The sequence below is a fragment of the Vulpes lagopus genome, chromosome 2, assembly GCF_018345385.1.
Source record: "Vulpes lagopus strain Blue_001 chromosome 2, ASM1834538v1, whole genome shotgun sequence".
Classification (NCBI taxonomy): domain Eukaryota; kingdom Metazoa; phylum Chordata; class Mammalia; order Carnivora; family Canidae; genus Vulpes; species Vulpes lagopus.
In genome coordinates, this window is record NC_054825.1 from 155,487,671 (window position 1) to 155,769,852 (window position 282,182).

A 282,182-nucleotide genomic window follows, 5' to 3' on the forward strand; every position below is an offset into this window, starting at 1 on the left:
CGCCTTCAGCCCAGGGCCTGATCCTGGAGACCTGGGATGGAGTCCCACGTTGGGCTCCCTGCATGGAGCCTGCCTCTCCCTCTGCCTGTGTCTCTGCCTCTCTCTCTCTCTCTCTCTCTCTCTCTGTGTCTCTCATGAATAAACAAATAAAATCTTTTTAAAAAATCAAACAGTACTAAATAACTTTTAATATAAAATAGTAATATGTCCCCAATCCCACCAAAAGTCTTCTCTAAAGAAGCAATTTTCAATACTTTCAGTTATTGCTCCTAATATTTACTTCTGTGTTTCTAAATAATATGCATAGTCCACTAGCTTGACTCATTCATTGCAGAAATTATGTACTGACTTTCTGTTGGGTATTTGAAAATAATTTCTCTTTTTCTAGCCACATCCCCCACCTCTCCTCTCCCCTTTTTTGTGATATGATTATACCATAATTATTGTTTTTAACAATAATCTCTGCTTACACTATTATGACTGTGTAAATACTGTTTATTATGTTAAAATTTAATCCTAGTCTAGTTAGCATACGGTGTTATGTTAGTTTCAGTGTACGATATAGTGATTCAACAATTCTATGTGTGACTCAGCGCGCATCATGACAACTGTACTCCTAATCTCCTTCACCTAAGTCTCCCATTCCTCCTGCCCACCTTCTCTGTGGTAACCACCAGTTTGTTCTCTATAGTTAAGGGTCTGTTTCTTGGTTGCCAAGAATTCTGTCTGGAGGACAGTTCTCCCCTTCCATGGGAGGAGTCAGAAGGAGTCAGTTTATATTTCTGTGACTTATTTTTTGAAGTGCATTCTTTCTTTAAAAAAAAAAAGATTTTATTTATCCATTTGAGAGAGAGGAGCACGAGCAGAGGGAGGGCCAGAGGGAGAGGGAGAAGCAGACACCCAAAGAAATGTAGTACAGAAAAACACAAATGTATTAATACGATTATTTGTGTCACAGAATTTTTTAAGTGTGGTAAAATATGCATAATATAAAACTTACCATTTTAATTGCTTAAGTGTACAGTTTAAATGGCATTAAGTACATTCACACTGTTTTTGCAAACATTACCACTGTCCAACTCCAGAACTTTCTCTTCACCCCAAACAGAATAACTCCCCATCCTTTCCTACCTTAAGTTCCTGGAATCTTTGCTCTAGGAACCTTCTGTCTCTAAGAACGAGGATGATGTCAGCTATGAGTTTTTCATATATGACTTTTAATGTGCTCAGGTACTTTCCCTCTATCCCTAGACACACACATCCCCCTCCTGCCCCCCCTCTTTTGTCAAAATTAATTGACCATATAATTGAGGGTTCATTCTGGGTTTTCTATTCTGTTTCATTGATCTGCATGTCTATCTAGTACCAGTAGATACTACAGCTGGATAATAGAACTTGACGTCTGGGATGATGATACCTCTAGCTTTCTTTTTCTATTTCAAGATTGCTTTGGCTATTCAGGGTCTTTAATGGTTCCATACAAATGTAAGGAATGTTATTCCTAGAATAACATGTGTTATTTGTTCTATTTCTGTGAAAAATGCTGGTGGTGTTTTGATAGGGATTGCATTAAATGTGTAGATTGTCTTAGGCAGTATAGACATTTTAACAATATTTGTTCTTCCAGTCCATGAGCATGGAATGTCATTCCATTTCTTGTGTCATCTTGAATTTTGTTCACCAGCGTTTTATAGTTTTCAGAGTACACATCTTTCACCACTTTGGTTAAGTTTTTTCCTAGGTGGGTTTCTTTGGGTGCAATTATAAATGGGAATGTTTTCTTAATTTCTCTCCAAATGCTTCATTATTAGTGCATGGAAATGCAACAGATTTCTGTACATTGATTTTATATCCTGTGATTTTATTGAATTCATTTATCAGTTCAAAATTTTTTGTGGAGTGTTTAGGGTTCTCTATATACAGTATCATGTCATCTGCAAATAGTGAAAGTTTTCCTTCTTTCTTGCCAGTTTGGATGCTTTGTATTTCTTTTTGTTGTTTGATTGCTATAGCTATTGACTTCTAGTACCATGTTGAACAAAATGGTGAGAGTAGACATCTTTGTCTCATTCTTAACTTCAGTAGAAAAGCTCTCAGTTTTTCCTCATTGAGTGTGATGTTAGCTGTGGGTTTTTCATATATGGCCTTTATTAACCTCTAGATCTATTTTGCTGAGGGTTTTTATCACGAATGGATGTTGTACTTTGTCAAATGCTTTTTCTGCATCTATTGAAATGATCATACAGTTTTAGACTTTCTATTGTTTGATGTGATGTATCCCAGTCATTGATTTATAGGATACCAGGCACATACCTTAACCCCAAATCTCAACCCAAATGCACGCACACACACACCCACACACACACACACACACACACTGCTTCTCTCGCACTGTTTGCTTACCCCATATTTTTGTGACATTGCTGTGGAGTTTCGGCCTCTCCACCCACATCATCCATTCTTCCTTTTTTATTTTTTAAAAGATTTTATTTATTTATTCATGGGACACACACACACACAGAGAGAGAGAGAGAGAGAGAGAGAGAGAGAGAGGCAGAGACACATGCAGAGGGAGAAGCAGGCTTCCTGCAAGGAGCCCAATGTGGGACTCAATCCCGGATCCAGAATCATGCCCTCAGCCAAAGGCAGACACCCAATCGCTGAACCACCCATGTGTCGTCCCTCGTCCATTCTTCCTTGTGTGCTTCTACATGATTAATTTGCTATAGCCCATAGCATCTCTACCATATTGTTTAAGTTCTCAGTCTGAGAATTCCAAAATCTTTGTCCTATACAAACCTGCTTCTGATGCTTGCTCTCTTCAAACTGTTCACCTTGCCTTTTAGTGTGCTTTTTCTTAGTATGTTGTAAGGCAGGTAGGGATTAGGGATCAGGAACTGAGGCAAATAGACTTTAAGGTGAAGTTTAAAAAATAAAATAAAATAAGGTGAGGTTTACATTTTCCTGGTGAGGAGTCACTGCCTTTACTACCTAACTTCCCTCAAGGATGTTCGCCCCACATGCAGCCAGAGCAGGAGAAGAACCTCAGCAGGCCTTGCCCCCATGGGCGCTGGCAGCCTCTGCTACTGAGGCCTCCCTTAGTCCTCACCAGGGGTGAACCCTGCTGATGGGTCTGACATTTTCCACAGTGACCGGCAGGTCATCTTCGACAGGGAGTTGTATTTGCAAACCCACATTCTAGGGAGCACCTGGGGAAGTGTCTTGGTGGCTCTTCCTCCCAGGGGCCCTATTTTGAGTGCTCTCTCTGAGGCTGCAAATTGTACATGCTGTTTCCAGGAGACTCTGCAATAATGTGCATTCACAGTCCTCCTAAACACTCCACTGGAACCCACTGCTGCCATCAAAGTAAACTTTGTGACACAGATGAGCACCTGGGTGTGCAAAGTTAGTGGTAAACGCTAAGTGACACGGTCTAGGCCGGCCCTGTTTTGCTGTGGCCACATTCTAGTGACCATGGCATTTCCGCAGGTACCCCCTGGATGTGGCTTATGAGCGGCAGGGCTCACTCTCTGGGCGTTGTGGCAGCATCCAGCACAGTCTTTTCCCTGGAGTGGGGGAAAGCCTGCCCCCATTCCTGGTTCCTCATACCACAAAGGGAAGGAGCATGTTCTTGACCCCTGTCTCCCAAACATTGGGTCTCTGACCTCTGGACCAGTCCACTTAGGCTGACCCAGAGGGCATGGAGCAGGGCAGGACCTGACCTCTGACCTCTCCTTGACCCTGATGTACCACTCTGGAGAAGGGGACTGCAGAGTCCCCTAAGTCTCTCAGGTCCCCCATGGGAGAGACCGTGGATGAGGTCAGCAACCCCTCCCAGTGACATAAGCGACCAGGAGGGCCGCCCCATCCCCAACGCTGGGAGCCTGGTCTCTGGCGCCCCTCAGGGCCCTGACCAAAACTTCCTCGGTTCTGAGGAACCCCCCTCAGGGTTGTACTGCCTGACTGTCCAAATGCAACTGCTTTATCCTTGAAGGGGATCAGAGATGGGTGGAGGAAATGACAATATTCCAAATACCAAGTCAGCCCTGAAAAGAGAGAAGTGGAGACGAAACCAGTGGTCCATAATGAAGAGAGTCCGTTGTCTGAAAGACCAAGTTCAAAACACCTTGTACAAGAGAGGATTCCAGAAGTTCTGGAATGGCAGCTCCATCCGCTCCTCAGAGGAGGATCACTCTGAGGGGTTGGGAGGGCTGTGTATCCTGAGGGGAGGAAGGGGTGTGGGTGTGTCCTGAGGGGAGGAAGGGGGTATGCTGGGGACTCCCCCATCCTCTGTCCCACTCAAACCAAAGGCCTGAGGGCTTGATGTCGGGAGCCTTTCTTAATTAGCCCACGCTCATCCTGGGATGGCCCAAGGACGTGCTGGGCTCAGTGCTCAGGTTGGGGACACTGTGCCCCTGAGGGACCAGGGGGAGCCTGGCCCCCTTTGTCATGAGCACGGGTGAAGTTCTGCTCAGCACTGGTGGTTTCACGGCTTATAAAAATCAAACGTAGAGGAAGTGGCACGGAGCAGTGTCATTTGCTCCTGGAACCTGGGCTTGTGGGGAGCCCGACTCAGTTTCCCCTGCTGTAAAGCTAACAGGCAGGTGGTGGGTGCGGTCCCTGAGGCCCGAGGATCCGCCGACGCCCGGGTGCTTCCAGGGCCCGTCCCCCCGTGCTGTGCTGGCCTCCCCCGAGGCTGGGAGGGGCGGTGGCAAGCCCGGGGGGCGGGACTCCTCTCTGACTGAACGAGCAGAAGCCTGAGGACAACTCGGGTGCGGGCCCCTTCCTTCTTCCCAGCTCAGCTTCTAAATGCTTTCAAAATACCCTCGGAAGTCATTTTCAGAGTTTGCCAAATACTTCTGGAGAGAAAAGCCCTCAGAACCGAGGAGGTTTTGGTCAGGGCCCTGAGGGGCGCCAGAGACCGGGCTCCCAGCGTTGGGGATGGGGCGGCCCTCCTGGTCGCTCGGTGGCGGGGGACCAGGGCTTGACCTGGTGGCACAATCGGAGAGTGGAGCCTCGGAATTCCCCATGTGGGGTGAGGGGTGTCTCTGTGCCAGGCAAGGGCACCCTCGAACGTCTCTCGTGGCAGCTTGGCGCGTCCAGGCCTGGCTGCCTTCTACCAAGAACCCGAGAGCCTAACAGGCCCAGGCCAGCCCCCCGACGGCCCCCCTGTGGCCCCTTGATGGCCCCCCGATAGCCCCCCTGCAGCCCACCTACGCCCCCCCCCACAGCTCACCTACAGCACCCCCTGCAGCCCACCCACCTGCCAGAAAAACTTCTTGGTTTGTTTGGGGGAAATGTTGGAATGTCCGCAGAGGGGACAGTGCAGTGTGATGACGGGCCCACATTTTACCGCCTTCTGCGGGCAGACCTGCGTTCCCTCCAAACTCATAACTCACATGCCCACTCCCAGATTCCAGAATGTGACTTATTTGGGGCTGGGGCCTCCCTGAGGTGATTCAGGGTAACATGAGGTCATCCATGTGCCCCTAATCTAGTGTGACTGGAGTCCTTCCAAGCAGAGGAGGCAAGGGACTCAGACACAGAGGGACGACCAGGTGAGGACACAGGGACCTGATGGCCACCTGCACACCCAGGGGAGTGGCCTCAGGTGAAACCAGCCCGTTCACACCTGGATCTTAGGCTTCTAGACTCCAGAGCCATGAGAATACCAGGCCGTGTTTTCCTGCCGGGTGTTTGCAAAGCAAATCACACACTTGGTGGTGTTTTCCTGGCACATGGCATTTTTTGCAGGTTCCAGGATTGTGGGGGGGCGGGCTGGTTGTGGCTTTGCTGGCCCCATCATCCATGACATGCATGTTAAAAGAACAAAGGTGGTTTTCACATCCAGGTACGTGGGTGACACGAGTGCTGTGAGCGGGCTCAGGGCTCAGTTGCAGAAGCACCCATCCAGCCCCCTGCAGGGCGGGATGGGGGGCCCACCAGGGGCCCCGTGTGTTGAGCTGCATGGCTCAGCCTCAGGGAGATGGACCCCATCGCAAGGCTCATGGGCTGATGCTTCCTGCTGCCGCAGAGCAGGGTCAGGTGTCGGGCCGTCTGCAGGTGGCAGTCCCAGGTCGCGGCTCCCGAACAGGGCACCGGCGGCCACAGCTGTAATCACGTCTGTGCCGACTTGTGCTCTCATTTCTGTCAGGCAAAGCCCAGGAGTGGACTCCCTCCTGCACGGCCACCCGCCGCCTGTGGGTCCCTCCTCCTCTCCCTCAGGGGGCTCCGTGTTCTTCCTTTAAGCCATTGCATCTGTGTGCGGTGCTGGCTCCCCAGGGTTTAATCTGTATTTCCTTCATGAGGATTGATTGAGAAATGCTTCATGTGCTTGTTTGCTATTTGCATTTTGTCTTTGATGAAGTTTCAATGTGAATCCTTTGCTCATTAAAAAAAAAAAATTATTTATTCATGAGACAGAGAGAGAGAGGCAGAGACATAGGCAGAGGGAGAAGCAGGCTCCATACGGGGAGCCCAATGTGGGACTCGATCCCCGGACTCTGGGACCACACCCTGAGCCAAACGCTCAGGACTGACGCTCAGCCGCTGAGCCACCCAGGCGTCCCAATCCTTTGCTCATTTAAAAATAATTGGTTTATGTTCTAATTGTTGCATTTTTACAATTCTTTGTGTCTGGATACAAGTTCTTTATTGGATGTCAGTGTGTGGCTTGTCTTTTACCACTGTCTTTGAAGAAAAGTGTTTAACTTTGGTGAATTCCAATTCATCAGTTTTTTTAAAAATGTGCAGGATTTAATACATCTTTGCCTGGCTCAAGTCATAAAGATTTTTTTCTCATTTCTTTTTTAAAAAGATTTTATTTATTTGATATACAGAGAGAGAGAGAGAACACACGAGCAGAGGCAGAGGGAAAAGCAGACTCCCTTCTGAGCAGGGAGTGGGATGGGGGACTCAATCCCAGGACCTGAGGATCATGACCTGAGCCAGAGGCAGACACTGCACTGACTGAGCCCCCCAGGCGTCCCTCTCATTTCTTTTAAAGTCTGACACTTTCAGGTTTTATATTTGTGATTGTGGTCCATTTTGACTTGATTTTTATATTTGGTCAAGTATGGATCAAAGTGTTATTTTTTTACACATGGATATCCAACCAATCCAGTGCCATTTATTGAAAAATTTATCTTTCCTTCACTGAATTGCCCTTGTGATTCATGTCATATATGTGTAGGTCTGTTTCTGAATCCCTTACTTTGCTCCGTTGATTTACTAACCTTTCTTGATCTCATTACTGTTGCAGCTTCACGATGCTTTAAAATCTGGTAGTTATTCCTCCAACTTTGCTCAACTTCAAGGTTGCTTTGGCTGATCTAGGTCTTTTGCTTTCCTATGTGCATTTTAGAACCAGCTTGCTAATGTCTATATAGAAGCCTGCTGGGAGTTTGGTTGGGATTACATGAATCTGTAGATCAATTTGGAAAGAATTAACATTTTAACAACACTGAGTCTTCCAACCATGAACTCAGCATGTCTCTCATTTGTAAGAGTTTTGTTTGTTTATTTCTCTCAAGTTAATGATAGGTATCTTTTGTTTGATTTATCCCTAAATATTTCATAGTTTTTGGTGTTATTATAACTGCTAATGTAATATTAATTTTTGAAAGTTGAACTATCCATGAATTACTGGGACCGAGGTGCCTGGGTGGCTCAGTGGTTGAGCGTCTATCTTTGGCTCAGGGCGTGACCCTGAGGTCCCGGGATCGAGCCCCACATTGAGCTCCCCACTGGGAGCCAGTTTCTCTCTCTGCCTGTGTCTCTGACTCTCTATGTGTCTCTCATGAATAAATAAATAAAATCTTTTTAAAAATTTACTGGAACAAATCCTACTTAGTCTTAAAGTATTATCCTTTTCATATAGTGCTGCATTCAGTTTGCTAATATTTTCTTTAGATTTTTTTTCTATCTTTGATCATGAAGGATATTGGCTCTAAGTTTTGTGCAATTTTAATATGTTTGTCATAGAATGAGAGCAGGAGAATTATTGGAAAGAATTTGTCTAGAATTTGGATTATTTTTCTCTGAAATATCTAGAGGAATTTCATCAGTGACACCATCTGTGCCTGGAGTTGTTGTTTACTGTTTTTTGTTTTATGGGAAGGTTTTTAACCACAACCACAGATAGAACCATCTATTTCATAGGGCTATTCATATAGGGCTATTCAGGTTATCTATTTCTTTTTAAGTAAGCTTTGGTGATATGTGTCTTTCAAGTAATTTGTCCATTTCATCTAAGTTGTCAAATTTATTGGCATAAAGATATATATAATAATCCTTTACAAGCTTTTAATATCTATAACTAGTCTTGATGGCACCTCCCATTTGTGATACTGGTAATGTGTCTTTTTTTTTTTCCTAATCTAGTAGTTTTTCAGTTTTAGAGTTTCTCACATACCAGGCTTTGGTTACATTGACAATCTTTACTGTTTTCCTGTTTTCTATTTTATTGATTTTTATTATTTTATGCTTACTTTGGATTTAATTTCTTCTTTTGCTAGTTACTGAAGGTAGAAGACGAGTTGCTTGATCTTCCTTTCTTTCCCAATACAGGTTTAGTGCTATCCATTTCCTCCTAAGTCCTGCATTAGCAGCATCTCACCAGTTTTGGTATGTTGCGTTTTCATTTTCCTCAAGTAAAAATTTTTTTTTCCTGACTCTACCTCTGATTCCTTCTTCAATCCATGGGTTATTTAAAAGTATGTAATCTCATTTCCAAATATATGGGTATTTTCAGAGATATGTTCTTGATTTCTTTTTTTTTTTTTTTTTTTTTTATGTTCTTGATTTCTAATTTAATTCAATTCTGGTCAGAGAACAACATTCATGTCACTTGAATACTTTTTTTAAAATTTTTTTTTATTATTTATTTATGATAGTCACAGAGAGAGAGAGAGAGAGAGGCAGAGACACAGGCAGAGGGAGAAGCAGGCTCCATGCACCGGGAGCCCGACGTGGGATTCGATCCCGGGTCTCCAGGATCACGCCCTGGGCCAAAGGCAGGCGCCAAACCGCTGCACCACCCAGGGATCCCTCACTTGAATACTTTAGAATTTATTGTTGGGATGCCTGGGTGGCTCAGTGGTTGAGTGTCTGCCTTTGGCTTGGGGTGTGATCCCAGAGTCCCAGGATCAAGTCCCGCATCAGGATCCCTGCATGGAGCCTGCTTCTCCCTCTGCCTGTGTCTCTGCCTCTCTCTCTCTCTGTGTCTCTCATGAATGAATGAATGAATAAATAAAAGAATTTATTGTCACTTATTTTTGTAGCATAGCATATGGCCTGTCATGATAACATGGATTGTATATACATTAAAAAAAAAAATGTGTGTTTTGCTGTGGGTGAAGTGTTTTAGAAATGTCAGTCAGGCCAAGCTGGATGAGAAGGGTGTTCATGTTTTCTGTGTTCTTACTGATTATTATGGTCACTCCATGGGAACAGGAGGCACATCCACCCAAAATTTGGTTCAGATGTTGAGGCTGATGATGCGTATGTGCATGTGCACACGCACACACACACACACACACACACACACACACACACACCACCCATTTGGAGAGAATGAAAGGTTTGTTACTCAAATAGTAAGGCTTTCAGGTCCAGAATGGATTGAGGGAGCATGAATGGGAAACTGGATTAGGACTTTTTTTTTTAATTCTAGTATAGTTAACATACAGTGTTATTATTTTCAGGGGTGCAGTATAGTGATTCAACAATTCAATACATTATATGGGGCTCATAATGATAAGAATACTCTTTATTGCCCTTACCTATTTCACCCATCCCTCCACCCCACCTCCACTGTGGTTATCATCAGTTTCTTCTTCATAGTTAAGAGTCTGTTTTTTGGTTTGTCTCTTTTTTTCCCCTTTGTTTTTTTTTTTTAAATACCATTGAGTGAAATCATATTGTATCTGTCTTTCTCTGACTTATTTCACTTAGCATTATACCCTCTAGATCCATCCATGTTGTTGCAAAAGGCAAGATTTCACTCTTTTTTAGGCTAATATTCCATTGTATATATATGTAGACCACATCTTCATTATCCATTTATCTACTGATGGACACTTGGGCTGCTTCCATGATTTGTCTACTGTAAATGATGCTGCAGAAAACAGAGGTTCATACATGTTTTTAATTAGTGTTTTCGGGATGAATGGATAAAGAAGCTGTGGTTTATGTATACAATGGAATATTACTCAGCAATTAGAAACGACAAATACCCACCATTTGCTTCAACGTGGATGGAACTCGAGGGTATTATGCTGAGTGAAATAAGTCAATCGGAGAAGGACAAACAGTGTATGTTCTCATTCATTTGGGGAATATGAATAATAGTGAAAGGGAATATAAAGGAAGGGAAAAGAAATGTTGGGAAATATCAGGAAGGGAGATAGAACATAAAGACTCCTAACTCGGGGAAACGAACTAGGGGTGGTGGGAGGGGAGGAGGGCGGGTGTTGGAGGGGAATGGGTGACGGGCACTGAGGTGGACACTTAATGGGATGAGCACTGGGTGTTTTTCTGTATGTTGGTAAATTGAACACCAATAAAAATTAATTAAAAAAAAATTAGTGTTTTCGGGGATCCCTGGGTGGCTCGGTGGTTTAGCGCCTGCCTTTGGCCCAGGGTGTGATCCTGGAGCCCCGGGATCAAGTTCCACATCGGGCTCCTGGCATGGAGCCTGTTTCTCCCTCTGCCTGTGTCTCTGTCTCTCTCTCTCTTTCTCTCTCTCTCTCATGAATAAATAAATAAAATCTTTAAAAAAAATAATTAGTGTTTTCATATTCTCTGGGTAAATACCCAGTAGTGGAATTACTGGATCATAAGGTAATTCTACTTGCAGTTTTTTGAGGAAGCTCCATCCTGTTTTCCAGAGTGGCTGCACCTGTTTGCATCCCCACCAACAGACAGTGCATGAGAGCTCTACTTTCTCCATATCCTCATCAACACTTGTTTCTTGTGTTTTTGATCTTAGCCATTCAGACAAGTGTGAGGTTGTATCTCATTGTGGTTTTGATTTGCATTTCCCTGATGATCAGTGATGTTGAGCATCTTTTCACATATCTGTTGGCCATCTAGATGTCTTCTTCGAAGAAATGTCTGCTCATACCTTCTGCTGATTTTTAATTGGGTTATTTACTTTTGGGTGTTGAGTTTTATAAGTTCTTTATATATTTTGGATACCCTTTATTGGATAAGTCATTTGCAGACATTTTCTCCCATTCTGAAGGTTGCCTTTTAGTTTTGTTGACTGTTTCCTTTACTGTCAGTAAACTTTCTATTTTGGTGTAGTCCCAATCATTTATTTTTGCTTTGGTTTCCCTACCTCAGGAGGCATATCTAGAAAAATGTTGCTATGGCCAATGTCAGAGACATTGCTACCTTTGTTCTCTTCTAGGATTTTTTATGGTTTCAGGTCTCACAGTTAGGCCTTTCATCCATGTTGAGTTACTTTTGTGCAAATTGTGAGAAAGTGGTCCAGTTTCATTCTTTTGCATGTAACTGTCCAACACCATTGCCTGTAGTCTTTACAACACCATTTGTTGAGAAGACTGTCTTTATCCAATAGCATATTCTTGCCTTCATTGTTGAAGATTAATTGATCATATAATTGTGGGTTTATTTCTGGGTTTCTCTTCTGTACCACTGATCAATGTATCCGTGTCTATGCCAGTACCATGCTGTTTTGATTACTATAGTTTTGTAGTACAACTTAAAGTTTGGAATTGTGATACTGCCAGTTTCATTCTTCTTTTTCAAGATTGCTTCAGCTATTTGGGATCTTCTGTGGTTCCATAATAATTTTAGGATTGTTTGTTCTAGTTCCATGAAAAATGCTGTTGGTGTTTTGATACGGATTGCATTAAATCTGTAGATTGCTTAGGGGTGGTATGGACATTTTAACAATATTTGTTCTTTCAATCCATGAGCATGGAACATCTTTCCATTTGTGTCACCTTCAGTTTCTTTTACCCTTGTTTCATAGTTCTCAGAGTACAGGTCTTTCACTTCCTAGGTTTAGTTTATTCCTAGGTGTTTCATTCTTTTTTGGTGCAATTGTAAATGGGGCTGTTTTCTTATTTTCTTATTATACTACTTCACTATTATTGTGTAGAAATGCAGCAGATTTCTGTAGATTGATTTTGTAGGCTGGGACTTGACTTCATTGGTTTATCAGCTCTAGTGGGCATGTGTGTGTAATCATTAGGGTTTTCTGTATGTAGTTTCTTGTCATCATCTTCCTTACCAATTTAGATTCCATTATTTCTTTTTCTTCTCTACATCCAGTACTATGTTGCATAAAAGTGGTGAGAGTGGGTCTCCTTGTCTTGTTCCTGATATTAGGGAAGAGCTCTCAGCTTTTCCCCATTAAATATGATGTTTGCTGTGGGTTGTTCATATGTGGCCTTTATGATCTCAAGGTATGTTAGCCCTAACCCCACTTTGTCGAGTTTTTTTCATGAATGGATGTTGGATTTTGTCAAATGGTTTTTCTCCATCGATTGAAATGATCATATGGTTTTTATGCATTCTCTTGTTGATGTGATGCATCGCGTTGATTGATTTCCATTTCCTGAACCACCCTTGCAACCCAGGAATAAATCCCACTTGATTGTGGTGAATAATTGTTTTTCTAATGTGTCCTTGGATTTGCTGTGCTAGTATTTGTTGAGGATCTTTGCACCTGTGTTATTAAGAGATATCGGCCTATAGTTCTCTAGCTTTGTGGTGTCATTATCTGGCTTTGGGATCAGGGTAATGCTGGCCTCATGGAGTGAATTTGGAAGTTTCCCTTCCTCTTCTATTTTTTGGAATAGTTTGAGAAGAATAGGGATTAACTCTTCTTTCAATGTTTGTAACACTCACCTGTGAAGCCACCTGGTCCTGGACTTTGGCTTGTTGGGAGTTTTTTGATTAGTGATGCACTTTCATTGTTGGTGATCAGTCTGTCCAAAGTTTTTATTTCTTCCTGATTCAGTTTGGGGAGGTTGTTTATGTTTCTAGGAATGTATCCATTTCTTCTAGGTCGTCCAGTGTGTTGGCATGTAATCTTTCATAGTACTCACTTACAATCCTTTGTGTTTCCCTGGTGTTTGTTGTTCCTCCTCTTTTAATTCTGGTTTTGAGTTTCTCTGTCTCTCTCCTCTCTCTCTCTGTCTGTCTCTCTGTCTCTCTCTCTCAGTTGGGCTAAAGGTTTATCAATTGGTTGATCTTTTCAAGGAACAAGTTCCTGGTTTTATTGATCAGTTCTGTTGTTTTTTTTGTTTTGTTTTGTTTTGTTTTTTTAGTTTTCATTTATATCTGCTCTCATCTTTATTATTTCCTTCCTTCTAGTGGTTTGGGTTTTGTTTGTTCCTCTTTTTCTAGCTCTTTTAGGTGTAAAGTTAGGTCATTTGAGGTTTTTCTTGCTTCTTGCAGGAGGCCTGTATTGCTCTCAACTTCCCTCTTAGAACACTTTTGCCGCATCCCAATGATCTTGGATCCTTGTGTTTTTATTTTCATTTGTCTCCATGTACTTTTGGGTTTCCTCTTTGATATCTTGGTTGACCCGTTCATTGTTTAGTAGCATGTTATTTTGTCTCTACACCTTTGTGTTCTTTCCAGATTTTCTACTTCTGGTTGGTTCCTACTTTCACACCATTGTGGTTGGAAAGCTGCATGGAGTGACTGGAGTCTTTTTGAATTTGTTGAGATGTGTTGTGTGGCCTAATATGTGATCTCTTCTGGAGAATGCTCCATGTGTCTTGAAAAGAATGTGTGTGCTGCTGTCTGGGGATGGAGTGTCCAAATCTGTCTGTCACATCCATCTGGTCCAGTGATTCCTTATGACTTTCTGTTTGGATGATCTGTCCATTGAGGTCAGTGGGGTGTTACAGTCCAGCCAGACCAGATGTGCGCTTCTAGCTGAGTGCTGAGGCTGCAGCTGGACTGCTGTGTGTGGATCATGTCCCCTGTCCCGGGGCAGGCGTCACTTTGTGGTTGGCCTGTCAGTGCTGCTTGCACACTGCTGGGCTGGTGGCGCTGCTTTAGAGGGGTTCTGCCGAGCATGTAGCAGGAGTGGCAGGTCCACAGAAGGGTGCAGGGAGAGTGTAAGAATTCCTTAAGTCAGCCCCTCTTATTTTCTAAGCCAGTGTCATGGCGGTTCATCTTCCTCATGCAGGTCACCCGTGCCTGAGGTGTCTGGTGTAGGATCTGGTTCCTTCCCCTCCTCCGGCATCTCTCCATCCTGTAGATAGTTCTGCAGGTCCATTTGGCTCCCAACATGTCTCTGCCCTCCCTACCCGCTTCACTGTGGCCTCTTCTCTGCATTTAGCTGTGGAGAGTCTATCCTGCTAGTCTTCGGGTCATTTTCTGGGTTATCTACACTCATGTGGATTAATCTAGGTGTATCCTGGGGTGAGGTGAACCCGGCATCCTCCTACTGTGCCATCTTCCTCAGAAGTCTGCCTTGGGATTTTGGTGGTGGTTAGAGGGGAGGGGAGGGATGAGGGCTTCCACCCCTGGTGTGAATTTCCCGTGCTGCCAAGGGAGGGAGCACCTGAGCTTCTCATCTCGGTCCAGATGTGCCCGGAAGGGGAAGAGGGAGAGTGGGGCTTACAGGTTGTCAGCAGTCATACACCAAAATGAGGTCAGATTTTATTACGATGAATTTCTATCACTTGAGAGACATTGAAATGTCAGACTGTGATTGTGGATTTGTTATTTCTCCCTGTACTTGTATTTTCCTCATGTATTTGGAAACTGTTATCAAGAGCACAAATGCTTTGAATTGTGCTTTCTTGATGAGTTACCCCTTTTTATTATGAAATGATCATCTTTGCCCTCATAATAAGCTTGGCTCTGAAATTTGCATTGTTGGATATTAACAGTCGCTCCATTGATTGATGTTAGGATGGTAGGTCTTGGTCAATCCTTTCACCTTAATTATGTGCCTTTATAGTTAAATAAGTTTATTGTGTGCAACATGTAGTTGGTTTTTCATCCAATTTGATGATTTCCATTTATGAAAGTGATCAGACTGTTTACATAGCATAACAAAATGTCTATAGATATGGTTAGTGTTAGGCCTATCATCCGGCAATCTGATTTTTATTTATCTCACTTGTTCTTTGTTCCCCCTTCCTCTCTTCCATGGTTCCGTGGAAGTTTAGTACGTTTGAGTTCTAAACCAGGAGCTTTGTGGCTCTCAGTGCTGCTGCACCGACTAGCCCTGCACAGCTGGCCTTGTGTTCACCACTGGCCGCTGGCCTCCAGTCCACGATGCTGATGCTTCAGGGTTGGGGAGCAATGCTCAGTGCCATCTCCCAGGAGCTCTTGTGGGGCCCAGTAAAGGGAGCAGTGGGTGATTCCTTTCAGTTTTCTGCCAGAAATAGATCTTGACCTCCACCCTTCGGCCAGTGTGTGTGTGTGTGTGTGTGTGTGTGTGTGTGTGTGTGCATGCACGTGTGCATACGTACTTGGTATTTATTTAATTTTAAAATATGTGTGCACAAGTGGAGACAAATACAGTTTCCATTGTACAAATGGACTGTGTATCAAAGCAATTCCATAAGCCATGCATTGGATACCGAATGTTTGTGTTTCCAACATGACATGTTGATGGCCTAACTCCCAGCTGGCTGCACTGGGGAGGGGGCCTTTACGGAAGTAATTAAGGTCCAATGCAGCCTTCTGGGTGTAGCCCTGATCTGACACAATGAATGCCCACGTCAGAAGGAGCGAGCAGTGCTCACACACTGTTTCCACACACACAGAGAAGCCACACAAGCTCAGAGTGAGAGGGCCTCCCGTGCACACCCGGAAAAGAGGCCTCCGGGGAAAGCAGCCCGCTCGCACCCGATCTTAGCCCGCAGCCTCCAGCACTGGGGAGAGGCAGGTTTGTTGTGTAAGCCGCCCCATATGGTATTCTGGGATGGCAGCCTGAGATGCTGTTTCCCAAAGAAACATAATAAATCAAGGCTGGACTCCCAGGCTGGAGCACAGAATTATTTATGACCTAGACATGTAATGCTAGAATAGCATAGCCGAGCGTGCTCGGAACCCTGGGGGATGCTTTCTTTTGTTTTACTGGGTTTTCCCAGGTCATAGGGAACCAACCAGCCCCTTAATAAGATGTACATTTCAGAACTTAAGCTATTCAACCTGGAGCAGAGGCACAGAGCAGAGGCACATAGACCATGGCAGGCGCTGCAGGAGAGCAGGCTGGGGGTGCTCTCTAGGGTAGAATGAGAATGGGGAGCAGGGGGCAGCTCCACGGCTAGCCCTGAGAGAAGGACCTTGGTGAACCTGGACAATAGTGCCATCCCTGTCCTGGGAGAGCCGGGCTGGGCCAGCCACCTTGTGAGGGCACCAGGGTGGGCAGGTGCAGACAGGAGTGGGGCAGGTGTGGGGCAGGTGTGGGAGGTGTGGTCCACTCTAAAAACCCTGTAAGTAGCAATGAACAGCCACAGCTCACCACTGCCCTCGCTGAAGACTGTTGTGGGACACGCTCGAGTTCTCCCCTGAGGCTTAAAGCCAAGTGTGACAAGACAGGCCCCCTGTGGGGTCTGGTGAGTTCCCACCGGCCTTGTGACAGAACTCAGTGGAGGAGAGAGGCTGAGGGCTGAGCGGAGTCCTGGAGCAGCAGGAGGCTGAGGGGCCCCCAGAGGGTGGGAAGCAGTGGGGGGCAGAGGCTAACCCTGGGGGTTTCAGAGACCTGCTGGGTGTGCGGGGCCTCCCTAGGGCGGCAGCTGGCCCATGGCCATCTCCATCCCTCACTCCACCTGTGCTGATCAACGTGGCAATTGAGTTGCTTCTAGAGAGCAGTCCCCCAGTGCGGGAGGGGGGCAGATACTGCTTCTTGGGGTCCCCAGAGAGGGTGTCCACTGGGGGTACTGGGTAAGCCCTCACCCATGCTGTGGTGTGAACAGGTGTTCCATCTCCAACCCATCACCTGTAGGAACCTGGGCACTGTGCACTTAGATTCTGAAGGAACCCGGGCCCCTGTCGTTGTGCGCAAGCGCAGACGGTCACGGCCCCCTGGGCCTCAGCCTTCTACTCCCGTCACATTTGCCATTGGCACCTATGCTATTACTCGCTTAAAAGGATGAAAAAGTGAACTGTGCATTCCCACTGCGGACAGAAAACAAGGAACTGCCACACACAGACGGGGACGAGAAGGACAAGAAAACACAGGATGCCGCCTGGGCCGTCCGCTCTGCCACAGGGAGGGGGGAGGCCTAGGCCCGCGCCAGGGCAGGCGGAGCCCGATGTGAGCAGCAGCCTGCAGAACTGGTGAGAGCCGGGGGGACAGTCCCCGGCCACATCCCTGAGCCACACTTGCATGTCTCCGCAAAGCCTGTGCTGCTCTGCTCCCGTCAAACACTGGCCAGGAGCAGAGTCTGAGGCTGGCATTTGCTCACTATGAACACAAGTCCCCTGTGACAACCGCAGGTCCTGTGTGGTGGCGGGGCCCCATGTGCTGCTGCCCAAGGTTAGAGACAGCAAAGCTCCAGTTCCTTGTCCTGACCCCCAAGTGGGACCTCTGAGCTGACTCCAGGGTAGCCCCTGAGACCCCCACCACCAGCCACGTGGCCAATCTTCCTCTATCTGTCCTTGAGGCTGCTGGCATGGTTCCCACTTCCCAAGTGAGGCGCAGCCCTGCGTTGGCAAGCAGCCCACCCTGCACTGTAGCCAGAGGTTGTAGGCTGCTCTGGGGACCCCTTGCCCAGAGCGTGGGTGTCAAGCTGCCAGAGACTGAGTGGGGGAGTGGGGGAGTCCCAGGCCAGCATGCTGGGTGGAGCCACGTGCTGGGCACTGTGAGCCACTCATCCCCATGAGCCCAGGGGATGGCCACCAGCACAGATGGCCACTGTGACTCCGGAGCTGCCCTGGCATGATGGGGAAGGTGCCTGGAAACCATCCTCGGCCTTGGCCTTATCTGGGCAAAGTGGGATCCGTCTGAGGATGCTGGGCTGACAGGTGCTCTGTAAAGCACCAGGTAAATGCTGAAGTTGACCAGCGGGCCAGGAACCCCTCAGCCCAAGGGCCCCTGGACCTGGTCCTGTTGCTGCTCTGGGACACTCTTTGGCCTCCCGTGTTCCCTGCTGTTTTGGGCCACCAGACAGGACAGAGCTGGAAAAACCAAAGTCCCTTTTCCCCCAAAATATTCTTTATTCTTGCATTACATTTGTGTTTCCAGTTGTGAATAAAAAATGCTTAGAAAGTGGTTACAAAACAGCGTGAACTGGACACGAGGCGTGGACTCGCCTTCTCCACGTGTGATGACACAGGGCCTGGCGTCGGGGTCGGGCGGGCCTGCGTGAGCTCAGTCGGGCTTCTCACTCTCAGAATCTAGAAAACAAAACCGCCACAGCTCATTACAGGCCCAGCTTGGCCACATGAGGCCCTGGAAGGCGGAACACCATCATCAGAGGTCATCCTTCCTGAGAAGCCAGTGGCCCATGACCTCACACCGTGTGGGGCCAACCCCAGGCAGCCTTTGCCGCCGCCCAGGGCCACATGGGGCCGCCCAGCACCTGCTTGTGCTGCGTCCAGCTCCCCGGGTACAGCAAGAGAAGCTGCAGCCCTGAGGCACCCCGGGGCCAGTGCTCGGACAGGCAGATGGGGCCGCGGGGTCTGCAATGGTTCTGAGAGGGGCCCTCCCTCCTGCAGCTCTGCCACAAAGCCCGACAGCCTCTCAGCGGGCAGGGGCAAGAGGCACAGCAAACCCCAGTCTGAGCACCTGTGGAGCACGTGCAGGAGCCCAGACTAGGGAGCCGGACCTTTCAAGGGTGAGCTGGCTGCAGACAGGCCCAGTGCCATGGGGGTCCTCCCCACACACGCCCGTGCCCCAGCCGCCCCTGTGAGCCCAGTGCTGATCCAGGAGAAGGTACTAAGGTGCCCACCTCCCCCAGCTCTGGCCATGATGAGTGACTGCCAACCCGGCTTTCTCCAGTCAGCCCATGGGGACAGGGGTCGGGCACCGTTCAGGTGGCCGTGAGATTCACGCCCTCCACGAGGCAGAGCCCACCCCAAGAACTACATGCAGTTCAGGTCTAGAGAGGTCAGAAGCCGAGCAGATGGGCCTGGAGGCCAGCAGAGCTGGGTCCTCGGGTCCCGGGCCACATGCAGAAAGTGGGGATCCCTCCTAACACCCCGCTGTTGCCCCGAGCCGGCTTGGCAGCTGGCATTCAGTACGCAGGCGTCCTGGGCAAGGCGTCCACTGTAGCGGTGGAGCCGTGTGTAGAGCTGCACCCGGGAGCCTGGCTGGCTTGCTGTACGAGGGCGGGGGGTAAGGAAGAGAGGTGGCGCCACACTGTTTTCAAGCAGAAATGTTTATTTTTCTCCTTCATAGATACAATCTCTTGGGGGTTCCGTGCCACTGACCATTCATGTACAAGGCCAGGACCCCAGATCTCACCTCTGCTGCGGTGGGCAGCGGGGGGTGGGGGAGCAAGAGAAGGCAGCCTCCGCCACGTTCGGGAATCAGGTGCACGAAATTCTCCCCCAAGGGAGCGAGGGCACGTTACAGAGAACAGAAATCTCTGACTACAGCATCGTGCCCGGCTGAGACCACGCATCACCTCGAAAACTCAATTCTAACTGAATTGATGGAATAATACACTTAAGATCATTTAGCCAGTTCTGGTGAGGGCCCAAAGTGGAGCACAACTGTCCGGCTCACAGCCAGGTGGCAGCCCTCAGACGGGGACTCGAGCTCCCAGGGCTGTGTGGCCCGGCTGGACGAGTCCCCTCATCCCCAGGGGCCCAATGCTGCCCCCCGGGCAGGGCGATCTGCATGCACACGGCCGAGTGAGACACAGGCCTCTGTGGGAGTGACAACAAAGGAGGGGCAACTGGAGGGAGGGTCAGCAGAGCCCAGGACCAAGGGAGCCATGCGGTCTCGGCGGGGTGGGAGGCCTGCCTGTGCCCACAGGCTTGGGGTCAACGTGGTGTGGGAGTTCATTGAACACTTTCCAGCAGCTCAGCACAGCCCAACACAGCTGCTCACGTTCCCTCCTGAGAGCCCTATGGCCGCCAGCGACACGTTGTCCTGGTCACCACGCAGCCCTGGGTGACTGGGGGGCAGGACCCAGAGCCCTGCGGCCAGGGAAGGGGGAGGTGGGAGGTGTCCATCTGCTCTCAGTGGCCAGAGAAGCCCAGGGAGACCTCGTTTACAATGGAAACCTAAAGGTCAGGCTTTTGCCTTCGATTTATAAATGATTCGTATCTCTGTGACTTAAAATGGGTTGGGTATCACTGCACAAGCCAACTGTAAATATGATATACAACTTTTCCAACATGTGATTTTTTTTTTTTTAGCATCTCCTTCCTTCAGGGAACAGAAGCTGGAATTCAAGGCACTGTACTTCCACAGGGTGAGCACAACATTCTAACCATCGATTCAAGCACAGGAGGTGGGTGCGGAGGCTGCCAGTGTGGACCACAGGGACCTGGGGTCAGCTGCAGTGCAGGACGCAGGCATGGCTGCCCGCACACCGGCCCCCACGCCAGGCACCCCCGGGCAGGCGGGGCAGAACCCGGAGGCCAAGCCACAACCCCGTCACTATGGACTGTTTGGCTTGGCACTCCAGCCGCAAGTGCTAAGACAGAGCTACGTGATGTGCAGTCTAGGGCCAGGCACGCTGACCACCGGTGGCTGCAGGAACATGGGCAGAGCAGGCACGCCCGCTGCCCCCGAGCCTAGGCCAGGGCTGAGGCTCTGGCCATCCACCCGGGCTGCCCAGGGCCCCCAGGACACCGGAGGAGGGAAGAGGATTCCGTACTGACCCAGGGGCTGTGTGCAGCGCGAGGCCGCGAGGCTGGGAAGGGCAGTACCTGGCATGGGCAGGACTGGGGTGGTTCCAGGAACGGCTGCGGTGCACAGAGGGCCGGGTGCTGGAGCCAGACACGGCATCCCCACTGCTGCTCGAGGGACATTCATCTACAAGACAAGAATAGGAAAGCACAGGTGGCTGCCCACGGTCGGCCCCAGGGCTCCACAGATGCTGTATCCTCAGCAGAGTCAGTCCCAGACTTGCCGCGGCTGATGCCAGAGTGACGGCTTGGCACCAAGAAGCAGCCAGCGCCCTCCCGGTCTCCCTGGAGCTGCAGCCTGGCTGTCCAGGGCCCACAGCAGACCCCGGGGGGCTGGACCCCCATGGGCGCAGCGAATAACCACACAAAGGGCCTGCTGTGGACCAGTCAGGGCCTGAATGGAAGGAGCAAGGCCCAGGAGCCCGTGGCAGGGCAGGCCCTCCACCTCCATACCTCAGAGGGAGAAGCACACAAGGTGGGGTGAGAGAGCAGAGACAGCTGGACAGACCAGCATGACAATGATACAGAGATGCAGGCCAGCAGCCTTCAACCCCCCAAGTGCAGGCAGATGTAGTGAAGCAGCCGCAAGAAGGGCGTAGCCAAGTAGGGTCGGCCCAGAAAGACAAGGCGGCTCTCCCTGTGGGTATCACGCCTCTTGCCCTAGGGACCCCGGGCAACCCTCTCCACAGAAGCAGGGAGTGCAGCTAGAGGAGGCCTCCCCACTGGTTGGGCCTCAATGGAACCTGCAGCCAAATCTCCGCTGCCATGGAATGCCAAACGCCCTTCCCCATGGTCGCCCTGCTCCCTGGGCATCCGCCATGGGAGGTGCCAGCCCAGGCGGGAAAAGGAACAGACTGGAAAAGAAAGAGGAAAACCAGCTTCATATGCAGAGGACAAGATTGTGTTTGGAGAAAACCCTAGAGACAAGACTAACAGACTTCCAGAACCAGTGGCTGTAGCAGGATGGCAGGACACAGGTACAAGCCTGGCACTGCACCCTACAACTGGGAAGCCAAGGATACAGTTGTTTCCAGATTCTGAAACTTCACTTACCTAGGGATACATTTAATAAAAGATGTGTAACACCTACAACACTTTGCTGAGAGAAAAAAAGACAATGAAACAGATGTCATGTTGACAGGAACACTTAGTTTTGCTAACGCATCAGATTTCACCCAGTTGACCAACGCAATATGATCCCAGGCAAAATCCCAGCAGGCTACTAAGAAGAAAGACATCGTTTCTAAAACGTACATGGAAATATTAAGGAACTATAAAAATCAAATTCTTTATTTTATAAAAAATTTATTTATTATTTGAGAGAGAGAGAGAAAGAGAGGCCAAGAGCAGGAGAACGGGGAGGGGCAGAGGCAGAGGGAGAAGCAGACTCCCTGCTGAGCAGGGAGCCAGATGTGGGACTCCATCCCGGAACCTGGGATCATGACCTGAGCTGAAGGCAGATGCTTCACCGACTGAGCTCCCCAGGCACCTCAAAAAATCAAATTCTTGGAAGGTTGTACCCAACTTGGTACCAAACACACAGTAAAGCCGCAGGACTTAAGGGGATGTGGCACCGTCATGGGATGAGAGAATGGCTCAATGTAACAAAACAGTTCAGAAGTGAACTGACACCTATGTGACCACCTGACCAATATCTGTGTGACTCAGTGTGGAAAGAAAGGTGCTGTCACAACCAGATACGCATATAGGGGAAGGAAAACTACCTGAGCCCTCCAGCAAACCGTACAGGTAATTTGATGTAGCTTGCAGGCCTTGATGAAGCAGCTAAAATAATGACGGTTCTAGAAAAAACACAGGAATCTAAGAGAATATCTAGATTTGAAAGAGGCGAAGATCCCTAATATAGGACAAAGAAATCAAATCATTCTGTTTTTTTCCCACTTTTAAAATGGTGAATGTGAAATGGCAGAGATTTTAATGAAATGAAAGACAAGCCACTGACGGATAGAATGTATCCATAACATGTAAATATGGGAAAGGATCTATAATGGACTCCCACACATCGGTAATCAAGAGGTAATTCAACTTTTAAAAGGTTGAGATCCCCGATGAGACAGCACAGCCAACGGCTGAGCACACACAGCGCAAAAGCCACGGTCTGAAAAACCCCTGCGTTTACACTAAGACTGACTGCTAATCTCAGAGCAGGTGCTGCAGGGCCACGGAGGCTCGGAAACCTTCCCAAGAATGGATGAGCTTGTGGCTGCTATTCCCCCCTGGATACACAGACACCTCTGGGAACCAGGGCAATGGGGACACTCGCCCCGTTTGCTGCCGACAGCATGCCCCCGCCTGCCTCCTCTGCAGATGCCCACCTCCACCCCAGCTTCTGCACCAGCCCTGAGCACTTCTGACCCCCCGCTCCAGCTCACCTGCAAAATGTGCTACCCACACACACTCCGCCCCCAGTTCTCCTGCAGACCTGCGCCCCCCACCCCGTATATGCTTGGCAGAACCCCTCTAAAGCAGCACCACCAGCCCAGCAGTGTGCAAGCAGCACTGACAGGCCAACCACAAAGTGACGCCTGCCCCGGGACAGGGGACACGATCCACACACAGCAGTCCAGCTGCGGCCCCAGCACTGGGCTAGAAGCACACATCTGGTCTGGCTGGACTGTAACACCCCACTGACCTCAATGGACAGAAACAGTAAGTCATAGGGAATCACTGGACCAGATGGATGTGACAGACAGATTTGGACACTCCATCCCCAGACAGCAGCACACACATTCTTTTCAAGACACATGGAGCATTCTCCAGAAGAGATCACATATTAGGCCACACAACACATCTCAACAAATTCAAAAAGACTCCAGTCACTCCATGCAGCTTTCCAACCACAATGGTGTGAAAGTAGGAACCAACCAGAAGTAGAAAATCTGGAAAGAACACAAAGGTGTAGAGACAAAATAACATGCTACTAAACAATGAACGGGTCAACCAAGATATCAAAGAGGAAACCCAAAAGTACATGGAGACAAATGAAAATAAAAACACAAGGATCCAAGATCACTGGGATGCGGCAAAAGTGTTCTAAGAGGGAAGTTGAGAGCAATACAGGCCTCCTGCAAGAAGCAAGAAAAACCTCAAATGACCTAACTTTACACCTAAAAGAGCTAGAAAAAGAGGAACAAACAAAACCCAAACCACTAGAAGGAAGGAAATAATAAAGATGGGAGCAGATATAAATGAAAACAAAAACAAAACAAAAAAAAAACAACAGAACTGATCAATAAAACCAGGAACTTGTTCCTTGAAAAGATCAACCAATTGATAAACCTTTAGCCCAACTGAGAGAGAGAGAGACAGAGAGACAGACAGAGAGAGAGGAGAGAGACAGAGAAACTCAAAACCAGAATTAAAAGAGGAGGAACAACAAACACCAGGGAAACACAAAGGATTGTAAGTGAGTACTATGAAAGATTACATGCCAACACACTGGACGACCTAGAAGAAATGGATACATTCCTAGAAACATAAACAACCTCCCCAAACTGAATCAGGAAGAAATAAAAAATTTGGACAGACTGATCACCAACAATGAAAGTGCATCACTAATCAAAAAACTCCCAACAAGCCAAAGTCCAGGACCAGGTGGCTTCACAGGTGAGTGTTACAAACATTGAAAGAAGAGTTAATCCCTATTCTTCTCAAACTATTCCAAAAAATAGAAGAGGAAGGGAAACTTCCAAATTCACTCCATGAGGCCAGCATTACCCTGATCCCAAAGCCAGATAATGACACCACAAAGCTAGAGAACTATAGGCCGATATCTCTTAATAACACAGGTGCAAAGATCCTCAACAAATACTAGCACAGCAAATCCAAGGACACATTAGAAAAACAATTATTCACCACAATCAAGTGGGATTTATTCCTGGGTTGCAAGGGTGGTTCAGGAAATGGAAATCAATCAACGCGATGCATCACATCAACAAGAGAATGCATAAAAACCATATGATCATTTCAATCGATGGAGAAAAACCATTTGACAAAATCCAACATCCATTCATGAAAAAAACTCGACAAAGTGGGGTTAGGGCTAACATACCTTGAGATCATAAAGGCCACATATGAACAACCCACAGCAAACATCATATTTAGTGGGGAAAAGCTGAGAGCTCTTCCCTAATATCAGGAACAAGACAAGGAGACCCACTCTCACCACTTTTATGCAACATAGTACTGGAAGTCCTAACCATAGCAGTTAGATAAGAAAAAAAAATAAAAGAAAAGAAATATTTGAAGTACAGAAAGCATATGTGGATGGGGTATAGAAAACAAATATAAAATTTTCAACTAAAAGATTACAATAACTGGGGGCACCAGGGTGGCTCAAGCAGCCAACTTGATTTCAGCCCAGGTCGTAATCTCAGGGTTGTGAGATGGAGCCTGGTGTCAGGCTCCAAGCTCAGCAGGGAGTCTGCTTGAGATTCTCTTTCTCCCCCTCTCTCTGCCCCTCCCCCATCTCCCTCTCTCTTTCCCAAATAAATAAATCTTAAAAAGCACAGGAACTGGAGATTAAAACTCAATTGACAGGGTTAATAGCAGTACAGACACAGAGAATAATTTAGTGAACTAAACAATCTGAAGAAAATATCCAGAATAAGGTATCAAAAGAGAAAAAATGAGAAAACATTTAAGAGAGCAAGGATAGAGTAAAAGATCTTATATATGGACTAGAGTCTCAGGAGGAAAATAGGGGGAGGAGAGGAGGTCAGCAGTATGGCACGAGGTAATGGCAGAAAAACATACAAATTTGATCAAAAAATGAAACCACAGAGTTAAGGAGCCCTATGAAGTCTAAGTGGAATAAAAATGTATATTCTTAGGCATCTCATAATAAATCTTCCAAAAACGAAACTATTAGAAGCCAGAAGAAAAAGAATTATCTTTCAAAGGAACAACATGCTGGCAGTTCACTTACAAGAAGGGAAGCCAAATAACAGAATGAAAATGCCACAGTGCTTAAAGAAAATTGTCACTAACCTAGAATTCTATACCCATTAAAAATATCCTTCAAGAGTGACAATAAAATAAAGATACTTTTATGGGGCACCTGTGTGGATCAGCTGGTTGAGCATCTGACTCTTGGTTTCTGCTTGGGTCGTGATCTCAGGGCCATGGGATCGAACCCCATGTAAGGCTCCTTGCTCAGTGGGGCGTCTGTTGGGGATTCTCTATCCCTCTGCCCCTTCCCTCCTCATGTATGTGTTTGCTCGCTCTCTCAAATAAATCAATAAATAATTCTTCCTTTTTTGAAAACACATTTTTAGACAAAAACTGAGACATAAGTCACTGGTACACATACATTAAAGGAAATTCTGGAGGAAAATGCTCTTAGAGGGAAGATTAGAAGAAGAAATGAAAAAGCACAATTAATAAATATGCAGATATCGGTGAATATTGATTGATGAAAAAGACATTGTGAGACTGAAACCCAACCTGGAATCGAAAAAAATAAATGTTAGGAAGGGAGTAAAACTGATGAAAGTGATTTATGGTCTTTGCATTGTCTAGGAAATGGGTAAAAGAAAATTAGACTGTGATAATTTAAGGATGGTATGCTATTGTATTTGGAATAATCATTTAAATGAACATTAAAAGAAAGTAAAATTTTCAGGCTAATAGTGGGAGGAAAAAAAGAATAAGAAAATATATCTAACAAATCTGAAAGAACACAGGAGAGAAAAAGGAACACAGAACAAATAGGACAAACAGAAAATATATACTAAGATAATGGATTTAAGCTAAAATATACAGTTGGCTCTGAGCAACATGGGTTTGAACTGTACAGGTCTACTTGTAGGTAGATTTTTTTATAGTGCATTATTGTAAAGGTATTTTCTCTTACTTTTTTCTTAATAATGTTTTTTCTCTAGCTTAATTTACTGTAAGAGTACAGTATATAACACAACATAAAATATTTCTTAAAAATATTTCTTAATAAACTGTTCATGTTATTGGTAAGGCTATCAGCAGCTAAATTTTGGGGGAGTCAAGTTATATGTGGATTTTTTAAAGATTATTTATTTACTTATTCATGAAAGACACACAGAGAGAGGCAGAGACACAGGCAGAGGGAGAAGCAGGCTCCTTGTGGGGAGCCTGATAAGAGATTCGATCCCTGGACCTGGAATCATGTCCTGAGCCAAAGGCAGATGCTCAACCAGTGAGCCACCCAGACATCCCATGTACTTTTGGTTCTAATTCGTTTTTCCCTATATAATTTAAAGGGTAAATGCATCAGACAATAATAATAATTATGTTCATGGGCACAGAGCATATAAAAATTCAGTCAGTGAGGGGAAAATTACAAAGGGGAGGGAGAGATGGAGATGTACAGGAGCAAAGTGTTTATATACTATTGAAACAAAGCTGGTATTCAAACTAGGTCATTATAAGTTTAAGATGTTAACTGTAATCCCCAAGGGAATCAATTAGAAAAAAACTAAAATATATAACAAAGTAAAGAAGGGAATACAAATTACAGAATACAAAATAACAACTAAAATTTTAAAAGGCAATAACTAGAGGAACTGAGAAATAAAAACCTATAAGACAGAAAACAAATAATTAAAAGTCATAATTCCTTTTACCTTATTATTTTAAATGCAAATGTATTAAACTTTCCAATTAATAAGCAGAGATTAACAGAATGGGTAAACAGGCATGGTCAATCTATATGCTGCTCCCAGAGACTCACTTTATTTTTATTAGTTTTGCAATTTTTCTTTCCTATTTTTTTTAAAGAGAGAGAAGCATGAGCAGAGAGGAGGAGAGAGAGAGAGAGAGGAAGAAGCAGACTCTCCACTGAGCAGGGAGCCTGACGTGGGCTCGATCCCAGGACCCCGGGATCATGACCTGAGCCAAAGGCAGACACTTCACTGACTGAGCCACCCAGGCACCCACCCCAGAGACACACTTTAGATGCAAAAACACAAAGAAGTTGCAAGTAAAAAGATGGAAAAAGAGAGCTGAAGTGGCTCTTTTATTACCAGACAATACTGATTTTAAGTCAAAAAGATTATGAGGCAAAGAACAACACCATATATTGATACAAGGTTTGATCCACTGAGGTACAACAATTAGATATGCACTTAAAAACAAAGCCCCAAATTATATGATGTAAACATTGAACTGAAAGGAGAAACAGACAGTTCTAAAATAACCATTATAAACTTTAATTTTAATAAAGGTTAGAACAATGAGGCTGATCAATAAGGAGAGGACCTGAAAAGCAACATATACCAATCAGCCCAAATAAAACTCTACCCAACAAGAGCAGGATGCACTTTTTAAAAAAAAATATTGTACTTATTTGTTCATGTGACACACAGAAAGAGAGAGGCAGAGACCTAGGCAGAGGCAGAGGCAGAGGGAGAAGCAAGCAGGCTCCATGCAGGGAGCCTGATGTAAGATTCGATCCTGGTACTCCAGGATCATGCCCTGAGCTGAAGGCAGATGCACTTAACCGCTGAGCGACCCAGGCGTCTCAGGATACACTTTCTTTTCAAGTGCATATGGAACCTCTCCAGAATAGGCCATATATTAGGGCACAAAACAAGTCCTAATAAATAAAACAAATATAAACATAATACGAACCTGAACATTTAAAAATTCTACAAAGTCTCTTTTCTAACACAATGAATGAAATTAGAAGTCAATAACAACAAAAATACTAGAGGGGTACCTGGGTGGGTCAGTGGTTGAGTGTCTGCTTCTCCCTCTGCCTGTGTCTCTGCCTCCCTCTCTGTGTCTCTCATGAATAAAGAAAATCTTTTAAAAAAATACTAGAAAACTGGCATATATGCAGAAACTAAGCACATACTCAAACAATCCAAGGGGTCAAAGAAATAATCACAAGACAAATTAGAAAATAACTTCTGAGACAAATGGGAAGGAAACACAAAACATAAATGTTTACGAAATAAAGCAAAAGAAGTTCTCAGAAGGAAATTTATAGCTGTAAATGCCTACAAGATCTTAAATCAATAACCTAACTGTACACCATAATAAAGATAAATAAAGTAGAGAATAGGAAGTCATAAAGAAAAAAATAAAGGAAAATTAAAAATGAAACCAAAAGTCGATTCTTTGAAAAAAATCAGCAAATTGGCAAAGCTTTAGCTACCAAACTGGAGAATTTACATGAAATAGAAAAATCCCTAGAAACAGAAAAACTACCAAGGCTGACTCAAGAGGAAATAGAGAATCAGAATAGACCTATAACAAGTAGTGAGATTGAATCAGTAATCAAAAACCTCTGAACAAAGAGAAGCCAGACTTTTAAAGAAGAATTAACACCAATCTTTCTCAAACCCTGCCAGGAGTTGAAGACAGGAATAATTCCTAGCTCATTCTTTGTGGCCAGCATTAACCTGCTACCAAGGCCAGACAAATACATCACAAGGAAATTACAGACTGATACCCCAATGAATATTTATGCAAAAATCCTCAATAAAACATTAGCAAACTGAATTCGTAAGAGTATGTACACCATAATCAGGTGGGATTTATCCCAGGAATTAATGCAAGGGTGGTTTAACATGAAAATCAATCAACATAATACACCATTAACAAGATAAAGGATAAAGAAACCTACAATCATCTCATTTAATGCAGAAAAAAGTATTTAACAAAATCCAACTCTCTTTCATAACAAAAGCACTCAACAAACTACAAACGGAATTCCCTCAATATTATAAAGACCATATGTGAAAACCCACAGCTAACATTATATACTCAACAGTGAAAGTCTGAAAGCTTTTCCTCCAAGGTCAGGAACAAGAAAAGCATACCTGTTGCTGCCACTTCTGTTCAATATAATATTAGAAGTTCTAGCCAGAGAAATGAGGCAATGGAAAAAAGGTATCCATATTGGAAAGGAAGGAGTAAAATGGTTCCTGGTCAGAGACAACAAAATCTTACATGTAGATGACCCTAAAGAAAACACACACAACTCATCCATGAATTCAGCGAGTTGCAGGATACAAAATCAGCTACATTTCCATACCCTAACAATGAACAATCTGAAAGGAAATTAGAGCAGTTATATTTACAATAGCAGAAAAATTATAAAATATTTAGGAATAACTTCAAGGAATTGAATGACTTACACACTGAAAGCCACACACCACCACCAAAGGAAATGAAAGAAGACATAAATAAATGGATCAACACCCCATGCTCATTAACTGAAAGACTTACATTGTAACTGTCAAAACTTCCCAAAGTGATCTACAGATTCATTGCAATCACTCTTAAATTCCCAATGGCCTTTTTTTCAAGAAGTAGAAAAACCCATCCTAAAATTAATATGGATTCTCAAGGGACCCCCCCCCCCCAATAACCAAAACAATCTTGAAAAATTAAAACAAAGTTGGAGGACTCATACTTCCTGATTTCAAAACTTACTACAAAGATATGAAAATCAAAATGATGTGATACTGGAAAAAGGACAAACATATATACCAAGAAACAGAACAGAGAACCAACCAAAGGTTGCAATAGACCTTTGCAAATATGGTCAATTCATAGTCACCAAGAGCACCAAGTCCATTCCATGGGGAAAGGGGAGTCTTTTCAACAAATGGTGCTGGGAAAATTCGTTATCCACATGCAAAAGCATGAAACTATACCCTTACTTCACACCATATACAGAAATTAAACTGGATAAAAGGCCTAAACATAAAAGCTAAAATTATTAAATCTTAGAAAGAAACAGGGAGAAAGTTTCACAACACTGGAGTTGGCAATAATTTCTTGGCTATGACATCAAAGACACTGTCCACAAAAGTAAAAGTAGATAAATTGGTCTTCACGAAAATTAAAAAACTTTTGTGCATGAAAAGACATTGTCCAGGGGCACCTGGGTGGCTCAGTCAGTTTAGCATCTGCCTTCCCCTTAGGTCATGATCCCGGGATCCTGAGATCAAGCCCCACGTCAGGTGCCCTGATCAGTGAGATTCTGCTTCTCCCTCTCCCTCTGGCCCTCCTCTCCACTCCTGTTTCTCTCTCTCAAATAAGTCTAAAAAAAAAAAAATACACAGTAAGAAAGCAATCCACAGAATGGGAAGAAATATTTGCAGATTACGTATCTGATAAGAGATTAAAATCCAGAAAATACAGAGAACTCTTAAAACTCAGTAACAAAAACAAATAACCGACAGGCAAAGGACCTGAACTACTATTTTCCTAATGGTCTACAAATGGCCAATAGGCGCATGAAAAGAGGCTCAACATCCCTGATCATCTTGGAAATAGTAAAGCCACAGTGAAATACCACAGTGGTATCAGGATGGCTACTATTAAAAAAAAAAAAATCAGAAAATAAAACATGTTGGCGAGGATGAGGAGACACGAGCCCTCGCCCACTGCTGCCCGGAATGCAAACTGCTGCCGCTGCTGTGCAAAACAGTTTGCGGTTCCTCAAAAAGTTAAAAATGGAATTACTACAAGATGCAGTGATTCCATTTCTGGGTATTCCTTCAAAAGAAATGAAATTCAGCAGGGACTCAATGTGGTACCTGCACACCTATTGATGGCAGCACTGCTCACAACAGCTAATGGGGAGAAGCAACCCAAGTATGAATCAGGAGATAAAAGGATGAAATGTGATGTGTACCTACACTGGGGTATTATTCAGCCTTAGAAAGGAAGGACATTCGGACACATGGTATAACATGGATGAACCTCGAGGACATAATGAGTGACACAAGCCAGTCACAAAGCGGATGAATACTGTAGGATCCCACTTACATAGGAACTGACAGCAGTCAGATCCACATGGAGAATTGTGGTTTCCAGGGGCTGCAGAAGGGGTGCAGGCATGGCCCCTTTACTTCCTTTCCAATGAGGACAGAGTCTCTGTTTTGCAAGATGAAAAAATTCTGGAGATGCATGGTGATGGTTGAACAATTATGAATGCTTAGTGTACCTAAAGCTAGCACTTGAAAATGGTTAAGATGGCAGATTTGATGTCATGCATTTCACAATAAAAAAAAATTGGGGAAAAAAATGAAGTGACTTTAAAAAAATTTTTTTTTAAAGATTTTATTTATTTATTCATGAGAGACAGAGAGAGAGAGAGGCGGGGGGAGGCAGAGACACAGGCAGAGGGAGAAGCAGGCTCCATGCAGGGAGCCTGACATGGGACTCGATTCTGGGACTCCAGGATCACACCCTGCGATGCAGGCGGCGCTAAACCGCTGAGCCACCCAGGGATCCCCCAACTTTAAAAAATTTTAATTGAAGCATGGTTGACATAAAATACTAAATTAGTTTAAGGTGTGCGACACAGTGATTCAAGATAAACGTACATCACGAAATGCTGACCCTGATAAACGACTGACGACACTACTGACTGTACCCCCTATGTACTTCTCAGCCCCCAAAGGAGTAATGCCCTGAGGCCACACAGCTACACCTTGGCAGCATTATGCTGAATGAAACACGCCAGCCAGGAAATGGCCACCACTACCCGATCCCACTTCCGTGAGGGACCTGGAGATTTGACAACACTCCATAGAAAGGAGAAAAAATGGTAATGGGGCCTGGATCAGCAGAGGGGGGGCGGGGGGGACTAGGGAGTATTTCTCAGTGAGAACTTTCGACCTGGGATGAAGAAGGTTGTAGAAACAGATGGTGTGATGGCAGCAAAGCCTCGTGAATGAGCAGAATACTAATGAATTACACACTTAAAAATGATTGAAATGGTGAATATTACGTTATACAGATTTACCACAGCAAAAAAATATTTTAAAAAAACCTTCGTAAGACTCACTGCCATTCAAACAAGGGGATTAGGGAGCTGGCAGTCAGGGCACGTGCAGACGGTGACCCCATGGGGTCAGGTGGCTGCTATTTCTAACACTGGGGGGTTTGAGGCCTTAGGGCTGCAGCTCTGGGAGGGACACTCTTCACTCGTCGCGTGGAGGGGACAGCGAGGCCTGGGTGCTGCCAGTGTGGCAGGTGCATGTGTAGCATTGTGGCGGCAGCAGCCAGCAGGGCAGATCAACGACTGGGCCGAAAAGCCAGTCCCAGCACATGTCAAAGAACTGAAAACACCCAGAGTTCGTCCTCTCACAAACTCAGGCCAAAAAGCAGTCCCAAAGAGATTCTGAGGGAACACAGGCCTATCTCGCTTCAAACCGCAGTGGAAATGACAAACTATTTTGAACTGAAGCTCAAAGGAAATGCTACATGTCAAACCCTCCAGGATCCAGATGGAAACCAGGACGAGGGTTTTGTAGAGGTTGAACGCCTGTCATATAAAACCAGAAAGGCGCTAAATCGATGACCAGCACACATCAAGGAACTTTCTAGAACAACTGCAACAAAAAGCAGCCCAGACACAGAAGGAGAGCACAGAAGGAGAAACTAACGACGCATAACAAGGGTCGTCTGAGCCACCACAAGTTCTCCGAGTTCTCCCAGGCGGGCCGCGGGGCACTGCGCGGGACGGCGAGGGGGCCACGCACACATCACCCATGTCAGGCCCAAAACACCTGACAAGCTGCCAAGATAGGATGTAATCAGCAGCTTTTGTCAGCTAATCTGAAAACTTGGATAAATTTAGGTATCTACCAACATGTTAAAAAAGCAGAGCTTAACAGAAAAAGTAGAAAATCCAAATGGCACAAAAAGTATAAACGAGGAAACTGGATCTGTGACAAAAACCTTACCCTCCGGGGGGGGGAGGGATGTGTGAAAAACACAGCAAAATGTCAGCCACCACGGGCAGGCAGGGCACACAAAATTTCACTGCGCAATTTCCAATGCTTCGGTATATTTGAAATTTTTCGAAATGAAAGGTCACAGGGGACCCTTCCCACACTCAAAAAAAAAAAAAAAAAAAAAAAAAACCCACCCAGAACAACAACTCCCAGGCCAGTTAGGCTTAGCCGTGACGCCTGCTCAATGTTTCAGGAAGAAGTAACATGGCCTGCACAGGCTCCTCCACGCGGAGCAGGGCACCTCCGCCAGAGGGGCTGCCAGGCGGGCACAGCCCCGTCCCCATCCCCGGGACGCATCCCACGGCTGCCGCCCCCCCCCAGGCCACGACCCCCCGTGCCCACTCCCGCCCAGCCCTCCGCCCTCCGCCCACACCCACTGCGCCCCACTTACAGCCCGCGCCTCCCCGGGGGCCGGGGGCCAGCCCGCCGTGGCCTCCATGCCGTGCAGCCTCTGGGTTTGCTTCAGCTGGTTGAGCGACGGCTTCAGCTGGGCGGCCCCCGTCGTCTTGCTCGTCCACTCGTCCACCAGCTTGTGCAGGTCATCCGTGAAGGTGCCCCTCTTGTTGTTGCTGTTGTTGGCCTGTGCCTGGACGTGCAGGGCGGGCTGGGCGCCTGGCTCGGGGCCCGGGACCAGGCTGCTGGTGGAGGACCCTGGGGAAGCACACACAGGCCACGTCGGGGACGCTGCGTTTGCCGGCCAGCCGCGCTCACTCTCAGTGTCTTGCTCAGGCCAGGCAACGCCTTGCTTCAGGAGATGGTCTGTGCTCGGGGGCCCATGCACCAGCGCCAGGCGCTCTGGAACGCTCCCCAGGCCACGAGGGGCAGGCTGTGCCGCGCAGCCGTCACCCGTGCTCGGCATCCACTGTGTGCCCACGCGGCCCAGGGCCCCAGACTCCCACACAGGAGGGAGCTCAGAAAATGCGGGCAGAGAGTCCCAAGGCCTCTGCGCTCCGGAGTGGAACGTGAAGCTCTGGGGAACAGGACGCTGCTGTCCACCCAGCGTAGGGCAACCGTGGGACAGGCCAAAGGGCTCTGTGGTTTGGAATTGAGGACACACCGCCTCTCCTCAGCAGAGCAGGTAGGGAGGTGCTGGCGGGGGTACAAGCACCCAAAGCCTTCCACTGTAGGCCCCAGGCCGGGAGCCATCTGCGGGGTGAGGCCTCCACTGGCAGAACAGGGAGGCCACGGGGAGGTCCGGGGCCATGGGTCAGGGGAGCTGGCCAGAGAAGGCACACTTGCCTACTTCACTGGAAGATTATGTTTCAATGTCCAACAGGGGACTTTTGTGTCCTCATCCCCAACATCCAATTTCTGGTTTGGCAATTTAGAATAAGCCAATTTGAAAATTCTCTGTATTAAAATGGCATAACGACCATCTCTTCAAACAAGCCGTTGCAAAATGTAGTGTGCGATGGCTAGCGATGGAAAAGCATGGACACAAACAGTTCAACATTAGTGATGGAACATCACACACACGGAGCTACTTCTACTGGAATGTTTCAGCCAGAAAAAAAAAAAAAAGGACAGGGGGAAAAAAAAAAAGGTGGGAGGTGAGGGCGGTGGGTGGCCCGGGTGGACAGATACCCATTTCTTCCCGGCATCTCTCCTCGGGGGCACTCATCTTTAGCACTTCAAGGACATACTCATTCCTACGGTTTTGGAAAAGGAGCCAATTAACGATGGGTCACGTGTACACGTTCCAGGGAAGGGGGGCGTCAGCATGTCCACCGGCCAGGACACAGGGACTCTAGGAGCCACGGAGACGCTAGGTGCAGCCGTGGGGGCCCTGGAGGGTGGGCGCAGGGCAGACACAGCCCCCACCCCGCGGCCACAGAGACCCTGACGCGCACTAGCCACATGAAAGCCCATGCGATGGAGAGCGGACAAAGGGTAAAAAACCCGATAATTACGACTGCTGTGCTCTTTGCCTAGACAGAGACGCTTCAGGGCAGACCCTGCAAGGGAAGAAGAAACGACACAAGACCACAGTGTTAGGCAGGACAGCACACACGGGGGACGAGCCACCACACTCTAAGCACAAGTCATCAGTGTGCAAGGAGGAGCAAAGGCCAGCGGTTCGGAGAGGGGACCAGCCACCTGGGCTACCCGGGCGGCCCCAAGTCAGTGTGCGGGTTCACGTGAGCTGCGCCGAGGGGCGGAGGTGCAGGGCCGGGCCCCAAGCTTCAGGTGGAAGTGAGTGTGTCTCTAAAAGCGTATTCAAAAAAAAAAAAAAGAAAGAAAAAGAAAAGAAAGAAGAAAAAAGGAAAAAAACAAAAAGAAAAAAGCAGCAGACCACTCGGTTTTCAAACAAGAGGCTTCAGGAGCCCCAGGGACTGAGGCAGAAAACCCCATAGAAGTCCACCAGGAGAGCTCTGAGAGCTGCAGGTTCCACCCAGCTGCACCCCCCCACCCCCACCCCGTCCCTGGGGGTGTGTTTTCCAAGTGCAAAAAGATACATTGTTTTGCAGGTTTGAGGCCAATAGGTGCCCATGGAGGGGAAAGCATGAGGGGTCCTATCTAGGAAGGAGGGGTGGGGCTGGCCCCAGGGTCCTGAACTGCTGCTGCCTCATCTGGTGCCCTGCGTCCATATGGACAGGCTGGAGGGCAGACGAGCTGGCCCTCTGGGGAGCAGGGTGGGTAGAGGGGGATGGGCAAAGATGAATCGGGCGTCCCCAAGGTCACTCAGCAAGGCTGCGCTGTCCAAAAAGGTCTGTGCTCCCTCCCTGGCCCCGCGCCCAGAGGGTGCCCCACACCCACGCCCAGGAAGGCAGCCTGCCACCCCATATTTGGGGAGAGAGCACAAAGGTCGGCAGGCCCAGGCTCCAAGTGAGCTGCTGCTATGTTAGCTCAGAGGCTGATGTGGGAAAAGGGGGCAATGCTCTGCGGGGGTCTCTAACGTGCAAATAAAAACGAGAGCGCCGAGCAGGAGTGGTCCAGGCCAGCTGTTCCCCAGGGGAGCTGCGACAGCTTTTGCTGGTCCATTTCCTGACTTGGAATCCTACTGGGAGCACCGGGCCCTCTGGAGGCTCCACAGCATGGGGGAATGGGGTTCTGGCTCTGAGTGTGCGGGCGCAGCCTTCCCCATCCAGATCCTGGGGCTCTACCATCCTCTGGGTCTCAGCAGCCCCATACAGATGGTCCAAGGATGAGGGACCAACCGGCCAGTCAGATCCCCACAGCCCCACAGCCCCACAGCCCCACAGCAGTGGGACCTTCCAAGGCTGATTCCCGCCATCTCCTTGACAATTAACGCTCAGCCAAGGAGCTGCCTGCTGGGAGCCCAGGCCTGTGCTCAGGGCCCCAGACTCGCAGGGGACACAGGGCCGGGTCCTTCGGCCACCAGCTGCCACACTCAGAGCTTCAGAGCCACACCAGCCCACAGAGGCCTCCACGCCATCCTGGGGCACGGCCCACAGTGAGCAGAATAGACACTCCCTGTCCTTGGTGAACCTTCAATCAGAAACTGACTGGATTGGCCTCTCCATGCCACGGTCATGCTATGCGGTGCAGCACAGGGCTGCAATGTCTGGGGAGGAGACTGCACTCAAGCCACCACCCTGCCCCCCCCCCCCCACCAGGGGCCCTGACCTCCGCCTCAGTGTCTGTGCCCTGCCCTAGACGCCCAGCTCCACTCACACCCCCTGCCAGCCGGCCTCGGTGCTACCCTGCCCACGGCCACGCATGGGACCTAAAGGAAACCATAGGAAGTCCATGTGGGGCAGGAGGTCTCCTGTACAGACTGCCGTCCTTAGCCAGGGCCTTGGGAAGAGCCGGCTGGAGGCCCCAGGAGTACCTGGGGAGCTTTGATCTGAGCAGGGGTGGCAGTGGAGAGCCACGCAGCTAGCTGTTGGGAAAGTGTTCTCCCGGCCTGTGAAAGGGCAAGGCTGACAGGCAGCGCCCAGGCCCGCGGTGGTGAGGCTGGCAGAGGCTGCCGCTGGTGTGGATGGCCTGCCCAGCCAGGCACCCCCGCCATCCAGACCCTGGCCTGGCTGCCAGGAGGATGCCTCAGGTAAAGCCCAGGTTCTTTGCTGAGGGCGGGGTACACAGTGGCCGGGCCCAGGGCTGCTCCACAGCCTCCAAACACTGACGAGGCTCACGGGGAGCTCCCTGCCCCGGGACAAGAGGCACATCTCCAAGCCTCGGCCTCACCCTGGACCGCAGCATTGGCCACCTAGTTCCGGGCCTGGAGACAGATAAGCTTCCAGCACTAGACGCCACTCGGGGCTTCTCTGCAACAAGCCATCAAGTCCTCACACGGCTGAGCAACCTGAAGCATGAAATGGGATCGTCCCTGCCCCGCCCTGCAGGGACAGCCCCAAGGATGTCCAGCTTGGGCAGGCCTTCGTGGGAGTGGATGCCCGAAGCCCCTCTCCACCCCCACTGCCACAGGTCCCTGCAGGGAGGGTGCAGGACAGCACAGGGGCAGGGCTGGGCCTGGGCCATGCAGAGTGGGAGCCTCCTGGGGAGTCCCAGGGACAGACCTGCTACAGCATGGATGGGCAGCGGATGGGCCCATGAGAGGAACAGAGTGGGCCCGATGCTCTGCGTGCAGACGCCCTGAGGTGCTGGCTCCTGCGCCAATTGGGTGAGCTGCAGCCAGAGGCAGGCAGGCCCGGCAGGTCTGGCAGCAGCTCCCACACAGATGCCTCTCAACCTGCCTGTACCCCCTGAACCCTGAACCATAGTCCCTGAGTCCTCCAGGCCCCCATCGGCCACAGGGAAGGGTCTGTGCTTTGTGGGGTCCGGTCCCTCCCTCGCAACAGCAAGCCTGTCCGGGTGCCCACCCCAACAGGGCACCCATGCCTTGCCCTCTGCATACTTCCTCCACGGCCTGGGGTCCCCTCCAGATCATCTGGGCCCCTCCCCAGCTTGTCTCTGACCTGGTCTGCGTGCTCTCACCATCTCTGAGCACCAAAGAACTGGGGACTGTTTTCTCTACTTTGTAACTTAACCCAGGACTGTTTTTCCAGAGTCTTGTCACCTGTTCTGCCAACAGAAAACTTCTGGGCTTCGTGTCTAGCTGCACCCACAGCCCATAGCTGCGCCCTACCCTCTCGGCTGGCCTAGATCCCAGGGACCTGGGCCCCAGGCATACACCCTTGGGGTCTTCCTGCAGCCCTGCCCTGAATGCTCTTCTCTCAGCCCTTGGGGTGGTGCCTAGGCTTTACCAGGCACCCACACAGTGTCCTCAGGCCTCCAAGCACCCCAGTCACCAGGGAGCCAGTTGGTGCTGGTCCCCGAGGAGCCTGGCAGTCTGGGCAGACACCGGGGCACATGGCGCGTCTTTGCACACCCATAGGCCACGCGTCTGCAGGTGAGCCAGGGCCACCATTGTCCCACATGCTCCTGACCAGCAAACCCAGAGCATGCAGGTACCATGCCGTGGCCAAGACCAGCAAGGGCCCAGCCGAGTCCTGCCTGAAAAGGGCCACATCAAAACAATGACATCACTGAGCCCATAGCCCCAGCGAAGACCAGGCCGGCTGGGCTGCACATACCACCACCTATAACCAGCCCCACTGGCCCAGGCATCCCGTCTACCACCAAGCCCTGCCCTACACATTCTTCTCGGCCACAGACGGAAGTAAAACCTAAATCATACATCCCTGCTGTGCCTCCATTTTCTAAAATCTTAGAATAATCACAGTAAAACAAACGAAAACCCTAAAGCAAGAATGCAGAACCACGTGGATACAAATGTGGATGGGGACGACCTCACAGGGGCACAAGGTGCCTGACCGCTCGCACCTGTTTACCCCCCACACCTGCTCTGCCAACCCTGCTTCCCGTGCCTGACCCAACGCCGCAGCCACCTGTCTGATCGCAAGATGCCTGGAGACCCAGGGGCCCTCTCCCCGGGCCCCAGGGGACAGCCATGCACACCCGGGCAGAAGGGGATCCACAGTGAGCGGGGAGCAGGATGCACTCAGTCCCCACCCCCACCCTCCTCAACTCACAACTAAGAGGCTTAGCTGGGCCATGGGCTAGGAGACCCCGGAGGGTCCCTGGGAATCCCTGCAGCTGTGTCTGTGACCTGTACTGCCTGGGGGAGGGTGACACAGCCCCCTGATGGGGATGGATGACCACTGTGGATGTGGCCTCAGGTCCTGACAAATACAATGTATCTTTATTGTACCAGCAAAAAGCCACGTGCCCCAAACCAGCATTTCGAACCCAATTGATAGCTTAATTTTTGGTTTAAAAATCAAAAACCTGAAAGCCCCTTTCCCCCCCCAGCTTTGGATTCATTTTCCAATTGTTCTGAGGGATAAAATAACGTGGTAAGTAAGGCCCTGAGCCATGCACCCTTTCTGGACATGAGTCCCGGGTGCCAGCTGGGAGGGCATTCCAGGAACCCGAGGGCCAGTGGGGCAAGGCTGGAGGAGGGGAGTGACTGTCTTGATGTCTGAGGTCTGGGAGGGCAGGGGGTACACAGGGTACTGGGCTCCAGCCAGAGAGTGGCAGGGGCCAGAGGGAGAGCCAGCGCGGGGGCTGGGACTTGCTGGGGCACCGAGAGGTTCCCCAGGTGACCAGAGCGGGGGCGGGAGGGCTGTCCTAGCTGCAGCACCTTCTCTCAGCCTTTCCACATGCAGGGAGCGGGCATGGGGTCACGCTGCGGAGTGCTGCGGCCCTTGTACAGAAGTCACGCCCTCCAGGGACCTTCTAGAACTGTCTCAGCTCGCTACATGCATGTCTTCAGAATCCAGACACGTGTGAGACACACCATGCGTCTAAAGAAGGCCGGGGCTGGCTTTTTGTTGTCGCTGGAGCTGGGGACAGCGGACGTGTATATGCGCCACGATTGCAACACAAATCAAACTACGTCCAACGTAAAAAATACGAAATCAAACAAACGGGTGAGGAGGAGAAAAACGCAGAGCGCTGTGGGGGCTTGGGGCGGGGTGCCTGAGGCTGGGGGCGGGCGCGCCCCTGCACATGCTTGCGGGGCCGGGCGTGAGCCGCGGGCATGCGCGGGCGCGATCCGGGGCTCTGCGCGGGGCAGGGACGGGTGGCTGCGGTGGGAGGGGAGCGTCCTACAGAACGTATGGAAGGTGATGAAGACTGGCGGGGGGGGGGGCGGGGGGGGGGCGGGCGGGGAGAAACCAAGGGCCAGGAGGTGGTAAAATACAAAGAACAAATACAGACAGATGGACACAGACACGGGTCCAGTGAGGAATCGAGCGCGAGGTTTGCTACTAGACTTATAGGTCAGTCTCTCAGACGTTGGGTGGTAAACCGTCCAGCCTGCAAATGAATATAGAGGGAAGAGAACAGAGAGACAGGCATCAAGTACAGTCTCTGGGATCCCTGCTACACACCACCAGCCACGGGAGCCTCGTCTCTTAGCGGCCACGGCTCCACCTAGCCCAGCCCGGAGGCCCGCAGCCACCGACTGCCTGATGGAAAGCAGGCCTCGCGGCGGCCCGAGCAGCAACCTGGGTGGGCGTGCGGGGCAGGTGGCGGCGGGGTCGCCACGGCGTCTCTGGACAGAGATGCTGGGGAGAGCACCCCCCGCGCGGCTGCCGCACCCACGGCACAGGTGACGACACTTCCTTGTCCAGGCAAACCCGCTCGGGCGCTGCGCCCTCATCCCCCCCTGGCCGTCCCTCCTGACAAAGGCCCCGGGGCGGCGGGGGTGGGCGGAGGGCCAGCGCCCAGGGACCGACGCCTCGTCTGACCAGAGCACGCCTCCCTCTGGGCCTCACACCGCCAGACTCGGTGCTGGGTGGGCCGCCCACTGTCCTCACTCCAGGGCTACAGCTACTGGTTTCTCCTCAAGACGCCTGTGTGCCGCCGGCGCCCCTCTTACACCTCGGGGCCCTGCGCACCTAGCACATGCTCAGAGAGGGCAAGCTGGCAATCACCTGGGCCGTGCGCTCCGCCTCCGTCAGTGGCTAAGCCGGAGCAGATGTCTGCAGACAGGGAGGCCCGCACGGAGCAAGGCTGCTGAGTCTGAACTGCCTTCCCACTCGGGTCTGAAGCTGCTGCGGGCCCTGCCCCGGCGTGGGCAGGGTCCTTAGCAGGAGGGGCTCTGCTGCAGTCTGACAAGTGACCTGGGGGAGGGGGAGAAGGGGCGACAGGCACAGTGAGGCGCTGCAGGTCAGACCAGCCAGCGCGGAGTGCCTCCTACCTCCCTGTTCATTGCTGGGTGACCTTGGGGAGGCACTGGAGTCCCTGCAGCCAACACACAGGGGTCAGGAAGGTGAGGGACAATGACCTTGGTCTCTGCCCGTCGCCAATGCTGCGGCAGGCCTACCATGTGCCAACACAGCGCGAGGACCATGGCACACATGGGAGGGCACACCTGGGCTCAGAGGCCTGCACACCTGCTCACTTTAACTGGGTTCCAGTTAGCATTAGGAACCATCCTGGCATTCACGTCATCTGTCACCTGCAGTTCCCGGACACACACTGCGCTCACAGCTGGCTTCCTGGTGGGCACACCGGGGGGTTCCAGCCCCAGAAGGCACCCCCTATCCCGCTCCCTGAAAGGAGCTGCTCTATTCCCACATTCTACGGGTGACAGGAAGCAGCCCCAGACCCAGGCAGCACCCTGGAGGGTGGCAAACTGGAGAGAGAGACCCTGGCCCCTCATACCTGCAAAGGCGGGTCTACTCCAGCGAAAGGAGACCCAAAAAGAGGTCTTTGGGGTGTGGGCAACTGCCTCCCGCCTGCCGGCCCAGCCCCCTACAGCCCCAGCCCCACCGCAGCCACGAGGACACAGACCTGTGCTGGAAGCCACAACCTTGAGCTGCTGCACCAGCGGGTTGAGCAGCTTGCCAGCCTTCAGCTTGCTCTTGCTCTTCCTCCTGCGGCCAGCGGGAGGGGCCGTGTGGAACAGGCCTAGGTTGGGGGGCAGCGGCTTGCCCAGGCGGCGGTACAGGGCCTCGATCTCTTGCTTCTGCTGGCTCTGCAGCTCTGAGATCTCCTTCAGGTGCCTGCAAGAGGGGAGGGGGGCAGGTGGGCATCATGGTTGTTGCAACACCGGCTGTTAGGGGAGTCCCCAGGGGTGGCAGGGCAGAGGACATGCGGGAGAGCTAGAGGGGCCCATTGGGGGTCTCCTGCGTGTACACGCCCAACACAGAAGGGCCTGAGGAAGAGCCCCAGGAGATTCGAGTTTTTGGGTGGCCTATCTCACAAAGCTGTGGCTTTCAGTGGCCAGGAAGCAGGGGACAGATAAGTTTGCATACCTAGGCTCCCAACACATACCCTACACATAAATCCAAGTGAACAGAAAAACTATCAGTGCTCAGAACAGAGCGGCTGCCTCAGCCCTTCCAGGAACACATGTCACTTCCTCTGAGCCAGGGAATGAGAGGTGGGACATTGCAGGTTAGGGTCTCCTCAGCCAGGGACCTGGGCTTCCCGGAGCTACCGCCAGGGGGGCTCCCAGCATAGGCAACGGCACCCCCTGGATACACGGGTGTGAAGCGGCCATGAAGACCCAGCTGCAATTACTGACTGAGGGTGATGGAAGTTTCTAGAACAAAGTAGAGAAGACTCCCTAGGGGATCTGCTGAGCCAGTTCCCTGCCATTGTGCTCGCCTGCCTGCTCACCCGCCAGAACTCTGGGGGCCTGATGCCAGCCCCTCAGCTGTGTCTGCTGGGCCTGGGTGCTTGGCTGCCCTGGGTGCCCCAGCTACCCCGGCCAGGGCGCTCAGCCCCTCAGCCACACCCCAGCCCATCTCGTCAATGCATGGCTGGGAAGCAGCTGCTTCTCTGGGCTGGACTACAGGAAGCAAATTCTGATTTTTACCTTTTATCTTCAATGCCTGCCAGACTTTAGGAAAATGATTCTATACAGCAAACTACCTGTTGTGTCAGATTAGCTTCTGACAAGGTGATATTTAGGTGAAATTGCTGAGGGGGAGAGAGATGCCACCATCAGGAGCACCTGCCTCAGAAGGACCATGAGGGGACTGCCATTCCGAGGTCTCAAAGCCCAGGGCTCCTGGGTCTCTAAGAACCACAAGTGCCCCGCCCCGGGGTACCCATGGGGTCTGAGGAAACTACCTTCTAGCAGGTGCCATCAGCTTCCCTCAACTTAGTTACAGAATCTCCCTGCCCCTCCATGGTCCCTCCTTCCCACCAGGATCCACAGCCCGCCCCCCACCCAGGCAAGAGCCTGGACTTAGGGACGCCTGGGTGGCTCAGTGCTTGAGCATCTGCCTTTTTGGTTCAGGGCATGATCCTAGGGTCCTGGGATCGGGTCCCACATCCGGCTCCCTGTGAGGAGCCTGCTTCTCCCTCTACCTATGTCTCTGACTTTCTGTGTCTCTCATGAACAAATAAATAAATAAAATCTTAAAAAAAAAAAAAGAGTCTGGACTTCCTCCCCCTCAGACTCCCCAAACCCTTCCTAGGTGGCACCTCTGGACTTACCCCCCCGCCACCTCCAGCCCCACCCCCTCAGAGCTCTCCTGGTAGCTTCCTCTAGACCTCTGCTCCCCTACCCCGCTCCCCTCCCGGCGGGTTCCCAGGGTGACCCCCCCCCCAGAGTGAGAGTGTACAGACCAAATCCCCTGCTCCTCCACAAGGACATCCATCCCAAGACCAAGCGCCTCCCTGAGTGTCTCCAAGTCCAGTGCCCAGGGCACCAGGAAGAGGGACTACAAGTGCCTGGCAAATGCCTTAGGGTGGGTCCTGGGACCCTGTCTGGGACAGGCCCCAGGGAGGGTGGGGCGTGGGCTGAGCAGGTGGGAGGAGGGCAGGGAAGGACTGGGTAGGGGAAGGTGGGGCAGGGGAGGGTGGGTGGATAAGGGAGGTGGAGATGGGCCGGAGCAGGTGGGAGGAGGATGGGGCATGACGGGGTAGGTAGGGGAGGGTGGGGCCGGGGAGGGGTGGGGTGGGGCAGGACTGGGTAGGGTAGGGCTGGAGTGGGGTGGGGCTGGGCATGGGGTGGGGGGCGGGGCGGGGCGGGGCAGGCAGGTGGGAGGAAGTTGACTTCTGCCCCTCCCCACTGTGCACACCCCCATGCACAAGGCCAGATGCTGGAAGTCTGCATGGCATAGTGTCCCCGCACAGCGGACAGGTCACACTTGCTGGGGGAGAACGCGGGCCCACGAGGGCCAGGTGGGGACCAGGGAGCAGACCCACCCCCAGCACAGGACCCGGCTGCGGACATCTCCCTGAGCCCCATGGACCCTTCTCAGGACCTACTTCTCCCGGAGACTCTGCAGCTCCTTCCTGATGTCCGCATCCTCGATCTCCGAGTCATTGTCACTGCTGATGTAGGATGACTGGGAATGGAAGGAGGTCACGCTGATGGTGGGCACCTTCACGGCCGTCCTGCTGGGTGTGTCAGGACCCGGGGAGCCGGCCCGCGAGGGCCTGTGCAGGAAGGCGGTGGCCCTCTTCACCAAGTCGCTGGCCACGCCACCACCACTGACAGGCAGGGAGGCATGCTTCTGTGCAGGGGGCCGCCTGCGTGGACACTCGTCCCCAGAGTCGCTGGACACCGGCTCGCCCACGCCCACCTCGATGGACGAGGCTGTCTGCGCCCGCCGGACTGCCAGCTTCACGTCGGGGCTGTGGGGGGCCTCCTCCAGATACACATCGGGCGGTGCTGAGTAACGCAGGCTGTGGGGGGAGCCCAGGGTCCACTCGTCCTGCGTGCTGACCACCGAGAACCGGCCCACGGTTTTGGCTGGCGAGCTGCCCTCCTGCTGTCCTGGGTGCTTCTGGGGGGACTCTGGGGCCAGAGAGCCCCGTGTCTGGGGGTGGCTGGCCTGGCCATCCTTGGTCCCTGTCCCCAGGCAGCTCTGCAGAGGCTTGGCTGAGGCTTCCCCAGGGGCCCCCCCACTGCGGTCTGCAGGCTCTGGATATGCAGGCAAGGCAGAAGCAGCAGCATCCTTGAGATGAAAAGGGAAGGTTAGCACACCAGCAGAGAGGAAACCCTGCCACCTGCTGGGTGCCCGGAGAGCCCTCTTTACCTGGGGGGCACCTGGCGCTGAGGGCAAGCCAGACACCATCACTTGGCTCAAAGATGACTCTGCTGTAGGAACATCAAAATCATTACTCAGGCTGGTGTGCAGGATGATGGCAGAGCAGGTGCCTCAGGCAGAATCAGATCAGTGGGAGGGCAGGCTGACCCCTCAGGGAGGGGACCCCGCTGGATGTGTGCTCAGCAACTAGGAAAGCTAAGGGTCAGGAGACACCAAATGACGGGGAGGGGAGGACGGGTAGGCCTACCCCCACTCAGGTCCCCAGGGGCACCTGCTCCAGAACCTCAGGACAGCCATGCCCTCCACACACCTGATGACCATCACCTGTCCCACCTGTCACTGCTAACATCTGACAGTGTCCATCTGTGTCACCTGTCATCTCCACACCTGAGGGCCTCCCTGACATCTCTGAAGATAAAGGGTCTCGTGAGTCCTGCATCCACAGAGCCAGTTCCTAACCCTGATGCTCCTGTCTGGGAAGGACCTGCCATTTAGGGCTGTCTCCATCCCCCCATCTACAGAGTGTGGATGCAGCCTGGCATTCCTGATCCCCTTCCCAGGACTGCTGAGTGACAGGGCAGCAGGAGCCATGGGCAGACAGGGACTGTGGGTCAGCCCACGGTCAGGATGACACGCTTGTAGCGGGGGTGACAGCTGCCGGCAAGGTTTGGGGAGACCCAGACCCAAATGCCACACACCCCGAACCCACAGGCAATGCCTGATGGCCCTCCTCACATCCCTGCAGTGGGGACCACCCAACCTGTCTTTGCACAGCTCCGGAGGGGTGGGGGTTTACTGTCGATCATGCTCCCTCTCTTTCTGGACAGCTCTGACCTCCAGAAACGTTCACCTTTTCCAAACCACAGTGTGTCTCCTTAGAACTGCCCCCCAAGGCTGGCACTCTGGGAGGAGTGGATGTGGGGGCGGCTACAGCACTGGAGGTCTCTGTTGTGGACATCTTCTCAAGCACAGCAGTCAGGGGATGGAGCGTCCCTTCCCCAGAACATTCCTACTTCACCCTGACCCTTGCTTTCCTGGGTGCACACCATGTGCTGCAGCTTCTGACCCCAGTGCTGGCTGTCCCCAGCCCTCTATGGTGTGACACTGAGAACACAGCATCCAGGGGTCCAACCAAAACCCAGCAGACTGGTCCCCTCCCTCTGCAGATGGGGACCCCACTGACACACACCCAGGGTCCTCGTGCAAGGCCAGTTGATCTGTATCTTGCTAATCTCCCAAGGAATGCCAGGCCAAGAAGAAACCCCAGACCCTACAAGGTCAGACTGACACCCCTGGGCTGAGACAGAGGTGTTCAGGTAATGAATGAGCCCATAGAGACGCACAACGCCCGGGACCCTTGGAGGATTGGGGAATGTGGTGGCCACAGCCCTGCAATCTTCTGAAGAAACGTGGGGCTGGGGACCGCTGCCAGAGCGCTCAGAGTGTACCGGGCAGTGGGACAGTCCCTGATCGCACCCTGACACCAGCCATTCAGGGTTTTACCCATTTCCATGGAGGACTTTCCCACCTCAGGGCCTGAGTACATAATGGTCTGGGGGAACACGGTGGGTTTTCACTAACACATCGTGAGGGCTCCTGCTAGGTCTGAGTCCCACCCAAGGTGCTCTGGGGATGCAGGATGGAGAGGCAAAATGGTCTGGGGCAAGGAAGGCTGGTGGCACCCCACGAGCACTGGGGATCTGATGGGGGGTTTGGGGCTCATTACCTGTCATTGGCAAGGACCCGGCCTGCTCCAGTGCGGCCCCTGGCCCCGAGGTTGTTTCTGACTTTCCCAGCTGGAGGAAGACATGGAAATGGCCATGAGCCTCGCCACTGACCCCTGTGGCTAAGCAGCGAGTCTCCTGTATAGAGGCTGGGCTCCCCCCTAGGCCGCCCTGGCACAGCCGGTCCAGGCCGGGTCCCAACCCCACACACACATGTCCCAATTCCCCAAGTGTGGCACATTTGCAACACACACAAGGGTGGCCTCTGAAACTAGACTGCTGGGGCCGAGAGGGGCAGCTCTGTGTGCCTGGGATGCCTGCCTCCCCGGGGGGCCAGGACTCACCACGGACTGGGGCTCCAGGGTCAAGTCTCTATCTCCCACCTCCACAGGGGTCCCGGCCGAGGCTGAGGAGGTGGACACATGTTCCTGGTAGAGCAGAGTTCGCAGCTTCTCATCCAGGCTCTTGATGGTACTATCCACGAAGCCCACCCTGGGTGGTGGCCCCTCTCCATCAGACTCCAAGGCTGAGGGCGGCTGGGGGGCCACAGTGGGCCCCAGTGGGGGGCTGGGGAGCTGGGGGGTGGCCAAGCTCATGGCCCCCACTGCAGAGGGGAGTGGGGGTTGGGGCTGGCCCAGAGCAGGCTGAGGGGTCCCACTGGGGGTGCCCTGGGCAGTGGCCTCCCTGGCTGAGGCGGGCTCTCCCAAACCCGTGGGGTAACGGGGGGCCTCCAGAGGTGGGACACAAGGCCCTCCGCCTGCACCCAGAGGCTGCACGGCCAGCGGGATGTCTTGAGTCTCTGCCAGCAGCTGGGGGGTGTCACGCTCGCTGGCCATCCCCTGAGAGGTCCCTGGGGCCCCTGCCAGCACAGCAGTCCCCATGGCTGGGTCTGGCTTGGGGCTGGCAGCTGGTGCAGCCGGGTCCTGGGGCAGAGCAGTCACAGGAGGGGAAGATGGCATCAAAGGGGCTGATGTGCCACCAGGGGTGTCCCTGGGGCCTGCTTGGCTCAGAGTTTGCAAACTGGCTGGGAAGCTGGATTTTTCCTTTAAGGGCAGCTGATCTTTACAGGGTGCTGTGTCTGGAAGAAACAGGAGAAACCAGCCTGTACCCGCCTCCTACAGTCCTACGTACCTGGTGCTTCTCTGGCCAGGAGGCCTCCTATGACCTGAGGCCCTGCACAGTTCTTCTTGTCCTTGTGTTCAGTGCACCGACTTCACACACAGGTGGCCTGGGGCACCTCCCGCAGTCCTGCAGCCCCCCACCCCGGCTGTGCCCCCTGGGTGGCACAAGCACACCCACCCCCTTCCCTGAGGTTCTCCTGTAGCACTAGGACATCAGGCACAGCCCGCGCCTCCGGTCACAGCCGCTGGGGGCGCATCCCAGACACGGCAAGGTGTGCAGGTAGGGAGCCCCCCACACCCCTGTCCTGCCCAGAGCGAGCAGAAACTTCCCACCACCTGGCTTGATAGGGTTAGAAGCAGATAACACCAGCGTCCTGCTAGGGGCTGGGAGGGGGTCCTGGGGAGGCACCGGGAGCTAGTGATGGAACAGCGCCTGAGCCTGGGAGCCTCAGAGGATGCAGGATGGCCTGTGTCCACAACTGATGTGTCCTTTGGAGCCTACTTTATGTAAAACTGCATAAAACAAAAATGAGAAGCTTACAAAGGAGCCATTGGGGAGCAAGAGCACCAGGATTCCCCACCCCCAGGTGGAGGCTGCCCCGGTTGTCACTACAGCACCGCCCCCTAAACACGTGCTGTCATGCCACAGGACATTTGGCCTAATTCTGACACCATATGAGCGACCTCACATTGGTTCTTCTCTGTGGGGTTTCTCTCTCACCACTGGATCTGGGACATGCATCCACACCTAGCTGAGGTTTTCTGATGGACAGTTCTTTATGTGCATGGGATGAGTACATTTTGCTGCCTACCTGTATTCTAGATATCTTCTCTCACGTGGCATGTTGCCCATTTGCTCCATTAGTGGTCTTTCAGGGAACAATACTTCCTAATTGAACGTACTCAAATTTAACTCTTAGCCAGTCTTTCCTTTAGCACTTTTTGTGAAGATGTTCTCCAACGTCACGATTACATTGAGATTCACAATCCAGTTGTAAGGAGTTTAATAGCATGAGGTTAGAAGCCAGGATTACTCTCCCAGGGTGCATAGCACAAGTGTATTTCCGGGCTGTTACATGTCTCTGGTTTTATGTCAATACCACACTGTTTTGATTACTGTAGCCCTCTGTAATTTAGTTCAAAATCAGGACATGAGATGCCTCCAGTTTTGTTCATTTTTAAGATTGCTTTGGCTACTTAGGGCCTTTTGTTACTCCATATAAATTTCAGGATTGTTTATTCTATTTCTGTGAAAATGCCATTCGTATTGGTATTGCACTGAATTTGTAGATGGCTTTGGGTAGTACAGATATTTAACAATATTAAGTATTCCAATCCAAGAACATGGGATGCCTTTCCATTTATTTCAGCCTTTTTCATCATTTTCAGGTCTTTCACCTCCCTGGTGAAATTCATTCCTAAGTATGCTATTCTTTTTGATGTTATTGTGAATGGAATTGCTTTCTTATATAATTTTTTCAGATAGTTTGCTATTAGTGTATAGAAGTGCAACTGATTTTTACATGTTGATTTTGTATCCTCCCACTTCACTGAATTCATTTATTCCAACAGGTTTTGATGGAGTCTTTAAGGATTTTAGATGTAAGATTGTCATCTACAGAGGCAATTTTGCTTCCTCCTTTCTGATTTAGAAGTCATTTATTACTTTTTCTTGTCTAATTATTCTGGTTAGAACTTCCAGGATAATGTTGAACAGAAGTGGTGAGTGGGCATCCTTGCGTTGTTCCTAATCCAAAAGGAAAGCCTTTGGCTCCTCACCACTGAATATGATGTTAGCTGTCGCTTTGTCATATAAGACCTTTATTATATATAAATACATTCTTTTAATATTGTATTTATAGAAAGCTTTACCATGAAAGGATGTTGAATTTTGTCAAATGCTTTTTATCTGCATCTGAGATAATCATATGATTTTATCCTTCATTCTGTTGATGTGGTGTATCATTTATTGATTTACCCATATATTGAACCATTCCTGCATCTCAGGAGTAAGGCCCACATGATTGTGGTTATGATTCGTTTAATGTGCTGTTGAATTCAATTTGCCAGTATGTGGCTGAATTTTTTTGCATCTATAATATTCATCAAGGATACTGGCCTAAAATTTTCTTTTCTTGTAGTGTTCTCTGGCTTTGGTATCAGGGTAATGCTGGCTTGATAAAATGAGTTTGGAAGTGTTCCTTCTTCAATATTTTTGGGAGAGTTTGAAAAGGATTAGTGTTAATTCTTTAAATGTTTGGCAGAATTGGTCAGATGGGTGTCTGACTCTTGATTTCAGCTCAGGTTGTGATCTCAGGGATGTGGAATTGAGCCGCATGTCAGGCTCTGTGCTCAGTGCAGATTCTGCTGCTTCAGATTCTCTTTCTTGCTTCCCCCCTCCCCTCAACTTGCACTCTCTCTTCGCTTGAAATAAATAAAATCTTAAAAAATAAATGTTTTGTGAAATTCACCAGTGGTCTGGACTTTTCTTTGTTGGGAGAGTTTTGATTATTGATTTAATCTCCTCACAGTTATAGATCCATTTAGATTTTCTATTTTTCATGATTTTAATCTTCGTAGGTTGTGTGAGTCTAGAAATTTATTTTTTTCTAGATTATCCAATATGTTGACATATAACTGTTCATGGTAGTTTCTCTTGATTCTTTGTATTACTATGGAATTAGTTGTGACGTCTCCTCTTTTGGTTCTGATTTTGACTTTTTTGTCTTAGTTTAGCTAAACGTGTGTCAGTTTTTACCTTTTCAAAAAAGCTTGTTCTTCATTTATATTTTGTATTGTTTTTCTGGCCCATTTATTTCTGCATTTATCTTTGTTGTTTTTTTCCTTCTGCAAACTTTGGGGCTTACTTTGTTTTCCTTTTTCTAGTTCTTGGAGGTGTGAAGTGGGGTTGTTTCTCGTCTCTTAATGTAGACTTTTATAACTACAAACTTTTCTCTTAAAACTGCTTTTGCCACATCTCAAAACTCTTGGTATTTACATTTGTCTCAAGGTACTTTATTATTTCTCTTTTGATTTTTTCTTTGACCCACTGGTTAAATTTGTTAAGACTGGTTTCATGATCTAACAAAATGATCTATCCTGGAGAACTTTCCATGTACTTTGAGAAGAATGTGTATTCTGCTATTGTTTGAGGGGGAAGGAGGTATTCTGTACGTTCCTGTTAAGTCCATTTGTTCTAATTTGTTCTAAATTTGTGTCATTCCAGTCAGTATTTCCTTATTGACTTTCTATCTGATCTTTCCGTTGTTGGAAGTGAGGTGTTTAAGTCTACACTATGTCTTTTGATTGGATAACTTAATAACTTATGTATAAAGTAATTATTGATAAGTAAGGACTCACATTGGGAATCCCTGGGTGGTTCAGTGGTTGAGCGCCTGCCTTCAGCCCAGGCCATGATCCTGGAGTCCCGGGATCGAGTCCCACATCAGGCTACCTGCATGGAGCCTGCTTCTCCCTCTGCCTGTGTCTCTGCCTCTCTCTGTGTGTATCTCTCATGAATAAAAAAAATCTTTAAAAAAAAAAAAGAATTACTTTAAGGACTCACTATTGCCATCTTATTGTTATCTGGCTGTGTTATAGTTCTTTTATGACTTTCTTCCTCTCTTGCTATCTTCCTTTGTGATTTGATGATTTCTTGTAGTGGCATGCGCTGTTTCCCTTCTTTTATTTTATTAGAGCTATCTGTGATACCTATGAACCTTACATTAAAAATCTAGTTATTTCTTAAGCTGATAACTTCAATTATATATTGAAACTCTACACTTATACTCCCCCACACACATTTTGTTTTGATAACACAATGTATATCTTTTTAATATTTTACATCTACTAAAAATTATAACTTAGTTATTTTTAATACCTTTGTCTTTTAACATCTATACTAGATTTAAGTGAATCACACACACAACCATCATATTCTGAATGACTGTACTTTCCTCAGTGAGTTTTATATTTTCATATTACTAATTAGTATCCTTTCACTTCAGCTTAAAGAACTCTCTTTAGCATTTCTTTAAGATATAGTGGTGCTGAACTCCCTCAGCTTTTATCTGAGAAAGTTTCTTTCTCCTTCATTTCTGAATGAGTTTTGCCAGTATTCTTAGTTGTCAGTTTTTTACTTTCAGCACTTCAAATATATCATTCCATTCTCTCCTGACCTGCAAGGTTTCTGCTGAGAAATCTGCTGCAAGTTTGTACATAGTCACTTGTTTGAAATGAAGTGGGGGTTTTCTCTATGCCTTCTTGCTTTCAAAATTATCTGTCTTGAGTTTTGATAATTTAATGTGTCTTAATGAAGTTTTCTTTGGGTTGAATCTGTTTGGGGTCCTGTGAGATTCATGTGCTAGATGTACATAGTTCTTCCTAGATTTGGGAATTTTTAAAATAAGCTTTCTGCCCTTTCTTTCTTTCCTCTTCTGGGACTCCCACAATGCAAATATTCATTGCTTGATGGTGCTCCATAAATCACATAGGCTTTCTTCATATTTTTTTCATTCTTTTTTCTCTTCTGATAATGTAATCTCAAATGACCTGTCTTAATGTTCAAATTCTTTCTTCTGCTTGATCAAGTCTGTTCTTCATGCTGACTACTGCATTTTTAAAATTTTTCCTTCATTGTTTTCTTCAGCTTCAATATTTGTTTGGGTCTTTTCAAAATTTCTGTTTCTTTATTGAATTTCTCATTTTCCTCACATACTTTTCCCTTGATTCTGCTGAGTTGTCTACATATATTCTGTGTTAAAAATAAAACTGTGACTTATTTTACCAGCAGAAATGGGTTAATTTGGGAATAAGACAGAACTGCAGTCTGGCACAAGCAAGCTATGGCAAAACCATAGGCAAGTCAGGAGAACAAAGGAGATGAGGCTCTTTCAGAGAGGAAAGGGGGTGCAGGGAGGGGCTGTTGTAAACTAAAAGTCCCCTGGAGTGAACTGGGTCCTGGAACCCAGGAGTGGCTTCTCTTTGGCTGGGCTGTGGCTGCCTCTCATTGGCTGGGCTGTTGCTGGGAAGGAAGAAAGCTTCCTCTCTCCTGCTGGGGTAGTAAGGTAGTATCCACCTGTGCGGTCCTCTCTTCCAGGTGGGTCTGCAATTGGAAACCAGTTCTTGGTATGAGAGCTCCCCTGGCAACCTCTGAGCTCCATTTTATTTTGTTTCCTCGTAGCTCACCGAACTTCCTTAAAACAGCAAATATGAATCCTTTGACAATTCATACATCTTCAATCCTTTGGGGTCAGTTACAGGAAAAGTATTGTGTTCCTTGGGAGCCTGGCAGCATCATTTCGGTGCTTCTTATAGCCTTGTGTTGCTAATTTTGCATTTGATAAAGCAGCCGTCTCTTGCAGCCTTTACAGATGGGCTTTGATAGGGAAAGACCACCTGTGAGTGGGTGCAGGCCACCAGCTATGTGGTTCCAGCTGCAGGACAGGCCCAGTAGTGCGATCTCTGTGCAGATCTATGAGCCAAGGTGAGTATCAGCACAGATGGCAGGGACCCTCACCTGCAGGTGCTGTGGAAGCTGTTGGGGTCTTCAGTGATCAAGGCTGCTGGGTATCTCCTGATCTTCTTCTCTCATGGGAATGTCATAGCTAAGGTGATCCCTCCTGGCACTGGGTCCAGCTGTGGCAGGACCTCATAGTAGTGGCAGCACTGGTGTCTGATGTGCAAGTGCCTATGGCACAGATAGTGAGCAGGGGTCTAGAGTGCAGGCACTCATAGGGGGATGATGGCTCCAGGTTCTGGGGCAAAGCCTAGCCCATGATGATGATGGCTCCAGGGCCTCAGGTGTGGAGTTGCCATTGAGGTGAGGTCTGGAGCTTGGGTGCACCTTGAGTAGCCAGGGGCCTGGTGTCTGCACAGGGCTGGGGAGGCAGCAGGCAGTCCTGATCCAAGAGTGGCACAAGGGCAGATCCTTCTGGAAAGAGGGTGCAGCAGCATCTCTTTCCCTAGGGGATCTAGGGCAGCAATGGCTATTGGTTATGCCCACAGCAAACATGTCTTTTGTGAAACAGGCCACTGGGGTCTGCCAACAAGCATATGGGTCCTCTGCTGTGAAAGCTGTGGGGAACCCAGGCTGCCGCAGGGGCTGCAGAGGTCCTCTGAGGCCCTCCCGAGAGCATGCCATAGGGACCATGGTGGCACCCGCCATGGGACTGTTAGTGCCCCCACCTTCTTTGATCCTAGCTATATCCTGATGCCACATGTAAGCCTGTCTCCAAGAAAGGGACCCTTTCTCGTGTAGCATTTGGCTCTGCTATGTTGCCACAGGTTCTTAACTGGACATTTGAGCCTCCTGAGGCTGTTTCCATTAATGAACAGATGTCTACGTTGTTTCTATGGGAGCATGAAGCCTGGTGCCTCCTGCTGACATCACTCCTCCCAGTTACCCTTGGAGGCACCTGTTTCTCTCTCCTTGGTATTAATCTGAGCAGAGTTCTCTACTCCTCACCTAAATTCCATCTTTCCCTTCCCTTTTTCTCAACGACTATCATCTCTTTTCCAACATCTGTCTGAGTCCAATTGTTTCATTCTGATGAACATTTGTTGGCTGTGACAATGCAGCACCCACCGCCTCCCTCATGTGGTGGAGAACAGCTGTCCCTACTCTCAACTCCAGGGATATGCATGTAACTGTGTGTGCATCCAGCAGCCTGTCCACATGATTGCTTTAGAGACAGGTTTGATGCCTAGTTCTGCAGAGTGGAGTCAGGCCCAGAACTTCAGAATCCCCCTGAACAGAAATAATTCTCTTTTCTGCCTGTATGTGACCATAGAAGACAACATGCTGAGACCTTCCAGCAATCTCACCACCACAAAGGTCAAGTGTGAGCAGGTCTTTAATTACTGATGAGGGGTGCTTCAGTTGGTTAAGTGTGTGCCTTCAGCTCAGGTCATGATCCCAGGGTCCTGGGACTGAGCCCCACCTTGAGCTCCCTGCTCAGTGGGGAGTCTGCTTCTCCCTCTACCTGACATTCTCCCTGCTTCTGCTCTGTATCAAATAAATAAAATCTTCAAAAAAAAATAATTACTGATCTAATTTTTTTATATTTATAGCATTTTTCAGATTTCCTGTACCTTCTTATGTAAGTTTTGTAAGTCATATTTCTCCAGGACATCATCCACGTTTTCAATCTTGTTGGCATGCAGTTACATAATCTACTCTACTCTTCTTCTCAGTGTTGGTGAGACTGCAGCACTGTCTTTCTCATTCCTGACACTGATCGCACCTTATCTTTTCTATAGTCAGTCTTGTCAAGGGCACATCAATTTTATTAGACATTTCAAAGAGCCAACTTCAAGCTTTGTAGACACTCCTTTGTACGTTTGTTTTATATTTTATTAAATTGTGCTATTCTCTGTTGTATCTCCTTTTTATTTGGGGTTGTCTTTTCGTACTGGATACTGTTGATTTTCAGCCTTTCTCCTTCCTTATACATTTCTGCAAAATTATAGCTTTAGCTGCATGGCCAAGTTTCGATATGTAATATGTTCACTTGCATGGTTTTCATGTCCTTACCATTAGAAGTATTTTCTTAATTTCCATTATAATTTCTTCATTGCTTCATGGGATATTTATAAGTACATTTCTTTTTTAGAAATAAGCACATTTCTTAACTGAAAAACATTAAGAGACTTTTTAGGAATCTCTTGTATTTGAATTTCAGCTTACATCCAAATGTAGTTGGAGAACATGTGTTGAATGATTTTGATCCTTTGGAATTTATTGAGATTTGCATTGTTTCCTGCATATGGCTAATTTTAAAATACTCTATGTGGACTTAAACACAATTTTGTAATCTTCAGCCACTGGGTGTTCTACATATACACCACTGTTGCTAATTCTATTGTTAAAATCCATTATGTCCTTATTGATGTTTGTCTTCCTATTCTAAAGGCTAGAACTTGAATAACGATTATAGATCTATTTCTTCACTTCTGTTAGTTTTTGCTTTATATATGTCGAAGCTATGTTATTAAAGACACAAAAATATAGAATTATTCTGTCTTCCTGGAGAGCTGAACTTTTCACCATTACATCTTTGACTTAAAGCCTATTTTGTCTGATACAAAAAGATCAACAGTAGCTTTCTTTAGTATTTGCAATGCTGTGTTCTTCCCATTTATTTACATTTAACATTTTGTATTCCAAGGTCTTAAGTTGTTATTGGTTTGTTCTCTTTTTGGCAACCTTTGATATTTAGTTCATATATATTTAATTATTGATCTATTTGGGTAAAAACTACATCTTACTAATGATTATCTATGTGTCATGCATGTCCAATGTTACTTTTCTCTCCTTCTTTGTCTTTTGTTTTTTAACAATTCTTCCCCACTACACCCCACCACGAGTGTGTAAGTGATTTATTTTATAATTCCCACAGAAGCATTCTAGAGACAACAGTATACATTCCTGATTTTAGCTCTTCCCAGGCAATGCACGAACCCAGGAGCCCTCTGAGTACAATTCTCTCCTCCTAATAAATATGCCTGTATTTTCACATATTTTAACACAACAAATATATTTCAACTCTCAGAAGACACTATGTTTTTATAGTTAGCATTCGCTTAGATTTGTCCGTATATCTATAATGCCATTACTTTTATTCCCTCCTGCATCTCTGACATTCCATCAGGATCACTGTTCTTTTCCTTAAAAACATCCCCTACAGTATTTCTTCAGGTGAGATGTGAAGGGAGGGAACTCCTTAAGTCTCTACTTTGTCTTCATTTAGTAGGATCCTGCCACCAGGTAAGGGTCAAAGCTGGCACTTATTTATCACTTGAGGGTAGTGTTATTTCTTGATCTCCTGGCAATTGCTGTATCTACCAAGACATGGGCCATCCAAATCACTGTTGCCCTTTAGAGGCACCTGCTTTCTCTTCAAGCATCCTTTCAATTCTTCTGTTTGCCTCTGGTTTTCACTACTTTCACTACAATATACCCAAGTATAGTTGTTTCTTTTTGGAGGACTTCTTGAATTTGTGGTTAATGCCTCGCAGTTCTCCACATTATCTCCTCAACCTTGATTCTGTCCCATTCTCTTCCTTTCTGGGGCACCAATCATATCATGTGTTTGACTATCTCACTGTAATCCCTATATCTTGAATCTCTTTTACTTTAAATACTTTTTGAGCTACCTTTTACTTTGCTAATTCTCCAGTGGTGTACAAACTATGCAGTGAGTCTTAGTTTAACTACTGTATCTTCCAGCTCTACAATTCTGGTTCAGTCAGGATTTCTTGTGTTTTTGTTTTTGGATATATAAGCAAATTCATGACCACAGTAAACACTGTTCACAACTGTTTGTTCATGAACCTTGTAACCTATCCCTCTATCCCTTTCTTGCCACACCCTCCTTCCCGGACAAGTACTGATCTGCTTTCTGTCCCTATATTCTCCATTTTCTAGTCTTTTACATGTGACTGTACAACATGCAGTTTTGTCTGGCTCCTTTAACATAATTATTTTGAAAATCATTCATGTGGTAGTAAATAGTTCATTCTTTTTTTTTAATTGCAGAATAGCATTATGCTGTATGGATAAAACACAATATGTTTACCTGTACTTGCTGATGGATACCTGGGATGGATCGAGGTCTGGGCTATTATAAATCAAGCTGTTATAAACACCTGTGAAAGTTCCCTTATGGACATCTTCTTTCATTTCTGTTGGATAAATACCTAGGAATGGAATGGCTAGATCATCAATGAAACCATTCAGGATTTAGGCCTGGAGGATACTTTTTGGGGAGACTTTTCACTATAAATTCAATCTTTTTAATTGGTATGGGAGCATTCAAGTTAACTATTCCATCTTGGATGAGTTTTAGCAGGTTGTAGTTTTTGTGGGATTAGTCCCTTTCATCTAAGTTGTTATATTCACATGTGTGTGTGTGTGTGTGTGTGTGTGTGTGTGTTTTAAAGATTTTATCTATTCATGAGGAACAGAGAGAGAGAGGCAGGCTCCATGCAGGGAGTCCAATGTGGGAATCGATCCCAGGACTCCAGGAGCATGCCCTGAGCCAAAGGCAGGCGCCAAACCGCTGAGCCACTCAGGAATCCACACAGGTGTAGGTTTTTTCGTAGTATTCCATGATTATTTAATTCTTTTATGCAGAATCTGTAATGATATCTCTTCCTTTATTCTTGATATTGGGGTTTATCAATATCAGAGCTTATCAGAGATTTATCATAGGGATTCTTTTCAAAGAACTAGTTTTTAATCAGTTTTGTCTGTTTTTGTTTCAAATTTCATTGATATCTGTCTGCTCTTTATTCCCTTCATTCTGCTTGCTTTGGATTTATATTTTCTGAGTTTTTAAAAAATTCTTAAGATGGATGCTTGGGTTATTGAATTGAAACTTCATTTTTAATCTACACACGTAGTACTATCAATTTTCCTCTACTGCATTGGCTGCATTCCTCAAGTTTTAATATGTTACATTTTCATTCTTGTTCATTTCAAAATGGTTCTAATTTTCCTTGAGACTTCTTTTTTTGACTTACAGATTGACTTATCTATTACTGAGAGAGTTGAGGTCTCCAGGTATAATTGTGTATTTGTCTATGTCTCCTTTCAAAAGAAAGGAGCTATGTTGTTGGAAGTTCCGTTGTTAAAGCTCTGTTGTTAGGTACATTCATATTTAAAAGCGTTATGTCATCTTGATGAATTGACTCTTTTATAATTATGGAATCTCTATTATCAGAGATTTCCTTATACTGTACTTTACATTCTTATGACTTATTTTTTTAAGATTTTATTTATTCATAGACACACAGAGAGAGAGAGAGAGAGAGAGAGGCAGAGACACAGGCAGAGGGAGAAGCAGGCTCCATGCAAGGAGCCTGACGTGGGACTTGATCCAGGTCTCCAGGATCACGCCCTGGGCTGAAGGCGGCGCTAAACTGCTGAGCCACCCAGGTTGCCCGTTAGGACTTATTTATTTAAAATGGGAAGTCTGGGGGCACCTGGGTGGCTCAGTCAGTTGAGTGTCTGCCTCCAGCTCAAGTCATGATCTCTGGGTCCCGCGATCAAGCTCCACATCAGGCTCCCTCTGCTCCTCCCTACTTATGTGCTTTCTCAAGCTCTATCTCAAATAAATACATAAAATCAAATAAATAATAAAGTGGGAAAAATATGGAATTTGTCTCTGATTTATTTCACTTAGTACAGTATTCTCTAGGTCTATCTATGCTGTTGCAAATCACAAGCATTCATCCCTTTTTTATGGCTGAGTAATATTCCTGTGTATTTCACATCTTTATTATTCATCTACTGATGGGCACTTAGGTTGCTTCCGTATCTTGGCTATTGTGAATAATACTGCAATGACCACAAGAGTGCATATAGCTCTTCAAACTGGTGTTTTCATTTTTCTTTGAATACCCAGAAATTGAATTGCCGGGTTATATGGTAGTTCTAAGTTTTTTAGGAACCTCCATACTGTTTTCTATAGTGGCTGCAACAATTATTATCAATAGTGAACAAAGGCTCCCTTTTCTTCACATCCTCATCAATTCTTTTTCTTTCTTTTTTTATTTTAGCCATTCTGTGAGGTGAGGTATCTCCTTGTGGTTTTCACTTGCATTCTCTGATGATCAGTGATGCTGACCATCTTTTCGTGTGTCTCTTGGCCATCTGAATGTCTTCAAAGAAATGTCTGTTCGAGTCCTCTGCCCATTTAATCAAGCTGTGTTTTTTATATTAACTTGTGTAAGTTCTTTATATATTTTAGATATTAACCCTTATCAGATACATGGCTTACAAATATCTTCTTCCAAAATGTCTATTTCATTTTCTTGATTGTTTCCTTTACTGTGTGCAAAAGCTCTTTAGTTTGATGTAATTCAATTTGTTTATTTTAGTTTTTATTGCCCTTGCCTAAGGAAAGTGGTCCAAAAAATACTGTTATGACCAATGTGAAACAGCTTATGGTCTGTTTTCTTCTAGGAATTTTATGATTCCAAGTGTTTAATCCATTTTGAATATATTTTTATATATGGTATAAGATAATGGTCCAGTTTAATTCTTTTGCGTGGAGCTATCCAATTTTACCAACACTATTTACTGAATAACTGTCTTTTCCCCACTGTATATTCTTGGGGAGTATTGTGTACAGTATTGTATACAAGAATATACAATTCTTGTATAGAATTGAGCACATAAGCATGGGCTTGTTTCTGGGCTCTCTATTCTATTCTATTGATCTATGTGTCTGTTTTCATGCCAGTACAATTCTTTTTTTTTTTTTTAAACTATAGTTTTGTAATGTAGTTTGAAATCAGGAAGCATGATACCTCCACCTTTGTTCTTCCTTCTCTGGGGTCTTTGGCTTATTTGGGGCCTTTTTGTGGTTCCACAGAAATTTTAGCAATATTTGTTCCAGTTCTGTGAAAAATGCTATTGGTATTTCTATGAGGATTGCATTAAATCTGTAGATTGCTTTAGGTAGTTTGGACATTATAACAAAATTAATTCTTCCAATCTATGAACAGGTATAACTTTCTATTTATTTGTACTGTTAATTTCTTTCTTCAGCATCATAGTTTTCAGTGTATAGGTCCTTCTCTTTCTTGGTTAAATTTATTCCCAGGTCCTTCATTCTTCTTGATGCAATTGTAAATAGAATTATCGCAATTTCTGATAATTCATGGTTAATGTATAGAAATACAACTGAGTTATATACGTTAATTCTGTATCCTGCAACTTTACTGAATTCATTTACAGACATATTTTGGAGATACTCTGGGTTCAGTTTCAGACTACTGCAAGGTGAATTTTGCAAGAAAGCAAGTCAAATGAATTTTTAAAATTTCCTAATGCATATAAAAGTTACATTTACACTATAATCTGTTAAGTGTAATATAACAATATGTCTTTTTAAAAAGCAATGTATATACCTTAACTTAAAAATACTTTAATTTAAAAAAAAAAAAAACTTTAATTTTGAAAAAAATAAAAATAAAAAAATAAAAAATAAATAAAAATAAAAAAAAATACTTTAATTTTGGATGTGTGGATGGTTCAGTTGGTTAAGTGTCTTGACTCTTGATTTCGGCTCAGATCATGAGCTCCAGGTCGCGAGATCAAGCCCAGAGTTGGGCTTCACACAGGGTGTGAAGCCTGCTTAAGATTCTTTCCCTCTCCCTTACCCCACCCCCACTTGCTTGCTATGTCTCTCTCTCTCTAATAAAAATACTTTATTCTAAAAAATGCTAACCATGATCTGAGCTTTCAGTGAGTCAAAAGCATTCTCTAGTCTTGCTTTGATGTTAGTGGCTACTGCCCAGGGTGATAGTGCTGAAAATTGGGGTGGCTGTGGCATTTCCTTAAAATAAGATGACAATGAAGTTTGCCACATTGACTCTTCCTTTTAGGAACAATTTCTCTGTAGCATGCAGTGCTGTTTGATACCACTGAACTTCTTTCAAAATTAGACTCAATCATCTCAAATGCTGCCACTACTTTATCAACTAAGTTTATATAATATTCTAAATCCTTTGGTGTCATTCTAACAATCTTCACAGCATTTTTACCAGGAGTAGATTCCACCTCAAGAAACCAATTTCTTTTCTTTGCTCATCCATAAAAGGCAACTCTTCATCCATTCAAGTTTTATCATTAAAATGAAGCAATTCAAGTACAATAAACAAGTCTGAAATATTGCAAGAATTACCAAAATGTGACACAGAGACACAAACTGAGCAAATACTGTTGGAAAAATAGTGGCAACAGACTTCCTTAACACAGGACTGCCACAATTCTTCAATCTGCAGAAAAATACAGTATCTGTGAAGTGCAATAAAGCACACAATAAATTGAGGTATGCTTGTATTAGTCATAATAGTTTTCTATATACAGCATCATATCATCTGCATATAGTGATAATTATACTTCTTCCTTTCTAATTTGGGTGCCCCTTATTTTTTTTTCTTGCCTAATTGCTGTGACTATAACTTCCAACACCTTGTTAATAAAAGTGATGGAAGTGGACTGTCTTGTTCTTGATCTTAGACAAATGCTTTCATGTTTTCACTATTGAGTGGGTTTGACATATATGGCCTTTAATCTGCTGAGATACATTTCTTCTATACCCATTTTGTTTAACGTGCTTATCATAAACGTATAATGAATTTTGTCAAATGCTTTTTCTGCATCTATTGAGATGATCACATGATTGATTATCCTTTCTTTTGTTAATGTAGCACAGGTGTAGAACCATCCTCACATACCTGGAACAGATCTCACTTGATTATAGTGAATGGTTCTTTTAATGTATTGTTGAATTCAGTTTACTAATATTTTGTTAAGACTTATTGCATCTACTGCATCAAGGATACCAACTTGTAATTTTTTTTGTAGTGTCCTTGTCTGGTTTAGTGTCAGGGTAAGGCTGGCCTCACAGAGTTTGGATGCATTCATTCCTCTTCAACTTTCTGGAATAGTTTGAGAAGGATAGGTAGTAACTTTTCTTTAAATGTTTTGTAGAATCCAAGAGGGGAAGATGGCAGTGGGGTACAAGGACCCGAGGCTCATTTAAACACACAAATATAACTAGTTAGGAAATCATCCTAAGTACCCCAGAAATCTATCTGAAGACTGGCAGAACAAATTCCACAACTAAATGTAAAGAAGAAGCCACATGAAGAAAGTAGGAAGTGTAGATAAGGGACTTGGGAGAGAAACAGACAGTGGCTGCAGTTATAGGGACGTAGCCACAGTCACAGATGGGTGAGAGACAAACTAGCACAGAGCGGAGCACATGAGAAAAACAAATCCCATAGTAATTGGCTTGGAAAGTGAAAGGGGCTAAATTTCATGAGTTCTTGCAACCAACAGGGCTTAAAGCCCATTGTTTTAAAGGTCAGTGGTCTTGGCTAGGATAGAGCCCAACTCTTCGAGAGAAGGCAGGCAAACAACCTGCACACATACAATGTGGAAACAGGGATCTAAACAGTTCCCAGGCACACCGTGGGGAGGTTGTGTGCTCACCTCAGAGCCTATCCCGCAGACAGACTACTCTAGGAACAGAGGAACTCTCCAGCACCATTTCTCTCCCCTGCTCCTCAGCAAAACACAGGGCCACCTGTGGGAACCAGAGCAGCTTGACACTCACCACCTAACTTGCTTATACCAAGCCCTACTCCCGACCATTCTCCAGAAAAGATGCACTTCCCAGTTACACTTGTCTCAGTCCCAGCACAGTGGGCACCCTCCCCTAGAAGACTCGCCTAAAACCCTACCCTCACGTCTCCCAACTTGGGAGTTTGCAGTGGCTCTGTTCTGGCAACATTGGTGGCAAGTCTCATTCAACAAGCAGATCAGAGCACATCAGTCCAAAACCTTTGGAATGTAGCAAAAGTGGTTCTAAGAGGGAAGAATGTGCTACATACTTCCAAGACAGGCCTCCCTCAAGAAGCAGGAAACATCTCAAATAAACAACCTAACCTTACACCTAAAGGAGCTAGAAAACGAACAACAAAGCCAAAAGCCAGCAGAAAAAGAGAGATAATAAAGATTAGAGCAGAAATATATGATATAGAAACTAAAAAACAAAACAATAGAACAGATCAATGAAACAATACCTATTCATGATAAAAACCTTCAATGAAGTAGGTTTGCAGGGAACATGCCTCAACATAATAAAGGCCATATATGAAAAATCCACAGCTGAGACACTTGAGTTGGTTAAGCATCCAACTTCTGGTTTTGGCTCAGGTCATGATCTAAGGATCTTGAGATCAAGCCCCACAGACTCCATACTCAGCAAGGAATCTACTAGAGATTCTCTTCCTCTCTCCTTGACCCTCCCCCCTCTTTTGCTCTAAAATAAATGAATAAACCTTTAAAAAAATGAAAAACCTGCAGCTAACATCACCCTCAATAGGGAAAAACTGAAAGCCTTTCCCCTAAGGTCGGCAGTAAGACAAGGATGTCTACTCTCATGACTTCTATTCATCACAGCATTGGAAGGCCTAGCCACTGCAGTCAGACAACAACAAGAAATGAAAGGCATCCAAGTCAGCAAGGAAGAAGTCAAATTTTCAACCTGAAAGACTCCACCAAAAAATTGCTAGAACTGATACATGCATTCAGTAAAGTCACAGGATACAAAATCAACGTACAGAAATCTGTTGTTTATTTCTATACCACAATAATGAAGCAGCAGAAAGAGAAATTATGGAATCGATCCCTTTTATAATTGCACCATTAATAGTACCTACGGATAAACCTAACCAAGGAGGGGAAAGACTTACACTCTGAAAACTATGAAACACTGATGAAGGCAACTGAAGACAACACAAAGAAATGGAAACACATTCCATGGTCATGAATTGGTAGAAAAATTGTGTTAGTATGCCTATATAACCCAAAGCAATCTACATACTTAATGCAATCCCTATCAAAATACCAACAGCATTTTTCACAGAACCAGAATGAACAATCCTAAAATTTGTATGGAACCACAGAAGACCCTGAATAACCAAGGCAATCTTGAAAAAGAAAAGCAAAGCTGGAGGCCTCACAATTCCAGACTTCAAGTTGTAATACTAACCCGTAATAATCAAAACAGTAGGTTGCTGGCATAAAAACAGACACATAGATCAAAAGAACGGAACAGAAAACCTAGAAATAAACCCACAATTACACAGCTAATCTTTGACAAAACAGGAAAGAATATCCAATGGGGGAAAAAAATCTAACAAACTGTGTTGGGAAAACCGGACAGCTACATGAAAAGAAGTTAACTGGATCACTTTCTCACACCATGCAGAAAAATAAATTTAAAATGGATTAAAGACCTAAATGTGAGATCTGAAACCATTAAAATCCCAGAAGGGAGCACAGACAGTAATGTCTCTGGCATCTCCTGAAGCAACATTTTTCTAGATATGGCCCCTGCAGCAAAGGAAACAGAAGCAAAAATGAACTATTGGGACTTCATCAAAATAAAAAGCCCCTGCACAGCAAAGGAAAAAGTCAACAAAACTAAAAGGAAACCTACAAATTGGCAGAAGATATTTGCAAATGACACATCTGATAAAGGGCTAGTATCCAAAATCTACAAAGAACTCATAAAAATCAACACCCCAAAACCAAATAATCCAGTGAAGAAATGGGCAGAAGACGTGAATAGACATTTCTCCAAAGAAGACATACAGGTGGTCAACAGATACATGAAAAAATGCTCAACATCACTGATCACCAGGGAAATGCAAAACAAAACTACAATGACATATCACACCCATCAGAATGGCTAAAATTAACAGAAAAAAAAAAAGTATTGGAGAGGATGTGGAGAATGGGGAATGCCCTTACACTGTGGGTGGGAATGCAAACGGATGCAGCCACTGTAGAGAACAGTGTGGAGGTCCTTCAAAGAGTTAAGAATAGGGCTACCCTGTGACCCAGCAATTGCACTATTGGGTATTTACCCCAAAGAATATAAAAATACTAATTCAAAGGGATACATGCACCCCTGTGTTTATGGCAGCAGTGGTACAAAAGCCAAATTATGGAAGCAGTCCAAGTGTCCCTCAGCTGATGAAGGGACAAAGAAACATACACACACACACACACACACACACACACACACACACGTATATGCACAATGGACTATTAACCACTAAAAAAGGAAGAAGAAAGAAGAAGAAAGAAGAAAGAAGAGAAGAAGAAGAAGAAGAAGAAGAAGAAGAAGAAGAAGAAGAAGACGACGACGACGACCTTGCCATTCACCATAACACGGGTGGAGCTAGAGAATATAACAAGATACTGTATGATCCCACTCCTATGTGGAATTTGGGAAACAAAACAAATGAGCAAAGGGAAAAAGAGAGAGAAGGACGGCAAACCAAGAAACAGACTCTAACCTACAGTGAACACATTGCTGGTACCAGAGAGGAGGTGGGTGGAGTCAGTGATGGGGATTAAGGGGTGTACTTGTGATGAGCACCAGGTGATCAAAATAAAATTCTTAAAAATAAAAATAAAAATATTGAGTATCACTCAAAAAAGTTATTTTAATTCCAATCTTGTTGACATACACTGTTACATTAGATTCAGGTGTACTTTTCCTGGTTTCTTCAGGTGGAGGTATAAATAACTGATTTGAAAACTTTGTTGTTTTATAATATAAGTATTTCTCCCTATAAATTGCTCTCTACACAAAACTTCAGCTGTGGACATTTGGTTATATTTTGTTTTTATTTTCTTAATAAAAAAAACAAATTTCCCTTGTGAGAAAAATAGATAAAATAAAATAAATATTTGGTAGAATTCACCAGAAGCCTTCTGGTCCTGGACTTTCGTTTTGGGGCAGACTGTTTGTTTAAGATTTTATTTATTTACTCATGAAACACACAGAGAGACAGGCAGAGACATAGGCAGAGGGAGAAGCAGGCTCCCTGTGGGGAGCCTGATGCAGGACTCAATCCTGGGACCCCAGGATCACAAGCTGAACTGAAGGGAGATGCTCAACCGCTGAGCCACCCAGGTACCCCTGGTCAGACTTTTTAAATTACAGATTCAATGTCATTACTTGTAATGGTCTATTCAGATTTTCTTTTTCTTTGCGATTCAGTCTTGGGGTATTATGTGTTTCTAGGAACTTACCCATTTTTTGTAATGTTTTTGTTCCTGGTAATTATTCCTGGTAATTTTCTTTGCTCTAAAGTCTATTTTGTATGATATTAAAGGGACTCCAGTGATCTTTTGGCTGGTGTTTGCATGGGATATCTTCACAATGCTTTTTCTTTAAACTTACCTATATCATTATATTTGAAGTTTCTTATAGATGGTAATTAGGTTGGATTTTCTTTTCATCCACTCTTACAATGTCTATCTTTTAAATGATGTGCTACAACCATTTACATTTAATTCAATTACTGTTATGTTCAGATGTAAGTCTAGGAATTTGTTTGTTCCCTGTTTCTCTCTTTTAAAAATTGTTTCTTCTTTCTTTCGTTTTTTTTTAAGTTATTTTTTTCTATTATATCTTCTGTCTGAGGATCTTTACCAATTCCTTTAGAGCTGGTAACTGGCGACAAATGCTGTTGTCATTACCTGAAAAAATTTTTTTCAGTTTCATTTCCAAGGAATATTTCTTCTGAAAACAGGTTCCTGGGTTGACAGGTTTTTTCCTGACACTTCAGAAATGCTGTGCCAATTCCATCCCAGACTCCATGGTTTCTGGTGAAAAATCCGCAGTCATTTAACCACCGCTCCCCTCCAGGCCCTCCATCATTTCCCTCTGGCGGCTTTCACAATTTTTGTCTTTCTTTCTCAGCAGTGTGTGATGTGTCCAGATAACAGATTTCTTTGGGCTCATTCTTTTTGGGATTCATTCAGCTTCTTCAATCTGTAAGTTTGTCTTTCACCAAACTTGGGAAGTCTTCCACCTTATTTCCTCAATTATTTTTTCAGCACTGCACACTTTCTCTTCTGCTTCTGGGACTGATGCCACAAATGTTAGCCCTCTGTTGCCATTCCACAGTCCATGAAGCTCTGTTCATTTTTCTCTAAGTTCTGATTAGTTCCAGGCATTTATTTTTCACTTTTCAGGTTTCCATGTGTCGCCTCTTCTGTATGTATGTTTTTTTTTTTTTTAAGATTTTGTTTATTTATTTGAGAGAGAATGAGAGAAAGATCCCAAGTAGGGGGGAGGGACGGGGAGAAGCAGGCTCCCCACTGAGCATGGAGCCCAAGGTGGGACTTGATCCCAGGACCCTGGGATCATGACCTGAGCTAAAGGCAGACACTTCACTGATGGAGCCCCCCCAGGTGCCCCACATGTCTCCTCTTTGTATCCCATTTCTTCACGAATACTTTCCACTTTAACATTTGTTTCAAGAACATTTGTGACTGCTTGTTGAAGCATGTTTATAATAGTTTCCTTGACGTCTTTGTGAGACCATCCGAACATCTATTTCATCTCATCATTGTCAAGGTTGGCTATCTTTTTCTAATGCAAATTAGCATTTTTGTGGTTTTTCATTTGGTGAATATTTGGATTGCACTGGTTGAGTTGGATTGGACTGGGCTTTGAATGAGACCCTAAGTCTGTTTAAACCCTATGGTGAAATGCAAGCAATCGACCTGCTTGGGTTCACACTGTGAGTTACAACCCACCTTCTGTGACCTGAGGCTATAATGTCCAGTGAGTTCTCAGTGTCTCTGCAGCTCTAACCTGACCTGAAACAGGCATGTACTACTCAGGGGCCAATCTATCCATCACTCAGTTCTGTTTATTATATGCTACTAAGAATCAGATCCATACACGCACAGGTGGGGGTGAGCCTGGGAGTTCATCAATGACACTATGTTGTTGCTTCCCCAAGCTCCTCCTTTTGCGTGATCTCCGTGATCCCCTCCCAACTCCCTGGAGAGAGAATCTTCCCCTCCTCCCACAACTATGAGGAACAGAGCCAAGTGGCAGAAGAAAAAGTGAGAAAAGGCAGTGGGTGTTGGTTCTGCACCGGCTGAGCCCAGGCTCTACCCAGCAGGGGGAAGGGCTGTCCCCTATCACCAAGCTGGCTCCTCTCCCAGCTGCTACCCCTCAGGATGGTAGGTGGGCTGGGGCATGCAGAGGGGGGTAGAGAGTGGCGAGGGACTCACAACATGCTCTGAGCTTTAGGCGCTCCCTCCTCAGTGGGCATCTGCTAGACCTCCCCTGTCTGAGTCCAGCATTCACTCCTAGGCTTCATGCTGCCCTGACCTCAGGCCAGAAGGCATCAGAGGGAAACACTAAGCTCACCACCAGCCCAGGAATCCCTGGAATTCTGGCACACTTCCCTCTTCTCCTGTTGCTACTCACTTCTCACATCTCCAAAAGCTGCGCCCTGCCCTGGCCCCGGCACACTGTGGGTTTCGTGAGTGAAGCGCCAGCATGGCATGCATACACCCTCTCACCCAGAACCAGGACTCTCTGCCCAGTTATTTTTTACTCTGAGTCAAATACCGTGTTCATAAAGCCATGCAATGGCAAGCTTCAGAATGGTGCTGGCTTCCTGCAGAAAGGACTGAGTGCCCGCTCTGAGATCACCTTAACGTGGGCACTGTGCTGAGGTGGCTCCTCTCTCGGCCTGGCTTGTCGCTTCACAGCATGATTCAGCCCCTTTCCTGTAGCCTGCCGAGCGGTGGAAGCTTCTATGCCCAGCCTCTCAATCACCCTGCAGAGATGGGCATGGCCTCCCGGGGAGCAGAGCCAGCCCGGGCGCCCCTGCATCCTGGTCTCCACCCTGCCCTGTACCTTGGCCTGATCTGCACAGTCTTTAGAGGCCCAATACCTTCCAGCCGACGATCTTTATAATGCATCCAACTTCTCTGGTTGTTCTCTGTGAATGGTTCATTCCAATGAACAGATCTGCCATCCCTGGGGGTAGCCACTTTTTTTTTTTTTTTTTTTAATAAAGAAATTGGCTCCAAAGGTTTCCTGAGCTCAGGGCACGGATGAGGGAACCAGGGCTTAACTTCAGCCTGTCCTATGAATCACTGCACCACACTGAAATTCAGCTTTATTTCTATGAGGGCTCTTCTCCCCCCCACAGGTCACTAGATGTGTATGCATTAAAATCAAGAAGTAGTAGGTGAGCATATTCTTATTTTAAAGCTGAGCCACTGCAGACAATGCTGCTGCTTCCCTGATCCTTCACAAGGCATGGGCCAGACCCTTTATCTCAGGTTACCAGGTCTGTTTATGGCTCCTCGGGGATTTCATTATCAGGCTGACCTTTTCCCTATGGGAACAAACCTCCAAAAGTATGATGGATGTCGTTGGGAACACACGGTACGAAATGAAAGATGATTTACAACTATTCTTCATGCATGTGCCATTCGTTAAGTTAGGTCAAGTTACATAATTGGCAACTTCTTCCTGTTTTCCTGCCAGCTTATGAGGAATTAAACCTAAAATCTGTTCAAATGACTATTTTCAACCTCCCAAGGGACCAAAAAATCAGGATTTAACGACAGCCCCAAGGGCAAGCTTGCTGACACAGGTCCAGACGGGGGGCAATTCACTATCAGGCAGATTTCCTTGAGGATGATTTAAAATGAGAGAGTCTGAGCCCTGGAAGGGTCTTACCCACCCCACCCCCAGGACAAGAGAAGCAAGAAGGAGCACTCCCTGAGGGTGGGTTACATAGAGGGGGGTGAGAAGTGGGGTACACTGGGTACAGAGGGTGAGGCCAGAGCCCTCAGTCTGCACCTAAGCAGCCCAAGGGTGTCACCTGTGTCGTGCACCATGAAGGTAAGGATGGGCTCAAGCCTGAGAGCCTCCCTGGCTGGGCTCACCAGGTGGAGTGTGGTTGCCAGGCTGCTTGGGGCCTCGGGGTGACAGGAGCTGACTGAGTCAGCACACCACACTACAGGGACAAGGGCTGGGAACTCACAGTGGCTCCTACCTTGGCTGGCTTCTGGCTGCACAGAGCTCGGAGGAAGTGGGGGCGAGGACTCAGGAGCCTCCACTGCGGGGTGCTCGGCCACCGGACAGATGATGAACCACCTCTTGCCTGTGTGCAGGACTACGGAGCAGGACACAGAGGGTGGGAGGGACCCCGTAAACTTCTCCCGAGGCCAGTGGGACCCCTCCCCAACTGCACCGCACCTGTCATCAGGGCACTGGGAGCTCACCCCATGGGGGCCATGTGCAGGCAGTCTTGGGCTCGCATGACACCCACAACATGGGCTCAGTTCCCAGGGCACCTGCAGTGCCTTGATGAAGGGGGAACACCAGCTGGGCTACAGGTGGCAGTGGCAAGACCACATGGCACTCAGTCCCCACCAGCACCAGACCTGGTCCCTCAGGTCAGCCTACCCACTCCCAGGGAGATGCTCAGCACACACCACAGCACTAGCCCTCTGATGGCCCAACCTGGATGACATGCTCAGGGGGGTCTTAACAAACACCCGCTAAAAGGGAGAAGGAGTGAGGTGGAAGTGCCTCTTCTGGAGGGCAGATGGGCCCAGAAGGCAGACGTACCGTTCTGCTGATACACAGGGGCGTTGGCCTGGGACTGGCGGCTCTCCTGGCAGAGGTAGAGGGTCAGGAATCAGCAGACCATATGACACAAGAGTTTGCTTCAGAGGCAGCATAGCCTCAAAACACCCCAGGGGGCCTCTCCTGCTAAGCTGAAGGCGCCCCCCAACCCTGCCCCTCACCCTGCACTTGGGGGCCGCAGGTGGCCACATGCCCCGGCCCTCCCAGGACCCCACCCCCAGTACGCACCTCCCCAGCACCCAGGGTGCAGGTGCTGAGGTATGGTGGGCTGGTCCCAGGGTCAGAGCCGCGGTCAATGTCCGTGTCCTCGCTGAGCATGTCCTCTGCCTTGTCCATGACGTCTTTCATCTGTTCAATGAACGTCTCCCGCTCAGCCTGCAGGATGAAATCGTGCTCCACCTGCAATGGCACAGACAGCCCTGCTGGGGGCACACCACGGGCCATTGGCCTTCCCTGATGTCTCTCCTTCGCTCTACTTGGCACTTGGCTCATGGAAGACCCAGCTGGGGCAGGGGGCGGCTGACAGAGGCCACCCTCTAGGTGATGGGCACCACCCACAGCAGGTGGCCACTGTGGGGCCCACGGAGCCAAGGAGACAGCCCTGCCCACCCCAGGAAGACACCAGGCCTCACCATGTAGGTGGCGATCTCGTCGGGCGCGTCCCCATCCAGGTCGAACTTGAACGTGACCATCTTGTGGTTGTGCGTCTCCAGCTGGCACTCCACCATCTTGTCACCTGTGTTGCACACCTACAGGCACCCGGGTGGTGAGGCCACCGTGGGCCGCGGACGGGAAGCCCTGCACCCTTGGGCCCACCCTGCCTGGCCACTCACATTCAGGATGGTGAGCCGCGGGCGGCTGGCTCTCTCCTGGCGAGAGCGGGCACGCGTGGACCGGCGGTGATGTTTCCGGGCGGCCTTGCCTTCCAGCCTCCCCCCGCCAAACGTTCCCTCGCAGCTGTCACTCATCTCTCTTCCAGAGGGGACATCAGAACCTCCGTAGCTGTGTGAAAACCCAGGATGTGACAGCAGCCTGCTCACCAGCCACACATGGAAACGGCCAGAAAATGTGGCAGGTGTGAAGCTGGCCCGGACCCCACCTTCAGGGCCCCCAGCCCCTCCTCCTGCTGTCCCACCCGGCTAGGGTGGTGTTGGGGTTGTGGAGAATGCATTGGCCATATGACCCAGGACCTCTGTCCTCTCTGACACTTGACCTGTGACTCAGGCTGTACTGGTTCACAGAAAACAACAGGATGAAGAAAATCCTCCCCTATGCCTCAGTTTCCCTGTCTGTGTAACAGCAACAGGAATGTGACAACCACCTGGGAGGACCGCAGGGTCTGAGGGGTTTGCACAGCACTAAGTCTGGTGCTGGTGCACCAGGACACACGGCCACTCCCTGTGTCCAGTTCCTAGGCAATGGAACACGTTCTGTGGCCGGGAGCATGGGGCTGGGGGGCGAGCCACTGCCTCTCCCTTCTAGAACATCCTGGGCACCACAGGCACCAGGATGCAGGACACACACAGAGCATGTGACAACCAGGCCAACGAGTATGGACAGAGGCCCAGACAACCCAGACGGCTCCACCATGTCCAGCTGGGAACGGGTGACATCGCAAGAAACCCTGACTCTCAAGGGAGATCCGTGTGAGGCCGTGGCTGCCCCCTCCACCCCACGGGCCAACTGGGCCCTTACCTCTCGCAGCTCTGCGGGGGCCCAAGCTGCTTGTCCTGGGAGGCCTGCTCCTGAAACAAAACCACGGATGGGAGGACGGGTCACACCGGGCCCCCCATGGCGCACCTGCTCCTGGCCGGCCCCTCCCATCTCCCCACCCAGGGAGCTGACCACGAGAGGTAGCAGGTGTAAGGGTTTTCTCCTGTGTGGTTGCTAAAAGCCAGGCCTCCCCTTGGCCAACACGCTGACCCACTCTGATCTTCCCAGTAGAGGAGCAGCAGGCCTGCCCCCATCCTCGAGGCAAGGCCCCGCAATTCCACAGGTCACCACCATGCTTTCTGGCAGAAGTGTTCAAGGAAAGTGCAGTGTACAGGGACAGCGGAGTAGGGTTAGGGTTAGAACAGCTGCCACAGGGCACACTTTCCTTAGCTGAGACCTAATACCACCATGCAGGGAGCCACTGGGATGCTGGGGTGGGGGTCAGGGCGAGGCACCAGGGCCAAGCCCCGAAGGCAGGAACACACACCTCTGGGGCCGACTCCACTGTTAGCTGCACGGCCGGGCAGGAGCTGGTGATCCCAGGTCCGGTGGGCGGTGGCACATGGGCAGCAGGTGGCAGGAGTGCGGCGGTCTGGACGGGCAAGCTCTGAGAAGCTGTGGCCACTGCAGGGGCCAGGGAGCTGGGGAGCTGAGGCATCTCGGGGACCACAGGCGGCAACACTTCCGGCAGAGGTGGGGAGAGGATGGCAGCGGGTGCGGGCACAGTGGGGACCTGGGCATTGACATCCATAGCGTACGGAGGTGGGTGGCCAAGCAGGATCTGGGGGCACAGGAGGCAGGGATGCAGGTTCGAGGGCCAGCCATGCCTCTGCCACAGGGTCCTGGAGCGAGGCAGGTGCTTCCCCATGCAGGTGGGCGAGCACCCAGGGTGGGGGTAACGGCTGTCCTTGCTGGTCCAGCACAGCCTCAGCACGTTAGCACACAGATTTAGCAGAAACCACTAAGAACGGGGACTCTCAGGTCCCTGTGTGCAGAATCAAACCTCAATCCACACCTCACTTATGATCCCTCAGTTGAATCCATCTGAAGCTCTAAGGATGGCACATACTTAGCACTGAACATGGCTCCCCGGGGCAGCCCCATGCGCTAGCACCTCACCCACACGGTCAGCCACACGCAAGAGGAACCAGGGACGCTGGCCTTCGGTGGGCAGCTCTGGAGGTGGACTGGACTTCTCATGGCCTCCTCTTTAAAAGCTCCTGCTGGGAGCCTCCATCCCGCCAACCTCAGGGACGCGGTCAGGGACGGGAAGGCCTGCCACTGGCCCCACGAGTGTAGGACAGATCAGCTACGTGGTGCATGCGGTCAGATATGAAAGCCGCCGCCAGGCGGGCACTGTTCCTGCTGGAAGGACCCCAGCTTTGTTTTCAGGGGAGTTTGCTCTCAGCATTGGGAAGCCCTTGAGGCGGCCAGCCCAGCCCGTCAACAGGCTGTAGAGAGTGGGGAGCCTGCCGCTAGGCCAGGCCGACAACCTCTGTGCACACAGCACCTTCTTCAGCCACCGGCTGAGCAAGCAACTAATGCAGACCCCAGGCCTCCGCGTGGCCTTGGCTTTCCTGAAACAGCCCTGACCCATGAATAGGCGTCACCCCAGGTCACGGACCAGCAGGCATTGGCTCAGTAGGGCTCCAGACTGCGGCACCACCGCAAACCTGATGGTAAAACAGCCCATCTTGCCATCGAACAAAACTACCCTCCTCCTCCAAGAACAGATCCTTTCTGGAATCAGATGTTGAAAGTCCGTGTGCTCTGGGGACGTGGACCAGACAGGAGCAGGCACAGGATGACCTCTAGGGCCTCCACACACTCTGGGGTGGGTGTCCACCATGAAGACGAAGGGGTTTTGGACCCTACCACACAGGAGAGCTTAGAAGGCAAAGAGCTCACAAGTACACAGCGCTGAGGCTTAGAGCCAAACGGGGGCTCCAGGGGAGAGGCCCCTGGGAAACAGGCTACAAAAGGGGGCTCCTAGGGGAGAGGCCCCCACTCTGGCTCCCCTCCTCACATGAGGCTGGCCAACAGCCCTGGAGCTCCAAAACACAGGTGGGAGTTCACATGTGGGGCCTCGGGCGTGTATCCCTGCATCCCTCCCTGTCAGTGTGGCATGCTGCCTGAGGTCCCCACCTGACCCTGGACACTGACCTTGGCTGTTGGGGGAGTGGTGAGCCCCTCCCTCACCCCTCCCTTAGGAGGCCCCCCCCACCCATGCTAGAGCTGACACCACCACACCACAGCTGCCAGCCCCACCCAGGGGAGGAGGGCAGGTACCATGAGGCCCCGCCCGCAGGCACCCTGCACACAGAAGCCAGGGCCAAGAAACAGAACCGCCTGCTCGCCCCTCCCTCATCTGCCCCCAGAACCTCATTCCCAAGTTAGATACTAGAGATGTCCCCCCAACTCCCCTCACCCCACCGCCCTCCACCTGGAGGGTGCACCCCAGGGGCAGGCGGATTACCTGGCTTCCCGCCCCTGCCGGAGCAGCCTGCTCAGGAAGGCGCACAACGCTTGGCTGGTGGGGCTGCTGCAGCGTGGAAGGCGCCGGCTGTGGAGGGGCCGCCCGCACGCTCTGCGCTACGTGGAGGGGAGATGGCGGGACGTCACTAGGCACCATCTGCGGGAAGGCTGCCGGGTACACGGGCTGGGCCGGGAGCTGGGCCACGGCGGCCGGGTGAAGGGACAGGGCGGCCATACCCTGTGGGGCCACGGCCAGGAGAGGGATGGCAGTGGCGGTGGCAGCCACGTTTGGCACAATGGTCCGGCATGGCACTGCCAGCGGTGCCCCAGGGGGGTGGGGCAGCTTGACTGCCTGCAGAGGCAATGCTGGGGACGTGGGCAGGGGGGCAGTGGCGGCGCTGAGTGGAAGGCTTGGCAAGATGACGGCGGGAGAGAAATACTGAGAGGGGGCGGGCACGGTGGGCCCCCCAGCGGCCGGCAGGTCAGGGAGAGCCGCAGGGAGGCTGTCGAGGGAGGCCAGGGGTGCGATGGGGGGCCCCACAGGGAGCGGAGGCACCTGAAAGACATGGGAGCACCTCGGAGTCACCAGGGCTGCAGGGCCCGGCCGCCCGCACCACAGGGCAGCTGCCTCGGGAAGAAACCCAACCACAGACCCAATGTAAACAGGCCCAGGGGGGCCCCCTTTGGTGCCATGGGAAGCCCATGCCATGCCCCCGCCCGGTCCCTGTGGGTAGCTGCAAGAACAGCGGGCAGCTCTGGTCCGTGCTCAGAGCAGTGACCGCCAGCTTTGCGGCTTCCACACATTTTCATTCAGAGAATCAGGATGGTCAGAGCTGCCAGACTGACCCTGAAGATCTGAAAGCACTTTGCCTGATTCCCCACCCCTGTGATCCAAATTCCATGGCGGGCCGTCTCAGGGATGTGCGTCTCCCAGTGCCCACATGCTGAGGCAGCGCCCCTGTGCTGTGGGGCCTGGGGAGCAGGCCTCTCCCTGCAGCAGAGCTCTGGAACCTTCTACGTCTGGTCATCCTTGCCAGAGACACCCAGTATCTAACTTCCTGGAGAGAGCACTTCCATCATTTCAGATCCTGCAGTGATTCTCCTAAACCTTCCCTGTGGCCGGTGCTCGAGCAGCATCATGTAATACACGCCTTAGCACGATTATAAAGCAGCTGGAGTAGGCACACCAACCTCCGTGTGCTGGAATGCCTCTACCTCCGGACAGCGAACAGCCATTTAACTCAACACCAAAAACAACCACAACGCGGCTGAGGACGAGGATGGTGACAAGAAATATGCGTCCACACCGTATCCACAAACTGCAGGGACACTCACATCTTCATCATGAGGCGGCGCTTCCCGGCCGAGTCCCACCAACACAATGTGATGGACCCATGGGGAATAAGCCGTCGATGGCATTAGCCTGGGTGACAGCACCTGGGCACCACGTGCCATCCAATGTCACTGATCACAGAGGCCCTGGGCTCCCCAGGAGCATGGTGGGCACAGCACAGACAGCAGCCATAGCTTTGGGCTCCTCCCTGGCTCCACTGGCCCTGACCCTGGACCAAACCTGTCCCTAACCTGGACACGCTCGGGAAAGATGCCAAAGGCAGGTGGGCATGGCCACCTACCCCCAGGTAGCGTTCTTGTCCCCACAACCCATGAGCCCTTATAGCCCAGAGGAGACAGAGTGACCGCCAGAGTGGGGGCGGAGGCAAGGGGTTGGTGGAGGGGGGCTTACCTGAGCAGGCACTTGAGGCAGCGGCTGCAGAGGTGCAGGCGGCATCTGGAGGGGCTTCAGCTGAGCGGGAGCCACCACCTGGGACGTTGGAGCTAGGTAGGGAGGCAGGTGGGGGGGCACCGGCTGGAGAGGGCCGACTGGCGGTGGGGCCAGGACAGGGGGCAGGGGCGCTGGCTGGGCCAGCGGAGGCGGCTGGGGAGAGAGGGGGCTCTTAGACCAGCGTCCTGCTGAGACACCCCCGCCCCCGCCGGGTCAGGGAAAACTAACTCACACACACAAACACCCCAGGTGGACCCAACATGCAGATCTGTGCATGCAAGGGCCCTCTACGTGCTATGGATCTGTGAACCCCACTCCCACCTGCACCCCAGGCCCTGGGCCAGCAGACCTTGCCACCACCAGGCCGGACACGAGGAAGAGTACCCATGAGGCAGCAGGCAGGGGCAGCCCGTACTCACCTGGTGGCCAGGGGGCACAGGCTGGCCTGGGCCGGTCGGCACGGGGGCAAAACTTATGGCCGGCTCCGGGAAATGCTGCTGCGGGAGCGGAGGGTGGGTGGGGGCCGGGACAGGGGCCACAGACAGGCCCGGCTGCAGGGAGCACCAAGGGCCACACTCACTAGTTGCCCCAGGTGCCCCTCCCGGCCTGCACACCATGGCTACAGGGGCCCAACCCTCACTCCCTAGGCCTGTCACCCCTCCAGGGACTCCTTCCTAGGCACAGAGCTTGGCAGAAATGAGAAGTGGGGGCCCCTAAGCTGAGGATGGCCACTACTCCAAGCAAGGAATGTTCTGGAACTTCAGCTCCATGGAATATTATGCAATCGGGAGAAAAAAAAAAAAAACATCCTAAGGGGCTTTGCAGCACCAGGGACAGACACTCAGGACGCGGTGCTTGCTTCACATCTATAGGACCAGGTAAGACCCGTGTATGGAGACATGTCACAAACAGAGCCGCCACCTCCAGTGGCATGGCCAGCAGGACAATGGGTGGCAGACAGGAGTCCTCACTGCCAAAGGCAGCACGCACATGACGCAGGAGGGAGCCTGAGGACTGAATGCTGGATGTTTGGTACTAACAAAGACAGCCAATAATATGGCCACTTTTAGGGGTAATAACGTTGGGTTCTGTTTTCAAGAATCCTGACCTGGGGCAGCCCTGGTGACTCAGCGGTTTAGCACCGCTTCAGCCCAGGGCCTGATCCTGGAGACCCAGGATCGAGTCCGACGTCAGGCTCCCTTCATGGAGCCTGCTTCTCCCTCTGCCTGTGTCTCTCTGCCTCTCTCTCCCTCATGAATAAATAAAATCTTTAAAAAAAAAAAAGAATCCTGACCCTATAGATACAGACTGGACCCTCTACAGACAAAACAGCTTTCTGAGGTTTCCCGGGAAAGACTGGGAGGGAGCAGGTCTGAACCAGGGAGGGCGTCAGGCCGGGGGCCCAGCCGTCCACGCCAACTGGGAAGGCCCTCCGGTATCCTGGGGCTGGGAATGAGCAAAGCTGCCACCACTTGGTTCAGGTGAGTACACTGTATGCTCCCCGTTCATCTGAAGCTGCGGAGCCAAAGGGGCTGCACCCCAGGACCAACTGGGGTCAGCTGCTCAGGGACCTGAGGCCTCAATGTGGCTGGTGCTCGACTTCCCACCGGCCCCGGGGACATGGCGGGGCCCCAGGGACGGGGTCTGGGGCACGAGGGGGCGGGCTGACTCACCGTGGCTGGCTGCTGGTAGGCCCCCAACGGGGGCAGGCTGTAGGGCAGGACGGGGCCATCGCCCACACTCACAGGTGTGCTGCACACACACTGGGCCGGGGCTGGTGCCGCGTCTGCCAAGGAGCCCAGCACCACACTGTGCTGGCTGCTCTGCGAGTCTGAGTACACGGTGGAGCCCTGTCCGCTGTCGAGGGTGCTGTCCGCTGGGGAGGACCAGAGCAGGCTCAGGGGGGACACCCTACGTGTCCCCCACACACACCCCATGCAACTCTCCGGGAAGGCACATGGGCTTCTGTGAACCCCAACGCAGTGAGGGTCCCCAGCCACCTGAGTAGTAACTGCATGTGCAGACCACAGGCCCCAGGACGGTGAGGGGGATGGGGCTGGAACGCACCCAGAGATGCCTTGGCACCCCCCCGAACACTGCCTAACATCTGGGCATTCCCCCATGGGCGCCACAGAGCCCAGCGGCCCCCCCCCACCTCTCTACCCCACCCAACCTCCCCCGCAGCTGGAGCATCACCCTGTGGCACTTCCAGGGTGCTGGCACCATCCTGCTGCCTTGATGTCCAGATACTGCTCCAGGGCTGATCCAGGCACACCCTCCAACCTGGAGGGCATGAGAATGCCACGTGCCCGGAGCCAACCCAACGGCCGCCCTGCCTGTCATGGGGCAGCTGGCGGTGGATTCCACACAGAGACAGAGGGAGACACAGAGACGCCCAGAGACAGAGACACAGAGAGACACGCAGAGACATGCAGAGACAGAGACACAGAGAGACACAGAGAAACAGAGACACAGACACGCAGAGACAGAGAGACATGCCAAAACAGAAATAGAGACATGCAGAGAGATACAAAGACAGACACACAGAGACACAAAAAGACAGAGACACGCACAGAGACACAAAAAGAGAGACCTGCAGAGACAGACATACACAGAGACCCAGAGACATCCAGAGACACACACACAGAGTGTATGTGAGAAAAAGAGAAATGTGTACAAACTTGGCAAATTTAACATAAACTGACTCCAACGATAAAAGCAACATTTAAAAATTTTAAAAGGAATGTGTTTGCTTCTATAATTAAATATTAATTTAAAAATCATCCTTAGGGGGATGCCCAGTGGCTCAGTGGTTTAGTGTCTACCTTCAGTTCAGGCATGACCCCGGGGTCCTGGGATCAAGTCCTACAATGGGCTCCCTGTAGGGAGCCTGCTTCTCCCTCTGCCTGTGTCTCTGCCTCTGTGTCTCTCATGAATAAATAAGTGAAGTATTTTTTTTAAAAAATCATCCTTAGGGTCACCAGGGTAGCACAGTCACTTGAGCATCCAGCCCTGGGTTTTGGCTCAGGTCAGATTTTAGGGTCGTGGGGTCAAGTCCCCTGTCCTGCTCATGCTCAGCATGGAGTCTGCTTGGGATCCCCTCTGCCTCCCTCTGCCCCATCCCCTCCAACATGCTAAGAATAAATAAGTAAAACTGAAAATTAAAAAACCATCTTTAAAGCCCTTGACAAAGTGCTCCACTGGGTCACTGCTGGACCCAACCCTCTGGCTGAGCTCGATCCAAGCTGAGGCAGGAGCTCACAACCAGGGCTGGGAGAATCCTACCCAGGATGTTTGCTATCCCTTCTGACCCTGCAAGTGTGTCTGCCCACCCATCACTCATCCTGTCACTTAAGCTTGGTCCCAAGTTCCAGGGACGGTAGTGAGGCTGGAGTCCTGGCATGCCACCGTCCTGATGCAGTTTTCAGGCCGTCCATGCACACTGGCCAGCGGGACAGCCGAGGGGGTGAGGACACGTGGAGGGGGGTGAGGGCAAGCATGCGGGGGGTGATGGTGTGCGGGGAGGGGATGAGGGTGCGTGGGGAGGGAGGTGAGGGCGCACATGGAGGGGTGAGAGCACGTATGTGGGGGTGAGGATGTGCATGTGGGGGCTGAAGGCGCGCAGGGAAGGGGTGAGGACACGCAGGGGGTCAGGACCGTGTGTGAGGGAGTGGCGGGTTGTGGGACAGAGACACAGAGGGAAGTGTGCACGTGCACTAGGTGCACATGTGTGGGCTGTGTACACATATGCATACGCGTGTGTGTGAATGATCACAAGTGCACATTATCTCTAAAGTTACCACCGAGAAGCAGCTAAGAGCCCCCAGGAGGAACTCTCACTGGCTCTGCCGTGCACCCTCTCCCACTGTCTGAATCTCACATCACAGGTAAAACCCCCCTTGACAAGGTGGCTGCTGCACAAAGCTCACAGAGCTGCTGAGGTGGCAGGAAGAGGAAGTCCGGAGAAAATGCCCCCCAACACTGAACCCAGATCTCTGTGTGCAGTGACCCCTGACTCCTGCCAGTGTGCTCTGGGTCAAGGTGGTCTCTCCATTCCTGCCTGGAAACTGTTCCCCATGGTCAGGTGTTTAAAGCGTGAAGTGGTGCAGCATGAGAAAAGCTTTTTCCTACAGAATTTACGCTCATTAATTAATATTTTGGTTTATCAAAAAAATGGAGAGATGATGTAGTGGTTTTACTCTTCAAGGCAAACCTGAGCCGGTCGGAAGGAAGCCAACAACAAACTGCCTCCAAGTGACAGCCAGCCACCGGTTTGAATTTAAACAGCCTAGTTTGAAGAACATTAGCTATAATTTTAATGATAAATGAAGTATGTGCCTATTACATAAATTGAACAGGCTATTTTGGTCTTTCCACACGAACAACCTGAAAAAGCAGCCTGGGCAGGCTCAGCTCTACTTGGCACATACTCGCAAAATGGACAGGAAACACCACGTCCTGATCCTCAGCCCACAGCTGCATTTTTAGATCACTGAGGGCACAGGCAGGACACTGCTCTGCCCAGATTCTCTCTTCCAGGATCCTGAGATTTAGAGGGATTCCAGCAACCCATGGGTGACATTCGGGGAAGTGTGGTAAAGGTTTTAGAGGTTGGGTAATACCAGGGAGAGGATCGGGGGGACAGATACTCCTGGGGGCAAAGGTCCCGGCTGAGAGCACCAAACCGCAGCCACCCGCAGCCCCAGGGCAGTGGTGTCTCAGCCCGGTCGTCCCACCAGGTGGAGGCCAGGACATCCTCGGCTCCATCCCACTGGCTTGGGGCACGGGAGGTCCTGGATCTGTCTGCCTGTCTGTCCTCACCTGTCCTGAGAAACTGAGCTTCACTGAGCCAGAGTCACCCCAATTCCCACCCCAGGAAGAAGGCTCGCCCACACCTGCAGTCCACACCTGCCACATGCACAGGGTGTGAGGGGACAGGGAAGGTGGCACTCACAGGCCAGGGAGGTGGCGCTGGCCGGCAGTGCACTGGGGAGGAGGTGCTGGTCCACCTCAGGCTCCTCGGGCTCCAGCGGCCCGGCCTGCGTGTGGTAGGTCACCTGGACCTGCAGGGGTGCAGGTGGACCCCTGGCCTTGTCAGGGCTGCCTGGGTCCCGCTGCTCCGTTGGCTGTAGGGCCGGCCAGATCCTCTCCCGTCGCCACTGGATCAATGCTACACGGTCACGGATGGACTTGGCCACAATCTTCACGTCGCTCTCGTGAAAGAATCCCGATTCAATCTGCAAAGGGAGGCGCTGTGTCACTACGGGGTCACTGCTGACGGCACTGCCACCTCCCTCCCATGAGGTCTCTGCAGAAGTCCCTCCCCAGGCCCCCACCTGGTCTCCCACTGGGATATGCCCTCCTGCCAACTGTAAATTCCCTGACCCGCATGGCGCCGTGCCCAGGACAGTAAGGATGCAGCAGGTGGCTGTACCCACGGTGAGGGGGTGTAGGGGAGAGACCCTCAGCTGCCCTCATGCCAGGTGCACCCTGGGCATTCGTTGAGAAGGCACGGAGGGAAGGGGGCACCATGTAACCTGAGACCAAGAGGGTTGGCACCCATGCCCAGAAAATTCTGGACCCAGGACAGCACTGGAGAGCATGTGAGCAGAAGCCCAGGCTCTCCCGGAGAACATGAACGACAAACCACGGCACGGCAGTGGCCAGTGTCCACAGTCACTGTGACAGCCTCATGGGGAAAGGCAAAAAACACAAACCTTTTGGCGCTTGTCAGAAACCGTGTGAGCTCACGGCTTTTGACACACAATAGACACAAGTGCACACAGATGCAGACGTGTGCATGTGGCACAGCACATGTGTGATTGTACAGAACACTGGGCAGGCCCAGCATGGCACCCTGGCCAGCGTAAGTGTATGGGCCCCCCAGGTAACACGGTGTCAGGAGAAGAACAAGGGACCTCGACACCTCACTGTGCCTGAAGCCAGGACAGGCTGAGAGAACAAGGGCACGTGCAGGAGGGCACAGGAGCCAGGGCCACGGGGCAAACACAGACACCGGGCATTGAACTACATGGTGTCACCATGATGATCCAAGCAGCATGCACGCTGCTGGTGTGAGGTCACAGGATGCCTTGTGTGTGCAGCCTCTGTCCCTCCCTACACACCACACCACCACCCCCCGCCCGGGATCCCTGGCTCACAGGAAGCTGCTATGAGTGGCCCCTGAGGAACAACCCACCGGCTGGAAACCGAGTCTCCTGCCAGCAGCCAGGTGAGAAGCAGGGACACCAAACGACCCTCAGCCCCGGGCAGGCCCGGCTAACACCCAGCCACGCTGCAGGGACAACCCAGAATGAGCAGGGCCCACGAGGCCACCCGCAGGCTCCTGACCACAAGGATGGTGTGCAACCATGAGTGCTGAGTCTGGGCAATGCATCATGTGGCCACAGACGACTCACCAACAAAACCGTGAGTCCACAGACATCCAAATAAACGGAAAGTTTGGTGAAAATGGGTATTTACATGGTTTCAAGACACAACTTTGTGTCCTTAATCGTCACTATACGCGGAGACGGCTGGCAGACACCCCTCGACCACACAATCACAGGGCATGTCCTCGGGGGGCGGCTGTGGTGAGGACTCAGCCCCTGCCAAGTGCTCTCGTGGACACGCTCACACGTGGTAGGATGGCGAGGCAGACGCCGCCCTGAGGAGCTGCTGTTGTGCAGGCATTGCCTCCCGCCAAGGACCACAGGCAGTGAGGTGGCCGAGGAGGAAAGCTGCTCTGTTGCCAAAGATGTAGGCACATGCAGGGAGGTGTGGCATGGCCTGGATGTCATCTCTAAGGGTGACATCTAAGGATTCTTTGTCACAAATCTGCAACTTTTCTGTGAGTTCATGATGGGTGAGGTCAAAATCCCATTTCAGAAAACCACCCCACTGGGCAGATGAGCCGCATTGAAATCCCACAGATGTCCCAGTGTGCGGCCTCCCGGGCAGTGTGAGTGGCCAGTCTGAGTGGCAGCGTGAGTGGCCAGGATGCGGGGGGCCACGCCCAAGGTCAGTGCTGTCCGTCTGCTGCCACGACCAGAGGAAGGAAGACTCCCCACACACATGCCCGCCCGCTGCTTCTATTTTCTGCCCATGGCCCAGATTTCCTCCGTCTCCATCCTTGCCATCACCCCATTGGTGATCCTCTCCTAGGTGTTTCTTCTATTTTTTCCCAGAGAGGGGAACCCATTCTCTGCCGCACTGACACGGCAGCTACGGCCAAGGCAGGAGGGCTGGCACAGACATGTGGACCCTGGGAAGGGTTGCCAGTCTCCAGGGTCCTCACAAGGGGTTGCCTCTAGGTCAAAGCCAGCCCAGGCCACCACAGCACCTGCCCTGCTCTCAGCCCCCCACGCCCTTCATCTGGCCCCTGCGTCCCGGGAGCCACCTGCTGGGAGGTGGTTTTAGGTGATGACACTGGGGCTGGGATCGCGCTGGTGCCACCCCGACTTTGCAAGAAGCAGGTGTGACCAGTGAAAGCGGTCGCCCAGGGCGGGGCGGCCGAAGGCACTGAGCCCTAGAACGCTGCAGCCGGTGGGCTCCTCGGATCAGCGCTCCACCCAGACATGGCCCAGGAGAGGCCTGGGTTCTGCTACAGAAGCCCCGAGAGTGGGAGGGCCCCGTCCCGAGGAAGGACCTGGCGTCTGCCATGCCTGGGCAGTGAGGGACAGGGAAGCTACGATCCGCCCACAGGGAAGGCTCAGCCAGCAGGGACCCGACAGGAGCGCTGTCCCGTCTCTGGGTCCGGGGATGTGACCGGCAACTGGGAAGGTGGGGTGGTCCTGGCCAGGGCTCCAGCCACAATGGATGCCACAGCACTTGTGCAGGAGCCCAAAGGGGCACAGGACCCTGTCCAAGGCCAGCAGGGGCCCAACCATGCAGCCCCACTCAGTCAGCACTGCCCTGACGCAGCCCCACATCAAGATCCCAGGACCCTCACCTGCCGCGGTCCCAGGTGCCCTCCGCCCCCCACACCGAGCCCAGCCCACCACCCGCACCTTCCGTGGTACAGCTGGCCCATTTCCTCATCTAAGCAGGGGCTCGAGGACGGCGTGGACTCCGTCCAGCCTCTGGGGCCAGGTGCCTGGCTGTAAGGAACCAGGTTTCCAAAACGAGCTACAGTCGGTAAGAGGAGCCAGCCTCTCCGGCAGCGAGTGTGCCAATTTTTACTTGTGCTCACTTTTCCACCGCAAAAATCAGCACCTTGCTGACATCAGCTCTCTCCCTCCACCCCTGCTCCTGGACACGGTGCCTCAGCAGCCAAGTGAGAGGTCAGAGCAAAGGCTCAGTCACCCACATCCTGGGTCCCCCACGGCCGCTCCATGGGAGCCCTCACCACAGTGCCAGCGTCCGTGCAGCGGGGCCACCTGCACTGTCCTTCCCAGGCCCATGTGACCCCCGAGTGGCATCCGCCCACTCACCGTGGGGCCGCACCCTGTTCAGTCCTCCCTGGAATCGGTGACCACACCTCCGCAGGCACACCCCCACACCCACCGTCCCCACCACCCCATCCATGAGCGAGCGCCCCGTTACCATCTCCTGCGCCACACCGTCAGGCGTCTCCTTCTCCAGGTCAAAGGTGAACTCGATGGCCCCATTATCCTTGGGCTTCCCCTTCAGCTTCTTGGGGTCCTCTACCCAGAGCCGCAGGGCAATGGTAGATTTCCTGCCGTGGTCCTCCTCTGCCAGCTCCACCCTCACGCCTGTGTCCTCCGCAAAGAAGGCGTGGCTGAGCAGGTCCTTGATCTCGTACCTGAGGAGGGCCAGCCGACAGGGGGTGGGGGACTGAGGGCATGCCTGCTGGCAGGGCCCCAGACACCGTGCCTGGCTCCTTCTAGGAAGTTCCCCAACTACACCCTGCAGGCAGCTCTGTCCTCAAGGACAGCAGTTTGCTCCCCGGGGTGCAGGCCTGCAGAGGCACCACCGAGCTCCCGGGGCCGCGGGGGAGGCGGTACCCTCCTCCCACTGCTCAGCACCAGGCCGTGGGGGTCCTGGCTCCCAGACACAGGGAACTCTCGTGCCTTCCAGGGGTTTCCAGGGGCTCCTCGGGCTGGGGCATGGCAGGGGGGCACAGCTGCTGGGTGTTGTCATGGAAACCATTCCCCAGCCCCAGACAAGCCCTTGGTTCCCGATCCAGCCGGCCATCCATCGTGGTCCTGGACTCCTCCTGAAGTCCCATCTGTCAGCCCTGCCCTAACTACGGGTGGCGTCTATAGCCCAGGACCACGGAGCACACAGGAAAGGGGGGCCCTGAGCCCTGGGGAGAGCAGAGGTCACAGCCCCTGCCAGTCCTGCGGGGTCTGTGCAGAGGATTCTCTAGCTCCACATGGCTTTCTGTACTTCTCTGAGGGGAAATACAGCTCAGGGTTTCTTAGTTACTTTCTCTAAAAGAATAAAACATGATAACCTGCAGGGGGCAGGAGAGTGCCCAAGGATGAGAACAGGGCGCCTGCGTGAGATGATAGTGGCCTCATGGAGGCTGAGGACAGGGACAGAGTGGCCATATGCTGGGTTCTCAGGGTGGGGAGGGCACAGGGAGGTGGGGAGAAGAGGGGGGGGGAGGGAGGAGGAGAGAGGGAGGGGGAGGGGCTGGCAGGGGAGGAGGAAGGCAGGAGGAGGGAGGGAGTGGGGAGGAGGGGGGAAGGCCAGAGGGAGGGGGGGAGGGGGGAAAAGGGAGGGGGGAAGAAGGAAGGGAGAGAAGGAAGGGAGGGGAGAGGAGGAAGGGAGGGGGAGGGGAGAAGGGGGAGGAGGAAGAGAGGTGAGAGGAGAAATGGAGAGGGAGGAAGGAGAAGGGGGAAGGAGGGGGGAGGAATGGAGAGGGGAGGGCAGCGTTCTGGAGGGCCAGCTGAGGAGGCTGGGTGGCTGGGGCAGCCCCAGGGTCTAACCTGAGGTGGGCTCTGGTGTAGGGATCCACAGCCTGGAGGTGACGGGGGCAGGCTAAGGGCTTAGGGGTGCCCCTGCTCCAGGCCGGGTAGGTGAGAAGCAGCCAGCAGAGCGGGGAGGCCCCAAGGTGGCCCCCAAGCAGGGGCGTAGACTCCAAGCAGTAGAGGCGAGATCTGGCCTGAAGCAGCAGCCTGTCTCCAGCATGTGTGGGTCGTGGTGGAGATGTCACCCAGGCCCAGCACCCCACGACTCACCTTTCCTCCTTGTTCTTGCAGATGCACTCCCCAATAATCTCCTTGATCTCAGGATCATGCACCTTCTCAAAACTAGCAGGCTTGATACCCTGTAAGACCAGACAAGCAGTGTCCCATCAGGGCCTTGTTTCCTGCCCAGCGGGCACTAACCCGACAGGGGGAAGGCAGGAGAGGCACGAGCTGGCTGGGGACCCAGGTCCTCCGGAATCCCCAGGAGGGGCTGTTGGGAGCAGTGGGGCCTGGGGAAGAGCCCGGCCTGGCTCTCAGTGGACAATAGCACTTGCACACAGTGCAGCTGCGACAGGCAGGACAGCGGCCTTGCTGACCATGCCCTCCCTCGAGGGTGCCCAGGGCGTGGTGTGGTCACTGCGCTGGCCCTGCTGTGGCCACGGGCAGGGCTGACTTCCAAGGCCTGGTGGCTGCAGGTCCAAGCACGGAGTTCTGCAGCCGGGCGGCCTTCAGAAGCACCCACACTGACCACAGACACAGCAGGTGCCTGTGGGATGGCACAGCTCAGCCGGCGACGGCCATGGCGTGGGGGAGCAGGAGCTGGTGCAGCCCGGCAGGCAAAGGGGCCTGCGGGAGGACCTGGGACTGAGCTGCATGGCACAGGGCTGCAGGCAGGGACCACTGATTTTTAACCATTTTAAACTCACTGAGGGCCTGACCCATCAGGTCTTCCAATAAGACTCTGATGTAAAGCATAGGACATGTATGCTCCCCCACAGGGTGAGAGGTCAGGAGCGGCCTCCAGCCCAGGGGCGGCCACAGGAGTGCAGGACCTCCAGTGGCTCCTGCTACCCAGGTGGGGCCTGTTGCACCCTTGGCCCCCTGGCCCCTGGCTCATAACCGATGGGGGTTGTGTTACGCGGCAGAGTCTGCAGCAATAGACAGGGATGCTGGGCTCCAGGCACAGCCAAGGGGTTCCCCTTGGAGATGCAAAGCCCTGGCCTTTCCTGAAGCCACCAGGAAAGGAGGTTGAAGGGGCCTGGGTCCCTGCGGGAGGCAGGTGGTGTGGCCAACTACCACCACAATTACTGTGTCCACTCACACCTCTGAGGGCCTGGGGCCCCCCAAGCAGGTGAGGAACAGGTGCTGTTTCCAAGGGGCTACTGTCCCCAGGCTCAGAGGCAAGGAGCCGGGTAGCTGGCAGCAGAGACACAGAATCCCTGAGGGCCCTGGAGTCAGGGGCGGCAGCTGGACCAGTGGACCCACAGGGCATGACCACAAACCACGCCAAGGATCAGGGAACACACGCCTCCCCCTCTGCGTTCCTCAGGGAGCAGGACCCAAGCTGACCTGGGCCCACTCAGGAGCCCTGGCCTGAGCTCCGTTTCCCGGGGCTGACAGGGGAGCCATGGCGGCTGAGGAGCACCCCAGGGGAACCCATCCTGTCTCCCCAGCCCAGCAGACGGACCACAGCCCCGTGCACGCCCGCATGCAGAGCAGGGTTGGTGGGCTGCTCCCCTGCACCCCTCCAAGGCCCGGGAAGGAGGCCCAAACCTCCTCGGTGACCCCTCCCCATGGAGGACCACTGCCCACAGCTGTCAAGCCCGTCCTGTCCAGCCAGCATCACGGCGGGGCCCGCACACCTACCTATGCATCTTTGACAAGGGCCACCAGCCAAAGCCCTGTCCCCCCACCTCCCACCCTGAGCAGCACGGGAGGCCTTCAAACAAGCAACTAAGATTGGAAGAGAGAAACGAGCTACACCTGCGGGGAATGCAGGGGGAGGGCGGGGCAAGGGCAGGTGCCCCAGGGCACCAAGGACCATGCTCCTCCTCGTACATCTGCAAAAGTGAAGGGGCACCAGGCAGGGGCAAGGCAGCCTGGACTCAGGGACCATGGGGCCTGGTGCCCAGAAAAGTCAGCCTCACCAGGTAGAACAGCCACAGAGGGAGGACGGAGAGATGTGTTTGCAGAGCCGAAGCCACCCGATTACCGGCTGGCCTGGGGACACACCAGGACACAGGAAACCAGTGGCCCAGGGGTGGCCAGAGAAGGGGCTCTGCGGGCAGGCAGCGGGGGCGCCTCCCAGAGAAACCCCAAAGGTCTGCGAGGCCCCCTGCACCCACACCACCGCTGCAGCCACGGCACTGAGTTAGGCAGCCTCAGTTTCCCCTGTGACGGCATCCTTCCCCTGCTCCCACAAAGCGTTTCACAAAGAGCGGCCCTTTGAGTGGCCGGGGTACTCACACAGGTGACCTTCCGGTAGATCTGGGCGGCGTTCTGGCACTCTGAGTAGGGGTACTCCGAGGTGGCCATCTCCAGCATGCACATTCCGAAGGCATAGACGTCCACGGACTCATCGTAATGCTCCTCGTACATCTCGGGTGCCATGAATTCAGGTGTACCTGTGCCCGGGAGCAGCAGATGCAGGGTCAGTGGTCAGGGCCAGGGTCAGGGTCAGAGCTAAGGTCAAGGTCAGGGCCAGGGTCAGCATCGAGCTAGGGTCAGGGTAAGGGTCAGGGTTAGGGTCAGAGTCAGGGCTAGGGTAGGGTCAGGGCTAGAGTCAGGGTCAGTCCTGGAACCTGAGGTTCACACAAGAGTGCTCTGCACCCTGGGGGTCCTACACACATACCCAGACCCTCCTGATCCCGGGTCGGATCCGCTCACATCATTAGGAGCCCCCACAGCTTGGAGCCCGGTACGCCCCAAGGCATCTGTGCGCCCCACACCGGGGTGTCAACCACAGAGCAGCACACATCTCCTGGCCTCGGGCTGGACAACCACTACAGACAAAAAACCATGGTCCCCACAGAGCTACCAAATTGCAAAATCCTAGGAGGGCCCCAGATGTCCCCAGAGGCACACGAGGGCGCATGTTGGGCAGCAGGGACAAGGTGCCCGCTTAGTGCTCAGGTGCCCAAACACGGGCTGTTTCAAAACATTGCTTACTCTGCATTTTTCAACAGATTGAGTAAAACCAAGCGTTCGGTTGTTAGTGCACAATGACCTCGTCTCCACACAGCGGCAAGCACAGACCCAGGATGATGGGGAGGCAGGGCAGGGGATTCCCGCTGATTCTTCCTTTAGTTTCTCTGGTCTTGGCTTTTTTTTTTTTTAATTTTCTGTAACAAACTTCTGCTTTAAAACTCACAAAACCCTCTTATTAAAATAGGTCCAGCCGAACGCAAAGCAAAGGGAGATGTCGGGAACGTCAATCTCAGCAACACTGTCACGTCTCCGCCTTCTGGGCTTCCTCCACCTCAAAGCCTTCAAAATCTTCCCATTTCTTCAACAAGCAGGTGCAGAATAGCAGAGACTCCATGTGAAGGAGCACATGATGTGATGTACTGCGCTGCCTGTGGCTCTCAGGGACACGGATGGTTACATGAGAGTCCAACTTTCTCTCCTTTACCCATAATTTCCACTTAAACCGTATCATATGTTTAACAAAACAAGTTAACACTTTGGATGAGAAATGGCAAAAACAGGAATCTGTCTCTGGGTTTATGGATCTGTATGAAGAATTCTAGGGGATTCCAAATTGGAAATGACGGAAAGAAGGGAGACAGAGAACAGGAGTCCGAGTGTCTCTGTCTTTTTGAGGTTCTGAACCACAGGGCCTGGCCAACGTAAGTGCAGCAAGAGCACAGTGATGCCATCGGATGAGGGCAGCTCTTGGGGACAAACTCCCCAAGGGGCACATAACCCCTGGCCGTGTGTGCACACGGCATCAAGGGGCTGTGGCCACAGTGCTTGTGATGAGGTCATCGCCTGGGTGCTGGGGACCTTCTCACCCAATCCACCCACGGGCCCTTCCTGTCAGCCGACACAGAGCCCCTGGGCCTGGGGCCACAGGGCCCCCAAGAGCAAGGGGAGAGAGGTCCTTGGACACCTCCACCCAATGTGCAAAGTGGGCCGCATCTAAAGTACAAACCAAAATGCAGGCACAAACCCCTACAGCTGCACCCAACAGGGCGTCCAGAGCATCAACTCTCCCTGCAGGATGCAGCACAGGGCTGGGAGCCTGACTCACAGGCATGGGGACCCCTCCCCACACACACCTGACCAAGGGACCCTCTTGGTGCTGGCCCTTTGCTGAGGAAGGGGCCTTGCTGCCCAGTGCCCAGTGCCCGGGGAGACGTGCAAATCACCCCCTATTCTCTGTGAGTTTGGAGCTTCTGTGGCCTCAGCAGACGAAAGCTGAGGTGATCAGGGACCCCACAAAGCTGCACACCCTGTACTGAGCTTGGGGCAGACACACCTGCTGGAGACACCAGCCTTCACATCCCCCCATCAGGCCATCCAGCCTGCACCCAGTACACTGACATCCCACCAGCCATGGGAACCCCAGGGGGCTTGGCCAAGCACCCCACACCCAAGGCTGGACCTACAAAACCTGCTCAGAAACCCAGCGGCTCAGAGGCATGCTTCCACCAGCCAGGCCCCATCCACTTCACAGACCAAGGACCAGACCTGCAAGGCACCCCTGGCAGCCACCCTGCCCCAGATGTCATGTTCCAAACCCACTAACCCTGCCCGAGACATTTCCAGATTCCCAGCGGTTTCATCTGCCACAAATAGGCCAAGTTCTGTCCCCAAATGTGCTCATCAGAACCACGAGCGTGCAGAACCCTGAGATCAGCCTCCTGTCCTGCTTTGTCCCCACACATGGCTTCAACTGGCAAGAGGGCCCCCTCCTGGCCCCTGACCCCAAGTTGCTAAACAGGACTTCTGCAGCCACACCCAGGGCGGCCCAGCCCTGCAGCACTACCCAGATGTCTCAAACCCTGTCTGCATGCTGCCCTTCCAAGCACTCTCTCCACAAAGCCCCGGAGAGGCCCCAGCCCAATGCCCGCTGCCACCAGGACTCCAGTGCAGCCTATCCCTGCAGGGAAGCTGCGGATGGGGCCTCACCCCGAAACGCTATGGGGGACACCTCTCAGAGCAGGACCAAACACTCGGAAAGAAGAGGCTAGCACACCAGCAGCCACAGCAAATCCCCTTGGTCCCATGCCCCATGGGCTCCTCGGGGCCCAGATCCCCAGGGACTCCCGTCTGTGGACCTCAGGCCCTAGGGCACCGACCTTCCCGCCTGTGCCAGCCTTACTGGCCACAGAGCCTGAGTCCCACTGTCATTGGGGCTTCCTTCCTGCTGAGTGTCCACTGCCCTCAGGGCACCCACCAGCCTCAGCACCAGACCCACAGCCAGGGACCCCCCAGCAGGCCATCAGGGCTGCAGCTGGGGCCCCGGGGCAAGGGCTTACCGATCACACTCTTGGCAAAGGATGCTCTTTTGAGGGTGGCCAGGCCCAGGTCGCCAATCTTCACAGAGCCAGTGGGCCCCGTGATGAAGATGTTGTCACACTTGAGGTCCCGGTGGATGATGGGGGGCGTCCTGGTGTGCAGGAACAGCAGCCCCTTCAGAATCTGCCGGCACCAGCTGCGCAGCACCTTGGGCTTCATCACCTTGAACCGCTTCAGGTACCTGCGGGCGGGGCGCGGCTCACCAGCGGCTCCTGCAAGGAGGTCGCTTCCAAGACCGGAGGACGTGCATGTGCCACCCAGACCCCAGGTGGGGCCGCTCCTGCGAGAGGCCCTGGCGGACGGAGGCCCCGCGCCCTGGACCCGGCCCACCCCAGGGTCCGGCCAGCCGGCAGGGGCACGCTCACGTCTTCAGTGTCCCTGACGTCATCAGCTCGGTCACCAGCACGATGCACCTCTTGCCCCTGGCGCTGGACTCCCAGAAGTCATAGAAGCGCACGATGTTGGGGTGCTGCAGGCCCTTCAGCATCTCTGCCTCCTCCTTGAACCGCTGCCTCTCCAGCTTGGTGAGTTTCCGGTCCTGGAGAAACACACAGGCTGAGGCCTTCCCAGAGCCAGGGGCCCAAGCGGGGACTGCCTGCCTTCCTCATGGCTCCTGGTATGCAGGGCACAGCAGAGGGAGGGGCCTGGCGTCTGGGGTTGTAAAGGGTCTGCCCTGGCCCCTATGCTGGGTCCTCCCACACTCACGACCTCCAAGTCAGCAGCCCCGTGGCCCCGGATGAGCCCCTGCACCTGGACAAACCAAAACGGTCTCTGGGAGCCTGAGACTCCTGGAGAACCCACACTGCCACACTCGCACATTCTCCCCTAAAACACCTGCAAGGCCTCCTGTCCTCAACACCCGCATTCTGGGTGCTGTCGCAAGAGACACATCGGTTCCCTTCCAACGTACATGTACACGCAACTTCGAGGACACACGACCAGAGCAGACGAGACCCAGGAACGAGGGTCCCAGCCAGGCCAGCGGTGCCGGGGGCACAGCACACAGGCCTCTAGGGTCTGAGCTGACCAGACATTATGGCTACCTAGGACCCACCAACACCATTGTCCCTGCTGGGAGTCCCCATGGGGCGGTGCCCACCCAAAGCTATAGCGACGCCCTGCAAGGGAGGCACCAACACCCTTCACCACACGGACCCCTCCAGCACCCACCCTGCGCCCTGCCCTGGGGCCACAGCCACAGCCCACAGAGGTGGGCTCACCCCCATGGAGTGCTCAGAGCCAACCACAGGGCTCCACTGTTGCCAGCCACACCCCAGGAACCGGCCATCTGCAGGCCCCAGCTCACACACCTGCACCCTCCAGCCCTGCCCCCACAGACCCTCCCTGGCCTCACGACCCCCAGCAGAGCAAAGAAACACCTGGAGAACCATCCCGCAGCTGACCCCAGAGAAAAATAATTCGGGGACAGATGCACTTCAAAAAATCTAGTTTATGTGCTCAGTGGAATGCAGGAGGCTGACACACATACGTAAAAGCAAGATTCTCATTAAAAAGGAACAGTCAAGAGGCACCAGGGTGGCTCCGCTAGTGGAGGTCCAACTCTGGGGGGGTTCAGGTCATGATCTCAGGGCCATGGAATGGAGCCCTGAGGGGCATCTGCTGCAGGGTCTCCCTGCCCCTCCCTACTCATACTCTATGTAAGTAAATAGATAGATAAACATTTTTTTTTTAAGTAGCAATCAAGAAAGTGCCCTGGCAAACGAAGCCTCCAGTTTGTTTTTTTAAAGATTTTATTTATTTATTCATGAAAGACAGGCAGAAACACAGGTAGAGGGAGAAGTAGGCTCCCTGCGGGGAGCCCGATGTGGGACTCGATCCCAGGGCCTGGGGATCACACCCCGAGCCAAAGGCAGACACTCAAGCACTGAACCACCAGGTGTCCCACGAAGGCTCCAGTTTGGAAATAAGATGAAACATCAGGTACAAATACACTAACATTTAATCCCGGCAATGACATGGAAACACACTTCACTCAGCACACGTGATGATTTACTTAAGAAAAATCAAGCCACAGACCGGAGAAATGGTTCCCAATGACACCTCTGACATGGGACTCCACCCAAACACACAGGACCCCTGCAATTCCACAACCAAACAGGGTGTCAGCAGATAAGATACAGAAATGGCCAACAAGCCACCCCGAGTGTCCAAGAAGACGTCCCTTCCAGCCCTGAGATGACACCTGATGCCCACCAGCAGGCCCAACTAAGGGGACAGCAGAACCGCAGGGGGCGCCAGGAGCAGCTGAGGCCTATGGACGCATCAGGGGTACAAGGAGGGTTCACACCTGCCCAGGGCCCAGCCACTGCCCTCCAGGGACCCTCCAAGGACCCACCAGGGACCCTCCAGGGACCCTCCAAGGACCCACCAGGGACCCACCCAAGGATCGACCACAGACCCGCCAGGGATCCACCAGGGACCCACCCAGGGATCTACCCAGAGACCCGCTTGGGACCCACCAGGAACCCTCAGGGACCCACCCAGGGACCTGCCCAGGGCGGCACACGGGTTCAGAGTAGCTCCACACAGAACAGCACCAAAGTCCAGAAAAATCAGAGCACCTGAGGCCAAGGATGTTCACTTCTGGGGTGGGGACTGGGGGGCAGAGGGGACGGATGGGGGGTGCAGGACCTGGAGGCAGGGGGGCAGGGGGAACAGTCTGCGTCCTCACAAAGGATGCGGGTCACACGTGTGTGTATCTCATCCACTTGGACACGTAATATCTGCATCTCATTACATAGCTCGGGTTTTCAAAGGTCAAAAATTAAAGTGAAAACATCCAATAACCAAATCAGAGGAGCAGAAGTGGTAGCCGAAAGCCTGAGGTCTCAGAGGGGAGATGGCCGCCTGGTGAAGGTGTGTGCGGTGCCCAGGCCAGACCTGCCCCTGAAATACAGGCTCCCCAGCACAGAGGGGGGGATTGCAGGCCTGGAGCCCAGCCACATGGACAGCAAACCACAAGGCCAACGGCTCATTCTCTCCCACGTGACAACCACAGCTTCCTTCTGGGCGCCCTGTCAGGCAGTCACTGCAAGAGGGTACCCACAAACCCAGCTCCTGCAGGGGGGCGGTCGTGGCCTGGAGGGTGGGTGACAGAGGCAGGCCCTGCCTCATGGGGGGCACGGGCGCTCCCCAGGTGCCCCCCACCCGCCCTGCTTGCGAGGCCCTTCCAACCACCAAAGACCAACCACCCTCTGGTCCCTGATGCTGAGGAACCCCCACATCCTTTATGTGCCATCGTTCGACAGAAGTAAGAGACTTCACTGGACTTTCAAAGAAAAAGTTTGTGTCATAAACAGTAGAACCAACATGGACAGCCCCCTGCTGATGCCAAAGGGGAGAAATCAAAGGCCCTGCGGGAGCATCTCAATCTGGGCCTGGAGGAAGAAAGTGCAGGGAGCAGGTCTCATTTATATTCTCAGCCACCTGGCTATTTTTAACTGTATGACACACCACTTGATCATTTGAAAGGTCAGCTGGCGTGTCCTCAGAGTGCTGCCCAGTGCCCCTCATGGAGCTGCCCAGTCCCGGCCACGGCACGCGGCCAGCTGCTCAGTCACCCCACAGAGGGAGACCCACTGTGTGTGGGCTGAGGTCCTAATGGAGGTGCTAGGGGCCTCAAGGTCATGAACCAGGCCAGAGGGATGCCCCAAGCCAGGTGGTTCCTGCACAGCAGATAAGATACAGAAATGGCCAACAAGCCACCCCGAGTGTCCAAGACTCAGCACACGTGATGATTTACTTAAGAAAAATCAGGTGGTTTTCTGCACAGGGTGGGGTCCGGGGGGGTCAGCTCTCCCCACCAGACACAGAGGAGCAGTCACTCAGCAGCTTCCCCCCAGCAGGTCCCCAGAGATAGTGGGGGCCAATCAGATAAGGGACAGAAACATCCTGGGAAATGTCCCTCACCCTTCTAGCAAAGGGCCAGGTGAGGCATGGACAGCCTCCCGGGACAGGTGGTCTGAGGTCAGGGGACAGCCATGGGTACCCCCCCACCTCTCCCATACCCACAGAGAGTCAGCAGCCCTAGGGGCCTGGGAAGCCGTCTCCTCAGCCAAGCAGAGCTGCCCCGCGACCCCAAGCCCAGGCAGGAGAAGGCAGGATCCACACCCAGGGCCAGCAGGAAGGTGCCAACATCTGCAGAGTCCCAGGGGGACGAGCTGGCTCACACCCCGTCCTGCCATTTGGTTGTAAATGAGAAAAATGCACGCCTCAAGGACCTCTGCTGAGAACCATCCCAGTCGGGGAATCAGCCCAGGGCGGGGGCTCCAGGGACAGCGGACCCAGGAAGGGGTCTCTGTGGTCCCCAGCCCAGGGAGAGGGCCCAGCCAGCCCAGGCCTGGAGGACGTGCCTAAGGCGGGAGGTGGGCCAGGGCCTGGGGCGTCCCTGAGGTGGTGACTGCACTGGAGAGCACAGGCATCCACCTCCCTCAGGCACCAGTCACAGGGCTCTGGGCCCGCAGACACCAGATCACACATGCCCAGAAACAGGGTGAGGGCACAGGTGGGCAGAGGTAAAGCCCTGAGACCTGATGGGAAGGGTAGCACAGCTGCGACAGCACTGTGGCCACTGGGCCCCCAGGACCACAGGCGTCCTGGGTCACGAGCAGCCACAGGACCCCCACCGCCCTCGTCACAGGGCAGACGGGCCCTGGCAGGAAACCAGCAGGAGACAAGGAGGACGAGGGGGAGTCCAGGCCTGCTCAGGGCCCCCGGCCACACGCACCAGTATCCACAGGGCACGTCCAGGGCAGGAATGCATGGGGCAAGCCTGAGCCGCCTGGGGGCTCAAGCCAGGCTGTCTACCCAGCAAACCTCTCCCAGGCCCTCAGGCCTATCTGGATCTCAGATAGTCCCGGGCACCCAGACGGATGTGGTCAAGATGGGCCTCCTCTGCTCTCAGGCCTAAGTGTGCCCCCCTGACCAGCCTATGGCAGTCAGCCCCCACAGTCCAGCTGGCCCTTTCATGGCTGGCCACAAGGTCCCGGCTCCAAGTGGAGGCCTCGCTGGCCCGTCTCCTGCTGGGGTCCACTCTTTCCTGGAGGCAGGTGGACAGGGGATCAGGGCAGTGGGACAACAGAAACCATGAGCGGGGTCAGAACCTCGAGTTGTTCTCGGGGGAACATCTGCCCGAACTCTAGGCCCCTGGGCCAGAGATGTGGGCCACCACGGTGTGACATGTGCAGAGGGGCCTATGGGCACGGGAGCCAGCGAGAGAAACTCACCAGCCCTCCCTCCCTCCTGGGCTCCCGCCCAATTGGCAGTGTCTGCCCTGAGGCCCCACATCCTCTAGGAGGGGCCAGCCCCACCCCAGGCCACCCCTGCAGGGATGCCTCAGGCAGATGTGGACACACCTCGGTCACAATCAACTGAGATGAACACCTGCACCAAGGATGGGTCTGCAGGGATGAGGGTGAGGACACTGAGGACTGCCCCACCTCATGGCCAGCTGCTGCCAGGTCACCCTTGTGAGGCGGGGCCAGCCAGGAGTCACCACCCTTTTGCCTTGTGGCTGTGCCCCCCTCGCACAGGGTACAAACACTGGGGCACACCGGGAAGCAGTTAAGGTGTGAGGTCCTCGTGACAATGTACTGAATGCCTTGGAGTCTCCTCAGGAAGCAGAACCCCTCTCCCCTGCCCGCCTCCAACCCACGGAACCCCCAGAACCGCAGTTCTGGCTACTAAGGCGTGGAGGAGGGGATCCTGACACCTCCCAGTGCCACCCCCCTAAAAGAAGTGGCCAAGACCTCACTCCCCTCCTTTCTAGAGGCCCTGTCCAACCTGGGTGATCCTGCCAACAGGTCTAAGATGGCCCCAGAGGCCAGACTGCAGGGATTTCTGCCACCAATGGGCTCAAGCCAGGGGAGACATGCTCCCAGGCCTGAGTATCTACAGTGTCCCTTGGGACCAGTGCTGCACCAGGGGGTGGGAAGGGGGACGGGGGTGACCCCCAGAGCCAGCACTGTACTGGGGGGAAGGGGGTGACCCCCAGGGCCAGCGCTGCACCAGGGGACACTCTGCCAGACAGACCCAGTACATGTGACAGAATGTACATGAGGCCCCAGGGCTCACGTCTGCCCCAAGGCTGTGAATTGACTCCGCAGTTCCTCCCAAGGGGGCAGCGAGAGCCTTAGGGCCACTGAACAGACAAGATGGTAGGGGGTCAGCAGCGCACGCGCGCACACACACGCACACACACCTGAAATGAGCCAAGCTCTGGGCGTGACTCCAGGAGACACAGGAGCCCCCACCTTCTGCCCCAGACAAGTGGCTGTGAGTGCCTGACATCGGCTCTTCACAACACAGAGGTCGTCCACGTGTAAGACAGTACACCAGCTTTCTGAGACACGGTAACTCCCTTTTAATTGTTTAAACCTCATTAATAGCTCACGCTTCACAAATTAAAAAAATACCCTGGATGTACTGAACCACAGAAAAATATTAAGATGAACTCCACCTGTTCTTTTCATATTTTCAACGTGGCTGTTAAACCACGTACTCCCCACGTAGCTCACACTGCACTGCTCCTGCACAGCCCGGCCTCAGAGCGTCAGCAGCAGGCGGACACCAGGCACTGGGCCACTGAGCAGAGCGTTGGCGTCTGAGGGTGAACACGCAAGCTTTCTGTCTACTTTCTCCAGGAGGCCTCCACACTGGGAGAATGAACAGAACGGAGCAGAGAGGCCTTGCAAAGGCTGGGCTCGAGTCCAGACAGGATGAACACGGCCCGCCCTCATCACAGCATCTGCTAAGAGCACAAGTCCATCTTCTCTAGAGGAAACCAAGATCCCCCACCATTTCAAAGATCTCCATGAGCTTCAAATACGGTGATCAAAAATGGCCAGACCGACCAGGCCTTGCCGAGGCCAAATGGCAGAACAGCAAGAGGGGAAAAAGGCAAACAATAGCAACAAACCCCCCCAAGGATCCGAATATTGTATCAGACAGACAGCAACAGTCCTGTGATTGCTGTAGTCAAGAACATAGGTAACTGAGAGAGAGAGAGAGAGAGAGAGAGAGAAGGGGGAGAGAAAGAGGAGAGAGATGGGGGGACACAGAGACAGTGGGGGAGAGAGAGAGAGAAACCAAGAAACAGACTCTTAGCTACAGAGAACATACTGATGGTTAGGAGAGGGGAAATGCGTGGGGCTGGGGGAGACAGGTGACAGGAGGAAGGAATGCCTGAAACTAATATTACACTGAATGTGAACTGGAATTAAGATAAAATTTAAAAACATAGAAAACTATTCAAAAAATTTGAAACATAAAAAATTCTTAAAAATGTCTTTTTCTTATGCAAGAAGTCAAATAGATAACCGAGATTCACCAAAATCTGTGTGCTAAGAACCAAATGGAAACTGGAACTAAGAAAGGAAACAGGGAACTTGAGACGGGGGCTCAGCAGCAAGTAAGACACGGCTGGAGACAGGACCGGCAAAGTGGAAGGCAAGCCCACAGGAAACAGGCAGACTGGGACACAGATGCACAAACGCTGGAAACACAAGGAAGAGGAAACGCAGCTCATAGGACACGGTGAGAAGGTCCAACCTGTGCATAAATGGGATTCTGGAAGAACAAGGCATAAAGATGGGAATAAGGCAACATGCATAAAATAGTAACAGTCCAAAGTTTTCCAAAACTGAAGCAAGACACTCAGACATAGATTCAAGAGGTGCTTGTATCAACCACGAGCAGTTGAAGCACAGGAAACAAACCACACTGGGTACGTTATGGCACGGAGTCCTCCACACCCCACAGGGCCTGCCCACCCCAGACTCCTAGTCAGAGCCCCACAGCCCCACGACCACCCTCCCCGCACTGCCCCTCCTGCCAGGGCACAGAGCACTGAGGGAAGGGCCAGCCTCACGTATCAGTGTCCTTGAGCATGTCCTCTGTCCATCTGGACACAGGCTGGCTCCTCCCTCCCGTGTGTGGGCATCAGGACTCCCCGGGACGGGGCCAGGGCCAGGACTCAGGCCAGCGTGACCTGTACAAATGGATTGTCAGCTTTCTTGCTGAGGCTGTGCCACGTGCTCGGCCCCCAGGTCTGGGGTAGCACTCATCACAGGGAGTCTGCCCGCCAGATGTGCCGGGCGTCCCCGATCCAGAAGGAGCCTGGGGGAGGTGTCCCACATGGGGCAGCGGGCACTGGGAGCCCCAGGGCGCACCCACAGCCACCTGACCAAGGCAGCGCCACACAGGGCCACACAGCCTGACATGGCTTCGCCCCCAGCAGGCCTCTGTCCCAGCTGGTCCCCCCCAGCATGCCCCAGTCCCTACAGACCCCCGCCCTCCAAGTGGGCCATGCGGGCACACAGGTGCCCAGGCAGGGCGCATGCAGGGCAAGCGGGCGGTGACAGCACAGGCGCTCTTCCCGCACGGAAACCTGTTTCCTCCACAGCCTTCAGGAGGACGCAAAGACCGCGTTACACAGACGACACGTGCCAGAAGGCAGGCTGTGCCCCCGCAGGGAAGCCGTCCAAGCCTCGTGGCCTGGGTGCCCGCCGAGCCTCCACCGCACGGCTATTTATAGCAGAGCCTGTCCACGGCGGCCATGGAGGGACAGGGAGAGCAGGGGCAGGCCGAGGGGCTGACCAAACGGTGAAGGAGAAGGGCTGCATTCAGGAGGCAGGCATGGGGGCACCACTTCCTCTCCGCCCAGTCCTCTGCAGTTGGCTCAACTTCACCCACTATGAGCAGAGCGGCCCTCAGCCTGCCCCTGTCCCCTCCCCAGGGTGAGGACCACTATGCCCCCTCCCCTGTCTGTTCCCTAAACAGCTTCCAGGAGCAGAAGTCCTCATTCTGTAAAACTCACAGACCTGAATGCCTCCCCTTGTTGCTCCGGCTTGGGGGTGCGGGGGGGTGCTGTAGGTGCAGACGTGGCAGAAGACAGCCTCGTGGGGGGCCCCTGCCCCCCAAGCCTGTACTTGGGAGCTCACGCGAGATGGAGACTTTGGGAAGATTAACGAACGAGACACAACCAGTAACACTGAGAGAGGAGGCTGGACGGCAGTTCTCTTTCTGGCCTGTTTGGGATTTCCACAATGACAAGGCAGAAATCGCTCTACTGGGCCTCAGCCCCTGATCTAGATGCCCCAGGCCTGACCCTGCAGGGGCAGCCTGGCCCGGCCCCACAGCCCCCTGGCAAGCTGCAGATGAGGAGAGGGAGGGTCAGGGAGTGGCTCCAGGGACCCCAAGGCACTGCACACCCAGCCACCCCACCACGTGTGCCCCAGGGAAGCCCGGGAGAGGGCATCTCCAGCGTCTGAGGGGCCGGGGCCGCACACCCCACTAGGCTTGCTCCTCAGGCACTCCCCTCCCTGAGGACAGCAGGTGCATCGCAGGCCATCTCCAGCAGTCCTCACAGGCACACAGGTGCACCCGCCCCTCCCCAGGCACGCGCACCCAAGCAAGGACCCCTGGAAATCCACAGCCCAGCCACAACGCCCACACGTGTGAGGGTCATACCCGAGAGTCTCCTCGGTGCCCCCCCTGGAGATGCCTCAGCAGCAGGTGCCAAATACTGAAGCCACCTGTGCTCATGGCCACCAGGACCAGGAGAGTGAGGGGCGCCCTGACCTCCGAGCCCAACATGACACCATCCATGCGGGCCCTGTAGGGGCAGGAAGATGTCCTGGAAGGGGATACCCAAGACCACCCTAAACTCTGCTCTTACGGCCACCGGCTTGGCATGAGGCTGAGGGGCTTCTGAGTGGCCTCTACCACAACCACCCCATCCCCCCATCACCCAGAGTCACTGCCCTGAGCCCCAAACAGCCCGTGGACCCCCTACAGGCGGCTCTCAGGAGCCAGCATCTTCCACCCTGTCTACAGGGAAGAGCCAGCATCTACACAACCACACGAAGCCCTCAGACCTCCCTGAACGCTGCCCCAGCTCTCTCTGTGCGGCGCTCACTCAAAGAGTAAAAGTCAACACCAAAGATAAAATAAAATCTCTCCGCAGTGCCAAAAATACCTCCCCTCGGGATGAGGGAGCAGGCGCCAGCTTCCACAGCAGTAACTGTTGCTATGGATACAGGGCTCCAGCAGGCAGGGGGGTGGGAACAGAGATGAGGGAGGGAGGGGGCAGGGATGGGGCAGGGATGGCAGGGGATGAGGAGGGTTCAGGGAGGGGATGGGGCAGGGATGGGGAGGAGGCAGAGATGGGGGGGCAGGGATGGGGGAGGGATGGAGGGGGATAGAGCTGGAGGAGGGACAGGGAGGGATGAAGGAGGGGCAGAACTGGGGGAGGGGACAGGGATGGAGGAGGGATGGGGAGGGGGATAAAGATGAAGACAGGGATGGAGGCAGACATGGGGGAGAGGCAGAGGCAGGGGAGGGGGACAGAGAGGGATGAGGGCAGAGCCAGGGGAGGGGAGGGTAGTCCGTGCTGTAGAGGCCATACCAGCCAAGCGTCCCCCTGCACACCCAGCCCTGGAAAGCTGGGCTGTGAGCCAGACCTGGGGGGTGCGGGGGACTGAAGGGCAGCGTGTGCACCAGAAAGCAGGGCATAAAGTGGACCTCCTAGGGAGGGGGGGCCCCAGATGGCCCTGACTCCTAGCCTGGCACTGACCCCCTGACCTGGACTGTGCCCCTGCAGGGGAGCAGCACCACCAGTGGAGCCCTGAGGAAACCCCATTCCCAGACTCCCTGCCTAGGGACCCCGGGCCCTGGGGCCCCACCTGGCACATGAGGTCTACTTTCCCTGTGGCCCCAGGACGTGTGTGGCTCTGCGATGGGCCTGTGCACCAGCCCCTCTAAGTGCCAGGCCCAGGGGCAGGAGCCTGAGCTCCCCAGGACCCCCAGAGCCCCTCCAGGAGTCCCTGGGCCATGGGCTGGCCCTGCCCCACTGCCTGAGGTTCTGCCCCATGGCGCTGGCCCTGTCCCCAGGAGGGGTGAGCAGGACGCTGCCCGCAGGGATGGGTTCCCAGGGAGGGGCTCCACCGACCCACTACCCTCACTGCTCCTGGCTCCTCACCTCTAGCTCTTGGCCCTTGTCCTTGAAGAGGACTTCCATACCATTCCCCAGTGTCCCCGCACACCCACTGACCAGGCCAGGCAGTCAGGGCGCCTGGGCTGCTCCTGAGCAGTACCCAATCACCCCCTGACATGAAGCCCCGCGGGCCCCAGCACCGCTCGTAAGGAGCCCTGCCCATGGCCCTCTGTGGTCCTCCGGGTGGCCCCTCAGGCCCTGGGCTGCACTCCGTCCACAAGGAGGCAGGATGACTTCCTGTTGTCGCCCAGCAAATGCCGTGCTGCGGCCCAAACCGCAAACCCTCCCTCTTTGAACTCTAGGAGCCAGAGGCAGGAAGGACGCCTCCAGGCCAAGTCAACGAGGTTTACACAGGGCCACCCCCCCCCCGGGGGGCTCCTCAGAGATTCTCTCCCCTGTCCACATTCTAGAGGCCACCACGTCCTTCTGTGGTTAGCACCCAAGAGATGACACCGGGTACCCCCAGCAGGGCTCTTCACGCAAGTACACCTGCAGAGTCCCTCCCCTAAGGTGGCAAAACTACAGGCTGGGGCGTGCAGCCCCCACCCATCCTCCCACATACCCTTGGGCCTGGAAAGGGCAGCTGCTCCTGCAGACTCCCCACCAGCCATCCCCGGGCCACGCCTGCCTGCCAGGGCAGTGAGGGTGTCTCCAGCACCACGGCCTTCATAAGTAGAGGCCAGCCTCCCTGGGGTGCAGCCAGGGCTCAACCAGAGAAGGTGAGCAAGTCCGCACAGGACTTCGGTGCACTGGCAGGAAACTGCCACCCTGCTTATTACAACCACTAATAATTATACCCTCGTGACTCAACCTCCACCAGCTACCCCTATCCTGGCCTTGCCCATAGTATTCTCCTTCCCCAGAGAGAACGCAGCAGAACCCTTTGCCAGAGGCCATCAGCAGTGAGGCTGCCCGGAATGCCCCAGGTACTGCCCCGCCCAAGGGCAAAGGCCCCGCCCAAGGGCAGGGCTGTGACTCTGCCGCCAGGACCCAAGCACCTGCTCCCGGTTGGTCGGCAGGGCTGCTGCAAAGGGCTCGGCCTTCCCATGGAAGCACTCCGGGGCAGGCAGGCCTGTCCCCAGGCGTGCCAGCCCAAGACAGCACGTGTGCATGCCCAGCCAGCCAGCAAAGACGGGATCAGGAGCTGCTGCTGCCACACGCAGACCACAGGGGCAAGCGTGTGACACGTCTGCAGCACCAACAGGGCCCTACAGTGCCAGCTGAGCGCGCACCCCTCTGCTGGGCCATGGGGTGTCCCCGCCAAGCCCTCGTCCCCTGGCTTCTCTGAACCTCTCCCCAGAGCCTGTGACCAAGAATGGGTCCCTCTTCTCACGTCTGAAGGGCAAGACCCCACAGTGACCTCTGGCCAGGCGGGCAGCCTCCGGAGAGGCCCAGCCGGTTCCAGGTGGAGAGCTAGCAAGGCCGCACTCTCCCCCTCACCAGGCCGCAGGGGCCTGCTCAGCCCAGAAGCACAAAGGGCCTGCCTCAAAGCGCGAATCCGTGAGCCATCCAGGAAGCAGCCCGCGGGGCCGGAACGTTCCAGGATCACCGTCTCATCCCTCGGAACAGAGCAGCCCTTTGTTTGCTATCTCGGTCATCATCAAATATTTACAGGGGCTCAAGGCCTATTCCAGGCAGGCCGCTGGGAGCCAACTGCCGCACTTCCCTGGACACGCGGAGGCGCAGGTGAGCCAGTGGGGCGAGGCGGGGCCTCCTGCAGCTGGACACAGCGTGCCCTCTGGGGGGCCACAGCCCAGGGCTGGCCAGGTGGGGCAGCTGGGGGAAGTGGAGGGCAGTGGTGTGAGCACATCCACCCAGCTGGCGAGAAGGTGCCCCGCGGCTGCACCCACGCCCTGACACCCTGTGGGTGGAGCAGGCAGTCGGCTGACACCCAGAGGCCAGGAACCCAAACCACAGCCAGGGCCGGGGATGCCCTGTCCCACCCCTTGCAGCCTCCCTGGGGTCTCCGCCACACCCTCGCCGCACCCTCCCAACTCCACGCACTTGGGGAAGCACTCCTGAGATCAGACAAACCATCACCCTGAGAGACAATTGCCCTCCTGTTTCCCTCCCCTCCTGCCCTGGCCACCATGGGCACCCACACAGTCTGGCCCCCATGCCTGGGCCCCGAGCCCCCACCCAGAACCCTCAAAAGTCCAGCTCAGGGGGTGCTGAGAAGAAAAACAGCTGGGCCTCGGTCCGGGAGCCGGCCGGCTCCACCTGGGCCCCTCCGCACAGAGACCTCGGCATCACTGCCCACCCAGGAGCGGGGCCCATTGCCTGCGGAGGATGGGGGTGTCCTCCTCCAAGGGCCCCTCCACCCCAGGCTGCTGAGAAGCGGTAACCCCATGGACCCCGTGCAGAGTGACGACAGAGTTCTCCCTGAACCCAAGCTTACGGTCCCTCTGCCCCCAGGAGACGGCCCTCCTACTGCTGTGTGACAGCCATCCAGGCAGGTGCCAGTGGCCCTGTGCTGGCCACCCAGCCAGGAATTCCCCAGCGCACAGACACAACCTGGTGGCTTCCTTCTGGGGCCCCAACAACAGCCGCACTGAGGACACAGGACGACCCCCCCCACCACCGTGCACCTGGTCCCTCCTGGAGCCAGCACCTGCTGTGGGCAGGGCTGGGGTGGGAGTGGGGGGTGTGAGCCCACCCCCACAAAGGTCCCGAGGACTAGGGAGGCAGGCGGGCCGCGGGCTGTGGGCTGTGAGTCACTGTCACACGTGTGAGCTCCGACACCACAATCATGACTTTGCAAAAATACCAAAGCACAGAAAACAGCGGAAAGAAGGGCTGGGGCCCAGGTGAGGGCTGCCGCATCAGGGAAGAGGTTTGGGGCAGTGTCAGTGTCCCTCCCATCAGCACCTTCCCAGAAGGGTACCTAGGGAACCCGACCCTGCAGCGCCCCCACGTCTTCACAACCCCCCTGCCCCCACCCAGGGGCCCAATGCCAGCCCTGGAGGAGAGGAGTGAACAGAGCCAGCAGGGGCTCCGGGCATGGACGATTCAGCCCAAATGGAGGACTGGGGGGTGGTCCCCTGGGGCTCCCTGACCCCGAAGGCAGGAGGCCTGCAGCCCGAGCCCCAGAGCCCCCGTGCCCGCAGCCCAGCGTCCTGCCTCGGGTCCTGCTCCACTGCTGACCCCCTGAGAGGGATCAGCATGATCCTTCCCAAGGTCTGGATGCTTCTAGCCACAGTGTCCCCAGACCCCAAGGCCCCAGGTCAGAGATAGTGGGGCAGCAGAGCAGCCCCTCCCTCACAGAGTCCCTTCCTAGTCACCTGATCTGGACCTGCCTTGGCCAGAGACCTGCACCCACGCCCCCAGGGGCACCTTGCGAGGACAGAGTCTCTGTGGGACATGCCAGTGGACAAAGACTCAGTGACAGGACACAGCAGAGGGATTGTTCTAGACAAAAACCGACATGACGACCAGACACAGCTCACAACTGGGGCCTGGATCCTGGACCCAAACCCGATTAGCTCCACTGGGAGGCACAGCCTGTGGCAGAGCGTGGCCACCAAGTCAGACATGAGCAAGACCCACAGGTGCTTTCACAGGCACGCAAGGGGGCAAGTGCGCGAAGCCACAGGGACCAGGCACATGGCAGGACACAGACCCTGGCCATCCAACTTCCCTACGTTTTTCTAAATAAAATGTGGGGAAATGGGGACAGCGTCGCTGGTGCGGGAGGAAGCCCGACGAGGGGTAAGGTGCCCGGGGTGGGGGAGGAGACATGAGGTATCCAGACAGACCTGGGCGGGCACCCTTGCACAGCCTGACCCCCTCCCGCCAACAAAAGCCCCCACCCTCCACCCAAGGCCGAGACCCCTCTCCTGTAAAAGCAAGAAACCCAAAATTTCTCATGGTGGTTCTGCAGACCCAACTAGTGCGCAAGTGGTCTGGGAGCCTGAGAAGGGCCTCCCCACCCCTTGGGGCTGCAGCCAGCTGATGGCCATGCCTAGACCTCCCCATGGACAAGGCCCCAGGCCAGGGCAGGACATGGGGTCCCAAGCCAAGCCTCGCTACGCGCCCCTCCACCCCACTGGCTCCTCTGCCCCAGGGCTCATACTGCGGCATCTTTATTTCAGGGATCACTGTGGGGAGGCCTCCCTCCTGAACATGTTGGGAGACTCACCGCCTCAGGGAGGCGGGCGTGAGAGGGACCACCTGTCCGGGCCCTCCCGGCACCAACACCCCTGGATAGACCTGTAGGGAGCCCCTAACCCAGAGCTGCCGCCTTGTGCCCAGAAAGACTCAGTCCAGCACCAGCTTCTCCCCACACAGCCAGCCCAGCGGAGAACTTTCTAGAACAGCACACAGCGACAAACCCTGAACCACAGCCTCCACGTAAAAACCAACGGCATGAGAAGACCCTTTAGACACAGAAAGATTTTAATACCTGTCACAGCCCCCTGGGGCACCTGGATGGCACAGTCGGATGAGCACCCGACTCCTGATTTCAGCTCAGGTGGTGATCTCAGGGTCCTGGGATCCAGCCCCGCGTGGCCCCCTGCGCAGGGCAGAGTCCACTGAGGTTTCCCTCTCTCCCTCAGCCCCTCCCACCACATGCAAACATGCCCTCTTTCTAAAAATAAAATAAATCCTAAAAAACTGAATGAATTAATTAACGAATGAATGTATGGGTGGGTGAATCAATCCCGGGACGCCCTGTGATAGCGGCCACAGGTGGAGAACACCCACAGTGTAGGGACAAGAACCCGAAGGTCAGGCCACATCAGAACATAAAGGGGACTGGAATCAGGCATTATCTAGGCAGCTGTGACGGTGGCTTTTCTGACTGTTTGCAGAGGTACTAGGTCCCTGCAAGGATTTAGCAGGAAAGACAGAATTCGCCCCCCAGAGCCTCCCTTTGTCAACATGCACATCAAGGACATTGACAGCTGCCCGCTGGCCTACAGGTGAGCTCCTACAGGTGAGCTCCTCACCGAGGCATCTCCCTCCATAGCGGGTTGTGGTTCTGCCTCGCCTCACGGGTGGCTTCACTACCTGGAAACGCCCTGAGCTCCCCTGCCCCCCATCACCCGGTCCCCACCTCGGCCCATGGCAATCCTGACCTGTTCACAGCTGTATAGCTGAGCCTTTTCCAGAACTCACGTCATTGGAACCTTCTCCACCCACATTCTTCTTAATAACGCCCAGTTAGGGCTCATCTCTATCTTCCCACAGCTGGCAGCGCATTTCCTTCGCTGCCAAGTCACCCTCCCTGGGCTCATGGACCCCGGCCGATGTGTCCAGCACCCACGGAAGGACGTTCCCGATGCTTCTGAGTGTTGGCAATTACAAATAAAGCTGGGTAAACATCAGAGTGTGGGATTTTGTGTGCAGTTAAGTTTTTTAGCTGGTTGAAGTCAACACCTAGGGTTTGCCTGCTGATCAAATGGCAAGAGCGTGTTTAGCTTCTTTGGTTGTGGGGTTTTTTTTTGTTTGTTTGTTTTATGATTTTATTTAGTTGGGAGAGCGAGAGAGAGAGTGGGGTTGGGGCAGAGGGAGAAGCAGACCCTCTCCCCCAGCAAGGAGCCTGATATGGGGCTCCATCCCAGGACCCTGGGGTCACAACCTGAGCCGAAGCCAGAGGCTTCACCGACGGAGCCCCCCAGGCACCCCTGGCACATTTTGTCTTGTGAGAAGCTGCCGAGCCATCTTCAGGAGCGAGGGTGGCGACCTGTGTCCCCTGTAGCCTGCCAGGGTGCACCAGGTGCTGTTGGTGTCCTGGACATCCGCTGGGCCAGCAGGCGAGCGATGGGATCCTGTTTTAATCTGCATTTCCCTGCTGACACATGATGTGGAGCATCTTTTCACGTGTTTGTTTGGTGTCTGCTTGTCTCCTCCGGTGAGGTGTCTGTTGAATAAGGTCTTTGGCCCGTTTTTTAATCAGGTTGTTTGTTCTCTAACTGCTGAGTTTTAGGAATTCCTTTATGTTATGCGACAGCAAAAGTTTGTGTTTTGTTTTCCCATAGATTGTGCCCTTGGTTTGTACCTAAAATGTCACTGCCAAGAGCATCACCCTGATACCAAAACCAAACAAAGACCGCACAAAAAAAGAGAACTACAGGCCAACATCCCTGATAAACACAGATGCATAAATCCTCAACAAAACAGTAGCAAATTGAATGCAACACTACATTAAAAAATCATTCACCACAATCAAGCGGGATTTATTCCTGGGCTGCAGGGGTTCAACATGCACAAATCAATCTGCGTGATAGATCCCATCAACAAGAACAATGTGATCGTTTCAATAGATGCAGAAAACACATTTGAGAAAGTACATCCATTCTGGAAAAAAGCTCTCAACAGTTATACATACGTGTAGGTATACACGTATATATGAAAAACCCAAGCTAACATACTCAATGGGTAAAAACTGAGCACTCTTCCCTGAAAGTCACAAACATGACAGGGATGCCCCCTCTCACTGCTGTTGATCATCACAGCACTGAAGTCCTAGCCTCAGCACTCAGACAAGAAGAAATAAAAGGCATCCATATTGGTAAGGAAGAAGCAAAAATTTCACTATTTGTAGATGACATGATACTCTATAGAGAATCGCTAAAGACTCCACCAAAAAATAACTAGAACTGATCAATGAAACCAGTAAAGTCCCAAGATACAAAATCAATGTACAGAAACCTGTTGCGTTTCTATACAGGAATAACAAAATAGTGGAAAGACAAATTAAGAAAATAATGCCATTTACAATTGCCATGAAAAGAATAAAATACCAAGGAAAAAAACCAATGAAGGAAGGCAAAAACCTATACTCTGAAAACTATAAAGCACTGATGGAGGAAATCGAAGAGGATACAAGGAAATGGAAAAACATTCCATGTTCATGGATGATGAGAACCAATATTGTTAAATGTCTACACCACCCAAAGCAATCTGGAATAAACAATCCTAAAATTGGTATGGAACCACCAAAGACCCCCAATAGCCAAAGCAACCTCGAAAAAGCAAAGCAAAGCTGAGGGCATCACAGGTCCTGACTCCTAGTTATATTACAGAGCTGTGGTGATCAAGACAGTATGGTATTGACCCAAAAACAGACACACAGATCAGTAGGACAGAATAAAGAACCCAGAAATGAACACACAATTATAGTCAATTAATTTTAAACAAAGCAAGAAAAAACATCCAATGTTTCAAAACAAAAGTCTCTTCCACAAACAGTGCTGGGCAAACTGGACAACTGTACGCAGAAGAATGAAACTAGAGCACTTTCTCACACTATGCACAAAAATAACATCAAAATAGACGAAAGATCTAAATTTGAGACAGGAAACCATCAAAATCCTAGAGGAGAACACAACCAGGAACCTCTGTAACCTTGGCCACAGCAACTTCTTACTAGATACATTGCCAGAGACAAGAGAAACAAAAGCAAAAATGAACTATTGGGACTTCATCAAGATAAAGAGCTTCTGCACAGTAAAGGGAACAGTCAACAAAACTAAAAGACAACCTACAGAATGCGAGAAGATATTTGCACATGACACATCAGACAACAGGGCTAGTATCCAAGATCCATAAAGAACTTATCAAGCTCCGCACCCAAGAAACAAACAATCCAATCATGAAATGGGCAGGAGACATGAACAGATGTTTCTCCAAAGAAGACCTCCACATGGCCAACAACCACATGAGAAAATGTTCTGCATCACTCAGCATCAGGGAAATACAAACCAAAACCACAAGAAGATCCTGCCTCACACCAGTGAGAATGGCGAAAATTACCACGAAACAAATGTTGGAGAGGATGTGGAAAAAGGAGAACCTTCTTACACTGCTGGTGGGAATGCAAACCAGTGCAGCCACTCTGGAAAACTGTGTGGAGGTTCCTCAAGGAGTTAAAAATAGAGCTACCCTGTGACCCAGAAATTGCACTACTGGGTATGTACCCCAAAGATACAGATGCAGTAAAATGCCGGACACCTGCCCCACAGTGTACATAGCAGTAATGTCTACAATAGCCAAACTGTAGAAGGGCCTCGATGTCCTTTGACAGATGAAAGGATAAAGAAGATGTGGTATATATATATACAACAGAATATTACTCAGCCATCAAAAGGATTAATACCTAACATTTACATTGACGTAGATGGAACTGGAGGGTATTATGCTGAGTGAAGTCAGTCAGAGAAAGACAAATATCATATGATCCCACTTATATGTGGAATTTAAAAAACAAAACAAAGAGAGAGAAACCAAGAAACAGACTCTTAGCTACAGAGAACACACTGCTGGTACCAGAGGGGAGGTGGGGGGGGATGGGGAGACAGGTGACAGGAGGAAGGAGTGAGAAGAGTAAGGTCTGCATGTGGGTTCACTTCTTTGCGCGTGGACGTCCAGTTGTTCCAACACCCTGTGTTGAAGAGACGGCCTCCACTCCACCGATTTCCCTTTGCTCCTTTGTCGCAGGGCGGTTAACCCCATCACGTGGGTCTGTCCTGTCTCGTTGAACCAGTTGTCTGCTCTTTCGCCCATTCCACACTGTCTTCATCTTCTTTCTTTTATCCTTTTCCAAAAAACTTAACGTGTATTTAAAGAAAGCTGACACCAATGAGAGGCAATGATCGAGCAGTCCGGAAAATCTTAGAATTCAACCCTCCGGGGTACAGAACCAGGTCTGAAAACTATTTGAAGTGAGAAAACCTGCAGCCAACTGTCAGCGTCTCCTCCTGAACCATCCCCACCTGGGGCCTCTCCACCCCCAACATGGACCCTAATCTGCGTGTGGCCACAGGCAGATCCTCGGCAGCTCCTCAGAAACTCCAGCTACCGGGGTCACACCCTCCCTTACCCAGTAGGGAGCACAGGCCCCAGCCCGCCTGCACCTGGGGGGCCTACCCCACGGGGACCAACTACGCCTGCAGGCAGGCCTCCGTGCTCTTCCAGGGTCAGCCAGCTCTCACTCCAGTCTCTGCTTTCACAATCATGTGCAGGGTGTGCTTCACCCTGCTCAGGGCTCGATGCCAGACATTTCCCGACAGTCCCGACCACCCCAGGACAGTCAGCCTGCACTCTTCCCACATCACAAGCAGGTAAACCAAGGCTCACAGCAGGTGCCTTCCCCAGGCCTCCCCATGGGGACACTGTGGGCCTGGGATGCCCAGCCCACCTGCCAGGCTCCTACATGCCCCCCAGCACCTTAGGCCAGTTGCCACCCCACTCGGCTACATGTGGGGCAAAGGAGACCCAGGCACACAGCCCGAAACTCCGCTGACTGGGTCAAGTTCTATTCCCTCAAAGAGGTTGACCTGAAGCTCCATGTTGTCACCTTGGACATCATCCAGCCTCAGCCTACAGCTGGGCTCGAGCTACAGGCCCCCAGTGAGGCCTACAGCCACGCACAGGGCCAGCCTGCCAGCCCAGGACCACAGGATGGCCTCCCCCGACACGTGTCCGTCCCGCCTCCCACAAGCTTCTAGAAAACACCCCTCCTCCGTAAGGGCCTTGCTCTCCCAACGTGGGGTGGTCTGTCCCGCTCCCCCAGGCTGGAACCAGGGCATGCGCTCAACAAATGCCAGCTGGGCCAATGAGCCACAGCCGCCTGTGCCGCTGACAGGGGACCTGGCATCTGGAACCTCCTGGGACAGCTCCCCACCACCTGTGTTCTGGCTAACAGCCCACCTGCAAAGCCTGTGCACCTGCCTAAGCCACGACCCAGAAATGACACTGGCAGGTGGGGAGTGAGGATGCCCACTAGCCCCCCACACTGAGTCTGGGGCCCATGTGACTTGGCCATCATCAGGCCCGAATCTGGCTCAGCCCACCTCCGAAGATGCCCTGAAAGGCACCTGCTGAGCCGCGGAAACATGCCACAAGCATCCAGGGCGCCCACAACAGTGACCACAGCTTGGGGTGCTCATCTATCACTGCTGACCACGCTGCCCCCCAACATGGCACCCCAGAGCTGCAAAGGCAGGGGGGACAGAGAGCCCGTCAACAGAGGTCTCCCGGCAACCAAACCAGAACCAGAATCACAAAGGGCCCAGCATGGGAAACGGGGAACGTGGCTCAAGGCAACAAGCTCTATGCTGGCCTGCTGACTTCAAACCCCAGTTGTCGACAGAACTGCACAATCACAGCATGTGCAAATAAAGACACGCAAGATGCCCAGCAGCCAGCGTCCACCTGGGCCCCAAGGGCCACACATCATGCACCAGCAAGCACAGCGGCCTCCTCATGTAGCCCCCGCTCACAGGTCTGACCACGTATGGCCACTGTGAGAGCACACAAGGCCACCGAGGGGGCCTCTCAACCCGGGTACGAAGCCACCCAGCACAGCAGGTGTCCCTGGTCTGCGGAAGACACAGGTGGGGCACACGCGGCCATGGAGGGTCTGCTGGGCTGGACTGGAGGGAGGCTGACCCACGATGCTCTGAGGGCAGGAAGGGGACAGGCACACCCAGCACACCCACACACCCACACGCAATGAGCCTCCCCAGGTGCAGGCAGGTGAGCGGCACATAGACATCTGGTATGGCAGGCACGTTGGGGACACACAAGGGGGATGCCAGAGGTCCCCTGTCAGCAGGCCCTGTGGTCTCCAGGCCTGGCCTGCCCCTCGGAAGCCCAATCACCCCTGGGCAAGGCAGAGCAGAGGACAACATCACAACAGCACCCACGAGGTCTAGGAACCCGTGCCTGGCTGCTGTGCTCAGCCCCCCACAGCTTATCTGTAGATTCACCCTGCCCTACGAGGGCCCCACAGGTACTCCCAGCAGAGGGTCCAGGATCAACACCCCCATGAGGCAGCACAACCCCCACATGGCGCGCAGGCCCCAACTCCAGCACAGGAAGCACGGTCCCAGGAGGAACCCCCCACCACCCTGGAGCAGTGCTCAGCCCTGCAAAAGCAGCTCCCAAAGCCTCCTGAAGACGGACCACAGCTTCCCCGAAGGCAGGGCCACAGACAGGGGATACTGAAAACCAGGCTCTCTCCAAGATCCTGAAGAAGACACAAGTGACAAACAACCCTGGGGAGGCCAGTAGCCCACCTGACACAGCTTCCAGGTGCCAGCCGCACCTTGGCTGGCCGCGCTCTCTGCCCTCAGGGACCCCCACTGACTCAGAGGTGGCAGCAGGTTCCCTCAGCCACCGGGACAGTGTCGGTGCTCCAGATCTGCCCCTACACAGGGACTGGGTCTACACAGGCCCAGAGCTAGCCAGGGACAGCACTGGGGACATGGGACATGTACAGGGGCAGCCCCTTGGGGTGTGTGCATGTACTTCTGCTACTGCTCTTATAACATGTCTGGTACCAGATTAAAAGTTCATTCAAAATAATAAAGGCAGGGAGGTAATACTTTAAAATGGCTTCCCTCCAACAGCCAACGTGAGCTCGGGCTGTCCTGAGGACTGAAGAGGGACCATGCCTGGTCGCAGAGCCCTTCCCACACTGATTCACAGAGGTCGTCCTCGGAGCCAACCCCCCCCCCCCCCCCCCGCCCAGGTCTGGACACTGCCTTTCCCGCTCTGGCGAGGCGCTGTCCTCTGTTCTGGCGGAGGCCATCAGGTGCACCTGCCCCCCCAGCGTCCTAAGGGCAGGAGAAGGAAACACTCTGGAGAGTCAGTTTTGGGGCATTCCAAAGCTGCCAGCCAAGGTATCTCCAGGGGGCCGAGGAAGGGGAGGCTACGGAGCTCCCCATGCTAAAGACACAGCTCCTGGTCACCCACCCTCCACCGGGACACTGACCACAGCAATCCTGGGGGCTGGGAGCTGATGAGCACCTCCACTCAGGGCACTAGGAAACCCCTCCCCGGGCACAAACCCAACGTGCCACCTGCTGCCCTGCCTGGCCGCGTGGTGGTCCCAGAGCCCTCCTCGCACCGTCGCCTCCTCCACAGAGGATGGCCTGCCAGGCTAGAAGCTTCCTCTCTTGCCTGTGTCCTCGAGGGTGACCTTGGGGGGTCCCCAACAAGACGTGTGGTATATAACAGCCTCCTGGTTGGCAAGGAGGCCACTGGACACCCCCGGGCTCTTGGCTGCTGCCCCTCTGCTCCAGACCCCATCTTCCATAGGGCCCCCCAGGACCGGCCCAGCAGAGGCAGCTGACCCCCAGATGCTGCCCAAGGAACCGGAGGAAACACTAGCTGCCCCGTCGTCGAGGGAATTACAAGGACGGCGTCCCGCCGATGGGACTCCCAGCACCTCCTGTTCAGGACACTCTGGAAGCCCTCTCCAGCCTTCCCACCACCACCCAGAGTCCAGGCATAAAAGACCCCTGGACAGCAGCCAGGCTCCAGGCCTGTGTTCTGCTCAGGGAGCCGGAGGCAGAGCCGAGCCGCCTGCCTTGCCTTACAGGGAACGGAAACGAAGAACCCTTCCAAGGGTCATGTGCGCCTGCAATGCCTCATCACGGCTGAGGCCTACCTCAGAGCCCGCCTGCTGCCGCCCCCAGTCCTGCCCGCCACCCTGCACTGGCCTTCCTTCCAAGGCAAAGCACCAGTGGGGGCCCGTGGCGCCAGGCAGGGTCACCTGGTGGGAGGGAGGGGGTGGGGAGAGAAGGCACAGGGCCCGCTCGGAAACCTGGGGTCCCCGGCTCCTCTGCGGTCCTCCCTTTCTCCTGCGGCAGCAAAGCCCTGCTGCTCAGGGAGGGAGCAGGCTCAAGCCATGCCATCATCCTTGGCACACCAGGGCCCCAAGACCACAAACCACCAAAGCCACCTCTCAGCCACAAGGAAGCAGGACTCGGTCCCTCCTGGCAGGCTCCACTGGATGCCACCAGCCCTGCCGACAAAACTCCACATTCCTACTGCAAAGCCAAGGGACTGCAGGAAAGGGTGGCCTCCACAGTTCTTTGTCTCTGGAGAGGGGCCAAGGACAGGCTGACACCCACCAAGTGAATGGGACTCACACACACACAGGCCATGCTGCAGGGGCCCAAAGGACAGACCAACCGAACCCAGTTTCTGAGCCAAAGAGGCAGGCAGCCTGCAGTGTGGCGAGCTGCCCTGCATCAGGCCTGGAAGGCTCCGCTAACTTCACAGGGTGCCGGGTAGGCTTACACCCGGCCCCCAGCTCTCCTTGCTCAGGAGAGCCCCACGCCTGGCAGCTGACCCCCTCACCCCCCCAGTGAGGGAGGGCCCGTAAACACGGCTCTGCAGGGCACTGTCCTGGCTTCCAAGGCTGGCCCAGGCAGCTCAGGTTACCGTTTATATAATCTTCCGGGGCTAGGGCTGACACAGCCAACGTGAGGGCAAGGTTATGAAAAATCCATGTCCAGAGCCTTTGCATCAAAAAGAAAAAAAGAAAAAAAAAAGCGAGGGGGAGCCCCAACCCTCCCTGCATTTTGTACACTTGGTCTTACGACCTCTGACACGTCCATTTCTCGGGCCCCTGGGCTCTGGGAGCGGGGAGGCCGCGGAGGCACTTCCAGGCCCTGGGCAACCCCACCTCGCACAGACCCGGGTCGGCGCAGCCCCGCCACCGTCCCCGCGGGGGCACCTCCGCCTCGCCGGGCTCCAGAAGGCGCTGGCTTCCCGCAGCCGCGCTCTGCTGCGCACAGACACCTGGCGGCAGACCACCCGGCCGAGCCCAGCCCAGCCCAGCCCAGCCCAGCCCAGCCCAAGCCCGGCCCGCGCCCCACCGTCACCCACGCCCTCCAAGCGCCCACCGGCCGGCGCGCACACCCCGGGCCACCGCACAGGCCGCCCGCACCCTCACCTGCAGCTCGCACCAGGCCACCTCCACCCAGGTCTCCGTGTCCAGCCCCTTGTAGACCGTCTTGAACGAGCCGCGGCCCAGTTCGATGTCGAACTTGAGGAAGCGGCCGTCCAGGGAGGTGGCCACGGCCTTGAGGTCATCCTCGTCATCCTCGTCCTCCTCGGGCTCTTCCCGGCGTGCGCGCCCCGGCTCGGGCCTCGCCTCGGGCGCCGCCGCGTCCTCCCGCGCCGCGGCCGCCGCCGCCGCCGCCGCCGCCGCCGCCGCCGCCTCCTGCTGCTCCCGGGGGTCGCGGGGGGGCGAGGGCGCGGGGTCCGGGCGGAGCAGCTCCTGCGCGCCCGCGGGCTCGGGGCCGGGGTCGGCTGGGGCGCCGGGGGGCGCGGCGGCCGCGGGGGCTGCAGGCGCGGCGGGGCGGCCGCGGGCGCGCTCGGCGATGAGGCGGCGGGTCTTGCAGAGCAGGAGCACCCGGCGCTGCAGCGGCTGCGGGGGCTGCGCGCTCGGCGCCTCGGCCGCCTCCAGGCCCGGCGGCTCCTCCTGGTCCGACTCCACCACACTGCGCCGCAGGAAGCGCTGGGGCCCGGGCCGCGCCGCCCGCGCCCGCGGCACCGCCGCCGACTCCGCCATGCCCGCGGGCCCCGCGCCGCGCCCGGCCTCGGTCAGCAAGCGGGGGCCGCCCTCGCCGTCCATCTCTGCGGGCAAGGACACCGGCCGCGTGAGCGCCCGCCCGCCGCACCTGCCCGGCCGCGGGGGGACGGCGCCGCCGCGCCCGCCCGCGCCCCCCGCCCCCCGCCCCGGGGAGGGGTCTGCACCGCGCGCCGCCGGCCGGGCTGCGGGGGCCGGGGCGCCCGCCGGGGCCTCCCCGGGGCGGGCTGCGGCGGAGGCCGGGGGGAGGCGCGCGCGCCGCCGAGCCGCGGAGGGGGCTTCCGGGCCGTCCCTGGGGTCCCCGCGCGGAGAGAGCGAGGCACCGGCCAGGCGGCGGCTCCACCACAAAGGACGCGGCCCGGGGCGCAGGAGGGGCGCGGGGAGGGGGCTGCGGCGGCGGCGCGGCGCGCACACAAAGGCGGCGGGCGGGGGGCTCCGCACTCACAGGGCGAGCGGGCGCCGTCCATGCCCGGCGGCCGGGGCGGGCGGGGCGGGCGGGGCGGGCGGGGCCGCGCCGGGGCCGCGCCGGGGCCGGGGCCGGGGCCGGGGCGGGGGCCGAGTCGCTGTCGGGGCCGGGGCCGGGGTCCTCGCTCCGGGCCGGGTCTCCGCGCTGCTCCTCGTCCGGCCCGCTGCGGGGCCGCACTCCCGCGTGCTGCTCCGGCTCCGCGCTGCTGCGCTCGGGCACCGGCTCCGACCCGGCGCGGGGAGGGCGGGGCCTCGGCTGCCCGCCCCCGGCCGGCGCGGGGAGGGCGGGGCCTGGCACGCCCACCTGGCCGTGGGCGCGCGCGGCCACCTGCGGGCGGGCGGGCGGGCGGCGGGCGGCTCTGGTCCCCGCCGGCCCCGCCGGCCCCGCCGGCCCCCCTCCCGCGGCCGCGCGGCTCGGGGCCGGGCTCTGGAACGCCCGACGGGCTGCTGGCGGCGGAGGGTCCCGCCTGTCCACCCACGTCCTCGCCCGGCCCGGCCGGCGCGCCAGACCTCGCAGCCCTGCGCCAGGGCGGAATGGGCGGGCTGCAAGGCAAGGGCCCTGGCCGGTGGTCCCCCCACAATCCCCAGCGGCAGGGCAGCTCGGACGCCAGCCCGGGGCTGAGCCTGGGAGGGGTGGAGTGTCCTTCCCCCTGCATCTCAACAGGACCCGTGGGGACTGACCACCAGGAGGCGGGTGCTGTGGTCATCATGCCCACTCTGCGGCTGAGCAAACGGAGGCGCGAAGTCCCAGAGCTTCTAGGACAGAGGCTGCCCTGGGATGCTAGTGCATAGGGGCCTGTGAGGCTTCCGGGAGCCCCTGCACCCACAGCGCTCTGCGTCCCCCACCCTGGACAAATGCCACCTCCCACTGGGAGCCTTTCCTGATCTCTCCCTCCCTCTTTCTCCTCTGGTCTCCCAGACAGAACCCTCTCTCAGGCATCTTGAACCTTATTTCCGGGAGGTGGCCTATGGCAAAGACCTCTGTGCTCATTTCGGAGCCCTATGCCCTGGGAGGCCCTGAGCTCCTCTGTCCAGGGGAGCTGTGTGGTGGTGCCCAGCTTGGCGCTGCCCCTGCTCTGGCATGCCACCAGACCTAGGGCTGCCCGTGGGCTCCAAGGCCCTGGCACAAAGTACCCCAGGGGACCTCAGACCATCACAGTTACAAGGGGTGTGCCCAGCTGCTGTCACCCAGAGCAGCTGACTTCCCAACTGCTGGAGCCAGTCACGACTGATGCACCAGGGCCGACAGCCCTTCCCAGCTCCACTCACTGACACCCTGTGGCGCTGCGAGCACTTGCACCATGGACGTGGGCAGATGCTGCAGACGGAGCTTCTCCCCTCAGAGTGTGGTTCCACGGTGCAATGGTGCTGAGCTGGGCAACTGGCACGTGCTCTCCAGTTGTCAGATCTACCTCTTGTCCAGCCCAGAGCCCGGAGGAAGAAGGGACAACCTCCAACACCAGCCCTGCTGGCCTGAGACCCCACAAGGCAGGGATCTGAGTGGGATTTCCCAGGCCCGGGGATGGGGGCAGGGGCTGCTGAGACTCTTTCTGTCCAGAGCCTAGAGACCGCTAACCTGCCATTTGCAGGACCGTAGCTGAGTCCTCCTGTAGCAAGCCTCAGTTTCCCCTGCAGAAGCAGCCTGGCCACTGGCCATCCTGTTTGTCCACCTTGAAGACTGCCAGTTCCTCCAAGACTCTGTCAGTCTGGGAGTCATCCCCAGCCAGGCCTGTCCAAGGGAGACTGAGGAGAGGTGGAGCTAAGTGCATTGTGGACGGACCTGAGGCAGCCTGGCCTCCTCCCTGCTTTCTGGGCCACCCTGGCCACAAGCAAGCACCGTGCCCATCCGGTGACAAAGGACATGGATGGACACTCACAGCATTGCCTTCAGGCTATGCCCACCCCCAGCTGGCAGATGTGCATAGCATGGCAGCCATACCCCCACATCACAGAGGCAGCTTAGGCCACGGGGAGTGGGGAGAACCTGTCCCTGACTGAGTGCTACACACTCTGAGCCCTCCAGGGTGGTTTCAGGCAGCCGTGCTTACGTGCCTCCAGTGACAGGGAGTTCATTCCCTCTGCTGACCGATGTCCATTGGAGTCCAGGGCTAAGCAGCCAGTAGACAGGTCACAGTCCTCTTTCTTAAGGACCCTCGGGCTGGGCTCAGCAGCAGGTCCCTGGATCCAGCCTGAGGGATCCTTGGGCGGACCTTAGGACTAGGGCTCTGCCAGGACCGTGTCCTTAGATCTCGTGACAGCTCTGAGCCTCCATCCCCTGGCTCCGATGGGGTAACAAGCACTGCCCATCTGCTCTGCTGCTTATCCCAAGGCTCCCACGGGGCCAGGCTGTAGAGGAACACATGCAAGCTGCCTTGACTGGAGCCACTACCCAGAGCTGCTACAGCTGTCAGGCCAAGGGCCACAATGAGTCCCTCATCACAGATGAGTAAGTTGAGGCCCAATACAGAGACTTTTTGGCTTAAGTAGTTTGCTCAAGGCCACAGAGCTGGAGCCATGCCCCTCCCCTCCACAGCAGATGAGGGGGCTCCCTGGGACTCCAGGGCAGGCAGTCCTGGTGCCTGGGCCTGGTCTGCCAGGACACACACCTGCCCCATGCAGGCTCATGTCCAGGCCAGGACCCCAGCAGGAGCCATGGCTGTATCATCACACTGCTCTTCTGGAGATGGCCAGAGTGGTCCAGCAGGAGGACTTCTGCTAGGGAGAGCAGGGTCAGCCTTGCCCCCAGGAAGCCCCGTCGCCAGGTATCTGGGGGTGGGTCTGCCTCTGAGGACACCTCTGGAACTGTAGCTGGGCTTGTGGTCACATACGGTGAGGCCAGGCCACCTTCCAGGGCCCCCCAATAGGCCATAGGCCACAGTACAGGGAGGTGGCCCCTCCCCACCAGGGGCTCCCTCAGACACCACGGATTCACTCAATAGGTATGTGGGGCCGGCCCCAGATGCAGGTGAGACCTCGGGGCCCAAGTGGGTCCTCTGGAGCTCAGGTCCTGGGGGGAACGGGAGTTCCCTTATGGACAGTAGACCTGGATGAAGTGAGAGCACTTTGCGCATTCCAGAGAGCAGTGCACAAAGGTGTCCACTGAGGGATCGCATACCAGAGGCATTAGGAATGGCGTCAATGCCCAGTAGTTGCAAATGAGCAGGTAAATGATATTTCACAGGATCCAATAGGACAAATCTACTTAAATACTCTTCCTAGAATGTATGACCCAGGAAGTGATTAGAGGTCGTACCCCGTGACACAGCAGGAAAAGCCCCGGAGGGACAGGGAAAGCATGCCTGGACGGGAGCAGAGGGCACTTCTGCCTCTGTGCGTCTTCCTGCACATGGTGGGTGGAGAGGTGGCTCCGCCACAGTCTGGTGGCAATAGTGGGAAAGGTGCTCAGGCAGACCCATGTGCAGAGGAGGCTCCGCGGACAGCAAGGTTGGAGGCGCTTCCTTCAGATCCTGGTATCGCCTGCTGGCCTTGACCTTCAGCCCATCCTCAGCTGCTTTCTCAGAGTGGCAGCTGCTGTGTCAGTCCTCATGCTGAAGGATGGGGATGGAGTGGCTCTCCTGGACTCCGTGTCCTTCCCTGGAACCTGCCGTGAATAGAGGAAGAGCCTGGTTCCATGTGCTCAGGACCACAGAGCCGAGGAGCAGGCATGTGCAGGGAGCAGAGAGGAGGCGAGCGGGCATCCAGGCAGTCCCGTGTCTTGGCACTCGCCCAACAGGCTGGGTGGGGGTCTTCAGGCCCATCTGTGCCTCGTCGTGGTCCTGCCAACGGGGACCACAGGGCTCGCAGGGGTCTCTTCTGCCCAGAGTTGCCACTCGGCACCCGGTGGGCCCCATGCAGCCCTGTGGAAGCTCCAGGGGGACCCACCACTCTCCGCACTACACACTTCCTCCACCTGCTGTGGGGCTCGGGCTGACCTCCATGGGGTTTCCAGCTACTCAGAGCTCCCCATGGCACCTGCCTCTGCGTGGGCCTGGCCATTCAGACTGAGGAGTCGCCCGGTGACCCGAGGCAGCATTAAACCTCTGCCAGGCCCGGCACACACCCTGGAACATGGCCACATCATGGGAGGCACACTCGTTGAGGGAGGCAGAGACAGGAGGAGGAAGATGGACAGGTGGTCTCCTCTGAAGGTCTTGGATGCTCGGCCAATACCCATTATTCACAGCACTGGTGTTATATGAAGTCACTGCCAACGCCACGTCGGAGACCATCGAGCCACAGAACTTGGGGAGAATGCATCTGGTGCCCAAGGGATGCTTGTCCCCTACCTGCATCCTTTTACACTCAGGGATGCTACATGGCTCGTCAGCATGATGCCAGGGCCATTTTAATCAGCAAAATCACCAACAAAAGGCATAAAAAGACAAAAGCCAAAACAAACCTTAACACCAAAGAGATTGAGAGCAGGACAGCAGCTTGCAACATGAGAGCTGGACCAGGAGACAGGGCATCAGCTGTCACACGTGGTAGGGACACGCCTCAGCAGCGTGTGGTTTTCATGGCTCTGAGCGTGGCCACAGGTGACCCAGAAGGTGAGGCAACTGCTGATTATGGCTCAGAAACAAACTTTCACAAGTAGGTAAATTCACAAACATGGACTCCATCCACGAGTGCTGAGCCTGGGCTGCATCTAGAGCAAACGGGTGAATATAGTCCCATGAGCCTCTGCCTGGTAGACCAACAGCCAGTAGGAAGACAGACAAGAGAGGTAAGGAGAGAATCAACAGCCTCAGAAAACCTGGGGAAAGTGCCACTTTGCTCACAATAAAAAGGTCACCGATTACAGCTGTAAACAGACCATCCTGATGCCACGTTCCCACAGACAGGCTGCGCTGAGAGCCTGAGGGCGACTGCGGCCCTGGGGACACCGGCTGCCCTGTGGGCTGCAGACACACGCGCACCTGTCCTTGGATGCAAGGACCTCGTCCCGGGGTGTGGCCTGGATTGTGCACCTGAGCATCTGCACATCAAGCTCAAGGACCAAGAATTCACCATCAACGGCTTTTCTGCATCTGCCTGGGTGCAGCAGGGCCTGCCGTGAGTCCACTGTGTCCACGTATCATCTCCTCCGATGTGTGAGGAGCCAGGCCTGTGGCTCTGGCCTCTGACATGTCCAGAATCAGGAGAGCTGTCCCCCGTGGGGCCCCCACAGCATGGGTGCAGGTGCTGGGGAGCTTTCTCCGCCAGTTCCTGCTGAGGCCCGGGTCAGGGCATGCCCCGTCCCCCTCACCCGCAGGGCCCCAGGCAAAGTGCAGCCTGGCAGGTAGGAGGCTCGTTCTAACTGCCGGCTGCCCATCCCCCCGGCCCAGCATGCTGGGCACCACTGCAGGTGCAGGGCGCAGGGGCAGCATCTCATTCCCTGCGAGGTTTTATATGAGCTGCAGGTGCAGGAACACCATCACCAATTAATAAACCACAGCGGTGACCCTCTGATGAGCAAGACTTCATGATCTTGGAGATGGAATTGCCGTTTGGCAAAATAACTGTGCACTGATGACCGGAGGACTTCACTGCCGTAGAGAGACCTGAGGTGTGGCTGGCATCCCTCGGGACTGCCAGCTCACGGGGGTCGGCCAGGCCAGGACCTGCTCCGGAGCTCCCGGGGTGAGGACATGGGGTGGTGCATGCTGCACGGGGCTCCGGTCTGTGTCTGGGGAGAGGTGGCCTTGGGCCTGAGACTGTGGGGTGTAGGCCAATGTGGACGCCAGCCAGGGCACAGCAGGCCTTGTGACTGAGGCCTGGGGAGGGGTGCCCGGCAAGCAGACCACAGAGGTTGGTGAAGAGAGGCTGCTTGCCCGCCCAGAGGGAGCTTTCCAGGAACACTCATCAGACGTGCATGTGGGCCTCCCAGCACAGGCGCAGTGGGGCTGGGGAGCTGGGCTGTAGAACAAAGGCAAACTGAAATTCAAAATATTCAGGAATGACAACAAGACAGGCGTTTCCTCGAGGAAACGAGTTCACAGCAGATGTGGAGGGTAAGGGTATTGTTAACACGGGAAGAGCTGCGGGGGGCGTCCGACTAGGTTTCGGCTCCTGGTGGTGATGTTGGGCTCTCGGGATTGTGGGATCAAGCCCCACATGCGGCTCTGTGCTCAGCACAGAATCAGGTTGAGATTCATTCCCTCTCTCTCCTCCTCCTGCATCCTCACCCCTTCCTCTCTCTAAAATAAATAAAAATATATTTTTTAAAGATTTATTTATTTATTCATGAGTGACACACAGAGAGGCAAGGACATAGGCAGAGGGAGAAGCAGGCTCCCTGCAGGGAGCCCGACCTGGGACTCAATCCCAGGACCCGGGGTCACGCCCTGAGCCCAAGGCAGATGCTCAACCCCTGAGCCACCCAGGCACCCCTAAATAAAAACCTTTTAAAACACATACAAAGAGCTCGCGGGAGTCAGTATGAGTCCGAAAGACCAAATTCCCCAGAGTCAGGAGAGCCGAGGAACGAGCTCAGACAGTCAAGGTCACAGTGGTCTTGGGATGGGAGGGGCCCAAGTGTCCTCCAGGAGGTTGGCCACCTCGCCTGGGTAACAAAGCCCCCGCGCTGGCAGCAGGATGGCCATTCCCCCCCCATTCCGCAGGACCAGCTTTCAGGAGAACAATTTGGCAAAATCTCACCAACTTCTCCTCTTGGAACTTCCCTGAGGGAGGCACACGCAGGCCCACGATTGTTCAACCCTGAGTTCCTGGAACTGCCAACAGACAGAAGGCCCCACGTCTAAGGCCTGGGGACCCCACGTCCCCCTAAACCATGGGATCCGAGCCCCGCATCCCAGCCCCACAAGCCTGGGGCAGCTCAAGGAAGGCTCCTGAGGGCTGAAGGCAGGATCCCTGTGAAACCTGGTGCAGGAAACATGCCCAATGTCAGAGTGTTCTTCTCATTGGCATGAAATCCCCCTCCCTTTCCTCTGTGTCTCTCTGACAGTGGCCTAGCTGGCCCGTGCGTGTGCGTGTGCCCGAGTGGCCGCCCCCCATTGGCTGCGGGGTCACACTCTGCACTATGGTCGCAGTAGATCCTGTCCGGCCCCTGGGAGAGGTCGTGCCCATTTGCACTCCCACCGGAGGGGCCACCTCGCCCACGGAGCATGTTAATTGGCTTCTGCGTGAGGAGGAAAGCAGGGCTGTAATTTCCGCATCTCCTGCTGCGTGAGCACAGCTTCTGCCCCGCGGCCCAGGCTGCTCCCCATTCCCAACATCTCTTCCCTGATAACTGCCTGCCTGGGGTGGGGGGGGCTGTGCTGCCCTGTCCCCCCTCCTAAGCCCTGGCCCCCACCCCCTCAGAGGCCATGGAGGCTGCCTAGGCCAGGTGTATGAGTCACCCTCGCTCGCCCGGGTCCCACCATGCAGGGCCTTCGCCCTGAGATGGATGCCAGGGTGGCGGCCCCTGGGCCACCCCAGTCTTCGCCATCGGCGGCCACCACCCCTCAGCTCGCCCCTCCGGCCCCACCATGCCCAGGTCACCGCAAGGATGAGGGGGGACATTTGCAGGGCTCAAAGGCACGGCCAGGCTGCATCATAAGAGGATCAGTCTCTGGGGCTCCAGGTGCTAAGACTGCGCCCGCCCCCCCCCCCGCCTCCCACAGATGGTGCTGGGGCCTGTTCCCCCCAACCTGGCTCTGCTGTCCACTGGTGCCATGGCTGGGGTGCAGCTGATGGACTGACCGCTCTGTCCACACCCAGCTCCTGCTGGTCAGGCTCCTGTCTGCTGGCATCATCAGACAGGGCATCTACAGGGGACCCGAGCAGCTGCCCCAACCCCTCCCAGCCCTCAGGCCTGCCTGAAGCCCTTGCCAGGGACTGCCAGGGGAGGCCAGGGTCCCCCGTGCCACTGGGACCTGAGGCTGTGAGCCCAGGTGTTCTGGGGGCGGTGCCTGGGCCCAGGACAGAGCTCAGGGTGCATGAGATCTGCCCTCAGAATGACTGGCAACAGGACCATCATCCCCCTGCCAGGGTTGGTGGCCCGCAGAAGGCACCTGCAGGGACACCCATCCCCCCTCCCTCCCCACAGCCCTGACCTGTCTTCACCATGAGACCACATGTGCCTGACTTCGTTCATGGCAGAAGAGAGCTGGCCACCACCCAGCAGGTGTCCACCCCCCCCCCACTCCCGCCTGTTTCTGTCCACAGGGCCACGGGAGGCCTGGCACTGCATTTCCAGAGCACGCTCTGCACATGGCTCCTCCTGCCTCGGGGACCCAGGGGCAGTGGGCACATGGCTGTTCCTTTCCTGAAAACCAGGCATCTGTTAGCCATTTGTGTTGTAGACTCTTTCGGCAGCAAAGCATGACACACTCCCCACGAAGGCACTGGGCGGCCTAGTGAATCCCCAGTGCACCCTCCGGTGACACCCCCAGGTGTCCACATCCCAAGGTGCTCCTGTCCTGTCCCGACGGTTGTGTTCCCATCCCTGTTCTGAGTGAGCCTGCCACAGGCTTTGCGGGGAGGGAGGCAGAGAAAGGGACGGCTTCCTGCCCTCAGATCACCCTTCTAGAGCAGGCTCCTCGCCCGAAGTCCTGTTCAAGCTCCGCCGAGGGCACCACGTGTATGACCAGCAGGAGGACCAGGACTTCATGTCCCCCAGCAGGTGGCAGGGACCTAGCAGAGGGCCATTCAAAGAGCCACCGCCCAAGCGTCCACCATTCCGCTATCAGGAGCCCTCAGCACAGTGGCCAGAGCCCGGGCAGGCCACCACAGGTGCTGCCCCCTCTGCCAGCAGCTTACCCGTGGCTGGGAGGTGAGGGGACCCCACTGTACCCACACTGTTCCTGGTGGCCACACGGTGGGCAGCATGTTGCCCGTCCCAATCTGTGCCGTGACGTCGTCCTCTGCAGTTTTACAAACGCCAAGCGACCTGCGCTCTGCTGGCAATGCAGCTTACAGGGTGATTTCACACGCAGGTTCCCCCTGGCTCCCCACCACACGGAGGCTCTCCAGGGTGTCCCTGCCACACCTGGCACCCAGGGCGGCCGCGGACACCGCCCCCCCACCCCCCACCCCTGTCTGCTAATAAGACGGGCTCTTTGGGGTGAGTGGCCTCATCACCACCAATGTATGGAGAAGGAGGGCACCCCCCTGCGACCCCAGCACCCGCCTGATGGCCGTTGTGCTCCACCTGTCCCTTCTAGACCACTTGCAGCATGTGCATGTCTCACATGTGCATGTCCACGCCTTCAGAAAAGCTGGGTCTTCCTCAGGGGCAGGTGCTGTGCTGGGTTCAGGGACACAGCCCTGGATGAGGCAGGGTCCCCAGGGTCATAATCCAGGCAGGGTCCCAGCACATCCCGGAGCTTTCCCCCACCCACCCTGTGGACAGGCCCCCGCAGACGGGCTTCTGGAGCAAGCAGCGCCCCTGGAAGGGCCTGAGTGCACCCCGTGACCTGCCCTACAGCTCTGGGGAGGCAGCCAGGGGGCAGCGGCCAGGCCAGCGTCCACACCCTTCCCCAGCACATGTCCCACCTGCAAGGACGGGAGGGTGGGGAAGGGACAAGCGAACATGGTAGCTGTTGCCCAAATGATCCAGGGGTCACCTGGGAAGCGGCCCCATACAATCAGCTGTGCAGCCCTGGGCAGGCTGCTGACCACCCTGGACTCACCTTGCAGACTCACAGGATGGAAGCCACAGCAGCACAGGGCCTGGGGCTCATCCTGAGCTCCCAACACCTGGGGCTGGGCCCAGGGCCGCCAGCCCGGGGAAATCCCTCCAGGACAGGTGTCCTGTGCCTTAGGGCACACTCGGGCTGTGGCTGCCCCAGGATAGCCCAGCAGGGTCCTGGGGATGGCTAATACCCTGCGGACGACCCAAACAGCCGTCCAGAGCCACGGCCCCTGCTCTGGCTCCTGCCGGCCAGGTTCCTCGCCACACCTCCCCTGAGAAAGAACAACAGGGTAAAAACAAACTAGCCCGTGGCCTTGTTGGAGTGGACACATCTAGAAACTGGGCAGGAATGCCGAGCAGCATGTGGGGTACATCAGGACCCATCCTGGCGGTGGCCTCTGCACACTGAGCACGTCCATTTTTCAGCTGAGACAGTTCACATGCACTGAAGTTGTCAGGTGAACGCCCGGGGGGTCACCACAGCCGCAGACACCCACAGCCACCGCACTGCCCGCACCCAGGACAGTGCCAGGGGACGCGGCTCTGCAGGCCACACGTGGCTTCTCCCCCACAGCCAGGTGCCCCTGGGCCCATCGCCCTGGAGCGTGTCCCCGCGACTGCACCCCCTTCACACCCACGGACCCCAACCACCAACCCGTTGTCATGTGGTGGTGGCTGTGTGGGTCCTTTCCCGATTTGGGCCACAAACGTTCACACACACGTTGTCCCATAAGCACCCTTGGGGCTCCTGGGGCCCAAGGCTGTTGTGCACCAGCCCTTGGGGGAACCCCACACCAGCCGTGGGCCCCGTGTTCCCCATTCTAATCCCGCCATGGTTCGGGTGCACATCTCCTGGGAGACTGGTGACCTCCTGGGGGATGTCTATTCGAGGCCTCTGACTGAACCAGGTTCTTTGCTGCTGACCATGTGTGCTCTGGACGTGAGGCTGCAGTCAGATCCATGACCTCCCTGGGTGGCCTGTCCCAGGCAGCGCCCTCTGACCTCTGACCCACGAAAGTGCGTTTGTGCTGAAGACGCCATGTGTCACCTTCAGGGGACTGTACGCAACAGGATGTTGAAGTACATGCCACACACGGCCCTGTCCAAGCTGGACCCTCTCCATCCTGCTCTATCCCCTCCCCACCACCCACCTACCCCCCTCTGTGACCCTCTGACCCTCGCAGACCTGGGCTCTTGCACCCCTCCTGGTGCCCAGAGGAGGAGCAGCCTGAGGGATGAGGCACAGCCACACAGCTAGCTGCCTATAGGGCTCTCCTTCCTCTGAGAGGGCAGGAGGGATGAGCTGCCCCTCAGCTGCCTCTTACAGTGGTCTGCCCCTGGCTCTGGGAGGGGCAATGCTCGGCTCCTGGGGGAGTGGGTCTGAGGTCCTGGGTCACTGTGGGGCAGCAGGGATGGGCTGGTTGGCTCAGTGACCCCCACACACCCCAAGGACGCATGCACAGGCCCCAGCACACACGTGTGGTAGGATCCACACCACAGGGGTTCAGGTCAGTAGCCTGAGGGCCGGCCAGGGGCCTGGGGTCAGGGTTTGGGGCCTGGGCTGGAGGAGGAGGGATGCTGTCCCCGAGCCAGCAGCCTGGAGCTGAGCACTGACAGAAGGGGCCCAGAGAATGGGTGCTGGAGGCCTTGGTCCTGCTCCCTGAAGGGCCCGCAGCCGTAGGGTGGGGAAGGTTGGGGCGCAGGCCAGGGAGGCACAGGCCTCAGTCCTTGGCATCCTTCCCGCACACCTGGGAGGGAAACGGCCTCAAGATGGCATCCCCTGGGTGTGGGGCCACACACAGGCTGGGCAGCAGAGGCTTTCTCAAGGTGCTTCAGTCATGAGAACATGACTGGTCACTGATCAAACCAGAAATGAGAGGAGGACCAGAGTGTCCTGGAACCGACGAGGATGGACGCATGGCAGGGATACATGGAGGCCGCGGCCACACACCCTCCAGGGGCTGTGTCTCAGCCAAGCTACACAGGGGCTGCCCTGCGTCTCCAAAGTGGCTCTATGGATAGTGGGCAGGGCAGCAAGGGCAGTGCGGCACCTCAACCTCAGCATCCCCAAGGGCAGCCTAAAGCACAGACTCCTGGCCTCCCCACCGTGGGTCTGCAGTAAGGGCCCTAGAATTGGCATTTCTGAACCTCCCTGTGACCCTGGGCAGGCCTGGGGCTCCGAAGACCTGCAGGCCCAGGAGCAGAGGGAGAGGCTTCACCATAGAGTATTCTGGATCTCCTCCTGTGTGACCAGACTGCTCAACCAAACATGTAAGTCAGATGCAGGCTTCCGGAAGAACGTGTGGCACGATGGCTGCGTGCATCCGCTGTGGTCCCCCCTCCTCACACCCAGGGACCCTGCCTGCACACAGGGGTATACCCCCGGTTCCCTCATGTCTCACTGTGGCCACGTGGCTGGGGTTGGGCCATTGATGTGAACACATGTGTCCAGACACGTCTGACCAGTGTCCCAGAGTGGAGTCTCTACCTGCCTTCTCCCTTCCTCCTTCTGGCTGGGTGAGATGTAAGCACAGTGGCTGGAACTCCGGCATCCACCTCAGGCCACGAGGGGAGGCTGTGCATTGACAAGGGCATGGGACCGGGGAGCCCCCACAGCAACTCTGCCCTACCGGCCCCGGGGCAGCCTCTACGGGAGGAAGAAGAAACGTCGTTCTTGCTTAAGCACCTCGAACTTTGGGGGTTGGGTCCCTTGTAGTCACACCCAGCCCTGAGCAACACAGCATCTAGCCTGTCACCAGCACCCCCCAAGGATCAGCCCAAAGGCTCAGCTGCACCCGGGGCAGGTAGAAAGGAGCCCAGACCTGAGCACACTGTTAGTCATTGGACCTTGGTCTGAGGGCTGCGGCCCCAACAAAATGAGGTGTGTCGACTCACATGCTTTTCTGACCATGCACTTTGCCAATTGAATTAGATCTTCCTCTGGTTGATATTGGAGTGAGTCTTCATTTCCTGACCATCTGCTGTTTGGGTGGCGGGAAAGTCCTCTGAGTGCCAGAGCAGAAGCAGCCAGGGCTGCACACGTTGCACAGATGCCCTTGGAGCAGGCAGACAAGTGGCTGTGTTCCCAGGGAGGCCCCACAGCCACGCCGCAAGCAGGGGTCCGGGCTGTAGCAGGCTGAGTCCTCACCGCAGCCCTGCTGTCCAGACGCTCGTGAAACCAGGCTGAGAGGGAAGGGCGCTGAGCAAGAGAGTGTGTGTGAGTGTGTGCACGCATGTGAGGATGTGTCGGGGAGGCTGTTCTGTGAACTCTTGCAGGAGTGCAAGTGTGTGAGTACATGCGTGCATGCACGTGTACGTGTGTGGGCATGTAAACACATGTGTGCACAGGAGCATGTGTGCACAGAACGTGTGTCCCTCACGGAGTGTCTGAGAGAGGCAAGGGTGCAGAGAGGAGCAAACAGCCCCACATCCTTGGGCCCACGCAGGCAGCACAGCGCAAAACTGCCCCAGGCCCTGGGCACACCTGCTTGCTGGTTTGCACACGCCAGGCTGATGTGCAGCCCCCATAATGTAGGCACAGGCCCAAGGGCCAAGCCAGGGGGAGGGGAACAGGGAGGTGGGCAGGGGGCAACAGGACACAGGCCAAGGCCTCGAGTGGGGCACACAGGTCAAGAGGACATGGGAGGCCAACCCTAGGCCAGGCAGGGCTCCGAGGTCACAGTAGGTGCAGGCTGTGCACTGAAGCCTTCATCCCACACTGTGGACCCCCAGCGCCCTGCACTGGGGGCCTGACCTCACACTGGCCGCTGAGGGTGTTCAGAGCATGGACACTGCGAGGAAGAGGCTCTGGGTCGGGAGCCAAGACACACGATCACAGGGGCTGATGTGTGGACTTGGTAAAACCTCCTGCTCATCCCTAAACCCCACTGGGGCACAAGCTGGGAAATCCATCCGCAAGACCCACGTCCTGGAGTGGGGAGGGAGGCGGGCAGGGGGCCTTGCGCCCACCACCCATGCCACATACAGAAGGACCCCAAGTGCCAGGAAAGGTGCACAGCAGCCCCCCGCCAGCCAGCACCAAACCGCCATCCCCCGGACTCCTGCTTTCCCAGTGACTTGCCTGCCACACAATCATTCTTCCTTCCCCATAAACCTGTGCTCCTCTCTCGGTTGCTCTAACCTACGCCACGGTTTCAAGGTCGCTTGCTTGTCCCGGGTTGCAATTCTCTGCTGTTCCCAAAGGAATCCTTTTTTGCTGGTAAAATAACTGGCAGTTCTATTTTTCAGGTCAACACTGCCTGGTGCTGGAGAAGATGCCCGCCCAGCACAAGGCTGGCAGGCGGGCAAGTAGCGGTGCCCACAGAGCCCACTGACCCCACTTCCTCGCGACCCTCGGGTTTGGGGGCCGTGTCTGCTGGGTCTCCAGCTCACGCTCTCCGTGTTCTGAGCTCTCCAGGCTTCACTCCGGATCTGCGTTCAGGCTTCTTTCTGAGACTATCTGTTTGGTCTTTGGTCCCAGTCCCTTTTGGAACCACACTGTTCCCAGCTGGAAATGTGCTGGCTTCGTTTGGATTTCTTTTGGAACAGACTGTTCCTGCTGAAAGTGTGCTGGTTAAGGATTTCTCTCTTTGCTCTAGAGAAGAACCTCTAAGAAATGGGATCCCAGTTGTCAAAATGCTCCGAGAGTGCCCGCCCGCCACCCCCGCTGCCCCGAGATCCTGGCCAGTCCTACGTGTGAGCACTGCAGCCCCTCCATACATGCATTTCTAACTACACGGACCAAGTGAGTCACAAAGTTTCAGAACTTCAGTGGATCTTACAGGGACCACACGCCACCCAAGACTTTCTTCACAGCTGACTGGATCACGGCTCTATGGTTGTTGCAACTAAAGCCACCTCTTTGCAAAATTTGCAGATGGAGGGGGGCCTGGGTGGCTCATTCGGTTGAGCATCTGATTCTTCATTTTGGCTCAGGTCGTGATCTTGGGGTCGTGGGATTGAGCCCCGCATCAGGCTCTATGCTCAGCATGGAGTCTGCTTGAGATTCTCTCCCTCTCTGTCCGTCCCTGCCCCTGCTTGCTCTCTTTCTCTTTTTCTCTCTCAAATAAATAAGTAAATCTTTAAAAAAAAAAAAAAAAAAGCAATAATTTGTAGACTGAGGTAGACAGCCTACAAATTATACTGGGGGGGTGGACAGACCCCACGCCTCTTTTCCATTCCTGACACGCAGCCGCCACTGTGTGCTCTGGAGCTCCCTGTGTGGGGCCCCCACCTCCCCTGCTCCCTCCCTTGCCCATCTGACTCTCTCAACCAGCGTTCCCTTCCTTCCAAGCATCTCCTACCCTCCTCCCAAATGTACTAAACCGGCCCCTCTAAACTCAAGGCTTCCGAGGATCCAAATAAACCCCAACTTTCTTATGTTCCCTGGACTTCGGCTGAATCGCCAGCCACAGAGAGTTTCCTAAAGTGACAGAGGACCCCACTGGCCTGCTGAAGAATTTAAATAGCTACTCAGGTCTACCAACCTGGTTTCTCAGACCCCAGCAGTCAGGCCACGTGTTATCAGCAATTACCAAGCCAAACACTGGAGGAAGCTAACTGGAGGGAAACAATCTGAAGGGGATTTAGAGACACAGACCCAAAGTCTGGGCCAGAGGCCTGAGTGCTCACTGGAACCTCCCCCAAGCATGTAGGGGGGCTTCTCCCAACACCAAATCCTGACACATCTGCTCATCACTATCACAACAGACTCCAAATTGTCATTTTATGTGCTAATATTGCACACTATCCATAACTTGCATTATCAGACAAGAACATGAGTGTTTGAACATCTTATATTCTGTAGGACCGCTTTAGTGGGTGAAAAGTATTTTATCGTACAGATTAACAACTTCCTTAGCTAATGCTCCATTTCCACCTTGGACTTCCAAGTTGCTTCTATTTTTACTACTGTAAGCAATAATACCTGAAGTATCTTGATGTGTAATTTCAAATTTAGCTCTTAGATATTAATTTCAATTTACACAACCATAAGCAACACGTAAGGCACATTTCTATACTTCCTTACAAGCAATGGGTATTTTTCAAATATGTTTATTTGGGGGAAAAGATTTGTAAAACTGATAAATTATAGTCAACATTAATGAACACTTTCTGTGGTGCATAGTTTATATGTGGATATTATATAATCTCACAAAAATTGTAATTAGTTTCTAATTTTAATCCTAATTTCACAGATTAGTAAATTGAGGCATAAAAGTTAATATATGTTCTACATCAACACAGCCAATCGAGTTGATGCTATGATTAGAGATATTTTTTGTGGCTGTAAAATATCTTTTATGTTATAAGTCTTTGGTATTTTTTTTCTTTCGTGCATTCTCTGTTCATTTCTTTCTTCTATATTTTCTTTTTTTCTTCGATATTTTCATTGGGATATTTGGCTTTATGTTATTGACTTAAAATAATTTTTAATATCTAAAAATATTGACAATTTAATTGTAGATAGTTCCATGTTTCATCCCCAGTTTATTTGCTGTTTTTCTATGTTGCTTATGACAGATGGTAGTTTGAAAGAATATTAGTCAAAATTTTTCAATCTTCTTCTTTTTGTTTTATTGCAATAGATTTGACATACAACATGATCCTGGTTTCAGGTGTACAACATAGTGATCCAACAAGCTAGTTCATTACATTATGCTTACTGATTCCAAATGGTCTTTAGAGAAAATTCTGGTCTTCCTTTAGACATGGAATCCAACCTGGTAGCCCTGAACTCTACATTTATTAAGGGGCCAACCTGGAAACTTTCTCTTTCAGTTGAAAGGACCAGAATGGAATGGGAAACTATGTCTGCCCCAGATTTAGTTAGTACGGCAAACAAGCTTGTTCGAATCCTAAATAAGTCACATAAAACAAAGTCCACTAAAATTCTCCAATTTTCAACTCTGGCAAATGGAGGCCCCTAATACCAAAAACCTCATGGTGCTTGCTGTTATTGCAAAGGGCCAGGATGTTGGAGCAAAGATCATTACCAACTTAAGTGCTCCAGGCACCTTCTACCCTCTACTCAATGTTTTCCAGTATTCTTGATTCCCAGTGATGGGGCTCCAAGGAACTCTTGGCTTTTCTCAGTCCTCGCTCTTAATCTACCCGGAGAAACCACTCTTCAGACTAGGATGAATCTCTGTATTGACCCTCAGGGCTCAACCTCCCCACCCCCCCCACCCCAATGAAGCAGCCCCTGTCAATTTGATGGGAGCAATCAAAGTAGCCAACTAGGTAAATCCAATGCCCCTTCAACATCTTTTATTTGCTCCATCTCTGAGCTAACTAGAGCTAATTCCAAAGACATGAATCATCCATCCCTATTAGATCAGCTGCCATCTTCCTTATGGGCAAAATCCCTGGCGATTATTGGCGAACCCACAGTGCCTACGTTGCTCGTCTCACCTGCTCAAACCATAATCCAGGGAAAACCGTCCTGCTCCCAGACTCTCACTCCAGGTTTGGTGCATGGATCTCATACCGCTTCCCCATCTCAGGGATGTCAATACAGCTTAGTTGTGGTCTGTATGTTCTGTGACTGGACCTACGCTTCCCCTGTAGACAGGCCACTGCTCCTTCTGTGGCTGAAAGTCTGTGAGAAAGGTTGTCCCTACCTGGAGACTCCTCTCAACCTTCACAACGATTGGGGAACCCGCTTCACCTGTCAAGTGTTTTGACAAATCTGTGCCATCTGGCTGGTATCACCACACTTGCCCTGTGCCCACCATCCTCAGTCCTCAGAGCTGGTCACACTCACTGATGGCATCATGATGTCTCAATGGGCAAATCTGTAGAGACCCCTCTGCATATCTTGGCCAAAAGCACTGCGTGGGTCTTTCTAAATCTCAGATCCATTCTCTGGAACTCCTGGACTCTCATCCTTGGAGATAGTCCCAGGACCTCAGCCCGCTTGGCCTCTGCCTCCTTGGACCCACAGCTGATAAAAGGAGACCCACTGCGGTGGTGTCGAGGCCCAGCTGCTTCTATTACAAATAACCATGGTTTGGCAGAGCCATCTTTTCATGGTGCGCTCCTGGGGATGGGGACCCGCATCACACCTTGCAACTGCAGATTTCGGCTATCAGAAAAGATGCCTCCAGGATTCTCTCCAACCTCGCTGGAAAGTGCGCCAAACTCCAGGGAGTAGGCTCTTGGATTCACATGACACATGCAAAGAATGCACCAGACCCTGACTGGCCCTACACGCCATCTGGTGACCCCAAAGTCCAGATTTCCCAGAATGGAAGCAGATGATACCTAACCACACAGCTTTCTCACTATGTCTGGACCAGGCCAGGATATCTTCTTCTCACTGTTGTTTCTTCTCTCTTTTTGTAAGGAGACAATGCCCCTTTTTGTCCTTGTGAAAGAGGGAAACCTCTTCTTTATGTCTTTTAAAATAGCCTTATTATGATTCCAGGACAAGTTAATTTTCACTTGCTTTCCTCAAAGGGTTAGAAGGTTCAGAATTCACAAAAGTCTTCTTTCTTCTGAACTATTAACTGACTTTGGATTCTTATCCTAATTCCTGGTCTCTGAATTGGCAGGCTTATAGGCTGTGTTATCAATAGCATATTTGGTTCCCAACAGTTCTTTTGAGATAACAACACTGTTTTACAACGTCTTTGAAGTTGTGCTGTTTTTACAAATGTTCATCAGCTGTTGCTTCATATTTATATCTACATGGTATCTTCCCGAATGTACTTGGTTAATTCTTTCCGTGTGCTCCTACGGTTTCCACAAATCAGCTTTTGTTTTTTTTTGTTTTTTTTAAATAACATTTTATTTTTTTTAACTTTATTTATGATAGTCACAGAGAGAGAGAGAGAGAGAGAGAGAGAGAGAGGCAGAGACACAGGCAGAGGGAGAAGCAGGCTCCATGCACCGGGAGCCCGATGTGGGATTCGATCCCGGGTCTCCAGGATTGCGCCCTGGGCTAAAGGCAGGCGCCAAACCGCTGCGCCACCCAGGGATCCCCACAAATCAGCTTTTGTAATTGCTTCAGGCTGAAACTTCCAGGAGGTATACATGGCCCCATGTTTGCCTTCTTGAGAACCACTCTTCCCTAAGTCGGAATAAATACCAGTAGATATTTCAGTTGGCTACTTTCAGACCTAGGTTCCTGGTTTAGGATCATTGTCCAATTTGGAATTGTTATGTAACTTCTTTTGTCTTGTATAATTATTTTGAGTTTTGTATTTTGTTCCCTGTCAAACCTGTGTAAAAATGATGTACAGTAAGGAGATGATCTCCAGTGCTTAGGATCTTGACAAATGTGGACCACAGAAGGTAGTACTGGAGTTTCTTCCCCCTGACCTTCCTTGTTACTCCAATTGGCTTCCAGTCTGTACAATTTTCCTCCAACGTGGGCCATGACACCTGGAAAGGCCCTTTCTGGTGCCGAGGGACAAAGGACACTGAATTCTGAAAACCTGACTCTTGATCAGTGATACTTTTAGGAAAAATAATCTTTTTTTAAAAAGTAGCAGTTAAGTTAGTGCTACTTTAAACATTTTTTTTTATTTATTTATATGAGACAGAGAGAGAGAGCACCCACACACAGGGGGAGTGGGAGAAGCACACTCCCCGCTGAGCAAGGAGTGGACTTAGGCCTCAACCCCAGGACCCCAGAATCATGACCTGAGCGAAAGCAGACGCTCACGGACTGAGTCCCCCAGGCCCCCACAGGAAAAACAAATCTTGATGCAAAGGGGGAATTGTGAAAATTAGTAAAAGGAAACCTGGCTGAAGCGGAGCCTAGGGCAGCAGGGGGAGCTCACACAGTCCTCGGCCCCGTGTGTCCCTTTGGGTCCCCCCACAGACCCAGCTCTCAGATGCACCCCTGGCAGCAGTGGGCATTGTGCCCTGGGTCCCCAGCAGGGGGTCGTGTGTTCCGCATCCCCGGCAGGGGGCGCTGCGCCCCGCATCTCCCACAGAAACCCTACACCACTGCTGCCCGTGGGAAACCTCTTCACCCTGAGCCCCCACGTTGCTCCTGTTGCTCCAATGGCCTCTGCCTCACATGCAACCTCCCTGGCCCTCTGACTCACCGGTTTGGCGTTCCCGCTCCGTTCCCGCCTTGTGTGTGTGGCCAGGCGGTAGGGCCGCAGCTTTTTGCTCCCTCGCTGTGATTCTCCGCTATTCCTGAATAAATCAATTTTCTTCTGGGAAAATCATTGTTTTATTTTTAAAGTCAACAGATACACACATATACCAAATAAAGAGAAAGAACACCTTAAACAGTCAAGGCTAAAAAGATAAACAACCCAAAATTTAAAATGAGCCAAAGCTCTCTCTCTCCAAAAATTAATTAACTAATAAACAGATGCAATGAGCCGAAGACTTGAGGAGACGCTTCCCGGGAAAAGGCCCACAGGCGGCCCTGAGCACCCCGGGGTGCCCTGAGACCCCCGAACAGGGGGCAAGGTGCACAAGGGGACCTGGCCCTCGCTGTGAGGACACAGGGTGGCCCACGTGTGCAGTGTGTGACTCCGTGAACGTGCACCTACCAGAAATCCCACTCTGTTTGCCCAGGAGCAGTGTGAACATGTGTTTACATGAGTCCTCGCACGCGAGCGTGAAGAGCGGCTTCCTCAGAGGGCGCCCTCGGGGTGGGCCTGGCAGCGGCCTGCAGCTCCGGGTAGGAGCAGGGAGCGGGGAGAGGGCCGGCTCCTGACTTCCCGCACCTGACACGCCCAGTCCTGCCATGCCCTCCCCGGATTCTCCACCCACTGTGTGCGCCAGAGAGGCCGGATGCCTAATAGAGATTCGTTTCCTGTGATTCTAGAACGGGCAGCTGAATGTGAACCTGGCAGCCTGTGGAGCAGGGAGAGATGCTTGCCTCACAGGACTTTCTGGGGACAACAGTGTCCCAAGTGTTGACATTCGTGATGGTCCTTGTATGTGATTCTCCAGGCAGGGATGAGTCACAATTCGGCACTGACCTCTGAAGCCCGTCCACCCTGCCCTGCCCTGCCCCATCCACACCACCCCATCCCCTCAAGCCCCGTGCAGCCCCCCCACGCCCCATCCACACCACCCTGCCCTGCCCCACCCCATCCAGACCCGCCCAGGGGACAGTCCTGCTGTGGACGAGGACTCACCAGGGGGCAGGGGGAGCTGGAGATGGTGAGAGGTTTGTCCGAGGAGCAGGCCAGGGAGGTGCCAGGTAGGGGGACCTTCCACTCAGCTGCCCAGAAGCAGCAGTGCTCCGGCCTCCCCGGGTGGCCTGCGCCCCCCTTGGTGCCCCGGCCAGCTGAGCAGTGCTCAGGTGCAGTAAGCTCCTGATGGAACCTCCAGGTATTTGACCGGCCACGTCAGATTTGGTCGTGGAGAATCGCTCCCCTAGACACCAACAGAGGCGTACCTGTAGACCAGTCCGGGCAGCAGAAGAGAGGCTGGCTTCTCCAAGGAGCCAAGGGATTGCCTGGGATGGTCCTCTGTGGTCGTGAGCTCAAGTCTGGCCCTTCCCCTGGGGCTAAGAGTGCCCCCTGCTCATCCTCCACTCTCCATGGCAGCGGATTTCCTTCCCAATTCACACTGTAGAGTGGGGAGGGTATTTCTATGGAGAGACCCAGATAAAGGCTTCTGTCAATAAAAATCAGGAGGGCAACAGGGGAACTCAGAGGCAGTGTCCGCCCGGGGAACAGCACAGCCCAGGCAACGGGTGGAAGTAGGGTCCATTCTGCTCCTATTTCCCAACTCTTCTGCAGTGAAGAGCAGCCCAGGGACCCAAAGGGCAGTGTGCTGGGGACATTTGGGGCTTCTGCTTTCAGGAGAAAAGAGAGCAGATATGGGCTAGTGGCTCGTCCCTGCTACTCCCTGGCCTGCACACAGACGCGATGCCTGGAACTGTGGCCGCCGCCTTGTGACCCCAAGGCAGCAACCCTGAGAAGGCCAAGAACATAGAGCTACCACCCAGACAGCATTGAGCCTCTGACGAGGCAGCAGCTGGCCAGGCCTGATCTAGTGACACGACGGGAGGAATCACGTTTCTGTTACATGAAGCTCCGTCCATCGTTCCTACCGGGTAGGTACATTTAGCTCATAACCTGCTTGACAGCGGCCCCCGAGGACCAGTTCTCAGGACTGGGTGAACACCTGGGGTCCCCGGCTGCCATCGGGCCACTTGCCAGAGAGGAGGACATCGCTGCTGCCACCACTTGTGATAATGTCTTGCCTGACACCCGGCTGCAGTGACAGCCGGCATCTCCCCACTCGGACGCATCCAGACCACAGGCTCATGTTGCTCCCAGAACCCATCTCCCATGAGTCGGGTGCCCCCTCCATCCCCAGCCACGCCCAGCATGGAAGGAAGGGAAAGGTCATCTGTAGCCTTTCTAATCAGAACGTGTGTTTTAGGCAATTTCTGGAAAACAAATGAGTGGCAGAAAAATTAATGCTGCTATTTTCAAATATGGCTGGAAACTTGTACTCTAGTCCTCAGTAGTTGTCTTTTATACCAGGGCAAGGGCAGGCTCACCTCGCAAGGCTGCATCCTGGAGGACCCCCTATGACCCATGTGAGGCTAGGCCTTGGTCCAGGGCTGACGCCATCACCAGGATGCTGTGCTGATGAGGAGCGGCCACCCCAGGGGGAGCCAGGTACCAGGGCCTCAGCGAGAGGGTGGACCCCGGGTCACGGAGGCCTGTCGCAGGACCGCCCACAGGAGTCCCCCATGTCCCTCAGGCCAGAGCCACATTACACACACACCCTAAGCCAGGACCCCTGCCTGCTCTCTGGAGGAGCCCAGGGCCACCATGTGCCTGTGTCCCGACAGACATAGGTGGGCAGCAGCTTCGAAAGCAGCCACACCACACAGGTGAGCGAGGGGGCAATGGGGGTCTCTTGGCCTCCCCCCACCCATGGCTTTCCCTCCTTCACTCCGTGTCTCCATCTGTCTCTCTGTCTCCATCTCTGTCTGTGTCTCCATCTCTGTCTCTCTGCCTCTCTCTGTATCTCCAACTTGTATCTCCATCCTGTCTGTCTCCCTCTCTCTCTGTCTCCCTCTCTCTGTGTCTCCATCTCTCTCTGCATCCCCCTCTCTCTCTATCTCTCTGTCCCTCTCCCCACATCTTTCTCTGTGAGGCTTACCAGCCCCCCTCCTCTTCTGAATCCTTTCTGTTTCCTGGGAGTCTGTGAGTGAGGACACGGGGTGAGGAGCGAGCTGGTGTCCCCTGATCGCTGGGCTCCACCCCCGGCCTTGACCCCGATGGCAGCACCCCGCAGCCTCTGCCCACGTGTGATGGAGCTGGAGGGACCCCTAGGGGGACTTGGCCAGTGCCCACGGCCATGGTTTGGTGCTGCTTGTGGTGGTCAGGCTCCCCGCAACCATCCCCATCTGTCCTCTGGCCATCAGGCCCCACTCCGCTTTCCCACAGGCCACATCCAAGGCCAAGCCCCGGGGGGTGAGGGGACACAGTGTCCTGGGCTCCCACTGATGACCTTCTCACTCCTGCCACGGAGGCACCTGCTGTGGCCCGCCCCCACCGCAGCGACTCCAGCCACCCTGGTAGCCCCCAAGCCTCCTTGAAGTCTGAGCTATGCCGGGGCCCTGACCACCACCTGTGCCCTTGTCCCTGTGGGTGGGACCTGCAGCATGTGGAGCTGGGGACCCCAACCCTACCTGCTGCCCTGGGAGAGCACTGCGGGGATGTCTGGGCTCTCCAGCCTCCCCCTCTACCCACGGGTTCTACCAGTCTGCAGGCCTCAGTTTTCTTGTCTATGAAATGGAATAATAGTACCTATAGCTGGCTTGTTGTGAGGGCCACTTGCTGTTGGCCCATCCTGCCCAGGACACCCTTCAGCAGGGTCACAGGTTGGTGCTCCTCAGCACCCGGGCTCCACCATGGGATCTCCCCCACAGAAGGAGAGCCACATGGCCAGAGGTGAGCTGGTCTGTCATGCTCCTGTCGTCCCCCCTCAGTCCTCCCCTGATGATTTCCTCATGACCAGGCATCACTCCTCCTGCCCCACAGCCAGGTCACAGTCTTCCCTAAGGGACGCACCACAGACCGTGCACGTGGGGGACTGTGGGCTGGGAGCAGAGGCCACTGCTGGAGGTTCCTACAGTCCTCAGGAGGCCAGAGGCATCACAGGGATAGGGGCATCAAGGGGACTGGGGCATTTTGGGGATGCGGGCATCTCGGGGACAGATTGTGGGGGATCACAGGCATCTTGGGGACGCGGGCATCATGGGGCCACAGGAGATCACAGGCATCATGGGGATCACGGGCATCAGGGCCCAGAGATGCAGGAGATGTCCTCAGGAGCCCGGGGAGGTGGGGCCAGGATGCAGGTGCTCCCCAAGGCGTCCCTACTGCTGCCTGGGCCTCCCCGCCCCCCGCATCCACTCCTGGGGATGCTCCAGGAGTGCTGGGAAGAGGTCACCAGACAGGGGCCAGCAAGGCCAGTAGAAGCGCCTTGATTAGGGGTCAGGAGCACCAGTGTCACCACAGGAGGGTCTCACATTTGTTGCAGTTACATGGTGAGGCGGCGGCACACACACCCCTGCACCGGGTATGCCCTGGGGAGCCTGCAAGTACACACAGGTCAGAGGAGGAAGATCCCCCCACCCCCACCACCCCAATGACACTGTCTGCGTCACTGTAGTGGCGCCGGCGTCCAAGGGTCCTGGCGAATGAATCCCTGCAGCAGCCATACAGTGCTGACTTGACACCAACCCAAGCCGGGCCTTGCAGGTCCAGCTGTGGTCACACAACTGACTCCCACCACTACAAGGGACAAGTGACCTGGCGTCACAGAGGAGTGTGCTGCGGCCCTGGGTGACCAGCAGGGAGACCCCACGTCGTCCTCCTGGTGGGTCCCCAAGATGCTGGAGCTCTTCTGGTACCACAGAGCAGCTCGGCCTTAGGACCAGAGTACAGTTTTCGTTTCTATGGCTGTGAAACAAGTGACCCTAAGATGCGGTAGCCAAAAAACTGATAATCATTCAGTGTGTCTGGTAGTTTCTGTGGCTGAGAACCAGAAGTGATTCTGCAGGGTGGCTCTGGCACGGGGTCTCCCGTGAGGCTGTAGTCTCACCTGGAGGCTCCACGGGACGGGCACCCACTTCCAGAAGATTCCCTCCCTCAGTGGTGCCGGCTGCTGGCTGGGGGCATCAGTGCCTGCCCACACGGGGGTCTCCACAGTGCAGCCTGTGTGTCCCCAGCATGTGGTGCCCCCGGAGCAGGCAGCCCAGGAGGGAAAAGGCAGAGCCCCGGTGCACGGGACGACCCAGCCTCACACGGCACTGGCTCGCTCTGCCCAGGTCACTAGTCGCACAGGCCGGGCCAATCCCCTGTGAGGGAGACCACACGTGGCATGCAGGTGAAAGCAAGCATCGTCAGGGCGTCTGGAGGCCACGGTCTCGCTCACGGAAACACGTTCTTGAAGAGGTCATGGAAGCATGCAGACAGGGTTGTTGTAGTTTTGCTTCAAGAAGAAGGAAAGAGGAACACCTGGGTGTCTCAGCAGTTGGGCACCTGCCTTTGGCCCAGGGTGTGATCCTGGAGTCCTGGAATTGAATCCCACGTCGGGCTCCTTGCATGGAGTCTGCTTCTCCCTCTGCCTGTGTCTCTGCCTCTCTCTCTCTCTCTCTCTCTCTGTTCTCATGAATTAATAAAATCTTAAAAAAAGAGAGAGAGAGAGAGAGAGAGAAGCAGAAAAGAGAAGGAAAACATCACGTGCACCACTTGAGTAAGTTATGATTCGACCACAAAACCATCGTAGGCTGTCCTGTGCCGAGGGAGAATTTTCACAACGTGGAGAGATGCGCTCGTCGCCCGTAACTAAGCCACATATGACGTAAGTACAACGATCCTGTTGTGTAAAGGACATGACTTCATATAAAGAAGAGTGGTGTGGAAGGCTATGTGTCCGGGCCAGTTCTGGTCACGATGACATGTGTGCACATGCCTCCCTCACGGGGCGGAGGACACTCCCTACCACGGTGACCTGGGGACAAGCCACCTGCAGTCCTCAGTGGCTGTCCCGACCTGAGGCCTTGGGAGGACTCGCATGCCCTGTTGCCAGGCTGGGGAGCCCAGGCCCCCGAAAGAGAGGCTTGGCCCCAAGGAGCACGTGGTCCCAGGTCGGGGACGCGCTGAGCCCCAGCCAACCCCCAGATGCACGAGCGGGGCACTCCCTCACCTTAGCGGCTCTTGTACCAGATGCATGTGAGCAGCTTGCCCCTCCTCCCACAGCATAGACTTAATCTTTCTGTTCTCACCTTCACTTCCTTTTTTTTCCTTTTCAAAAATTTTATTTATTTACTCATGAGAGACACACAGAGAGAGAGAGAGAGAGAGAGAGAGAGAGAGAGGCAGAGACATAGGCAGAGGGAAAAGCAGGCTCCGTGCAAGGAACCTGATGTGGGACTCAATCCCAGGACTACAGGATCAGACCTGAGTGAAGGCAGATGCTCAACTGCTGAGCCACCCAGATGCCCCACACCTTCACTTCCTAAATTCTATTCCACATTATGTTGCTTATTAGAGTATTTTATTATGTCTATTAACTGCATATTGTTTATATTATAACAGGTTTCAGTGTTTATGTACATCTTTAGTGTTTATGTCTTATCATTTATATAAGTGTTTTAAATTATTTTATGTAAAGAATGTATGTGTGAGGAATAAGCTTTTGCAAAGTTTGAAAAGGGAATCTGGCCGCTGCAGGCGGCCTGCACCTCCAGCCTCAGACACTGGTAACTCATGCTATTTTGACACGACGCCAGTCCTTCCTCTGAAGTCACGGCGTGAGTGCTGTGCTGAGCTACAGTGTGTCCTCACGCATGACACTGACCATGATGGACAGGCTACCCCAGCACGTGCATGCCGCACATCATGTGCGTGGGTTTCCCATTAGAAATTTATTTCAGGGCAGCCCGGGTGGCTCAGCGGTTTGGCGCCGCCTTCAGCCCAGGGCATGATCCTGGAGTCCCAGGATCAAGTCCCACGTCGGGCTCCCTGCGTGGAGCCTGCTGCTCCCTCTGCCTGTGTCTGTCTCTCTCTCTCTCTGTGTGTCTCTCATGAATAAATAAAATCTTTTAAAAAAAAAAGAAATTTATTTCAGATCATCATGGTCAGTGATTGAGGGTCAGTGCATGTGGGGCATGAGGGCGTTGCACCCCCTCGCGGACGGCGTGTAAGGTTTGCCTCCAGAGGGCTCGGCCACTGAGCTGCACGGCCGGCGGACTCAGAGGTGCCAGCCTGCAGCAGGCCACACGGATCGCCTGCCCACGGCCCTCAGGGAATGAGCCCTGGCTTTACTCCAGGGGCAGGTTGCCTCCTGCAGCATTGGGGAGGCGCTGAAATGTAAGTAGAATTTACAGAGTCATCTGCGAAGCTCCTTAAGGAGAGCCAGGCAACCGGAAACCACCCCTACCCGCCGCCCCCTATGCCTGCCTCTGGCACCGATGGTGGGATCTCCAGCAGCCATCTTGGGCCATGAGGCTACTACTCTGAGGGTGGAAACTCCACAGTATGCAAGGCAGAGAAGAAAAGTCCCTATTAATACCATGGAGAAGTCATGCCAGCCTCAGACTTCCTGATTTCATGCTTGTTTCATGACAGAGAACAATCCTGTATTTGTAAAGTCTTTGAACTTTCCGTTACTAGCAACCGAGCTCCTTAACGTCTTCAAAACATTGCTAGTCTTGGTTTCAGCAGATTAAAGTCTTAGACATTATTGATAGGTGTCACATGGGGCTTAATTGTTGCTTACTGGTGCACTTTTGGAGACACTTCATAGTCGGAAAGGGTAGCACAAGCAAAGCTGCACACGTGGGGAAAAGTAGCCACTCTCAGGGACACAGGAGTCTCTTCTTGGAATGAGGCCACCTGCTATCATCTTCCCCGAGGTCAGGTGAGCTGTGGCTGGAAGCACTTGGGCCACAGGAACCACTTCCGGTTTCCATTCTCTCCCCCTCCCCCTCCTCCCCCCTCCCTCCCTGTCCCTTCCCCCTCCCCCTCTCCTCTCCTCCCCCCTCCTCCCTCCCTCCCTCTAACAGTTTCCTCAGGAGCAGGGTCAGACTTTGGTGGGGCTGCACAGCTCAGGAGCGGGAGGCGGACACCGTGCACCGCGGAGCCCCGCCCTACTGGCGCTTGGTGAAAGGCTATTTCTGTCCTCCCTGTGTTCAGGCAAGTTGCAGCCCAATAAATGTCCAATAAGAGTCCAATAAATGCCCCTTTGTACTGGTTGGGTTTCCCCCAACTTGTGAGATGCCCTCAAGGAGAGCGGCTGCACACTGTCCCGGCCTCTGCCCAGCAACGGGCCTACCAGAGCCAGGCCTGCTGCCAGCCTGGATGCCAGTAGAGACGGGACGCTCGGGGAGCCTCCCCACAGGGTGGGCAACGACCTCGAGTCCGGCCAGGCAGTGGGCCCCGCGGAGAGGCAAGCAGGTCACACGCATGTCCTGGTTCCCAAACTGGCCTCGACGAGGTGACTGGGACCCTGGCAGTCTGGAGGTTCGGCCCCCGAGCGGCAAGGGCCACAGGAACAGCCCTGGGGTGGGCCAGCCCCTGCAGACCCGGCCTCTAGGACACGCCTGGCCCCTACCTGCTTTCTGGGCAAGCTTGTCACCCTTAAACCTGTGTGCCCACTCCTCGGGAAGGAGCCGCTGTGGAATCCAAGCAGAATTTCTCAGCCTGCAGCCTTCTGATCAGCCTTGGCTGACCCCTGGATGGAAGCAGGGACCCGCTGCCAGGCTGGCGCAAGGAGCCTGTGGGAAGAGCTAGGAGCCCGGCGTGTTCAGGCTGAGAAGCCAAGCAGGTGTCCCAGGGTGGGCAGCGGCCAGAGAGCAAAGGGCAGCCTGCGCCCGTGTCGCCCCATCTGCAGTTGTTCTTAGAGAAACATCCTCCAGGACCCCTGCTGTGGACAACCCTTTCCCAGGAGAAGGCAGCCTCGCCTTCCCTTGGACCAAGTTTGCTCATCACCCGTGAGACGTGACCAGGGACAGGATGGTCCTCAGGAACGCAGCAGCATGAGGATGGCGCTGGCTGGGCCGGGGACCTGGGCGGACCCTCCACAGGCCTCCTTCCTTCCTGAGCTGATGCAGACTCATCTCCTAATATGCCACACTGATGGACGAGCCTGGACTTTCCCGCGGCGGGGGACATGTGCCCCGTGCTGGGAGTGGCAAGTGCCAGTGTCTGTGGGTGGGAGGCTTCCCCTTCGGTGCCCCTCAGTCAGATCCATGGCTTGATTTAAATCCTCACTTTGGGGCTCAGCTGGGGTCCCCAGTCCAGCTGCACAGCCTCCCCGGGACCTGGGGATGTGCCAGAAGGCCGGGCCCCTCAATGGTTGTGGTGCTGATGGGAGCAGAGGCGGGACAAGGACATCCCCCTGGATGGGGCCACAAGGTGTGGTGTCTGGCAGGTTTGGAAGGCGCAGGGCAGGGACAGGGGTGGGATCTGTGCCTCTGGGGTCCAAATACACCCCCCAGCATGGGGTCTGAGGCACCGGAGGAAAGGCCCCAGCAGCTGGGGCAGATAGGGTGGGCTCAGGACACCTGGGGACAAATCTCCCTTCTGGGAGCACAGGTTCTGCTCACTGAGGCCCCAGCGCAGGCCCTGAGCAACTCCTGACAGTTACATCCCGGGGCTCGTGGTAGTGGTGTCTCTATGTGGTCAGAACCTGCGGGATCCTGGACCCCAAAGCAGGAAACAACCTGGAAGCCACCAGGAGCCTCCATGTGTGTGCAGAGGAGGTGGGGATGTCCCTGGGAGGGGCAGGGAGAGACCTGGGTGTGCAGGGTGGATCGGGGTATCTGGAGTCTTCCTGGAGGAGGTGGCCCCCAGAGTTGGAGAATGAGGGGTCTCCGGCCCTGGGCAGGGGGAGGCAGGGAAGGAGGCTGCAGGCCTGGAGCGTGTGGGCCCTAGGGTCCCGCAGCTACTGCGGCCCAGAGGGCCTCCCCTTGGCCTGCAGTCAGGCCTTCCTCCCGGTGGCCCCCTGGACTGGCCAGCGGCTTTTCAGAAGCAGTAGGAGGAACCCAGACTATGCCAGAGCTGCCAGCGGTGTCTCTTTGCCAAACCACACAGGCCACCTGCCCGGGACTCCAGACAGCCGTCCGCATGCCCACGATCACTTGCGTGGCTGTGAGTCAGCGAGTGACGTCAGGGCCAGGACCGCAGAGCCCACCACCCGTCATTAGTGGTCTGCGGAGCACCTGCAGGATGAGACGCAGCCAGTGGGGCTGAGGGGTGCCTGGAGGCTGCACAAAGCAGACCGGGCTAGGGCATGCCCCGGCAGCACAGGGCATAGGCTGAGGGTCAGCAGGGACGGGGCCTTGTGTTTGTGAGGGAGGGGGCCCACGAGGACACACACATATGTAAACACGGTGCTTTCAGGAGCTGCCCAGGGAGTGGGGTGAGGTGAGAGGGGCCCAGGGCCACTGCAGAAGTCTGTGATCAGGTGATGGAAGTAGCCGCCACGTGCGTGGAGGCCGGGGGGCAGGATCTTCAGATGGGGTAAGCCGGGAGTGCAAAGGCCCTGAGGTATAGAGTCCATGGAATGGGAAAGGCAGAGGGGTGGCTGAAGGGAGGGGAGGGTTCAGGGTCTCAGGTGTTCAGGGTCCAGGAGCAATGATTTTTTTCAGGAAGACTTCAGAGGGATTTAAACTGGCCAATGATGTAATCTGATACACATTTCCAAACTAAGATGGGAGGGAGAAGTGATTCAATCTGTTATACGGTTTGTGTTTAAAGAAGAAAATCTATTTATTAATGAAAAACATAACACATTAAAAAAATAATAATCGAAATCAGCTGTATCACAGACCCCCCAAAATTATGGAATCCTCAAAACAAGATAGATTTTTTTTTCTTATTTGCACTCAAGAAGTCTTGAGGTACGCAGCGCAGGGAAGGCCTGGCGCCAAGCATTGAGGATGCCAGCTGCTTCTGTCTTAGGTCTGCTGCGTGAGACTCCCAGGCCCAAGTTCCCCTCATGGGCCAGGGTGGCTGCTGGCGCCCCAGCTATTACATCTGTGTTCCATCCCCCAGACCATGGGGGGAGGGGGAAGTAATTAAAAACCACACCCCTCTGTGTTCAGGTCCCCTCCCAGACATTGCACACCCCTTCCCATTGCCAGAATGAAGCCACACGGGCCTCTCGTGGCAGGAGAGCCGGGGACACGCAGCTTCTCTTCTGGGAAGCTATGTGCTGAGCTGAAAATGGACAGGGGAGAAGGGAAGAACTCACAGTGGGGTGACCGCTGACCCTGCCACCTTTGCCCTGGCTGCCCCTGCTCCAGGGAGGAAGCCACTTGTCACGCTGTCTGGGCCAGCTTTGCGCCATGACTCAGTGTCTCCACTTCTGGGGCTTGCTGCCTCTCACCGCCTGGGCCTGGCAGGTCACATCTCACTGGGGCACCGTGGGAGATGGTGCAGACCCGTGCATGGGTGCCCACTTCACACCCCCTGGCCCGGGAGCACCCTTGACCCAGCCATGCCCATGTGACCCAGGCTCACGTCCCCTGTCTCTACAGTGGAGGGCAGCTCCACACCTGCTCCTAGCCTGGCCTCCTTCCCCTGACCTTAGGGACATGCAGCAGAGCATGGGGCCTGGCATGCCACCTTCCCATGGTGGCCCCTTCCTCCACCTGTTGGGGTCCACGCCGCACAGACTGAGGGCCAGAGACCCTGACACTTCCTAAGACCGTGTTCAGGAAACACGGCCTGTCTGTGCACATGTGGGCCTGGGCCTGAGGTGACACGTCGTGCTTTCCCCGTGGTAACGCGGGTGGGTCGCGTCTGGGTTTATGCCCACCTAGGGCATGGTGCTGTCCCCTCCCAGGGGAGTTGCCACCTCCGGGGCCTGCTCCGGGCACGGAGGCCCACAAAGCTCTGCAGCCCTCATGTGCTGGACGTGGGCCTTGGTGCTAAATTCCCACAGCGTCCCCACTTGTCAGACAGGAAGGGTGTCCCTGGTCACGCAGCTCTGGGGAGACAGGTGAACTCTGTCATGCCAGTGCAGGTGTGTCTGCACGTGTGAGGCACCACTCTGCGTCTGCATTGGAGCACAGCTAGCCCTTCCCGCCCCCTCTCTGGGGACACTCCCCATCATCACTTGTCCACTGACCCTCACAGCAGCGCTGCATCCTGAACCCACCTTGGATGCCCATGCCCATCTCTGCAGAGAATTTGGAACCAGGTAGGGGCAGGCGGGGGTGGGAGGGTATTGGGGGGAGACAGGCAGGAGGCCTCGCCCTTCTTGGCTGCACTGGGAAGTCAGAGAACACATACATCCCAGGCAAATGAGGATGATACAAGGAGCCCAGGAGTCCCTCCCTGAGGACTTGGGAGTGCGGGTGGGGGCAGGCAGACCAGAGGGCAGCCCCTGCTGCAAGGGCTGCCTGTGACCTTGACCCCTGGAAGGTGAAAGGTGAGGGGGGGCGGTGATACTCACAAACCCAAGTGTAAAGGCTGAATCGTTATAGCAGCATCTTTCCTGCCCTCCTCCCGGATGGAGCAAGGAACGTGGGCTTTGAGGCCCAGGGCTCCCCAGCTGTCACGCCGCAGCCCCACTGCCCCCCCAAGGCCTTCTCACCTGCCCTCCTCACCACCTCCCAGCCTCCAGCCTCCCCTGCCCCCTCAGGACCCTCCCTCCAGGAGCCAGCACAACCCTGGGGCAGGAGGGGGAGTTGCTCCGCAGGAAAGAAAAATCTGGGTTTCCAGCTGCTCTCAGCAGTCAGGTGTGGGCTCTGAGAGAACAGAGGGGTGCCTGCCGGGTGCCACACCCACACCTGCCCAGACCCAGGGCACTACGGGTCCTGCCCACACTCCCCAGTTCTCGGGCCCCTGAGGCCAGACAGAGGCACTGACCACTTCTCTGAGCTTCTGTGCCCTCAGCCTCCAACTGGGTGGGAGCCTGCTCCAGGAACTGGCACGCCCCAGGACAGCTGCCCTGCAGTGCCACCCCCCGCAGCGGGCCCTGCTGCTCCCCCCCAGAGAGGAGAAAAGAGTCAGCAGGAAGGCCCAGACCCCGTTTAGTGGAAGATCCCTTTTTCTGATAAATCCCCTGGGTGACTTGCATTTTCCAGACTTTTGGTTTCACTTGTAATAGGGCTCTCCCAGCAGGGGTGAGGCGGGGGGGGGGTGCGGTCAGGGGAGGTCTCAGCCTGGAGTGGGGCCAGGACCCTGGGCAGGGCAGGCGCTGGGCTGTCACCCACGGGGCTCCGGTGCAGGCCCTACAGACCCGGGGAGCGTTCAGCCGGGTGCTGGGTTGGCCCTCCTGGGCCTGGCTGTGCTGAGGGGCAGAGGCCCCTTCCCCAGGGCCCCGGGCAGCCTCTCCTCCAGCTGCGGCTGCAGCCCACCCCCACGCCCTCCACCTCCTCCCCACCGCCTCCACCCCCACCCATGTCTAGAACACCACCTGGCACACTGGATTCCATGATGCTCAGGGCCAATGAACAAGCCTCCAGCTCAGTGACCTGACTTGCCGCTTTCTGGCCCCGGGGGTGGGGGCGCCACTTACCTTCTTGGATGTCAGATCAGCCCCCAGGGCCTGAGAGGACCACGGCCCCTCACGGATGGAAGCTGACACAGAGGCTGGCCACCTGCCCCAGCCACGCAGCTGCCGGGGCCAGGGTTACCGAGCCACAGCCCGGCCCTACCGGCGGTGGGAGGAACCTTGGCTGCCCCGGCCCGCTAGTGGCTGTGCTCACTGCACACGAGGGGCGCTTCGGTGTGGACGTCGGTGGACACAAAGCACGCGGGAGAAGCGGGAGGGCCGCGGGCTCAGGCTCAGGGCCGGCCGAGGACACTAGCCGGGGAGTAACGCCCTGGCCCTCCTGCCCCCGCGGGCCTCCACAGCCGCCGGGCCCCCGCCCCGGCAAGGGGCGCCATCGGCCCGGGCTGCGCCGACGCGACGGGGCCCTCTGCCTCCCTCCCGCACCTGCCGGCCGCGCGGGCGGGCGGGGTCGGGGGCGCAGGGCCGGGCCGGGCCGGGCGTGGGGGCGCCTCGCCGTCCGGGCGCGCCCAGCACTCAGCCAAGTGGCCCCGGAAGCGCTGGCTCTCGGCCTCTTGTCAGGGCTAAAAGTGTCCACGACGGGGGCAGAGCCGGACGTGCAGCCGCCCGCGCGAGGCCGAGGCCTGCGGGGACCGGGCCGTCCTCGCGGGACAGGAAGGAGCCCTCCCGGCCCCGCGGGCCCGCCCGGCCCGGGACGGAGTCGGGGCGGGGCGGGGCGGGGCGGGGCGGGGCGGAGTCGGGGCGGGGCGGGGGCGGGGCGGGGCGGGGCGGGGGCGGGCGCGCAGCCGGGTGCCCCCGGCCCGGGCGCGAGCGGCGTTCTGGCCCCGAGCGAGGCGGCTCCGCCGGCCGCACCATGGAGTCGCGCCCCGAGGAATACGAGCTCAACGGCGACCTGCGCCCGGGCTCGCCCGGCTCCCCGGAGGTCTCGGTAAGCCCGCGCCGCTGTGCGATCCGGGCCGGCGCCTGCCCTCTCTGGGCGCCGCGCGCTGCTCCCCGGGCACCGGGGGCGCCGGCCGGCCGGGAGCGCGCCGCTTCCGCGCTGCGAGGTGCCGGGGTCGCTGCGCCCCGCGTCGCGGGGCCCGACCGGTGGCCCCGGGGCAGCGGCCTCGGGTGCAGGGCCGAGGGGCGGGCCGGGAGGTGCCCACGCCGAGCCGCGCGGCCCAGGGGCGCTGGCGCCGCCTTCCCGCGCCTCCCGCGCCGGCCTCTAACTTGGGCCCCCGCGTCTCCTCCCGCTCCTGCCCCGGCGCGCAGGATCCCAGCCTCTGGGCCCCGGGCCAGCCCCGGGCAGACGCTTACGTCACCCGCCGTGTCCACCGCCGCGGCACTATGGGGTGCGTGCCCCCAGGGTCCCCCTGAAGCCTGTGCACAGACCCTGCTGGCCCAGGAGGGCCGTGGGCCTGAGGCGGGCCCACCCCCACCTTGGAGGGGCCTCCCCCCGCCCCGGGGTCCATGGGGCTCCCGGTGGTGCCGTCTTCCCTGGGCCCAGCGCGGTAACTTGTTGACTTTGAACATTCTTTCACTTTCTGACCCCCTGGGGATGGTGGCAGTCTCCGGGGCCTGAGCAGGGGCAGGCAGCGCTGCCCGGAGGTGGGGTGGCGGAGGTCCCGCGGGGTGCGCCCAGCCCAGGGTAGGGGCAGGCCCTCCTCCCTGCTGCTGTCCAGCCATGCCTGTCCCTGGCAGAAGCTTCCTGGGGCTCAGCCTCCCTGTCGACCGTTCAGTAAATCCTGATCACCCTGGGATGGCACAGGACGTTTGTCCTGGGGTTGGTGGTGGGGAAGGAAACCAAAGACGGAGGCGGCCTTGGCGCGGCGCTGCCCTGGCATGTAAGCACTTTGGCACAGTGGGCTGTGTGTGCTTGGGGAGCCTGCCTCACCTCTCTGGGCCTCCTGCGCGTGGTCTGAAAAATGAGTTTTCCGTGCCTTTGGGGAAGTCAGGCAACAAATAGGGCAGGTGGGTTGGAAGGGAGGGACCCTGCACCTTCTGCCCCAAGCTGTTCTGCTCTCCTGGGCCTTGGCAGATAGGACGGACAGCCTTGCCGCCTGCGGGGTCCCTTGCATCTGGAGCCCAGTGAAGTCAGGTAGGCATTGCTCAGGGGTTGGCTCTGGGACCAGTATGGGAAGATGTGACCCCATTATCACTGAGTGGCTGTCTCAGAGTGGAGACCAGCCCAGATGGAGAAGCCAAGACCTAAGTGCAAAACTCCACCTATGGGCAGGTAGGAGTGGAGCCAGCTCCCTGCACAGTGGGGACAGCAGGGTGGTGCTGGGCGCTGCAGGACCTGGGGGGGAGGGGGGCATGGTCCTCTGTGGTGTGGGGAAGGACGTCCCAGCAGAGAGGACAGCAAGCGATAGGCCCAAGGCTGGCCCACCGAGCGGTCAGGGCTGGGGAGGAGGCAGCTGATGTAAGGCCGGGCCCCTCTGTAGCTCCCAAGAGCCAATGTGAGGGGAGGGGTCTCTGTTCACCGGCAGGGAGGCTTCTGGAAAGGTGGGCAGCCTCAAGGCTGGTGCTCGCCCTGCCTCGGGCCTGCACCCCAGCCCCCCAACACCACTCTCCAGCCTCCTCCTTGCCCTTCCCACCTTTAGGACCTGCCTCATGTGTTTGTCTGTGACTCTGGGCTTCAGTTTCTCATCTGTGACGTGGGAGGTTAGCAGGGCCTTTCTCAGAGAGCGTGATGAGGACCCAGCAGGCTACTGTGTGCTGGACACTCAGTATTCACATCCTTGCCCACCGCACAGGACCCTCTCCCGGAGGAAACCCTGAGGACAGGCATAGCCCTCCCTTCCAGCGGAACTTGGCTGCTGCTTGAATCTGAGCCCCAGCCCCAGGCATCTGTGTGAGGGTCGGGGCAGGAGGACAGTCTCACTGGGGTGAGGGGCAAGCCGCTGGGTCTTCAGATCCACCAACCAGAGTGGATGGCAGGGTGGGTGGGCTCTGTTGGGCCCCTGGCGGTGGGGGGACTGACTGGGAGGCCTGGGCCAAAAGCCCCGGTCTGCCTCAGGACACCTGTGGCAGGCCACAGTGTCCTCTTGTGGGAAGTGGGGTGGGATTGCTCACCTTCCAGAAGAGCCCTACATGTGACCCGTGAGCAGGTGAACCCTGCAGCCCCCCCCCCCCCCACACACACACCTGTGCCCTCATGACCTCGCATAGGCCAGGCTGGCCGGGTTCCCTGTAGGAGGAAGCTGGTGTCTCACTTGTGGCTGGAGGCAGGAGGACTAGTAAACATCAATTTTACTGTGGAAACAGCCCTTGGCTGTGTCATGCCCTGGTGCGTCTTGGCTTGGAGACAACTGCCTTGGCCACTGCAGGAGACAGGGGTCACAGCGGGTGGAGGGCACGGCAGGGGGCAGCAGAACCAGATGGGTTCCTGGGGTGACAGCAGGCGGAGGGCACGGCAGGGGGCAGCAGGACCAGGTGGGCTGTGGCTCCGGGGGTCACATCTGGGCCATGCAGAGCTCAGCTGCCGAAGGAAGTTTGATCTTTTCCTAACTTCTGCTTTCGTGGCAGATCTTGAGACTGGCAGGGTCTTGGCCAAGTTCTAAAAGGTGACCCTGATGTGGCCTCGGGGTCACTGCCGGCCAGTGTTGAACCCACAGGAAGCAGGCCTGCCCAGCCCCGTGGCCCAGCTGCTGCGGACACCCCCCACCCCCGCCCCAGCAGGACTTCCTGCCGGACGCTGACATGGAATGGAAGACCTCCCAGGGCTGGCCTCTGTGCCATGTCTGAGCAGTGGGCTCGTGCCCACTCTGGGGGGTCAGATGAGGGACATCCCAGGCCCTGCCAGACCCTCCTAGGTTCTCTGGTCCTTCCCCAGAGGGAAGGTCTTTGAGGCCCCCACTCCTGGTGGTACTCATTGCGCACACGCAGAGGTGCCGGGATGGGTTAGGATCTGGAGCCGCAGGGCCCCTGGGTCTGCTCGGCTCACATGGTCATGTCCTGGGCTTTGCTTTTCTCTCCTTTTCTTTCTTCTTTTCTTTTCTTTTCTTTTCTTTTCTTTTTTCTTTCTTTTCTTTTCTTTTCTTTCTTTTCTTTTCTTTTCTTTCTTTCTTTCTTTCTTTCTTTCTTTCTTTCTTTCTTTCTTTCTTTCTTTCTTTCTTTCTTTCTTTCTTTCTTTCTTTCTTTCTTTCTTTCTTTCTTTCTTTCTTTCTTTCTTTCTTTCTTTCGATTCTACTTGAGAGTGAGTCACCCAGGGGCCCCTGAACTTGTCCTTTCTCTAGTTACAGATTTTTTGTTGTGAATCCGTGCAGCTCGATTGGGAGGCTGTGTGCCGGGTGTGCTCCAGCAGACCCAGGGGCCTCTGTGCCTGCATTCAGGCCCATGTGCCCGTTTTGCAGATGAGGGAACTGAGGCACAGACCCTGGTGTGGCATTCAGGGATGCTAGAGAGGCCAGTGGAAGTGCCACCCTAGCTCCTATCAGGGCGGCAGATGGACATCATGGATGTGGTGAGGGACTGGTCTCTCGTTCTGAAAATGGGAAGCTGCCTCTGGGCAGGGGTTCCATTCCACACTTTTATGTGGGGTTTGGGGTCAGAGGCAGGCAGGGCAGGCGGGTGAGAGGGCATCAGGAACCAAAAGCTCTGGGTCCTGCAGGAGAGCAGGGGGCTCTGGTGGGCACCCCATCTCTGCCCACCCACACCTGGCCTGGACTGGAGCATCCATTCAGCTGTGGCCAGAACCAGGTGCGTAGGTGCAGCAGAGCCGGGGCACATTTGTCCCAACAACGTCCCCACCCAAGCTGAGGACACCCAGCCTTGTGGCCTGAGGCCCTCTGTGTATGGGCATGGAAGGTGGGCCTCCCTGCTCTCTTCCAGCCCCTGCCCAGGCCCCTTCCTGGCTTTTAGGGGGAAACGCTGAGCTCACTGGCCACCTCCCCTGCTCCTGGACCACCACTGGGCCCTGGGAACACATTAACTGGCTGTTGGTTCCCTGCACTACTCGGGTCTGGGGTCGCGGGTGGAGGCGATGTGGGCAGGTCCCAGCCCGGCTCTCCACAGGCGGGCAATGGCACCAGGCTCCCAGGCCTTCCCCATGGGGCGGCTGCCAGGCTGTGCTGGCCCCTGACAGCTCCCCTGGGCTATGGGTTCCCTCCCCATTAGTGGGGACCCCCGTGGGTGTGTGGCTTCCCTGAGTGTGGCCTGCCACATAGATGGGGCCCCCGAGGCCCGTGGCGGGCAGTGCATTGTCAAGGCCACATGGCGGGCCTCAGGGATCCCACTGGTACCCCCCCTCACTGCACAGATGGAGTAGGAAGCAGATGGCCCCGTGGGCAGGAAGTGCCCTGCACCGGGAGGTGAGTGTAGCCAGGGCCCTGGCTGGTCCTCTGGGGCCAAGGCGTCCCCAGAAGCTCCCGGGCTGCTGCTCTGGCCCTGCCGCACACACGGAGAGACTGAGGCTGGAGGGCGCTGACTCTCCTGGGGGCGCACAGGCGGAAGACTGGTGCCTCCCGGCGCACAGCGCCCTCTGCAGGGGGCTCTTGATCCCAGGGCCTGAGTTCACAATACAGCCCACCCTTGGCTTCAAACCAGGCGCTTCCTGTGCCAGCCTCAGTTTACCCATAGTGGGTGTGTGTGAGGACGCCGCTGGGGTGCACCCAGAGGAGGGCACCAAGCCGAAGGATGAGCAAGAAGGATACTGTGCCTGGGGCACAGGGAATGGGGACCCCCATTCCTGTCCCTGGCCTGTCCTGTATGTGACTGCATGGCTGCCCCACCCCTGGCAATCCAGGAGGACTCAGAAGGGGAAGCCCTGCCCTCCCTGGAGGCCAGCGCAGTGAGCCTAGGCGTGTGTGCTTGTACTGTGCACGTACGTGTGCACGCGCACATGCTTGTGTGCATGCATGTGCTTGTGTGTGTGCTGTGTGTATGCACATAATTGGGTATGTGCTGTGTGTGCACGTGCACTTGGCACCCCTGCCCCTGGAAGGTGGGAGCTCCTGCTACATGTGCACCCGGCTCTCTGGGACCCGGATGGGGGAAGCACCGCGTGGCCCCCGGGGAAGGCACTTTGCACTTGTGGTTTGCAGCCCAGTGCCTCCGGGATGCCTGTCCCTGGGAGCACACGTGACAGGGTGCGGCCAGCCAGGCAGCTCTGGAGAGGGAGCTGGGGCCCAGCCTGGTGCCATGGGGTGCCCGCCTCTAGGCGGTGGAGCCCACGCCCAGACCCCAGGGCGAGCGCCTGGGCCCTGGTGGGGGTGGCCTAGCTAGCAGGGGGTGCAGCTGGAGGCGCTGCCAAGAGGTGGAGCAGAGACCTAGGGCTTGGCTGTGGGTGGAACATCCCAGAAGCCGTGCCAGGCTGGGGCCGAGGGTCTGGGAGTTTAAACCCAGTGGCTTTGCTACTTGGCCTCAGGCGGTGGGGCAGGCGGGGCGGTCCGCTGGCTGGTTGCCTCCCTCCTGGGCATGTTACTCTGGGTCACAGAGCCAGCCCCCGCCCGCCCCCGCTCCCCCTGCGTTCTGCTCTCCACGTTCCGGGGGAGATTTCCCTCAGTGGCAGGAGAGGAGGAGGCTTCTCACTTGCCGCCCCCCGCCCCCACAGCCACCTCCCTGGCCTGCATCTTTCATGATTTAGAAACATGAGCTACCAAGTGCCCCCAGAGGCCCCAGCGATGGGCTGACAACTCTGGGTCACCTGCGGACAAGGGGACAGGACTGGGGGCTGAGGGAGGCCTTGTGAAGGAGGAGAGCATCTCCTACTCCCCGCACTTGCGCCTCAGCAGGGAGGGCTTCCTGAAGGCCGTGACCCCCTGCATAGGGCGTGAAGGGCACAGGAGCAGCCGTGCCCCTGCGGCACTGTGGGGCTGCACCTCCTGAGAAACAGGAATACTGACTGAGGCAGGAGGATGGTGTTGCGTCTGCACCTGAGCTCCCGAGGCCCCGAGTTGCTGAGTTAATTGTATAGCCTTTTCTGTGGCGATCACGGCTCCATAAAATACTTGAAAAAGGTTTTTCAAAATAAAAATTAAAGCAGCAGTTAAGCTCAGCTGTAGCCCTGAGATCGCACAGGACTCTGGTGGCACTTCCTGCCCTGGCCAGCAGCCACTGGCCTGGAGGGGGAGGGCAGGGGGGGGCGGTGGGGGCGGCGCTGGCCCAACTGGAGCACGTGCAGGGACCGTGCTCTGTGTCCTCCAGGACCGGGGCTCCCAGGGCCGGTCCTGAGGGGCCACGTGGCCTCGTTAGGGCCTCTCATCTGCCCTTCACCCTGGCCCTCGTGTGCAGCCCCCCACTCCCACCCCTGCCCCCGCCCAGGCTGACTGTTCTGTCCCCACAGCCACCCCGCTGGGGCAGGAACCGGCCCATCAATGTGAACCATTACGCCAACAAGAAGAGCGCGGCCGAGAGCATGCTGGACATCGCGCTGCTGATGGCCAACGCCTCCCAGCTGAAGGCCGTCATAGAGCAGGGCCCAAGCTTCACCTTCTTCGTGCCCCTGGTGGTCCTCATTATCATCTCCCTTGCGCTGCAGATTGGTGTGGGCGTACTGCTCATCTTCCTTGGTGTGAGCCTGGGCTGGGCCTGGTGGAGGGGAGGGCCTGGGATGCTCCCACCCTTGATCTGCTCCTGCTTGCATTCCCCCCGGAACGGGCTGCTCACCACCAACAGGCCTCACTCAGCCTTGCGGTCAGGGCTGGCTCCCCGATGCAGCCCTCTGAGCCCCCCCACCGGGTCTCTGTTCTTCCTTCTGCCCAAGCTGAGAGTATAGGAACACGTGACCATCCAGTGGTCTTCAGGGACCAGATGGTCCTGCCCCCGAGGTGAGTGAGGTCAGGGCGCCCCTCACTACTGGCTGTGTGACCTCGGGCAGGTGCTTGACCTCCCAGGCTGCAGTTCCCTCACCCGTGGAGTGCGTGTAAGGACAGGCCCTTGGGTCAGCATGAGCACTGTGGGTGCTCAGGGAGGTGCTGCCTGTGTGCACTTGGTGCCTCATGTCGGCTCTGTCCTGAGATGGCATCTGGGCTCTGGTTTGTGGGGGACACAGGGTGCCACTCCGTGGCCACTGCACAGTCCCCACCCCGCACACGGTGGCCCTGGTGCAGTGCCTGTTCCCTGTGCCCGCAGTCAGGTACGACCTCAACAATCCCGCCAAGCACGCCAAGCTGGACTTCCTTAACAACCTGGCCACCGGCCTGATTTTCATCATCGTCGTGGTCAACATCTTCATCACTGCCTTTGGTGTCCAGAAGCCGGTGATGGACGTGGCCCCCCGGCAGTAGGGGCTCAGGTGAGCCAGAAGGGCACACGCCACCTCTGTCCCCTGGCCAGCCCTGTCAGGCCCCTACTCCACCACCAGCAGACCCTTGTGCCCTGTGTCGGTCCTGTCCGGGCCTCACAGGGTGGGCACCCCTGGCCGCGTGCCCCCCCACACTCACCCCCTGTCCTTGCTCAAAGAGGTGAGCACCCACCAAGGTCACCCCACTCGGAAGCAGGAGCCATAGGGAGACTGGGTGACCCCCATTACATGTTCAACAAAGAAGCCCCTATGCTGTTTGGGGCCCAAGGGGGTGCCAGACATAGGATCCCAGGTGCCTCAAGGGCAAATGTAGAAGGTCAGCAGGCCCAGCGTGTGTCACGTGTCCTCCATCTGAGGCCCTGGTACAGGATGCACACCACAGGTGTGTATGGCCTCGGACCCCCTGGTCACTCCTGGGGCCCCGTGGACACTCCTCGGGCCCCATGGTCACACCTTGAGCCCCCTGGTCACTCCTCGGGCCTGCCCCAGGGAGAACATGGGCACTGGTAACAGTCGTCTGACCCCCAATACCCCCCTGGCAGAGTGGACAGGAGCTCCCTGAACACCTGCCTATTGGGAGCGGCCAGCAGACGAGGAGGTGGGACCCCGGGAGCAGGGCCGACACGAGTGCCTGTTCTGTGGCACTCATACCATGGCTGTCGGCCCCACCTGGGGTCCGGCTCTAAGCCTGGCTGGCGCTGGTTTATTCAAGCTGTCCCCAGTGGAACCCCCTGGATGCCAGCCTGCTCCCTTGGTCATGGCCTGGTGACCAAGACATTTATTAATTGCTTGCTGTGTGCCCCGGACACTGTCCTGAGTCTCTCGGAGCATTAGCCCAGCGAGGGTCACAGAGTCAGCCCGCCGGCCTCTGCTCTCCCTTCAAATCCTGACAGTGACCCCTGAGGGGAAACTGAGGCTTACCCAGGTTGGAATTAGGCCCTGCTGGCTCTGGAGCTGTCATGGCCCAATGTTCGTGTCTGGAGACCCTCACCCCGTCCTCCCCTTTGTCGGCAGATGCCCCCAGATGGAACCCGGCCACAGCCACCCAGATCCCGGAGCCGCCTCGCCCTGAGGCCCACCCCCCTGTGGGAGTTGGTCCTGGAAACTTCAGGAACCCAGGCAGGCCCCACTGGGCCATATCCCAGGACAGGCTGCCCGTGGTGAGGCCACCCAGGCCAACACGGGGCCTGCTCCCCTTGAGATTGGCTCAGGACGCACAACTGGGGCAGGGTCGTGGCCACCACGGACACACAGCAGCCCAAGGATGGTGAGGCGCCCAGTCGGCCTTGGTCTCAGGATGTTTCCAGAGGGACAAGGAGACCCCCCACCCTCTGCCAGTGCAAGGACCGTCTGGGCCTCGGGGCCCCACCCTGGTGCCCCAGGACACAGGCCTGCCAGCCTCCTGGCCACGGGCCCTGAACACACCTGCCACCAGCAGTGAGGGGGCAGCGCCCCCGCCCTCCTCAGGGGCCCGAGCCCCCGCATATCTAAGCACCAACGACCAATAAAGCTGACCCACCTCCTGCCTCGGGCCTGGGTGGTCAATGGGTTGAGCAGACGTCCAGCTCTTGATCTTGGTTCAGGTCATGGTCTCGGTCGTGGGATCCAGCCCCGCATTGGGCTCCGTGCGAGGTGCCTCGTTGGCTTGGGATTCTCTCCGCCCCTCCCCCCGATCAGCCACATCTTCCAGGGAAGAATGGGGAAACAGAGGAGAGGAGGTAGAGACGCACTGGGCAGCAGGGAGCTGGGGCCCCAGGCAGCATCTGCAGAGGTGAGCGTCTCTGCATCCTGCATGGAGGGGGGAAAAGTGGTGATCCACGTGTAGGCGAGGCCCGGGGGGAAGACAAGCAGGTGGGCAGAGGGAGGGCAGGTATTCCTGCCAGTGGGGGGGCAGATAGCGCTGCGTTGGGGTGCCCAGGGTTGGTGGCAGAGGTCACAGACTGGGGAATAGCCTCAGGGTGGGGCTCAGCCTCCCCTTCACTCCCCTCTCACCCTGACCTGTCCCCGCAACCTGGGCCTCCTGCCAGCCCACCCGGGGCACCCCATCCTGTCTCCTTTCCCTGCTCCTGTCCTGGGCGGCCTGTTCTCTGGCCCTGTCCTGCCCAGAGTCTGGCACAGGTGGACCCAGGGGATCCATGGGGATCTGTGGCCCAAGATGTGGGCTGGGTGGTCACCACCTGGGGCAGCGCCATGGACATGGCCAACAGGTCATCTAGCTCCTCCTTTGGCCGGGACAGGAAGCTTGTTAGCACCTGCCAGAGAGCGGAAGCCCAGGGGCCTGGACCAAGCCCCAGTGGCCAGGCCGGCTGCCTCCACGGGCGCTGGGGACACTGGGGACACTGGGGGGCAGCGGGCGGGCCTGCATCCTGGGCCCCACTGCCCCTGCCCCCAATGTGCCCCCCCCAGCTCCCAGGCCTGAACCTTGGTGGCCACTCTGACCCCTGACCCTCACTCCACATGTTTCCATTGAGGCCTTGATGTGCTCTCAGAGGCCAATGTTTCCATTGAGGCCTTGAGAGCTCTTGGTGGTTCTCAGGCCCCCCTGTGGGTCCTTCCCACACTCCCAGTCACCGTGGGCCATTTGGGTTTGCTCTGCTTCTGGCACCATCGGCCAGCATCAGCATCCACAGGGCCACTTGGCCCACGTCTGCTCATATCTGCTCCTGCCCTGCCTGCCCCAGGACAGGGCTGCCCCTAGACAGAGCCGGTCCTACCTGCCAGTCTCTCTGAGGCCAATGCCACCACCTCTGCCCTGTGTCCGTGGCACCATGTTTGGCATACGTTGGTGCTCAGTAAATGTCTGCTGCAGACCACATGAACTAGGCCCAGTGGATACTTCAGAACCGGGGCCCACAGAGCCCTGGGGGACAGTAAGACACTGCGAGGGAAGGAGGGGGGCGAGGAGCCAGGAGATGTGAGAAGGATGTGAAATAGACATGCCTTAGGGAGACCAGCAGCCTGGGTGCTGTGGGTGGGGGGCCAGGTGGGGGGCCAGGTGGGGGACATGAGGGGGCCTGAAGGTGGTCGGGGCTGAGGGAGCCTGGGAGTGGTCAGGCCTGAGGGGGGCTGAGGGGCCCTGGGGGGGGATCAGGCCTGAGGGGATCTGGGCAGGGGACTGAGGGAGCCCAGGGGGTGTCAGGCCTGAGGGGGGCTGAAGGGGCCTGCCGCACAAGAGCCAGAGGCCGCATGGACCAGGAGCAGATGTGTCCTGAGAGGATGACGGATGGGCTAGGATGATGACTGGTAGCAGTGGACGGGTCATTGCTGCCTGGGCCTGTCCACACGTGAGGAAGTAGCTCTGCGCTGTAGAAGAAGGCCAACCCTGGCCACCCTGTCTCCCAGGTCTACTTACCACCAGTTCCCACCCCTGGCCTTCCTCCCCACTGTCCTCCCATCCAGGCCTCCGTGTCCTGACCTGAGAAGAGGAAGGACCCAGATATGTGTGGGGCGTGAGGAACGTGCCCCAGGGCAGCAGTAGGCCCCGCACCCCGCAGCACCCAGCCCACACTCTCAGCAGGGGGATGGGTCCTGGCCTTCCAGATTGGTAAGAACCAGGGTCCCAGCTGCTGCCTGGCTGGTGCTGAGGGGCCCTCATCCCATCTGTGGGACTGTAGGCCTGGGGCCTGTCCAGCAGGAGGCCACCCAGGGGCCTGGTCAGGCCTGGCGTTGAGCAGAGGTTTTGGGGGCAACAGGGAAAACGGGACTTTCTGAGCCTACTGAAGAACACGGACCCAGGAAAACCGGAAATAACTACCCTGGATCCAGCAGTGTCAGCACCTTCACCCAGACACTCTGCACCTGCAGTCAACGCCACCCTCTCCCTAGAGGGAGCTCTGTGTTGTGCAAGATGCAGCTGCGTTTCCTGCTTCACAAACACCAGGCTGTGTCCTTACCCGGCCCTAACCACATCCGCCCAAGGGAAGGGCATCTAGAGCCCAAACTCCTGCCACAGGAGACCCCTTCTTCACCAACACCCTCCATCACACCCTCCTCATATACTCCTCACACCTCCCACCACCTCCTCACATCCTCCTTACACCTCACATGCTGCTCACACCTTCCTTGTACTTCCTCACACCCTTTTCAAACCCTCTTCATACCTCCACACACTTCCTCACATCCTCACACCTTCCTCATACACACCACATACCTCCTCACATCCTTTTACACCCTCCTCACACCGCCACACCCTACTCACATCTCCATAACCTCCTTACCCATCCTCACACCTATCATTCTCACACCTCTTCCCACACCTCCATACACCTCCTCACATCCCCCTCATACCCTCCTCACACCCTCCACATACATCCTCACACTTCCTCACACCCCCCTCACATCCTCCTCACACCTCACACCCTCCTCACACCTCAATTTCACTTCTCACCTCCTTATACCCTCCTCACACCCCACACACACCTCCTTACACCTCCATACACCCTTCCCACACCTCCTCACACCTCATTTCACTCTCTCATTAACCCTCCTCACACCTGTCACATATGTAATCCTGGGAACTGTTCTCTACCCCGGGCAGCCTCTCCCTGCCTCTTCTGAAGGTGGAAATGGCATCCCAGGACTATTATAGCCAGGATGAGGACCTACTCTTGTTACTGTAGTATTTGGAAGGGCTTCCTGGAGGAGGTAACATTTTACCAAAGTCTGAAGGGTTAAATCCATGGAGAGAGTGTTCCAGCTGTGGGCACAGCATGTGAAATGTGCTCAGGCAAGGATCGCGGGTGTTCCAGCTATAGATGTGTGGAGGTGAGGATATATAGGACAGTGAGGGCCTGAGGCTGATGGGGCAAGGGGGCAGGGGAGTTTGTGACCTATGGTGCCTTTCCTGCCCTGATGCACCGCTGAACGTGGGACAGGCAGTGACTACCCCGTTTGGGAAGTAGTGGCATCATGGGTCTCAGGTGGCAGACAGCAGTAGGACCTTCCCCACCACAGGCCTGCTGGGCCCACCTGTCTCTGGGATGTTTCTTCAAGGGTGCTGTCTTGATTTGGGTGCTTAGATGTAGACATTTACTTCAAGAGGTTGGAAGTCTAGATCAAGGCATTGGCAGATTTGGTGTCTGGTGCTAACCGCTCCTCCTTGCTGTGTCCTCACATGGCAGAGTGAGACAATTGAGAGTCTCTGTTCAGAGCTCACTAATCCCATCCTGGGCTCTACCCTCATGATCCAATTACCCTCCAAAGGCCTCACCCCTACCATCATCCCCTTGGAAGTTAGGTTTTGATATTGTGGGTTTTGTAGCGACACAAACGTTCAGAGCACAGGGGTCACCAGCTGAACTTAGAATACACTGGAAACCTCTCTTCCCCTCCTGGGGGCAGCCGTGTCTGCACCAACACGGAGCGGCCTCATTTTTCTTTCCCGGGGTGTCTTCACCTGGGAGCATCCACCACCATTACCCAGGCGTACACCCCTTCACCATACCCCCCTACACCAGGGTGTGCCCATCACCTCTTCCCAGCTGTGTCTGAGAGTGGGCCTGACGTGGAGAGCACCCCAGGGTGCCTGCCCAGGAGGAAACTGACTCCAGGAATGGGCATCTTGCCCCCTCACGATGGGCGGGGGCTGCAGACCACACACAGCAGCCTGAGCCTCAGGGGTGGGCTGCACTCGAGGCCAGGGTGAAGCAGGGAACGCCCCACTGGCAGGCAGTCTTGGTGGTGCTGGGAGCAGGCGCACAGCCCGGGGGCCTGGTTCTGGAAGGACGCACGTCTCCAGCCCTGCCTGGCCTGCGGAGGGACTCTGGGGAACCAGCAGGCTCGCAACTCCCCACCTGGCTGCGCGGGCTCACCGTGGAGCACAGGCAGACCTATCTGCGTCCCCGCAGGTATCCCGTCCCCCGCTCCCCGCCACCACCGGGCAAGCTCGCAGAGAAGCGGTGGCGAGCATGTGACCGGGCGGCGCTGTCCATGTGACCGGGCGGCGCTGTCCGGGGAGCTCCCAGGGGCTCCCAGCGCACAAGCGCACACGCCAGCTGAGGCTGAGCTTGCAGGCACAGCAAGGCCCCTGGCACGGAGGCAGGAGGGGGGGTGGGGGTGGGGGAGATGGGCCCTGAGCTAAGGGTGGGGCACCGCGCCCAGAGCAGCTCCCCCTGCTCCAGGCCGTTTGCCTCCACAGGGCCTGCCCATGTCTCCAAAAACATCCTGGGGGAACCTGGGCTGACAGATATGTTTCTGTTTCCCCAGGATGCTGTGGGGGAGGCGCTGATGGGGAAGCATCCGTTAGCGCATGTGGTGTGCAGGGAGGGCGGGTGCAAGCCCCACCTTGGCGGCAGTAACAGGCGGTGACAGGACGCCGGAGGGGGTGCAATGCTATGAGGGCGGCTGGCAGGAGGGCACGGCCCAGCGCTGGGGTCCCTGGGGGCTCCCAGGGCCCTCAGGGCTAAGGCCAGATGCCAAGGGACTTGCACATTTGCCTTCCGGTGTCCACAAGGGAAGTTTCCATGTTGGGATCCTGAACCTGAGGCTGACAGGTGAGACAGGGATGTAGACACCCTGGTTGAGGGGCCAGGCCTGTGTCCCCACACTGAGGATGAGGTGTCTGGTGCCATCAAACCCAGGCTGCAGGGGTGTGGGGGGTGTGGGGGTGTTGGGGGTGTGTGTGTGGGGGGATGAGGAGCCAGGGGCCAGGACCTCAGATGGCGCAATGACGGTTTCATCTCTAAAGGTTCTGTGGACTGTTCTCCTCCAAGACCCTGCCTAGAATCTGGGACAGGATCTCATGCTCATTTCCAGCTTGTGGTCATAGATGGACCCAGTGGACCCCACAAGGCCAGGTCCTCGCCTCCCGGTGGGGACGGCCTCCCCTCCCAACACAGGGCTGGCAAGGCCAGGTGTGGCCGGGACCTTGATGGGGACACACCACGGAGGGGCAGAGGGCTGCAGGGAAGGCTGGGCCCCCTTCCTGTTTCCTCTTCAGGTGTGGGTGCAGCCCACCCGCAGGGACACACGAGGACACTGGTGGGGTGGACGGTGGGAATGGCAGGGATGGGGCACCGTGGCAGCCACGGTGGCAGGGATGGGTGCACACCACGGGGGTGGGGACTGGAGAGGACCTGTGGGGGGACAAGGAACGTGGTGGGCAGGGGTGCCCAGGCGCCCCCAGGCTCCACCACCCCCGCCGGAGGGGCCACGGGGTCTTGGTGGGAATCATCTAGAAAACATTCCTGAGAGAAGTGACAAGGCTCCAACATTTAATGTCGAGCACCTTTGTCAGGCGAAGATAACTTTCTTTAAAAAGTATAAATAGTGAAAAACAAGCATTTAGAAAAGAAGTGGCGGCCGGCGGGGGCATCTCCCGCTGGAGGGGGAGTCAGAGCGCCCCCGGGGCGTCCGTGAGGAAGGCCAGCAGGAAGCGGCTGACGTGCCTGTCCACGATGACGGGCGAGAAGCCCAGGACGCGCCGGGCCCCTGGCAGCACCTTGGGGTCTGGGAGGCAAGGCGGCCTCAGAAACCCGCCCAGGCGTCCCCACGCTCAATAGCCCAGCGACACGAGGGCCCTGCCTGGTGGCCCCCCACGCTCAGCTGCGAAAGGCCCTGCGGAGGGGGGGGTGACGTAGGGGCCACAGGCAGGGGTCCTGCTCCAGTCCCCCGCGCTGGCCTCCTCCGAGGCCCGCCCCTCCCCGCCCACGGCCGCCCCCACCCCACCCCACCCCACCCCGGCCCCGCCCTGTACTGCGCAGGCAAGGAAACTGAGGCACGCAGAGGCCAGGCGGCACCCACCTGCAGGGCAGCAGTAGACGAGGAGCGCCAGCCCCGCAGCCAGGCCGAGGCAGGCCAGGAAGGCCACGGGTCCTGGGGAGACAGGCGGCTTGTGGACCTGGGGGCGCCCAGCAAGCACCCCGGGGCCCATGCAGAGGGAGCGAAGGAGCAGCCCCGAGCCGGAGCAGGAGCGGGAGCTGGGGGGGGGGGGGGTGAGGGGGTGAGAGAGAACAGGAGGAGGCGGTTACCCCTGTCACTGAGCTCGTGGCCCATGGCGCCTGAGTCTAGGTCTGTGCAATCGGAATGCTCTGGAAACAAGACGATGGGGCAGGTTAGCGGGGCGGGGGCGAGACCCGGATGTGAGCACCCGGCAGTGAGTACCCAGCCTTCCGGGCCGGGCTTCGGGGGTCGGCACCGCAGAGGGAACCTTGACTTTCACGTCTTCTCTCCACTTCCTGAGACCCGGGGGGCCGCGGGCGGGGCCATCGTTCCCGGGGGCAGGCACCTGTCCCCCTGGGACTGCTGTCCACCCCACCCCCCGCCCCCGCCCGGGGCTGGGAGCGCGCTCTCCCCATGGCCCAGGAGGACGCCTGGGTGCGTGACCCACACCCAGCGGTGGGGCCCCTCCGTCCCTCTGGCTGCACATCAGACGACGGCGGACAGCAGCCCCTCCTGCAGGGGACCAGGGGGACCTCAGGACTAAGCCGCCACCTGGGCGCTCGGGCGGGGACCGTCCCTCCAGGCTAGCACCAGCCTGAGGCCCTGGGTGCGCCGCCGGAGGGTGCGGAGGGGTGGCGGGACCCACGGAGACACAGGCATGAGGGCGGTGGTGCACGTACGCGGGGCGAGGCGGCTGGGCAGCAGGCCGTGCAGGGGCTGCGCGTGGATGTACAGGGCCCGGTAGAACTCCTGGCAGTCCCGCTCGCCGCTCCGCTGCAGATGGCCCAGGAGGTCGCAGAGCCGCACGCGCACCGACGCCTTGGGGTTCCGGAACTGAGGGCGGGAAGGATGCAGGGGAGGTCAGTGGGGGACAGGGCCTGGGGGGCCTCAGGCAGTGCTGCGGTCACAGCACAGCCACGGTCCCGCACTCCCTCCCTGCGGAGGCCGGGACACAGCAAGGACAGTGGGGATTTATTCCAACTGTTAGGATCTAATGGCTCGCAGTGTGACTCTGGCAAGTCACTTCACCCCACGATTGTTTCCTCACCTGTAAAAAGGATATAATAAAACCCAAATGTAGGGTCCTTATGGGGAACCAATGAGGTGACAGCACAAGGAACGAGCGATTGCATAAGGAAATAACTTGTACAGTCTACAGGAATGTGATCCAAGTTTTTAACACCCAAGGGTTGGGCAGAAAAAACCAAGTTCTTTTGATGTGTTCCATGGAGAAACGTGTGGTTCTAAAGGTCAGCACACCAGGCACTTTGGATCCCCAGAACCTAGAAGCTGTGGCCTGGTGCTGCCACCTGGTGGCAGTGGATCATCCCCCCCCCCCCTTGGAACCAGAGTTGAACCAGAAATCCAAGGCCACAGGAAGCACATGGCAGGAGCCATGGAAACTATGAGGAACGGAACAGCGTGGGTGTGTACAGGCAAGAGTCTCCCTTTTCTTGTATAAACATCTCAAACTTTTCAATTTTTTTATACAACAAATGTATCTTAGACTTTTAAGTACAATAAAAGGCATACATTTGACCCATACTTTTAACTTACTGCCCCTCTCATAACTGAAGTTCTGAGCTGGCGCAGGGCCCATGAAGATGCTGGCTGTGCTGGGATCAAGCTCGCTGTGCCCAGGAGAGGCCCCAACCCTGCGGACAGCCCCACACACAAACCCCATCACCCTGCACCAGGGCAGGAGCTGCAGCTCTAAGAGCAGGGCTTACTCAGTCCCTCCTCTGCTGGAGGGCCCTGCACCCTAAGGCCCTGGCCCTGTGGGGAATTCAGAGAATGGGTGGCACAGGCAGCAGCACCCAGCCTCCCTCGGTGTCCCCAAAAGTCTGTCCATCCTTGAACCTCTGCAGGAGGCAGGGTGCAGACCCTGCGGCAGTGGAGGTAGAGGCTGGCTGGCCCCAGGCCCGTTGGGTGCATTGGCTGCTCCATGGCCTGCGGTGCCCCTGGCATCTCTGGAGGGCCACCCGCAGGTCCCCATGACAGGAGACATAGAGGCTGGCAGAGCTGATGCTCTGGGCCCAAGGTAACCGCAAGAGCCAGGCTTCCACCTCCCGTCTTCTCCCAGCCCAGAGTGGGTGGAATGGGACGTGCCAGCCCCCACCACTACCTTCTGTGCATCCTTGTTGCTGAGGATCTGGGGGTAGTAGCGATTTAGCTGCAGGATGATCCTGTCCACCTGCTGTTCACTGAGGCGTCCCCGGCCCAGGAGGAAAGGCGTGTCCTGGACCAGGCGGTCACAGTAGGTCTGCTCTGAAACGGCAGAGGGCAGAGGGCATGACCAGCAGGGCTGGGGGGTGGGCAGCAGGCCCCCACAACACACACACTGTGGCCCCCAGAGGCACATCAGCCGTAAGCAGCCTGACAACTGCTGACCTCCCGCCCGAGTGCAAGATGCACAGCCCAGAACCCCCGTCCTGCCCTCCCCGCACTAGAGATGGTGGGCGCCAGTGCACTGGAATGACCCCCTGGGCTCAGAGGCAGAGTGGAGGCTCCAGCCGCTCTCGATGCCACAGAGCTCACTGGAGAAGACAGGGCAGCCTGTGTCGGCGTGGCCACGGGACAGCGCTGCTTGCAACGCCCTGAGAAGCCGCTGCAGCATAGCGGGGTGCCCACCCGGGGGCCGGGGGTGCTCTCCCCACTGTTCTTCTTCCAGGACCATCACTAAAGCATCACAGTGCACTTTCTTCCTTGTTAAGAATGTTCTTCAGAACAACGGGCCTTTAACAACCAGGGGTGGGTTTGTGGTGTTTGTGGCTGGTGGGGACATAGGATCCCCCAGGGGGAGTGTGATTCCACAGCATCAACTACCTTCACCCCCACCCTCACCTCCACCCCGTGGCAGCCTGGCGTACGTGTCCGCGGACAGGGGCCGGGCGCCTGTGTGTGACTGGAATTAACTCAGCATCAAGTCAATTCGATGGTTATATTGTGCACAATACTCAGGGTAACCACAAAGAAAATATCCACGGGATACAGACAAAAGGGAATCAGAATGTGCTACTAGAAAAAGTCGACTAACCACAAAAGACAAAAATGCTACAGACATCAGGAAACAAATAGCAAAAAGGCAGAAACAAGTTATTATCAGTCATTACAGTATGTATTTAGATGTAAACAGATTAAAGACACAGATCGGCAAAATGGATTTGTGATGCTGTGATTTAAAGTAGGGACTACACTCTTGATCTTCATCCCAATTCCTGGTCCAGAGCTCCCACGAGCCTGGGGATGTCCTAAGTGAGGAGATGTGAAGGGGGAGGTGGCTTTGCTGTTTCTAACAAGCCCCTTTCAGCCTCATGTGACTTCATGGCAATGGGCAGAGACTCCCAAAGCCCCAGGATGGGAGCTGCTATCCGGTGAAGCTAAGCACATGGTTAGAGGCCTGGAGCTTTTCTGTCCCCTGGACCCGGCCTCCAGGAGGGGAGCGGGGCTGAGACTGAATCAGTCACCAAGGGCAGTGGTTTCATCAATTGTGCCTAAAACAACCTGTGTACCAAGCCACAGGAAGGAGCCTAAAGAGCTTGGTTGCTGAGTGCATGAGGCGCTGGTAAGGTGGTCTGCCTGGCCCTGTGGAAGGAGCATGGAAGCTCTGCGCCCCTCCCATGGCCTGTGCCCTAAGCTCCTCTTCCATGTGGATGTTGAAATACCCTCTGTCATACTGGCAATAGTATGTGGAGCCAGCTCCCAGGTTCTGTGAGCTGAATAAATGACTGCACCAGAAATGGGGGTCATGGGACCCTCAATTTACAGCCACTCAGTCAGAAGCAGCAGCACTGAGCCCCCAACAGGTGGGACTTGATGCGTCAGAAGTGAGTTGAACCATGAGACTCACAATGGGTGTCAGAGAACTAACTACTCTATGGGAGGCAGAACCACATATCTGGTGAGCACAAGCATCAGGGGGCCTCGGGAGGGTGAGTGCTGGGGGCAGGAATAGAGGGAAGTAGAGCTTTTTTCCTCTGGATTAAAATAAGTATGATTCAACTATATGCTGTCCCCAAAAGACTCTAGCCCAAAGACGCCCAGGGGCCGAGAGTGAGAAGAGGGGAACAGGGGCTGGGCAAATAGCAGCCCAAGGAGCAGGAGCGGCTGCACAAATAGGACAAGAGAGACTCTGTCCCAAAGACGAGAGACAGGAAGTACATCACGTGTCAATATAAGGGTCAATTCAAGATCTAAAACAGGCGTCAGCTATCAGAGCCCCCAAATAATAGTAAAAGTTTAGTATTAATGAATAATAACAGCAGAGCCATCAGTACCCCACTTCCAGGAACAGCCAGAACAGCAAGGGAACTGCAGGTATGGGCTGTGCTGTAAACACTCACACTCACACATGCACACATATACGCACACACATGCACGCAGACAGTCCACCCAACAGCACAAGCACATCCCATCTAACTGGGCTTCGCACACACTGTGTTCCTACAAACTGAAGGTCTGTGCCAACCCTGTGTGGAGCGAGTCTACAGGCGCCACTTTTCCAACGTCAACTGTTTGTCATGTCTTTGTGTCACATTCTGATAATTCTCACAATTCAAACTTTTCATTCTTCAAACCTTTTCATTATCATTATAAGTGTTAACGGTGATCTGCAATTAGTGATTATGACTCACTGAAAATTCAGATGATTGGTAGCATTTTTTAGCAATAAAATATTTTTAATTAGGGTACGTACATTGTTTGTCAGACATGCTACTGTGCCCTTGAGAGATCACAATATAGTGTAAATGCAACTTTTTTTTTTTTAATTTTTTATTTATTCATGATAGGAACACAGTGAGAGAGAGAGGCAGAGACACAGGCAGAGGGAGAAGCAGGCTCCATGCACCGGGAGCCCGACGTGGGACTTGATCCCGGATCTCCAGGATCGCGCCCCGGGCCAAAGGCAGGCGCCAAACCGCTGCGCCACCCAGGGATCCCTAAATGCAACTTTTATATGCACTGGGAAACCAAGAAATTCACTAGACTCGCGTGATTGCAATATTTGCTTTATTATTTACTGTCTGGAACCAAACCCACAAGAACTCCGAGGTGGGCCTGTATGCCCTCTCCTCAAGCACACACAGAACACTCCAGGAAAGACCACAAAACAAGTTTGGCTACAAAAGAAGTCATATTTTAAAAGACTGAAATCATACAAAGGGTGTTTTCTGATCACATGGAATAAAGCCAGAAATCAGTAACAGAAGGAAAACTAGAAAAAGCACAATTATGTGAAAATGAAACAATGAATGGATCAAAGAAGAAATCCCAAGGGAAATTAGAAAATACCCTGAGACAAATGAAAATATAAATACAAAACACCAAAACTTACAAGATGCCATGAAAGCAGTTCGGAGGAAGACATTTACGCTGTATACACTTTACAACAGAAGAGAGATCTCGGATCAACAATCTACCTGTTACACCTGAAGGAAGCAGGAAGGGAAGAGCAAACTAGACCCAAAATACCAGAAGGGAAGAAACAATAAAGATTAGAGCAAAGATAAATGCAATGGAAAATAGAAAAACAAAATCAAAAGTTGGTTCTTTGGAAAGATCAACAAACTCACAAACCGTGAGCTAGACTCAAGTTACTAATGTAAGAAATAAGAGTAGGGACAGGACTACCAATTTTACAGAAATAAAAAGGATTACAATAGAATACTATGAAAATTTGTAACCCAACAAATTTGACAAATGAGATGAAGTGGACAAATTCCTAAAAACACACAATGTACCAAAAGCAAAACACAAATATAGACAAATCTGAATGGACCTCTAACTAGCGAAGAAATTAAATTATTAATCAACACTATCCTAACAAATAAAAGCCCAGCAACAGATGGCTCCACTGGTGAATTCTACCAAACATTTAAATACTAATAGTTCAATTCTTCCGAAAAACAGAAAGAATAGTTCCTAACTCATCCCACGAGGACAGCATCACCCTAATACCAGACAAGTATACTACAACCAATATCTCCTATAAACACTGATGCCAAAATCCTCAACAAAACACTAGTAACCTGAATTCAACAGCATACTAAAAGGATCATACCCCAGAATACCAGGATGTTTCAACATGTGATAATCCATCCATATTACGTTAATAGAATGAAGTAAAACACACACACATCACAATCATCTCAAGCGATGCAGAAAGGGCATCTAGGGATTCCCCTAGATTACCCTTTCTTGATTAAAGAAAAAACGTTAGGGACGCCTGGGTGGCTCAGCTGATCGTCTGCCTCCAACTCAGGTCGTGATGCCGGGGTCCTGGGATCGAGTCCCACATCTGGCTCCCCGCATGGAGTCTGCTTCTCCCTCTACCTGTGTCTCTGCCTCTCTTTCTGTGTCTCTAATGAATAAATAAACAAAATCTTAAAAAAGAAAAGAAAAGAAAGAAAGAAAGAAAAGAAAGAAAAGAAAGAAAAGAAAAGAAAAGAAAAGAAAAGAAAAGAAAGAAAAGAAAAGAAAAGAAAAGAAAAGAAAAGAAAAGAAAAGAAAAGAAAAGACCTTTCAGGGAACCTAGGTGGCTCAGCCAGTTAAGCATTTACCTTCGGCTCGGATCATGATCTTGGGGTCCCGGGGCTGAGCTCCAGGTTGGGCTCCCTGCTAAGTGGGAAGTCTGCCTCTCCCTCTGCCTGTGCCCCTCCCCTTGCTTGTGTGTTCTCTGTCAAATAAATAAAAGTCTTTTAAAAAATAAAGAAAATAAAGAAAAAAAATTTTCCAAAAATTAAGAATAGAAGAAAATTTCCTCAACATGAAGAAGGTCATATATGACAAGCCCACAGCAAAGATCATACTCAGTGTGGGAAGACTGAAGGACTTCCCCTATGACCAGGGAATCCTGCCAAGCAAGATGCCCACCCTCGTCATTCCTATTCAAAGTTGCACTGGGAGTTCCAGCCAGCGCAATCAAACAAAAAAGGGAAATAAAATGTATTCAAATGAAAAGGAAGAAGTAATATTATCTCTTTTTGCAGGTGACATGATTTTATATATAGAAAATCTTAAAGGTCAGAATCAATCAACAAATTCAGCAAAGCTACAAGATACAAAATCAATACATGAAAATCAGTTCCATCTCTATACACTGACAATGAACAATCCAAAAAGAAAGGTAAGAAAACAATTCTATTTACAATGGTATCAAAAAGAACACAATACTTAGGAATAAATTTAACCAAGGAGGTTAAAGACTTGTACACTGAAAACTCAAAACATCACTGAAAGAAATTTAAAAAGATACAAAAATAAATGGAAATATACCCTCTGTTCACGGATCTGGAAGATTTAATGGTGTGAAGATGACAATACTCCCAAAGTGATCTACAGAGTCAATGTAATTCCTATCCAAACTCCAATGATGTTTGTTGGTTTTCATCCTAAAAGGAACCTTTATAGCCAAAACCATCCTGGAAAAAAAGAACAAAGTTGGAAGACTCACACTGGTTTTAAAACTTACAACAAAGCTACAACTATCAAAACACTGTGACACTGGCATAAGGACAGACATACAGACCAGCAGAATAAAATAGAGTCCAGAAGGAAACCCTATTCTGAGTGGGTAGGCCTGTGTGTGGAGAAAGGCAATGCACAGGATGGGAGAAAATATTTGCAAAGCATACATCAGATAAGGGCAATACCCAGAATGTAAAAAGAACTCCTATCATTCCATAACAACAAAACCCATATGTGACACAATTCAAAAATGGGCAAAGGACTTGACAAGGCACTTCTGTGAAGAAGACATACAGGACTCTGGAGAGCATGCCAAGATGCTCACAGCCACTTGTCACGAGGGAAACGCAGAGAAAACTACAATGAGAAAACACTTCACATTCGGGAGCGGGTGCTCACATGTAGTCACATACAAACAGGAACGCAGAGAGTGGGACACACACGGGGACAACTTGAACCCTAAGCAAGCGCTGGGGGACTAACGGTGCCACCCCTGCAGAGAACAGGAAAGTGAAACGCGGACTTACCCCTGGACCCAGCAAGCCCCCTCCTGGCACACGCTCATCACAGGACTGAGAGCAGGGACTCGCTGACCTGCCTGACATTCAGGGTGGCTTTACTCACAGCAGCCAACAAGCAGAGACAACCCCGGAGTCCTCGTACAGACGGATGCATAAACGCATCCTGTAGAACATTCCACAGGCACAGAGGGAGGAAACTTGGCACAGACGTTACAACATGGTGACCCCAGAAAACGTGCTATGTGAAACAAGGACCCAAAAGGACAAATATTACATGATTTCCACTTATATGAAATATACAGAACGGCAAATTATAGAGAGAGCCGGAGGCTGGGGGCAGGGGAGGAAGGGAGTTGCTGGTTACAGGGACAGCGTTCCCCGGGTGATGACCAAGTTCTGGAAGCAGACAGTACTGATGGTTTCACAACGCAGTGCATGTACGTCATGCCACTGAAATGGTTAACACGGTAAACTATGTACGTTTTAGCACACACAGGTGAATGCATAATTGTGCAGTGGCTCTGTTTAATCAGTTTTACAAGGAAATAAAATTCAGGGATAAAAGAAAAGATCTTTGGAGTCACAAAAAGGCAAGGAGGAAACTTTTTTTTTAGGCAGGGAGGAAACTTGAATGCATATTGTTAAGGGAAAGAAGCCAGTCTGCAAAGTTAACATACTAACTATACGATATTCCAGAAAATGTGTAACTATGGAGATCGTAGAAAGATCTGCCAGGGCTGAGGCGAGAACAGGTGATGAAGGGGTAGAGCCCAGGAGAATATTAGGGCAGTGGAACCACTCTGTGTGACACTGTAATGGGGGGGTCTACAGGACACTACGCCCTTTTCAAAAGTCATAGAATGCACAACACAGAAGTGAACTATAATGTAAACTATGGGCTTTAGTTAGTAATAACGTATTGACAGTGGTTCATTGCGTGTAACAGATATATCACATCAATGCAAGATATTATTAATAAAGGAAAGTGGGTTTGGGGAGGAGTATGGGACCCTCTATACCAACTGCTCAATTTTCTGTATACTAAAATAACTAAAAATAAAACATATTAATTAAAGAGAAATCCTACTTTGAAAATCCATGGCTAAATTTTAAAGAGAAAAAAAAGGAAAGGACAGATAGCAAATGAATCCTTGGGTCCAGTGGCATTGCCTGGGAAGGAGCATGAAGGAACTTTCTGGAGTGATAGAAATGTTTGACTTCATTGGGTCTGGGTTGGTATTTCCATGGATGCATAAATTTGTCAAAAAATTTAAAATTATTAAAATAAGTGTACCTGTTGTCAGTAAATAATCTCAGTAAAGTTGATTTTTTAAAATAGGGTGACATCGGGGTACCCGGGTGGCTCAATGGTTGAACGCCTGCCTTTGGGTCAAGTTGTGATCCCAGGTCCCAGGATCGAGTCCCACGTTGAGCTCACCGCAAGGGGCCTGCTTCTCTCTCTGCCTGTGTCTCTGTCTCTCTGTGCGTGTCTCTTTTAAAATAAATAAATTTTGGGATCCCTGGGTGGCGCAGCGGTTTGGCTGCTTTGGCCCAGGGCACGATCCTGGAGACCCGGGATCGAGTCCCACGTCGGGCTCCCAGTGCATGGAGCCTGCTTCTCCCTCTGCCTGGAGCCTGCTTCTCCCTCTGCCTGTGTCTCTGCCTCTCTCTCTCTCTCTCTCTCTCTGTGTGACTATCATAAATAAATAAAAATTTAAAAATAAATAAATAGGGATCCCTGGGTGGCGCAGCGGTTTAGCGGCTGACTTTGGCCCAGGGCGCGATCCTGGACACCCGGGATCGAATCCCACGTCAGGCTCCCGGTGCATGGAGCCTGCTTCTCCCTCTGCCTATGTCTCTGTCCCATTCTTTCTCTCTTTGTATGTGACTATCATTAATAAATAAAAATTTAAAAAAATAAAAATAAATAAATAAATTAAAAAAACTTTTTTAAATGGGGTCACATCATGGAGCCGACTCATCTCTCTCTCTCTCTCCTACTGCCACCTCCTCCTGGCTGGTCTTTCTCCCTCAAAAATATGCATTTCGAACCTCTGAATCTTTCCAGGCCCTGAAAGTCTACCTGGAAGACAGACTCATCAGCAGCCCCACCATGCTGAGGAAGCTACTCGCAGGGCCACCAGAAGACCCACATGGTCACATGGGAAGGACCACCCTGGTCATCTGGCTTCACCACTTGCAGCCTCTCTGACTCAAGAGGCAAGAACAGTGGCCACAGTTCATGGCACATTCTGTAGGCTCTATGCGTCTTTCCAGTAGCTCTGCAACTCCTGCAAGACCACCACCCCTGTTTGTGGATGGGGACACTAAAACATGGCAAAGAGATACAGCGCCTGCCTAAGACCTCAGCCAGTGAGGGAGTGAAGATGGATGGAGGCTGGACCCATGCACAGCTTTGTGGCAACCTCTTGACATCCAGACTCCCCACTTGTGTAATTAACATGGTAGTTAACTGTACAGTTAGCTGCATCAAGTCTGCTCCTGGCCTGGCTGCAGGTTCTTCTGCCCAGTGCTGTCTCTGCAGTATGTGCACAGGGCAGGCACACAGCAGGAGCTCATTAAACAGTGCTGGAATGAATGGCCCAGGGCTATGGGGTGGACTAAGGGGTAGATGCTGTGGCGGCTCCTCATGCTGCAGCCCGAGCAAAGAGAAGTCTATTGCGGAAAGTGTGAGTCACCTGACATGGTGGCACAGCCTGGGGTTGAAGCTTTCTGTGGTGGCTAGAAGCTGTGTGTGCGAACCACACCCGGAGGGCCACACCCAGGAACGAAAAAGCACAGGAAAACGAAATGGCTCTGGTCCCAGGCACTGATCAACAGTCCCAGACAGTGTTCAGGGATAGAGGGGAATGCTCTGGCACAAAACCCAGCAGAACTTTGCTAGCTTCTTTGGCCAAGCCCCACCTCCCCTACCTTCTTACCCAGTTGGTGCTAAGACCACAGACCCCAAACCCTTGCCCCTGCCTGGCACTCAAGGTCCTGTGGGAGCTGCCTTACCCCAGGCCACTGAGCCATCCTGCAGAGCAGCCCCCATTGGCACCATCCTGCCTGGGACCCTATGCAAGGATGGGAACACCTGTCCTGTGGTTTCTCCCCGCACCATGTCGTGCTCAGCTCACTGTCCTCCCCTGCAGAGCCCTTGCTGGGCTCCACTGGTTCCTGTTCCTCTCAGAATCCCCTCCTGTTTCAGGGCTGGACCTGGCCTCAGGTGTGGAGCTGAGAGGGCTCAGTCCCCAGCACCCCACAAGGCAGGGCCTGGTTCCACAGCAACAGGAACAGATGTAGTGACAGCTGGCTAGCACTGGCCTGGGCAGACTCATCAGGTCCAAATGCTCATCCTGCAACCTGTCATGGAGGCCCCAGGACCGGCACAAGGCAGGTGCCCCGACAGTGCACAGGGTCAGTGAGCCAGGGACTTCATCCCTACAGCCCCGCAAAGCACAGTCCATCTCACTGCACTGGGTCTGCACTTTCGGGGCCTCAGTTCCCCATTTCAGAAGCAACAGGCTGTGACAGGAGGGATCTCTAGAGGCTCGGCACTCAGACTTGGCTGTGAGAAAGGGGCAGGAGGGGAGTCCCCCACAGGACCTTGAGGGGCCCTGGGCAGGACATAGGTCTTGTTCTGCCTCTGCCACTGACTACCCCGGCAGCCTGGGGCTTGGCACTCATCTAATCTGAGGCTTTATTTCCTTCTCCACATAGAGGACACCCTATATGTCCCTCTACAGCAACTCTGGATGGGAGGCACTTAGCCACAAATATAAAGGATTAGGGGAGATGACAGGGGAATGGGAAGCAGCTAGGGTCTCTTCTGACTTAGGTGGGACACTGTGGTCCCAAGAAACATCAGGTCCCAGCCCATGACATCCTACTGGAGGGACTCCAGTGAGCAACCCCTGGGAGCAACCACATTCCCTGATCGCGCTGTCCAGGGTCCCTCGCCAACCCATCACCATCACCGGTGTCTCCCCCACTGAAGTTCCCCTGCTCAGCTGGGACCAGGAGGGGGGTGGGCTCTCCAATCCAAACAGGCCTGGGCGGGGTGGGGGGGCGGGGATGGGATGGCTGGGCACCCGTCCCAGGGAAGGAAGCTGCAGTGGGGGGGCACTCTGCAGTGGGATCAGGCTGTGTGTGTGTGGGGGGGGCAGTAATGGCTGGGCCCCGGGAAGGAAGCTGCAAGGGGGGCAGGCTCTCCAGTGGGATCAGGCTCCGGGAGGATGGCTGGGCTGGGCCCCAGTCCCCGGGGAAGGAAGCTGCAGGGGTAAGGGTCCCCGGCGCAGCACAAAGCCTCAGGGGGTTGAGCCTGTGTCCTCGGTTCCCCGGGGACGTCCCGGGACACAGCACCGTCCCAGCGGTACGCGCCCCTCTGGGAGTCCTGGGCTGAGGCTGGAGGGGCTGCAGGGAGACCCCGGATAACCGCCGCCCCCGCCCTCAGGCCGCCGCGCCCGTCCCGGGAGGGCATCCCGGACCCCCGCCCGCCCGCGCTCACCTGTCATGGCGGCTGCACGGCCCGTCCCGCTGTCGCGGTCCGCGGGTCGGGTCGTCGGCCGGCCCGCCGCCCGGCTCCTCTCGGTTCCCCCGCCCCTTCCCGGCAGGCCCCGCCCCCCCGGCAGGCCCAGTCCCGCGTCGCCGCCGCCCCAGCCCCAACCCGCCCGCACTGAGCCCGCCCTTTCCCGTTACGCTCCGCCCCCAGCGTCGGCGGCGTCAACTCGAGGACCCTAAGCCCCGCCCCCACTGGAGCCCCGCCTCCTCCGGCGACAGGTACGCCGCCGTCCGGAGGCCTTGGCCCCGCCCCTCACGGAGCCCCACCCTCGCTAACGTCACAGCTCCGCCCCCGCCCGCTTCGAGGCCTTTCGAAGTCTCGATCCTCGCTCGCCCGGCGTAGGGTACGGAGTACCCAGAAGCCCTTAGCTCCGCCCCTCGCTGAGTCCCGCCCCGCCGTACTTTTCAAGGACTCTAAACCCCGCCCCAACCGTAGCCCCGCCCCTTCCGGCGACGGCGAGGTCGCCCCCACAGCCCTGAGCCCCGCCCCTCATTGGAGTTCGCCCCAACCCCGGCGCACCCTCCCCCTATTGGCCCCGCCCCGCTGTGGCTCCGCCCACTCCGCCCCCACCCAGGCCACGCCCCACGCCAGCCCCGCCCGGGAGTAGGCGTTCAGCGCCGGGGGCACAGTCCGCTGCCGCGCTCCGCCTCGCCTGGCGCCTCGCCGCGCCCCTCGCCCGGAATGAGGAAACTGAGAGAGAGAGGGACTTACCTCAGGTCACACAGGTCAGGCTGTAGGAGATAGAGAGGAGAAGCCAGACCTAGCTGTGTGGCCTGAGTGGAGCGGCCTCTCCTGAGGACCCTGCCGGTAGCGGAGGACGCCAGCCCGGCAGCGACCCTGACGAGGAGCTTTTGCCTTGCCTGAGCCTCAGTTTCCCTCTCTGTGAGCTCGGGCAGCTCTCCCCCGGCTCAGGAAGCCGCAGCCACACAGGTGCGGCTCCCAACTACAAGGTGGAGATGGAGATGGAGTTGGAGAGCCCACAGCAAGGAGCGAGGGGCCACTCTGTGGCCACTGCGGACAGGGCTTGGCCTTCCCACGTTTGCGGCCCTAAGGTGCGGCCCCGACCCTGAGTTCACCCCAAGGCCGCACTCCCCCGTGTGTGCGTCAGCTGTCCGGGTAGAGCAGCCCCGGGACTGCCCGGCGCTGCTGGGTGCGCGGGGGTCTCCGGGAACAGGTGCACTTGTCTGGAAATCCCAACTCTTGGGGCTGGGCTTGGCGGTCACTGCATGGGAGCTGCCCTCTCCCCAAAAGCGGGGAGTGGATCTGCCTGGCTTCCCTGGGAGACCCAGGCCAAGGGACCACAGGGGCAGGAGGTCAGGGCGCTGCCTGGGGTTCCTGCTGGCCTGTCACCTGCGCGCTAGGGCGCGTGCCACCAGCTGCCGCCGGGTGCTCCCTCCACAGGAGCATCCCCATTGCTCCGCGTTCCGCACACGGTCACCCCCCTCCCTCTCGAGTGTTTCTCAGTCTAGGAGCGAGGTCAAGCGCTGTGAGGGCGGGGTCTGCATGGGACTGGGGGTTTCCCAAGTGCTCCCCTCCTGCAGCCAGCGCCACCAACATTACACCTCCAGGGCCACTCCCGTGCGTGGTGGGTGGGACACAAGCACAAAGCGTTGGACAGGCCTCCCAGGGACAGGAGTCTCTCCAAGGGTCCCCACCCGGTGCACACGAACTGCTCCTCTGCGCCCTCCCACTGTGTCCTCTGGGGAGCTGGGCGAACTGTGCGGTGGGGCAGGGGTCTAGTAGCCCGGCCCCCACCCTGGGAGTGGCAGGTGGTCCTCCTCTCCTGCCCGAGAATGGTGGTCTCCCCACCACGGTGGCCCTGCAGGGCAGGGGTCCTGGGATCCCTCACCCCTCTGCTGAGCACTGAGGGTCTCACATGGGGAGGGATCGCCTGTAGGGCTTTGTGGGGACCCCTGAAGTTGCTATCCTTGCCCTGGACCTCCTGACTCACTGGCCCTGACCCTTCCACCTCAGATTTCCCATTCTTTTGAGTTGTCACTATAGCGTGATTTATGTGATGGGAAAATAAACTATTTTAAAAGGTCATGGAAGCACACCCCAGGTGGTGTCTGCACCTGCCCCCCCCTGCCCTGACCCTCCCAGGGTGCCCCTTCCTTATTCAGGCCTCTTCTTGGCCCCTGCCTCAGCCAGGTCCAAAGGTAAGATCCGGGAATGCTGGCAGCTCACCACACAGGGGGCTCATCTCCCTAATAAAGACATCCTGTAGGTCAGAAAGGGGTCAACACCCCTGTATTCAGTGAAGGGGGGGCAGGCTCATGGGCCCTCCATTCTGACCATGATGAGAATCTCATGTTTCATGGATCTGAGATCCTGGTCAAGCCCTGCATGTGCCAGCAGTGGGGAGTGCGCACCACAGGGCACCTCCCAGGCTCTGGGTCCTGCCCCTCAGCACGGCCTGCCATCTCCCCACGAGGACGTTGGCTCCCGAGGATGGGGCCACATCTGCCTTGGTCGGTGCAGGCATCCAGCAGGCGCTCCACAAGTGAGCCGAGGAAGGAGGGGCTGCAGGCAGTGAGGCTGTGGGGTGCCACGGGCTGGGGGCTGACCTGTGTGGCCTAGCTGACCGTGCAGAGGGCCAGTGCTTGGTGATGAGGGGCCTGCGTGGGGAGGAGGAGCCAGCATTTCCTCCTCTCACATTCTCACGCTGCCCAGGGCCCACCGTTTGATCCTTTGCTTTTTCATTCCACACATGCTTCCTCCACACCTGTCACACGCCCAGCTCAGGGTTAATCGTTGCAGGGAAAGTAGAGGGGACCCCCATCCCCTCTACTACCCACGGATAGGTTCCTGTGATCCTACCAAGTGACCGGGTGTGGGCACTGGCGACAGCAAGAGGCTAGAGGCCTGCTGAGGGGCTGCTGGCCCCCAAGATGGCTCCACCACCCTCACACCCCTGGTCTCACCCTTTGGCAGTGCCCTCCGATGGCCAATCGGCCTGGCCTGTGCATCTGGTGACCTGGGGCAGAGCAAGCCAGTGCCCTTTGAGGCCAGGTCATCCAGTGCACTGGGGCTCTGCCCTTTCCCTCCCGGGCTGCCTGCTCTGGGGGCACCACGTGCTAGGGTCACTCACGCCACTCCTGTGACCCCTGGCTGTGGCACCCCCAGCTCTCCTGGGCAATGGCTCTGCCATCCAGGCTGCACCTGCCCCAGTGGGCACCACATCCTCTCCATCCTTCCTGCCCCCCTTCCCCTGCAGCCCCTCATGGAGCCTGGACTCCATCTCTGTAACCCTAGCTGTTGGGAACCGAGCAGAATGAGGCCACCCTCCGTGGCCCTCTCCATCCCGGTCTTCCTTCCCTCCAGCAGCCCAGGGTCACATACCTGCCTCCCCTCACGGGTACCCCCAGACCCTGACAGCAGGCTTGCCACCGCCTCATCCTGACAAGGGCTAGGACATGAAGAGGGCCAGGTGACCCAGGACTTGAGACAGGAGAACTCAGAGCCTCAGCAGGATGTGCAGAAACCCCATAAGGAGCAGAGCCACTTCTGACAGCATCCTCATCACCCTCGAGGGGATCAAGGGCACAGGGCAGCCTGTTGGCCCAGCTTGGGCCCCTGCAGCTGAGTCTGCAGCACCATCAGAGGTGTGTATGTGGCCAGGAACTCCCATTGTGTGGACACTGCACTGCTCTGGTTGAGGGCTGGGTAGGACCCTGCCCACCCAATGTCCCCCATGTCCCCCACAGGAGCCTGATGTGGAAACTGCCACGTGTCCAAGCGAGTGCTACATATACTCTCTGGACTCAGGACCCCACTCTGAGACCCACCCTATGGAACAGCACCCCAGAACAGGAAGGATGTTGGTACCAAACGTAACAACTGAAAACCACCCAAGGGTCCCTCAGCAGGTGGCTTCCCACAAGAACCAAGGGACAGACGGCCCCCTCCACATAGCCCACATCAGGATGTATTTGTAAGTGATGGGAAACGACAAACATGGCTTCAGAGGCAGCACGGACTTCTTAGGACCATCTGCGGAACTCCTCATGGCCCCAGCGTGGCTGTAGGAGCTCTAGGTAGGATGCAGGGAAGGTCATAGGACAAACTAGGGACTTTTCCCAATGGCCACACAGGTCCTACCCAAAGTGCAGGAGACTAGAATTGGATCTTAACTGGCCCAGGGCAGACGTAAGCTCCACAGCACTACTGGTGAGGGAGACACAGAGGGCAGGACCAAGGGGTCACCAGGAGCCCGGCAGAGGCATGGCCAAGCCGTCATGAAGGTCATCTTGGATGGAGCAGACAAGATGCACGCCAGCAGGTGCACCATCTAGGGCTATGTGTGGTGGGGGTGGACACACTTGGACTGTACGTCCATTACCTCGGGGACAGGACTGGGGCAAGACATGGAAAGCTGCTCACTACACTGCCAACAAGTTGGGGGCTGTGGGCTGGGGGTCCTGCCTGGTCCTCTGACCCCCAGCATGGAGTCCAACTGCCCTCTGCCTCAGGTAGAATGCAGCAGCCACAGCCTGGAATGATGTCCCAGGCCCCCGAAAGGGGAGGCTTGCCCTCAGGACTCTCGTCATGGACTCGGGCCATCAGGGTGCAGGGAGACCCAGGCCACCTGACGTGGCCACTGCCGGCGAGGTCTGTGCCCACAGCTGCAGCGGCCGGATGCCTGAGCTGCTGGCCTCCTCGTGGCCCAGCCAGCCACCAGCTGACCCACTGCCCAGTGGAGGTGCCACAAGCCCGGTGCCTGGAGCGGGAACGACAGCAGCTCTTCTGTGTCTTGAGTCAACCTGCTTGATGTTTTGTTACAGAGATTGAAAGTTCAGACAGTGAATCTTACCTTCCCTTTTCCAGGGTCAGAACTGTTTATTTCACACCCCCATACCCTCGTGACTACTTGGCCGAGAGCAGAGGCGGCACCCAGCTGGGTCCCTGTTTACAGGCCAGGCGCCGAGACAAGGCAGCCCACAGAGCTGTGCCAGCACTCCCTGCTCCTGGCATAAAACACCCCCAGTGTCTTCAAAGGAGTCAGGTCACAGGGCTCACCTGGGGGGTACCTCTGTGGAAGCTGCCCAGCTGGGCTCCCCTGCACAGGACACCCCGCCGGAGCCCCTAGCTCGGCTCCCCGAGGGCTCCCAAAACCTGGAGGCTGACCAATCTCAAGCTGGACACGCAGGTCGAAGTGGGTGGCTGGGCAGTGGGGTTGGCGGGTCCCCCCGCGTGGCAGGCAGGCTCTGGACTCTGCCCCAGTCACCCAGGGACGTAGGCCATGTGCTGTCGGGACATTCCCACGGGGGCCCAGGAGGCTGGCGGTGTGCACCCCAGGTCTGCTGTGTGTACCATCGCCTGGGCCCAGGGGCAGCCAGCAGGACAACCAGAGGTCCAGGGGTCCTTGTCCACGCCATGGGCCGTGCCAGCCAGCTCTTGGGTGCCCTCACCCAGGTCTCTGCAGGAAGAAGATGGCAAGACTTGGGGGCGGAGCGGGGACCCCGTGTAACTGCGGTGTGTTCCATGCTGACCTTCAGTGGGCTCAGGGCAGCTTGAGACCTGGCACCCCTGCCTGGCCTCCGACCCCTCCCCTGTCCAGGCAGGGGGCCCAAGAAGCAGTGTGGAAGGGGCTCATTCAGGGTGTGCATAAACCCCAGGGGCCAGACTTCCTCATGGCCAGAGGGCCCCAGGCAGAGAAGGGACCCAGGGGTTGCAGGCACGTCCAGGGGGACCCTGCTCCTGTCACGCTGTCCTGAGGTCATCTGCATCTTCCGTTCCCTTATGCACTTCACCCTCAACCCACAACACAGGCTCTCCCCCTCTGTGCACCTCAGGCGGCCCCTCCAGAAAGCTCCCCCTAAATCTCTGCTCCCACCCACATCTAATTCTCAGAAGAGCTCTAGGAAATAGTAGGAATTGAGAAGCTATCTGTTAGTTCGATAAATGAATGAATCAATTACTTAGTGGAGAGAAAAGGCTGCTTAGCAGGCGAGTCTAGGTCCTCCAGGAGCAGGACCTCGGAGCCAGATAGGCTTCACTCAAACCAGCCTCACGCTCAGTAGTTGCGTGTGATGCTGGACACGTCTCTCAAAGGGGGATGAAAAGTGCCCCCACCTCCAGTTAGAACAGTGTCTGGCACAGGGGGCGGGAGCTGGGGGCCAGGAAGCACCCAGGAGGCAGAGTCAAGGGCAAGGGCGCACCTCGCCTCCCAGAGACGGGCTGGCCGCTGTGGTGCGGCTGCTGGGTGACTGGGCCCTGCTGAGGAGGGCACGTCCCAGCTAGACACGAGACAGTCTGTCACAGGTCAGTAACGGGGTAGACACTGCTGGGTGGGGTGACCCCAAACCTCTGCACCTGTCTAGGATCTGCTGTCTGAGGTGGGGCTACATTGGCAAGACCCTGCCCAAGGCTAGAGCTGGAGGAAGGTATCTGAGCGGGCCCCTAGGATCGTGCTCCATGTAGGCACGCTGCACCCAGAACTGACCCGTCACTGCCGTGGCTCAGCACACAAACCCACTAAAGCCAGCAATGTGGGCGGCACCGAAGGCGTGGGAGACGCATGTCCTCAGTGTGCATGGGGGAGGCACCCACGCGTGGGACACTGACACCTGCTGCGTTAGCAAGCAGACAACAACTCACAACCCAAGGTGATTGGGCAGCGGCCGGGGGATGGCCGGACTTGTGCTCCCAGGGACAGAATGGGGAACGAAAACATCCAGACCACTTGGCCCAACAGTCCAGCACTTGGGGCACACCACCAGGGTGGCGGGAGGCAGGAGGCGGTGGTGGAAAGGGCACAGGGCAGCATCTCTGCCACTGCACCACCACAGATACCTGGTGCCTGTGGGGTCCAGGGAGGGAGATGGGACATGGGTTCCTTTCTGCTGGCCCAGCCTGGGGCACCAGACAGCCACCCCATGTCCACACGGACGCCACCCCCTGAGCCTCAGGGACAAGAGCAGGATGAGCGGTGACGGTCACACTCACTGATCTGGCCCCAGCCCGACCAGACCCTGGCTGCTCCAGGGAGGACACAGGGGTGAGCGGCCACCACGTGGCATGGCCATCGGGTTGGGGACGGGTGGAGGGAGGGGGCAGCTGGCCCAATTCTGAGTGCTGCCCTCTCCCCACCTCCTCAAAGGGCAGGGGGCTCCAGGCCATGGCAGGAGGGGCACAGGGTGGCTCAGAGCACCTAGTGGGAGTGGAAGTGGGTGCGGTTCCCACAGGGAAGGACTGGGGTCGGCAGACAGAGACAGTGAGCCTGGCGGGTAGGGCCAGGGACCCATTACACTGGTCCCTCTGCTTCTGGGTATTCATGACATTTCTCCAAAACAAAGTTTTAGGAAGGAGTTCCGAGTGACGTGCAAACAACACAAACAGAAAAGGAGTAAAATCCGCAGAGCCCACCCTTGCTCCTCAGGGGGGGCAGTGACTGACCTGCACGCAGCACAACCTGACATCAGGTTCTGTGACCCACAGGGCATGGCGGGGTGACCCCCAGACCCTGAGGCCTGGGTCGTGGAGCAGCAGAGTGGCTGCCTCACAGGGTCCCTTTTTCGTCACCTGACCTGGACACACCTTGCGGAGACCCTACCCCCACCCCAGTCTGTGACCTACACCCACGCCCCCACAGGCACCTCATGGGGACAGTCTCTGTGGGTCCACAGGCCCAGACCAACAGGCCATGCTGCCAGATTACAGCACTTGGAGACCCAGCCGCTGCTACCATTCGTCATCAGGGTCAGAGGGCACATGCTCAAAGCTGGTGGCACCAAGCCACGCGCTGCCCGGACCAGACTCCTTGAGTCAGAGGAACATACGAGGACGTCCTTGTAACAGTTTGGGAAGCGTGTGCGTGCAGGAATCATGCGAGACAGGAGGCAGCGACAGGGAGCGTGCTGTGTCCTGGGGAAGGGAGCTCGCTTCCCCTCGGGTCTGACTTCCCCAGATAAAGGCATGCGGTGGCAGTGGCCCTGGGCGCTCAGCTGCAGGGTCTGGACCCTGGACCCAAGGACCGCCCGCCATCAGCCCAGAGGGTGGGAGGTGAGGCCCAGGTGAGCCTGGGGTGGTGGTGTCCTGACCAATCTGGGCCCCCTGCCCCTGCCCGACACCCCCCATGCCGCGCCCATGCCCACGTGGTAAAACTGTAGTTGTCGTGCGCCTGGCCAGGCCAGCCCCTGGGCTCCCCGCCACCGCCGCTGCCGCCGCCGCTGTTCAGACCCCTGAGGTCGAGGTAGGCAGCAGGCACTGTCTCCAGGTCCCCGGCCCTCAGCTGGAGCCACAGCTGGGTCGCCCTGGGGAGAGACGGGGAAGGACGCTCAGGATGCCAACATGTCTGCGAGGCAGGAAGCTGTAGGATGGGTCGGGTTAGCAGGGCAGCTCGGACACTGTGAGTGTTCTGCAGTGAAAACACGCAGGAAAAGCTACGTTTATGGTGAAGACGGTGAAAGCGCAGCACCGCTGGGCAGTCCAGCTCACCCGGCACGGCGGGGCACAGGCCGAGTCCTGGGTTCCTGAGGGGCCAGGGCAGCCCCCGATCCCGTATGCCCGGAGGAGACCCCAGCTCGGACGGTGGGACCAGCATACCTGTCAGGCGGCGACTCATTCCTCTTCATGCACCGCAGGAGGCAGCAGGTGAGGAAGGCCATGGACATGAGCAGGATGATGGCGCAGCTGACAATGGAGGCGATCACGGCCACCTTGAAACCGAAGGTCTCGTAGGGCGGCACGGCTGCAAGGGACACCGGGCCATCTCCTGCGTGGGGCTCGCCTGGGCCCTGGGACAGCCCGTTCCCTCAGGGAGGGTGGGGAGGGCAACACTCCATGCTAACTGCTGTGTGTGGAGGTGCTATCAGGGATCCCTGCCTGTAAGATCAGGGTGCCAGGCAGGGTTCTGGAGGGTATGTAAGAGCTTGCAGCGGCACGCTGGGAACGGCTCTAATGGAGAGGGGAGGGCGGTGCTCTGGTCCCCACACTGCAGCCTGGGCTCTGGTGCTGGCACATAGCCCTCGGCCTCCCCCCCAATCCTTCAGGGCCCCAGGCGCTTTCTCAGGTCATTCAACAAGAAAAACACCTGTGTTTGGGGTCAAAGGACCTTTACCACTTCTTGGGTCCTAAGGGCGTTCTGGGAAGATGAGGCCCAGGTACGCTCGCAACACTGCACACTGTGCCCATGGGGGACACCACTCGCACCCAGCCTGATCCTGCCTGAACACGGCCACCCAGGCCGGGGGCCTCCCTGGGCTCCCTGCAGCTACACGTCCATGTTCTGGCCAGAGGAGGGCATGGACACCTCTGAGGGCTGTCTTTGCCCGGCCTGGCCCAACCAGGTGCCGTCATCCAGGGCCATGCTCCAGAGCCATCACGGGGGTACCCTACGAGATGCCCTTGCTGAGGGCCACGGGCACGAGAACGTACCATCTCAGTGAACCCCAATATCTTGGGTTTCCTGTATCCTAGAGCCTGGTCCTGACCGGTACCCTTCTTCTGAGGTTCCCCCAGCCCACGATCAGGTTAAAGGCTCTGAGAAGTACCACAGCCTGTCAGCCCAGAATGATCGCGGCTGTGTTGGCTATGGAGCCTCTTCCGGACACACACGTCCACACAACACTGACTGCCTGTGGAGGATCTGTACTGCATGTTATCCCCTAATGCCCCATGTGACACACAACTGGAAGCCAGAAAGCCATCTCTTCCCCCCGATGGGGAGCATCCTGGCCCTCAGCAGCCCCAGGTCTAGGATGGGTGGCACATGCTGGGCCCTATCTGGGGCTGCCACGTGCATGCATGAGAGAATGAACAAATGCAGCTGCTTGCTTCAAGGGTGACACAGTGCTAGTCCAGAGGACCCAGGTAACCAAGCTGCAGGTGCTGGGCCTGGGGGGCACATGCACACACGGCAGGAGGCTGTCCAACCGCCAGCACTGGCCCAACAGTCACCATACCCACTGTACCCTCTCCATGGATCAGCACCCCCAACCCTACAGGTGCTGAGCCAGGGGCGGCTCGGGGGACCGGACCTCACATTTGCACACGGGGGTCACTGAAGACCACTCAGCGATGCTTCCCTTCCAGGCGCAGGTGAGGAGGCCAGACCCGACCATCTGGTGGCCTGAGGGGCAGTGGAACACGATCACAGTCCCCACAGAGGTGCCGTTGCCACGGACGACCTGGAGGGTACCCCGCGGGGGTGGCTGCATGTGCGTGCATGTTCCTGTGGAAGAAGAGGGCAGAGGTGGCGTGGCATGAGGACCCCACCCCGGAGGCCGGATGGTGGGCAGGGCCCTGCCTAGAACAGGCACCGCTGCCCCAGCAGCCACAGGACTCTGGACAAGTTGCTAGCCCATCAGGCATGACAGTCATCCAGCCAGGCCCAGGGTGAACATGGAGTGGATGGCCAGTTGAGCTTGGGGGTGAACACAGAGTGGATGCCCCCGTGGGCGTGGGCCCGGGGGTGAACACAGAGGGGATGGTCAGGTAAGCCCGGGGTGAACATGGAGCGGATGGTCCTGTGAGCGAACTCCGCAGGTTCCGAGGACAACAGGAGATTCAGGTGACCCTGAGCAAAATGGGTTTGAATGGCTCGGGTGCGCATACCCTGGACCTTTCACAGGACGACTGCCGGCGTGTTTTCTCTTACTCGCGACATTCTCAATGACACTTGCTTTCTCTGGGTCTGCCTGCCCACTGACCGTCCATGTGGTAAAGCCTCGGGGGAGTCTGGGTGACGCCTGAATGCCAGCTGCAGAGGTCCACACCCAGCGCCTTTGAGGCTCGAGGGCCCGCTGCACATAACGAGCGTCCAAGTATAGCTCCAAAAAAAGAATCGAGGGTAAAAGAAGGGACACGTGGATAGCGTGAAGCATGAACCGGAGAACTTCCCTTGTTATCAGTAACGGAGATGCAATTAGGAAAAGGTGTTTGGAGAACACAGGACGAAGGTTCAGTCCCATCACCTCTCGAGACCCGACATATCATCCTATGGGAAGGAGCCAATGGGGATCCACCACTTCGCAGATGAAATGCAAGGAGCTGAGGGGCAGGAAAGGACACCTGTCCTGACAGCGTCGGGGGAGCTGGTCCTTAGGCCTCACGCACCAAAAGTAAGAGGAAAGGACCCCCGAGTGAAGGTCACGAGGCTGTGAACGCTGCCTGGCAAATCTGCTGGAGGCACGCGGATCCCAACCTCTCCCAGATCACCCGGAAATTTAGGCAAAGGAAAGGATTGGGCGTCTGAAGCTGGGATTCATACAGCAGGATGTGCTCCCGAGTGCGTGGAAGGGCACAGGCTGGAACTGGCGAGCATGCCCAGCTGCGGAGGTGGGGGCATCAGGCACATCCCGACAACCAAGCTCAGCTGTGCCATCCTGACATGAGGGTGCAGAGAGACAGCCTGAGCAAAGTGGCAATGCATAATGACACGGCTGGCACTCGCGTGGAACTTGCTGCGCGCCGGATGCAGAATGCACGTTGTACACGCATTAACCTGCACAGTGCCTGCCTGGGGGCCGCCGTTCTCGCCCCCACAGGTCAGCACCCCGAGGTGCGGGGAGGCCGACCCACATCCCGAGATCATGGAGCAGGGATACGGCCCCAGGCAGGGTGGCCCTGGCCTGCTTCTCAACACATGCGTGTACACAGAGACACGCACACAGCCATGTGCCCCCGAGGGCAGCTTCTCTGTTCAGGATAAGGCCCGGGAGTCGCTAGGCATGCGGTTCTGCTGCCCCCATGGCCGACGGGACCCGGCCACGTGACCCCACGCCCCCTGCTTGCAGTTCTGGCCTTCCTCGTGGGCGTATGGACATCCATACCAGGCCTCCCTCCGCCACCTGCTCCAGCCCCAAAACTGGAGCTCCCCCAACTATCTCAACCCACGGCCAATTCACCAACAAACCCCATGGGCTCTGCTTCTAAAATCTACCCCCAGGCCATATGCACGCATGTGGCACTGGGCTTCCCACATCCGCTCATGGCCAGCCCGTCCCTAGCCTTGCCATGCCCGTGTAGCCGTCAGAGTGAGCTTGTGGAGGGGCCAGGGCCCTGAAGTTGGCCCTGAGGGGCACAGCCAGGCCCGTACCAGGAAGCAGCGGGAGCCGTGGACCTGACACCCACCATGCACAGTGACTGCCTACACCTACCCCATCCCTGGCTCTGCCCCATGAGAGCCCGGATAGGGCCTCACAGGCTGAAATGTGGGGGGAGCATGAGCCGGGTGCCCTCAGGCTCTGTGCACTTAACTGGGGGCTGACCCTGGGTCACCTTGGGTGACATTGGGCACCTTCCGGTGCTTTGCTGGGGGACCACCCCCTGAGCAGGTGTCTGTCACTTCCTCACAGGTGGAGACACCAAGGCACAACAGGGCCAATGCCACACCACAGGTACCAGTGAGGGTGGACAGTGCTAGGCTTCCCTGTGAGCAGGCATCTGTCACCAGCGTCACCACCACCAACAGCACGGCAGCTCCAATAGAAGGTTCTGGTCAAGAAGGACCCTCAGTCCTAGCCTCGGACCATGCTCACAAGTACCCCAGGGATGGCCCAGAGGAAAGTAAGGTAGTAGACGAGCAGAGGCATCTCCCCTGTAGATGGCACTCACATATTAACAAGATGGTGTCAGAATCACAACAGAAAAGTTACAAGTAAATCAGAAAAAAACCCACAAATATCTCAGAATCCAGGGGCAGGGCAATCAGTTAAGAAAATGAAAAGGTGGGATGCCTGGGTGGCTTAGCGGTTGGGCATATGTCTTTGGCTCAGGGCGTGATCCCGGGGTTCCAGGATCGAGTCCCACATCGGGCTCCCTGTGAAGAGCCTGCTTCTCCCTCTGCCTGTGTCTCTGCTTCTCTCTCTCTGTCTCCCATGAGTGAATAAATAAAATCTTTATTAAAAAAAAAAAGAAAGAAAGAAAATGAAAAGGTGTTGATGTCATCAAGGAAGAAGACTTCTCCATCCAATGACCTGAGCTGGGATCTAGAAAATACCCAGGAATTCAGAAAAAACCTGTGGAAACTAATAAAAAGTCCAGCCAGGCCGCTGGAGGCAGGATGGACTCACAGAAATCCGTCCTGTTTCAGCAGGGCAGCCGCCAGTACTCCGGAGGCGAAGTGATCACAAACCCCGGCCGGGGGCATCCCAGGGACACTTACAGAGGAGAAATGGAATGAAAGGCCAGGCAAATTTAAACCCTGAAAACACTAAGACACTGGCAGCAGAGGTCAAAGTCCTGAATTGAGGCACAGCCGTGGCGCCCCCAACACCACAACCCATGTGAAGAAGCCACAAGCCTGGAGCGAAATCCACCAAAGTCCTGGAAGAAAGCAGAGCGGAAGCCTCTTTCACCCGCGGATTAGACAACGGTGTCTCAGACGTGACCCCAGAAGACGCACAAGGAAAGGAAAACATAGGTAAACGGGACTTGGTTAAAACTAAAAACACTTGTGTTTCAAAGGACATGATCAAGAAAGTGAAGAGACGAGCTACAGGTGTGAGAGAACACGTGCCAGTCACACTGCCGGTCAGGGACTCGGGTTTAAAATGCATGAATTATAGACTGAATTATAGAATTTAAGAATGGGCCAAGGATCCGGAGGGATGTTTCTCTAGAGATAAACCAATGGCTGCCAATAAGCGCATGAAAAAATGTGCAATATCCCTTGCCTTCAGGAAAACGCTACTCAGATTGTCAGGTTGGTGCAGCTTCCCATCCAGCAGCGCCCGGACGTGGGACAGTCAGAAGGTGACAGGTGTCCCGGGCTGGGGTGGGGGTGGGGACCCACAGCCCCATGCTGCCCATGGGAACGCAGCTATGGGACCCGCATCCACAGCCGCGTTATTCACAGCTGCTGAAAAGTAGGAGCCACCATGCTGCCTGCTGATGGAGGGATGGGGACGTGGCCGTGGTCGGAGCCATGCACAGATCTCAGGGGACAGAAGCAGTGGAATGGCCAGCGGTGTGGCTGAGCCTGGTGAGGACCAATGCCCAAGGTCCAGAGCCCATACACAACCTCACGGTGTCTGACTGCATTTGTCTGAAATGCCCGAAGAGGCAAGTCCTCACCCACGGGGGCAAAGGGGCTGCTAAGTGCACGGCTTCTGGGGGTGATGAAAATGTGCGAAGCGGCTGTGGTGGCAGCTGCACGATCTGCACGCGGTAACTGTATTCTTAAAGGGGGTGAATCGTACGGTCTATGAATCACATCTCAATAAAGCTCCTAACACATTTCAGGAAAACACTCTGTCAATCAAAGAAATGCAAATTTTAAACATGAGGTATAGTCTCTGGCTTGTTCCCTTGGTCATGTTAAAAAGACTACCCACGGCGGGGAGAGGGGGAGGCATGAGGGGAATGGGCGCAGGGTGCTGGCACGTGCCCCGACCTGGACGCCTCTGCTTGGGCAACAGGCCTGGCCTTCCCCGTGGACGTGGACACTGACCCCAGGCTCTGGGCGGTAACTAAGCAGGCTCTGCTTCTGCAGGCGCCCAAGGGGTGAATGTACATGATGGATGGAAGGGTGCCCTGGACAGACCAGAGCTTGGATCAGCGCCCCCACCAGGACCCGTCAGCCCAGACTCGTGCTGTCCTGTCAGCCAGTAGGTAGGCAGGAGACTGGAGCCAGGTAGATGGCCATGGCGTCCACAGGCTGGCCACGTGGCCCTTTCCCAGGGTCACTGGGCAGCCAACACTTCCTGGTCCTGATTTAGAGCTGCTACTTCTGCATTCTGCTGAGGCTAAGCAGCTTCTCTCAGCTCTGCCTGGGACAGGGGGTGGGGAAGGAGAAGGAGGATGTGAGGGGAGGGGAGGTCGCCCATGGAGAGGCTGAATCCGGGATGAGGTGTGCTCACCACACTCTCCTCAGCCTCACACCAGCCCTGGGCTGGGTCTGCACAGACAGAACCTTCTAGAACCTCCTAGAAGGCTCCAGTGCCCCAGGGATGGAGCAGGTGCTCAGAGGACAGGGAATGGGGCCAAGCTGGGAGGCCAGCGCTCAGTCCCTCTGCTCTGCGGGTTTATCCCAAGGAACTAAAGAGTCAGGGAGTGAGCCCCCTGTAGGCGCCTCAGCTGCATGGAGTGGGGGGGGGGTGCACTCTGCCCCCCCCAGCCCAGCCCAACTTCTGGTGCTTTGCCCGCTGGCTCTGCACCCCCCCCCCAGCTGGGGGACCATCACCCCATGGCTCTGGGCCTGAGGCCTGCCTGTGGGTGTGGGGGGGCTGGGTGAGGGTCTACCCCAGATTGTAGTCTCGGGGGGTTGGGGGCACACCCCTGCCACGTCAGACAGCACTCCAGCCTGTGCCTTGGGTGGGGAGAGGCCCCACTGTCAACAGTCACATCCTGTATGGCCACCACTTCTGGTGGCCCTCCTGGGTTTCACCACCCAGGGGGGGGCGTGCTCCTCCCCAAGTGCTCAGAGCCCTACAGGTGTGTGAGTAGGGGGCAGAGATGGGGCTGCGCTGCCCCCAGACCCTCCTCCACAGTGCATGCACCCCCCTCACAGGACAAGGAAGCAGATGTGGAGCTCACCCAGTGGACACATGGGGCGGGGCCTGCAGGGTTCCCAAGAGACTCAGCTGGGGACAATGCAGCCCTGTAAGAGGCACCTGAAGACACAGGCCTGAGGAACAAACCCCTGCAGAGGCTGGGGGCTCAGGCCCCTCCTCCCAGGGCCCATGAACTGACACGGGAGGTCATACTTGCTCTTCGGGGATAGCCCCCCAGCCCCAGGCCCTGCCCACTGGGTCCCCAGATGCTGGTACCCCCTTTGCGCAGACTCCATGTCCCCATCTGTGAGGTGTGACTGCCCCCCAGGGTCACAAGAAGGGAGGACCACCCCATGGAGACCTGAGAGCCGTGTTTGCAGCTCAGCAGCAGCCCCTCCTGGCAGCACTTCCCAGCCTCCAGTCCAGGGCCCCCAACCCCTCCACCCGCACCTCCCACTCCGGGGCTGATAGGGTCTCCTGCACCCCTTGCCTGGGCCGCAGGCCAGCGAACACTTCTCTGGGCTGAGCCCGTTTTCCAGACACATGTCCACCCAAGACCTTTCCACGGGACTCGAGGCACAGGCAGGACCGGACAGGGAGGCAGTACGGTGCCAAAGGACTGCTGGGGCAGATTCCTGAGGGGTCACACTGAGCCCTTCCTTGGGCTGGCCCAACGCACCCCTCAGCCTTGGCTGCATCTTCCTCAGACCCTTCATGACACCTGTCCTTGTCTCTTTTTTGCCCAAATATACCTTAGAGGAGGAAAAACAACAGGAAAAACGCAGCAAATGGATTTGACACAAAGACGACACCAACCCCAACCCAACCCTGTGGGCTCCCTGGACGGTGATGGGCAGAGGCGCTCTCCAATGCCCACCCCCCCACCCCCCCCCCCCCCCCCCCCCCACCCCCCGTCCATGCAGGGCCCCACCAGGTACTCGCCCAGCCCAGCCCGCATGGCTCCTGGTGTGAAGATCAGGCCTCACTTGTTAATCTTTTATCTGGAACCTTGGACCACAGGCCGGCCCCTCCCACCCTCCTCCCTGAAGCCCACGCTGACCTCAATCCCTGACCTCAGCCCCAGGACCCAGGTAAATAAGTTATCTTCCCCTTCTGGCAAAGGAACTCGGGAGATGGGGGAGGCAGCCCACCTAAGCCACGGGGGACCCGCTTCTTGCTCTGGGCTTGTTTCCCCTAATGGCAAGGGAAACCAAAGAGAGAATTTAAAAGGGTAACCTATACATGTGCAGGTGTTCCATGGAGGGTGAGACTCCAAGACCCAGCAAGGGGAGCAGCCACATGTGGGAGGCCCACAGCCTGGCTGTGTGTCTCTAGGCAAGACACCAGCCCGCTGGCAGTGTGTCTCTAGGCAAGACACCAGCCCGCTGGCAGCGTGTCTCCAGTCCCTGTGGAGGGCAGGCCTGGACCTGGGTCACTGGGGCGCTGCCCTGGCAGCTGGCAGGTCGGCTTCCCCACCCCCCCACCCCCCCCCCCGTGGACCACACGGTGCCATCCAGAGCACAGCCCAGGTGAGCACGCCCCCTCCCAGGGGAGAACACTGAGGCTCTGCCCGCACCTGGCAGTAGGCCCCGCTGGCCTCGGGGGAACACAGCCACGTGGATTCCCACGGCTCCCCTGAGCCTGGTCTCCCTCCACGAAGGGCTGTAGGAGTGACTCCCGGGCTTGCCCTTGCCAGCCGCCCTCCACCCCCTGCTGCGGCCCTCTCCCCAGGCCCCTCCGTCAGGCCATCCAGAACCACGTGGGGGGGTCACCTCCGGCTGCTGGAACCCTGTGTCCCTCCTGCAGGGCCACGTTCCCACACAATCTGCCCCATCAGGGAGTTGCTGCAGCTGCCCTGGGACGGGGGCCAGAGCCGACGGGGCCCTGTGGGCGGTGGAAGGGGGCCTCCCTGGCTGGCCGGACACCCAGCAGCCACTCAACAAACATTCAAACCCCTGCTCTGAGCCAGCCCCCCGCCCCTGCCCCTCCACCAGCCACACACGGGCAATAAGAGAGCACCGTGGGTCACAGGATGCCATGTCCTCACAGCTGGACTGTCACACCCACTCTCAGAAGAGCAGAGCAACGTGTCCATTTTACGGCTGCAAGACATTCCCACTCTTCCCCGACCCCCCCATGTGTGAAGGAGTGCCAGGTGCCCGCACAGGACCCCACACTTCACAGCCCTACAGGGACGAGCAGGCACCCACTTCACGGCTCAAGAGATGGTGCCAGGGGAAGGGTGGAGGCTGGATGACTGTGTGACCCTGGGGCTGAACGCCATGGCAGGGTCACCGCACACGCCCCCCCCCCCGGCTCCAGCACCTGTCCCCAAACCTGGGGGCAGGTATACATAGCCCAGCGCCCAGCATGTGGCGATACTGGGGCCAGAGACAGACACATCCCAGGTCAGGGGGCTTCCAACCCCAAGCGCTGGGGCAGAGCTTGCGGGCTGGGAAGAGGCTGAGCTGTGGCCGATCAGAAGCAGGGGTGTAACCCACGGGACTGGCCTCTGCAGCCCCTCCCCACCCCGAGGTCTCAGCAAAGTCTTGCATACAGGTAGTTGGGGGCCTCTCCCCTTCCTGGTCCCCGGCCCTATGGTGCAAGTCCAGTCTTTCTCTTGGTCAACACCCAGCTCCCCAGGCAGTGCTGCAACCAAGCCACAGGGTCTTCAAGAACAAAGGCCAAGCACCAAATTCGGGAGGGGTGGGGAAGGGAGGGCCGGGCTGGGGTGGGAGGGAGTCAAAAGAAACAAGCCCACCTCACCTGGCCTACTTCCCGCAGCTGAGTCCTCTGCTGTGCTGACAACTTACTCCTTGCCTCAGTTACTCACGGGAGAAGGAGCTGCCACCAGTAACCCCCCATGTGGCAGCCTCAGTGAGCCTGAGCCGGGTGTGACCAGGACCAGCTGCTCCCGCAGGCCCAGCCCCCACGGTGCAAGGAGCTAGTCTTGCACCTGGCCTGGGGCACAGGTATGCAGAGACCCTGCGGCTCAGGAGGAGGGCGGCGCCCCCAAAGGTGAGGCCCTGGAGCACCGGGTTCTACCGCTCCAGGGTTGGACTTCGCGCGGGCACTCAGGCAGCAAGGCCGGCCTTCAAACCCGGTGCGGGAGGGGCTTCCTTCACCCCCCCCCCCCGCCCCCAGGACACCACCGCCAGCCCTCAGAACACTCTCGAAATCAATCACCACGTCTGCTAACGCCAGCCCTCCCTCCCTGCGGGGACCTCGGACTTCACCCCGCCCCGCGACCCCGGGACCTGGGCGGTCACTCCGCTGCAGGCTCAGTTTCCCCACCTGGGAAGTGGGGGTGGGAGGCCGGCTTCCCGAGGCCGCCGCACCGACCTCCCTGCACCGAGTGGGACGGCCGGCAGAACCCGGTGAGGGCGCGCACCTGGGCGGCTGCACGCCGCCGCCTGGTTTCGAGCCGCCTGCAGCCCGGCTTCGGCTTCGCTGGGGCGGTGGAAGGGTCGGGGAGGCTCGTCCTCAGGGGGTGTCGGGCGGTCCCGGACTTGGTCGTGCGCCCCTGCCCCCCCGCCGTGCCCTCCCGCCTCCCTCCCGGGCCACCTCCAGCCGAGCGCCCCCGCTCCCCGCCCGCGCAGGGCCGCCCGCCTCCGAGCCTCCCCGTCCGTGAAATGGGTGCAGAGCCCTGCTGGCGGCCCGCAGCCCCGGCGCTCACCTGTGCGGTTCCCTGGGGCGGGCTCGGCGTCCCCCGAGCGGTCCCCGGGCCTCGCCCTGCGGCGAGGGGTCGCGGCCGCCCGGGGCATCCCGGCGCTGGGCGGCCTCGGCGGGGACTGCGGGGCAGGAGCCCGGGGGGCGGGGCAGGAGCCCGGGGGGCGGGGCAGCCTGGACACGCCCTCCTGCGGCCCCGCCCCGTGGGTCTGGAGGCGGGGCCGGCCCCTCGGGAGCCCCAAGGCCAGGGGCCCAGCCAGCTGGCGGCGCGGGAAGTCTCGGTCCAGCGCCCCACACGGGCTGTGCCCCTGGCTCCCGCCCCCCGACACCCTGGTCCCCGGGGCAGGTGTACCCCGTGAGCGGCACAGGGGCGCATCTGTGTCACTTGGGCCCCCCCCAGCTGGGGGCCATGTTGTGCGTCTTCACCGAGGACCCCCGGGAGCTGGGGGCGCGCGCAGACCTCTGGGCTCTGGCGGGCCCCCGCCTACGCATCCGGGGGACCTGCCCTCCCCGGCTCGCCCCTGCAGTGAAACTCCCATGGGTCGTGGCACCTGGCTGCGGTGCGCCCCTTCCTCTCGCTCCGACCCCGCCCAGCCCCGGCGCAGCGCCCTGCCCTGGTAACGGCCCAGGGGCTCTCCTACCATTGACAACAGAGCTGAGCCGGCTCTGGGTGGCTCAGGGCCGCTCCTGAGCAGGGAGAAGCATCCTTAGCAAGAACAGCAGATGCAAAGGTCCTGAGGTTGGACTATTTTGGAAGGTTGAGGGACAGCCAGAAGTCGGGTGGCTCAGGAAGTCTGGGAAAGGGGCCCAGGTGAACACAACCGGCTCTGCTGCCTGGCAGGGGGCAGCAAAGAGGTGAGTGTTCTGGGACCCCCCCGAGTGCTGTTCCAGCAGAGCAGCCCTCCCTAGTAGAACACGCGGGAGAGAGTTGCTTTCACCCCATGAGCTCTGATCCTCCTCAGCCCCACGGACCACACATGGTGGGTTTCTTGGAGCCACTGGGCCATACAGGTGTCCCCTATCAGCCGCACTGAGAGGGCCGGGTGAGCCCATGCCCTCCACACCGTGCTGGGGGCCTGCGGCCCACTCCCCTGCAGGACTTGCACCCTGAGCTAGGAGGGGAGGGGGACTGTGGCTCAGGCCATGGGGAGCCTGCAGTGCTGGTGGGAGCCTGGCCACCTAGAGAGCTGCTGGAGGCAGGCATGACATCCGAGCATAGGTGTCTGCAGAGCCACCTTCCATTCTGCTGGGAAGGTGCCCGGGCTGTCCAGTCGCCCCCATTGCAGACTTCTTACCCTGCCTGTTCCCGCACACTGTCTCTGTGCCCACATTTACCCGCTTTACAGGGACACAGGTCTTACTGGGTGAGCATCAGCCCGCTGGACCTCACCGTGACTAGGTTACCTCTGAAGGATGCTGTCTCCCAAAATGGTGTGTTCTAGGGGCGCCTGGGGCTCCATCGTGAAGCGTCTGCCTCAGGCTCAGATCATGATCTCAGGGTCCTGGGATCAAGTCCCACATGGAGCTCCCGCTCCTCCCTCTCCCTTTGCTTGTGCTCTCTCTCTCGCTCTCTCTGTCAAATAAATAAATAAAATCTTTACACAACCAACAACCCCCTGTGTGCCGTGAGGTATGGGGTCAGGGTGTCATGGCTTGGATTTGGGGTGGGGGCAGGGTGGGCACGGCCGGCTGATGATGCCGTGTCAAGGTCGGGCAGCATGTGCTTCCCAAGGCCACGCGTCTGGCCCGCGAGCTGTGGGTGTTGAGGCGCGGGGCGCTGGTCTGTCGTGACCGGGAGGCAGCAGGGCCGGCCCCAGGTCCCGGCCACATCCCGGGGGAAGCCCTGTCCCTTGTTGTGGCTCCGAAGGCCCACCTGCTGCAAAGCCCAGCCTAGGGCCGCCAGATGGGCTGGGGTCGGTTCTCAGGTGCTTCCACCTCTGCTGGGCTGCCCCGCCTGGAGTCTCTGGGCCAGCCCAGCAGCACTGCCTGGGGCAGGGGCGACTGAGGCCCCAAGGGGGAGCCACTTGGCCTACCAGAGACCACCAACTGCCTGGACTACCCCTGCCTGACAGCTGGACCCCATCCACGGCAGGAACCATGGCCCTGACAGCCCCTGCCCCCCAGCCCAGGGCTTCAATGTTCTAATCTCTCATAGAGAAGGTTCTGGCAATCCTTCTGACATCACAGAGACTGGGACACCATCAGTGTTGAGCTGACCACCAAGGAGGGCCCCACAGTCCTCACAGGCCCCAGCAGCCTGCCCTGGCTCTCCATGTCCTGGCCCAGACTGGGAGTAGTGCCCAGACTATGCCCAGCTGCTGTCTCTCCACCCTCAGGCCTTAAACACCTCCTCCAGGAAGCCCTCCTTGTTTACCTGCCCCTACAAAGCCATGCTCAGCATGTGTGTGTGACCTCACAGCCCATGTGTGTCTGCCACTGAGAGGACTATGCCTCCACTTTGCAAGGGGAAGAGGCCAGGAAGGAGGCCCGGAAGGAAGTCGTGGGAGAGGCAAGGGGAGCCCAGCACGGATGTGTGAGGAACCGACTGAAGCCTTGGCCTCCCTGCATCAGAGGTCTGGCCCCTCACCTGCTCCTCGGCTCAGCCTGAGGCTGGATGCAGGTGGCATGCTTCTGGGGGAGGAAGGAACCGGGGAGGGCGGGGGTCCAGGGCCCAAGTCTCAGTGTTCTGCTCTGGAAGATGGGCCAACGTGTCCTGCAGAGATGTGAAGGGGGGTGAAGGGCCACCTCAGGCGTCCCCTCCTCCCGAAGGGCTGCCCCAGGAAGCCTCCTCAGACCGGGCAGTGACCGGTGTGTTGTTCTCCAGGGCAGGAGGTCGTGGGGCTGGAGGGGGCTGTGCCTGGGCTGCAGCAGGAGGGCCTCATGCTGTGTTTCTCTCAGATCCAATAGTAACTGCCCAAGTATAAACTGCTTTTTGTTTTTCTTTAAATATTCCTTTTTTTTTTTTTTTTTTTTGCTTCTACTCAATAGAAACATGAGATTTTCATCCTAAAATCCTCTCACAATGGACCAAGCCTGGAAAGTTCCATTGAACATGGTGAGAGTCAGGGAAGCCGTGTGGCCTCACGGGCTTGGCTTCTTCTTCTTTTAATTAAAACCAATTTTCAGTAAAGTAACCTGCTTGTAGCTCCGTGAGCTGAGTGCTTGGGGAGAAAGGAACTGACCCCACGATGCTTTCTGCCAGGCCATTCAGTGCCGCCCATGCACTGGCCCCCAGCGACCCCAAGGGACGGCCACACCTGTACCCTTCCGCAGGTGAGCCCCTGCCAGGGCCCAGCTCTGACCCCGTGTTGTCCTCCCGGGCCAGCAGCCTGCACACGCGGGCTTGCCTGGGCTCTCAGGAGGGAGATGGCTGTGTCGCCCCAGGTGACATCCGGCTGCCGCCCAAGGTCACAGAGTGCGGGGACACGGCCCCAGCGTCCCTGTGTCACTGCAGGGCCAGGGCAGGTGGTGGATTCCTGATGGGATCCTGCACAGGAGGGAGGTGGCCTGACCGGCTGCTCCATCCCCGCTTCTGGGTTGCAGGTCCTGGGTTCCTGCCTCCCAACCTCTCTGGGTGCTGTGTGGGGTCACTACGCCAAGCAGGGATCTGTTCTCTAATCAGGAAACAGGAAACTAGGACAAGTTTCCAGGGTCGGGCACCTGTAAACCACTACACACGCTCCCAGGCCCGCCGGGATTCCACCGTGAAAAGATGTGTGAAAACCCTGGTTTATAGTGGGGAGACTGAGGCCCGGGAAGGGGCCTGTCCCAGTGCAGGCCACCAACCACATGGGTGCTCCAGGCAGGCACACAGTAACCAGGGCACTGGAGGGTCAAGGGCGATCCCGGGGCTTAGGGCTCCTGAGCCACTTAAGCTTCTTTCAGGCCTGCACCTGCCCGGGGTGTCTGCAGTCACCAGAGAAGTGTGAAAGCCTGTCCCCACCTCTCCCTGCCCTGTCACCCAGTGGGTGCCCCCCCAAACCTCACAGCCTGGGGAGGCATTTCTGGGGCCCCTGTAGGGCGGCCCCTCAGGAGGCCTGGGAGTAGGTGGAGGCCATCCCCATGGACACAGCTCCACAGCCCAGTGGCAGGGGCTGACCGGCCTGCTCTCTCTGCCTCCATTTCCCCACCCGTAAGCTGGGTGTCCTTGCTCTCCTCCCTCCCTGGCTGGAGGGTAGGCAGGTGCCTAGGGGTCATGCCCACAGTCAGGGTGGGAGGAGGGGAAGGAGGGGCTCCAGTGGCCTCAGGGAGGCAGGGAAGAGGCTGCTAGGGTGCCTGGGCCGCACATCTGCCTCGCCCCCTCCTGTCCAAGCTGATAGCCGTTTTCCAGGAACCAGCTTGAGCACTGGCACCTCTAGGTTACGGCTGAGAAACTGAGGCTCAGGCCTGGGAGCCACACAGTTTGCCAAGTGGCTGCCATAGTGGCTACAAGAGGCAGAAACACCACGTCAGCAGCCAAGCGACGCTGAGTGCATCGGGGAAGGGCCCAGGGTTCTGGGTCCCAGGGCGGGGTCCTGCCATTCCAGCATCGGACGCCACTGCTCAGGGACACTCTGGACCGTGGGCAACCTTGTCCAGGCACCCGAGGTGCTTGGGGGACCTGGGCTCCTGGATCCTGCTGCTCCAACATGGGTGCTGCTCCCGACCACAAAGGCAACAAGAGCCAGGCCTCCTGGGAACCCTCCTGCCCTGCGCCCCGACCCCTCACCCCGTGCTCCGACCCCTCTCCCCAGTCTGCAGGCTCTCATCCCTCCCAGGTCCGGCAGAGGGCAGCCAGCACCCCTGTGAGCCTGACCTAAGGGCGTTCAGCCCTTCTTTGTCACCCACGTCCCGCTGCCAGGGCCTTGGTGATCTCTGGATCTGCGGGGTCTAGACGGAAGCTCTCCATGAAACTCCTTTCCTCCCATTCTGCCCAGCGCAGGGGCTCGGCTGGTGCTGCCATGCTTGGCGCGGGGGCTGCCACCTCCAGGCAGGCCTCCCTGCTGACCTGGGTTGGGCTGGGGAGACCAGGAGCTGACCCTGGGGCACACGTCTATCGTGCGCCCTGATCCCTGCACCAGCCGGCATAGGGCGGCTGTCACCCACCATGTGCAGAGTCCACAGACGGTGGCTGGTCCAGGTGGGTCATGTTGGCGACACCTCAGCACCCCCCATTCTGTCCACTCACCCCGGGAGCTCAGGCCTAGGTCATCAGTGACCTTGACCTCAATGCGTGGCACCCCGGGGGTTCTCAGGGGTGTCATCTTCCCCCCCATGCCCCCTCAGCCAAGCCCCTCGGCCCAAGACTTCCCCTGAGGCCCCTGAGGTTTGTGCTCAGAGGCAAAATGGTTTCGATGGGGCCATGTGGACCCGGAGGGACCCCCCCCCCCCGCCCCGCTGCTGGGCATGCCACTGCCTGAGACGGACACCCCGGGGCTGCCTTCACCTGCAGACCAGCCCATCGGGCACCCATCCTGCCCTAGGCACCCCAGGCCCCAGAACCTAGGGCCTGCTCACTGTACTCGGCCCCAGCCGGGGGAAGCCACAGGGATGGCTCTTGCAGTCCCTGCTCCCTCTGCCTCCGCCAACCCCTCCCACATCCCCAGGGGCCCCTTGGGCAGGATGGCTCCCAGGCAGCGGCCCCTCTGTGGTGGGAGCTGGCTCGCCACGGGGTCGGCCCCATGGTGCCCGCATCATATGGGGGTCACCCAAGAAAGTATGGGGGGCTCCCCAACCCTGCGTGCGGGGTCCCTGGGCCAGTGGAGAGGATGTTCTCCGTCCTGGGAATGAGTGACCGTGCTTAGTCCCCACCACTGCGCCTTGTCCCTGCCTCGCCACCTCCGCCCAGAGTCCCCTCCAGCCAGCCCGGCCCCCAGCCCTGCAAGCTCCCCCGCCCCCCCGCCCCCCGCATGTCCCCCGGGACCAGAGGAAGGTCACTCCAGGTGCCTCCAGCCACACAGTGCATCAGGTCTCGAGGCCCCGCAGCAAAGAGCCATAGCAGCGAAGAGCCATAGCTCTTGGAGCCGTGAGAGGGTCCTCGCGGCTCCTCCCTGTGAGCCCTGGCGGCAGCTGCCTCTTCTTGCAGGGACGCCCGCCTCCCATTTGGGGACCACCCAGGCGCACTGAGACCTCACCCAAACTAACGACTTTGGCAAAGATCTCGTTTCCAAATTATGTCGCATTCTGAGGTTTCAGGTGGACATGGGTTTGGGGGGACACTGTTCGGCCCCACCCATTCCAACCCACTTGAGTCTCACGTTCAGGGTACGCCCTCCGGTCCCCACAGCTCCCAGAGTCCTCACCCAATCCTGAGTGACAGGCAGAGAGGACAGAGCGAGGGACTTGCAGGGCCAAAGGTGGCTGCCGCCCGCAGGGCCACGGGGACTTGAGGGTGGGTGAGTCACCGTTTGTGGCCGATGCTCTGACCTCCAGGGTTGGCCACCCTGCTCTCGTGGACCTGGCACCTTGCAGGTTGTCGCCATCAGACCACAGGCCCCACAGCCCTGGCCCAGGACCCATGGGCACCTGGGTGGCTCAGTGTCACCCCGCCCTGGTGCTCTTCCAGCAGGAGCCCTCGTCGTCCCCCCTCGTGCAGCTCTTCTGGGACATGGAGGCCAACTTCCCCTCACGCCCCGAGCTCTCCCAACCTGACTCCACTGCCACCTGCCCAGTGTGAGGTGAGCTGCTGTGCAAATTGCCACAACGTCCACAATAGCACACATTATGGTCATTAAACCAGCAGAAACATCTTCTGTCTTGGTTCTGGAGGCCGGGGCCCTGAGGTCCAGTGTGGGGAGGGTGCCTGCCCTCTGCAAACATGGGGACGATGGTCCCAGGGCCTCCCCAGCACATCCTCTCCTCTCCTGATGCAATGCATCCCTGGGGTTAGGGCCCCTCTGTCCTTGTCTGAACCAGTGACATGTGCAAAGGCCTTGTTGCAAATAATGTCATGTTTTCAGGTTCCAGGTGGACATGAGTTTGAAGGGAAACCATCCAACCCAAGATGTCTGCGTGGGCTTGTTTCCCTCTATCTTGTCCTCCACCCACTGTGGCCTCCAAAGGAACTGCTTGCATCCAGCCTACATAACAGGAGCTGCTCCTGAGAGGACCTTACCTGACATGGCCCCCCTCCCTGATCCCCAGGGACCCACCCAGCTCCTGGGGACCTGCTCTGAGCCCCCGGGGCCCCCGGGAGACAAGCCCTCCATGCTAGCTGTCGTGTACCCCTCCTTGGGTGGGCGAGGATGACAGCCCTTCCCTCCTCAGCTTCGGGAGGACACAGGTTCCTGCTGCCCTGGAGGGGGGCCCTTGGCAAGGACCCCAGTATCCTTCCTGAGGTGGATGGGACACCCAAGTGTTAGTTTCCTGGTGCCCCTTTGAGGACAGATGTGGTGTTTCCAGGTGTAACCTGCTTCTCTGGGTGTGGATAAGGCACAGGGAGGAGAGCCCCCTGCAGGGTGGAGCCACGTGTCATGGCAGCAAAGAGGACCACTTGTTCCTTTCGGGAACACTGCCAGCCGCACCCAGGAGGAAGACAGGGCCAAGGTGGGACCACAGACAGCGGCCATGGGTACAAAGGCAGTGAGGAGCAGGAGCAGGAGCCCCGCGGGTAGGGACAGCTGGTGTGGGGTGTTCCCAGCAGGCTCCCCCAGCAGGCCCTGCACCCACAAGCAGCACCGAGTGCAGGAAGCCCCAGAGCCAGTGGGGTGGAGGCTAGTTTTCCAGGACAGAGTGTACAGAATGTGGGGAGGACACCTGGCTCCACCCACCCTGGGCCCTCATCTTCCCTCGTAAATCGGGAGCAGAGGTGGACCTGAGGCTGTCAGACCAGGGGGGCGGCCCAGGCTCTGATCATGCTGGCTGCTTCGGGGACATGCACAGCCCTGGGGTGACCTGGAGCCCCTGGGACAACCTGGAGCCCTTCGGGGATGCCCTGAAGCCCCTGGGACGACCCACAGCCCCTTGGGGACACCCTGGAGCCCCTTAGGCTCTCTGGGGGACCATGTGGGGTCCCTTGGGATCATGGCTGCATCATCTGGGGAAAGATGGACATGCTGATGGGAGAGGAGGACGGGCCAGGACCGAATGTCCCCCCAGCACCAGGCGCTGCCCACATGCACCTGCACCTGGACACAGACCTTCGCTACACACCCAGTGGGATCCTGGAGGCAAGGCTGGGAGCCTATGGAGGGAGGCCTGGGGGTCTGGGTGCGGGTCTGGAAGGCTCCATGGTGCTTTCCTCCATGTCTGGTACCTGAGGGGAGCACTGGCTGCCCTGCCCACCAGAAGCCCTGTGAGGGTGGGGGCATCCAGAGGGTCGGGCCTTGGGGGTCCCCGATATGGCCACCCCCAGTTGCCAGCTGGGCCCCGGGATGGATCTGCCACAGGGAGCTCACCTGCAGACACCCAGAGATGCTGTGCAGCTGCAGCTGGAGCTCCCCCAGTCCTGAGCCCTGGGGCCTGACCCTGCGACCCCTGTGTGTCCACTGCCATGTTCTGGGCATGGCAGTCCCTAGGTCTCCGTCCCAGGAGGAACAGGCTCCGTTCCTGAGACCCAGAGACCGGAGGGGCTGGGCCCTAACTGCTAGGCAGCCCCCCCATCTCTCTGAGCCTCCATTTCCCCTTCTGTAAAATGAAGACTCCCAACCCACAGTGCTCAGGGGTTGCATGCCAATAGTGTCCTCGACGTCGCCAAGGCTGCTGGCAGATACCGAGCTCCTGCTGAGCCAGGTGCTGTGGTGGGTGCTGCGTCCTGCCCTGGGGGAGGCTCAATAATAGAGACCCCCATGCAGGCTGTGGGGGCAAAATGAGGCTGGATGTATGCAAGGACCAGAGTCCAACCCTTGGTCCCAGCAATCCAAGTGGCGGCACCCCAGAGGCACGCCAGCAGTGCCCGCTGCACCAATAGGTGGACCAAATGACTGAATGACCCCACTGTGTGACCTGGGGCAAGTGTATGTCCCTCTCTGGACTCATTTCACTACAGCCAGGATGCCTCTGAGCGTCCTCCTTCTCAGCAAGTGGCTGGCTCCTTTCACCTTCCAGTACCCACTAGGGCCTAGTGAGGACACGTGTTGAGGTGCTGCGGTGTAGCACGGGCCCCAAGCAACATGCAGAACCTCCGTGGAGAGGCCCCTAGGCCGGGGACACCACTCGGTAGACCCCTAGCTCCACACTTGGCCCCTGGGCCTGGCATCAGGCTGGGTAGGTGAGCTCTGTAGACCACCCCCTGCCCCCCATACGGTAGGTTCAGGATGGCAGGGACCTCTTCCTGCTCCCAGGGCAGTAACCACTCAGAGGGGGTGTGGGGATGCAGGTGGAGAGGCTGAGAGCCTCCGCCCTCCATGGGTGGGCAGAGGAGTGCCTGCTGGCCCCTAGACATCGCACTCCACGGCAGTGACTTCCCAGGAACACTTGAATTTCCTCTCCTGAACAGCTAGAGGCTGCAGCCCCGAACTGACCATCACGGGGCTCTTCCTGGAGGCCCTCTGGGGCCCCAGGGACCTATCCCCACATGCACCCACAGACCCCCCTGCAGCCAGCCCACTCCGTGGCCCCCACCTCTTAGACCACTGCCGAGGGAGACCTTGCCCCAGGCCTGGACACTCTTCCTGTGATACCTTCCCTGGGTGTCTTCAGGAAGGCAGTGGCCCTGGGACCCCGTCCAACTGCTTCCCCCTCCCCCAGGCCTTGCTCCCCCTCCCCATAGAAGGGACTTCTTCCTCGCAGCCTCAGGCCAGGTCCACAAGGGCAGGGGGTTGTGCCTCCAGCCCTGCTGCAGCCACACAGCCTGTGGACCCGCGGCTGCCCGACGCTCTCCCAAGGATGGCAGGGGACTCTGCTGGGGGCAGCAGGTCACCGTGGAAACCTGTGTGCAGGGACGCCAGGCTGCAGGGCCCAGAGAACTCCTGGGGGCCAGCTGGGAAGACCAAGTGGGCACCTGCTGGAGGGCCTAGTTTCACCCCCTGCTCCACCAGAGCACCACCACACACCAGCCAGTCAGTCCCAGCTGTTCCCTCAGTCTGGAGTTATGGGACCCGAGGGACCTCCTGTGACTCAGTTTCCTTAGCTATCAAGTAGGGACATCCTGGACAGGGTGCCCTGAGAAGAGTCCCCTAGGCCTGCAGAAGCAGTGGGTGCTCAGTGCATGCAGAAGGAGCAGAGGTCGTTGGAGAAGCAACTGGACCAGGGGGCGGAGGGTCTGGGTGCTTCACTGTCTGCCCACCCTTGGGCGGGGACCTGCTCCCCACAGGCCTCGCTGTGCCTTCGCCATCTCCCCCAGACCGCCCTAACCCCAACCCCGAGGCCGTGCCCAGCTGCTGGCTGCCAGCATTTATTTCCACAGACAAGCACTGCCTGCCGCCAGTGGTGGGGAGACGGACACAGATGTCGGGCCCCATATGAGACAGGGGCAGGCCCAAGGGCCTCTGCTGGGCTTCTCAGGTACACCCCACAGGGATGCCCCAGGTGACCAATGTCCCCCCCAAATGGGGAGGCGGGTTTCAGAGCCAGGAGTGGGCAGGAGGGAGGTGGAGTCCAGGGTCAGTCAGTCCAGCTCGCACAGTACAGATGGTATGGGGGGCAGGCATGACCGCAGACCTCCTCCTCAAAGGGGGTCCCCAGGCACCCCCAGGATGCTCCTTCTGCCTCTGGAGCTGGGTGCCCCACACCTGACAGGCCATACCCTGGCCAGGCCACACTGCTGGGGCTTGGGGCAGAGCCGGGCTCCTCGTGGACACATGCTGGGTGGCTGGGCCCATTTCCTCCTCTTCAGAGGTCCCTCCAGGGTCAAGTGCCCTGTGGCCTGTCCACCCACAGGGGGCCGGGAGCCCCCCACACCTGCACAAAGCCTGTACGTAGTCTCGGACACCACCTCCCAGGTGAGCACAGGCCCTGCTGGGGTGGCTTCAGAGCTGGGACACCTGCCGGAGGCTCAGCTCACAGGGCCGCCAGGCCCGGGTCCCCGCGGGCAGCTGCACTCAGGGCCTCCAGCCACCGCTGCTGCAGGTCCGCTGACGGGGTGCTCAGGTACAAGGACTGCTGGCCCTGCTGCAGCCGCCACACATGCCTGGAGTCTGGCCTCTCCGCGGGGTCCAACACACTCACTGTGCAGCCAGAGAGGGGGACGGTGCGTGGTGGCCAGCCATCCTGAAGCAAAGGAGAGCTGGGTGAGCACCCTGGCGTCAGCACTTCTGGCACCACAGAACTCTTCCCCATGGGGGGCAGCAGAGGGGTGACCTTGAGCAACCAGGGAAACTGAGCCCCGAGGATCACAGGAGCCTGAGCAGCATTGGTCCCAGGCCCCTCTGGGCACTGTGGGCCTGGGGCACTGGGCTGCAAGAATCAGGGCGTCCGCCCAGCACCACTGGAGGGCAGGTGGGGGACATACCTGGCTGTCTTCCTGCAGGTGCAGCACCAGCTCCAGGGGGTCTGAGGCTGGGATGGTGGCCCACACCTCGCTCCAGGCTGCACCACTGTCCGACACCTGCAGGTGGCCGCAGAGCAGGCTGGGCTGGGGGTCAACAGCCGCTGGCCCCTGGAGACACAAAGGATGGGGTCATGTACAGCCTCGCAGTAGGTGTCATCCTCATGGGGGCGGGGGCCAGGCCTGGCCTCCTGCGAAACAGGCTGCACCTGGGCCCAGGCCAGCCTGACCCACCCCGGGATCACCACGAGGACTCCTGGTACAGTCTGGACCCCAAAGGACTGAGAGCATGGGCAGCACCAAACCAGAAACAGAGATAAAACAGGGCAAGATGGAATCGCAGGAGGCAGGGCATGGCTCACAGGGAAGGGCTGCACACGCGCGCCACACACACACACCATACGCATGTATCACAAACATGTATACCACGTGCACATGAACACATACACTGCACACACGCACACACGTATACGCACTATCTCTCCTGGCACAGGGGACACCAAAAGCCCTGAGGTCACAGTCCACAGAGGCTGCCAGGGGCAGGGCTCCCATCCAGGACAGTCACAGGACCTGGTCTGCCTACCTCTGTGCTGTGCTTGGGCTCCTCAGGTGCCACCTCAGGGCTGGGGCTCTCAGGTACTGCCCGCTGCGTCAGGAAACACCCTCGGCAGACCCGGCTCTGCCTGCCATTCTCAGCCTTGAACTCAGAACACTTCCCACAGATGACCTGTAAGGCAGAGGGCACCTGTGACCCCGGCCCCTGGGGACAGGAGGGACAGAGCACGTGCAGGGGAGCCTCATCAGAGGGCAGGGATCCCAATGCTGGCCCTTGCTGGCCATCCGGGACTTGTTTCCTTTCCTGGAGGGTCCCAGCATCTGTGCGCATGGTAGGAGACTGGGAAGGGGCACCAGGTACATGGAAGGATCACTAACCACCAGGGAAACGCAAATCAAAGGGACGAGGAGGAACCAGATATGTCATGCCTGTCAGGATGGCTAGGACCCAAAACAGTGTTGGTGAGGATGCTGGTGAGGGCGTGGAGAAACCTACCCCTTGTGCGTTGTTTGTGGGAATGCAAGATGGCAGAGCTTCTGTGGAAAACAGAGATCCACCTCCAAAAAACTGAACATAGAGTTACCCTATATTAAGCAATTTCCATGATTTCTACTGGATTTGTTTCTATTTCTCTGGATGGTTGGATTAGTGAGTGGATAGACAGATGATGACACATGCATCCATCCGTCTTTCCATCTATCCATCCATCCACCTATCCATCCATCCATCCATCCATCCATCCATCCACCCACCTATCCATCCATCCATCCATCCATCCATCCATCCATCCACCTTTCCATCCTTTCACCCATCCACCCATCCATCCATCCATCCCCCCACAATTCACACATCCATCACTCATCTGTCCTTCATGTGAGGATTCATACATTTCTCTCTCCTTTCCCCAGGGTTTCAAGGTTTCACACGAAGGCATGACAATAAATACCATGCCCAGCACAGTCTGCGGGGCCCTGTGGAAAACCAGTTCTAACACAGCTCTGTGCTAAGACCCACTTGCTAACACGCGTGCCATTTTAATAACTTAGCCTGGAAGTACTTGAATCAACAATCCTTTTACCAGGAATAACCCTCCCTTTCAACACCAAGTTCAGAAGCCCATCCTCAGGAAAAAGGGCTCTGGCCTCTGTGAGAACAGGGGAGATTATCACTGCGGGGTGGGGGGGCAGTGGGAGGCCACCCAGCTCCAAGCTGTGCTTCCAGATCTGGTACTTTTTCACCCACAAGACTGTCGGTCCAACACCAGAGCTGAACAGGCCACAGGTGGGGTCTCCCTGTCTGCTGCAGGGTGCTGTCCCTGGTCGTGGGAGAACCGCTGGCCTGGACTCACCACCCCACACAGCTTGCACCGGTGCTTCCTCTTGGTGATGGAGTTGAAGGTCTCGCCGCAGCTCCTGCAGCCCAGCTTCTCCTTGTCGCGCCCGGTCTTAGCAGACCCTCTCCTGGACTCGAGCTACAGGAGGCAAGTGTGCAGGGAAGCCCGGTGAATGTGGGCAGTGCATGTGCGGGGCAAAATGCAGAAGGGAATGAAGCCAAGGAATCGTGGCCTTAGCCCCTGCCCAGCCCTGCTCCCAGGCTGCCCTGGGGTCACCATCGCGCATCAGGAGGGTCTGAGGGGCCTGGAACTCGGCCTACACAGAGGCCAGTGACAACCTGGTGGGTCTGAAAGGATGGTGCCCAGCATCCACACTGGGGAAGGGGCGCATGTGCCCAGCGTGGCCTGAGGCTCTGGGGATGCACCCCCACATACACATCTCCACCAAGCTGTCTGATCCTCCCACCCAGCAGCTGACAGGGGCAACAACAGGAAGTCAGGAAACTCAATGTGGTTTGTGTTCAGAGAGCTTAAAAAAGCCTTAGACAAGTCACGAAAACACCATAACATGCATTTCAACAAGTTGTGCCACGTCTGCAGGGACATCCAACCCCACAGAGGGACGGGAGGGAAGAGGGGGTCTCACTTCGTTCCACCTCCTCCGTCTCTACAAACAACCCTGTATCCTTCATTGTCAAACATGTATTTTTTTAACCCTGATGTTGTCCAAAAGTAAGGAAGCAGTGCCCTGCCCATGAGGGGGTCCAGGCCACCGAGGGTCGCAGATCACAGTTGCCGGCATGGCACGGCTCAGGAGAAGAACCCCCCCAACCAGAGGGGCACACCTAGAGAACCCGGTGCCTACCAGAAGGGGTACTACCGAGTGAGCAAGTATGGAGGCCTCCGGGGCAGGGGGGCACACCCAGACACTCCCAGGGCTGCATGGGGCCCAGACCTTCCCAGCCTCGCTGACTGTGCCCTCTCAGTTGTTTCCCGGGAACATCCCATAGAAGAGGAAGAAACACAGTAAACAAGCAGAAAGCAAAGCAGCCCGCATCCAACCAGCCCCTGCCCCCTCGCCGCCCAGGCACGGGGCTCCCCCTGCACTGCGGGCAGCCATGTGGGACGGGACGCAGGGCTCTCAAGGCAGCAGGTGCAGCATGAGGCTTTGGTGGGGGCTCTGCGGGGTCGCCTGGCTGAGCCTCAGTTTCTCCATCTGGGTAGGACCTGTACAAGGTGGGGGATGGGCCCCAGTCTCTGCCCTGACCCCAGTAGCCATAAGACTGTGGACAAGTCCCCTCCTCTCTGAGCCTCAGTGTCTCCATCTGTACAGCAGAGTTGGCAACCGATCCTGAAGCCCATCACAGCGCCAGGACCCTGACTGACCACCCGTTTCCCCTCATATTCCCACATCTCCCTACCCCACTTGCAGCTCCTTTCCTGAGACCATCTGGGGACCGCTCAGGGCCAGACACAGGAGGGGTGCTACCTGGGGGCCAGGGCACAGGGCAGGGGAGACAAGGGTCCTCCACCGTCCCTCAGGGTGGCTCCAGTGTCCCTGTTTACCAGGTGAGGACGCCAAGGGCCCGGGAGGCAGGTGTGGTCAGAGGTCAGCTGGACCAAGGGCATGGCCATGGGGGCTTCCAGGCAAAGGAAGGGCAAAGGGGCCAGAGGGGAGGGCTGGGCTGAGGGATGGAGGCAGTGAGGGTGCTGGGGCTGGGGGGAGGCCAGAGCCCCGAGGCTGGCGGACAGAAGGCAGTCTGCTGCAAGGCGGCTCCGAGTGTGGGTGGGGGAAGCATTCAAAAATGAGGGGCTGTAGCCCAGCCAGCCCACTGTGCCACCCCTGCCACATGGGCTCCCGACACAGGGGACAGGCACCAACCTGCACGCGGGTCAGGTGCCCACATGCACAGCCCAGGGCGGGTCTTCCCAGCACTCTGGCCGGGTTATTGTTCTCGTGGATGCTGGGGCATTGAAAGGCCTATGCTGTGTCTTCCATGGGTACAGAACGTGGCATCTGCTAGTGTCCACCCAAAGCACCCAACATGCCAACATGGGCACAGGAAGTGCCCAGGGCAGAGGGTCTGGTTCACTCGAGCGTTTTTGGACCCACAACCCAGAAGTAGGAGGCATACTCAGGTAAGAACTGGGCCCCACAAGAGGCTGGACGATGGGCCTCTGATGCCCTCCTGGTGGTCCCTGATCTTGCAGGCTGGACACAGGCCCCACCTGGCCCCCTGGCTCCTGGTGGGCAGCTCTGTCCAAAGCTCCGGAGCTGGGCTCGGGGTGGAAGGGCAGCACTAGCTTTGTGAATCCCTAGGTCCCAGCCGGGTGGGGGCGGGCCCTGGCTCTGCCGTGGAGGGGTGCAAACGTCACCCCGGGTCTGAGCCCTGGGGCACTGATCTGTGAAGCACAATGTGACTTCTGCAGGACACAAGGCTGTAGCTACCTTGTGAAACTTCTGGGCTCTGGGCTGAGTTCCTCCTAGGAAGGCGCTTGCCGAACCACGTGTCTGAGGACACCAGCGCTGGGGAATGGGGCCAGCCGCCACGCGGGCTTCACCTTCCTCTCTAAGTATGTTGAGAAAAGGCCTAAATCTGTGGCAAGGATCACACTTTTGGCGTCAGAATGAAACCTCATTTTTGAGCCCCGTCCATAAACGTACCCTGAATAGGTCCAGGCCAGGCCCTATATGGCCCAACCCTCACCCTCGCTGAGCTGCCCCACACCCACCAACACCTCTGCTCACAGGACACACCAATGAGGAAAGCATGGGGACAGTTACTCTGTTCATCTGCTGAGGGTCCTGGGCGGGTGCAAAGGCCCTGGGGCAGGGTGGAGTGAGAGCAGGGAGGGCAAGAGGGTGAGGAAGTCCCTCAGGGGGCTCATGGGCTGTGATAAGACCACCATCCCCCACTGCCCATGCCACTTTCATGCTGCCTGACTCAGTGATCCTACCTACTTGCGACCTCATTCTGCTCTCCAGCACCCATGGCACCAGGGCCCCACTTGAATAAGGGGCTTCCTCCTGTCATTGGCCCCTACCCCCATCCTGTCCCCCAACGCTCCATCCTTCTGTGAGGCCCACACTTCTCAAGGTTCTGGAAGCCCCCAGGAGCCGGAGGGACATGGTGGGGGCCCGAGCTCTGCTCTCATAGGGAGTGGGGGCTGTCCCTGGCCCAGCCTCCCAGCGTGAGCCAAGATGGGAGACAGGTTCTTACCAACATTCAGCTCCTGACAGGAACCTCACTCCTTGTGGCCACAGAGACCACTGCCGCCCCCAGGATGCTGTGTCCAGCATCCCCTTCCCCTGGCGGGCTCTGTCTACCAGGGCCCCTGCGGTGGGGCTGCCCAGAACAACGCCCACACTGCATAACCAGACTGGACGAGCTCTGGGCCTCCACTGGATTCGGGGGACTCTCCAGCAGCTCTAGGCTGCCCAAGGGGCAGCACCCATGGAGGCTGGAGGCCTGGAGGGCAGAGCATGGGAGGGGGAGGGAGAGGCTGGCAGGTGGGAGACTAGGGGGCCTCAGACCCAGGGGTCAGGCTGGGGCTTGGGTGGACAGCCTCAGGGTGGGACCCAGCCCTGCTCCGCCTGCCTACCCAGGAGCACCCTTCAGCAGCCTGCAGGTGCCACACCCCCCTGGTATCTTGGGGCATGACTGTCACTGGAGTCCATGACCAGTAGGCCAGGGGTCAGTAACCATGCTCCCCTGCCCTGGATGCTCACGTTGGGCCAGGCGCACACCCTTACCCTTCTACCTAATCCCCCAAACCACTGGCAGGGGGTGGTCAGCATGTCCACTAGGGAGGACATGGCACAGGCTTCCCAGCCCCTTCCCCACCTGTGCTGCCCCAGGTGGACAGGTGAGCAGATGTGGAGTGGGGTCCTGGGCACCCCTGCCTTCCTGGGCCGGAGGCGCGGGTGGGACATTCCCCCTGAGAAGTCTTCCCTGGGAGTGCCAACCCCTCGCCCAGTGTCCTGCCAAACCCCACAGCCAGGGGCTGATCTTTCCCTGGGGACAGCCAAGCTGCCTAAGGAGGAGGTGACACTGAGTCACATTTCATCCACATACTTTTCACACGCGGTAAAGAGCACGGCTGTGTGACTGCCACCCAACTGATGCAACGACGCGTGGGCCCCTCCCTGAGCCTCTCCCAGCAGGGCCAGAGCCTGTCCCAGGGGGACTCAGGACACATGGGGGTGGCTTACCCCTGGACCTCGGTCCAGAGGGCTACCCAACCCTCATGCCGGAGGGCATCCCCATCCAATTGCACCCCAGAGGGCACCCCGACCCTCACCCTAGAGGGCACCCCCATCCAACAGTGCCCCAGAGAGCACCCCGGCCCAACCTCATCCTCTACCTCCTGCCCCTGCTGAAGCCGGAGTGTCACTCACCCCTGCAACACCCCCTCCACCACTGGCTGCCAGGGCAGGCTCCTCAGGGCTGGCACTCACCACCTGGAAGGAACAGAGACAGCCAGCATGAGCAGGGGTTCCCCAGCCACAGACTGAGACCCAGTGCAGCATGAACCACAGAGAGCACCCCGGCCCTCCCGTTTGACCACAAGGGCCCAGTGTGGGACACTCCCGGAGGCCTGCCCAGCCCACCCGGCTATAACACCCCCCCTTCATCCTCAGGCCTGCTAGGCCAGAGGGCAGTTTGGCTCCTCCTGTATCACTTTAACCACAGGGATATTGCTGAATCCACGATGCCTCTATTCAAGGCAGCTGGGGAGGAATGCAAACTTTTCTTCTAAAATATGCCCAGAAAGCAAAAAAAAAAATAAGAGATTTGACGTGAATATTAAGTGGCCTGACATGCAGCCTGGAAAGGCCATGGGGAGGGCCAGCTAGGCCTGGTGCTGGGGACTTGGGACAGTTGGGCATCCTTGGTTTCATGACTGCCTCTGGCAGGAGATGGGAGTGAGGGACCTTTCCTCTGAAGGTGGCTGTGCCCTCAGGAGGTGGCTGCGACCCAGAGTGCCCCCGATGAGTAGCTGCAGCTGTCGTCCCCTACCTGGCCCTGGGCGGTACCCTGCCTCCTGGTCCCCCTTGGCCCCAGGGTGCTCCATATGGGGACAAGCGAGCTGCCCCCACTGATAAGATCACAGCCCCACCTCATGAGGCCTGGCTGCCTCCGTGGGCACTCCGTGAAGGACAGGCGGTGAGCATGGTCAGGGAGAGTGCAGGGACCAGCGTCCCTCCAAGATGCCGCCCTTCCACATGGGGCCTCATCCCAACCCTCCCCCAGCCCTGGGGCGCTGGTGCTCACAGAGGGATTTGGAGGGAGGGATGGGTCTTCATCCTGGCCAAAGGAGCTACTGAAGGCCTTGAAGGTCTGGCTGTTCTGCTTGTGTCTCTCTATGGTGTCCTCGATGACCTGAGACAGACCCCCAGAGAACGAGGGCCCTCAGTGAGCACATCAAGGAGGGCAAGACCAGCATACCCGTCCCCACAGACAGGTCACCTGTGGCCGACCCAGACCCCACTCCCCATGCACAGGCCCCAGGCCTGCCCTGCATGTGGTCAGGTGCCCTCCCAGCATTCCAGGCTGCTGCAGACACTTCCCGGACATTCTGTGTGGATTTTTGGATATATTTCCATGTCCTATGTCAGTATGTCCCCCTCATTTCTGTTTGAATTTCCTTTTTCTCTTTCCACCTAAATTTCTATGAACTCTGGAAGCCACAAGGCCTTCCCAGTTAGCACTCCACCGGGCTCCCTGCTCAGCCTCTGCTTTGACCTTTGCCTTCAGGGGCTTTGGTCTCCGTCCAGAGTACCCACTGTGGCTGGTCCCAAGGCAAGTGTGCTCTCGCTGCCCCAGGACACTTACCAGTTGCCTCTGGAAGCACAGCACCCCTCCCCCCAAGTCCAGCTGCTCGTCCCACTAACCCACTGTTCCTGCAGGCTGGCTCTGGGGACCCCTCGGGCCCCCCAGAAGCACAGACTCAGCCCCAGGGTGAGGGCCCCTCCCTGCTTGCCCGCCTCTAGCCCTTCATTTTTGCTTATCTACTGTGGTGCTAAACAAGTGAAAGGGCTGAAAGGCTGGTGGTGTCTGAAGGTACTTAAAGAGAGCACTTTGTCATTTCGAGGAGGATGGACAGGTGAGGTGAGCAACGTGGGGAGTCAGGGGGCTGCTCCATCACTCGCTCCAACGTGAAATGGCCACACTGCACAAGAATTTGGTCATCTGATTACTTTAAAATTTTAGGAGCTTCACCTGAATCCATTCTTTTTTCTCCTCTTCTGTCCTATAAATACAAACACAGCAGCTTATTAACCCTGTCTTAGACGCTGCTAACCCCCATTCCTCTCAGTCTTGTGGCATACCCCTGAGCTGCTCACAGCCTCACAATGCAACTCAGGGCCTTGGAAGACCGTCCTTGAGTGCCCTGTACACTGTGGGCAAGTGGGGCCAGATGCAACCAGGTAGACAAGGTGTGCCCAGGTGGACTCAGGTGCAATCATGAGACCAAGTGTAATCAAGTGTGTCCAGGTGGGGTCAAGTGTAGCCAGGTGGGATCAGGTGTAGTCAAGTGTGTCCAGGTGAGGTTAAGTGTGGCCAGGTGGACTCAGGTGCAGTAACACGAGATTTGGTAGGATCAGGTGCAGCCAGGTGGGGCAAGTGGGGTCAGATGCAGAGTCAAGTATGGCCACATATTGTCAGGTATGTTCAGGTATATCCAGGCAGAGTCAGATGCACCTACATAGGGTCAGGTGTGGTCAGGTGTGGTCTGCAGACTCCTCTGTACTGGATATACACCAACACATCCCTGGACCAGAACAGGTCATTACAAAGACCTCACATTGCTGGCAGAAACGAGATGGAATCTCCCACACACGCCCCCAAAGCAGAGCATAAGCCTGCACCAATACCAGGGGAGTGTGGCAGTAGCCACCACAACTTAAAGCAGATGTGCTACCCTCAGACCAACGGTTCTCCTTCAGGAACCTCTCTGATGGAATAAAGACAAGCATGCACAAATCTAGTGTGAGGATGCTGCTTGCAGCACCTGCCACAGTGAGACCTGGACTGAGCACAGGTGATCATGATGGAAAATTATGCTGCTTCTGGAAACGGGGCTCAGATCTGGGATGGTGCCTGGTAAACTAAATGAACAAAGCAAGAAGCAGAACGGGCCGTATGGTAAACAGCTGTGTGTGATTTGAAAACCTGGGACACCTTCATGCCCAGTTCGGGAAAATCAGCTCACAGGTGATTAAGAATGTCTGCTGGTGGGAGAAGAGGAAGCCAGGGGCTCAATTCTCATCAACTTCCCTTTAGACCTGTTACATTTTAAGTCACAAGTGAATAAAATGAACGAAAAGAACGGGTTGCAAAGTTATTCCGTTTAGAAAAGGAAGCCGTCTGCTAAAATCTCAGGTCATAGACATTTACAGCAGCAGCTGCTGGGATGGCTACCCGTACCGGGTCTGCAGCTCCAGGGACCGTTTCCTTCCCTTTATGATGAACGTGTGCACTGCATTTGGCTTGACGATATCCTGCACCTGGAGGCACAAGGGTCAAAGGACAAAATAAAACCGCTGATGGCTTAGCAGGCCCTGAGCGACAGCCTCAAGCTGTCCTGCAGGAGGGGCACAGGTGACCTGGCAGATGGGACACCAGGGGAGCTGGTCCATGGAGGAGGGCTAGGGCCTCTCATCCTCTGCACTGGCAGCTGTGCCGGCCAAACCCTCCCACCTGCAGGGCTTCTCAGCAAGTAGGGAACAGCCCCCAGACACGGAAGCTTTCCCACCAACGCATCTGAAGGCACGGCCCCTGAGAGAGGAAGGGAAATCTTCAAAGGGCCAGGAGGCTCTGTCCCCCTGTGCTGGGTCTGTGCTCCACCAGCCCCTGTGACGGGAAGCCACCCCTCATCCCCAATTCCCCACCCCGAAGATACTAGGCTGGATGTAGCCCACTGTCAGCCCAGCTGGGGGGAGATGCGGGCCCACCCAGGAGCTGGGATCGAGTCTCATAGCAGGAATTCCCAGACGCCTCAAAGGTGAGAGTGTCTGCCTTCGCACGTCTAGTTAACCACCCACCACTGATTTCTCACACAGAAACACCTACAAAAATGATTTCTTCTAACGATGAGAAAAAATTTTTTTTCTGTAGCTTTTACAGAAGCTGGTGTTTCTTAGACTTGGGTTCAAAGAATTTCAAAGTAAGAAGTATTTTTTCTTGTATCACTAAGGCAAACCTTCATATTTTAAAACTGATTTAGCGCTCAGTATTTCTGGAGAAATTCACAGCCCTCCCAGGTGAAGGGAGGCCCAGCTCCTGTGGCCCCTATGCCAGGAGACATGGAGAGGTGGAGAGGCTCAGGAGACAGGGAAGGCAGACAACACGTCATCTAGACCCCGGGGCTTGCAGAACCTCATGTGGACTCCAAGACAGTGCAGGAGAGAAGCACACACAGGACCAGGGGACCAGGGTTGGGCAGGGAGGGCAGCCCGTCCACATTCACTCAGGCTTTGCCTTTGGGTCTGTAAATGGGGCTCTGAGCACCAAGCCTGCAGGGACAGAGGCTCGCCCAGACTGGTGCTGTCCTTCATCCTGCAAGCACAGGGCAGCAATCCCTGGAAGGCAGGCCAGTGGAGGGACGGATCCTGCTCACACCACCCACGGTGCCAGGCTGAGTGGGACTCAGAAACACCTAGGCCACATGTGGGCACAGAGCCGAAGTTCGAAAAGTGGGTGGGAGGCCAGGTGCAGCGGTGACCCTCCAGCAGCCGGGGCTCAGTGACCCTCCCTTCCTGAGCCCTGCCAGGGGAGCAGGGAAGAGGGAAGAGGGAGGGCCTCACCCACCTGGAGGCCTGAAATGTCCATCTTCTCCCGGACACTGAACTTCTGGCCCATGAGCCGCAGTTTGGGCACACAGTAAAGGATCATGCTGTTGAACTGCAACAGGGACAGGCGGTGAGAGGTACCTGTACCTCCACAATGGAAGGGCGACAGAGGAGGGAGGCAGGGCTCTGCAGCTGGGCTGGGTAAGGCGGTGCTCAGGGTGAGGGGGTGTGGCAGTCAGGGCAGGGCGGGGCAGGGCCTGACCAGGAAGAGGTGGCGGTCCTGTGCTGAGCCACTCTTGGCCGACAACTTCTGGATGGGGCCCTCCTTGATCAGCTCGTTGGCAGGATTGACGATGTCCTCCTCCCCACCCAGTCGCTCGTACACCTCCAGGAGCTTGTGCATTTTCTCCTGTGAGAGACACAGGGCTCAGGCCCGCTGGGGTGGGGGATGGGCCCAGAGGTGAGAGGAACCCCACCCTGTAAGCCAGGAACCAGGTCACCAGGTCAGGGCAGGGAGCCCACAGGCAAGGCGCAAGGCGGGTGTCAGCTCCTGTAATTCCAGCACTCACCCGGTAGGTATGGGCCATTTTATCCCTAATTTACAGACCAGGAAACTAGGGCATGAACAAATCACATGAGCTGCTGGGGCTGTTCCTGCAAAGAACTGGGTGGGCCCTTCTATGTCAGAGAAGAGATTTAGCCCCCATCACTGCCTGTGACGACCCGGCCTGGTTTCCTGTTCCACACACAGACCACGTGGCTAGGGCCCTCATGACACCAGACCAGTCTGCAGGTCCTTTCCCTCTGGCCTCAAGACTGGCTCAGTGGTCAGTGGCCAACCAGTGCCCCTGGGGTGTGACAGGAAAGGGGAAGCAGCCTGTGACCCCAGCTCTGAGCCCACAGGCTATGGGCCCTCACCTGTCACTGCCAGCACCCAGGGCAGGAGTTGGGACCCAGGAATGAACACAGCTGAAGGCACAGCTGAGCCCACAGTAACATCAGCTCAGTGACACAGAACCTGAGCCTGCCATGTCCCAGAAGCAGGCTGGTTTGGCTAGCCCTTCTGTTTCTGGTCCAGACACAGGCAGTCAATGAGCGTGGGGTGGGGGTGGGGGGCAGAAGGGACAGCTGTGGACAGTGAGAAGAAGCAGGCAGGGAGGCCTCAGGCTGTGTCCATACCCCTCAGAGATGGAAACCCACAGGGGCTCCCTGTGAGCTCACGACCACAGACTCTGAGAAGCACCTCTTCTGCCTCCGTCAGATTTAGTTGTCAGGAGGTAGAAAGGGAAGTTAGAAAGGACCCAGAGCGAGATCTGACCTGTTTGGGTTGCAGTGGATGCCCCCAGGCGGCCTGATCTCAGGCTGGCCTGTCCCAGGGGCCCCAGAACAAACCCACGACAGGCAGTTGCAGAGGACACAGCACCGACTGCACACAGCAACAGCCACGAGGAAATAAGTGGCTGTCTCTTGTATCTCACATTTGAGAGACATGGGGTCAAACAAATATTTCATTTTTTTTCCTCTCAAAAAACAGCAGTGCCCATGTGAAAAGAAACAGGTCTCAGGATTGGGACTGTGGTGACCTGGAGAACTGCCGGTGAGGGCACACAGAGGCTGGGGCAGGGCTTATGGGGCTTCCCAGGAAAGCCAGAAGTTTGGATTCTCCTGTGAACCCCCTCATCTGGAATTCTGGGCAAGGACTTAGAAATTCTGTGCCGGCACCGTGCAGACCAAACAAGGGACAAGGCCACCTGGGTCACAATAGGGTGTGGGCATGGGCTCCAGGAGAGCCTCCGAATCAGACCCCAGGCCTCAGAGGTGTGACATCAACAAGGGGATGCCTTCCCCTCCACCTCTGGACGGTATCTGGAGGTGGGGCCCTCGGGAGGTGGAAGTATAGGGGAGGTCATAGTCTTGGGGCTGGGGGCTCCACGATGGGGTCAAGCCCTGACACGAGACATCAGAGAGCATGCTCTGCTTTTCCCATGCAGATATGGGAGGAGACCCACCACCCACCAGCCAGGGACAGGGACAAGGGGGCCGGGACCCAGAGCTTGAGGTATTCACTGTGGTGTGAGCCTGTCTGGGATTTTGTCATAGCAACCGTACTGGCTGAGACTGAGCTATGAGCCAGTAAGGGGCAGGCCTGTCTAGCACAGGAGGCGTGCACGCTGTGGGGCCCTCACGCATCCTCCAGGAGCGCCATACTCACCATTTTCCGAATGGCGGCATTGGAGTGGTTGGCAGCGGTAGAGATGAGCTCCAAGGACCCTGTAGCAGGAGGAAGACACCGAGTCAGGCTGCAGGGTACCCGCGGGCATCACCAGGGGCTGCCCTGCTCCCATTCTTCCCTGTGGGTGTCAGGAGCTGCCCCAAGCCTGGGCCAGGCGGGGGGGGGGGGCCCTGCAGACATACTGTGTTTGGTGGGGAGGGGGGGGTCTGCTGGGGCTGGCACCCCACTCCCCAGGAGCTGCCCCCCTGGCCCCACAAGGCTCTTCCTGTGGCCTGAGCTCTGCCAGATGTAGCAGCCCCCTCCCCAGAACCACTGTCTGCCTATCACACAGCAATGGGGGCAGGGCGATTTTCCTCTGCCCTCAAAGGTTCGCAGTTACTTCCTGAGATGAGCTTGGGGGACACTTGGCCATCTGCCCTGCTCTGTGCTTGTGTCTGTTTCTCTCTCTCTCCTCTGTCTGTGGTTTTCCAGCAGAGGCCCCGGCTCCCACTGCCCAGGAGCCCTGTGGCCTGGCAGCTGGGGGGCTTACTTTCTGCATCCTTCCAGTCAGGGGCGTCTCTCGGGAGCCTCTTCAGATAGTCCTTGAGCAGCAGCTCGTAGCGTGGGACCCTCTGCACGGGCTCCAGCATGTGGTGCTGCAGCGTCAGGTTCCCACACACGTCCTGCTTCTGTGGGGCAGACAGGCAGCACGTGGCACCTGCAGACACCGTGTGGGCCTCCCCTGCCCCCGCCCACTTCTGGCTGCCATTCTGCTGACTGCAGAACACGTTTACATTGAGCTGAATGAGGCTGGGAGAGACTGAACCCAAGGACCCAGACCCCCAGCACTGGTTGTCATGCGCATCCTCGCAGGAGAAAAACAAGTCCTTGCAATGCCCCTTCCCTCAGGGTACCCCCCACCCCATGTTCCCTTGCTTGCTCCCTTGCTCGGGTGCTTGAGGCTGGGCCTCTTCCCTCCCTGGACGTGTGTTCTTCCGACAGGGGGACCCGCAGTCCTGCCTAGAGGCTCCAAGAGCTGCTGGGTGCTCTGATATCAATGCAACCCTGAGTGCAGGGGTGGGCACTCAGGCCTCACATCCTGTCCCTGCCCCACGCTGCTCCCAGCACTGCCACCGTGCCACCTCTGTACTGTCCCACTTGGGCACCCTGTCCTTGCTGCTGCTCCTCCTGCAGATGCCCTGGCACGTGCTCCTTGGCTGAGAGCCTGCCTGCCTCTTCCAGAGTCCCTCTTCCCCACTGCGCCTGCTCAAGGAGGTGCGCCCTCCTCCTGCTTCTCCTCTGCTTCTTCCCACCTGCCACGGCCCCTCAGTGCCCACAGCAGAGCGGCTTCCAGCTCAAAGGAGCTCCAAGTGCTTTAGACCCTCCAGGGCTAGAGCAGCACAGTCTGCAACTATCACAAAAACAGTCCTTCCTGGGGGAGAACTATCAGGAGTGATGAGGAAGCAGATGGCAACAGAATTTCAAAGTATCTCCCTGCAAGAAACTTCCTGCAAGAAACTTCCTGCGACCATAGGGGGGAACACATGCTTCCTGGGAGAGGAAACCATGGTGCAACTTGCCCTAGTGGAGTGCACAACCATCACACCTACGCCTGCCTGCACCTCCCGCCTCCCGACACTCCTGCCAATGGTGCTGGTCCACCACCTGGCCGCAGACCCCGCAGACCGAGCAGTACGAGCTCCCAGTTCCTGTTGGTCACTCAGGGCTGGGGGGGCAGCTGTGGGCACAGCCTGGGAGGCTAGAGAGGCCCAGACTAGGGGTGAGGGTGCTGCAGGGAGGAAGGGCTCAGCGTCAGAACTGTCCTCTCTGGGTAGGGATGGGGTGCCGAGGAATGCAGGGGGCATCTAGGACTACACACTAGGAAGTCACAGTGACCCAATGTCCACAGGATCTGGGGAAAACACAGACAGTCATGGAGGAACATGCGTGAACGTGTGCACAGAGGCACTGTGTGATGTTCACACGCCATGCTCAGGGTAAACAGGATTCCTACCTCATCCCACAACCCACCTGGAGACTGTTCTGGAACACCAATTCTAATCTTTTAACATGAAGCCTTAACATTAAAAAATGCATTTATAAGCATTATTTTGAAGATTTTTTAAAGCACTATTTTACAAAAAAACTGGCAAATGTTTCTACTTAAAAACCAAAAACTCTGGCCAATATCATAAATAAAATAAAAAAAATAAAAGACTGATAAGGAAGATAACTCATAAGGTACAGGACAGGTGACAGAAGGCATTCCTAACACACAAGAACCTGGCAAACAGATAAGAAAGAGTGATGCTGAAGGGACGAGAAGGGGCTGTTTTCAGGAAGGGAGAAAGAAGGGGGATGAGGCCAGATCGGCCTCCTGGGGTCCCTGGCCCTGGAGGGAGGAGGGAGGCAGGGCATTGGAATCCAGACGCCACCCGACAACAGTGTGGCACAGACCATATACCCTCCTGTGCAACGACCCTGAGGGACTCAGCAGAGCCTCTGGGCACAAGCCACCATGTTGCTAGGACACGACCAAAGCGCACCCCGTGCAGCCAGTGGGGCTGCCCTACCTGGATGCTCTGCACAATGTCCTTAAACAGTGGTGAGCGCTGGGTCCAGGTGCTCACCAGCTCCACGGCCCGGTCAAAGTTCTTGACATACTCGCCATACATCTTGAGGAATGGGGCCAGCTTCTGCAGGATGTCCCCGAGCCGGGGGTTCGTGTCCCTTCGGGGGAGGAGAGGTCATCAGAGAAATGGCTTGGGCCAGTGGCCTCGAAGTCCGGGCTTTGTGTGGGACAAGGACTTCATCCTGAGTCCGTGGGGCAAGTGCACAAGTCCCAGCGCTGTGTGATGGTGGGCACACTGGTCACCCTCTCTGAGCCTTCCTTTCCTCCCCTCTATTGTGCAGGGTGGGACACTGCATGTGACATGGGGATAAACCAGAAGATCACGTGGCCCTTCAACCATACAGGCATAGGACTGCTGCTCCAGACCAGGGGTGCCAATGGGGAGCGGATGCTCAAATAACAGGCTACTCATCAGAGAGAGTCCATGAGACCCCATGTGCCCTTAGATGAACAAATTTCAGGAAGAATGGGATGAGTGGACACTGGCAGCGTCATGGGAAAGCAGCTGTGTGGTACCAAAAACAGTGCAGAAAGGAATTTGAAAATAAATTTCAAGAAGCATAAAAATGGTAAACCAATAGTTTCTGACCTAAAGCACAGTTCAAAGGGGAAGTGACCCTAGAGAAATCATCAAAAAGCAAGCAAGTGCACAAAGTCATTGTGCTGGTGGATATCCCTGGAAGATGGGTGGGCATCCCTCCCTGGCTCCTTCCCTGGGGGACGGGAGCAGCCCCACGGGCATCTGTGCACCAGGAGCCTCTCTTAGGCCTTGAGGACAAAACTCGTTTTCAGCAAGTGTGGACAGTGGTCTGTCTGGCTGTGGCTTTACTCCGACGGCCTTTAGGACACTGGGTAACTGGCTCTGCGGGTGGAGTGTGCTCCTCACTAAGATCCACAACCTGACAGGGATGCCTGCGGAGCCTCGCAAGCCCCTGGCCTATGTGCTCTACTGGCCTGGCTGCAGCTGGAGACCCCAGTGGGCTGAGTTCCCAATGCTCCCAACGGCCCAGCTCAAGCCAGGCTGGAGATGAGAGGTTCCAGCAGAGACCCCGAAGCAAAGCCGCAGCACCAGCAATTACGGGAGAAGTGCATGGGGTGAACAGCAGGGCAAGGGCCATGTCCATGATGTCTTACTATCCTGACTCAGTCAAGTTGGCCCTCTGCTAAGAATAAATGACCACGGCAGAGGGACAGAAGGACAGCCTCCTGGGGGCAGCCCAAGGAGCCAAGGTGCCCTGAGAAGGGGAGCATCTCATTTTTTAAAGCAAAAGAGGAGAATACATGAGGAGAGAAGAGGAGCCTGCCAGCACAGTTTCCCTGCTGTTTGGAGGTCACAGATCCCATAGAGCCTGAGTGGGTATTGAAGTCACTTTGAAGTGCAGGTGGAAGAAGCGAAGGCACGGGGACGGGAGAAATGGGTCAGGGCTGGCCCAGGACTGCACAGGGAAGGCCAGGGAAGGCCGGGGCATGGCGAGACCGGCCTCACACGCCGCCTGTCTCTCAGGCACACAAAGCCCAGACTTCGAGGCCGCTGGCCCTGAGAGTCCCACACAATTGCTGGAACAAGGTCACCGGGACCCTCGGCCCGTTCCTGGGGACCAGGAGCCACACTCACCACTCCTGCGTTATCCGCGTCTGCAGCTCGGGCAGGAGGAAGTGCCCATGGAAGCGATAGATGGAGGAGATGTTGGAGAAGATGCCTGTGGTGACCTCCGATGGAATGCCTGCTTCCACCAGCTGGGCGCAGAAAACCTGGGTATGCAGAGGCCCGCAGAGAGGCGCTAAGAGGGGAGCCGCCACAGCTGCCATCGCTGGGGTGAGGGGCTCAGCAGAGGCTGCTGCAGCCTCCCGTTTTCTTAACGAACCTCTGCTTCATCAAACTGGCTCACAGCTACGGTTCTATAGCGAGCGCACTTATGTCTATACACGCGGTCCTTGCTGACCTGACTGGGACAGCCCAGCTGCCTCCGCCCACCGCTCACAGGAACCGGAGGGTCCTGATTTCCTTTCTTCCATTCTGTGAGCTACAGACAGAAGCAACGCCTCACAGAACTCGGTTCATGAACCCCAGACTGCTAGGGGACAGGGAGACTCTAGCCCAAGACCTTTGCCCCCAGCCCCGGGCTCAGACAGCAAAGGGGGGTAGTTCTGGAAGAGACGCATGGCTGCATGACAAGTCATCCATCCTCCAGCTGTAAGGCCCAGGCAGTGCTACACGTGCACAAAGGTGAGAACTCCCATGCGGGCTACCTGGTCCAACAGGTGCAGCCGCTTCACGTACGTCTCCTCGGTGTGCAGGAGCTCCTGGGCAATGTGGAGCAGCTTCTGGGACTTGGGGCACTGCAGAGAGAGGAACCACAGGTCCCCGGGGAGGTGGGGTTGGTACCAGGGCGACCAGGGGGCCTGCAGGGCAGAGCAGGCCACACGCCCTGGAGCAGGGACTCAGTTCCCACAGCTCCCACTAATCCCCCCAAAGCCTCTGCATTCCAGAGACAACCCTGCCCTCCTGAGACCTTGACCACAGAGCAGCTGCAGCAGCCACATCAAAAAAGTGGTTTGTGGCCTGTCAGCAAGACAGCCACTCAGAAAGCTACAGGCCCTCCTTCCCTAGAGACGTGGCGCTAACAACATATGGACCAGAGCGCCCCAGTGAGAACTCCAGAGACAACTAAGAAGCCACTGATCCATGTCACTGTAAAATGGGAAAACCAACAGCAACGAGTACGTCTCTGTGTTCCCCCCACCCCGGGCAGCACCGCATGGCACATGCTGAAGTCCTCGCGCGGGAGGTCCCATTCTGGATGGACATGAGGCTGTGAGCCATGCATCCTGCACCCCGGCACATCGAGGGACCGCCCAAGGGGCCATCAGCTTCTATGTGGCCTGTGGCCCAACTGGGAGCACCTGACCTGAGCCCGAGTTTGAAAGCCATGGAAACAGGCCTGCTGCGAGTGAGAGCAGACATTATGCAGGTACGGTTTAGACTAGGATGCTCCACCTTTAAGGTGTTTTAAGTAATTTCAATGGTAACCATTAGGAAAATATCTATAGTATACACACAACAGGCAACGAGAAGGGAATCAAAATGTAGCTTCACAAAAACAGTGATAACTAAGGGATACACTAAGAAACAGCCCCCCCCCCAAAAAAAAACCCACGAGACACACAGAAAACAATGATCAAAATGGCAATGGTCTCCCCAACAGTCGTTACTTTAAATGTAAATGGATCAAACTCTCTCATCAAGAGGTAAGGACTGGCTGGACGGATTGAAAGAAAAGCAGCGAACGGTGTGCTGTCCACAAGACACTCACTTTAGACTTAGGGACACACAGGCTGGAAGTGGGAGGGTGGGAAGACCCACCATGCGAAGGGAGGCCAGGAGAGAGGCACCAGGCAGCACAGACTACCAGATGCAAGGAGCATCACACAATGATAAAAGGACCAGCTCTCTGAGAAGGTAAAACAGTTACAGATACAAACACACCAGGGCCGCCTGCTGGCTCCGTCAGAAGAGTGCAGGACTCTTGATCTTAGGGTTGTGAGTTTGAGCCCCCATGTTGGGTGTAGAGATGACTTAAATAAAAAGCTTTTTAAAAAGTTTAAACCAATATTCTATGCGCCAAAGCTCACAGTTCCTAAATATGTGAAGTGAATTTTGATAGAGTTGAAGGGAGTCCCAGGAGACCTCAGTCCTGTACTTCCAAGCCTGGACAGGTCCTGCAGACAGAACCCTAAGGAAACAGGGTGTAGGTGGCACCATCCACCACACAGACCAGCACCCTCTGCCCAACCACAGAAGGCACACAGGGGATATTCTCCACGACCCTCTTCATATGAGGCTACAAAACAAACACCAATGAACCTAAGACCGAAATCATATAAAATATCTTTTCCAATCACTGAGAATGAAATTAGGAATTAACAGCCCCAGAAAAACCAGGAAAGCCACACAGAGGTAGAAATCAAACAACACGGTCTTAAATAAGTGGCAAAGAAGTCACAAAAGAAAACAGAAAACAGCCTGAAGTGAAAATGAAAACACAAACACCACAACTTGTGGAATGCAGCAAAGGCTGGAGGAGGAGGGACATTTGTTTGTTTGTAGCTGTAAATGTGTGTGTGAAAAAGGAAGAGAGATCTCAAACCAACACCCTAACTTTACACTTCAAGAGAACACACCAGACCCAAAGCAGGCAGAAGGAAGGAAACAACAGAGATCAGATCACAGATAAATGAAACAGAGAACAGAAAAACAATGGAAAAAATAATCAAAACTAAGGGTCATTTCTCGAAAAGACCAACAAAATTCACAAACCCTTAGCTAAATTAACTAAGAAATAGAAAAGCCTCAAATAAGTAGTGTTAGAAATACAAAAACGAAACATTACAAGCGACACCACAGAAATAAAAAGGGTCATGAGAGACCAACATGAACAATTACACTCCAACAAATCAGACGGTCCAAACGGATAAATTCCTAGAAAGGCACGAAGATGAAGATGTGAAGAAACAGGAAATCTGAAGGAGCAAAAATAAGTGGATTGAATAAGCAATAAAAAACTTTCCAACACAGAAAAGCCCAGGACCACATGGCTTCACGGGAAAATACCAATCTTTCTCTAATGTTCCAAAACATCAAAGAGGAGAGACATGTCTGAGCTCGGTGAGGCCAGTGGGCAGATGGCTCACAGGGAAACTGGGGACAGGCGACCCTGACACTCACTGACGTGGATGTCGTGACACGATGGGACCCCACGCCCCAGGGAGGTTTATTCCAGGACTCGACACACAGTGAGAAACCCTCATGACAACCTGAATCTATGCCGAAGCAGCATCTGACAAGACTCAGTGTCCTTCTGCAACAGAAACAGCAGTGGCCGGGACCTCCTCGCATGACGAGGGCTGACTTCCCACAGGAGCACGATCTCACACTGCTGGGTGGGGGACGGCAGGCACAGGATCCCCGAGGACGAGGATGGGCCGGCATGTGATGGGGAAGACAGACGAACCCACAAGTGCAGGCATCTCCGTGTCTCAGACATGGAGACCGGGCCTTCCGCAGAGCCCATGTGGGTAGGATGGGAGGTGGGCCTGGGTGTGCACCGGCCCCCACCACCTGGAGATCAGGGTGGCCCGCGGAGCCCCCAGGGCCACACCTTGAGCGTCACAAGTGGTGTGGCCCGTAGAAGCCACATCAACTGGCTTCTGTGTTGCAGGATGTCTGCACATCTTGGGACTTCGCTGACGCTGGAGGGAGGGTGCCCCCAGGGTCGGCTGAGTCCTAGAGATGTAAAGGACTACATACTGTGCCTCTTATGCTACCAGCCCCAAAGAGCATGGCGGGCACCTCCATGGGCTCGCCCAGGTCCCCTGCCTTGGTCACCCAGCCCCAGGCATCACACCTGGGACAGCTCCCTGCAGCTCAAGTCATTCAAGCCGATCCTAAACCTGCTCACCCTGCTTTGCCTGCTCCTTCCCCCAGAAACCATGAGACAGACTCTCCCTAACAATTCCCACCCCCTCTACCCCCTGACCCACTGGTCCTCCCCGTGTGGCCCTGGGTCCAGGCCCACATCTCTTCCTGCGGGCTGTAAGTCAGAAACTACCCCTTCGCTGGCCTTCATCTCATCTGTTGGTGTTACTGCACCAGGATATAACAAAGCCACGGCTTTAGGACATGGCTCCCACCTGCCCCCCAACAGTGTGCCCTCCAGGCCTGTCTTCTGCCCCGTGCACTTTAGCAAGGACCATCTCACCAGGGCCAGCAGGTCTGGTGTCTCGTGTGCCTCTCGTGGGGTCACTTACCCATGCTCCCTGTGCACAGGGGGTGTCTGGGCCGCAGCCCTCTGCCTCGTTTCCATCCCCACGTGTCCCAGGGCAGAGCCCAGATGCTGCTGGGATGCACACGGGCTCTCCCACAACAGACCTGCCATACCGTGGGTACACCTGCTTCCTGGGCCCTCTGCTCAGGGCTCACCCCTGCCCGGGCTCCCTTCCTGCCCGTCACGCCCCCTAGCGACCCTGTGGATCTGTGTCCCTGACACAGGTGACACTCATGCTGCCTTCCTCACAGGGGCTCTGTGAGGTGGGTGGCCAGCACCGTGGAGCGCATGGTGGTGGCTCTGTGAGCACTGACCTCTACCCCCATGGCTGCCAGGGCTGGGGCGCCGTGGGGACCGTCACCCAGGCTTGGGAGTGAGGTCATTGCCTGAAGGGCCAAGGCCCTGCCCTCTCTGCCACCCAGCTGCCAGGCCTCTCCAGTGTGCTGATGTGCACCTGTTACTGAAACCAGGTGCAGCTGATGCAACCACGACATCACAACCCCTGAGAGGAGCCCAGGCCACCCCAGGACAGGAGGGCGGCCTACCTTGACTGGGTCCACAGGGGCCCTCAGGGGGCTGCTCTTGGGGTCGGGCTCCTCACCGTTACCTTTGCCCACATCGCTATCGGCCGCCTCCCGCACGGCCTCGCCTTCTGGGGCTGCCTCCAGATGGCCCAGGACTGCGGGGCCCCGGCTGGCCTCGCCACCCTCCTCACAGGGGAACTGCTCACTGACCACACTGCACGACGGGCTGTCAATCCCACTGTCCCGGTTAGGGAGCTTAGTACCACCGTTGGGCACCCCCGAGGGCCCTAGGTCCAGGGGGCCATCCCCTGAGGTGGTTGGGGTGCCAGGGCTCCCAAGGTCAGGGTCCTTGCCATGGGCTCTCGGCCCGAGTGGCAGTCCTTGGAGCTTCCCTGGGTCAGCCCTCGGGAGCTCCAGGGATGCGCAGCCAGGCCCAGCATCTGGCTCCCCCAGGACAGCACCGGGAGCATGGGTTGTTGAGGACGTCCCTTCTGACTCCATCCTCAGAGCTGAGCTCCTAGGGCCCCGTGGGGAGCTGGCAGGGCGGGGGGCAGGCTCCTGTGGGGAGGAATGAGCAGAGTCAGGGCTGGCCAGGCTGGGACCAGTCCCCCAAAACGTGCCACCCAGGGAAGGGTGGGGGTGGGAGGGGCTGTGCATGGAGAGAACAGCCCACAGGGCTCCAGGGAGTCCTGCCCAGACAGGCTCTTGGGGAAGGACAAATGAAAAGCATCTTATTTGAAAAATAAATTTCTTCCATGTTAAATTAAAAACAAAAAAAGGAAAAAAAGTCAATAGACAAAAAGAAAGGAACGAGCAAGGGAAGGAATCCCATAATGTGAAGCCACCTGCTGCTCAACACATTTAAACTACATGCACAACAACAGCTGTGAGCACAGTGGGTCAGGTCACTGGGGGCTCCGCACCCCAGGAGGTGGTCCTGAGGGGCCCTCCTCACCATCACTGTGACCTGCCACCATCCACAGACCTGGACCAGGGAGCCCAGGGCTGTGCCCCAGATTACTACACCCTCCAAAGAGCCCTGGAGCCCCTTGCTGCTTCCACTGCCACCCTCCCACCAGCCCTGCCCAAGGAGAGGAGAGGGGAGGAGAGGTGAGGGGAGCGGAGAGGAGTCTAGTCAGGAGTCAGGGTGGGGGGAGGGGGCACCCGGCCAGGAGAGATGGACATTCCCTGGAATCTCCCTTTGGCCCCCTCACCTGATGCCCAGATCTCCAGGGAGGGCTCTGCGCCTGGCTCCCCACCGGCTGTGTCCCGGGTGTGGGTTGGCCGCCTCAGGCAGTGAGTGTCAGCCGGGCTGGGAGGTTGGCTGAAAATCTCCTTCCTGCCCAGCAGGTCTACAACAGGGGTCCTGAAACAACACGGCAGGAGCTCGAAAGCTGCCTCCACCGCAGTGCCAGGCGCCAGGCCAGCTCTCAAGGCGGGGGTGGAAGGCAGCTCCGCGGCCCCGCCCCGCACGGCCAGCCCCGCACAGGCCACCGTGAGGGCAGACAGGGCAGCAGGGCAGCAGCCATGCCCGAACCTCCGGGCCACCACGGACCGCCCCACCCGAGGCACCCACACTGGGACGCCAGGTGTCACCAGGGTGCAGAGAGCCAGGGGTCACCACCCAGCCACGCCAAGCACCCACCTGACACCTCCCAACATGGGCGCCCAGGGCTCACATCCACAATCGCCCCGCAGCCAGCAGCCTCTCCACACACACCCCTCCTCCCTCGAGAAACAGGCTAAAGCAGCATTGATGGGGACACAGCCCCTCACGCTCCCACACAAAACCGTAAAGGTGTCGTGGGCAGGACACTCTGGGCCCCTGCTCCGCCCATGACACCTGCCACACCACTCGCATCTCATGTGGCCAAGCTGCTCTGGGCCAACCTGGCAGGGGGATGTTCCCCAGGTGCCACATTTACAAAAGGGACGGGTCCAAGCGGAGCCCAGGTGGCAGGCACACAGCCTGGGGAGGTCTAGCAGCGCGGATGCCCCCTGGGCATTCCCATCCCGAGCAGGTGCAGCCTGCCCCTGGAGACTGTGCACCATGACCACTGTCCTTCCCAGGACAGCAGAACCTACTCAGCCAGAAGGGAAAGCCCAAGGCTGCACATGAAGACGTCCCCGGGGAGCGGAGTGTGGGGGCAGCAGCAGAGACCACTGCCCTGGTCTGATTCAGGAAGCCACAGGATGCAGCCCGTGGCCTTGTCTCCCTACTGCCCTTCAAAGCCAAGGTCAGCAGCAGGGAAGGCCAGCCCCATTCCTGCTTGCCCTCCACATGGCTCAGAGGAGCAGGGGGCTTCTGGGAGGCAACGCACATATGCACACACACGCACACATGTGCTTCTATAACACAGGGACGCACGCATGTGCACACATACACCCCACATGCCAGGAGCTGTGCTCAACACACTGTATGCTTGCTCACAGGTACCAAGGTGGGTGATGTGTTTCAGAGAAGGGAGCCAAGGCTGCCCCGGACCACACAAGCCTGCAGAATGCCAGCACCTGTGAGCCAGACCCGCCAGACACTGCAGGCTCATTCTGACAAGTCCAGATCCTGGGGTTGAGGGTGTGTGTGACCATGGAGCCACAGAGCTGCCCTCAGTCACCTCTACTGGCCCTGGCTCCTGCCTTACAAGCGCTGAGTTGCCCCAGATGAGTGAGGCTGGCTCCTGTCACCCCCCTGGTGAGTGGCAACCGTGGTACAACCTGGGCCCCTGACACCAAGGCTGCTGCCACCCAGCATCAGCAGCCCCAACACTGAGGCTGGGAGAGGCTCAGAGAGATGGAGAAATCAAATGCACCCCCGACACAGGGTGCCATGGACCATCTAAGGGGCTCCATGTGCAGCAGCCCCCAGATGGGACAGCAGGAATGCTCGGTCCCCGACCTAGAGCGCAGCCCCGCTCAGTGGCTGCCAAAGACAGAAAGGGATGGTCCTGCAGATGGACCCCGAGGCTGGCCAGTGCCCAACTCCACCTATTGCCAGCTGTGCCCTCCTCAGGAACAACACAGAAACCCCTGCTGGAACCACCACCATCCCCGTCTCTTGCCGCCTGTCACCCAGCACCCTGTGTGTGGTCCCTGCAGACTGAGGCCACTAGAGGCGTGAGCCTGAGCAAAGACACCTTGGACACCATGACCCTCTGACCGGCAACAGCCCCGGAGAAACCTGCCAGCCCCTGTATTGTGCTAGACGATGACGCTCGGCAGGCTTGCTGGTCTGCCCCACTAAGTGCGGTGGCTGGTTACGCACAGCCAGCCATCTGAACAAGCCTAAAGACACACAGGGCGACATCAGGGAGCGTCCCAACTGGGAGCCTAGGCTGCAGCAACCCAGAAGCTGCAGCACGGTGAGAAAGGCCTGAATCCCAGGGCTGCTTGGCCCCAGGGTCAGGCTCCAGAAGCACAGCTCTCACCCTGAAGCCTCAGCCCGGGGTCTCTGTCCTGTCTGCTGAGTTCATGGGAGCACACGGAGATGGCGGGGTGGGGCACAGGGCTCAGGGCTAGCTGAGCACAGGAAAGGAGGTGCCACCCCACTTACAGGGACACCGCATCGGCTCGTACCAGTGCCCGAAGTTACGTGCTCTCAAAAGCTGCATGAGTGACATGTCCCTTTCAGAAAGCTTAGAAATTACAGAAAAACAAAAAGGAAAGAAAGTGACCATCACCATGGCATGGGATGCCTATGCGGCAGCAGCCTGCAGGCTGAGTTGCCCCGGGGGCTCCTAGGTGAGCCACAGCTTTCCTTAGAGACGCTGCTTTCATTCCATGACTGAATTCTGACACTTGGTCCTCAAGAACACCTTCTTCCCAGGAGAACTGAAAGCAGAGAGCTGAACAGGTACCTGCGCCCCCGTGGTCCCAGCACCACTATTCACGGCAGCAGGCAGCAGGCACGGCCCATGGCCATGGCGGGCACATGGACACGGCCCTCAGGAGGATGGACACCCTGACAGCAGCCACAGCACGGTCGGCCTTGAGGACGTGATGCTGCGTGCCTGTCACAGACACACACGCCACGAGGGGTGCCTGAGTCGTCCAATCACAGAGACAGGAAGTGGATGGGGGGGTCGGGGGGTTAGTGCTTCATGAGGATGCAGCCTTAGTTGTGAAGATGGAACATTCTGGACATGGATGGTGAGGATGGCTGCACCATCACGCAAACACACTTCATGCCAACAAACTGGATGCTTCTAAGTGGTTTAGACGACAAATTTTATGTCCTGTGTGCTTTACCACAAAAAAAAGCAGCTTAAAAAAATGGGTTTTACAAAATTCTCGTCAGAAGTTGTGTGAATGACACCCAAGACAACAGTGACTCAAAAATGCCCAGAACTCACCTCCGTGGGGACCCTGCCTTTCCCCACACACCACTAGAAGCGCTGGGCCCCGCCAGAAACACGCTCTGTGGCTGAGGCTTGGCCCACAGCCAGCGCTGCCTGGAAACCTCCAGACCTGCTGCTCTACACATCCCCCCCACCCTACTGCCTGCCCCTCCAGAAATCTGGCCCTGACGCAGACCTGGGGGGTCCTGATGCAGACCTGGAGGAGGGGGGGTTCTGATACAGACCTGGGGGGGGGTAGGGACCTGACACAGACCTGGGGGGGTTCCTGACACAGACCCCAAGAGGACAGATCGCAGCCCACACCCATGTGCCCCGCTTTGTGTCCTCCCCGTGCGCCCTGACCCCCCCATCACCTCCAACCCCCAACCTCCCCACCCCCAGGCAGTGAATGACACTGCGGTGGGTCCTCCCGTGCGGATCTGGGGAGGTGGTTGTGCCGCTGGGCTGAGCGGCCAGCACTTACCAGCTGGACCACCACGGGCCAGTTGCACTGGCAGACCCTCAGTTTCCTCCTCTGTAAAATGGACACACCTTCCTGAAGCCCGAGGTGGAACACAGCCTGCAGACCCACTGGCCACGTCCTGCGTGTCCCACAGCCCAGCACACAGACACGGCCAGGCTGATGGGCATCGGCCACGGGCGGGCCTCGAGCTCCCAGGCCCCTGTCACCAGCTCCATCGTGAAGGCCTCGGGGAGCCACGCCAGGGCACAGCGGGACCACCAGCCCAGAAATGTACCTGCTCCAGCGCAAGGAGTCATGACGGTGGAGCTGGCTCAGGCGCACCGGCCGCACGGCGCACAAGTGCACGGGACGCACGCAGGGTGCAGGGTATGAAGGCCGCAGAGTACAAAGGCTGCATGGCACGAGGCCACATGCGCACAGGCCTGGGGGGCCTGCAAAACTGAGCACGTGCACTGCCTCCCCTTTACCGGCTCCCACAGAGGTGTGCTCCCCGCTTCCCCCCCTCCCCATCTGTTTTCTCACCGTAAACTCGCACACTCCTGAGCGTCATTGTACCTCGCTCTGGGGCAGGAATATACCTACAGGCACCGCAGTCACCAGCACAGTGGCCCACCAAGACAGGGGACCTGGTGTTCGGCCCAAGTACATGGGGGAGGCGTGCTCGGGGGCCAGGGTTCGAGGCTGACCGCTGGCTCCCCAAGGACTCCCCCTGTGCTTACCGTCAACTATAATACCTAGAGAAGCGAGTGGACGAGAGCCCAACAACAGCTCCCAGCGGAGATGCTGCGAGCACAGGCAGTGCTGCCCAGGGTTCCGGGTGTGTAGCCTGGCCCCCACCCCCAGGGTCAGCGCCGCAGCCGTGCAGGGGAGGGGGGTCCGCTCTCACTGCCCCTGGGGGAGGACCCACACACACACACAGACCCTGCCCGGGGTCACTCTCACTCTATGCAGCCTCACCTGACTGCACAGTGACCTTCCAGGTTATTGCGGGACAGGGACACCAGGCAGCAGGTCACCCTCCCAAAGCCACACACTGGCAGGGGGCTAGTGTTCTGTGTCCTGGGCAAGCTGGGCTTCATGGGGGCCCATGAGAGCCCCCAGAGCCCACCTCTGAGATGACCAATCATTACCACCATACATGGGACCCCAGACAGATGGATGTGTCCCAGGTGGAGGGAACAGTGTCCCAGGCAGAGGGAACAGACAGGGAGCAGGGCCAATGAGAATCAGCCAGGCCATGTGGGAAGGGGCTGTGTGCCCAGGGATGAAGGCGGTAGAACACTGGGGTTGCTGGCAGGGGGTCTCCCAGCCAAGGGGAGCTGGGGGACCATGTAGGTGAGTGATGCCCCACTTAGGGCTGGGCTTCACATGTGTCCTAGGGTCTGACCTCCACACTCACCCCCATTTCTTAGGTGCCTAACTCTCCTCATGGGTCACTGGGGGTCATGAGAGCCCACCTGGGACAGGTGTGGAGGATGGGGGGGCACTCCCAGTTGGTGCATTACAGTCACTGTTCTGAGTCCAGGGACATCTCCACCCCTGGGCTCTTGAGGGGCTCAAGGCAGCAAGGGCCCAGGTGTCCCCAAGGCCTCTGTCAGCACCCCCATCTGAGCTGTGGCCACTGAGACCAACTGAGAGTCAGAGCACATGGTCCCATGCAGCTTCAGGGGCCCCTGGTCGTTGTGGGGAGACAGACAATAAGCCAAAGGAGCGGAACCAGGGCCTCTGGCCTCCTGCAAACCCCCAGCTGGAAACAAACCACTTCCTCCCTGTGCACCGCCCTGCCCAGCCCCAGTAAGCTGTCAGGCTCTGGAGGTTGGCATTGGGTGTAGTGGGGCAGCTCATATGTCAAGACCCAGGGTTCCTGGGTCTCGTCTTCTTCAGGCCTGGCCCAGGAGTTGGCCGGGCAACTGCAGGCCCTGAGGGTCCAGGGAGCCGGGTGCTCCGGGGCCCAGAACACAGCCCTGCTCTGCACAAGCACAGCGGCATCCGGCTCCCCACACTGCCACCCGTGGCGTCCCCTCATCCCCTGCCCGGAGTCGCAGCACCAGGATCCCACTCCCCAGTAGCAAGCACCACCACATCCCAGCCCCGCCAGTGTCCAAACTGCAGATTTCGGGGGAACCTTCCAGAGCCACATTCTGTGGGAAGGCCTGGCCCCCCAGGAACTGTGCAGACCAGTCACTCTTCCTCCCCAGGACAACACCCAGGGATTCGGTGGCAGGTGCATAGGCTGGGCCCCTCCCAACCTCAATTCACTTTAGCAGGAGTCTCAGGTGCCCTAGACAACACCCAGCGCTGTCCCAGCAGATGGCATGCCTGCCGCTGGATGTGGCCCACCAGGTGCTGGCAGGGGCACCTGAGAGGCAAAGGACAGACCCACCGCCATGCAGCAGCACATGCTTCCCACCATGGAGCAGCGACCCGCAAGCCGCACCTGCTCTGAATGCCCCCCCACCCGAGCGGGGACCCTTGCAGGGCCGGCAGAGACCCCAGGGCCAGCTCCACTCACCTGCCCTCTGAGGGCGTGCTTCTGCTCCGTGCGGACTTCAGGCAGCAGCAAAACACAACTTCCTTTTGCTGGTTTTGCAAGACGGGCCACCAAGGACTGTGCCTTCGCATTTCCGCAGCGTCACACGCCCCAGCTCACTGGTTCCCCAAGCTGCCTCCTTTGCGAAAACACAGCCCAGAGCAGCCGGAGAGCCGTCTGGGACCCACTGGGCCTCGGCATCGCAGCCTGTGCTGTCGGACTCAGGCAGTGAGCCGTCAGGGGTGTAGGCGATGGAGGCCACGGCCTTCCTGCCTCCCCTCGCCTTGCGGGCTCCTCCACACAGACCTGCAACCCCACGACCCCGGGAACCGCCGGAGGTCCCGTGGGCCTGAGCCCCAGGGGCCACTCACTGCAAGGAGGCTCGTGGGCCATCAGAGGAGCAGGGACAGGGCCAACCCTGGTCACAGGGCAGTTCGTGACCTCCGGAGAAAGTAAGTGCACAGATGAGCAATCTTCTGAGCCCAGGCCTGGTCCCACTGGTGGCTTCTTCCTGCCTTGCATGCTGCTTAGAAACAAAGTGATTTCTCTGAGTCCTAGTGTCCTTGTTGCTAGCAGGTGACCCTGCCAGGTGACTAGGGAGCCCCCCAAGGCAGCGCCTCATGCACAGGAACTCATGAGTGTGAGGACATCACCTGGGTCCATGAGCCAGGGCATCCCTGCAGCTCCTGTGGGCCTGCCTTACACGTCCCAAGAGTGCACCTTGGGGGCGCTGGTCCACGCACTTTCACGTGGTGTCCGCACCGTGAACCCGCTCCCTGGGGCGGTCAGGCTGCAGGAGCATGCTTGCCCTCCCGCGGTGCCCCAGGTTTTGAGGGTCTGAGGACCAGACACAGGATGAGGATGTGATGACCTGGGCGAGCATGCAGGCTGCAAAGAACTCAGAGGTGCCCAGGCTCACATCCCGGCTTGTGCGCTGAGAGCTCTGAGCCCCAGGCCCCCAGCCATGGGATGGGGAGGATTCGGAGTGCACAGAGCTTTTAGGAGGACCAGGGTCCCCGGGCACCTTCCCATAGCACCACCCTTGCCCACTGATGTCCCTGAGGCAGGAGACCTGCAGTGAGACCCCCATGGGGCCTGAGGACCCAGGCCCAGAGCCTGCTGCACGCAAATGGCCCAAGGATGTGGGACTGCATGAGGGCAGTTGCCCAGGTATAACACCCAAGAGGCGATGGACAAAATGCCAAGTGGGGTGCAGCCTGGGAGGTGGCACTGTCTCCCAAGGAACCCCCGCGGCAGCCAGCTCCCTAGATAACCCAGGGCCAGTCACAGCCAGGTGTGCCCTGGGCATGGGGCTGACCCACCAACATGGCCCCTGGGTCACCAGAAACATGGAGGTGACCTCCAAGGTCCCTCCCGGGCCACCTGTTCCGGGGGCGCCATGGAGACCCCCATGTGGGCAGGCATGGACGCCCCCAGCCAACAGCCAGCACCAGTGAGGGAGGGAATCTTCTGGAAGTGGGTGCCCACCCTGTTGAGCCTCCAAGTGAGACCCTGAGCCAGAGCCAAGCTGCACCCAAATTCCTGAACCACCCAAGCCAACAGAATCGGTATGTTTATGGTCATTTAAGCCACCAAGGTTCGGTTATTTGTTAAGCAGTAATAGTTGACAAAATGTGCTCATGGGGAACAGGGGCAAGGGGTGACCTGAGATCAGGGGTGCCAGCTATGCTAGAGAGACATCTGAAGGGAGTTAAGGCACCGTTTTCCTCTCTAGTTATTTAATTAATGATCCAACAGACCAAACTGGGTCCTCAGCCCCGAAGGGAGAAGTGGGAGAGACCCCATGTGCGCTGCTCAGTTTCGTGACTCTTAGGACTTCCCAGGGCCAAGGCTCCTGGGGGAAGGCCGCAGGCCCCCTCTCATCATCCCACAGCCTCCCTCCCTGCAGGCTGCCCACGCCTCCCTCGGCAGCTCCCAGGACAGGGCTCTAACTCGCTTTCACACCATCAGCTCAAGTCAAGTGAGGCACATCCTGGACGCCTTAGCCACATGTCCAGGTTCTGGAAATGTCTGTCGTGTACTCATGACCAGGGCTGCGAGAGGCTCCAGCCTCAAACAGTGTTGCCATGTCTGGTGTCCTTTTAGTGAATGCTGCTGTGCTTTCTTGAGCCCAGCTCGCCGGGTGCCCACGGACCCCAGGGCCTCAGACAGAGGCAAGAGGTGAAGGCAGGTGTGGACAGATGCCTTGGAAATGCATCAGGACAATGTATGTTATAACCCGCAATGATGGTTTAAACACACTCTGCCAAAACCAGGTGTTTGGGGGATGCCTGGGGGGCTCAGTGGTTGAGCGTCTGCCTTCGGCTCAGGTCATGGTCCCTGGGTCCTGGGATTGGGTCCCACATTGGGCTCCCCGCATGGAGCCTGCTTCTCCCTTTGCCTGTGTCTCTGCTTCTTTGTGTCTCTCATGAATAAATAAATAAAATCTTAAAAAAAAAAAAAAACAAATGGGTGTTTTTATAGTATAAAATATCAAGCAGCATATCATGGCCTCTTGGGATTTTTGTTTTTGAGATGTTATGTATTTGAGAGACAGAGAAAGAGAGAGCATGAACAGAGGGAGGGGCAGACTTCCCACTGAGCAGGAAGCCCGATGGGGGACTGGATCTCAAGACCCTGGGATCATGACCTGAGCCCAAGGCAGAAGCTCAACCACTGAGCCACCCAGGTGCCCCCCTGGTTGTTTTTCATCTGCATTTCTTTGAATGCAAGAGCAAGATGCAGTGTTGCTGCTCCCACTTTCTTCTTTCTGGGGAGTGCGGTGACCATGTGGCAGTGGCTGAGGCCACAGGACCCAGCCCAGGACAACGGGAGCCACGTGTCCCCTCCATGCTGAGAATTAAAGTGTTTATTTCTTTATAAAAAAAAAAATGTATCCAGATAACGAAATTCTCTCTCCTGTCTTTAACAGAATCCTGGGCACAAACGACATTAACATTCGGTGTTTACCGAGCCCCATGGTGCTCCGATTGGGCAAGGGGTGCAGTGAGTGGGGGGCTGGCAGGTGTGGGGATGTGGAGGAACTGGCTGTACTGTCTCCACGACGTGTCTGCTTGGCCAGGGTTATTCCAGGGTCAACGGCTTCTCAGTTCCACGTCTCATGCCCCTGAGGCTGGAGCCGTCGTGCAGGGACCACAGGCCCCAGAGCTGCGCACAGAATCTCATTTCTTCTAGCATTCACATCCTCCAAGCTCCCTGGCTCTTTGTCACCCAGTGAGGTGGCACGAGGGCAGAGGACAGTGGTCGCCAGACGCAAAACACTTGGTCTGATGTTTACATGTATGGAGCTGCCTCCACTCAGCCCACAGTTGGTTTTCTTGCAAAACGGCCCAGTTTTGTGTTTTTACGATTCAGAGGTTGGCCCCCATTGGGTGAGTCATCTCCATCATTGAGTCTGGGCGAGGGGGCCGTGGAATGATCCGGAAATGGGCCAAGGTCAGGAGCCGGTAGCTCATGCAGATGTGCTGAGGCCGCCACAGCCGACGCCCGGTGGAGCACCCACCGGATCAGGACAGACCCCGCCACAGGATGGGGGATGGAGGGGCCTTTGCCCTTGGAGCCAGCACCCACCCGCCAAAGCCATGCCAGGCATACCTGCACAGGTGACCAGGCCAGTCAGCACCAAGGCCCTGCTCGAGGGCACCAGCCGGTTGGCCCTTCGGCTGCTGCTCAGAAACACCTGCCTGACAGGAGGAGCGGCAACACCTCCGGGGGCAGACACCCCGGCACCAGATATCCTGGTTGGGAGCTCTGCAAACTCTTAAATATGGTTCTGGGGAAACACGCCCACTTCTGCATGTGGGCGACACACAAACGATGAAACACTCGTGCTTGATATGTGAATTCCTGCATCTTTTATGCAAGTTTGAAAAACTTAAAAACTGCTCAAACTGTTTAAAAAGTATCCAATGCCTGTCTTATGAATGGAGCCAGGTGAGAGTGAGAGCTCTCTGGGGTCTTTTTATAATTACATAACCATATTGTCTATTTCTCAATTTAATAATTTTTATACAAAGATGAGAACAAACACAAATTTTAAAATTCCCCTTCTTCTCATGCCTCTTCCTCATGGCAGAGCACTGGATGATGCTGCACAAGCACAACACAGGGGTGGCACGTGGGGTTTGGGGCAGTGGGGCACGGGATCCCCCCACAGGGGACCGGGGGGGAGGGTGAGGAGAGGACCCAGCAGGAGGGAGCCCAGGAGCTGAGGGTGGAGCACTGCCACTCCAGAGGAGAAGGGAGGCCTGAAAAGGAGCCAACAGTGCTTGAGAAGCATGTTCCCCCGCACCTGACAGGAGGCTGTCGGAGTCGAGGTAACAGAGAAACCCTCCAGCTCACAGCCCTGCCCCCGCCACAGCCTCTCACACTGCAATCCTTCATCCCACAGATGAGCAAGGACATGCAATACAGCGTATTTGTAATGAGGAGAACTGGAGGTGTGAGTGTCCGACTACAGGGAGCTGCTCCAGTACATTAGCCCGGGACAGGGGCCCAGGGGTTCTGACAGGGAAGTGTCTGCCTTCGCCTCAGGGTGTGATCCTGAGGTCCTGGGATCGAATCCTGCATCGGGCTCTCTGGAGGGAGCCTGCTTCTCCCTCTGCCTGCTTCTCTGCCTCTCTCTGTGTCTCTCATGAATAAATAAACAAAATCTTAAAAAAACAAATCCATAGAAGCAACAGAGGAAATGCATTCTGTCCTGTCCCGGAGGTGGGAAGTCTGAGGTCCCGGCATGGGCAGGGCTGGTTCCCCCGAGACCTCTGTCCTGGGCTGGGAGATGGCCACCTCCTCCCCATGTCCTCACGCAGCCGTGCTTCTGTGTCTGTCTGTGTCCTCACCTCCGCTTCTTACACGGACACCAATCACACTGGATGAGGGCCACACGTATGTCCTCCTTGAGGGCTTGGTCCCTAAATGAGGTTGTGTCCTGAGGCACCTGGGTTTTCAGCATAAAACCCAGTTTCCCCCAGTTTCTCTGGGGACCTGGTTGGTCCCATGACATTGGTTAAGGGTGGGGCCAAGCAAGGGCATCCCTGTTCTTGCTCAGAATGGCCAGTGTTCCAGCCACGCAAGGAGGTGAGGCCAAGGATGAAAACACATGCAGAAGAGGCGGAAGGAATAACAGTGTCCCTGTGTGAGAGGACATGAAATCCTGAGAATCCACACACACACTGCTAGAGCGACCAGGTGAGTTTAGAGGGTCACAGATGCAAGATCAATCCACAAATTCACTTGAATGTCTGTGCTGGTGGCGAACAACACACAGACACCAAAACCTGAAAAGTGTGATGCCATTCACACTAAAAGAAGAAAACACCTCAAATGCAAATACCACAAAACATTTACTGAGCCTGCATGCTGAAAACTATAGCATGCTGATGAAAGAAAGGAAAGTCTAGGGATCCCTGGGTGGCGCAGTGGTTTGGCGTCTGCCTTTGGCCCAGGGCGTGATCCTGGAGACCCGGGATCGAATCCCACGTCGGGCTCCTGGTGCATGGAGCCTGCTTCTCCCTCTGCCTGTGTCTCTGCCTCTCTCTCTCTGTGTGTGACTATCATAAATAAATAAAAATTAAAGAAAAAAAAAGATCTTTTTAAAAAAAAAGAAAGGAAAGTCTAGAAAAAAGAGGCATGTTGTGTTCATGGACTGACGACGTGGCATAGAAAGATGTTGTTTCTCCATGGATAGTATGCAAGTTTCATTCAGTTTCTTTAAAGTCCCAGAAAGGTTTTTTGTGGGTCTGAGACGAGCTCATTCTGGAACCTCCATGGATGGGCCTCCTGGCAACCATGACCAGGAGGGACCCTCTCCCGACAGTAAGGTCCCTCTGTCCCCACAGCAAAGGGAATGAGGTGGTGCCAGGGGGACAGACACAGGACACAGGGATCCACAGGACACACAGGGTGACCCCACAGGAGCCCCACAAGGGTGCGTGTCGCTGCCCAAGGCACAAAGTGAGGACAGACAGCCTTCCCACGAGCACCACTGTAGGAACGGGAGGTCCTCAGCAAACCAGGAGCCTCGACCCAAACTGCATGCCCACTAAGATCTCCAGCTCAAGATGGATCGTAGATCCAAACATAAAATGGAAACTACAAAACTTCAAGAAAAAAACCATAGGAAACAACTTTTGGGACATGGGGCCAGGTGGATTTTCTAGAATGGACACAAAGAGCATGAGCCCCTGGTGGTGGGGACGTAGCCCTCACACCTGCCCCGTGGCCCAGGGAAGGCAGGACTGCGCCACCGGTGCAGTCAGGGCCGGGCCAGTCGTCCACGCCCGCAGACGGTAGGGCCACCTGGGAACAGCTGGGCAGGATCGCAGGAGGACCTGCCGGGACACCCCGGACACTGCTAGGGCCCCGGCGTCCCATAGAAGTGCCCCCTGTGCTCCCACAGGATCTCACCCGTGGGCCCCACGCCACCCAACATGGCCACACCTGGCGAGCAGCCACAGCTCCCGACAATCCGGGTGAGCCTCCGACGTGAGCACCACCTGAAAAGTCCCAGATTCCACTTCAGAGCCTTTCCCAAACGCCAGCCATGTATGTGCTCCTGGCACAGGTGAGCAGGATGGGGCAAGGGATCGTGGGGATGTGCGGGGTGTCACCACAGGGAGGGGCAGAGCTCCTCGGCCTCCATACAGCTGCATGCAACCCCCAGCACTCACAGCAACAGTAAAAGCTCAATGTTTAACAAAGGGCCGATGGGGTCCCTAGACTCTGAAGAGCAATGAGTCATCCAGGGAAACACAGCAGTTCCAGGGACCCTCGGCATAACCAGGAGGGAAGGTGGGGGCCCCAGGCCTCGAGGCTCCTGCCTAAGGCCTGGCACAGGCCACTGGGGGCAGCAGAGGCTGAAGGAGCCCTGTCCCAACGCCACCCCAAGGTTCAACCGACTCAGTCTATCAAGGCCTTGCTGGGCGCAGCTCCCAGGAGGGGAGACCCTGGGCTGCCCCTCCTCCTCCCTGCCCAGTGCTCCTTCCCCTCACGGGTCCCAGGGCTCCCGTGCACAGGGGTGGTGGGGTGGGGGGCAGGACCCCACGGGCTTCAGATGGGGCCCCCAACACCCTGCCACAGACCAGACCCCAGACTCAGGAAAGGGGTGCCCCCCAACACCCCCCCCCCAGGCTGCTGACCTTCCAGCTCTGGGCACGGAGCCTCTGGGGACTTGCAGTTTTCTCTCCACGCTTCTCAGTAATACATTTTTGCAAAGAACATTGATTACATTTGCAACTGGGAGAAAATGTAAGACGGTCACATCTCCTCTGCTGCTCATTTGAGACTCCAAACCTCCAGCATCTGCCCTCAGAGCCAGCTGTCTCCGTGTCTGTTTATATGTGGAAAACTTAATTTCTACTTAGCTGTCCTAAATTTCTCTGAGGAAAAATGTGGTTAAGAAACCCAAAAGGAAGGGAGGCAGAGTCTAATCTTGCTTTCTGAAAACACTTTTTTTTGCAAAAAGTTCTCTGGTTCCTTTAAAACAACACTGCATTTTGTTCAAAGACAGAAAATGCTGTCAGTTGGGTCAGGCAGCTCCAAGGACAGCCAAGTGGGCCGGGTGACCCAGGGGACGGCCCGCGAGGACAGCCATCCATGCCACACCTGGCTCGGGAGCCTCGGAGGCCAGCGTGAGAGCAGTGAGGGTCTGACTGGGGAGCACTCACTTTACCTCCTTATTTAAACAAGAGAAGGAGAATTGCTCTAAAAATACCTGACTGGGGCAGCCCCGGTGGCGCAGCAGTTTGGCGCCACCTGTGGCCCAGGGTGTGATCCTGGACCCTGGATGAGTCCAATGTCAGGCTCTCTGCATGGAGCCTGCTTCTCCCTCTGCCTGTGTCTCTGCCTCTCATTCTCTCTCTGTGTCTCTATGAATGAATGGATAAAATCTTAAATAAATAAATAAATAAATAAATAAATAAATAAATAAATAATAAATAAAATAAAATAAAAATAAAAATACCTGACGGTGTAGACATCTCAGCCCAAAGGAGCCTTTGTGGTTGCTCTGGAGGAGCACTGCGGGCCTCTAGCCCTCAGAGGGGGTAGTGTTTGAGGGCTTTGCACACCACACAGGACAGGAAGTGGCCCCTGACCTGTAACAAGGCGCCAAAGGGGGTGCTGTGTCTGCAGTGCTTTTTTTTTAAATCCTGTAAGAAAAAAAATCACTGTGTATATACACTCCGCACCCCCTGTTTTACTCAACTCTGCAGACGCTGCATTTTTTTTTTTTTTTACACAAATTGAAGGTTTATGGCAACCCTGCATGGAATCAGTCTACTGGCACCATTTTTCCAACAGCATTTGCTCACTTCATGCCTCTGTGTCATACTTCGGGAACTCTCAAAATATTTCAACCTTGTCCATTATTATTATATTTGTTATGGTGATCTGTGATCTTTGATGTCAACACTGTAATGTTGGAGTACCATGAGCCGTGCCCATAGAAGACAGGCAACGTGACTGATAAATGTTGTGTGTGCTCTGACTGCTCCAGGGACCGGCCATCCCCCCCATCTCTCTCCTCCTCTTGGAGCCCCTCTAGGCCCTGAGACATGACCCTATTGACATTAAGACAATGGATAACCCTACTGTGGCCTCCAAGCATTCAAGTGAAAGGGAGAGTTAGTTGCACATCTCTCACTTTCCATCAAAAGCTAGAAACGATGAAGCTTCCCCAGGAACGCCTGTTGAAACCCAAGACAGGCCAGAACCAAGGCCTCTTGTGCCAAACAAGGAGCCCAAATCTGAAGGCAAAGGAAATGTTCTTGAAGGACATTCCAAGGGCTACTCCCTTGAACACTCGAATGATAAGAAAGTGAAACAGCCTCACTGATGACATGGAGAGTCTGGTCTGGATGGAAGCTCAAACCAGTAACAACATTCCCTTCCGCCAAAGCCTCACCCAGAGCCAGGCCCTGACTCTTCAGTTGTGCACAGGCTGAGCAGCTGTGAGGAAGCTGCAGAAGGAAAGCTGGAAGCTGGCAGAAGGTGGCGGGGGTAAGGACAGAAGCTGTCTCCATGATGTAAACGTGCAAGGTGAAGCAGCGAGTGCTGACAGAAAAGCTGCAGCCAGTGATCCCGAAGATCCAGTGAAGAGAGTACACGGAGGTGCTCACACTCAACTACAGATTTTCCATACAGATGAAACAGTCGTCTGTGGGAAGATGCCATCTAGGACTTTCACAGCTAGAAAGAAGGCAATGTCTGCTGCAAAGCTTCAAAGGACAGGTAGACTTTGTTAGGGGCTAATGCAGCCAGTGACTTTAAGTGGAAGCCAATGTTCATTGACCCTTCTGAAAAGCAGCCCTTGGCAATCATGCCAAATCTCCTCCACCGACGCGCTTTACATGGAACAACAAAGCCGGGGACAGCACATCTGTTTACAACATGGGTGATGGAATATTTTAAGCCCATGGTGGAGATTTACTGCTCAGGAAAAAACATTTCTTGCAAAACATTACTGCTGGATGGCACTGCACCTGGTTTACCCGTGATCCTGGAGACCCGGGATCGAATCCCACGTCGGGCTCCTGGTGCATGGAGCCTGCTTCTCCCTCTGCCTGTGTCTCTGCCTCTCTCTCTCTCTGTGTGACTATCATAAATAAATAAAAATTAAAGAAAAAAAAAGATCTTTTTAAAAAAAAAGAAAGGAAAGTCTAGAAAAAAGAGGCATGTTGTGTTCATGGACTGACGACGTGGCATAGAAAGATGTTGTTTCTCCATGGATAGTATGCAAGTTTCATTCAGTTTCTTTAAAGTCCCAGAAAGGTTTTTTGTGGGTCTGAGACGAGCTCATTCTGGAACCTCCATGGATGGGCCTCCTGGCAACCATGACCAGGAGGGACCCTCTCCCGACAGTAAGGTCCCTCTGTCCCCACAGCAAAGGGAATGAGGTGGTGCCAGGGGGACAGACACAGGACACAGGGATCCACAGGACACACAGGGTGACCCCACAGGAGCCCCACAAGGGTGCGTGTCGCTGCCCAAGGCACAAAGTGAGGACAGACAGCCTTCCCACGAGCACCACTGTAGGAACGGGAGGTCCTCAGCAAACCAGGAGCCTCGACCCAAACTGCATGCCCACTAAGATCTCCAGCTCAAGATGGATCGTAGATCCAAACATAAAATGGAAACTACAAAACTTCAAGAAAAAAACCATAGGAAACAACTTTTGGGACATGGGGCCAGGTGGATTTTCTAGAATGGACACAAAGAGCATGAGCCCCTGGTGGTGGGGACGTAGCCCTCACACCTGCCCCGTGGCCCAGGGAAGGCAGGACTGCGCCACCGGTGCAGTCAGGGCCGGGCCAGTCGTCCACGCCCGCAGACGGTAGGGCCACCTGGGAACAGCTGGGCAGGATCGCAGGAGGACCTGCCGGGACACCCCGGACACTGCTAGGGCCCCGGCGTCCCATAGAAGTGCCCCCTGTGCTCCCACAGGATCTCACCCGTGGGCCCCACGCCACCCAACATGGCCACACCTGGCGAGCAGCCACAGCTCCCGACAATCCGGGTGAGCCTCCGACGTGAGCACCACCTGAAAAGTCCCAGATTCCACTTCAGAGCCTTTCCCAAACGCCAGCCATGTATGTGCTCCTGGCACAGGTGAGCAGGATGGGGCAAGGGATCGTGGGGATGTGCGGGGTGTCACCACAGGGAGGGGCAGAGCTCCTCGGCCTCCATACAGCTGCATGCAACCCCCAGCACTCACAGCAACAGTAAAAGCTCAATGTTTAACAAAGGGCCGATGGGGTCCCTAGACTCTGAAGAGCAATGAGTCATCCAGGGAAACACAGCAGTTCCAGGGACCCTCGGCATAACCAGGAGGGAAGGTGGGGGCCCCAGGCCTCGAGGCTCCTGCCTAAGGCCTGGCACAGGCCACTGGGGGCAGCAGAGGCTGAAGGAGCCCTGTCCCAACGCCACCCCAAGGTTCAACCGACTCAGTCTATCAAGGCCTTGCTGGGCGCAGCTCCCAGGAGGGGAGACCCTGGGCTGCCCCTCCTCCTCCCTGCCCAGTGCTCCTTCCCCTCACGGGTCCCAGGGCTCCCGTGCACAGGGGTGGTGGGGTGGGGGGCAGGACCCCACGGGCTTCAGATGGGGCCCCCAACACCCTGCCACAGACCAGACCCCAGACTCAGGAAAGGGGTGCCCCCCAACACCCCCCCCCCAGGCTGCTGACCTTCCAGCTCTGGGCACGGAGCCTCTGGGGACTTGCAGTTTTCTCTCCACGCTTCTCAGTAATACATTTTTGCAAAGAACATTGATTACATTTGCAACTGGGAGAAAATGTAAGACGGTCACATCTCCTCTGCTGCTCATTTGAGACTCCAAACCTCCAGCATCTGCCCTCAGAGCCAGCTGTCTCCGTGTCTGTTTATATGTGGAAAACTTAATTTCTACTTAGCTGTCCTAAATTTCTCTGAGGAAAAATGTGGTTAAGAAACCCAAAAGGAAGGGAGGCAGAGTCTAATCTTGCTTTCTGAAAACACTTTTTTTTTGCAAAAAGTTCTCTGGTTCCTTTAAAACAACACTGCATTTTGTTCAAAGACAGAAAATGCTGTCAGTTGGGTCAGGCAGCTCCAAGGACAGCCAAGTGGGCCGGGTGACCCAGGGGACGGCCCGCGAGGACAGCCATCCATGCCACACCTGGCTCGGGAGCCTCGGAGGCCAGCGTGAGAGCAGTGAGGGTCTGACTGGGGAGCACTCACTTTACCTCCTTATTTAAACAAGAGGAGAATTGCTCTAAAAATACCTGACTGGGGCAGCCCCGGTGGCGCAGCAGTTTGGCGCCACCTGTGGCCCAGGGTGTGATCCTGGACCCTGGATGAGTCCAATGTCAGGCTCTCTGCATGGAGCCTGCTTCTCCCTCTGCCTGTGTCTCTGCCTCTCATTCTCTCTCTGTGTCTCTATGAATGAATGGATAAAATCTTAAATAAATAAATAAGTAAATAAATAAATAAATAAAATAAAATAAAATAAAATAAAAATAAAAATACCTGACGGTGTAGACATCTCAGCCCAAAGGAGCCTTTGTGGTTGCTCTGGAGGAGCACTGCGGGCCTCTAGCCCTCAGAGGGGGTAGTGTTTGAGGGCTTTGCACACCACACAGGACAGGAAGTGGCCCCTGACCTGTAACAAGGCGCCAAAGGGGGTGCTGTGTCTGCAGTGCTTTTTTTTTAAATCCTGTAAGAAAAAAAATCACTGTGTATATACACTCCGCACCCCCTGTTTTACTCAACTCTGCAGACGCTGCATTTTTTTTTTTTTTTTTACACAAATTGAAGGTTTATGGCAACCCTGCATGGAATCAGTCTACTGGCACCATTTTTCCAACAGCATTTGCTCACTTCATGCCTCTGTGTCATACTTCGGGAACTCTCAAAATATTTCAACCTTGTCCATTATTATTATATTTGTTATGGTGATCTGTGATCTTTGATGTCAACACTGTAATGTTGGAGTACCATGAGCCGTGCCCATAGAAGACAGGCAACGTGACTGATAAATGTTGTGTGTGCTCTGACTGCTCCAGGGACCGGCCATCCCCCCCATCTCTCTCCTCCTCTTGGAGCCCCTCTAGGCCCTGAGACATGACCCTATTGACATTAAGACAATGGATAACCCTACTGTGGCCTCCAAGCATTCAAGTGAAAGGGAGAGTTAGTTGCACATCTCTCACTTTCCATCAAAAGCTAGAAACGATGAAGCTTCCCCAGGAACACCTGTTGAAACCCAAGACAGGCCAGAACCAAGGCCTCTTGTGCCAAACAAGGAGCCCAAATCTGAAGGCAAAGGAAATGTTCTTGAAGGACATTCCAAGGGCTACTCCCTTGAACACTCGAATGATAAGAAAGTGAAACAGCCTCACTGATGACATGGAGAGTCTGGTCTGGATGGAAGCTCAAACCAGTAACAACATTCCCTTCTGCCAAAGCCTCACCCAGAGCCAGGCCCTGACTCTTCAGTTGTGCACAGGCTGAGCAGCTGTGAGGAAGCTGCAGAAGGAAAGCTGGAAGCTGGCAGAAGGTGGCGGGGGTAAGGACAGAAGCTGTCTCCATGATGTAAACGTGCAAGGTGAAGCAGCGAGTGCTGACAGAAAAGCTGCAGCCAGTGATCCCGAAGATCCAGTGAAGAGAGTACACGGAGGTGCTCACACTCAACTACAGATTTTCCATACAGATGAAACAGTCGTCTGTGGGAAGATGCCATCTAGGACTTCCACAGCTAGAAAGAAGGCAATGTCTGCTGCAAAGCTTCAAAGGACAGGTAGACTTTGTTAGGGGCTAATGCAGCCAGTGACTTTAAGTGGAAGCCAATGTTCATTGACCCTTCTGAAAAGCAGCCCTTGGCAATCATGCCAAATCTCCTCCACCGACGCGCTTTACATGGAACAACAAAGCCGGGGACAGCACATCTGTTTACAACATGGGTGATGGAATATTTTAAGCCCATGGTGGAGATTTACTGCTCAGGAAAAAACATTTCTTGCAAAACATTACTGCTGGATGGCACTGCACCTGGTTACCCATGAGCTCTGAGGCAGATGGAGAAGATTCACATCACTTTTGTGCCTGCTAACACAACGTCCATCCTAGCCCATGGAGCAACAGGAAAAAAATTTTTTTTAAGATTGTATTTATTTATTCATCAGAGACACAGAGAGAGGCAGAGACACAGGCAGAGGGAGAAGCAGGCTCCCTGGATCCCAGGATCCTGGGATCATGACCTGAGCTGAAGGCAGATGCTCAACCACTGAGCCACCCAGATGCTCCTAAATCTGACTTTCAACTCTCATGATTGAAGAAAGACTTTTAGTAAAACGACAGCTGCCATAGATACTGATTTCCTCTGATGGATCTGGGCAGAGTCCATCAAAAACATCCTGGAGGGCAGCCCCAGTGGTACAGCGGTTCAGCGCCGCCTGCAGCCCAGGGTGTGAGCCTGAAGACCCGGGATCAAGTTCCACATCAGGCTCCCTGCATGGAGCCTGCTTCTCCCTCTGCCTGTGTCTCTGCCTTCCACGCCACCCGCCCCCCCTGTCGCTCATGAATAAATAAAATCTTAAAAAAAAGAAAACATCCTGGAAATGATCCGCCATCCTTTTTTTTTTTTTAATTTTATTTATTTATGATAGTCACACAGAGAGAGAGAGGCAGAGACACAGGCAGAAGGAGAAGCAGGCTCCATGCACCAGGAACCTGACGTGGAATTCGATCCAGGGTCTCCCGGATCGTGCCCTGGGCCAAAGGCAGGCGCCAAACCGCTGCGCCACCCAGGGATCCCAGGATCCACCATCCTAAATAGCATTAAGAACATTCGTCAGTTATAGGAAAAGGTCAAACTATCACATGAGCAGGAGTTTGGAAGAAGTTGATTCCAGCTCATGGATGGCTTTGAGAGGTTCAGGACTTCAGTGGAGGAAGTCACTGCAGATGTGGGAACAGCAAAAGAACCAGAATCACAAGGATGGTTTGAAGATGGGACTGAACTTCCCCTATCTTGTGATAAAACTTGAACAGACAAGGAGTTGCTTCTTATGGCTGAGCAAACAAAGTGAGTTCTTGGGATGGGACCTACTCCTGGTGAAGATGCCGTGAAGACTGTTGAAATGACAATGAAAGATTTAGAATATCACATGAACTGAACTGTAAAGCAGCGGCAGGGTTTGCGAGGAGGGACTCCAGTTTTAAAAGAAGTTCTATTGTGGGTAAAATGCTCTCAAACAGCAGCCCAGGCTACGGAGAGGGTGTTTTTGAAAGAAGTGTCAATCCATACAGCAAACGTCAGGTTGTCTTATTTTCAGAAATGGCCACAGTCACCCAGCCTTCAGCACCAGCACCCTCAGGTGTCAGCAGATGAACATCAGGCAAGACCCTCCACCAGCAAAAAGATCAAGGTTCCCTGAAAGCTCAGATGAGGGTTGGCATTTTACAACAATATTTTTAATGAAGGCATGAGCCACTTCACAGACTATGGGACCCTGTAAACACAACTTCATGTGCACCTGGAAACCAAAAATTTCACTTGACTCACTTGATTGCAATGTTGGCTTTATTGCCCTGGTCTGGAAGCAAACCCACAATATCTCCAAGGTCTGCCTGTAGAGACAAGAAGTAGGGCACTAAGGGGTGGCCACCCCGCACTCAGACTCAGATCCCTAGCACAGGGTCCACGCTCCATCATCGGAGCCACGGTCATGGGACACGCTGTCTCCCATTAGGGCCCTTAGTGTCAGCTCCTGATTAACCAAAGGTCAGACTTCACAGCTCTGATTCTCTCAGGCTAGGGAGGGTGGGAATCTGCTCACAGCAGCCCTAGCACGGGTGGGGGGGCGGGGAAGAGGAGGGAGGAGGAAGAGATGAGGGATGGGAGGACGAGGGGTGGGGAAGGCGCGGGAGGGAGGGGAGGAGAAGGGGGGGTACAGGAGTGGGAGAGGAGAGGGAGGGGCTCACTGGAAATTAATTACTGGCAAACAAAAGGCCGTCATTCATCCTTGGAGCCCTGTCTTGCATAAGCTCATTCTAAAAGCCCCAGCTGCAGCTCTAGAAAGCCAGTAGGGATTCTGTCCAGCTCCGGCCTACCAGGCAGGCAGGGGGCGCCAGCTCTCCCCCATGCTGGGCCCTGTCCCTTGTTCCTGCAGAGACCCAAGGGACAGAGGGATGGGGAGGATGGACCCACAGGGCTGGGGGCCCTGGGAGGGTAGGAGCCAGGTGGGCCCTTCCTGTGTAACAAGGCAGGGTAGCTCTGTCCTCTGGTCCACAGGTCACTGAAGGGCTCCCGACCACAGCTCTGCCCAAGGAGGGGGCTCTGGGCCTGCGGGACCCAGAGGAGGCCCAGTGTCTAAAGCCAGGGGGGCTCCAGCTGCCCACCGCCCCAGGCCAGGCCAGCAGGGAACCCAGCCCCAGATGTGCTTAGCTGTCTGTCCAGGCCTGGGCCGTCTTACCATAGTTCAAGATGCGATCAGAGTGCGTGTGCACACTCATTCTCTTCACTCCACGCCCCCCGCCCCCCAGGAAGTCGCCCTGGCACCTGGTGCCCTGATCCATGCCACAAAAAGACACCCTGGTGTCTTTTTTTTTTTTTTAAGATTTTGTTTATTTATTCATGAGAGAAAGAGAGAGAGAGAGAGAGAGGCACAGGCAGAGGGAGAAGCAGGCCTCCATGCAGGGAGCCTGACATGGGACTCAATCCCGGGTCTCCAGGATCACACCCAGGGCTGAAGGTGGCACTAAACCGCTGGTGCACCAGGGCTGCCCCAGCCTAGCATCTTAAAGAAAAGTTCCCCCCGCCCGCATTGGGCTGGTTTTCCTAATGAAAGAAAGTGAGTAAGAAAGAGGGAAACGTGGGGAAATCTAATGGATGTGACTAAGGTGACACCCTGCATGGTCCCCCGCTATGTGATACCCTGGAGAAAGCCCATGGTCAGTGGCTGCCGGGGGCACAGAGGCTCCTGGCCCAGTAAGTACAGCCACGTGTCACGACACACCTGTCCCAAGGCCCCCAGGAGTGACCCTGATGGAGTGTGGGCTCTGGGCGATGGGTGAGCATGGGTGGGTCACCTGTGCCAGGCTTCCCCTCCCTTGAGGCAGCTGCCAGTTGGGGAGGCGGCGCTGGGGGGCACATGGGAAAGCTCTGCACTTCCCTCCATTTTCCTGTGAACCTAAAATTGCTCTCAAAAATCGTTTTTGTTTTTAAACAACCCAGCATCTGAACCAGGGTCCCCATTCCCGCGGCAACCTGAGGCAGTGGCATTGGTAAGGCACACAACCCCTCCCTCTATCTGTGTAAAGGCCATGGGAAGAGCCGGCTGGGGAGGCCCAGGGATGACAGGTCCCGCACAGCACCAACCCGCGCACGTGTCCTGGACGATGGTGTGCAAGGCCAGGACACCCCGGGACTCCCTGGCCCCCACCTGGATGAGGGAAACCTCATCCCCGAGTCACACATCACGCAGAGGCGCTTAGTCTGCCCCGCCATCCTGGAACCTGTGGTTCCCCAGGATTCTGGGACGTGAGCCCCCAGGATCTCCCCTCAGACAAGCAGCCTACTCACCTCCTTCCCTGGGGAGGAAGAGATGAAGCAGCAAACAGGCAGCGCAGGCTTCCCTTTACTGGAGACACCCCTGAGCCTGCAGCCCTGGGCGGGAGAGGCCTCCTCAGGCGCCACTGCAGGCGGTCCCCCTGCCTCGCCCCCCTGCCTCACCCCCCCTGCCTGGCCCTGGGCCAGCCCCACAAAGCCCCAGGCTCCCCAGCCAGCAGGAGGCGGAGCAGCAGGGATGCCCGCCATCACCATGGCAACAAGAGGGGGCCAGGCAGGGTGCCCTGGGACCGCAGCCGGGCCTGTGGTCCACAAAGACTGGGAGACATCCTACTATTGTCCCCGACCCTCTGCTGCCCACCCTCACTCTACAGACTTTCTAGAAGGTCCTGATGAAGCTGGGAGTTTCAAACACTCTATCCACAGTGAGCCCTTCTGTGGGGTGTGGGCACTGAGCAGAGGCCTCAGGGTATTGAGGTGCCCATTGGGTGCCAGGGGCTTTGTGTGGAGGCTTGTGCCTGTGACGGTGTGTGTGTGATGGTGTGTGTGATGTTGTGTGATGGTGTGAGTAAAACTGTGTGTGATGGTGTGAGTGTGATGCTGTGAGTGTGATGCTGTGTATGTGATGGTGCATGTGTGATGCTGTGTGTAATGTGAGTATGATGGTGTGTGTGATGGTGTGTGTGTGATGTGTGAGTGTGATGGCATGGGTGTGATGTTGTGAGTGTGATGGTGTGTGATGGTGTGAGTGTGATGCTGTGTGGGCCAGAGCCAGGGCCCAACAAGACATGGGCAGCTATGCTGGGCCACCGCAGGTCGGCTCTGGTCTGGTCAGTGGGGACACACACACGCACATGCCCACATGAGAGCGACACCTTGCCGAGTCAGGGACAGGAGCCACAGTTGGGGTGAGGCTCTTGGTGGCTGGGAACCCGGGGTCGTCCTGTCCTCAGGGACAGGTCCCCATAGCTGCACACTTCTCCCTGGGCTGGGCCTGGCAGGTGGTACAGGCGCTCCCCAGCAGCTGCAGCCTCGGGCACAACTCGCCTGCTGTCCTGCAGCCCTGGGTGCGCCCATGTCCTCACGCTGACTTGAGCCTGGGGCGCCTGGGGTAGACTGAAACCGGCGCCAAGGAGCCAGGATGGGGGGGACTGGGGCTGCAGCGCCCATACCGCGGGTCTGGATGACCTGTGGCAAGAGAGCAGAGAGCTCGAACCTACAACCAAAAGGACCTGAGTCCACTGGAATGAGCGGGGAAGACCCCCAGAACCCTGGGGTACAGTCCTGACGCAGCTGCTCTTCGCCCCAGGATCTAGTCCGTGCTGTTTGGAACCTGTACGTGTCAGCTGATGTGATGTGGTCACCAGAGAAAATGAGTACAGGCTTTTTCTCGGAAGTAGAGAAACTGATTAAAAAATTCATCTAAAACACCAGAAGTCCAAGAACTCAGATCAAAAAACAACAACAACAACAAAGTCCAAGATGGGTGCAGCAGGTAGAACTGTGGCCCCAGCGAGGAATGGCCCAGGGCCCAACTTGAACCCATGAATGGGACGCACTTGGAGAAAGCGTCCTTGCAGGTGTGATTGAGTGAAGGACCTGGATGAGCTCCTCCTGGCTGAATGCTGACGTGGGTCGTCTCCAGAGAAAGGGGAGCGGTGCCCAGACCTCCACGGGGAAGCCTCATGCGGGCAGACAAACCCCAGGATGGCAGGGAGATGCAGGGAGCGGCCTGGCCCAGACCTCTGGCTCCCAGCCTCTGAGAATAGGTTGATTTCCATCTGTGTCCCCAGGTTTTGGAGGAGGGGGTTCACCACTGGCGGCCACGGGAACACACATGGTGGACAATAGCCTCTGTGTGAGTCCAGGTGAAGCGAGATAAGCGGGAATGAGGTTCTGGCAGACTCGGACAAGTGACAAGCAGAATGGGGGGTGGTGTGGATGAAAGCAGGCTGCAGTGACCTGGCAGTGGGAGTGGAGCTCACCCCGGGGCAGGGGCAGGTCTTCTGGGTGCAGGGGTGGGGCAGGAGCTGGCACTTGCTCATAGGGCCGCTGGGCAGGAAGGTTCACTGAAGTGCTGCTTTTCATTGTCGCAGTCACACATCCAAGATTTGGAGATGACATGAAGGCGCTGCGGTATTTTAACGCAATGGAAAGCAGCACAACAGCGGGAAATGACCAAGTACCAAATCTACACTTGTCATCGCAGATGAATTAACAAAGGTAAGCTGGGGGCAAAGCAGCTTGCAGGGGCTTGAGCAGAATGAACACATGAGCCTAGTGTTTAAAAGGCATGCAAGAGGCAGCCTGGGTGGCTCAGCGGTTTAGCGCTGCCTTCAGCCCAGGGTGTGATCGTGGAGACCCGGGATCAAATCCCACATTGGGCTCCCTGCATGGAGCCTGCTTCTCCCTCTGCCTGTGTCTCTGCCTCTCTGTCTCATGAATAAATAAACAAAATCTTTTTAAAAATTTAAAAAATAAAAGGCATGTAAGAGAAGAAGGCCATACAGAGCTTTGTCCTTTCTGCCACAGCCGACTCTTGACTTGTCATAATACCTTATATTTATTATTTAATTTCATTCAAAATAAAGAAAATTTAAATTTTAAATTATTAGCATGACTTCCACTTAATCTTTAGAGTGTGTGATGCCGGCTTCAAATGCAAATATGAGAGCATTTAGCTAACTCCAGGTATGCAAAGTCATGCAGCCTGTATGTTGAAGCTCATTCCTGGCAGAGTCCTGCAAGCCAAGCCCAGGATGGCCGCAAGGGGGAGGAAAGGGCCCCCTCCTTGGAACCAGCTGCCAAAATGTCCCCAGACAGCAGAACACTCAGCCAGGTGCATGTGCAGGTGCAGACGGGTGCAGAGGCCTGACGACTGTGAAGGATGAGTGGGCAGCGCAGAGGGTCTGTGGCCCCCGGTGTGCGTGGAGCAGAGCAGGTAAGGGCAACCACACAGGTATACAGCAGTGGGCAGAGCCGTGTAGCAGGGGCAGGGGCGCTATGCCAGCCTGGCGAGGCAGCAGCTCCTGAGTCTTGATGATGAGCGGTCATTAGCCAGAGGACTGGGGGACAAGCATTCTCAGGTGGGAACAGAATGTGTGAAGACAGAAGCCAAGTGAACAATCTTGGGCCAGATGGTGAGTGGGCATCCCTGTGAGGACAACCGTGACTACTACTGGCTGCCTGGGGGCTGCAAGAGGGGCCCCTGTGGGGCCGAGGAGCCATGTCCACCCTGACTCCACGTCCAACAGCTTGTACAGTGATGAGCCAACAGTCAGAGCAGAGCTCGGCGCCAGAGAGCAGCAGGATGCACATCTGGAGACAGGCAGGTAACGGGGGTATTGAGACCGCTTCTGTGGCATCTGCCCTGCACTGGGTACTGTGACACAGGAGCTCTAGGCCCTTCCCCAGAGCCAAGAGGCCCTGCACCAGGACCACAGAGGCTCAGAGACGTGAGCAGAGCACCCCAGGTCACACAGCCAGGAAGCAGCATAGTGGCCACCTCCCTGCTTTACCTTAGCCACTGTGTGCTGCGGCCTGGAAGGGAGAAGGCAAACACCATCCCTTCCAAGGGGGAGCATCCCATGTCCCACGGCGACGTTGTGAGTGGGATGGGACTGGTCACCACCCAGTGGGACCCCACGGACACCTGCAAGGTAGGTCCCATTGTCCACCACACACAGATGGGGACGCTGAGGCCTGCAGAGCTGCAAGGAGCCCCTGGGCCGGCTGCTGGGGGATTGTGTGTGTGCTCCATGTGGCATCCAGAAGAATTTATTAATTTGTGATTGCAATAGCTCATCAAACTACTAGGCAAAATACAAGTCTGGTAAGAAAAAATACTGTGAATTTTTTGTGAGTTACATAAAACTGAAGTTTGACATAAAACAATAACTTATAAAACAGTAGTTTATGCGGATCATTTATATCAGCCACAGTTTTAAAAATCAATTATATAGGGATGCCTGGGTGGCTCACTGGTTGAGCGTTTGCCTTCGGCTCAGGTCGTGACCCCAGGGTCCTGGGATCGAGTCCCACATTGGGCTCCCCTCCGAGAGCCTGCTTCTCCCTCTGCCTGTGTCTCTGCCTCTCTGTGTGTGTGTCTCTCATGAATAAATAAAATATTTTTTAAAAATACAAATAAAATAAAAATCAATTATATTGAGGATCTCGTCTAGATCAAAAACCCAAGTGAAAAAAAATTGTAGAATAAAAAAGAAAATCGGTAGTTCAGACACATGGATAAGAAATTATGCATTCTCAAAAATCACAAAAGCTTTCTAGAATATGTAGAAGAAATCAGCATAGTTACTGATGCTCCCTGAAATATTATAATTTCCAACCAGTGAAAAACTTAAGCATTCAAAGTTAAGTGGAAATGAAACAGACTTGCGTAAACTGTTTTGTCACTGTTACTTGGTCATTTCTCCCAGATAAATAAGCTTTGACTTGTGGTACAGTATTCTTTTGAGCTGCACACCAGAATTTACTGAACAGATACTTATTAAAACTAGAGTTATTTGTAGGTGGAGTTTGCAAAAATTAATTGGCTAGTTGATATGCTTCAAATAATTGTTTTAATTTTTTAAAAGGTCTACTGTGGAAAAATTCCCCCTGGCCTTTTCACTTATAATTTTTCTCATATTTTACTAAAAATAAGTTTATTAGCTAGATTTATTTTTTGTACTCTATTTACAAATAACTTCAGTTTTAACATCTCCCTGTGTCCCTCTGTTCACCTAGCTCCTATCCCTCCATCAGGAAACACTGTTATTACTCTATTTTTCCAGAGATTGTCTCAGGATAGGTATACACAACTTGATATGATTTAATCATTTCCCCCTTCCCTTTTTCACACAGATATTCATGTACCCTACACAACACTGTGCTTTCCTTTTATCACTGGGCAGATATCTTGGGGACCTTTCAGTACCAGTAATCATGGAGCTTCTTTAATCTTTTTTGTTGCAGGCACACCCATTTATGGATGGGTTAATTAATCCAGTCACCTCTTTTTTTTTTTAAGATTTATTTATTTATTCATGAGAGACACAGAAAAAGAGGCAGAGACACAGGCAGAGGGAGAAGTAGGTTCCACGCAGGGAGCCCGATGCAGGACTCAATCCTGGGACGCCAGGATCACGCCTGAGCCCAAGGCAGATGCTCAACCACTAAGCCACCCAGGTGACCCCCAGTCACCTCTTGATGGATGACATTTAGGTTTTTAATCTACTGCTTTTACAAAGAAACAAAAAAATACTGCGGTGAATTCTCATAGTGTGTTCTCACAGATACATTTATCAGCTCTTGCCACGGTATTACTGATTAACATACCATCCCCAGACTCCTGGGGTCACAGCAAGTGAGTCTTTCTTGCTTGTAGGTCTGGAGATCAACTGTCTACTATGGTGGACACAGCCTGGGCTCAGCTGAGTAGCTGCTTCAGGCTGCAAATCACCTATGACTAACACTAGTCTGCAGAATGGTTTCAAGTTGGCCTCAAAACTCTCTCACCCTCCTTGGACCAGGGCCGGCCCAAAGCACAGCAAACGGCGGAGGTGCAAGCCAACCAAACTACTTAGGCACTAAGAATAGTCATGTCTTTTTTTTATATTTTTATTTTTTTTAATTTTTATTTATTTATGATAGTCACAGAGAGAGAGAGAGAGGCAGAGACACAGGCAGAGGGAGAAGCAGGCTCCATGCACCGGGAGCCCGACGTGGGATTCGATCCCGGGTCTCCAGGATCACGCCCTGGGCCAAAGGCAGGCGCCAAACCGCTGCGCCACCCAGGGATCCCTAGTCATGTCTTTTGTCCAGTTTTCCATTGGGCATTAGTCTCCATGGATTTATAGGAACTCTTGCTTATTAAAGATATAGCCCTTTAAGTATAAAATAAGTTGTACATTTTCCAAGTTTGTCGTGTCCTTCAACTTTATGGGATGTTTGCCAAGTAGTATCTCACTTTGATGTAGCCAAAGGTATTGAGTCTGAACAGAAGTTCAGAGCTTCCAGGCTCTGTGACATCATTAGAAAAGCTGTGTCCATACCAGGTCATAGCGCAGTGAGCTTTATGATTTTTTTCATTTAAATCTTAGATTCATGTGTAGTGTATCCTCTGTATATGGCATGATATATGAATTCACTTTTTTTCTTGAAAACGTAATTTCTCTAGCAGCATATGGATTTGAAATGCAACCTTTATTGTATTCTAAATTCTGTGTGTATCCGGGACTATTTTCTGACTGTTCTGTTCCATTTGGCTGTCTATTCCACATTGTCTTAGGTACTAAGCACTATGCTGTGTTTTGATGTCTGAGGTCCCCAGTTGCTGTTCTTTTTCAAAAATGTCCTGGCTGCTCTTGTTTTTCCTCTCCCACCCCCAATTTAGATTTTAAAATCATCTTTGTAGGCTTAAAATAACAAACAACAATTCCTAATAGCGTTTGTTTTTTTTTTTTTAAATCAGAGCTGAGTTAATCTAGGAAATAACTCAGAGGGGCTTGGCATTTTTATTCCTTTGAGTCTTCCTGTCCAAGAACTTGGTAGTTTCCTCTTTGTTCACACGTTGTTGTTGTTTTTATGTTGCTTAAAAAAAAATGTATAGGTCTTTGTGTTGGGGGGGTTCCCATGATACGTTCAGGTTCAAGGATTCAAGAGGAAACACTGTTATGCACATGGTTAGTGTATATTATAGAAAGACGATGTGGATCAGCATCAGCCAAGGGGCAATAATAAGTCTTAGTAAATTTTTAAGGGTTAAAATCATAGAAAGTATCTTTTTCATTCTAAATGGGATGAAACTCAATCAATAATGTAAACTAATTTTCACAACCATCTGGAAATTAAACAACTCACTTTTAAACAACCAATAACTCAAAGATAAATCACAAGGGAAATCAATATCTTGAGACAGATGAAAACAAACATGGTGTTCAGAGACCACTGGGCACGGCACCAATGCCATGATGGAGATGTACAGCTGGACAGCCACACATCAAAGAACAAGAGTCTCAAAAAAAACAACAAACTGCATGTCTTAAGGAACTAGAGAAAGAAGAACCAACTGAACTCAAAGCTCATAGAAGGAAGGAAACATTAAAGACAAGAATGGAGAGAAACAAAACAGAGAATGGAAGAATGGGAAAGAAAGTGAGTGAAACCCAAAGTTAGTTCTTCAAGTTGTTTTTAATGATTTTGTTTTTAAGAAATCTCTAAGCCCAACATGGGGCTGGAACTCACCACCCTGAGACCAAGAGTCTCATCAACTGAGCCAGCCAAATGCCCCCAAAAGGTGGTTCTTTAAAAGATCAACACATCTGACAAACTCTCAGCTAAGAGGACTAGGATAAAAAGAGAGAAGACTCAAGCCACTAGCACCATAAATGGAAGTGGTGTCATTACTACCTGTTCTACAGAAACAAGAAGGACGAAGGCTCCATAGAAGGTGCCTGTGGGAGGTTGTCGAGTGCAGCAAGGCTGCAAGACACAAAGTTGGGGGCCTCTGAAGTGTGCAGGACTTGGGTGTCCCGACCCCCCTAGAGTAGCCCTTTCCTGGCCAACCCCCACACCCCGCCCCCTGCCTGAAGTCCTCATTGCCCATCACCAAGGCATCCTGAGGAGGCTTTCAGTCAATTTTCCTATAAGTTTGATCACCAGAACCTGTGTTACTTACCTACACGGGGCAGTTGATTCACCAACGAGGCGGACCACATCACAGGATGCCCGTGGTTCTTTGTTAATGACCAAATCTAGTAAGAATCACAGAGGACATTCTCAACAGAAGACAAGTGGTGGCCATGTCGAGATTCAATTTAGTCTGTCTAGGCCACAAGGCCTCCTGTTGCCTGCCTTATTCAGGGCGGGTGGCCCCCCAAGGGCATCGGCACCCCCCACATGATCCCCATTGCTTCAGCCCTGCCAGGAACCCCCTGGGTCCCTATTCTGTCCTTCAGCTGTCCACCCCAGGAAACGGTGACTGTGTGCACGTGTCACATCAGCTATGACTCTGCTGCCTGTGTCCATGATTACCAGGGACCTCTCTGTCCCATCACCACCATTTGACGTCGAGTGGCAGTCGTCTGCTGGGAGTTGGAGGGCCGCACAGTGGCCCGGCAGGCAGCGGCTCCCACACTTTCAGGAAATGTAGCCCAACAGTCACACCACTGGGGTTCCACTGGGACAGAGGGCAGTCCTGGTCACATCACATGGTGTGACCACAGTGAGGTCACCAGGTTGCAGGCTGCGGCTGGACCTCGTCAGGTTTCTGGAGCAGACGCATGAGTCCACCCTCGCAAGTGAGCTCACCAGAGCATCCACGTGTCCCTTCTGATAACCATCCAATCCTGGGAATGGATCTTCATACAGGCATTGACGTGTCCTACTTTTGTGTGATTTCATAGGGCTGTGTTTACACGGACCTCTCTTTAATAGTCCAGTTTTCCATGGCCCACCTGCCTGACCATGTGGCTGAAACATTGGCCACAGCCTCTCAGTCAGTAAAAACCCACACGGAGTGACATTTATTGGTTAATGTTCAGTTCTTCCACCAAGGTGAGCACCATGCAATTCAGCAGAGTTGATGCATGCAACACCAGAGGGTCTCCAGCACTCAACTGTAGTGCACTGACCTTCCAACCAGGACGTTAGTGGGAAGCCGGACCCTGAGCTGCCGTCTGTAAACCAGACAGCTGTTTGTTGGTGAATAGAGACCTGCAGACCCAGCTGCTCCTGAGGCGGTTCCAAAGTTGGCCCACCTGCAAATGAGTATGAGCACCTCCTTGCACCTGCAGCAGCGTGCTCCTGTGTAAACCATTCCATGTTGTGTGGAGCACTTCCGGGTACTGCCTTCCTTATTGAAGGGTGTCTCTGACATCCATCCAACATATTATGGGTATTTCAGGTTTCAGGATTATTTTACACCTTCAGTCATTGGGGCGGTTTCAATTAATGCCCAATGGCAAGCTAGTAGCCTTATCTCAAACAGCGTAGATCTTGTCTCCGAATCTGGAAATGTTCTGGTCCAAAATCCCTGTGGCTGCCACTGGGTGGCACTCATGTCCTTTTGCCATAGCTCCCGTCTAGGCTCATCTCCTAGAGCCATCCTCCTTCTCCAGGGACCACACAGCACTATTGTGCAGAGAACTTGTGCCATCACTCCAGTTTCTACTATGTCATTAGTTAAAGTGGGAATCTCTTTTGTCCCCAGTATTTGGGACAAAACAGTATTGTATACTGTTTCGAATTAACAAGTTCTATGGGCTCAAGCAATTCCATGGGTTCCATTAACATGTCCAGTTGTCTTGTTTTTCAGTATTGGGGATAGAAAAAATAACTCCTAATCAGACATAACATCTATCAATTAGCACATTTAGGTAAAGGAAATGCAACCACTTCACATAAAGTCTATATACATATTCCAATTTTCCTCCAAACTGACACCATAACCCCATCAACCTGTCAATCACTGCATCTTCATAGCCTTCCCATCTAACTGTAGCCCCATCAGGACCTCACCACCAGGATTGGGAATCACAGTGCATTGGGGTCTCCCATCAAAGTGTCCTAGAAAAATTCGTTCTCCAATACCCAGTTATCTTACCCACACAGATGCAGATGGCCTTGGGCCCCTAGCTGGAGATTGGGTCAAAAGACCCTGACTCTTTCAATAACCCTGATCTCAAATAATTTGCTGGACTGTTACCCTTAGTGATTCCAGCCCATATTTCTCATTGTCATCTGCCTTCTGGCTTTTCCAATTCCTCCAAACTAGAGTAAATAGGACTCTTTTAGGGATTTTCACTGTGGGGGGACTGCATAGGGTCCCATCAGTACACCCAACCTCCACTAGTGCTGCATGAAGATATTTGTTTCAATCCCACTGAAGTCTGCTTTATTAATAACAGTTCAAAGATTTCCATGCTGCTGTGGAAAGTCCCTTGACTATCCTCTTTGTCATTCCCCAACTCTCATTATTCTAATTATCTTTTTGGTAAGACCAAAAAGGGAAAGGTGATGACCCTAATCCACACTGGGACAATTCCATCACATTATACTCCTCAGTTTCAATAATTTCTTAATTTTGTCCCCCAGCCACCTGGACTACCTTCTTGGTGGCCAGAAGTCTTAGAAGTGCTTGTTATCTGTTGTTCCAACACAGTCTCCCTCTTTGGTAGCATTCCAGAAGCTAGCAGCTGTAGCTCGGATCAGCAGAAATCCAAGTTTGGCGTGAGGTTCCCCATTAAACACTCTCCTTCACATCCTTTCCTCTTCTCCTTCCCCTCCTCCTCCCTCTCCTCCTCCTCCTCTTTCTTTAGAAAAGTCTGTGTCTTTATTGGCCAAATAGGACTTGAGAGGGATGAACCTTGAGGAGTGAGTGGCCTGATGCCAGGCCTGCCGTACTTCACAGGATTGCAGGTGTTGGAGAACTCACCCTGGTAGTGGCCAATCATCTCAGGCTTGATTTCCACCTGGTTGAAGATCTTGCTGTAATAGACACCAACCATGCTGGCCGCCATCTTGGGCAGCATGATCATGTCCCACAGGTGTGTCTTAACCACCTCAGGCTTCTCCATGAGAGGAGCTTCCTTCTTGGCCTTGGACAAGTGTTTCAGCAGTGAGGGCTGCTTCCTCTGTAAACCCCAGTTCAGTATCCACCACTGCTGGGCACTGTACAGTTGGATCAGCTGCTCAGGAAATATGTCCAACAGCTGGCCAAGGTCCATGCCGCAGTAAGTGAACTGGTGAAAGATGCACTTCTTCTGCTCCACTTCCGCCATCTTTGTCAGGCTTCAGAAAGGACCACCCGCACTCTGTGCAGACAACAACAACCAAAGAGTTATATATATAGCTTGTTTCTTCTTGTTTTGCATTCTCTTATATCTCTAGTGAGGCCGCTTCTTGGGAGTTGGTTCTATCAGTCCTAAATTCCATTGGTAACTTTTATGTCTAGTAATTGATCTCAGCACAGCTACTGCTTCATACCCTGACTCAGTAGCTACCAAAGGCTAAACTCACTCTTCCTTTTCCCAAAGAACACTTTCACTGTGTTTCAGTAAGCTAGGATTAGTACAGCAAACCCCACTTAAGGCACCAACTGTGTCACGGGTCCCCAAGGCCTCCCTCGGTTTTGATGATTTGCCTAAACGGACTTATAGGACCCAGGAAAACTGTTATGTCACAGTTATGAGTTATTATAGGTAACAAATACAGATTGAAATCAGCAAAGAAAAATAAAAAGGGGAAATCCAGGAAAACCAGACACAGGCTTCCAGTTGTTCTCTCCCAGGACAGCACTTAATTCTCCATAATGATAAGTGACAACATGTGCAAAGTGTTGCCAACCAGGGAAGCTAACCCTGGAGGCTTGGTGCCCAGGAATTTGGCTGGAGGTCTGTCATGTAGGCATGCGGCACCCTAACTACTTGGCTCCAGCTGCTCCAGAGACCAGATTGACAGCAAGGTGCAGAGCCCCAAGCAAACAGAAACAGGCAGGCCCCATAAATCATGTTGTTAGCATCAAGGATCTAGCACTGCCCAAGACTCCAGGGAAGTAAAGACATTCTTATGAGACCAGATATTCCAAAGGCTCAGAGGTTATCTGCCAAGAGCCAGTCAAGGGCCATTGTTTTGAGCACCCCACACCCACTGAGTCAATCCTTTACTACATGGTCTTGCACATTTTTGTTAAGTTTCCAATTAGGTATTTTTTTAAGTCACTCTTGTAAATGGGATGTTTAATGTATTAAACCTGTTATCCATATTATAAAACTATCAGTGCCCATCTGTTAATGTTGCACCATATAACCTTCCTGAATTCACCTGCTTATTATTAGGTTTGGTTCTCATGGGCTTTCCAGATACACATTCTCGTCACCTACAAATAATCATAGCTTTCTGATTGCTTCTATAATGATCCAACTAAACAGTTCAGCAGGTATAGTTCCTGATTTTTATTCCTGGTAGTCATTATTATTATACAAGTTTATAGGATACCAACTAGTACTTTCATCCATTAGAAACTCGGGCTTTACGACCAGCATGGTTTATGAGCATTTGCTACCATTAGCTCCTGTTTGAACAGCCCTTTTCCTCCTTTTAAGATCAGCCAAAGTCTGTGTATTTAACCTAAGGTGGATGAAAATAAACCTTTAGGAAGGTTACCTTGAAAATAACAAGCTCTAGGAGCACCTGGGGGGCTCAGTGGGTAAGCGTCTGCCTTTGGCTCAGGTTGTGATCCCGGGATTAAGTCCTACTCAGCCTCCCTGCATGGAGCCTGCTTCTCTCTCTGCCTATGTATCTGCGTCTCTCTCTGTGTCTCTCATGAATAAATAAAATAAAATAATAAAATAAAATAAATAAAATTAAAAAATAAGTAAATAAATAAAATAAATAAAATAAAATAAAATAAAATAAAATAAAATAAAATAAAAAGCTCTAAATCCACAGAAGAACATCTTAAATACACAAACTACTTGAATACGCCATCTGCATCATGGCCTCCCTCCCCAGAGTCCAGGCTCACCCTGTTCCAGGCAACCAGACTGCTGTCTGATTAACCCCCCAACCTTTAGGCTGTACCCTACATGTACAGCCAGAGTTTTTCTTGAGGACAGGACCCAGAGCCCCACAGTGGGCGCTGAGGGCTGTAAGGCAGGGAGCCCCCCATCTGAATTCTGTTTGACGGATGTGGGCAGCTCCTGGTGAGGCATAGAGGGGCAGAGCGGCAGCCCCTGCCAGGAGCCTGGTTGGGGAGGGAGCTGTAAGAACCTGTCCTTTCCCAGGTGGACAGATCGTTTATACGTAGGTGTCCCCATGTTTTATTTTATTTTTTAAAGATTTTATTGATTTATTCATGAGAGACACAGAGAGAGAGGCAGAGACATAGGCAGAGGGAGCAGGCTCCATGAGGGGAGCCCAATGTTGGACTCGATCCCGGAACCACGGGATCATGCCCGGAGCCGAAGGCATATGCTTAACCACTGAGCCACCCAGGTGTCCCAAGTCCCCACGTTTAAATAGTTTACAGTAGGCCACTCTGCTTTTACCAAAGACCTACATCAGTACCTGCTTTCACTGATGAAAAGAAACCTGAAAAGAACTGTCACTTTTAGGAAAAAAAAATCAAGACTCAAAAATAGCTTTCCATGTTTGTATTGCAGCGACCACCGAGGATGGCCCTGCCAGCTCCTGGGGAACCACACTCAGCACATCAGCATCTGGCCGCCGGAGCTTTGAACTGTGTCTCCATATGCTTTATGCATCTGTTAGCAAGATGTGTCCCTAAAGCATCAAAAAGGGCTTAGAGGGGTTATTTTTTGAGTCTGGGAAATTTTCAGGAGTTTCGGGGTAGCCCTCTCCTTTTGGATAGTGGGACACCCGTGCTCCTGCTCTGTGTCTCCTCTGTGGCTTCTTCCTCCAGAGCACAGCTGGCCTGCCTCCTGTTTTGCTGCCACATCCCCCACTAAAGTGGCTCTTACATTTAGAAATGGTTGAAAAAGATTAAAAGAAGAAGGTTCCATGGCACACATAAATTATATGAAATTCAGATTTCAGTGTTTATGAATACTTATTGGAACACGGCCACACCCATCCATGAGTTGTCTACACCGCTTGGCAGTAAAGGGACAACTTGAGTACTTGCAACAGAGACTGTGTGGCCCTCGGTGCCCAAACATCTACTACCTGGTCCTTTGTGGAGACTTTGTCAACGCTGCTCTAAACACTCAGAGAAGGCAAAGCTTCTCCTCACTTGGTGGTGGCCACCAGCAAACAGGCAGTCAGGGCAGGCTGGTGCAGAGGACAGCATGAGCTGAGTACTGTTGAGGTGTCCCCTGTGCTGCCCCTACCCCCCGCCCGCCGTCACCACCAGGACTTAGTACCCACCCTGATTGCAGTGGCATCCTCCTCAGTGTCGAGTGTTGGTGCGGGACTCCCCAGCCAGCGCCATGAGGTCCTGCACCTAAGAAGACCCTTTTGTCCCCCGAAAGGAAGTGGCCTTGCCTGAAATGATCTGTGTGACTCTGTCCTGCCTTTAGAAGTCTTTCCTGTTTGTAGCCCCCTTGCTGCTCCTTCCCAGTTGCTAGACGGGATGCTTCCCAATTCGCCAATTGTTGAGTAGAGTCAATCAGATCCTCAGATTTCCTCAGTTGGCTTTTGTTTCTTAAGGGGCCTGAGGATGGCAGTCAGGGCAGGCCTGCTCCCACGAGAAGCCCGCGGGCGAGGGGCCGTGTCATGGGGCAAGGCCTGAGAAACTGAGGCCACGGTGCCATCTGTGTGGGCTCTGGAGGTGTCAGAAGGTGGCAGTGTCCCTCCAGGATGACGGGAGGTCCTGGGAACAGAGGGGAACTGCTCCCAAAGTGGAAGCAGTTAGGGAGCCAGACCCCAGCTGACGGCCAAGGTGAAAGAGTAGGGTGCACCGACTGCTTCCCACCAGCTTCTGCTGGGGGCTAGGCCCAGACACTTCATGGAAGTGGACAGAGCCCACACGGAATTCCGGGGACACTCGCTCAGAAAGGGTCACTGCTCCTGGGGGCCAGGACCTGGGGCACAGCGCACGCTCTATGGGGGGCCAGACGGGGGAAGCCGTGGAGGGAGGACCTGGACAGGGTCACAGCACAGCGGAGTGGTGTGGCCCAGGGGAGCCGGGGTTAGACGGGCCAGGGGAGCACAGGAGGCTGAGCGCCCCTCACTAACCTGAAGGTCAGACTTCTAGTCAGCCTCCCCCTGAGGAGGAGAGAAACAGGGCAGAGCTCAGGGTTTGACTCTTGTTACTAAAGTCAATAAAGTCAGAGGATAACAAACCGTAGACTTTCGTGAGAAAACACGGGGCAGAGATGAGCTCGGAGTGAAGGCTGCACAATTGGGAAACCACTTCACCAGACCTGAAGACCAGATACACGCCGCCTTCACTGCCTGGCCCTTCAGCTTCCAATGGGCTGGGTGTTACAGGGCCGCGGGGGCCACATCTCCCGGAGCTGAAGAGCCATCCCGTGACACCCAAGGGTGAGTGAGCATTTATTAAATGCAGGTGAGAAGAGGGAAGAGAGACAAAGGCTGTAGGGTGAGCGCAGGGAATGGGGCTCAGAGGGTGGTCACCATCATCTTTACGAGATCTCACCAGGAGCGTGTGGCCTCCAATTCTGGTGCCGTGTTGGTTTGTCCCCTGTCTCTTCCTCCCTCGGTCTCAGCATCTCCACTGCCAGGAGCAGTTTGGGAGCGGGTGGGGGGTGCCTTAGGGGCTCCTATGTCCCAGCCTGTCCCCCACCTACTCAGGGGACAGGACCCTGGCAGGACCGACTGACATACTAATGTCAGTCCTAATGACGAGCGGGGCTGCGGGAGAGTGTGCGTCTCCGAGGAACCTGGAAGGAGGCTCGAAGGCGCTGAGGCAGCCCCGGACCCCTCAGGTCTCAGGGATCTTCCCAGGGTTGCAAGCTGCGCGAGACCTTCACTGAGGCCTGCTTACCCTTGCCTGTTTTCTGTATTGATAGTCCAAGCTGAAGAGTTTAGGCTCAAAAGTTGGAGAAGAAAGTAGGAGGTGATGAGGGTCAGACCGGGGTCACAGGAGGTGATGACGGTCAGACCGGGGTCACAGATGTGGGGGACGGAGTGATGAGAGGGATTCCTCACTCTCAGTGGTTGGTCAGGTTTGCTGAAGCCCGCGGGGCGCCCCACACTCATGACTGCTGTGGACTGCTTGCGGCAGAGGAAGTGAACAAGTTGTTTCTCTCCCTTCACTGGATTTACTGCCTAACGTGCCACGTTTATTTTTTTTATTTTTTTAAAGATTTTATTTATTTATTTATTCATGAGAGACACACACAGAGAGAGGCAGAGACACAGGCAGAGGGAGAAGCAGGCTCCATGCAGGAAGCCTGATGTAGGACTTGATCCCGGGACTCCAGGATCACACCCTGGACCAAAGACAGGTGCCAAACCTCTGAGCAAACCAGGGATCCCCCACGTGCTGCATTTATAACATAGGACCCTTCTTCTCAGTGACTCTGAGAAGGAACTTAATACACAGATTTAGTTTATAACCATGCTACCTAGCTTTTATTGATCCCATAAGACCAAGGGACTAAGGAGGAAAACAACCAGGCCCAGCATAAAACTTGAATTCCAAATGACTCTAGTCTTAGCAAAGTCTGAGAGGAACCAGGTTTCCCTGCGGATCAGGGAAAGGCTAACCTCCTCAGGTTCTACGTCTGAATCTGGAGAGGAGCAGCCCCGATGGGGAGGGTCCTCTGGGTCTCACTTACAACACCCGGCCTTTCAGACAGTACTCACAGGACTAGTCAAGCTACCAACATAGAGATTGTGTTTCCAGTAAGTTCTGCCAACGGCTCTTACTGAGCAAAATATCCACCATCCGAACCGAATTTTGTTTGGGCCCAGGGGGTTTGTTACCATTGTCATCAACACCTTGGAGTGCCACCCTGATTAAAAGTTTCATACTTCTCTCTGCTTCCCAAAATCTAGACAGACATGATAACGGGGAAAATGTACAAACTAGTAATTGGGGGACGGAGAGAGCTCGCTCGCACACCACCTACCACCCTAAGATGGTCAGGCAGTGACTGCTCCTTTGATTTATTTTTGTTTCCTTATTGTCTGTAGTCTTCAAAAACGAATCATATTCCAGCTGCATGTATTAAAACCCTCACAAAAACACTGCATCTTATTTTAGCTTAAAAGGAAATGTGTAGTTTGGAGCTTTAAAGTAGTAGGGACCCGAGTCTTTGTGTTGTGCTTCAAAGCCGAACGTGCCTCTCCTGCATCAAGTGAGGCCAGCCATCAGCCCATCGGGTACAGTAAGTGCAGCTCCAGATGCCGCTAGGAAGGAAGGCAGCTAGCTGCGTGTGTCTCAGAAAGGAGGTGCACGTTACTGCAGAATTCATCTAGAATTCTTACATGGAAGTTGGACATTGAACATGGGGTATATTAACCTGCAGAGAGATAACTGTTTAACCTACAAATACTCACAATTTATTTCCTATACTAAAGTCTGCCAAAACCTGATCAGACACTTCCCTTGTTAATTTTAGGCATTTAAGCAAAAATACTAAAGCGGTCAGATTTTTGAAAACCATGCACACTTTAAAAATTGTGCTTAGAAGCTACATAGTTCTATATAAATATATTTAAAGGTGGAAATAGGAAACAGTTTTAAAAAGTCATGTAGAAATTAAAGTTAAAATTAGTGTTTTTATTTATTCATGAGAGACACAGAGAGAGACAGGGACACAGGCAGAGGCAGAAGCAGGCTCCCTATGGGGAGCCCCATGCGGGACTCGATCCCAGGACCCCGGGGTCACACCCTGAGCCAAAGGCAGATGCTCAACCAACCACTGAGCCACCCAGGTGACCCAAAATTAAGTATTTAAAGAATGATTTCTGCTTCCAAAGCAGAGTAAACATAAGAACAGATGAAGTCTAGGAAACAATTGCTTTCTGACACTGGCTCGCAGGTGAAGGGCAGTGACCACAGCTTACTGAGGAGACAGCCAGGGTGCCCCCTGGAAGGCAGGTGGTCCACCTGAGTCAGAGGCAACCATGTGCTTGGGTTTTGCAGGGTAGAAGGCAGGGAGAGGAGTGAGTTCTGAGGGGTGGAGGGTCACCTGGAGTGCTGAACTCTGAGTGGTATGTGAGCAGAGGGAGCCACCAGCAAGGGGCCGGGATGTCACCAAGGTCTGTGGGGCCGGGAGCCATCTCTGCTCCACCAGGCAGAGGAGAAGACATGCTTCTCCCCACAGGGCAGGGTGCTGGGAGGGGCATTCCTTGGGGGTGCGGCAGGATCAGCCCTAAAATAAAAGTGCTCTGGCCCCAGAAAATATTGCTTAAGAGCCAGCCTTGAAAATTCAGACCACTCCAAGGGACTCAGATGCATTCCCAAGGAAGACCCACTAATGTTCACAGAAACCCAAAAGTAGCTCCTGCCCGACAAGGTGAGCCTCACTGTGTATGGCACTGCAAGGAAAAAGTCAGCTAATAAAAAATGTAAAAATTAAAAATAGTAATGACACAGATATAAGGATTAGCAGATAAGAATATTGAATAAATGATCATAAGCATATTCCTCATGGAGCAAACATGTTAGGAGAGAGAGGGGAAATATGAAAAAACCCAAATCGAGTTATTCAAGATGAAAATACACTGGATGGGATTCATACAAAATTGGATAACACGGAAGAAAAGATGGATAAACTTGAAGAAACAGAAGTGGAAACTATCCAAAGTGAAACATGAAGTGAAAAGACTGACATCAGGGCTGCATCAATGAGCCAGGGGCGGCCCCGGTCACTGGAGCACAACCGTTTGGCATCCCCCAGGAGAGCAGAGGAAGAGAGTATTACAGAAAAAGTAACACAGCAAAATTTCCAAATTTGATTAAAACTCTAAGCCAGTAATTCCAGCTGGGGGTGATGTTATCCTTGAGGACATTTGTCAGTGTCTGGAGGCAGCTAGGAAGTAGCCCTGGCACCCAGGGGGCAGGGGGCAGGGAGGCCGCTACACATTCTGCAAGCTGTAGACGCTCCCAAGCCCCTCGGTGTCCACACTAGACCCAGAGGTCTCAGAAGCTCAGTCAGCCCCAGCAGGAAGAGAAGGGGGGTGGGGGGGAGAAGAGCGCAAGACAAGTCATAAACAGATTGCTCAAATCAGTGACATTGGGAAATCTCAAAAACAGTCGGAAGTAAAACGTGTTACATACACAAGGACTCAGAAAAAAATGACTGTGTAATTCTTCCAGAAACAAGTGGGAGGCAGAGCCACACATCCTTGAAGCCCTGAGGGCAATGGCGGGGCTGACACCCCATGTTTTTAACCCAGCAAAAGTAATTTGAAGACTAAGTCAAACCAAACACTGTTTTAGATAAAACTGAAAGAATTCATCCCCAAAAGACCTGCAGCACAGGCTGTGTTGTTTTACGTTGTTCAGGCAGAAGGAAGTCAGGCCAGATTGAAACCCTCGAGGAGAAAGGATGAATCATGACAGTGATCAGGAGTTTCACAGAAGGCTTGAGCTCTCTGACCAACCACTCACCCGCTGGATGTTTATAAGCACTTCCTCCAGCAACAGCAGAACCGTGTTCTTCTCCAGTGCACAAGGAACTTAGACCAGAAGACACCATGTTCTGGGCTATAAAACAGGTGTCAATAAGTGGAAAATAACTTAAATCACACAAAGCATGTTCTCTGATCACAACAGAGTTAAATTAGAGATAAATGTTAGAAGGATATCTGGAAAATCACCAAAATACTTGGAAACTAAATAATGCACTTCTAAAAACAGCCTGTGGGTCAAGGAAGATGTAAAAAAGAAAAGCATAAAATATTTTGACCTGAGTGAAAAAAAAACCCTGCAGTATATCTAAATTTTAGGAATACAGTTTTCAGCAATCCTCAGAAAGGAATTTATAGTACAAAAACTCTTATTAAGAGAAAAATAGAAGGGACTCAAGTCAATGACCCACTCAGCTTTGACCTTACAAAAATGGAAATAAAAGAAGATCAAATTCAGCATTAAATAAGCAGAAGAGAGGAAATAATAAAAAGCAGAAACTGTTAAGACATAAACAAGAGAAAATATAAGTGAAACCAAAAACTGGTTCTCTGAGAATAAAATTGAAAAACTTCTGGACACACTAATTTGGTGGGGGAGAAGGAAACAATAAATTACCAATATCAAGAATGAGAGAGGTGATATTCTTACAGATGCAACAAATGTTTTAAAATAAGAGAATAATATAAAACATTTCATGTCAATGTGTTTGACAACTTACATGAAATAAAGCTACCAAAGATTACTCAGGAAGAAAGAGTTCATTAGGGTAACCCTGTAGGTATCTGAACTTGTAGTTAAAAACATTCTCACACCAACTGCAGGGCCAAACAGCTTCACTGGGGAATCCAGCCCAATTTTCTTTTTCTTGAGAGAGGGGGGGGGGCGGTTTGCACAACCCTTCATGTGCGTGAGCAGGGGAGGGGCAGAGGGAGACAGAGAATCTCAAGCAGACTCTGAGCTGAGCACAAAGCCCAATGCAGGGCTTGATCCCACAGCCCTGAGATCACAACCTGAGCTGTAACAAAAAGTCAGATGCTTAGCTTACTAAGCCACCCAGGCACCTCTGGGGAATCCAACCAAATCTTTAACGAAAAAATAGCACCAATTCTACATAAGCTCTCTCAAACATGTGAACTAATGCAGTCCACAAGGCCAGCGTTATTCTGACCCCAAAACCATACTAAAACACAAGATATGAAAACTACAGATCAACGTGTGAAAATCTGTAGCAAAATTTTAGAGAATCAAATAATATATAAAAAGACAACACATCACAACGAAGTAGGATCCTCCAAGAATGCACAGTTGGTTAAATGTTCAAAATCGTTCAATATAATTTACCCCATTAACAGACTAGGAAATAAAAACTGTTCGATCATCTCAATAGATGCAGAAAGAGCATTTGGCAAAATCCAACTGTGAAAATTAAAAATCCTTGGCAAAGTAGGAATGAGAGGGAACTTCTTCAACATGGGAAAGGGCACAGGCAGAAAACAACCAACATATTTCATAGTGAAAGACTGAATGCTTTCTGCCTGCAATCAGAAACAACATGAGAATGTCTGCCCTCGCCACTTGTGTTCCCGTAAAAGACATCCATACTGGAAAGAAAGACGTAAAACTACCTTTACTTGGAGTCATCATGACTGACTATATAGAAAATCCTACATAATCTATAAATCCTACATAATATACAAAAAAGGAACTAAATGAATTTACTACAGTGGTGAGATACAAGATAAATATACACAGATCAATTATTTATATAACAGCAACAAAAAATGGGAAATTTTAGATTTTAAAATGCTATTTACAATAGCATCAAAAATAGGAACTACGTAGGGATACGTTTAACAAAACATATGCATGATTTATACACTGAAAACTATAAAACAGTGCTCAGAAAAAAAAGTCAAAGACTAAATAATAAATAGATATACTTTGTTTATGGATCTTAAAGCTCAATTCTTCCCAAAACTGTTGTATAGTTCAACCCAATCCCCATCAAAACCCCAAAAGGAGTTCTTGTAGAAATTAACAAGATAATTCTAAGTTTGAAAAAAAAATACAAAGGACCTAGATTAACCAAAACAACTTTGAAAAACAATAACAGAAAGGGAAGACTTATACAACCTGATTTTGAGATTTATTATATAGTTATAATAATCAGGGTAGTGTGATATTGCTGCCTTGGGACAGAATCAAGAATTGACATAGGGCAGCCTGCGTGGCTCAGCGGTTAACACTGCCTTCGGCCCGGGTGTGATCCTGGAGACCCAGGATTGAGTCCCACGTTGAGCTCCCTGTGTGGAGCCTGCTTCTCCCTCTGCCTGTGTCTCTGCCTCTCTCTCTCTCTCTCTCTCTCTTTCTCTGTGTCTCTCATGAATGCATGAATGAATGAATGAATAGATAAATAAATAAAATCTTAAAAAAAAAAAGAATAGACATAGATCCAGATATAGATAGTCAAATGGTTTTCCACAAAGATGCCAAGGGAGTTCATGGGGGAAAGATAGTCTTTTTAGCAAATGGTTCTCTGAAATAAATGTCAGAAAATGTGATTATGGATTTCTATGGTAAGTGTATATTTAGAGTTTGGGGGGTTTGGTGTTTTTAAGAAACTGCTTTAACTAATTTTCAGAGTGGTTGTGCAACTTAAAATTCCTTCTACTAATGGACCAGGGATTCAAGTTCTCTGAAACTTGTCAGTGGTGAAGTAGGTTTTCTTCCCTTGTTCCCATGTCAGGAGGGGAGCATTCAGTCTTTCATTTTCCTTCTACTCCTGCATCATTGGAACTTTTTATTGTGAATGTGTGCTAGATTTCCCAAATGTTTTATTTTCTGCATGAATTGAGATGAATATATGATATTTTATTGTATCACATTAATTGATTTTCAGATATTAGAATTATCTAAGAATAAACCTCACATGGTCATGGTGTATAATCCTTTTCATGTATTGCTGAATTTAGCTTGGTAATATTTTGTTAAGAAATATTGTGACTAGGGGATGGCCCTGTTGGTTGAGTGTCCAGCTCTTGACATAGTTAAAAACTATGTAATCCCAGCTCAAGTCATAATCTTGGGGTCTTGAGATGGAGCCCAACATGGGCTATGCACTCAGCAAGGAATCTGTCTGAGATTCTCTCTCCCTCTAGCCCTCCTTCCATCCACTTGCATGTGGGCACACTCTCTTTAAAATAAAAAATAAATAAATCTTTAGGAATTTTGTGAATATGATCAGACTGGATATCATTCTAAAAAGTTTTTTCTTGTGATGTCTTTGTATGGCTTTGGTATCAGGGTGACAATGGCCTCATTGAAGAGGTGGGAAGGCTCCCTTCTCACTTTTCTAGAATAATTTTTGATGTTTTAATATTCCTTCTTTAAATGACAAAATTGGCCAGTGATGTCATTGGGGTCATGATTTTTTTTTGCAAAAAGTTTTAAACTAAACTAAATTAATTTGAATTAATTAAACTAGTTTTCTTGTTACAGGTTTATTAAGATATTCTACTTCTTGAGTCAATTTTGGTAATTTGTGTTTTTCTAAGAATTAATCTGCTTTAATAAGTTGTCTAATTTATTCCATTTTTAAAAAGATTTTATTTATTTATTCATGAGAGAGAGAGAGAGAGAAGCAGAGACACAGGCAGAGGAAGAAGCAGGCTCCATGCAAGGAGTCTGATGTGGGACTCAATCCCAGGTCTCCAGGATAAGGCCCTGGGCCGGGCTGAAGGCAGCACTAAACCGCTGAGCCAACCTGGGCTGCCCCATGTCTAATTTATTCCTATAAGTAGTTCAGGATGTTCTCTTACAGCCATGTTGATTTCTGTAAGGTCAAGTTTCTTTTTTTTTTTTTTTTCTTTTTTCTTTTTCTTTTTTTATTTGACAGAGAGAGGGAGGGCAAGAGAGCACAAGCAGGGGGAGTGGTAGAGGGAGAGGGAGAAGCAGACTCCCCACTGAGCAGAGAGCCCGACATGAGACTCAATCCCAGGACCCTGGGATCATGACCTGAGCTGAAGGCAGACGCTTAAACGACTCAGCCCCCCAGGTGCCCTGTAAGGTCAGCTTTGAAGTCCATTTTTCCCTTTCTGGTTTTGGTAATTTGTGTCTTATTTTTTATTTCTCAGTTAATATATAGCTAAGGGTTTGTCAGATGGCTACCACTGGCCATCTGAGAGAGAGGCGAGGTCCCAGCAGGAAAGCTCAAGGGACAGAGGGGTCCCAGGCAGAAGGCCAACTGGGAAAGGTGCCCAAAGCAGCTCCCTCTCAGCAGCTATATCACTGCAGTCGTGACAATATTAACTCAGCAACTTTACCAACTGTACTGTCCTCCTTCCAATACAAGAGAGTCGTGTCAGCCCTATAGGTGGTGGATGAGCACACTACTGCTACACTGGTGTATTTGTAAAAGACCAGAAACAACCTACGTGTTCTTCGGTGGAGTGGACAGATGGCTCATGTAAACCACAAAGAAGTATGCAGCCACGAAAGTGTTTGCTGAGAGGAACCGGTGAGCATCACACATTATCACTTTTTTTAAATGAGAAGAAATATATGCTTGTATATTATCTCTTTGAGGGGGGCTTACTTTTCTCCATGTATTTTTTTCATGTACAAATATGCGTAATTTTCATATCATTAGTTTCTTTTATCTCTGACAAAAATGAGAACTTTGAGTTAAGACCTTGCTCATCAGATAAAAGCCATAGTGAAAAAAAAAAAAAGCCATAGTGTATTTTCTGTTTATATTTCTCAGTTATGTTTCTTGTAACGCTAGTACAATATCACCACCAGGAGGCTGGGATGGATACAAGCCACCCATTTAATTCAGATCTCACTATGTGTACTTTTATGTGTACTCACTGAGTGTGTGTTCTGTGCAATTTTATCACGGGTATTTGTGTTACACATCAGAGCAAGAAACAGAACATGTCCATGACCACATCCCCCATGTTGCCTTTTATATCCTCACACATCGTCCCCAACCCCAACTTCTGGCAACATGTTCTCCATTTCCTTAATTTTGTCACTTCAAGACCATTATATGAATGGAATCACACATTGTGAAACCTTTGGGAGTGGTTTTTTTCACTTAGAGTAATTCTCTGAATATTTACCCAGGTTGCTGTGTGTTGCATAGCTCATTCCTTTTATTACTCAGTAGTATTTCATGGTACAGATGTACCACAGTGTTTTGTTTTGTTTTTTAACCATTAACCTGATGGAAGATATTTTGGATGGTTTCCGGTTTGGGATTTTTACAAATAAGGCTGCTGTGAACATTTGTGTGCACAATTTTATATGAATACAAATTCTCATTTAAGTGTCCAGGAATGAAATTATTGGGTCCTGTGGCAAGAGCACATTCAGTTGTATAGGAAAAGGACAAATAGCTCTCTGGAAGGCAATGTATGAGTGATCATTTCTCTGCATCTTTGCCAGCATTTGTTGCTGCCACTGTTTTTTTTTTTTCCATATTAGCCATTCTGATAGGTGTATAGTTTATGTTCTTTCATTTATTTATTTTTTTAGAATTTATTTATTCATGAGAGACACAGAGAGAGAGTCAGAGATGCAGGCAGAGGGAGAAGCAGGCTCCATTCAGGGAACCTGATGTGGGACTCTATCCTGGGTCTCCAGGATCACACCCTGGACTGAAGGCAGTGCCAAACCGCTGAGCCACCGGGGCTGCCCATGTTCTTTTATTTTTAAACATTTTTTTAGATTAAAAAAATTTTAAGCAATCTCTACACCTAACATAGGACTCGAACTCACAAACCTGAGATCAAGTCACATGTTCTATCAACTGAGCCAGCCATGTGCCCCTATTTCTAAAAATATGCATATTACCTAAAATCATAACAACATTTTCAAAATGCTTATGTAGGCAGGCACATGAGAGCAACTGATAAAAGGGATACCAATAGATTAACTTAAAATAAGTAGGTCAAAGCATGAGGTCAGATCATGTCTGCTGGTCATGCATCTATCCCTGGCATGGGCA

At 55.0% G+C, this 282,182-nt stretch overlaps 5 protein-coding genes and 1 long non-coding RNA gene across 17 annotated transcripts; 2 read left to right on the forward strand and 4 right to left on the reverse strand.

Moving 5' to 3' along the window:
- Positions 1-18,148: 18,148 nt before the first annotated feature.
- WNK2 (WNK lysine deficient protein kinase 2) lies at positions 18,149-118,557 on the reverse strand. Of its 4 annotated transcripts, XM_041743981.1 has the most exons (30): positions 118,541-118,557; positions 117,457-118,142; positions 93,115-93,287; positions 92,710-92,930; positions 89,693-89,850; positions 87,497-87,585; positions 85,893-86,112; positions 82,303-82,585; positions 79,022-79,224; positions 77,768-77,899; positions 77,310-77,501; positions 75,567-76,121; positions 73,578-73,871; positions 73,073-73,122; positions 72,211-72,379; positions 72,010-72,126; positions 71,606-71,776; positions 71,360-71,405; positions 70,782-70,901; positions 47,586-48,319; positions 47,244-47,313; positions 45,506-45,567; positions 44,733-45,424; positions 42,300-42,511; positions 41,438-41,626; positions 40,719-40,817; positions 35,483-35,527; positions 33,964-34,223; positions 20,836-20,941; positions 18,149-18,348 (listed from the first exon to the last, which is right to left on the reverse strand). In XM_041743981.1, the coding sequence occupies exons 2-30, from the start codon at positions 118,138-118,140 to the stop codon at positions 18,323-18,325; spliced, it is 6,372 nt and encodes a 2,123-aa protein (XP_041599915.1). In that variant the 5' UTR covers positions 118,141-118,142; positions 118,541-118,557; the 3' UTR covers positions 18,149-18,322. The 4 variants fall into 4 exon arrangements, with proteins under 4 accessions (XP_041599915.1, XP_041599916.1, XP_041599917.1 ...); XM_041743982.1 differs by lacking the exon at positions 40,719-40,817; XM_041743983.1 differs by lacking the exons at positions 40,719-40,817; positions 41,438-41,626.
- LOC121484573 lies at positions 104,765-109,072 on the forward strand. The gene is made up of 3 exons (XR_005986068.1): positions 104,765-105,449; positions 108,575-108,685; positions 108,931-109,072. It is a non-coding gene; the product is annotated as an uncharacterized LOC121484573 (long non-coding RNA).
- A 30,216-nt stretch (positions 118,558-148,773) lies between the features above and the next one.
- NINJ1 (ninjurin 1) lies at positions 148,774-161,403 on the forward strand. 3 transcript variants are annotated; one of them, XM_041745726.1, is made up of 5 exons: positions 151,227-152,582; positions 156,894-156,945; positions 158,919-159,144; positions 159,707-159,869; positions 160,893-161,403. In XM_041745726.1, exons 1-4 carry the CDS (start codon positions 151,669-151,671, stop codon positions 159,859-159,861), a joined length of 1,347 nt encoding a protein of 448 aa, XP_041601660.1. In that variant the 5' UTR covers positions 151,227-151,668; the 3' UTR covers positions 159,862-159,869; positions 160,893-161,403. The 3 variants fall into 3 exon arrangements, with proteins under 3 accessions (XP_041601661.1, XP_041601660.1, XP_041601662.1); XM_041745727.1 differs by lacking the exon at positions 160,893-161,403 and having other exon boundaries at positions 148,774-152,582; positions 158,919-159,146; positions 159,707-159,844; XM_041745728.1 differs by lacking the exon at positions 156,894-156,945 and having other exon boundaries at positions 152,404-152,582.
- Positions 161,404-167,076: 5,673 nt separating this feature from the next.
- CARD19 (caspase recruitment domain family member 19) lies at positions 167,077-180,412 on the reverse strand. Of its 2 annotated transcripts, none has more exons than XM_041745989.1 (6): positions 180,255-180,412; positions 169,882-170,024; positions 168,437-168,590; positions 167,846-167,905; positions 167,619-167,690; positions 167,077-167,324 (listed from the first exon to the last, which is right to left on the reverse strand). In XM_041745989.1, exons 1-6 carry the CDS (start codon positions 180,259-180,261, stop codon positions 167,209-167,211), a joined length of 552 nt encoding a protein of 183 aa, XP_041601923.1. In that variant the 5' UTR covers positions 180,262-180,412; the 3' UTR covers positions 167,077-167,208. The 2 variants fall into 2 exon arrangements, with proteins under 2 accessions (XP_041601923.1, XP_041601922.1); XM_041745988.1 differs by lacking the exon at positions 180,255-180,412 and adding an exon at positions 174,317-174,372.
- Positions 180,413-185,115: 4,703 nt separating this feature from the next.
- Positions 185,116-199,568, reverse strand: SUSD3 (sushi domain containing 3). Of its 3 annotated transcripts, none has more exons than XM_041745380.1 (5): positions 199,422-199,568; positions 190,294-190,482; positions 188,856-189,000; positions 188,405-188,563; positions 185,116-185,727 (listed from the first exon to the last, which is right to left on the reverse strand). In XM_041745380.1, the coding sequence occupies exons 1-5, from the start codon at positions 199,507-199,509 to the stop codon at positions 185,532-185,534; spliced, it is 777 nt and encodes a 258-aa protein (XP_041601314.1). In that variant the 5' UTR covers positions 199,510-199,568; the 3' UTR covers positions 185,116-185,531. The 3 variants fall into 3 exon arrangements, with proteins under 3 accessions (XP_041601314.1, XP_041601315.1, XP_041601316.1); XM_041745381.1 differs by lacking the exon at positions 199,422-199,568 and adding an exon at positions 198,566-198,884; XM_041745382.1 differs by lacking the exon at positions 199,422-199,568 and adding an exon at positions 198,512-198,884.
- A 10,145-nt stretch (positions 199,569-209,713) lies between these two features.
- On the reverse strand, positions 209,714-265,421 carry FGD3 (FYVE, RhoGEF and PH domain containing 3). Of its 4 annotated transcripts, none has more exons than XM_041746116.1 (18): positions 247,203-247,384; positions 233,912-234,063; positions 232,719-233,255; positions 228,599-228,688; positions 227,964-228,100; positions 226,290-226,446; positions 224,267-224,405; positions 223,717-223,775; positions 221,767-221,913; positions 221,524-221,616; positions 220,141-220,220; positions 218,932-218,962; positions 217,984-218,091; positions 217,107-217,169; positions 212,723-212,845; positions 211,402-211,545; positions 210,783-210,929; positions 209,714-210,541 (listed from the first exon to the last, which is right to left on the reverse strand). In XM_041746116.1, exons 3-18 carry the CDS (start codon positions 233,196-233,198, stop codon positions 210,332-210,334), a joined length of 2,208 nt encoding a protein of 735 aa, XP_041602050.1. In that variant the 5' UTR covers positions 233,199-233,255; positions 233,912-234,063; positions 247,203-247,384; the 3' UTR covers positions 209,714-210,331. The 4 variants fall into 4 exon arrangements, with proteins under 4 accessions (XP_041602050.1, XP_041602049.1, XP_041602053.1 ...); XM_041746115.1 differs by lacking the exon at positions 247,203-247,384 and adding an exon at positions 240,028-240,529; XM_041746119.1 differs by lacking the exons at positions 233,912-234,063; positions 247,203-247,384 and having other exon boundaries at positions 232,781-232,865.
- Between the last annotated feature and the right edge of the window lie 16,761 nt (positions 265,422-282,182).

Coding starts and splice junctions, on each gene's coding strand:
- WNK2 (XM_041743981.1), bottom strand. CDS start 118,140: ATGGACGGCGAGGGCGGCCCCCGCTTGCTGACCGAGGCCGGGCGCGGC. Junction 77,900..79,021: donor CCTACCAGCAGCCAGCCACG/GTGAGTCAGCCC, acceptor TGCTCCCTGCAG/CCGGGCCTGTCTGTGGCCCC. Junction 72,380..73,072: donor CCCCCGCAGAGCTGCGAGAG/GTAAGGGCCCAG, acceptor GTTTTCACACAG/CTACGGAGGTTCTGATGTCC.
- NINJ1 (XM_041745726.1), top strand. CDS start 151,669: ATGTCAGATCAGCCCCCAGGGCCTGAGAGGACCACGGCCCCTCACGGA. Junction 152,583..156,893: donor CCGGCTCCCCGGAGGTCTCG/GTAAGCCCGCGC, acceptor CTCACTGCACAG/ATGGAGTAGGAAGCAGATGG. Junction 156,946..158,918: donor GAAGTGCCCTGCACCGGGAG/GTGAGTGTAGCC, acceptor CTGTCCCCACAG/CCACCCCGCTGGGGCAGGAA.
- CARD19 (XM_041745988.1), bottom strand. Junction 167,906..168,436: donor GCCCAGCCGCCTCGCCCCGC/GTACGTGCACCA, acceptor TCTTGTTTCCAG/AGCATTCCGATTGCACAGAC. Junction 167,691..167,845: donor CCACGAGCTCAGTGACAGGG/GTAACCGCCTCC, acceptor CTGTCTCCCCAG/GACCCGTGGCCTTCCTGGCC.
- SUSD3 (XM_041745380.1), bottom strand. CDS start 199,509: ATGCCCCGGGCGGCCGCGACCCCTCGCCGCAGGGCGAGGCCCGGGGAC. Junction 190,483..199,421: donor CGCCCCAGGGAACCGCACAG/GTGAGCGCCGGG, acceptor CTTCTTCCACAG/GAACATGCACGCACATGCAG. Junction 185,728..188,404: donor GACAACTACAGTTTTACCAC/GTGGGCATGGGC, acceptor TTCTTCCTGCAG/AGACCTGGGTGAGGGCACCC.
- FGD3 (XM_041746116.1), bottom strand. CDS start 233,198: ATGGAGTCAGAAGGGACGTCCTCAACAACCCATGCTCCCGGTGCTGTC. Junction 223,776..224,266: donor TGACTGGAAGGATGCAGAAA/GTAAGCCCCCCA, acceptor CTCCTGCTACAG/GGTCCTTGGAGCTCATCTCT. Junction 221,617..221,766: donor AGGACCGCCACCTCTTCCTG/GTCAGGCCCTGC, acceptor TCCCTGTTGCAG/TTCAACAGCATGATCCTTTA.